The sequence below is a fragment of the Cavia porcellus genome, unplaced genomic scaffold (genome assembly GCF_034190915.1).
Source record: "Cavia porcellus strain 051 isolate PalLab524CR breed Dunkin Hartley unplaced genomic scaffold, mCavPor4.1 scaffold_7, whole genome shotgun sequence".
Classification (NCBI taxonomy): Eukaryota; Metazoa; Chordata; class Mammalia; order Rodentia; family Caviidae; genus Cavia; species Cavia porcellus.
Window position 1 is genome coordinate 80,710,782 of NW_026947490.1, and position 288,358 is coordinate 80,999,139.

Genomic DNA, 288,358 nt, shown 5'->3' on the forward strand with positions numbered 1-288,358 from the left:
TAAATATCCTCTTGACATCCTTTATGTTGTCCCCTTCTTTTTCATTTATCCCTATCAATCTTATGTTGTTTTTTTTTTTGCATCATCTTGCAGCTGTTGAATTGTTATTTCCTGATTCCTTGTTATTTTTAAAAGGTCTTTCTTTTCCTGTTCACTAGCTGCAATCTTGTCTTCAAGGTCTGAAATTCTATCTTCACTTTTATTGAGGCAGTTTGACCACTTTCAATGAATTTTTGATTTCCTGTATATCTATTTGCATCTGCTTTATGTATTCTGTTTGTTTCTTATACTGTTCATCCAGAGATTCTTCCTTTTTTTTTTAGTTCCTCCAATTTTTTAACTGTGTCTTCTTTAGATATGTTCAGTGTCTCTTTCATTTCTTTTATCATTTCTTCTTTTACCTGGGGGATTATTTCTCATTTGAATTCCTTTAAAGCTTCCCAGAGTTGCTTCTTTATTTCAGTTACTATTATGTCTGATATTTCAGATGTATAGCATATATTTTCTTCTATATATACAGCTCCTAAGGTTTCTTGGGATGGGCTGGAGGTTTGAGATTGTAATTTGATCTTTCATTTTGTCCTTTTCCTATATTTTTGTTTCAAGTGTTCTTCCAAGGCTTCCCCAGGGCCTGTTCGAAATCCTTTTCTATGCCCTCAGCTCCTAGGACTCTGGCCACCCAGTTCCCTGGATTGAGAGAGGGTTACTAGGGGTGGGGCAGGCCGGCTCAAGACCTGCTGAGCTGTTCCAGTGCAAGAGGAAGCCTTGAAGTTCCCTGTCAGAGGCCAAGAGAGGATCCCATACTAGCTGGGCTCGGGGGATGATGCAGAGACATCCCAGGCCACCCTGCCTCTGGAACCCATGTGGCTGGCAGGCCCAGAACTCCTGAGCCTGCCAAGCCCAGCAGGGAGTGGCGAGAACTGTGTCAACATGGGGACTGATTTGGGAGTGATAAAGGCACAATATCTGACACAATTGGGAAATGTTAGCACTTACTACACATCATTGGGGATTTGTTATTGTTTTATTTTGTTATATTTTGTTTTGTGGTACTAAAAATTGAACTTAGGGCCTTTGCACTATATTATATTCCCAACCCTTTTATTATTTTAGTTCGAGATGAAGTCTTGCTAATCGGCTAACTTGGCTAGCCTAGGCTTGAACTTGTTTTCTTCCTGACTCTTTACAAGTGTTTACAACCACACCTGGCTAATTAGAGTGATAGAACTTATTTTTTAGTTCTGAGATCGATCCTAGGGTCTTGTGTGTGCAAGTCCTCTACCGCTGAGCTCTCCACCTCCAGTCTCATGAAAGTCTTTTGAGCAGCCCTTATAGCTGCTGCTTTCCTGATGATTGTCATGTCTTGGGTACTGCCATAGCCTTCTAACCAGTGTTTCTGCCAATAAATTCTGCCTCCACTAATTCATCCTCTACCCTACACTAGCTCAAACCCTATTTTCTAGCTTTAGGTCCTGTTTCTCATTTCTGAAGCAGGTATACACACGTCTAAGCCTCCTTGAAAAGCCTGTTTCAAAAATAACCTCCTGCTACGGCTTCAGTGTGTCTCCATATACTGGAAACTTAATCCCCAGGGCAACAGTGCTGAGAGATGGGACCTCCCAAGATCATGAGGACTCTGCCTTTCATCAGTGAATTCACACCAGTTATGGGAGTGAGCTCCAAATAAAAGGGTGTGTTGTGCCACATTACACCCCTTCTACTACATGTGTAGTACGTATGCTCTCTTGCTCCTCTGTCTTCTGCCTCGGAATGACACAGTGAAGCAGCTGTCACTTGATGTTTAACCCTCAGTCTTTTTTGTCTTTTGGTGCTGAGGATTGAGCCCAGTATCTTTGCACAGAGAAGCACCCCCAGTCCTTTAAAAATTTTTTTTATTTTGAGGGCTAAGGATTCAGCTCAGTGGCTTATGCACCTGCCTGGCAGGCACAACATCATGAGTTCGATTCCTGGTACAAAAAGAAAGAAGTTTTTTTTTTTTTTTTTTTTTTAATTTTGAGGCAGGGTCTTGCTAAGTTGCTATGTTGCCCAGGTAGGCTGGAACCTGCATCCTTTTACTGTAGCCTTCAGACTGCTGAGATTATAAGGCTGCTTGGTCATGCCCATTAAAGACTTCTGTATTTTATTTATGGTGATTTTCACAGTCTAGGGAGTAGTTTTAAGTCTCCTAGAACTAGGGTAGGAATTTTTGGACAGCTCAGGTCCTATACGCAACAACTCTACTACGAACAGGACAACTATTCAACAAATATTTGTCGAACTAAACTGAAAGGGATTAAAGAATAAACTTACCCACAAAATATGAAATTGAGGACATCCTATAGTTTCAATATTTTAAAACAACATGTATTTGTTTTCTAGTTAAAAGAGTTTTTGGTTTTGGTTTTTGATACTGCAGACTGAACCCAGCAGCACTCTACATCCCCAACCCTTTTTATTTTTTGAGACAGTCTCATTAAATTGCTCTCATGGGACTCAGACTTACAATCCTCCTGCCTCGGCTTCCCTTAGTGCTTGAATTACCAGCATGCACCACCACCCAGGACTAACACATTCTTGTTACAGTAAATGCCATAAAAAGCAATAACAATGCAAATAAATTCACTTAACTTTTAGTATTTTTATTATTTATGTGAAATAAAATATGGTATGATAATATCATCAAGAAATTTTAACAACTTTTTTTTTTTTTGGTACTGGGAATCAAACTCAGGACCTTGCACTTGCCAGGCAGGTACTTATGGTGCTGAGCTATATCTCCAGTTTAACTAACTCTTTAGATATTTTTCCCCCAGTATTGAGGATTAAATTCATGACCTTCCCAGTGACCTACATCGCAGCTATTTTTATTTATTTTATTTTTATTTTTGGTACTGGGGATCGAACTCATGACCGCGCACTTGCAAAGCAGGCGCTTATGCCAATGAGCTAAATCCCCAGCCCCTATTTTTACTTTTTTTAAATGTTGAGTTAGGGTCTCCTTAAGTCACTAAGTTGCCCAGGCTGGTCTCAAACTCATTACCCTCTGCTTCAGCCTCCCAGGGTGTTAAAATTACAGGTGTGTGCCACTACTTCTGGCCTCTTTTGATTCCTAATTAAAAGTGCTATATCCAAAACTATGATAAACATACTTTAAAAAGCCTGATAAGATGAAGATGCTGAAGGCAAACTAGCGCCTTTAACTTAATTAAAACTCTGCCAGAAGACTGTCTTCAAAGGTCGTGGTTGCTGAGGTCTGTAATCCACAAACACACCTAGCAATTACTATACAGCAGAAACCTCCCGGAGGGGGCTGTACAAAGCCACGGGCCTACTATATTTCCTTCCAAACTTCTTTTTTCCCTGTGGATTTAAAAAAAAAAAAAAACAGAGTCAAATTTTCATTCTTTCATGCTCTTAATTGTGCCCCCCACCCTTGTATTAGTCTAATCTGCGTTAACTTAGAATGCCACGGTGTTTGGAGGAAGGACCTTAGAAGTGGTAACTCAGTTAAAATGAGGCTCTCGGGATAGGCCCTGATCTGGTGAGTATTGTGCACATAGAATGGGATTAGGACATACAAAGAGAGATCAGAGGATGCAGCCATCTGCAAGCTAAGTAAGGAGTCTTCGGGAGAAATCAAATTTGGTGCTGACACCTTGACTTGGACTTTCAGCCTCTGGAATTGTAAAAACATAAATTTCTGTTCTTTGGGTCACTCATTCTGGGATATTTTGATATAGCAGCCTTACCAGACTGATACACACATGTACTGCTAATAATGAAATGCAATTTTGTATGCTACATTTTTGTTTAACTTTTCATATTACAATTTCACAAAGTATTGAATACTCTTCAAAGGCATGCTAGTGAATAGAAACCATTCTACTATAAAGGTAGATCATAATTTAATTAGTTGTTTCACTATCATTGTGAGGTAAGAGATTGGGCTGTGGTAAAACAGCTGGTCAAGTCAGCCCAGCTGAGTGCCACCCGTCAGTAAAGGAGATCCAGGAAATGTGCATAAAACCAGTGCCTAGGGCTGGGCATTTAGCTCAGTGGTTCAGGTGCTTACCTGGTAAGCCTGAGGTTGTGAGTTCAATCCTTGATATAAAAAAAAAGGAATAAACCAGTGCCCATAGCCCTGCAGCTGGGACCAATCACAGGATGCTATCTCAGTTCTTCTCATAAGAATCCAAGCAGGTTTTTGGTGGAATGGCCTGGACTTGCCCTCTGCCTGAGGAGTGGAGTATGCACAGGACAGCACTTTGAGGCCACTTGTGGGCCACTGTGCTGTCTTTCACAGTGCTCCCTCTTACCTGCAGAGTGTACTTCTTTCCCTAGTTGTAATTGGCCCACAATCACTCTGCAAAGCGCATTTCTTTTGCTACCTTTAATAAATGTAAACACAGGCTACCTTTTATACTTGCCTTGACCAATGCTTTGCTTCACACAAAAAGAACATAAAAAACACCTCTAGCAGGAGACTCCAGGACCCCAGCCGGAGTCCTGTAACAGTGGCATATACAAGGTATCTTGCATTTTTCATTATTATGAATAATACTGCAGTAAACAATATAAATAACTACAATGAGAAAGAAAAAACGGAAACAAAGTTTTTTATAAATCAGGGGAAGAGGGGCTGAAGAGTTTGGGAATGAGAAAAAAGAAACAATCAAGATATATCATGTACAGGTACAAGTTCTCTATGATAAATGTGATCATTATGTACACCTAAAATGTACCAACAAATTTAATCAATAAAGAAAACACCTTTGTATCTCTGACAATCTTGTAGGATGGACTTTGGATGTAGAGTTACTAGCAAAAAGCATATGAACACTTTAAGGGCATAATATTTGCTAAATTTTAAAACAACTTTGTCATGTCACACTCTTGGCACTGTTGTGTGCAAATACCCATATTTGTGTGTCCCAAGAAATGGAAACTAATGTGAATATTTTTAAAAATCATTGCCAACTCAGTATTAAAATGAAATTTCATTATAAGTGCATTTTTTCAGCATTTGATTGTCAGTGAAGATCATATTTATTGACTGACCATCTTATATTTTCTTTTTTGCAAATTGTCTTGCCGATAGTCATTCTCTGTACTTTCCAACAGAAAATTTTATTTTTAAAAAAATTGTACTCATGCCAAGGATATATAGCTCAACGGCACAGTGCCTGGCAAGTGCAAGGTCCTGAGTTCGATTCCCAGTGCCCCCCAAAATTGTATTTATGGTATTTATTTATCTATTTATCTGATTACTCTCAGATATTCCATTTTACATTGTTTTTGCTGCCTTGTGCTGTCGTCTGTTTCGAATTTTTTCTGCATAAAACTTCTGTTTAGTGCTAGTAAAGAAAAAGCAAATTTTCATTATTTCTGTTTGTGTTTGGGGGGATATTTTCATTTGTTGAAACAGAGTCTCACCATGCAGACCAGGCTTAAACTACATTCTCTTGCCTCAGACTCCCTAGAGATTAAAAGATGTGTGTAATCACGACCAGTAACAATTAAACTTCTTTTAAAAATCTGATCCCACCACTATCATCTGCTATATTTTTGACACGTCTGGAGGAATTTAAATATAGTGCTTCAATTAAATGGCTTTCCTTTTTCCAGTTTGGCCTGACATTGTCACTAAAATTTGCTCTACTAGATTAAGATAATTAATAGGGATACGGGTGTATGCAGCTCAGTGGTAAATACCAGCTTGCCTAGTGTATGGAAGGTGCAATACTAAAAAAAAAATAGACAATTAGCACAAGTCTTTATTTTTTTTTCTTTTTTTGTCTTTTTCTTTTTTATCGGTACCAGGGATCAAACTCACGACTGCCTGCTTGCAAGGCAGGCACTTATGCCGCTGACCTAAATCCTCAGCCCCACCATTTTATATTTCTAATTAAATAACTTCAACACTTCCTTTTTTCTAATGCAACAACTTCAGTCCTCAAGTTTTGGGTGATGGGTGTAGTTTTTTTTTTGTTGTTGTTGTTGTTCTTTTGCATTGCTTTGGTGGAGTTGTTTTGTTTCTGCTTCTCCTGGGATTGTGTTTTGTTTCTTGAGACAGGACCTCACTATGTACTCCAGGCCAACTTTGAACTAAGTAGTCCAAACTCTAGCTGTACACGTGATCTTCCTGCCTTGCGTTCCCCAGTGCTGAGATTGCAGGTGTGCATCTCCATATCCAGTTTAGAGAATAAAGAGTAGAAGCCTGATTTTTCTCTAAAATACCTATAAAAGCCAATGCTATATACCAGGTTACTTCCTGGGCCTTCTGAAGAAACCTGTGCTGCTTCTGAAGAACAGGACAAAGACAACCCTGGGCTCCTGGAAATTCCACGGGCTACTGTTTTGGCATTTCCACTCTGTTGGGTATGACATGGATAGAGAGTCTCTGATCTTTGTGTTCTGAAACTCAATTATTTCCCATCACCACAGCCGCTGGGCCTCTAGGGAATAATTCAGTGAAAGCATATTCACAACGAAGCTAACTGAGAAACTTGCCATACAGTTTTTTAGTGTAATTTCACTTATTGTCAGGTCAACCTAAATACTCTAATGGGTTGTTGTGTGTGTGTAATGCCTTATTTATCTGGGGGGAAAAGTCTTTGTGACAAAACCTATTACTCTTAAAAGGGTCTTAAGGAAATCTAAACCAAATCACTTGCTTTTAAGACTTTCTCCACAGATTGTCATCCATCATTCCTGTAGGGATGGCATCACCTCAGGTACACCAAAGTGCGCCTTGGGTATGTTTTAGAGTCATTAGTGAAGTTTGGAGAAACCCATTCTGTAGTCAGCACCATTTTTACAAGTACTGTATTCTAGAACAACAACTGTGGTTGGAGACTTAGTCAGCTTCATTCATAAAGTAACACTGTCCAGATTTCAAGGATATTGTCCTGTTGGTGGCCTGTGGCTCCCCATGCTTTGTCCATCTATATCAAGTGTCCCTAAAGCAAAGCAACTTGGCAAAAATCTGTCAAGGGCAGGGCTCCATCTTTAGCACAGGCTTTCCTTGTTGATGTTTTTTGAATATTTGATTATTTACATTTGGTGACAATATTCTCTTTTCATGTTTTACTGACTTTGAAGGAAAGAGATTTGAATTCAAATCCTGGGTCAGCTCTCCCAAGCTGTTGGCCCCAGGCCCCAGGACTACAGAGGAGATACAGGACAATCGATGGGATGCTGGAAGCACTCTGGGACCCATGCCTTACTGTGAGGTGCTGAAATCATTGCTGTAACAGGAAGTGTCCTTAATTATAAATTGTCCTTAAAAATAATTTTGTATTCACTGAATCATACAATATTATCTCTAAAGAAAGTATCTTGTGAGCCTGGGCTTATTGAGAGCCATTCTATATAATTATTTGGGAACAATCATTTCATAATTAATTTGTAGTTAAGGCTAACCTGAGGTCTAGTTGCTTGCCATGTGAGTCAGCTATGGTATGCAGAAACACAGCTCTGTGTGCCTTCGGTCACAGTTGAGGCCTAAGTGGTCCCATGATGCTGTGATACACCAGAGCAAGATTACATCAGCTGAACACATCCTGGTTCCTTCAGAACTGAGTAGTTAAAAAAAAAAGATTTCTCCTGGGGGAAAGGACAAACTCCCTATTAACCTGCTGGCTCTTACTACCTGCTATTGTAAGAACACTTTGCACATCCCTCTGTCCTCACTAGCATAAGATTCTCATCAGTGTAAGGTCACCATTGCCCTCCAAGTCATCCAAAATGATCCTCATCAACATAAGACCCTCATCAGTTTAAAATCACTGCCATCCTCTGCATCCTCCAATACACCCTCCAATTTTTGTGGACACCCAATACACAGTGGCTAGCTCAGTGTTTTTGTCTCTGCCCATTCTGAGGCCATGACCTCCGAGCCCTACCACTGCCACACCACGTACTTTCTGTCTTTCTTTATCCCTCTCCATACCCCTCTCTAGGCAGATAAAGGGACTGATCAAGGACCATGCCTTTCTCCCAAACGGCATGCTGGTATCCACCTGTAATCCAACTAGTCATGAGGCTGAGATAAGAGGATTGCAAGTTATTGCCTAGCAAGAAAAGTACAAAGATTCTATCTTAAAACAAAACAATATATATATATAAACAAAAGAGCTGAGGATGTAACTTAGTGCTCTATGGATTCAATTCCCAATACTAAGAAAAAGAAAAGAAGAGATCTTAATATTTGTTCCAACTACCTGCTTATGTAATTATCTCTTCTAAAGCACTCTAATGAAACTAAATGGCCTATAATGTGCAGCAAACTGTATCCATGTTTGTAAAAGCCCGCAGTGTCCTGGAGCCAGTGTTGTTTAACAATGTAGGCACAGTTGCTCTTCTTCCGCTCACCTTCCCAGGGGCCCTGCATTTCACAGATTCAATGCAAACTAAGGTTGCTTGCTTGAGTGGAGAGTGTGGAATGGCATCACGGAAATCTGTTCTCCCAAATCACAATGGGGGTGAATCCCAGAGGAGAGGTTATACCTATGCAGGCATAGGATATACCTAAACCACCAGGTAGAAAGAACCTCTGGCATCATGGATGTCTATGTTTTTAAAAGATGTTTTATAATGAGTCATACTTAGAAATATAATTGATGTTAGAAGAAAGCTGCTCAACTCACAGTGGGCAGGAAGTAAAGAGGGTTGCAAAGAACCAGAGAGGAAAGAGCCAGAGACCAGACATTCTCCTAAAACTCTTTCCCCTGTAAGCCACCTACACAGACTCAGAAGTGTGTCTTACTAATCTTCTAGACATCTCTCCATCCAATCAAACTGACAATCGAGATTAGTGATCACAAGTCCTCCCATTGTCAACTCAACACTTGAACCGATCTCTTTAACCCATATTTAATCTCCAATAATATGATGCATATAACCTGCATTTAACCAAAAATGCACTATTTCCTTCCCTAAAGTTTCAGTAGTTCCAACAATGTACAAAAGTCTAAGTCCAAAATGCTCTCTGAGACTCAAGGCAAACTCTTAGCTGAGCCTCTGTACAATTCAAAAAACAATTTACATGTTCCCAAGATAGAATGGCATAGGGTAAACATCCACATTCCAAAAAGAAGGAATAGAGGAATAAAAAGGGATTGGACCAAGTCATACCAAAACCCAGGAGGACAAACATTAAGCCGTGTAGCTCCATATCCAGGACCCACAGGGTACACAGTGGTGAGGTGTGAGCTCCAGAAGGCCTGGGCACCCCCACTTCTGTGGTCGTGTCTGTTGCAGTCCACACAGCCTCTCTTGAGCTGGCTCTGTTCACTATTTGCAGATTTCTTTGGCAGATGTTCCGTGTTCCTGGCATCTCCATCTTCCTGAAATCTCCATTGCAGCTTTGGCTTCCGTCTGAGACCTTTGCACATTGACCCCTCAAGATTTCCTGGCAAGAACTTCCCTCCCATCACATATTGCTTGCTTCTCAAGCCTTCTTTTGTTATCTGGATAGAAGCCTCTCAGCTTCTGTATCCTATATTCCAGCAACAACAGCATCAGTGGCAGAAGTCTCGCCATTTGGACAGTGACTACAGTGGCCTCTGAATACCTGGAGACTGAGAATGAGAAACAGTTCTCAGGGAGCCAAACTCCTAAGTATCCCTGCTTGAGCGCAAGGCCCTGGGGTTCTTTTCTGAAAGCAAAATCCTTCTAAGGAGGTTACAATTATGCACCCTTGATCTTGTGGTGGATGAGATCTTGGTGATTTCTGAGACACCCTCAAGGCTTCTTTCTTCTTGACTTGGTTGCAAAGTACTTGGCTTCATTTCAGTATCACTATTGTCTTCAGCAAACACACCTTCTTTAGCTCCAGCTTTGTACATGCCAGGCAGTTAAGTTTTTCAAATCTTTATCTTCTGCTTTTTGCTTTTGATTCTCACTGTAAGTCTGGCTAAAAGCAACCCAGAAATACCCATAACACAACCTGAATATTGGGCTGCACTGAAATTTTTCTACCAGATCAATTAGTCCAACACCTGTAGACTCAGTTTAACACAAACTTTTTAAGGCATAGACAAAATATAAACAAATTCTCCACCCCAGTATAGCATGCATGGTTTCTAGTCCAGTTACCAATAGAATCCTCATTCCCATCTGAAATCTCATGAACACAGTCTTTATGGTCCACATTCCTTCCTATCAGCATTCTGGTCTTCTAAACTCATACCAGCATTGCCCATCAAGCTCTGCTTGCAGCAGTCTAAGATTTCTCCAGCCCAATTCTCCAACGTTTCCCAAAGTCCTCCACAAATAAATTTCAAAAGTTTCGGAACCCTATTGTTGGATCACTGCATGGCCCCACTTCTCTATACCAATTGTTTGCACTAATCAGCTTTTTGTTATTGTGACAAAATACTTAACATCCATAACTTCAAAGAGGAAAGGTTTGTTCTGGGTCACAGTTTCAAAGATTTCAATCCATGGTTGACTGCCTCCAAGGCAGAAGCAGCTTGACAAAGGAAAGCTGCTCACTTCATGGAAGCCACAGCACTTAGAAGGCTGAGGCAAGAAGATTGCTGCAAATTCAAGGCCAATCTGGGCCACACAGTAAGTTCAAGGCCAGCCTGAACTACACAGTGAGACCCTGTCTCAAACAAAACAAAACATCTCATGGCAACCAGAAAGCAGAAAAAATAAGGGAAGAACCAGAGAAAAAGAGGCTAAGGCCCACAAGTATTCCCCAAATTCACACCCTTGGTACCCACCCAGACACACTCAGAAGTCTGCTTTACTAGTCTCCTAGGTCTCTCTAAAACCAATGAAGTGGACAGTCAAGTAAACCATTAACTTAACAAAGTCCCTGGGAGCTCCTTTCCCAAAAAGCTAACATATTTGTGATCCCAGAAAGGATGCCTCCTACAGAAGCATATAGAAGCATATCTTCCTATTTGTGAAATTTTCTCTTCCAGTTCACTAAACAACCTTGAAAAAGGTCACAGAAGATCAGCCTCAGGAGAAGATAAAGGACCTTTCTTTCCAGAGACAGAGATGGGATGTGGGGAGACTCCTACAGAGAAGTGGTCCAGGACTAACTGTGGTAAAGCTGTGCCATCTCTCCCCTGTACTCCCTTTTTCCTGATCTAGACGAATGCTTTAGACTGTGAGTTTTTTGTTTTTTTGTTTTCAATCAGCAAAGTCTTAGAGAGATTGGTACTATTTTATATACAGAACAAGTTAGAAATTATCGCTGCCTGGCCCTTGTTATTTAAAGGAGTCAGGAAAACACACACAGAAACAAAGTTAATAATCTTTTTGTTGCTTGTGTTTGTTTCCACAGACCATATTCCAAACATGAGGTAGAGGGCCATGAGATAGGAAGGAGAGAAAGTGGCAAGAGAAGACAGACAAACTGACCACTAGCTTGTAAAAATACGAATCTCAGGATTGGGAAGCTTTTATTTCTTACCGAATAGAAAAAGAATGTACAATTGCTCTAAGGGAGTTAGATTTGTTTCTCTTTAGCATTCCACAATATTTTTCTCAATTCCTCTTTCTCTTCCTCACCCGTATTCCCCCTTTACTTCCATTCACCCACAAACAGTAAGACTTAATAGATATTGAATTTGGGAAATAAAGAAGGAAACCAAATCCCCATGACTAGCAGATTAGAGCTGCTTACCAGTCAGTTTTGGAGAAGACACTACAGGTTACTTCTCTGTCTCTACTCAGAACCCCGCGCAGTCCCTGCCTGGCACGTGGTGGGTGCTCCATACATCCTTACGGTGTGAGTAATGACACACATGGTTTAAGAACAAGCAGAAGACATGGAAAACTCTGGGCTCCAGATTCCATCTCCAGGACCAGGAGACCAGATATGACAGTGAAGAGGGAGGATTGGGGGGAGAATCATAATACATAAATAGATAGTCACAAGTCAGATTCCAGAAAGGAATAAAAACCGTAAGATTTTGATATTGTTTTCAGGAAGTTTTTGGGTGATAGAAAAAAATTTTAAAAGAAATCTGGAAATCCCTCCACCCCAGCCAACTCCAGTCAATCTCTTTGCTTAATCAACTTCATTAAAAAGAAGGAAGGAGAAAGAGAAAAGGAAAGAGGGGAAGAAGCAGGGCAGGGAGGGTGGGAGGAGGATGGGGAGAGGAGGACCTGAAGGAGGGAGGCGGGGCATGTGGCTCAGTGTTTACCTAGCAAGCCCAAGACACTGAGTTCTGATTCTAGCACCCTAGAGCAGGGACAGGGGAGGAAACAGAATGTTAAAAATGGCAGAAAACATTTTCTCTGGTTAATGTAAACTGTACTTCTTCCCTTCTATGTTGTGTATCTTTTTATTTTCTTTTTCTGGTACTGAGAATTCAGAACGTTTGTGCTGAGCTATATCCCCAGTCCTTTTTCTTTATTTTTTCATTTGAGACAGGGTCTTGCTAAATCACTAGATTTCCCAGGCTTGAACAGGCAATCCTCTTGCCTCAGCTTCTCCTGGGTATGCTTGTGCAACAAGTGACAATGGATTGGCTGAGTATCAGTAAAGAAGTATGAGTTGTTTGTCTTGTTTTGTTTTGTTTTTGTTTTCTAAGACAGGAGCTTCCTATGTAGTTCAGGCTGGCCTTGAACTCTGTAGCCCAGACTGGCCTCAAACTTATGGCAATCCTTTCCACTGTGGTCTTCTGAGTGCTGGGAGTACAGGTGTGTGCGACCACACCCAGCCCGCATGACTTTTAATAAAAGAAAGAATTACAGATTCCAGAGGGAAAAAACCTCAAAATGAACCTATGAATGAACTCCAAATACAAAATTAAACTGCATTAGTTTAGGTGCAACATCTAGAATTAAACTGCCCAGTGTGATAGCCACTAGTCACACGAAGATATTTAAGTTTAAAATAATTAAAATTAAATACCTCATTAATCACATTACAAGGGCTCAGTAACCACATGTGGCCAGTGGCCACCATATTAGACAGTAAGAACAGAACATTTATCACAGGAATTTCCACTGGACAGTTCTTGCTTCTGTTGATTGAGCTCTGGGGTGGTCAGTTGGTCCTGCACAAAGTTATCAGACATCATTTGAGGAAGAAGTCATAGGACTAGCCCTATCTAGCCCAGAGAGAAGAAAAAATCAGGATGAATGCAAAGACTGTCTTTATACACTGAAGAATTGTCACATAGACAAGGAATTAGTATTGTTACATGTGATATAAGGATAGAATTTACCTTTCACCTCTACTCTTCCTAGAGCTGCTTCTTCTAGTACAAGAATATGAGAATAGAAATTCTGATTTTCGAGTTTATTTTTGCTGTTATACAATACAATCCCTGTGTGTGTGTGTGTATGTATGTGTGTGTGTGTGTGTAGCTGGAGATTCCACCTACATGAGTACACACTCGCCACTGAGATGTACTCCAGCCCTATCTTTTTTTTTTTAATTTAAAAATGTATATAATCAGGTGTCGTGGTGCATACCTGTACTCCCAGCACTCAGGAGATGGAGGCAGCAGGATGGCTGTGAGTTCGAGGTCAGCCTGGACTACATAGTGAGTTTACCTCTTCCCTAGAATGCCAGTCTCAATCAGCAGAAGTTTATGTGTGTGACTGGGATGGCATTTTGAATTTTCCCCCCTTGTTTATCCATGTTTCCCAATTTTTCAATAATGAACCCATCATATAATGAAACATATAAATTGTACTTTTTGGTTTTTGTAGTACTGAGAATTGAACTCAGGACCTCAAGCATGCTGGGCAAGAACTCTGTTACTGAGCTACACGCTTGACTCTTGTTTTGAGACAGGCTTATTAAATTGCCCAGTCTTGGGCCTAGGGATATAGCTCAGCAGCACAACACCTGCCTGAGAAGCATGAGGTCCTGAGTTTGGATCCCTGGTACCAAAATAAGTAAATAAATAAATAAATAAATTGCCCAGTCTGGCCTTAAATTTGTGATCCTCCTACCTGAGAAATAACTGGAATCATAAGTGTGCCATCATGCCAGGCTATAAGAATATTTTAATGTACATAGACCTTTAGAGTTATAATTAATTTATCTTCAAAGTAATTCTCTGTAGGAAAACTTACATGTACTGTTTAATTGCTATGATAGTACCAGGCGTCTGTACTACCTGATTGCTTTGAGTGATCGTTATAAAGCAGCTTTGAGATCTTAAAGTTAAATTTTGACTTTCTGCTGGGAGGCCTGTTAAATTTCTCTGCACTGTGGTTTCTGGCCACATTTCAGTCTGGGATTTTTTTCCCTCACCTGGCACAAATTAATAGTGAGATGGGCTTTGATAGCCAAACAGCCTTTGGAAAGTTTCTATGTATCATGTATACGTTCACTAATGGTCACTTTTTTGCTATAAAAGTGTGAAGGGAGTTAATCTGGCATATTTATGAAAAGTCTCTCAAAACTTGACAAGCTAATTAATTTCCAAATTAAATATTAAAACGTCATTGTAGCTTCCTGAAGGTCAACAGGAGAAAGCTGCTCAGGTAAACACCAGCGTAAGGTTATAATTTAACTAGTGATTCCCATTTGAAATGACCACATTTCTACCCAGAAAAGGAAATGTTTGCTTAACATTTTTCTGGTTTCTTCTTTGGAGTTTGAAGGGTTTACAATTAAACAACAATGATTATAACTCCAGTTGCTTTTCTTAAAGTGCGGAATGGAGCCCAACTCACAGATACAGTATAAGCAGTATATGATGATCTGATGAGATGGTTGCAAATCTTTACTCAGCTACAGAAAGACTGAATCACTCAAGGTCATCTGTTTAGGAGAAGAGCCAGCTTTTGGAGCACGATGTTCTCGGTCTCTGAAATAATCAAGGAAACTGTTTGGTGTTTTACTGAGTGCATGATCTTCAGCCTTGACGGTCTGCACTTCTCTCTCACATGTTGTGGCTTCTTATTTCAGTGCTTATCACTTTCCACTCCTGTTCACTCAACAGTCATTTCTGAGCAGCTGTTCCATGCCAACCGGCATATCGGATGTGGGGAGAATAACCAACACATTGTAGCCTGCGGCTTGTCTCACTGTTACCAACACCATATCTTATGGCCAGGCAATATGAGCCATTCAAAGAGGCAAGACTCCTTTATCTTTGCATCGTCTAGGGCTTAGTTCAGTGTCTTTTCAAGGCTCATTTGTTGAATGAATGAGTGAATGTATAAAGCCTCATTCTTAGTTTGTGCTATTTTGTGTTTTAATATTGTCAAACATCTGTTTGTCTCTGACTGTGTTGTTGGTGTGGCTGTGGTGGTGATGGTGGTGGTGGTGGTGGTGGTGGTGTGTGTGTGTGTGTGTGTGTGTGTGTGTGTGTGTGTGTGTGTGTGTTTTGAGACAAGGTCTTGCTTTGTAGCTCAGGCTGACCTTGAACTAACTATATAGCCCAGGATGATTACAAATTTATAGCAATCCTTCTGTCTCAGCCTCTGTGGGATTGCAGCTTTTCTCTCTTTTTTATTTTTAAACTAGAAACAGTTTTGTGGTTCCTAATAATTGCTTTCTCCTTGTGGAACAGTGCCCACTAATAATGCTCCAAGGCAACTCTCCACCTTTCCAGAAGTCCTCAAACTACAGCCTCTGTGGCTCAGGGAGGCTGCTTTGTGCTGACACAAGATGTCTCAGTGGCAGGAGATGGAGGCCCAGCCCCCTTCTGTCCTTTTTTGGAAACCAGCCGACCTTAGGAAGTGTTCAGCAGCCAGACCATCACTCAGATTTTACCATTCCAATAACTACTATTGTGACAAAAAGCTGTGCAGGATCTCCTTGATAGACTAGAGAGTGAGAGGACAATAAACCAAGATACCCAGACAAGCACGGTGGGACCACAGAGCTAAACTGATGTGCATTTGGTGCTCAGGGAGACACTGACAGGCAGAGTCATGAGATGAAAAGCAGCCACAGGCTGCTAAAAATACTGCACACAATTGTCTGCAAGTGTCCCACACTGAAATATGCCTGTTGTTGTTGTTATTATTATTATTGGGATTGAACTCAAGGCCAAATTAAGCATGTGCTTTACCATTAGGCTATATCCACCGTCCCCAGAAATGCTTTTGCAGGAAGGTACCAGGAATCAAGCTCAGGACTTGCGCTTGCCGGGCAGTCTGCATTGCTGAGCTATGTCCCCAGCCCCCAGACATACTTTAAAAAAAAAAAAAAATACATAAACTCTTTCTTTTTAAAAATAAGGATCAATATCATCCAAATGACCTCTAAATTTTAAGACCTATTTGGAGAATCACCAGGACTGATATAATCCCTCCCACAAAAATACACGCAAAGCCCTCCTTTCTTGCCTCAACTCTTTGATGATTTTTTTCCCCTTTTAATAAAGGTTGTTCCAGGATTTATCTAAATTATCAATAAAAACTTCAAGGAAACTTTTAAACAGCGTTGAGAAGCAAGCCCAGGACCTCCCACGTGCTAGGCAAGTGTTTTACCACTGAGCTACACACCCAGCCATGCCAACTTCCTTTGTGAAGATTATCAAAACCATCTGCCAGTCTTTGGACAGAGTTCTTCCCAGGGCATGTGCAGGACTGGGCTTCGCTGACTTTTGAGTGATGCTGCACTGGGAAGAGAAGCAAGAAGAGGATCCACACTAACTATTTCTGCAGTGTCTTTCACCACAAAAACGTATAAATCTCCCTGTAGGTTTTAATCCAGAGTAAAACTTACTCTTTAGCACAGCACATATTTACGGACACTAGAGATACGAAGATAGACCATAGCCCCAAGCTTTGTTCCTAGTCACGCTGGGTGGAAATCCAGGGAAGGTACATCTTCCGGGAACTTTTAATCACTCCTCTTATTCTGTTCATATATTTGGTGATAGCTAGAGGGCAAGCTGCATGGGGAGAGGGTGAATTGTGTCATAGAGGAAGTTCATAACCAGTAAATGCACTCCAGAGCCACGATGCATGGTACTGGAGGGAAAACTTAAGATGCAGCTTGATCTTGCTAAATAGAAAAAGACAGGCTAGGGTGTGGCTACAAGCATGGGCCTTGGTGTCATCCAGCCCAGGGCGTGGGGCAGTGTTCTGCCACTTGCAAGCACTGCAACTCTGTGCAAGTTATTTACCCACTTGAGGTCTCTTTCTAATCTGTATCATGTGGTTCGTTCGAAACACAATAGGGAGAAGTAGGCAAAGCACCCAGCTTCTTTCAGGATCTTCAGAACTGGTGGGTGGTACCTGCTTAATAATTGATGAACCCCTACTCTTTTGACGGGAAGGGTTACTGGGGTTTTTGCACTGAACTATATCCCAAGATTTTTTTTTAAAAGACAGATTCTTTCTAAGCCACTAAGTTGCACAGGCTGGGCTCAAATTTGTGATTATCTTGCCTCGGCCTCCTGAAATGCTGGAATTACAGACATGTGCCACTATACCTGGTTTCTTTCTTTCTCTTTCTTTTTTTCTTTCTCTCTTTCTCAGGACTGAGGATTGAACTCAGGGTCTTTACACCGAACTATATTCCCAGCCCTTTTTATTGTTTGACACAATGGCTCATTAAGTTGCCCAGACTGAGCTAGAATTTACTCTCTGTCTGCCTCAGCCTCCCAAGAGCTAAGATTTCAGGTATGTACCACCACATCCGGCTTTGGTGGCTACTTTTACCCGAAGATTAACAAAGGAGACTTGGATGTGAAGGTGGAGTTGTCCCAACGCTGTGCCTCACAGATACAGGAGAGGAAATGGGCTGGCAAAGAAAGAACACATAAAACCATTCACAAAGTGAACCCCACAGATTCAATTGCCACTTGCGCCCGTACAAGCTTCCAGTCACAAGGAGGCAAGGAGGTGCCTGGTGCCGTGGTGAGATCTGCTCTCTTAGTTCCTGGTCCTCTTTGCCCTGCCCAAACTGGCACCAGTTGCTGCTTAAAGCAAAGTGGCGGCAGCAGCAGTGATAAAAACACCCTAGGAGACTGGATCCTCTTCCCTCAGCCTAGTAAAGTCCTGCCTCACTTGTTGCTGCAATGAGGGAAACAGACACCTTGGCTAGGCCTGACGGAACACAGTGTGGCCTAGAACTAGGCTGTATACAGTCTCCGCATGCCACAGATATTTATAGAGTGCTTGTGACGTGCAAGGTCAGAAGCCCTGCACTTAGCCTGCTCCAAATAGAGCGCAGAAGATATGGTGATGGCAAGCTGGCCAGGCACCTGGAGAGGACAAACAGAGCATGAGACCAAAGAGGAGAAGAGAGAGGAGGGTCAGCACCCCAGGTGGGCCTGAGGATGTGTATGGAGCTTTGGCTGCTGAGCGAAGAGGAAGAGAGGGTGGGTAAACCACAGAAACCACAGAAAGACAGAGGAGAGAGAGGGAGAGAGAGAGAGAGAGAGAGAGACCTAGATAGAGGGAATAGGATAGTAGGGGGCCTTGCTTTAAGACAGCAGAGCTGTGTGGACATTATAGGCTTGCTCTGGAGGGGCCTCGAGGGGCAGGGCTAGTGTAAGAGTGAAGCGGATCAGCTGTGACAGAGGACAGAGGGGGTGTGCTGTAAATATAAGCGAAAGGAAGGACAGAGCGGGGGTTGTCAGACTTGGAGCTCTGTGCGCCTTCTCAAGGAAGTAAGGAGTCTGTCCTTGCAAGGAGGGCCAGGAGAGCTGACAAGAGGGTCAACCTTCGCCAGCTTCACACAGAAGACCACTGGTTGCCAGGGGTCCGGCTGCAGTTGCAAACAGAGGTTTTGTTGTCTTAGTCCTCGTACAAGTGTGGTTTCCTTCAGTGAACTGCAGGAGGCTTGTGTACACGTGGAGGGAGGGAAGCTGTCTCTGCGGAACAGGAAGTCAGCGGAAGGGGAGGTAAGGACTTGGGCACCAGTTGTGCTGACCAAGGGTAGCCAGGGTGACCGAAAACCAATAAAGTTGGAAAAAATAGGGAGACAGGGTGACAGGAGGGGGAATGTAACCAGAGTGAGGAAAAGTTCATGTCTACCCAGAACCTCAGACTTGATGTGGAATCAGAGCCTTTCCAGATGTAATCAATTAATAATCAATTAAACTGAGGCCATGCTGGATTAAAGTAGGCCTAAACCATGATGGATGTCCTAACTTTTATTTATTTATTTATTTATTTGTAATTTTGAGACAGGCTTTCACTTAGTCACTAAGTTGTCCAGGCTGGGCTCAAATATTTAATCTGCTGCCTCAGCCAGGCAAGAGTGCCGGAATTACAGGCATGTGCCACCACCCCCAGCTGATGTCCTCAAAAGCATAGAAATAGACACACACAGGAAGGGAAAATGCCATGTAAAGATAGAGGCAGTTATCAGAGCATCACATGGTGTGCCCATAAATATGCACCATTTTAATATTTTTTATTGAAAGTGAATAAAAATAAATATTTTATTGAAAAAAAAGACAGACAGAGACTGGAGTATTACATCTATGAACCAAGGAAATTGGAGCATTGGGCAGCAGCCTCCTGAAGCAAAAGGGAAATGTGGAATAAAATTCTTGCACAGGAGCATGGTGATACACACAGGCAGTGAGATGGGAGGATGGTCAACTTGGGTTATATAATGAGTTCAAGACTGGCCTGGACTGTATGTCTCTGTCTCAAAAACAAAACAAAACAAAACTTCCTCGGGATCTCCAGAATCAGCCATGTCAACACCTTGCTTGAGACTTCTAGCCTGCAGACAGATCTGTTGTTCCAGGCTTCTTGGTTTGTGGTTTTTTTGTTACATGAGGTCTAGCAAAGAAACACAGACAGGAAGCAGTTGGAGAACTGGGGTTGGGGCCCACGGTGCCCTCTCTCCGTGCCGTGTGCCACAGTGAGCCTGAGAATGTAGACAGGTGCTACTGAGGCCCTACGGGGACTCAGCAGGTGCTGAGCTTGCGGCAGGGGCTTCCTGCTACCCAGTGAGGGGCTACCTGCCTCCTGACTTGGATTCAGCGGAAGGCACTGTCATTCATTCCGAGATGAGGACCCAGTTAGAGAACTCTACAATCTCCTGTCTCCTAGAGATGCGGACAGGAGAGAGCCAGGCTGCAAAGTGACGAAGGAGCCCGTGGGGAGGAAGTGGAGGTGTTTAAAGACTTCAGAAATTAGGAGTGAAAGAGAGGAGATTAATTTGTGCTGGGCTTTAAGGAGGTCTCTTCTTCATTCGGTGTGGTTTGGCTGTTGATGCCTATCAAAAATGCTTATTTTTTCTCTCCCATCCCAGTTGTGTTAAATCCAACCATATTGTAAACCTGGTAACTACCACCTTCTGCCTGTGTCTGCAACAAGCAATGAAATGATTGAAAGGCCCCTCAAAGGAAGGTGTATGTGTGTGTGCATGCAGTGTAGGGATGGGGAGTGCTTAGAAACCGCATGTATGGCTGGAAATGAACTCAGTGATACAGTATGTACTTAGCATGTGCAAAGCTGAGCTCAATTCCCTGTACTGCGCGCACACACACACACACACACACACACACACACACACACTCATACACACACTTGCACACACACAAAAGGAGTAAAGCAAAAAGGAAACTGGGCATCTCAGTCTCACAATACCCTGCAGTATGTGACTCCCACCCCTTCTGCCCTGGGCCTACTCTGCTCCTGGTGATCATCCTCCGGGGTCCACAGCAGGCACCTTTAGGAAATCCTGGGTGGGGTCTTCTCAGTCTGCAGAGGCTATGGCTGCAGGGAAGCTGGTTAACCATGTGGTGATGTGGGGGGTTGGGAGGGTCTCCTCTGCATCACAGCCATGGCTGCTCCTGTCTCCCTCCCATTCCTGCTGGAGAAAAACCCATCTCCTAGTGTTGTGTTGACTCTGACTACAATTTGTTGTTCTTAGTCTTTTTTGTCAGTGCAGCTTCTTGCCCTACATTCTTGGCACAGGATTGCAAACTGGTTAAAGCTAATACCTTGCTCTAAAGCAATCCTGAAGATCAAAGCCAGAGGATCAGGTAATTATCCTCCAAAAGCCTGAAAGGCATTTTCCATCCCACACAATCTTGACATTCCCCCTCCCCTGTTTGTTACCTGTAATCCAATCCTCTTGTAGACTGATGCCAAGAGAGAATTTGTGTTTATTTATTAAACCTTTATAAAGTCCGGGATGAAAATTAAGAACAGAAGGAAATCAAAGTCTTGGATGTTTTATCATGCATATCATCATCCATATCATCTAGTAGTGCTGACAGAGAAATAGAAAAGTCTGGATGGGAAGAAGAAGCAGTGAAACTGGAAAGGGAAGGTTTCTTTGTTAAAAATACCTCCAGTCTGCATCCTTGCTAATAGAATTTAAAGACTAGAAGAGCACAGGAATAATACAGAAGAAATGTACATCATTCATCCATTCAGAGTATTGAGCATTACTATTATGCAAAGACTCTCGGAATAAAGAATAAGATGCACACTTGCTCTTGGGCAGTGGCAAGGATTAAGAGTCAAGGCAAAAATACAAAACCTTGTACATACAGAGGAGGGAGCTGCCAAAATACCTGGAGAAGTCAGATGGGCTTCCAGGGACCAGTAATGATGCAGGCAGCCCTGGAAACACTAAGGTCACTCAGCATGAAACAAAACCTGACCAAAAGCAGGAGCTGAAAGGAACATATTTGTTAGGAAAAGGTAAGAAGTGACTCTGGCAGTGGTAGGGAAAGGAGCCAGAGAGACAGACTGGGACTAACTAGCTTAGGAGGAATGTTTTCTAACATAAGAAATTTGGATTTTCCCATATGAATGGAGTTCTGCTGGAAATGGTTAGGTGAGAAACTGCTTAACTACTCATAGCTGCTTAATGAATGGCTGGACAGTGGAGAAGGGACAGAAGAGTGAATCTAAGTATGGCACAAGAGCTAACTCCTAACTGTTTCAGGTTCAAACAATTACTAAGATCAAGAACTTTTCTTGGGTGAGTCTCCCATCCTTAGCAAAACATGCCTCCAGAGGCGAAAGCCATGACTGACTCCAACTGCATTGCCAAGCACAAAATAAACTAATAATCAAAGCCCCTGAATTGCTGCTTTTAAGTGTTTGAAAGAAAGTGAGAAAATGAAAGTGTTCAACTACACTGTTTAGGGCTTACATTCTAAGCAAGTGCTCTGCCACTGAGCTACACTCCCAGCTCTTAGGGCTTACTTTCTAATAAATGACTCTGAATCAAAAAGTTCTAAAATCCAAGCCTGCAAAGGAGATCTAGCACCTACAGAGACAGGTAACAGTCCAGGAGAAATCTCAACCCTGGGTAAAAGCATCTTCAAGATATTTTGAGTTCTGTATCCAGTTACCTAGGTAACTTTCCTCAATAGCACTACTGGCCAGGCTCTATTTAAATCCACTCTCAAAATATGTATGCCCAAGTATCTGTAATACACATAAGAAATCCACAGATTAAAGTCTGTACCCATTGTCTCTCATTAGAAATCAATGTTTGATTTAAGTATTACATCTTTCCAGTCTAGTTCATAGGTCTGAATGAGTCCTTTAAAGACCTCAATGTACTTACCAGGGTCATCTGAAAACTTTTCTAGATTTTGCCTGATCTATTTTACATCACTGAGAGAAAACAATACATGACTATAAGTAATTCTTATCCTGTAAGGGATATTGTCCTTGAGGAGCTTGCACAAAATCAGCTGAAAATGGGTACAACTCATGGATACTTCAATTATGTCTGGCTTAGGAGCTCCATCGTCAAGACTCAAAGGGCGAATAGGGGAGGCCTTGGACTCAGTAGTGGTGGGCAATTCTTTGATTAAAGTTGTCTTGGAAACTTCATCCTCAGGTTCCAAAGGTTGATGAAGAGTAGTCTCCACTCAGTGATAGTGATGCCTTAAGGGCTAGAGGTGTCTGGTTTTCCAATTGCTTACATTTACATTTTGAACATGAGTAAGGATTATTTTTAATATCAATAAAGTCTGCATTTTGATCAGTTTTCCTCTCTTACTGTACAATTCTAGTTGTGAAATAGCAGCATAATCAATACTTCCCTCTGTGCTGCGTCTTGGGATGTAAGATGTAGGTAGGCTATGAACGGATGCACAAAAATAGTAAACTGTTCTTTTTAATATGTGGAATCGAGACTCTACCAGTACTTAAGAATTCATTCTAAAGGAGTGAACAGTTTTGACATGGAGCACCCTAGTAAAATGCAAAGCAAAAATTCAATATCCTTTTAATTTCTAAGTGATTTCTATACCCTCAAGGCATTCCCTGAGTCAATTCCACTCCAGGGCAGGTGGCTGTTGTCTAGAGAGAGACTAAAAGATGAAATTGGCCCAGCCTATCCATCCTTGTGCCTTCATGTGATCCTATCTTCCCAGGGAACACGTGATCTTATGACTCCTATAGTTGTTCTCAAAAGCACAAGTTATAATTGATTCTAGCTGGAACAATCAGCTTTAAGGAAGGAAGCATTATCAGTAAAACCAATAATCAAGAGATCTAAAACACTGCTTTCCAATTTTTGAAAGACAGGAAATCAGATCAAGGGCAAAGTGGAGCATTTTTTTAGCTTGCAAAAGAGATCAAGTCTTAGAGTTAGACAGAGTCAAGTAAATGGCCTGGAGTCAAGGCATTTGTGTTATCTTTCTAGTCACCTAGGCAACCTTCTTTAGCAGCAGGGCAAGGCTACGTGTTGTTCAAGTCCATTTTAAAGCTTCTCTGGAGCGCACAGGTTAAATTTATATTCATCACCTAGCAACCACAATTCCCCTGTTAGTAAAGGCACATCTTTTAGTCTTTTTTGTGCACATGAAAGAAAAGAATGGCTAAAATCTGTCTCACTTTTAGTTAGCATATGAAAGGCACAAATGTAAATCATTCTCCTGAGAGCTGCTTTGCTCTATGAAACTGCAAGCTGCATCTGCCTGGTTTCTTGAGGAAGGAGCAATCTATTGACAAGGTGGTTCTAAAGTTAACCGAAAGTTGGAAAGAAACTGGGGTCTCTAACTTACTAACAGAGTAAGAAAAGTTCAGACTTATGGTTCAATTCTCAATGGAGGCTTTGAGGAGGGACTCTAACAGCATCATCACTGGTCACTCAGAGACAGAGGATACCAGAAGAGCACTAAAGATCTACCTCTCACCTCACTGAGGCATGCAGCAAGGGGCTATAGATAAGTGGAGATTTTTTCTGCTGGTTACCCAGTTGGGCTGTTGGGACTCAGCTTCCACTGAAGAACCTTTGGGTATCTGCCAGGAAGTCACACTGACCATGGCCTCTCAGTTGTCCCCTCAGTTTTCTTTGGTTCATGCAACCAGAGAGCCATCTCCAAAAAGGAATCCAGCTGTCTGGCTAACATTTGTTCGGCCATCTACTTCAATGAGCATTGACCAGAAGTGTTGGGAGAACCTGTCCTCTGCTTTTAGTGGCTGCCCTAGTAGCCTTTAATTAGCTGTAAGAGTGATCACTGTTTGCTAAAGTTCTAAAAGGTATAGAAAAAAGCCTGGGCTAACTATAGATTAGATTTCATAAAGACCATTTTACAGCATTTCATCTCAAAGTCTACTAGGGGGTGTTCTAACACTACTTTTCCTTAGCATTATTGTCTGAGACAACAAGGCATAACAGTGAGATCAAATAAGGAATGCTAGTAAATTCAACAACTAAACCCAAATGCAGTATATACAAAATGGGAATAAAATGCCCCATTAAAGAAGCATAACTGTTGTAACTAAAAAAAAAAAAAAGTGCTTTATTTAAGCTGGTACCCAGCGGCACAGGAAAGGTGGGGGTGCAAGGCTGTGCAACGTGGGCAGGTTTTCAGAATTTATAAAGGGAAAAAGCAAAAGGGGGTGGGCTTGTGTGAACAGGTAGTTAACCCTTGGAAATGTTTTACAATCAGTAATCAGTCGATCCAGGAACATGTGTTTTATAATCAGTGGTCGGCCAATTCTGGGAACATGTGGCTTTCTTGGAAAAGGGGAATTTTACAGGAAACAGAAGTTGAAACAAAGGTCAGGATAATGACGCACACAGAATAAGATGGTGGTGCTTTGGTTAGGTTACAACATTCCCCACTGATTTTAGTCAGTGAGTCAAATCACTGGCTTATGGGAGGGAACTTCAGACAAGGGTATTTGTTCATATCCTTATGCTCTTAGGATCATCAATTTAACAGTTTGTACTCACTCCTGAACATAATGCATCCGTTTGTTTATAATACATGGTCCAATTGTAACACAGGTGAGGAATATGGGTCCTGCAGCTGCTGTTATTAAAATAATCAACCAAGGAGAAAAAGAGAACCATAGTTCAAACCAATTTTGTTCTGCTTGTCTGACCTTTTCTCTTTCTAATAGTCTCTTCTTTAGGTCTGCCATATTGTGTCTGATAACACCAGAATGGTTGGCATAAAGGCAACAGTTTTCCCCTAGGGCTAGGCATAGGACTCCTTCTTTTAGGAAGAGGAGGTCAAAGCCTTGCCAGTTCTGCAGGACCATCTCTGGAAGTGAACTTAGGGAGTCCTCCAGTTTTGAGACCAAGTCACTGAGAGTGGCTAGGTCCCAGTCAATTAGTGCACTGAGATATTTGTAATTTGCATCTCCAATGACTAGACTAGATATGCCTATTCCCATGGAACCTGCCATACAATTCCGAATAAGACAGGGATTAGTACAGGGTTGCCTCTCTTGCTTCCAGGGTAGTCTTCAAGGTCTAAGTCGGGGAAGATATGGCTTCTTCCATTGTCTCCAGAATACCAATATACATGGGGAAGGATATGCACCAAGATACAGAGCTCTGGTTGCATTGTAAATCTGGATGCATAGCACAAGGAGTTACGCCTGAAGTACAGGCACAGCAGGTGCCCTCAGGGCAACAAGGTGCTGATTTTCAGGATAGGAGAAGTTAGAGACTGTAAGTGTGGAGGTGGTGTTTGTTGCCAAACCTCCTTATACTATAGTCAGTTATTTTCCAGATCCCATGGGAAGGGGTATGTGAATGACCCCTTGCGTTTTCCAAGGCGGGAGGCATATGAGCAGGAGAATCTAGTACATTTGGTCAATTTAAGCTTTAAAGGGTCCTTTGAAGGTATAAGAGTCTACTTATCTGTAGGCTTGCCATCTTCAGATGGTGGGATCGGCTTGAAGTGGGAATGATGGATCCAAGCAGGTTTCCCAGCGACCCTGATGGTGGTTTGAGTGCTGAAGACCATGGTGTAGGGGCCCTCCCAACGTGGTTCGAGAGACTCCTGGTGATGTCTCCTGATGAGGACCAACGTTCCAGGTTCTGCTGCAGGGCTTTCATCCTTAGAAAAGGGTGCAGGTGGAGGATGTTGTTGGCGAAACAGTCAGTGGACAGATGTCAAAACTGGCTGAAGGGTCTGAAGGGCCTTAATAAGATCTTGGTTAACTAGATCAGCCAGTTTTTCTTCAGAAATCTTAAGGATGAGGGGAGGGGGCCTCCCATATAGAGCCTCGGAAAGGGCAATACCAGCAACATAGGAGGTACATCACATATGCAAGAGGGCAAAAGGAAGGAAACTCACCCAGTTCTCACCAGTTTCCAAGGCCATCTTAGTTATTACTGTTTTTAAAGTCTGGTTCATTTTTTCTACTTGTCCTGAACTTTGAGGCCAGTAAGCACAATGGAGTTTCCAATCAATCTGCAAGGTGTGGGTCAGTTTTTGAGTTATCTGGACTATGAAAGCTAGGCCATTGTCAGACCCCACAGATAAAGGGAGGCCAAATTGGGGGATGATTTCATATAATAGCTTTTAAACTACTATTAGAGCTGATTCAGACTTAGTAGGAAAAGCTTTGACCCATCCAGTGAAAGTATCTACCATTACTAGTAAGTACTTGTACCCATGAAGTCCAGGTGTTCCCATTTCTGTGAAGCCTATTTCACAGTGTTCTCCAGCCATGGTCTCATGGTAGCAAGTGGTTTCTATTTGTTGCTGTCATTTTTGGTTCACTAATTGACACTGGGGCATCTGAGGCTCACAGACTGGGTAAACTTTGATAATTGGGGAATAAGAAATGGTCTTGAAAGAGGGCAGCATGCTTTGATCCTCCCAGGTGAATGGACTGATGAGCTTGTCGGAGGAGTTCATGTCCTAATGCCTCAGGGAGGAGGAGGACTCGCTTGTCAGGCAGTTGGTACCAGCCCTCCAGGGATACTAGGTTTAGCTTGGAGTTGAGCTTCCAGATGCAAATCCTTCTGAGTGTAAATGGGCTCTGACAAAGTTAGTGGGATCAGCAGCAACATTGGGGCTGTCTCAATCCTCACTGATTTTAATGCTACCTTTCCGGTGATGGCGTCTGCCAGATTGTTTTCTTCTATAACAGGATAATCTCCCACTTGATGGGCTTTACAGTGGATGATAGCCACTCTTCTTGGCATCCAAATGGCAGCAAACAAATCTAAAATTTGGGGGGCATTTTTGATCTTTTGACCTCCAGAAGTCAGTGGGCCCTGCTCTTGATAGATAGCCCCATGGCCGTGAGCCATGGCAAATGCATACCTGCTATCAGTATGTATGTTTATGCCTTTACCTTCAGATGACTTTAGGGCCTCAGTGAGGGCAACGAATTCAGCTTGTTGGGCAGATGTCCCTAGCTCTAAATCTTGTTCCCAGAGAACCTGAGATTCTGTGGTAACAGCTGCTCCTGTGACCCACTTACCTTGGTGGATGAAACTGCTTCCATTGGAGAAGTAAGATGGTGCTCCAGGTAATGGCTCATCCATCAGGTCTGGTCAGAGCCCGGTGAGGTGGTCTATGACCTCAGTGCAGTTATGGACCAGCAAGGAGGGGTCGTCATCAGGTAACAAATTTTCAGGGTTTAAAGCTGCTGTCTCTTTGAAACTGATGGTTGCCGGGTCAAGGATTAAGGCCTGATAGTGCATTACCCATGAGTTGGACAACCATCGATCTGGCAGTGAATGTGAGGAGATAACCAAGAGTCTCTGTCCAAATGTCAGCTTTTGTACCTCCTTTATTAGGAGGGACACTGAGGCAATCACCCACAGGTGAGATGGCCATCCTGCTGCCACATTGTCAAGCCTTTTAGAGAAGTAAGAAACAAGCCTTTGCCATGGTCTTAGGCTTTGAACTTGGACTCCCTTAGCTATCCCTCTTTTCTCATCAACATAGAGGGAAAAAGGCTTTTGCAAATCAGGCAGTGCTAAGGCTGATGCCTCAGTCAAGGCCTCTTTTAGCTGTCTGAATGCTCGGTCTTGGGCATCTGTCCATTCCAATGGATCTTGGGTGGCTCCCCTCAAAGAGTCATAGAGGGGTTGAGCTATTTCAGCAAAGCTGATGATCCAAAGCCTGCAATAGCCCATGGCTCCTAGAAACTCCCGTATTTGTTTTTTGTTAATGGGGACTGGGATCTGCAGGATGGCCTGTATACACTGAGGGGAGAGGGTATGCTTTCCCTCGTGAACTTGGTAGCCCAAGTAGGTCACATGCTTTTGGCACAGGTGGGCCTTTTTAGCAGAAACCTTATAACTCAACATGTCTAGGGCCCACAGGAGGGCTTGGGTGGCACTCATACAGTGTCATCAAAAAGGGTGGGTGCATTTTTAAATCCACTCAAAGGCAAAGATGGGTTGACTTACTGGAGCGACAGACAAGGTAAAGAAAGTATCCTTTAAGTCCAACACCTAGTACCAGGTCCACTCGGGGCTCAACAGGCTCAGTAGAGTGTGGGAGTTGGCAACAGTGGGGTGGAGAGTCACAACTCTTTTGTTTACTTCTCTGAGACCCTGTACTGGTTTATAATCCTGGGTGCTAGGTTTCTGGACAGGCAGCAAGGGGATATTCCAGGGGGAGGTACAAAGTTTCAATATATGCTCTGCCCAAACCCCAGGAATTTCCTGTGTCCAGCAACGTAATAGCCCATCATCATTAGAAACTTTAGAACTTCCCAATAACAGAGTATATACCTCAGGGTATAGCGCAAAGACTTTGGTGCCAGAGAGTTCAAGTGAACTACTGTCCATTTGCACCACTGGAGTGGCTGATTCAAAACTAAGATGAACTTTTAGTTTATGCAAAATGTCTCAGCCCAACAAGGGATTGGGGAACTCTGGAACCCAAAGGAATTCATGGAAAACAGTCTTTTGCCCCGGTCTGGCAAGCTGAGCTTGAAGTTTTTGATAAGTCTTTACAGTCCCTGTAGCTCCTAGTACTCTTAGCCTTTTCCCTGTGGAGTTCCTATGGGTTGGGTAAAGACTGTAAGTAACTCTAACCTGTTAGATGTCTGAAATGCTGGGCTTGTGTTCCGAAAATGGGTTGGGTAAAGACTGTAAGTCTTTACAGTCCCTGTAGCTCCTAGTACTCTTAGCCTTTTCCCTGTGGAGTTCCTATGGGTTGGGTAAGAACTCAGTGGGCTGCTCCAGAGTCCATCAAGAAATCAACCATTTGCCCCCCTCCACGTGTGGGTTAGCCTCGGCCGGGTTGGGGGCAGAAGAGCCCTGACTTCCTCAATTGTGAGTCAGTAGAGTCTTTGCATCTTTTTCCAGTTTAGCTTTGAGCTTGGGACAGTCCTTTGGCCAATGCTCTTTCTCTTTGCAATAGGCACATTGATTTTTATCTAGGGGCAGACGAGACTTTGCATCAGGCTTAGTGACTTTATTGGCGAGCACCTCCAACACCTTTGTCAGTTTCTGTTCTTTAGGATCCTCACAGTTGTCAAATGCCTTTTGAACAATCTCTAACAATTGGCTAAGGGGCATTTCCTCAAATCCCTCAAGCTTCTGTAGTTTTTGCTTAATATTTGGGGCCAACTAGGTTACAAAGGCAATATTTATGGCCCTGGCCTTCTCAGGTGCTACCGGATCTATGGGTGTATAAATGCAATAGGCTTTTTGTAATCTTTCCAGAAACCCTGAGGGAGACTCATTAGCCAATTGTCTTACCTCTGAAACCTTGGACAAATTGGTGGGTTTTCTGACGATGCCCTTACGGGCTTCCAAAACAACTGGCAATACCGATTGAGAGCCTCCTTACCTCTGGTCATATTAGGGTTCCAATCCAGGCAGGGTAAAGGGAAGATACAGTTCAGGCATCCATGATCAGAGGATGAGTTTCCATCTGGATTGCGCACTGCTTTTCATCCATACAGTACACAGTACCTGTAACAGCTGCTGACAGTCATCCCAAGTGGGACGATGAGTGAAAAAGATAGATTCTAGAAGAGAAATGAGGCCTTGGGGATCCTTAGAAAAAGGTGGGTTCTGCTGTTTCCAATTGTAGAGGTTAGAGGCAGAGAACTGGACAAAGGAAAACAACGGTGCAGAGGTGTCTTCGGAGTTAGGGATTTTATGCAAAGGGAGGAGAGCAGAGGTTGCCGATGAGCCATCTGGCAACTCCGAATGATGGTGGCTCTTGGTTCAGATGGGACTGGGACTGGGAGGACAAGAGGGGAGCTCGGGTTCCAGAGCCGAGGGCGTCGGAGCAGGGGGCTGATAGGGTGGGGGCAAAGGTTCTTTTTCCTTGGCAGGCGGGATCTGGCTCAGCGTAGGTTTCAGTTTTGGTTTTAAAAATCATAATATTTACAAAAGTCTAAGAAACTGACAGACATAAAATACAATTTGAAATATAAAAATTTTGATTGCCTAGACTCTATGAAACAAAAGCAAGCTCTTAACCTCCATCCAGTTCTGTGGAAGATCTCCAAATGATCTAGGGTATATGATATAAAGATGATACATGGACTTCCAAATAATATAAGGGAACTATTGTAACTCTAACCTGTTAGATGTCTCAAATGCTGGGCTTGTGTTCCGAAAATGGAAGAATGATTCTAGGAACAACACAGGTTAAGTAGGAAGACTTTATTAAAAGGTAATTTCTGTCTGAGAGACAGAGAAGGGGATATAGAAAGTGGGTTGACAACTGGCCCCACTCCTCGAGGGTGTATTACTGAGCAAAGCCATGAGGTGAGGGGTGTTCAAGGTAGGATAAAACTAGTCAACTAATTCAATTACAAGTATAGTCACTTAGGTAATATTGACCTAACAGGGATCAAATGGAGAAGCGAGCATGTAGGAGGTGCACAGGAGACAGACAAGGACTTTCCTGGGTGGGTTAAAGAGGTTTTGGTCCCCTCTCAAGGTGATTGATGCCTATTTAGAATATCAGTCACTGCTGCTCACCCCCAGGGGAAGTGTGTGGGTGTAGTCATTCCTCTGTTTCTTGAAGCCTGGCCTTCAGTTAATGTACCTCTGGCCACAGTTGTCTTCTGTGCTGAGTGCCCAACCCTATCTAATTGCCTGTAATATTTATGACTAACTTAGCTGTCCACAATACTGCCACCCTTTGTCTTTTTATTTATTTTTCTGTTTTGAGACAAGGTCTTACGAAGTGCTCAGACCAGGCTCTAGTCTGCAACCCTCCTCCCTCAGCCTTGACAGTATCTGGGATTACAGGCATTTGCCACCACCCCTGAATACTCCTGATTCCTGCCTCACAGATCTCAGCTCGTGTAGCAATTTTTCAGGGCTGAGGCACCACCCCAGATAACAGAAGTGGCTCCCTAATATTCTTTATGCCTGGCCGCAGTGTGTTTCTTTCATAGATTTTACCATGATTTATAATAATTTGTTCACTTACTTTTGTCAGCATGTCTTTTGTTTGTCTTTCATAATAGGAGACCTGCAATTACATAAGGGCAAAAATATCTGTCAAATATGGTTGTGCCAATGACCAAGTTTGGAAAGATTTGAAAATACCAGCTGGAGGAGCAGCCCTAGAGTATTGTTTGCTAAGCTTAATGGGAGATTTTGGTCAGAACTCAGAAAAAGAGAATGCTGAGTTTAAAAGGTGGACAATAAAAACAGGCTTGGGAGGTTTCAGTTGGGAACAAGGACTCCATTGACAGCTGGAGTCCAAGCCATGTGTGTTATGCTTGGTAGAAAAGAGAAACCATGTGATATTTAGGTTTTGTGTCTGACTTATTTCACTTATGATTATAGACTCAATGTGCATCCATTCTCCTACTAATGACTTGGGTTTATCCTTTGTGGCGGAGTCATACACTACTGTGTGTAAATATATTTTCGTTATCCATTCCTCTGTTGATGGACATATAGGTCGTGTTTAAGATTTACCTATTGTGAATTATAAAATAAATATGCATAGCCAGGTGTGGTGGCTCATGCCTGTAATCCCAGCACTCGGGAGGCTGAGACAGGAGGATCGTTGTGAGTTCCAGACCAGCCTGGGCTACAAAGTGAGCTCAAGGTCAGCCTGAACTGCATAGCAAGACCCTGTCTCAAAAAGACAAAATAAATAAGTAAATAAATATGCATGCTACAATATAAATATGCATGTGTCTGTGTAATACGATATCTTTAAAGTCTTTTAGCAAGATATCTAAAAGGAGACTAGCTAGGCTAATGGAATTTCTATTTTTAGTTTTTTTAAGGAACCTCTGTACTGATTTCCATAATGGCTTACTAGTTTACCTTACCACCAACAATCTTGAAGTGTTCCTTTCCCCACAAGGCCTCATCAGCATTTGCTACTATTTGATTTCTTGATGATGGTCATTCTTTCCAGGGTAAAATCTCTACTGGCCAGTGATGTTGAGAGTCTGTCATGTATTTATTGGTCATTTGTACCTTTTGGCAGGAGCATGGTTGAGACTGGGTCTTCTTATGTAGTTCAGACTGGTCTTGAACTCACTATGCAGCCCAGGATATGCTCAAACTTGTGGCAATCCTGCCTCAGTCTCCCAAGTACTGGAATTACAGGCATGTACCACCACGCCTAGCTGTTCTTCTCCTTGTAGGAAGTTTCTATTCATTTCACTTGCCCATTTCTTGTTTGTTTTTTGAGACAGGCTCACATTCTGTAGTCCAGGTTTGCTTGGGACTTGCTGTGTAGCCCAGGCTGGCCTCAAACTCTTGGTGAGCCTCCAACCTCAGCCTCCTAAATGCTGGGATTATAGGCACACACCACCATGCTCAGCTTACTTGCTATTTTTTGATTGTATTTTTTATTTGGGGGTGGTCAAATTATTTTGAATTCTTTACATATTCTAGATATTAATCCTCTAAGGAATAAATGGCTAATTTTTTCCCATTCTATAGGGTGTTTGTTCACTCTGTTGTTCCTTTTGTTATGCAGAAGCTTTTTAATTTAATATGATCTCATTTGTTGATTTATTTTATTATTCCTTATGCAGTTGACATTTTGCTCAAAAAGTTTTCATTTAAACCTATGTCTTTGAGAACTTTACCTATTTTATCTTCCAACAGATTGTGTTTCTGTTTTAAATTACAGGTCTTTGATCCATTTTTATTTTTATTTTACTTTATTTTATTTTATTTTTTTGGTACCAGGGATCGAACTTACGACTTTGTACTTGCCAGGCAGGCACTTTAGCCACTGAGCTAAATCCCTGGAGATTCATGATTATTTTATTTTACGGCATTGCTGCAGATAGAAAGCCAGTTCTCTAAGCATCATTTTTAAAAAGAATTTGTCTTTCCTCTAACATATCTTTTGGCACATTTTTCAAAGATTAAGTGGTGGAACATGCCTCAGGCTGTTTCTGCATTCTCTGTTCTGATCCATTGATCTACATGTCTGTTTTGTGTCATTTGTGTCTGGTTTTGATCACTGTATTTTTGTAGCATAACTTGAACTCAGAGATTGTGATGCTTCCTGCTTTGATCTTTTTTCCCAGGATTCTTTTTCTATTTGGGTCTCTTGTTTAATATGAATTTTGGAATTATTTTTTCTAATTCTGTAAAAAATGCTATTGTAGTTTGATTACATTAAATCTGGATCTCAGCTTTTGAAGTATGGTCATTTTTACAACATTGGTTCTGTTTATCCAGGAACAAGTGATGATTTTGCATTTTTTTTTTGAAACAGGAACTCACTCTGTAATTCAGGGTGGCCTTGAACTCACTACATAGCTCAGGCTAGCCTCAAACTCTCAGGGATCCCCCTGCCTTCTGAGTGATGGGATTACAAGCATGTGCCACAATGTCTGGCCAAGAGATAATTTTGATTATTTTCCATTTTCTATCCCCACATGGGATAGTATGTGGTCTACTTTGGAAAAAGTTCCATGTGTTGCTAAAGAGAATGTGTATTGCATGGTCATTGTTATTGTTTTTTGGGTAGAACACTCTGTAGATATCTATTAAGTTCATTTGTTTGAAGGTACAGTTCAACTCTGATACTTCTTTCTTGATTTTTTTTTTACATTTCATCTCTTTGTAGCAGCAGAGCATTGAGCCTCCCCATAATTGTGTTGATGTTTACTTGATCTTCTATATTCAATAGTGCTTGTTTTATAAAGTTAGGTATGCCACAGTCCAACACATATATGTTTATAATTGCTGTTTCTTCCTATTGAATTGCTCCATTAACCAATGGGTAGTGAATTTCTTTGCCTCTTCTGATAAGTTTTTATATAATCCTCTTTACCTGAAAATAGTATAGCTACTCCTGCTTGTTTTCAGGTTCTGGTTGCATGGAATATTGTCTTCCATTCATTGATTTTTAGTCTATGGACTTCTTTTTTTTTTTTTTTGTACCAGGAATCAAACTCACAACCTCATGCTTGCCAGGCAGCTGCTGTGCCACTGAGCTATAATCCCAGCCTGAATTTCTTTGATTAGCATTTTCTTTGATCAGCATTTTCTTTGATCAGCATGGATTTTGTTTCTTGATGCATCAGATCTGCCAATCTGTATCTGTTGACTGGGAAATCGACAGCATACATATTAACAGTTACTACAGAATGGTATTGACTTATTTCTGTCATTTTATTACTTTTCTTTAGCTGATCCCCCACCTTTCCCACTTTTGGTTACCTGCTCACTCTACCTGATGTATCCATTCTATTAGACCTCTTGGAAATTGGCTTTCTGATCTCTTTCTAGAATACCACTGAAGGGCTGGGCATTTAGTTCAGCAGCATAAGCACCTGCTGGGAACGTGCAAGTTCATGAGCTCTGATCCTTGGTACCAAAATAAAATAAAATAAAGAATATCAAACAGAATTTTTTGGAGTGTTGGTTGAGTGGTCATTTATTCCCATAGGAGCTCTTTATCAAGGAAATATCTTGTTTCTTCATTTATTTTGAAAGATAGTTTGCAGGATATGAGTTTGGTTAGAGGTTTTTTCTTTTATGTGTTGAAACACTTTGCTCCAAGCTCTCTTTGACCTTAAGTTTTCATTGAGAACACTGATATAATTCTTCAAAGGTTCTCTTCTGATACTGGCTACATCATTTCTTCATATTTAATAAAGTTTTCTGCTGTTAGTTCTATAAAAGGTCTTTACGTCATTTGTGCTGTCTTCTAATTTTTCATTAATTCCAACTAATCTTAAATTCATCTTCTTTGTCTCACCTAATAGTTGTTGATTATAGTGAAAGTCTTTGATGCTGGTATGGAAACCTCTTTAGCTAGTGTCTGCTTTTCAGTGATGCACTGCAGGCATAGTTAATTGCAGGCTTTTCTCTCTTTCCCAAATCCAATCACCTCCACTTATTTGGGAGAGGAGGCTGCAGCGTATTTAGCCCAGCGCCCTGTTCTCTAAGAATGGGCAGCAGTACTTTTGGTGACACAGTGTAATCCAGCTATTGCAAAAGCAATGAATAGCAATAACTCTGGATAGCAAATCCATATTAATAGCCAACATCCTGACAATACAATAATAGTGAGAAAGACAAACAGAAAATTGACCTATCCTAAGAACCAATAATGTACCACCCTTAACCTATAAGAGATTTGTAATACTGATATAAACACTAACACAAATAAAACATTGGTGTACAGTGAATATCTCCTAAATGCAACAGGTATACCTTCCACTAACAATAAAAAGTTATACAACATTAGTAGCATAGAATTAACTATCTGAAGAGTAATAAAAATTTAATGATTATTCCAGTGAATACAAAAGGGGTGGGAAATAGGATAATCAAAAAAGTAAAATTTGAAAAATTAATGGGAAATTAGAAGGAAGAGAGAAAAGTATGATAAACAATTCTGTTAAGTGTCAGGCATAGTGGCACACACCATCATCCCTGAATTTGAGAGGTTGAGGCAGAAAGATTACCACAAGCTTGAGGCCAGCCTTGTCTACATATGAGTTCAAGGTCAGCCTGAGCTAGATCCTATCTCAAAACAAACAAAAAAAAAAAAACCAGAAAAAAAAGAATCCTATCAAGGAATAAATGGATTTATTAGAATTAGATAAATTAACAAAAAAGAACAAACAAGAAAAAGAACAAAGAAAGAAAAAAGAAAACCAAAGAGGAAAAAAGAAAACCAGACAGCAAAAAGGAAAAAAGAAAAAGAAGGAAAAAATTAACACATACACACAAGCCCAGAAAAACTCAGTGAAGGAGAGAAAAATAAATTTTAAAATTCTACATATTTTTGAATAAGTGGTATCTTTCCAGGATCTAAAGTCTTAGAATTCAACATCACAGCTTTCTCAGCCTAACTGGTGAATTTGTGAGGTGTGCACCCCTCCTGAAGTCCTATTGTTTTTGTTTTTATAGATTTTGTTGTAATTTTTTAATGACCAGTGGTCAGCTACTGGTATAGCTGGAAACTGCAAGAAAGGGTCAGCAATTTGAGCCCCTTTTTACATATAGCTTATTATTATGGTATTATTTTCACATATCTTTTGGTTATACTTTTTTACTGGATGTCCAAGCTAAAGTGAGACTGATGTTAATTAAAATGAAACTCTTGCTATCAAGTTCAGTTAAATCTCCTCAGTCATTACCATGTAACCACATATAGTCTCATAGCTCCTCTGTCATTGTCAGCCATCAGGATGAGTCATAGCCTTGCTTGATCATGCTGATTTCTGTGGATGCACGAGATACTCTCCCTCTTGGTGAATATCCTTTGGCACACTGTACACTTGTTGATTCCTGTGCTCCAGGAACCATAAATCTCCTTGCTCAGGAGGTTGGCTGACTCATCAAAGTTGTAGGATTTCATAGAAAGGTTCCTTCATGACTTAGGTTCTTGATGACCTTACAGGCCAGGGCCAAAATATTGGTTCTTCTTTTAGCCTAGTTATCTCTTTAGTTTTAGCCTCTAAACTTTAGTTATTGAACATCCAGGAGAGAAGATCAGTGACACTAATTTTGCAGTCAGGGTAGTGAGTCAAGCTATTGTAATTTTATTTGGATATCAAACACTTTGAAATATAAAATATAGCTAGAGAACTGTTATTTCTTCTCAACCACAGTTGTTTTAGTAGTTTAATACCTACAGAATGTTAACAGACAACAGTTATTTAGTTTAACAGAAAAACTCAAGATCAAAAGCCACATTTAGTATTTAAGCATGGCAATCCTGATGACACTGTCTTTGTAACATACTTAAAATGTCCATTTTAGGATAGAATAGCCCTTTTAGTCAAACATCGTCATCTGATCACAAGACGTTAAAAGGCACAAAGAAACTCTCATCTAATTTGTTATCCTTTAGTAGAATATCATCTAAGGAGAACATACTGGCCTATAAATGTATCTTAGATATTTATAATACCTAGTCTCTAATTTTAGGGTGTGACATTGTGGGACTATTTGTTGCCTGAGTATTTCTAAGTATAGTGATACTCTGGCAATCTCATGCTGGCTTGATATGTACCTCTGATCATAAGTAATTGGAGCATAAGAGAAAGGCAAGTATTTGAGCATAAAAGAAACTATTATCATTATAAACAATTTTGATTTTATATCTTAGAAGACCTGCACATCTAGAAAGCATGAATACATTTAATATAACATGAAATTAGCAATAATGAGTATCACAGCTATGCAAACCCCTTTGTCCCTTAATGTAGTTCTGCACCAATAGCATCTTTTAATGAAACTTTATTATTTTTTCCCACAGAAAATTTAACCTTTTGGTGAAGGCCAATGTAAATATATTACAATAATATGTCTAGCAGCATTTATTGGAGTGTGTCTCCCGTAAGGCTAAGGAAATTATTGGGGTCCCATTAGCGAGAAAGATTGGAAGAAAATATTCCCAGGCATCTGCTTTTTTTATTCACCAAGGGAAATCTGTCCAGCAGTTTCCCAAATCATAAGGGAATTATTATACAAAAATTTTGATGACCTATGAGAAAATCTATTAACACATTATTTTTGAGCAATGAAAGACTTTGAGTTATTGTACACAAAATGTATTGCATTTGTAATGCCAGTCTTGACATCATTTTGATCAGTGGGCAATCCTGGTGAGTGCATATGTCTAACTCTAATGACTTCTATAAGCCAACTTAAATTATAACAAATAATTGGTTTCACGGGTATAAGAAGTTTTTTTCCTTTTGATTCATATTACAAGATATCTCTGTTAATTAACAAGAAATTCTGAGTAGTATATTTATAGTTACAAATTTAAAAATTATAAAAGAGTTATTATAATTCAATTTGGCCTAATACATCTGCATGTACTCTGGTCTATTAATAATCATCTTATGTATGTGTGTCTGTCAGTTCAGTTTGTGACTAGTTACAAAAGTAACAGCTGTTTTTGCATGAGCTTAACAATTTTCTCTTGCCTTTTTAGGCTTTAAAAATATTTGTGCTAAAGAATATTCTAGAGGGAGATAAAAATGACTGGTTCCAGGAACAGCAACAGAGGAGGATCACCAAACAAGACAGGCAATTGAATGGTGGGGGAAAGTGGAGGGCCAACAACAGGATAGCATGACAGAGACAAACCATGTATGCTGGTTGTAACCATTAATGTAGATGGTCTGAGTTCAGCAAAAAAGAAAAATAAAAAGAAACATAGAGCTGATCAAGAAACAGTATCTATCAATATAGTGTATACAAGAAATGCATTAACTAGAAAGGAAATCCATAGACTCAAAATCAAAGGAGAGAAAACAATTGTTCCTTGTGACCAGAGACCCAAAAAAACAAGAGTAATTTGCCCATCAACTGCAGAATAGATAAGAAAGATATGATATTTCCATGCAGTGGAAAACTACCCAGCTATAAAGTAGAATAATCTTGAGGCTTTTGTAGGTAAATGGATACAATTGGAGACCACATTCATGGGTGAAACAATTTGAACTCATATGCATGAACACTAGCATAAGACACAGAAGGATTCAAAAGCAAAATAGTTATTGTAAGAGTGATAGGAGAGGAAACACCTGGGAGGAAAATGTGGAAACTACTGCTAATTTCTTATTGTCTTGTCTTGAACTCTTGTATTGTTTTCACAGTTTTGTTAGGTTTGGCTTAGTTCTGTCTTGCTTTGTTAGATTTTACTCTGTCTGATGGTAGGGTCAGCTTTTAAAAACAGGGGGATACATTATGGTAAACATGGTTTCCTATTATATTGTTTTGAAGTCTTATAATGCTTTCATTCATTTGTTTAATTGGTTTTATTCTGTTTGATTTTATTATGTGTGATGGTATGAACAGCTATTTTTAAAAAAATGAGACATTATAGTAGGCATTGCTGATTTCTCATCATCTTGTTTTGCAGTCCTGTCATGCTTTTGTTCTTCTGTTTCAATTGGTTCTAGCCTATTGTGTTTTATTTGATTTTATTATGTGTGATGGTATGGACAACTTTTTGGAGGAAAATGAGATATTATAGTAGCCATTTTTCATTTCCTGTTATCTGGTTTTGAAGTCCTGTAATGTTTTCATTCTTTTGAATGGTTTTATACTATTTTTGTTATATTTGATACTATTGTATATGAAGGTATGGTCAACTATTTCGAAGAAAACAAGAAACATTGTGGTAGCCACTGTTGATGTCCTATTGTCTTATTGTGAAGTCCTGGGTTGCTTGCACTGTTCTGTTGTGATTTGCTTTATTCTGCTTTGTTTTGTTGTGTTTTCTTCTGTTTTATCCTCTTTAAAATAAAAAAAAATTTTAAAAGAGGTAAAAGATTTTGACATTGAGCTTCGTGCCAAAAGAAATGCATAGAATTGGGCATCCTCTTTAATTTCTATCTGATTTCTATATCCTCATGGCATCCTTTCAGAAGACTCCTCTCCAGGCAGGTAGAAGCTGTCAGGAGCTGAGCCAGAAGAGTAATTTCAACATCCTCTCTAAGTTTGTACTGTACACAATTTTATCTTCCCATGGAGCTTGTGTACTTACTCCCATAGGTGTTTTTATAAGCACGAGTTACAGTTGATTTCAGATGCAACAGTCATGTTTAAAGAAGGAAGCACTATTTAACACTAAACCATTGCTTTCTAATCTTTGAAAAAGGGTGAATACTGAAAAGTGAGTTGGAAGTGGTTCAAGCACTTCTCAACCTGCAAAAGAAATCATCTCTAGAGACAGGCAAACAGGTAAAGATGGCTCAGATAAAAATTCCACCATGACATGACTATTCCCTACCTAACCACCTAAGCAACATTTCTAGCAGCAAGACAAGGCTGCACATTTAAGTCCATTAAAAAACAATCTCTGAAGCTCTAAAGTTAAACTTATACCTACACCTAGCACTCACATTTTCCATGTTAGTAAAGGCACATTTCTTAATCTTCATGCTCATGAAAGGAAAGTATGATAGATAAGTGAAGAATTTTCTTCTGGTTAACCAGTTAGGCAGTAGAGAGCCGCTTGGTACCTGTCAAACAGTAGCTCTAGACATGACAACCTCAGTTCCTCTCTCAGTGTCTACTGATCTGCACGACTGGAGATCTGTCTCCAGAAAAAAAATCCAGCTGCTAGTCTGGTCAATATTCCATTGGCCATTAGTTTCAATGAGGAGTCTCCAGAAGGTGTCAGGGAAATCAGTCCTCTGCTTTAAGAGTAACAGCTGCTCAAAGAGCGTTATAAATAACTGGCAGAGTACGTACTGTTTGTCAAAGTTCTATAAGGGATAGGTAAAAGCCTGAGCAAAATTCATTGCATAGCACTTTGTAAGTTTTCAGTAAAAGTTTCAGAGTCCACAAGTTATCAAAGTATATTCTTCTCTTATACATGTAAATGAAAACTAGGCTTAGGAGGTGAGAGAGAAGGCTGACGATTCTCCTTTAGGCTAAATGTGTCTTGGTCCCTTAAGTGTAGTTCTTTGGAAATAGTTCCTTCTGGTTTCATCTTAAATAAGTACTTTACACTCTCTCAGGTTCAGTCTCCCCAAGAAAACTGTTGCCCAGAACATTCAGCCAGGTTTTTATGTGTGTTCTCCTGGATGGGCAAAATTGCAATGTCTCATCTACCCAGAGATGGGGTATGTTAAGATGACTTCCTTGTCTTCAACATTAGCAAACACTCATTTTCTACGGGTTAATCTTAGTTGTTGTGTAGGAGGAAAAGGTTGGGGCAATTCAGAATTCTCTCTCTAATCTTACATTACTCCCCAAAAAGGAAAGTACTAAGTGGCAAGAAAACATCAGAAAGGAACTCTTTTCTTCTCATGCTCACAATGAGTTATGGAAAGAACTTGCTCATGAGTCATCATTGTCAGCCTACAAAGTCAAGAATGGGAAATCTAAAGAGCTGAGGTTGCCTCCTTACCAGTAGAAGATTAGACCAGAAAGGAACCTAAGGTGAAACAGGCCTGACATTTCCCCTGGAGTGTGGAGGAGGATCTGGACCAGTGTGTCTCAGTGAACCTCTCCCCCAAGTCTTAAGAATGGCCACCTACCTAGCATACTTAATTGAAGGAAAGGATCCTATGGTTTATTAATAGGCAAGTATATTTTCTAAGTACAAACTACGTTTCATAAAAAGGCCAATTTACAGCACTTCAATCAAGTCCATTAAGGGATGCTCTAATATTATGTTTCCCTAGTGCTGCTGCCTAAGATAACAAACCACAGAAATCAAACAAGTTAAACAGGTCAAACAAGGAACACTAGTTTGTTCAGCAACTAAGTTCAAACTTAGTTGGACAAAGAAAAACAAAACAGGAATAAAATTCTCCATCAAAGAAATATCACCATCTTATAACCTTTCCATGTTCTCAACTTAAATTTATTATTATTTTAAGAAAATTATACAAGAGACAAAGTATGAGCAATTCTTAGCAATGGGCAAAGACATAAATAGAAATTTGAAGCATAAAAATTCCATTTACCTGAACAAGTCACAATTCAGAATCCATAAAACAAAAGCAAACATTTATCTGCTTCCAATTATCTCGCTGAGGTCTTCAAGAATGATACGATCTCCAAATGAAATAAGAGAAATAAATATAACTCCCAACCTGCTAGATGCATAATACACCGAGTTCGTGTTCCCCGGAGTGAAAGAATGAATTCTAAGGAGCAACAGAGGTTAAAAATAGGAAAATTTATTGGGGATTAGGAATGGCTCTGGGGAGGTGGGAGGGGTCCCAAATGGGTTGCCAACAAGTGCACTCCCCAAAGAAAGTGTTATAGAGCAAAATCAAGAGGTTGATACAATTTGAGTCAAAGTTATGATCACCCAATATGTTTATAAGTGTAATTGCTTAGGCAATATTGATCCAACAGTAGCAAGGGCAGATGGATGAGGTTGTTAATCTTGCCAAAACTGTGCAGTTTTAGTCTTAGTCTTAGTTTTACTCTGAGTCTTGGTCTTTTTATTTTTAGTAGTCTTAGTCTTGGTGGGAGAGGGTGGCCCATTCCTAATGAGATAATGATTTATTTACATGAGAAATGTTGAAAGAGTGGTACTAATAATCTAAGCTACCAGTTTGTTTATTTCTTAGGGAAGTATGTAAACCTGGTCCTTGTGACTAATGTCCTTCAGATGCACCTCCAGTCATGGTTTTGCTGTGTTCTTATCTTTTGCACTGACTCTCATGAGGGCCCAGCCCCGTCTGACTTCCTATGATGCTTCTACCTAACTTAGCTACCTATAATAATAGCGATATGGGCATTACATATGGGTTTTTGGTTTGCTTTGTCTTGTTTGTTTTTGCTTTTGCTTTTGTTTTTGTTTTGAGACAAGTTCTCACTATGTAGTACAGGCTGACCTTGAACTTGCTTCTGTGGCCCAGGCTGGTCTGAAACTCACAGCGATCCTCCTATCTCAGCAAACAGCATGATTTAAGGGGTGGGGCTGCCCAATTCCCCACTATATGTCCCAGATGCAAGACATGACATTACTGGACTTGACATTTGCCCTGCTGGGTTTGGTCTGGCTTTGGTGTTTTTCTATCCCCTATTTCTCTTTTTTGGAATGGGAATATTTACCCTGTGCCATTATGCCTTGGGATTATATGGCTTGTCTTTTTATTGCTTTTTTATTTTTACAGAAGTTCACAGCTAAAACTTGTCTTGAGTCTCAGAAGAGCCTTGGGTTAGGGATTACTGGCATGTACCATCAAGTCTTGTTAAAAAGTTAACTCTTTAAAATATCAATAAAGTTGACAAAACTTTAGCAAAACTGACCAATGGGGTAAAAAAAGAAAATATGAATTACTAAAAGTAGGGGGAAAAAAGAGTGGTAATTACACTCACCTCAAATAATAAAACATATAAGGGCATATTAGAAACAATCATATGCCAATATATTAGATAAATTAGATAAGATGCACACATTCTCTGGCATTTAGAAAACTGAGTCAGGAGGATTGTAAGTCCAAGACCAGCTTGGCTGGTGCACACCTGTGGCCCCAGCATTCAAGAAGTTGAAGCAGGAGGGTCACTGTGAGTTTGAGGCCAGCCTGAACCACATAGTGAGATACTAACTAAAAAAAAAAAAAAAAAGACCAACCTTGGAAATCTGACAAAAACAAAATATGATAAGACCAGTCTGAACTACATAATGAATTCAAAATCAGCCTGTCTGATACATAATGAGATCTGTCATATTGGGGACCTGGCCTAGATCCCCAATCTCCCAAATGAGTGTACATAAAGGATTAAATAAGTGAGATAAGTAATATGATTTTGGGGCTCCAGAAGGATCAAAACTCTCTCTGCAGAGTTCTTGACTCTGGTGGCTAAGACAAGGAATGTCTCTGGGTGGCCCATATTTATTTAGTATTCAAGGAAGGGGTTAAAGTGGAAAATGCAGGAAGTTGGCCAGACCTTGAGAGTGGTTCAAGGGCTTTGAAAAGTAACAAATGATAATTTAGGAGAACTATCTTATGAGAAGATCTCCATGTTGCATTTCACTACAGGAGTAAAACACCTGCAGCTACAGTCTTTATTTAGTTAATTGGAGTTGGAGCCAGGTGTCCTCAGCTGTGACCTTATCTTGCCCTTTGAGGCATCTCTTTTGTTCTTGAGGCATCTCTTTGTTCATCTCAGCCATGTCCCCACCATATCACATTTCCAATTTCAATGGCTCCCAACATATTCCTGCCCTTAGTTTAATTGTTGCGTGGACTGGGTGGTCAGTTGAAGCTGGAAAAGCTGTGTTAGGACAGCTTCTCCAACAATTTAAACTTTGTAAAATCCTTCATTCTATAACAATAATCAGTTACCAGTGTAGCCAGCAATTGTCAGAAGGTGTTAGTGGTTTGAGCTTCTCTTACAGCTAAGATTTTAATATGGCATTGTATTATACTTATTGAAGTCATACTTTTCTGTAGGAGGTTTAAGACCAAGTTAAGATGAAACCTGTAATAAATACAATCAGTTTCTTGCTCTCTATCAAGGTCAGTTAGGTCTCCCTAGGAATTGCTTTGGAACCCTACATAGCACCTCTTGGCTCTACAGTCAGTGTCAACAGGATGAGTCACTGCCATTGCTTGACCAAGTTGCTTTCCCTGAAATGTTGGGAGATTTTTCTCCTGGCAACTCTCCTTCTGTACACTGTACATCAAAGATCACTTTCCTCTGTGGTCTCATAATCTTCTTGATCAGAAGACCAGGGACTCACTGAGTATCTATAGATGATTCAAACAGGTGTTCTTTTATGTCCTGGGTCTTCACTGACCTTGAAGGGCTGGGGCCAAAATACTGGCTATCCTCTTAGCCCATGTGTCTCTCTAATTTTTGGTCTCTAAACCTCAGTTGTTGAACACCCAGAAGAAAAGACTGATAACAATACAGTATATTAGAGGGAATAAGTTTAATGTTACTATTTTAGCTAAATATGAAACACCTTAGAACATTAAGTGAAATGTATTTTCTACTACCCATAGATATTTTAACATTTGAATACCTATAGAGTGTTAACAGTCACATATTTTACCCAGGAAATCAGAAATCAAAATCATATATATTTTTGTATCATGGCAATTATGACATTTTTGTAACAATCCAAATTTCCATTTTGACTTAAAATACCCTTTTTAATCAATCATCCCTCTTTAATACATAAGAAGCTTTTATCTAACTTATTGACCATTAGTGGAATGTGAATCTCAGAAGTTTTTGGTACCACTAGAGGTCTGACTATGAAACAAAAACTTGTTACCGTGAACAATCCCAGTTTTACATTTTGGAAAACTGGTATATCTAGAAGCATGAATACATTAATATACCATGAGGTTAACAACAATCATTTGTCATGGCCATATGAAACCCTTGTATCAGAGTATCTTTAAATAAAAAATTATTGTATTATTTTATATATTTTATAGTTGGGGTGCCTCCCAAAAGCTATAAAGATTATTGGGGCCTCTGGTCAATAAACAAGAACTTGTTAAAAATGTTACCAGGCAGTTGCTTTCTTATTCATCAGTTGGAGTCCTGTCCAACAATCCCAACCCTAATGGATTTTGTTTATTCATCATAAAAATTGTTTTATGATTTATCACAAAACCAGTCATAACACTTAACTCATTAATTTTTAACAATGAGAGACTCTCGAGTCAATAATAAATAAAAATATATATTATATTTACATAACCAATCTTTACATCATTGGGCCAGCTGGCAACCCAGGTGGCATTTGGACCAGGTAGAAGCATGCTTTGTAATTTTGTAACCCAAATAAACCTTGATCAAATGGTCCATAAATGCAAAAGAAGGAAAAGAAAAAAAAAGAATAGCTATTTATAGAGTATAAATGGACAAACATGGACAGATGATCTATACAGATTCAAACAGACATAGAAACAAACACACAGCTTGTTGGTGTCCAAGAGAACTATAGTAAATAGTCTCAGGGGGCTATTTACCATACCCTTTTGCTGAACTGGCTCATTTCTTACACCCCGTGTTCTTGGGGCTGGAACACTTGTTCACTTTCAGCACCCCATGCCCTCAGGGTATTACCCAGATGCTCCATACCATTGAGCTAAATCACCACCTCTCTTTACCCCAAATTAGAACTGGGCTGGGTGCTTTTATTGTCTGGTTACAAAGAACTCTTTGTAACCTTTACCTGATTGTATAGTCTTTTTGTCATGATATTATATTTATTGGAATTTAAAAGTTAATAGTATGTACTACCTATTATAGGATGAGCTTCCCTTTTTGTTTTTGAAATTTAAATTGTGGTTCTTTTTAAATAGAAGATACTGTCAGTAGAAGGTCATTAAGTCAACCAAAAATTTGTAGGGGCTGATGGAATTTCCCTTTTGATGACTATGTTTCTAGTCTCACAAGTCATTGTCTGGATATCATTTTACTGGATTATTTGTCTTTTCTCTTTTCTCTCAGGGAAGCTACAGGTGGATTTTTTTTGCTGACTGGATTGTCTCCCAGTGCAAGTCTGGTCAGATAGGTTCAACTTCAGAGGGCTCATATCAGTGGAGCCATCATAGGGGACTGCCTCAGGCATTATCCATGTCTCCTGCCAGGGTCGTATATTCCTGGATGGCAGCCACCTCGTGGATCCATCACCTGTTAAGACACAAGCATAACATTGACCCCACATTATTAGTTGTACTGGTCCTTCCCACTTTTCTGTGTTGGTGTCTTTCTAGGGCACTTTGTAGAGCACTTGAGTCTGTTTGAATCTGTTCAGATCATCTGTCCATGATTGGACATCATCATTGGTTGTTGACCAATTGAGCTCTGCAGGGGTAAATTTGATGTTTGGATTTTAAAAATTAAATGTAAAAATAGCAAAAGCTAACTGTGTTTGTAGGAGTAACTGTATTCTCCCCTTTTGTTTACTCTATTGAGTTTTAAGGGGTAGATGTGATCTTTTTACAACTGCCTGTCCTTGAGGGTCATAAGGAATTCCAGTAATGTGTTTTTTTTTCTTTTTTTAATTTTTATTTTAAAGGGAGTAAAAGTAAACACAACAAAACAGGACATAAGAAAACAATGTAAGAGGTGCAAATTTCAAAGCTAGATGGCCTGAGATCTTCACTATCTATCACATTGTCTCTTGTTTTCTTCCAAATACTGGTCCATGTCTTCACATACAGAGAATTTATACAAAACAACATAGTATAAAAACTGATCCAGGGGCTGGGGATTTAGCTCAGCGGCATAAGCACCTGCCTTGCAAGCAGGCGGTCGTGAGTTCGATTCCCGGTACCGATAAAAATGAAAAAGACAAAAAAAAAAAAAAAAAAACTGATCCAAACAGAATGAGGAAGGTGTTTTAGGTCTTCAAAACCAGACAATAGGGAAGCCACTAATGACTGCATAGAGTCTCTTGTTCTCGTCAAAATAGCTGTCCAGGGGCTGGGGATTTAGCTCAGTGGCATAAGCACCTGCCTTGCAAGCAGGCGGTCGTGAGTTCGATCCCCGGGACTGATAAAAATGAAAAAGACAAAAAAAAAACCAAAAAACAAAAATAGCTGTCCATACTTTTACATATATTGAAGTTCAACAAAACAAAACAGGCAGGGGGAGGGGTTGCTTGGTTTCCTGGTGCTCCAGGTCCCAGCATGGCACATGTCCCAGTAAACACCGGTGGCCCCCATCATGGGCTGCAGCAGCCTGCCACGTTCACATGTGCTCACCAGCGGGCAGGGGTTGCTTGGTTTCTCAGTGCTCCAGGTCCTGGCAAGGTACAGGTCCTAGTAAATGCTGGAGGCTCCTGTCCTGGGCCACTAGAGCCTGCAATGGTAACAGCCACTCACTGGGGCTGGGGAAGGGTTTGCTTAGTTTCCCAGCACTCCAGGTCCCAGCATGGTGTGGGTCCCAATAAATGCAAGTGGCTTTCATCCTGGATCACCAGAGTCTGCCATGCTCACAGCTGTTCACCAGGGTGGGAGGGTTTGCTTGATTTCTCAGGGCTTTTGGTCCCGGCATGGAGCAGGTCCCAGTAAATACTGGTGGCTCCTGTCCTAGGCTGCTGCATCCTGCCACACTCACAGCCACTAGCCAGGTGGGGGTGAGGGGTTGTGTCAAGCTGTTTCTTTCTAATGAATTGACCATTTCACTGCCCAAGTTCTGAAATGGTCAACAGACCATAGAAAGACATCTATTTAGGCTCCTTCTTGAAACCAACAGTGTCAGAAAGCTTGGCCTTGATTCAGGGTCAATGTAATGTGTTTAATATGCCATAAAAAAAGGATTGTAATCATTTTCTTATGTCTGAAGGACCACTGTCAGTTTTTATGGTATGTAGAAAACCCATAGAAGCAAATGCTATGAACAATGTTGAACATGACCAATTTTTTCTCCTGTGTGACAAGCTGCATTAATTAAATGAGAATACATGTCAATAGACACATGACTATATTGTAGTTTCCCAAATAAGTAAAAATGTGTAACATGCATTTGCCAAATATCATTATGTTTGAAGCCTCTGGAGTTATTTTACTCTGGTGGCACAGGCCTACGGACTTTTTGACAAGTAGGAAAGGACATAATAGTTTGTCTTGCTTGAGATCTGGTTACTTGAAATTCTTTGATTAGAGCCTTACTATTCTGATGATGGTAAGAATGAGATTGTCTAGCTGCATTAAACAGTGCAATAAAAGCAACTAGTGAATCAGCTTGTTGATTACCATATGTTAAAAATCCAGGCAAATTAGAATGAGACCTTAAGTGACCAATATAAAAGGGTGCTATCTAATTATGAATCACCTTTTGTAGCCTAAGAAATTACAGAGGTTGACCGTAGAGTGGTGCTCTTGAGCCACTAGTAAGGTCAACTGCGTATGCTGAGTCACTGATTATATTAATAGGTTTGTAAATAGGTTGTATGACAAATAAAATAGTAGTGATTCTCATATCTTTCTGCAGAAAGTCCTGGAGTCTGTATTACCTGTTAATAATCTTTACTCCAAATTGCATGCTTGCCTTTTGATGAGCCATCATTAAAATAAGTTGTTGCATCAGGAATCGGCTCAAATTTAGTAATTTTTGGAATAATACATGAATTCTTGAGAAAAAACTGCTAGGTCTTTCTTTGGCACATAAGCCCCTGAGCATATAAGCAGGCCTTGAGGCAGCTGTAAGTACCTTTAGCTCCTTAGCTGAGAACATTTGCCCCATTTTTACTCCCAGATAAAATGGCTTGTTCACAGCAGAAGACTCACCCTTGCTTCCCGTTCTCTTCTCCAGGCATCCCCAGTGAAGTTTCCATTCGTGAAGGCTTTCTCCATTTCTACCCTTTCCATTCTAGGCAGACTTACTTGTTCAGCTAAAATTCATACTCCAAGGAATTTGTGTCCCTGTTCAGGTGCCAGTTATTGGGGACCTGGCCTAGATCCCCAATCTCCCAAATGAGTGTACATAAGGATTAAATAAATGAGATATGAAGTTAGGGCTTCAGAAGGATCAAAACCCTCTGCAAAGTTCTTGACTCTGGTGGCTAAAACAAGGAATGTCTCTGGGTGGCCCATATTTATTTAGTATTCAAGGAAGGGATTAGGATGGAAAATGTAGGAAATTGAACAGAACTTGGGAGTGATTCAAGGACTTTGCCAAGTAACAAATTATGTCTAATGTAGGAGAACTATCTTATGAGAAGATCTCCGTGTTGTATTTCGCTACAGGAGTAAAATGCCTGCAGCTAAGGTCTTTATTTAGTTAACTGGAGTTGGAACCAGGTGTCGTCAGCTGTGACTTTATCGTGCCCTTTGAGGCATCTCTTTGTTCTTGAGTCTGCTAGGCCGTACCCTGGCCCAGTCCTGCACATGTGTTCAATTTCCAGTTTCCATAGCTCCTAACACTGTCACACACACACACACACACACACACACACACGCATACACTTACACACACACCCACAAACAGCCAGAGCCATAACATCAGCCAAGTGTCTGTTGATGGATAAATGAATAAGCAAAATGTGATAAATACATATAGCAGAGCATTTTCAGGCTTTAAAATGAAGGCAGCTGGGCATGACAGTGTATGCCTGTGATTCTGGCACTTAGGAGGTTGAGTTAGAAAGATCACCATAAGTTCAAGGTCACCTTGGGATACATAGTGAGTTCAAGGGCAGCCTGAGTTATGTAATATGATGAGACCTTATCTCAAAAAAACCAAAAACCAAACAAACAAAGTAGTTCTGATATATTCTGTAACACGTGAGACTGTTGAGGAAAGTTAGCATTTGAGCTCATGTGAAATAAGCTAGTTACATAAAGAAAAAGACTGCATGATTTCACTTATATGATGCATATAGAGATATTGGAATCATAAAAAAATAGAGCTGGGTGAGGTGTTGCATGTTTTTAATGGAAGGATAAGCCATGAGTTTAGCTCAGCAGCATAAGTGCCTGCCTGGTAAGCATGAGGTCATGATTTTGATCCCTGGTACCAATAATTAAATAAATAGATAAATCTGTTAAAGGGAGGATAGAGCAGGAGATTGTAAGCTCACAGTCAGCTTATGCTACATAGCGATTTTAGGCCAGTGAGCGATGTAAGACTCTGTTTCAAAAAGCAAGAAAAACAAAACAACAGAGGTTGTGAAGAGCTGAGGAGAAGGTACTGGGCAGTTATTTAATAGGTATTTATTTTGCAAAATTAAAAATTCTGAAGCAAGAGGATCACAAGTTCAAGGCCATAAGTTCAAGCATAAAATATATTGTGAGACTCTGTCTCAAAAAACCAAGTAGAGGGGGCTGGGGATTTAGCTCAGCGGCATAAGCACCTGTCTTGCAAGCAGGCAGTCGTGAGTTCAATCCCTGGTACTGGTGAAAAAAAAAAAAAAACAAGTAGAGGGTCTAGGGTGTAGCTCAGTGGAATAGCACACACCCAGCGCCCATGAGGTCCTGGGTTCAATCTTCCCCTCTCAAAGGAGAAGTTCTTGAGATTTATCACACAACTATGTATATTATAAAATGGTTAAAATGGATATTTTATGTTATATATATTTTACTATACTTATTTAATATAATTTAAAACAGATAGTACCAATTCTTCACAATTTTTAAAAATATAAAACAGAACATTTACCAACTTATCCTGAGGCCTGTATTACCCTGATTCCAAAACCAGACAAATCATCACAAAGAAACTACAGATGAATAAGATGTATATATCTCTTTCCTCTTTCTCTTTTTCTCTCTCCCTCCCCCTCTCCCTCTCCCTCTTTCCCTGTCTTTGATAGAATCCCATTGTGTTGCCCAGGTTGGCCTCAAATGCTAAAGTAATCCACCTGCCTCAGCCTCCTGAGGAGAAGAAACAATGGGCATGAGCCTTTATACCTTAGATCTCTTATAGACTTAGATCTCTTACAAATAAGATGTAAAACTCCATCAAAAAACTGGCTAGAAGAATTAATAAATATATAAAAAGAATGATACATCATGATCAAGTAGAATTTATCCCAGAAATGAAAAGATTGGCTTAATCATGAAATATGTAAAAAGAATTATACATCATGATCAAGTAGAATTTATCCCAGGAATGAATGATTGGCTTAATATCCTCAATTCAATTGATATAGACAGCACATTACTAAAATAAAGGTCAGAACCCATGGAACCATTTCAGTAGATGAAGGAAAAGCATTTGACAAAATCTGATACCCTTTCATAAAAGATTGTTTCCACAAACTAGGAATAGAAGGGAATTTTCTTACCAACTATGGCGACACACACCTGTAATCCCAATTCTCTGGGAGGCAGAGGCAGAAAGACGGCAAATTCAAGTCCAGCCTGGACAAATTTGTGATTTAGCAAGAACCTGTCTCTAAATAAATAGGCTGATGATGTAACTCCATGAAAAAGTCCTAGGTTTAATCTCCAACATCCTGCACACGCTGCCAAAAAATAAAGGTATTCCTCAGCCTTTTATAAATAGCACCTATAGGAATCCTACAGCTAGCATATTTAATGGGGCAACACTGAATGCTTTTCCCCTAAGAAGAATAAGACAAAGATATCTTCGTGGGCTGGAACTGCTAATGGAAAACATACAAACATGTCCTTGTGACCCTAAAAAAGACAATAGTTCCCTAAAGGTAACAACAAAAGAAAAAATACAGCTCTTTTAGTTCTGGACACCTGAGAAACTGTAGTTTTACAGTGCAAATGTGGCCAAGTCTAAGAACCATACCACACACATCCAGGCATGGAAAGAAGAGAAAGAGGGAGAGAGAGAAAGAGAGAGAGAGAGAGAGAGAGAGAGACTAAACTTCAACAAAATTAAAAACTTCATCCTGAGGGTATACTTTAGAGGTGGAACATGTGCTTAGCATCTGTAAGGCCCTGAATTTGATCCCCCAGCACCAAAATAATAGTAAATTAATAATAACAAATTTAGTTCTTTAAAAGACATCATCAGCCAGCACACAACTTTAATCCTAGCATTCTGGAGGTTGACATGTAGAAGACTGTAAAATTTGTGCCCAGCCTAAGCAATTTAGCAACCTAGTGAGACCCTCTCTCTCAAAGGGGGGGGGGGGAGGCTGGGGATACAGCTCATTGTAAAAGTCCTGGATTCACTGAGTGCATCCAGAAATAGCACCAAGAATTAATGAATGAGATCCTATCAAATTTTAAAACTTCTGCACAGCAAATAAACAACAGAGTGAAGAGATAGACTATAGAATGAGAAAAAATAGAATGGGAAAAAATTTTGCCAACTATTTCATGAGTGAAGCACTACTATCTAGAATTACAAAGAACTCAAAACAATTAGAAATAAAGGATGCAATAAAAAATGGGCAAGTGAAATAAATAGACCCTTCACACAAGAAGAAGCACAAACGGTCATTAAATACATGAAGAAATGCTGAACACTGGTGACCATTAGAGAATGCAAATTAAAACAACACTGAGATTCCACCTTACCTCAAAAAGAATGGCTATAATTAAGAAATCAAATAATAACAAAGCCTGGAGAGGATGTTGGGAAAAGGAACTCTTCCACATTGTTGATGAGAATGTAAACTAGTACAGCCACTATGGAAATCAGTATAGATATTTCTCAAGAAGCTAAAAATAGAAATTACATTCAATTTAGCTATTTCCTTTCTTGGTTTCTTCCCAAAAGTGTTGAAGACATCATACTAGAGTACTGTATGCATACCCATGTTTACAGCAGCACAATTCATAGTAGGTAAATCTTGGAAGTGACCTGTATGTCTCTCAGCAGACTCATGGATAAAGACAATGTGTGATACTACTCTGCCATAATGAAAGATAAGTCATCTGTAGGAAAATAGGTGCATTTTGAGATCATAACGTTAAGTGAAATAAATCAGACACACAAGTTTAAATATCACATAGTTTCCCTTATATAGGAAACCCTACATGTAAATAGATTAAAAGTCTAAAATAAAACATAATATAAAGTAGGGAGATAGGTCTTTCCCAGATGAGAAGAGGATCAAAGCAGAAGAAAGAGAACTGAAGAGGATGAAAAATTAAATGTGTTATACACATGTACCAACTTCCTACAAGGAATGCAATCTTTATATACTGCAAACAAGTACTAAGAAAAAGAAAAAGAAAAGTAGATACTAAAACTTAAAAGAAACATTTGAGTTTGGGGTAGGGGGTGCAAACCCTAGTACTGAAAACAAAAAGTGAAAAATCAATCTACAGAAAGAGAATAGTTGCAACGCATGTGTTTGATAAGGGATTTGCATCTAAAGTATACATTTTAAAACTGTTACAGCTCAGTAATAAAAAGACAAAGAACCCAGTTTAAATATAAGGACAGGATCTGAATAGGTATTTCTTTAAGGAAGATGTCTAAATGATCAATAAGCACATGAAAGGATAATATTTTTTAACATCAGAAAAACATAAATCAAAACTATAATGAGATACCATTTAAAATGGCTACAAGAGTAAAGTCATGGGTGTAATCTCTGGTACAAAAATAAAATAAAATAAAATGACTATAAGAAAATGGCAAATGTTGGTAAGGGTGTGGACAAATTAGAATCCTCACACAATAATGATACGAACCTAAAATGATGTGGTCACTGTGGAATATATGTAGTTTGGTGTTCTCTCAAAAAGTTAAATACAGAATTACCACATGACCCAGCCATTTCATTCATGACTATATACCAAAAAGAATTAAAAACAGATATTCAGATTTACAGAGTGCAGAGGAGGACAGTAAGAAGCCAACAAAAAGCTATGACCTCCTGTGAGTCGGTGCCATATGCAAGCTGACTGGGGGAGAGCAGAGGCAAGGAGACAAGAAGAGCCCACATTCCCTGCTCCAGTAAGTGACTGGCTGCTCAGGAGAAACACAGGCTGCGGTGATAGCTACTGAGGTAAAATGCAACTTAATGCTTGTAGTGTTTAGTGTTTTGCTGACTTTGCAGGTCTAAAGCCAGTAGTCTTGTCATCTATTCAGAAGATACCAATACACAGTGCAGCATCTGGGCAGGGGGGTGGTGGGAATCTCCTTCTGAAGGTGGTGACCATTGTTAACTCCCTATTAGCTTGTTTTGAAACTCTGTATCATTCTCATTGTTTTGTTTGGTTGGGTTTTCTTCTGTTTTATCTTGCTTGACTTTGTTGTATCTGATGACATGGACAGCTATTTCAAAGATAACAAGACATATTACAGTAGCAATTTTGTATTTATGAGTATCTTCCCTTGAAGTCTTGTATTACATTCATTGTTTTGTTTTTATTATTCTATTTCTGTTTCACCTGATTTTACTATGTCTGAAGGTATGGACAGCTATTTTGAAAACAAGACGCATTATGGTAACCATTATTGATTTCCTATTATCTTGTTTTGAAATCCTATGTTACTTATACTATTTTGTTTTGATTGGTTTTATTCTGTTTTATTTTGCTTAGTTTTATTTTCTCTAAAATACATTTTTAAAAAAAATTTTTTTTTGTCTTTTTGAGACAGGGTCTCACTAAACAGTTCAGGCTGGCTTTGAGCTCACTTTGTAGCCTAGGCTGGTCTTGAACTCACAATGATCCTCCTGCTTCAGCCTCCTGAGTGTTGGGATTACAGGCATGAGCTACCATGCCTGGCTCAAAAAATTTTAAAAATAGATATTCAAACAAATATATGAACATCAGTGCTCACAGATGCTCACAGCAGCGTTGTTCACAGCAGCAAATGGTGGAAACCATCCAAAAATCCATCAATAGACTAGTAATTACATATGGTTTACTGATACAATGAAATTGTATTTGACAATAAAAATAACTAGAAATGGGTGCTTCTTGAAAACATGCTAGGTCAACGAGCCAAGTAACAAATGAGTATATGTTTCTCACAAACTCTATTTCTATGAAATATTTGGATTCAGCAGATACATAGAAAGGGAAGGTAACTTAGTTGTCTAGGAATGAGATGGGAAAAGACATGAGCATCAGAGGATGCTGGACAAGGAAATTTGTTTGTCAGCATTCTGCTACTATGACAAAATACTTGAGGTAACTTAAAAGAAGGAAAGGTTTATGTTGAGTTTCAGAGGCTCCAGTCCATGGTACTTGGCCCTGTGGCTTGGGTCACAGTATATCATGGTAGGAGCACATGGTAGAGGGGGCTGCGTCCTTCATGGTCCCTGAGAAGCTAATAGAGAAGAAGAGGGGAGGGGGAGCAGTATTCTCGTATCCCCTTTAAGGCTCATCCCCGGGGACCACCTTCCTTTCCCCAGACTTCACTTCTTACTGGTTCCACCACTTTCCAGTAACATCACAGGCACTGGGGACTGAGTCTTCAGTATGTGTGAGTTTCAGGGAGCAGTGAAATGTTATAAATTTAACAGAGCATGGTGGTTCATGCTGTGAATTGGAGCACTCTGAGAGACTGAGGTAGGAAGACCATAAATTCAAAGCCCAGTATGAGTGAGTTGTGACATAGGGAGACGCTGTCTTAAAATAAAGAAGGCCCGGGGTGCAGTTCAGCGGCCTGGGTTTAATCTGTAGCACAAATATATGGATTAGGCTTGATTGTGTTGAAAGTTTGCACAACTGTGACTATACTAAAAGCTATTGACTTGCACCCCTTATACTTTAAATGGGTGAAGAGTATGGTACATGAGTAAGATTCCAATAAAACTCAAACATTTTTGTCTTAAAAAAGTATTACTTCTTGGAAGCAGCACAGTGTTTACAGTTCTAATGCTGTAAGATATAGTAAATAACAATTCCAATAGTGTCCTTCAGGAAACACAGCAACAACTTAACCCGAGATGTTCTAAGAATAGTCCTTAGTATGGATTAGAGTGCCAAAGTACATGTAACCCAATGCCCCGGCCTAATTCAAGAGTGCTCTCTGCGCAAACAGACTCACACATTTCAGAATTCCCATAAGTGCTCTTCCGAACCTTGGCGGGGTTCTTCTCCCCCCGCCCCCCCAGGGGGGGGAGATGGAGGCCCACCAGGCCTCTTTCCAGGTATTGGGTGTCCTGAACAATGAATTGGGCACAAACAGAAAGGTCTGTGAAAGTGTACATCCACTTACAGCAAAAAAGACGCCTGCTTGACAGTGAGAGCGAGCTGGGGAAAAGGATAGAAGTCACTCTGATAATAAGGGAGAGGGGTTATTTGTATCCAAAATTCATGAGTTATCATTTATGCAAATGAGGCATTGCAAAAGTCATCCTGCCAAACACTCGCTTGGCATCATGCCATGTATGAACTGTCTTATGAAAAACCTCTTTTTGGCTTCCCATACATGTAAAGGAAGGATTAGGGACAGGATCTTTTTCATTTTAATTTTTTAATTAAGTTTTTTATCTTCATTTTTGTTCCTTTTCAGAATGTCATGATCAAGTCTTTTAAAACTGTTTACTAGTATATGTTTGCATTACATAAATAGCTGCATTCATCTTGGGGACTTGGTACATGTGCATATGGCCCCATGATCATGTTTATTCCCCTTACATCCCTAGCCCTCCCCTTAAATTTTAAACTAGAAATTTTTGTAGGACAGTTGGAAACTATGGAAAGATATTAAATATTTGGATTTCAAAACTATATTACACTCATTAATATTTGAAAATAAGGAAACTGAAAAGGTAAGTAGCTTTCAATAGTGATTTTAAAAAACTAAATGAGATCATAGCCAAACACACAGTGTCTTCCGTGTATATGCACTATCTTATTTTAAGTCACATCAGTCTTTTATTGTATTAGTAAATTTGTGCAGTACATGGGGTTCACATTTACCCTAGGAAGTATTGCAGGTACAGCTACATAACGCAGTGTGATTATTTCCTTTCCCCTCCCCACCACCCACTTTGCTCCGTCCATCTCTAGATGCCCCTGCCTCACTGACTATTTTTTTTAGTTCACGTTTCTGACATACAGTATTTACATTCAGTGTGGGTATTTGGTACAAGTACATGGCACATCTTACATCTTTTTCCTTCCCCTTCGTCCCCCCACCCTCCCCTTGTCCTTGGTCTCTTGGTACCCTTCCTGTTTGAAAAAGATTCATCTCCCTGTTCCCTTCTAACAATCCTTCATTTTGATCTTCGTTTGCCCCTTACCTTAGCCAAATGAGGGACGCTCTATAGTATCTAAGCTTATGTATCTTATTTGTTTCCTATAACATATTTTGCAGGTACATTCATTTTCTTATAAATGTCTAAAGTTTATCCTTATTTATAGCAAGGCATTACTCAATGGTGTATAAATACTACACTTTCATTATTCATTCATTTGTTGACACACCTCCAACATTTAGCTATTCTGATTTGTGCTCCCATAAACTTAGTTATGGGTGTACACCTGTAATATGATGTTTTAACTCTTTGGGGAAGATACTCAGAGGGGAATAGCTGGGGAAATGGAATTTAATTTTTAGATTTTGGAGAATCTCCGTACTAGTGATCATACTAGTTTACATTCCCACCAATGATGTAGAAGGTTTCCTTTTTCCCTATATCCTCACCAGCAATTGTCATAATTTGATTTCAAATTATTTGATTTCATTTGATTTTCTTTCTTTCTTTCTTCCTTCCTTCCTTTTTTCTTTCCTTCAAGACAGTGTCTCACCAGCAGTTCAGGCTGGGCTTGAACTCACCGTGTAGCCCAGGCTGGGCTCAATCAAAGCAGTCCCCTTTCTCAGTCTCCCAAGTGCTCAGATTACAGATGTGAGCCACAACGCCCAGCATGATTTCTTGATGATAGTCATTTTTTTCTAGAGTACAAAGGAATCTCAGTGTTGTTTTAATTTGCATTTCTCTAACACTCAGAAATGCTGAACATTTTTTCATGTATTTATTGACCATTTTTGTGCTTCAGCTTTGTGCATATAGAAAGCCAGTTTTCCCAGTACTATTTGTTATAGAGGCTATCTTTATTTCAAAATATTTTCAGCCAATTTTCAAAGATCAGGTAACTGAAAGTGTCTGGGTATGTTTCTGAATCCCCTCATTTGCATATCTGTTTTTGTGCCAATACCATACTTTTTTCATCACTGTTACCTTGTAGTGTAAATTGAAGTCAGGTATTGTGATGCTTCCTGCTTTTTGCTCCTGTTTCCCAAAATTGCTTTTGCTCTTCTGAGTCTCTTTCCATTCCATCTGACTTTGCTTTTCTCAAGTTCTGTAAGCAGTGCTGTTGATATTTGGATTGGGATTGCACTGAATCCATATGTCAGGTTTGGACATATAGCATTTTGATGATATTGATTCTACTTATCCAGGAACAAAGGATGTATTTCTATTTTGTTTCTTTCTTTTAAATAAAAAAGAATAAAAACAGTAATACAGAATTTCGAAACAAAATAATAAGATTAACACTGGTTAATATATTGCATATTGTAATCTTCAAAGTAGTTATTCAGATTAGAAGATAAACATGAAAAAATGATCACACAATCAAACAATGAAAGCACAAACTGTTCTTTTTCACAAACTAAGAGTGATTAGTAGGATGGTTATTTATCATATATATAATATATTATATATATATATTATATATATATGTATATAATCTTTTCCCTTCTTTGTTTTATCCCTTCCTCTGCCCAGTTGTTTTTCCCTTTTCAGTAGCTTCCTTCCCCTTTCACTTTCACAATATCTTGTGTACATTTTGGATCTAATTTACTCTTTCAATTTTTTACACTGCTGAGATGGTATGATATTTACACATGTGAGTCTGATTTATTTCACTTATGAGTATGATCCCAAGTTGTATCCATTTACCTATAAAGGTCTCAATTTTACCCTTAGTTATAACTGAGTAATACTCCACACATAAAAATATCACATCTTATTTATTTATTCTGTGGTTGAGGGGCATTTGGGTTGCTCCCAAGATTTAGCTATTACAAATTGAACTTCTCTAAACAAGAGTACACATATAACACTGTGGCAAGATGGTAATCATCCTTAATTTCCTATTAACTTAATCTGTATCACCCTGTATAATTTACACTGTATTATTATGACTGATCTTATTTGAACTTGGTTTGTTAGATTGCTATTTTGTATTGATTGATTTTATTCAAATCTGTTATGATTGATAGTATCAAATCTGAGAGTATAGGTAACTACGCAGAAGATGACAAGATTCACTAGGATATCCACTCTGGTTTGATTATTACTTGCCTTTGAAGTCTTATAATGTCTCCAATGTTTTGTTTTTTATTAATATTGTTATGTACTCCTATATTCAATTATACTGTGCTTGATGATATGGACAATTCTATTGAAGATAATAAGAGACATCCTAGTAACCATTGTAGATCACCTCGTATTGTGGTTTTATATGATTATGTCATTTCATGTTTTTCTAGGAACTTTGTTTTGTCTTGCTTTGTTTTGTTTTTCCCTCTAATAGAAGAAGGATAGGGGCTGGGGATTTAGCTCAGCGGCATAAGCGCCTGCCTTGCAAGCAGGCAGTCGTGGGTTCGATCCCTGGTACCAATAAAAGGAAAAAGACAAAAAAAAAAAAAGGATAGATATACATATAGAGATTCATGCATGTATAGAACTTATAAACAGTTTATGAGAACTGATTATATAATGCACGATGAAATGAACAACCACTTTGAAGAAAAAGAGACACTAAGGTACCCAGTGCTGATTCCATAGTGCCATGATGTGAAATCCAGCCATACTATTATTCTTTGTTCAGAGTGATTTTAGTCTGTTTTGCTTTTTTTAATTTCAACATATGTGAAAGTATGGACAGCTATTTTGAAGAGAATGAGAGACACTATGACAGCCATTGTTGACTTCCCTATTGTCTGGTCTTGAAGACCTAAAATGCCTTCATCATCCTGTTTAAATCAGTTTTATTCTATGTTGTTTTGTATGAATTCACTGTATGTGAAGATATGGACAACTATTTGGAAGAAAACAAGAGACAATATGATAGATAATGAAGATCTCTGGTTGTCTCGCTTTGAAATTTATGTCTCCTACATTGCTTTCTTATGGTCTGTTTTGTTGTGCTTAATTTTACCCTCTTTAAAATAAAACTTTAAAAAACAATGCCATTGATTAGTGATTGTTGATTCTATATCCACTTATGCTGCTTAATTTTCCTTATTAACTCTAAGTAGCCTTTTGGTAGGATTTTTGGGGTCTAATATATAAAGTATCATGTCATCTGCAAATAATAATATTTTAACTTCTTCCTTTCCTATGCTTATTCCTTTTATTTCTCTCTCTTGTTTACTTGTTCTGACTAATTTTTCCAGATGGTGGACATCCTTGTCTTGTTCCTGATTTTAAATTGAAATTTTTCAGTTTTTTCTCATTTAGTATGATACGGGCTGTTGGTTTGTCATGGATGACTTTTATTGCATTGAGGTAGGGAAACAAGTTATTCCAATTTTCTGTAGGATTTTTTTTTATCATGAATGGGCAATGGACTTTGTCAAAAGTTTTTTCTGTATCAATTTAGATGATCATATGAGAAATGACTTTTTTGTCACTTGCTCTGTTGATATAGTGCATTACATTTATTGATTTGCATATGTTGAACCATCCTTGCAGTTCCTGGGATAAATTCCACTTGATCATCTTCTTGATGATTTGGTCAATCTTCTTGATGATTTTCTGCATTCTATTTGCTAGAATCTTATTGAGAATTTTTACATCTATGCTCGTTAGGGAGATTGGCCTGTATTTTTCCTTTTCGGTTGGGTCTTTCTTTGGTTTTGGTGTCAGAGTAATACTTGCCTCCAAGAATGAGTTAGGGAGAATTGCTTTCCTTTCAATTTCATTAAGGAGTTTGATGAACACTGGCATTAAATCTTTTCTAAATTTCTTGTAGAATTCAGCAGTGAATTTGTTAGGACCTGGGCTTTTCTTCATTGGTAAGTTTTTAATTATGCTTTCAATTTCAGTAACTGATATTGGATTACTCAACATTTTTATATCTTCTTGATTCAGCCTTGGTAATTCATATCTATCTAGGAATCTGTCCATTCCTTCTGTATTTTCCAGCCTATGCGAGTAAAGATTTCCAAACTAAGTACTGATGATTTCCTGAATTTCCACAGAACTGGAAATGATTTCACCCTTTTCATTTCTCATTGGATTAATTTGCATTTTTTTCTTTTTTTCTTGATAAGGTTGGATAAGAGTTTGTCAATTTTATTTATTCTTTCAAAGAACTGAGTCTTCATCAATTCTTTGTATTGTTTTCCTAATCTCAATCCCATTAATTTCTCCTCTGATCATTTTTAAAATTTTATTTTAAAGAGAAAAAAGAAAAAAAAACAGAAAAATTGAAAAGCAAACAAATGAAAAAAAACAACAAAGGCAAAATGACAACAACAACAAAACAATAGCTATATAGGTTTTCAAAACAAGAAGATAGATTTTTAACAATGGTTGTTATATTGCATATTGTTATCTTCAAAATAGTTGCTCAGGTTACCAGATACAGGAATAAAACAAAGTAGTAAAATAAAACAAAACATTGGATTTCAAAAGCAAGACAGAAGAAATCCCTCCACAGTTGCCAAATGCACCCTGCCATCCTCCAAATAGGTGCCCAGACCACCCGCCCCAAGCCTGCAACGTCAATCAAACAACACAAGCATCCAGCTGTTCCTTTCACCTCAGTTGCTGTCATCTCACCCCGGGTTCCTCTGAATCAGCCAATTGCTGACAGGAGGTGAGGGATGCTCTTCTACTCTCCCAGCCTGCCCACGGGCTGGCTCACAGGAAGGCATGGCTTGGCTTCTTTCTGGGTCTCTTTCCACTCCCCACGGCAGACTCTGCTCTGATAGTTATAATTTTCTCTTTTGTATGGACTTTGGGAGGAAGAGTGCTGAATCCTAACCACGGTCCTTGTATGGGCTTTGGTTTTGACTTGCTCTTCTTTTTCTAGAAGCTTGAGGTGCAACCTTAGATTGCTTATTTGTGCTGTTCTGTTTTCTTGATGTGAGAATTCACTGTTATCAATTTCCCTTTCAGACGACTTTCATTGTGTCCCACAGGTTCTGGTATGTTGTATCTGTATTTTAATGTAATTGTAGATACTGTTTAACTTCTGTCATCTGTGACCCACTGATTTTTCAGAAGGGTGTTATTTAATTTCTATGTGTTTATGGAGTTTTTGCAGTTTCTTTTGCCACTAGTTTCCAATTTCATCATGCTATGGTCAGATAATATGAGTGGGTCAATTTAATTCCTTTGCATTTACTTAAGCATATTTACTGGGCTAATATATGGCCTATTTTAGAGAACATCCCATGTGCAGCCAAGAATAATGCCTATTCTGATATTGTTGGGTAGAACACTCTGTAAATATCTACTAAATTTGTTCACAGGTTGCTCCCATTCTGATATTTCTTTGCTGATTTTTGTCTGGTTGATCTATTCCTTTGTGACAGTGGAGTACTAAAGGTCCCCCATTAAAACTGCATCATTTCTCATTTGGTTTTTTGTGTCTTAATCTTGTCTTATATAATTTGTGCATACATACTTATTTATGATTGTTATCTCTTCCTCTTGGATCGTTCCCTTTATGAGGACATAATAACATTCTTTGCTCCTTTAATCAGTCTTGGTTTGAAATCCACTTTGTCTGGAAATAGAATAGCCTCCTCTACGTTTTTCTGGGTTCCTGTCACATGGAGTATTGTCTTCCATCCTTTGACTTTCAGTTTGTGAATTTCTTTTTGAGTTAACTGTGTTTCTTATATGCAGCATATGGTTGGGTGTTGTTTCTTGATCCATTCTGCCAATCTGTTTCTTTTGATTGGTGAATTGAGGCTATTTACATAGATGGTTATAACTGATATATATTTGCTTATCTTTTTCATGTTATTTCCCTATTTTTTGTTCTATGTCCCCCCCCCCCATTTAATTTCTTTCCCTGCCTAGTGGTTTCTCTCTATAGTTGTTTGAAAATTCTGGTCATTTTTTTTTTAATCTCTATCTATATTATCTTTGTAGGGTTGGTTTGGTAATCATAAATTCTTCAGTTGTTCTGTGTAATTGAAGTATCTTATTTCTGCACTCATTTTGAAAGGCAGTTGTACAGGACACATCAATCTGGGTTGAAAGTTGTCTTTCAGGACTTGAAATACTTCAAGCTCTTTCTGAATGGAGGATTTGTGTTGTGAAGTCTCCCATGATTCTGATGGCTTCTTTCATAGGGAATTTATTTCTTTTCTCTAACAGTTTTTAATATCCTGTTCTTGTGCTGAATTTCTGGGATCTTGATTATTATATGTCTGGATGTAGATTTATTTTTATTATGGCTAATTGGAATTCTGTATACCTCGCATGTCAGGTTGCCAGATTCTTTTCCCATGCTTGGGACATTTTCTACTATTACTTTTGCAAATTGTCCTTTTATGTCATTTGTGTTGAGGCTTGCTTTTCCATAGACACCAATCCCATCTTATATTATTTTTCTTTGCTTTGTATCCTCTTACAGCTGTTGAATTTCTATTTGCTGATCCTTTGTTGTTTTTAAGAGTTCTTTCCTTTCATGATTGCTACCTATGATCCTGTCTTCAAGGCTCAAAAGTCTGTCTTCAGTTTCATTCAAGCAGTGTTGCCAGCTTTCAGTGAAATTTTTAACTTCCTAGATATCTGTTTGAATCTATTTTGTGCAATCTATTTCTTTCCTGTATTGGTCATTCATGATTTTCATCCTTTTCCTATGGTTCTCTATTTTTGTATCTATCTAACTCTAGATTTGCTGAGCAATTCCTTTATGATTGTTGTCATTTCTTTTTTTACCTGAGCAGTTAATTCTGGCCTGATTTCCTCTATAGCCTCACAGGTGTGTTTCTTTATTTTGGTTGCTATCATTTCAGAAATTCCAGGTATGTGACTTCCATTTTCCTCATTTTGCTGACTCATTGACTTGTTCTAGGACGGAGGGTGCTTTTGCTTCTGCACCTTGTCATTTTCTATTTAAAAAGTTTTTATTTTGTTTTCTGTGTTGGTCTTTGTAAGTTTTGTAGTTTGTAGCATCCTCACAAGCATTAAGGCCTCTCTAGGTCTGTTTTTCAGGGATGTTCTCCTCAGGCTTTCTCTCAGCATCTTTATAGTCAGAGGTTGTGCGAAGAACAATTAGAATCAGGGCACATAATTTATAGCATTATTTTATGATGGCCACCCAGAGTTAACACAAAGTGCGGGAAATCTGTCCGCAACATTAAAGACCCAGAATATTCAGCCAATGGCCTGAATTTCACAGCAATGTCCTCCATGAGTCCAGATAAAAACCTAGAGCCCATGACAATGCCTCCCATGAGTCCAGCTGGAGGTCTAGAACCCACAAGAAGGACTCATACCAGTCTGTTGTATGGATCTGTGCTGGGAAGGCCCAAAGGTCAGCAGTATATGGTAGAAAGTCTATGCCAATGGGGTGAAGGAGCTGTGCTGATAGGTAGGTTAAGGGTTCTACACTGGAGCCAAGAAGTTACCCTCAAAACAAGGACTAGGGCGGCCCTGACAAGTACCACAGCCATCCTCAGCAACACGGAGGTCCTGAGCTCCTCTGATGATAAGAACATTCAATTACATGCCAGAAAGCCAGCATGATGAGTTTCCCCTGGAGATTAAATGGCACAAGGCTTCCCCTCCAGAACCAGGAAGCAATGCTTGATGTGAGGACCAGAGCTCCCTCAAAGTGAACCACAGCCACTCTCACCAACAAGATCCTGAGCTCCTCTGATAACAATGGTCAAATTCACACTGGGGAAACTAGTCATGAGGAGCTCCTCCAGGAGAACCAATGGCTCAAAACAGCAACACTTAGAGAAACCCACAATGCCTGGCTCTTCTTCTCCAGCTCTCTATTTATGCCGGCAACTTTCCTCAGGTGGAGCATCTACGCTCAGCACCATGCTGATTTAATTCAGCTGGCGTTAAGTTGACCCAGTTTTTAATCCAGAACAGCGTCTCTCTCCCCATTGCTGTGCTGCCCTCAGGAGGCTGTTCCCAGTCCCGTGGTTCCTCCTGGTCCTTGCTCAGCCTTCTGGGTTCCTCTTCCACTGGCAAGTCTCTGTCCTCTCAGGTCATTTGTTGCAGCGTGGGTGGGATGCTGTGTGGTTCTCTGCTTCTGATGTTTCCATTCACAGCTGTTCAGTCCTAGTTCTTACTCCTCTGCTGAGGGAACAGTGCTAACTTCCAATCCATTGCTTTACAAGGTCCACTGCTACCACCAGCATGACCCACCTCTGCTGTAGTCTATAACTTTATTGGCAAGGTGAGTGTGCTGTAGGGTGCCTTTCTACTTCTGCCCCCAGGCTCAGGACAGCCCCAGGCTGCACAATCTCATGGTACAAGGCTGTCTAATTCCCCCTGCCTCTCTAAAAACAGGTCATGGGGAAGGTTTTAGCTGTTCTATTTACTATGCATGCCTGTAGTGTCTAATATTACACCTAGAGGTTTCAGTTAGTGCTCTGGGACACAAATGAAAAAGAAGGAAAGGAGAGGAGAGGAGAGGAGAGGAGAGGAGAGGAGAGGAGAGGAGAGGAGAGGAAAATAAACAAAAAAAAAGAGAGGGGAGGGGAGGGGAGAGGAGAGGAGAGGAGAGGAGAGGAGAGGAGAGGAGAGGAGAGGAGAGGAGAGGAGAGGAGAGGAGAGGAGAGGAGAGGAGAGGAGAGGAGAGGAGAGGAGAGGAGAGGAAAATAAACAAAAAAAAAAACAAAAAAAAAAAAAGGGAAAAGTTAAAAGGAAAGCTGGCCAATCAGAAATTTACTGCTTGGCTGTAGCATCCTCTGTATGGAGGAAGCAGAAAAGGCAGAGGACCCTATATCCCAAGTCTGTATGGTTTTAGTTGCACCATTTCAGTGCACCCATTTTTTTCTTAAGACTCCAAGTATAGTGGGCAGTGGCCCCAATCTGACAACCCACTGGCAGAAGGGTGGGCTGGCTGGCTGTTTTATTAAGTCCTTTATCTATTTTTCCTTCATCTATGAATCTCTGATTTCTGACTGATTTTGGTCTCAGGGTGTAGGTCCTTACCCTTTCTTCCAATTACCTGTTTTTAGTTGAGTTTCTCCAAGCAGCTCTGAACAAGGTTCCTCCTCTATTCAGCCATGTTGTCTCCCATCCTTCCCCATTTTAGAAATCCTTTTTATTGATCACTGCTGCAACTTACGTATTCTGTACAATTTTTATACTATTTTTCACTGTACCCTTTCATAGATTCTATATCATTGATAAATTTGTCATTCCTGTTTTGATTTGCTTTAGTCAGCTCTTCCAAATTTTTTGTTTTCTTCAAATGCACAATAGAGGCACCAGGAGTTTAGCTCAGGGGCACAAGTGCCTGCCTGGCAAGCGCAAGATCGTGAGTTTCAGCTCAGTACAAAAACAATGCACCCTGGTCATTTGGTATGCTAATTTTGGGTCACGTCCTCTTAGAACTCACCAAGTTTCTTTATTTCTTCTTTACTCAGCTCACAAAGCTCTGGTACATGATGGTTGCTTTCCTTTCCGTTGATGTCCCAGGACCTGTCTTGAGACAGTTGGGAGGCCCTGAGGGTCCTTTGTTGCCTTGTTTTTCCATATATATCATATAAATATATATAGTTGTCATATATATGTGTCATTGTTTTATTTTGTTCTCATTTTTTGGGGTTGAAAGTAGTCATGAGGAGAGGTTGTTATTGATATGAGTATATTTTTGGTCCAGCTTTTCAGTTATGTTTTCAGCTTTATTTGTCTATAGATAGTATTTGAGGGCTGGGGGTTTAGCTCAGTGGAATAAGCGCCTGCCTTGCAAGTGTGCGGTCGTGAGTTCGATCCCTGGTACTAATAAAAAAGGAAAAAGGCAAAAAAAAATAGTATTTGCCCTTCAGCTATTTAATTTGAGTGGCTTGGACTTTGTTCCTGTGTTTTGAGGCAAGAATTAATTCTGGTTACAACAGCATCCACAGATCCACAGCTCCATCATACTCAGTTATATGTGATACACCTCGCTTTTACACTTTCAACCTTTCCAATACTCTTTGAAGTCTGATTTCAATTGTTATTAGCAGTTATTCTATGTTGTCAAAAGAGAAGTGGAGGGAAGAGATGAAGGAATGGGTGAAAAAGGAGTATAAGTTAGCAGGGCGAGAGGCAGACTGGAAAAACAGTGATAGGTGGAAAAAATTAGAGGTGGGTCAGACTTTGCAGGCAGTCACTGGGCTGGGCAGAAGGGTTGTGCTGGGATTTTAAAGAAGGTGACAGAGGGGTGACAAGGCAGTATAGAAGAAGGGAAATAGATTTTGTGACTGAAAAAAGCTACAAGGTGGCCAGAACCTGTGGATATGTTGGTGCACCTGTGGAAAGTGGGAAGAGACCAGCAAGGTGTGGTCTATGTAGGAGAAGAGAAAAACAAACAGAACTGACAGGACAACATGCTGATACGAGAGAAAATAGTGACTAAGAAAAGCAGACTACAGCAAACTAAAAACTTGAAAGACAGATTTTAAAAAGTCGTAGAAACAATCAAAGATATGAAAACAGCATTACTGTGGAAGTTTGAGTTAAAATAAAGTAGGGAGTGAGAAGAGGAAAAGGCTATAAATATCAACTAAGTAAAAGCAACAACAAAAACACCCTGCCATCCAAATCCAGGGTGAAGTCAGATCAAATACTCCAACATGTGGTTCACATGTGACCACTACCCAAAAAGCCTGAGTGTCCACGCAATTTCCTTCCTGCATTGGTCACCACACAAATTTCCCCCCTTTTCCATACCCAAACAAACCCACTCTCAAAAGTTCCCCCTGTTCCCCCAGCCTGCAGGACTGGGCTTGCATTAAGGATTCTTCCCCGCCCCCAGACATGACGGCAGAGCCAGTGGTGTGCCCACTCACAGGCAGGAGTCCATGGGAATCTGTTGGCATTGTGGGCACATTTACATGATACCAAGTGGCCTGTGGGAGTCTGTGGGTGGGTTCACTGGCAGGCAGCAGTCTGTAGAGTTGCTGGCATCTGCAGGTATGTTTGGGTACCAGCCAAGGGATCTATAGGTATCGGGAGACAAGTTTGCTGACAGACAGAAAGCACCAGGTGTCGATGTGTGGTTTGCTCTCAGGCCAGGGGGCAGAGTGGAATCCTCAGGGCCTGATCAAGTGATCCCTCAAGGGTCACTTGTGTGTCCTCTCTCTGCCCAAGGTGAGGAGGGGGCTTCCATTGCCCTCAGGGAAGGATGCCCTTCCCTTGGTGAGGATGCCACCGGACTGTAGCATTCCCTACTATTGGAAGGAGAAGTGATGTGGAGAAAGAGCTGGCTATGCAGAGTCTGTTCCGAGAGTCTAGGGTCCTTCTTTCCTTCAGGCTATTTGAAATCCTCTCATAACGGCTGCTCCCCAGAAGGGCAGGGCTGGAGCTATGTGGACAGTCATGGTGGTCCACATCTCCCCTTTTCAGTGAGTCAGATGTCTGACCAACATCTATCATCTTTCTGATGTTTCAAGATGTTTCCCTCCTCCATGATAGAGTACCAGTGGCTTCAGTGAATCCTCTCTGAGCACCTCTGATGCAACCTTGCCTCTAGCCAGCCATGTTGGAGCCTCATGAATAGGGTCTTTTGATCGGTTGTGCCCACGTGCAGATGAAGGTCGTGTGAACAGCACCGGGTTCAGTGCACAGTGATTGATTGGAGTCACTGTATTGGAAGCATCATTCCCCTGGAAGTGCTCCTCACCTAGTTGCCTGTCTTACTTTATTTATGAATGTAATGTATGTTTGCTGAAGAAATAGAGACAGAGGAAAAGAGGAAGTTAAAATCACCCATACTGCCACAGCAAGATCCTTTCTCAAAATAAAATAAAATTACTCAGACTTTCATCACCTAGAAATGATTTGGCCTTGAATTTGTGTTCTTGAAATAGGAGTTCACTGGTATGGGAAAAAAGTCATTTAAAAGAAAACTACTTAAAACAGGAGCAAGCATATCATAGTAAATAAAATTTAAAGAGGAGAGGAGAGGTTTGGATTGTATTTTGTTTTAAAAAATGAAACCAGGCCAAGGATTTAGCTCAGCGGCATGAGCTCCTGCCTGCAAGCACAAGGTCATGAGTTTGATTCTCAGTTCCAAAAAAACAAAACCCAAACCAAAACAAAACAAAAACTAAAATTTACTTATAAGACTATTTGTACAAATATAAGGGCCTCTAACTTTTATTTTGGGGGTGTTATATACAAATTATTTAATAGCTTGATTAGAAAACAGTCATTCCATCCAGGTATGGCAGTGCATACCTGTAATTTTAGCACTCAGAAGGCTGAAGGAGGAGGATCACCATGAGTTTCAGGCCAGCCTGGGCTACCTAGTGAGTTCAAGGCCAAGCTAAACTACATAGAAGAAAGAATTAAAACAACAATTTCATGTTTGACTTTTCCAAAACAACCCCATGAAAAGTATCCTTTTTGCATTCGTATCTGAATATTTCACAAATTTTTCCAAGGCCTTACCTTACCTTTGTTAGCTACTGCATGATGGTGGGGTCAAGATTATATTTCCTGGTATATTCCTATGTCTTAGTTACTTTTCCACTGCTGAGACAAAATATCTGACACACACAAGTTAAAAGAGGAGAGGTTTATTTTATCTCATATTTTGTAGAGGTTTCAGTCCATAGTCAGCTGCCCTCAAGGCAGGGTAGCTGGCAGAGAGTTACAAGAGAGAAGAAATAGTTCATGATATGGAAGGAGGAAGCAGAGAGGGATCAGTGGAGGGATATACAGGCCTCAGTCACAGTGACTCACTTCTTTCCACCAGGCACCACCTTCCAACATCACGCCCAGCTATAAACCCATCAATAGATTAATCCAGAGTCATATATCCATAATCCTGTACCTCCCGAAAGTCTCACCTATGAGTATATGAGGCCTTTGGGGGACATCTAGATATTATGCAGCGAAACATTATTCAGTCACAAAAAGAAATGAAGTACTGATACAATCTACAACATAGATGGATCTTGAACACATCATGCTTGTCAGGAGTGAAGCTGTCTGTACCTCTGGTATCTAGGACAAGGCCCCATGAGAGGTATGCACAGCTCAGGGAGCTGATGCACATAGTGACTTGACTTTTGCTTGAGATAGTACAGACAGTTTTCTTGTTTCCAGTGAATCCACCAACACATGCTGTTACGGTTTGTGTCTGGATGACCCCCCAAAGCCTTATGCAGTCGTGGGGGCAGGCTTCTAGAGTTTGTGACTGATTCATGGTTCAATGCTGGGATTATGAATGTGAGTGCTACATCCTCCCTAGGGTGTGTAACCTACATAAAATACAAGGGACAGAAATAGTCCAGAAACAGTCTTTTCTGACTTCTCCCTTCATGCTCTTGTTGTTTTTGCTGTTTTCCACCACCATGAACTCTTGCCTTCTGCCATACCACCCTGCTTTGGACCCAGCAGATTATGGACTGAAACCTCCACAAACTATGAGCTAAAAAATATCTTTCCTTCTTGAATTTTGGATGGGTATTTTGCCTCAACAATGAAAGAAAAGTAAGACACATGCTATTCTGATTAGACATTGCTCCTGTCCCAGATCCTACCCTCCCGTAAACTCCATGAATTTAGTCATGTGCTGCAGGTGATGGGCAGTTTGCTTTCTCCCATCAAGATAGAGGACTCCACCTGACCTCAGCTTTTGTATATTGATTTCTGTCTTCTCCACCCCCGCCATCCTCCTTCCACAGTGCAAGAGCTGTGCAGGTTGCGGCATATGTTATCCTAAAAGATAACAATGTAGGATTTCATTTACATGTAATGTCAAGACCAGCATAATGCAGCCAGGGATAGTGGCACATTCCCATAATCCCACAGCTCAGAAGGCAGGGGGATTTTAAGTTTGAGGCCAACCTGGAACACCCAGGCTATAGCAAGACCCTGTCTTGAAACACCATAAATAAATAAAAATGGCAAATCCATAGAGACAGAAGTGGATTAGTGGGGAAGAGAAAATGGAGAATGACTGTTTATGAATACATGATTTCCATTGGGGGTGAAAGTGTGCAATTAGATAATGATCACACATATAGTTGTGCAACTCGACAGATAAGGATGAACCACTAACTTGAGTATTTTAAGGGGACAGATTTTATGGTATGTGAATTGAATCTCAATAAAAATACTTACTAGCAAATTCATAGAAAATATTTGCTGTCCTAGTACTCAGGAGGCTGAAGCTGGAGAGGTCAATGGACTCAATACAGAGACTCTATCTCAAAAAACAAATGGCAAATAAGTAAATAAACGGACGTGATCTCTGCTGCTGGTAAGTACAGTAATACCCAACTTATGGATTGATGAGTTTCATTCTGGGACAGTACTCATAAGTCAAATTTGTTTGTAAATCTGACAGTCAGTCTTATACACCTTTGACACAAATATACAATGTGTACTGCTTAGCACTTCCTAGAAGTCCACATCGTCACTGCTTTTCCTCTTGTGCCCAGACAATCTGGGCCCTGATTGAGCACTGCACTCCTGTGCCTATCACACAGCACAGTGAGCACCCAGCAGCACAACCGGGACAATGTCTGGCAGACAGATGAGTGCTTCCGTGACCAGCTCCCATCTCCAAATGTTCACAAGGCCAGGTCTGCTCATAGCTGCAAACATTTGCAACTCCAAAGTTCTTAAGTCAGGGACTTCCTGTGTACAGAGCTGCCTACATTAATAAATGGTCTCTTGTGCAGGTTAAGGATCCTGAGGGGGATCGAGACTAGAAGAGAAATCACATAATTTTCTGGGGATGACAGGAATCACTGCAGAGCAGAGCCCGGAAGTTTCACTCACATGCTTTATGCCCAGTGCAAAGAAACTACCAGTAACTTCCTCCCAGTGATGATGTTAAGTAGTCTGCTTGTTTTGCATGAAAAGAAATTGTCCCAATTTTAGTATATGTGCTGCCAAAGGGAGCACTATAAAAAGAAAGTACCTTATTAAGTTAACTTGCCATGAAGTTATATGTACTAAAAAAAAATCAACCTGCATTCTTTTTTGTTTTGCAACATGGTCATGTGGTATTGTGGAGTCGGCTTTGAACCCATGCTCCTCCTGCCTCAGCCTCAGGAGTGCTGGCATTACAGGAATGTGGCACCACGCTGGTTTCTGGCCTAAACTGTTACCCAGCTGGCACAGAGGCAGACAGGCAGGTAACCAAGGAGCTACGGAAGAATGAAAGCAACAGATGTCTCCTGACAGCTACACTTTCTCCTCCTTTTACTTCTCCGTCCCTCTTCTCTTCCCCTCCTTTCTTTTGTTCCATTAATGTTCTTAAGGTTGCCCAAAAATTATATTTATACAATTAAGAATAATTTAGTCTTCTAATAAGTATTCTGATTAGTTTGTGGTATGATCCAAAACTACAGGGAAAGCTTAACATTTAAAAATATTCTTAGAATAAAAGACACATTGCAGTTAACCTTCCTCAAAATATAATACCTCACATGCAACACATCTACCCCATAATTTTTGCCACTTTCTGAAGTAGTCCTGGAAATCAGAGGTGCATGTTTATATTCCTACCCACCAAAGAGGAGCAGACAGGAAGAATACAAGGCCAGGTTCAGCCTAGACAACTTCGTAAGACCCTGTACGAAGGACCAGGGATGTAGGCTATCACTGGATTCAGCCTCCCGTTGCTTGGTGGGAATGAACGCAAGAAAGGAGAGTGGAAAGGTTTCCTCAGGCCGGATTGTGCCATCTGCTTCCCAGTCACATTCACACACTGGGTCGCAGGGCTCCTGCAGCCCTGTCACTCAGTGAGCAGACGCGTTCTGGGAAACACGTTGGCGGGGGATTTCATCACTGTGCCTCCATCACAGAGTACTTAAACAGATGGCTGAGATGCCACTAGCAGATCTAATCTTACGGGACCGCCATTGTGTGTGCAGACTGTTGTTGACAGAACTTTATGAGGCTGTGCAAGGCTGCATGCCTACAAAACAAAGCCTGTTTCCTTTGTTGCATGGGGGTGTGGGGGAGGGCACTGGGGATTTTAATTTTTTTATTTTGAGACAGGGTCTCACCAAGGCTGGGTTAAGACTTGCAGTCCTCAGCCTTCCACGGTGCTGGGAATCCAGGGTGTGTCACCACACTTGGCTCGTCCTTGGTGTTTCTTGGGGACAGACTGTTAATTTTAGCACCGCTATCAGGGAACCACGCCACCCATCAGCACTGCCCATGGTCCTGTGCCCTCTTTGGTTGGGTCCTTGTCTGTTAAACCTCAGCCAGGCTCCCAGGAAGCAGCAGGGAAGGGCGTGCAGGTTTCATCTGAAGCAACTTCTTCCCTGGCCCCGCTGCCTGCTGCCTGCTGTCCCCAGCCCAGCCACACTGTGACTCTGCACCACAATTCCACTCATCAGGGCCCTGTGGCACCAGTCAGTGCTGTGTCAAGGCTCTGTGTGACCCTCCCTCGGGGTGTCCCTAAATGGAAGAAAATGCTGGGTAAAGTTCAGTCACACTGGGGCACAGACTGGATGGAGATGGGGCCTCCTGGGACATCAGAGGCTTCTGTTCCCCCACATTGCTAAGCCCCAGGGCTGCCTCTGGAAGGCAGAGCCACAGGCACTGCTGCAAGCCCTGTCACATCAGAAGAGTGACCTGGGAGAGGGGTTATCTGTGAGGGGGTTAGGGAAACACACTGTTGGTGCAAGGTTTTGTTTTGTTTTCCAGTGCTGGGGGTGGAACCCAGGGCCTCCGCCATGCTAGGCAAACACTGTGTGCCTGGAGCCACCTCCCAGGCCTGGGTGCCCAGGCCAATGAGCGGGACCCTGTCCAGTTTCAATCACACCAGTTACACAGGCGGCACTTTGCCTTCCAGGAACCTTGCTCCGAGCTCACCTTCAGGGCTGGAACCAGAGACCCCCAAAGCTCAGCTGAGCCTCACCTGTGACTGGCTTCAACTCTGTTCCCAGGTCCCTCCTGCCACAGATGATGTGTGCAGCTGGGCAGGGGAACACAGGCCTCAAGGACCAGCGTGGGACACTCTGCTTCTGTCTGTGCCTTCTGATCCTGTCCTGAGTCTGAGGGACCAAAACGTAGCCGTTTCGATGGTTGCTGGGCAAAAGCCCACGTTCCAGATGCTTTGTCATTTGTCCTCATCTGTGACCTTCCAGGGGCCCCATCCTGCTCCAATTTTGGCAGCTACTTTCTGATTCCTCGTGCACAGTAAGGGTGAGATGAGTTAGAAGGACAAAAGTAGGCTGAAAAAGTAGTGAAGGATCAGCATTAACATGCATTTTAATAATATTTTTGACTTACCCTCAAGGGTTTTGAAATGACAAAGTCTAACAAAATGGTCCCAGTTCAACAAGGCACAGTTCAGATTCCTCAGATGGCCTAACTGTAGCTCTCTAGCTGACTCAGGAAACAGTGGTGTCCTCGTTCTCTTCAATGTGAATGACATGTTGGATTGAGAGGAAAACCCATTGAAAAGTAAGGTGATTTTCTTCTAACAACAACACAAACCTCAACAAGCAATTCCATTTCTTTCTTTGCAGCAACTTATTTCAGCACATGTGGAATAATATTCATAATGAACATTTGTGAGTATATTTGCCCTAAATATGGTTATGGGATATCTTGCCCATTTCTGTGATCTATTAAAAGTGCTTTAAGAACATAATGAAAGTGGGGCAAAGTGGCACACACCTATAATCCTAGCTACTCAGGTAGCTGAGGCAGGATAATCTCAAGCTTAAGGCCATCCTGGAAAACCTAATAAGACCCTGTCTTGCAGTAAAAAAAGAAAAAAGAAAAAAGTGGGACTGAGCGTGAGGATGTCGCTCAGGGGTAGAACACCCCTGAGCTCTCAGTGGTAGAACCTCAGCCAGGCTCCCAGGAAGCAGCAGGGAGGGCGTGTAGGTTTCCTCTGAAGCAGCTTCTTCCCTGGTCCCGCTGCCTGCTGTCTCCAGCCCAGCCACACTGTGACTGCACCAGAATTCTGCTCATCAGGGGCCCTGTGGCACCAGTAAGTATATTCCTAACACAGAAAACAATGAACAAAAACAAAAATATCTCACAAAACAAAACAAGCTTCACTGGTCAAATTTGCATAATGCTTTTAAACTTTTTCTATTTTAAGCTTTTTAAAAATCCCTTCCTCATGGTGTGTGGGTGGGGGGCCTGAAACAGCTCAAAATATAAAGGCAAGGAAAGGAGGTGGATATGGTAGCACATAGGTGTAATCCCAGCTACTCAGGAGGCAGACGCACAGGATTTCGAGTTTGAGCCTAGAGGAGGCTAGGTATCCTGCCTCAAAAAATAAAAAATAAGAATAAAAAATAAAGGAGAAAGAGAACAGAAGCTGCTAGATCCTCAGATGGTTAAACATGAACTGAGGGGAAGTTCTCCCTGCTTTGATTAAAGTGAGTAAGAACATCTCTACTTTGAATTATGTTTTGTACCAAATTGAAAAACCACATCTTCATTTAAATTAAAAAAAAAACCAAAACACCAAATTTTATGAAATCGTAGGAAGTTTCATGTTAGCATTCTGGAAAAAAAATCACAAGAAATTTGGTACAAAAAAATTAAATTGCTTTCGTTATCTACAAGAATTCAAAGTTAAAAACTAGAAAAACTCACCACTACCACTGAAATGTACATTATCTTCAATTTATATGTTGTGTTCTAAAGTTCCAGGACAACAGGAAATTAGAATAATTTCTAAGAAAGTATCAAAGAAATAAAAATCAGATATAAAGGAGACAAGGAGGTTGAGATTTTAAAAATCCTACTTAACTACCGCTTCAAAACACAAAAGTTACTTAAGCCTTTTTCCCTTCCAGGAAACTCACTCCAAAAAATAAATAAATAAAATTAAAAAAATAAAATTCCTAAAGGTCCTAAAGACAATACGCTTGTAAATCCAGGCTCCGGATCTGTCGTTTTACAATAAACCTGTAAATCCGGACTTTGTATCTGTCCTTTTCACCTATAAATTATGCTTCCTCCACCCCCTGCGGAAGCCGCAATGGCTCTGGGCTGCATCTCAACTTCAAACACAGGCAGATGGTTTGCACTTCAATCAGAGAGACATCCTAGGCCACTCAGCTTGAAGACACCCCGTGCCAGCTCACAGTGCGCCTCACTTCTCTGAGCGCCTCCACTGCACCCCTCAGTGTGTCCCGGATCTCTAAGAAGCCCTTTCATGTCTCTTAGTGATGCAACTGGAAAGCTGTTCTTCCACAGCAGGGATCAGTGAGCCCCAGAACGTACACTGTGAGGGTGGGATAGATTCCCTATTCTCAGCCCCGGGGACCCCCAGACCCAGCCTACTGACATCTCTCTGGGTGAGCCAGTGGCAGCAGGTGAAGAGCAGTGTGGAAGGGACCACTTTGGTTAAGTCCTGACAAATGCTTTTTATTATTTTCTGTCTTCACTCCCGCTTTCTCCCAACCCTTTGCCTCTGAAGCACAGTTTATCTTTCTCTCTCTCTCCCTCTGCAGCTTGAGGGTTTGTTTTGTTTTCTTGTTTTGTGTTTTGTCTTTTCCAGCAGCCAGACACTCCTAAACCCTCTAGAAAATGGGACTGAAAACAAGACGGGCTGGCTCTCTCCAAGCAGTAACAGCAGGGGGTGTCCCAAGGCACCGGGTCATGGAGCAGCCTCCCTTGGTTGTCCTTTGATCTATACACCTCGTCCCTGGCTCAGATGGAGCTCTGGAAAATCTTAGTCCTCCAGGAAGACACAAATAAGCATGAGGCCCCTTCAGGATCATTAGCCACACAATTGTCATGAGAACCCCAATCCTGAGACCCAGGGGAGACAGACAATCTCCAGGTCACACTAGCAAAAGCGGTCTCCAAAAGTGTGCACACGCGTGGGTCCTACCCTGTTTAGCCTGCGGGAAGGTAAAGATATCTGCTTTGATCTCTCTCTCAATCTCTCTCCAAACCAAAGGGCACAAACTCTGTCTGTTGGACGCCGCAGCTCCCCTTTTAGGGTGGCTGGGAATGTGTCCCAAGCCATGCAGGCTTGAGTGCTCATTCTGTTGATTACTGACAGCATCCACGGAATGTGGCAGATGCTATGGACTTGTGGCACTGATCCCCTTCTTGTCCCTTCTCTCCCACCCGGCTTTCATCTTTCAGAAAATTCAACCCCTTTCAATACAGGAGAAATACAACTTTCAACGTGCTATGTGTTAGATATGTCATTTGTGTCTCCAGAAATTAATGAATTTTGAGGAACAACAGAGGTTATGGGTAGGGAAGATTTATGGAGAGATACAGTACCTCTCCAGAGACAGGGGGTAGTTTGAAAGTGAGTTGTCACCAAGGTCATTTTTTTTTTTTTTTTTCCCTTTTCCAACACGGTCTTGCTATGTAGTTCAGCCTGGCTTTGAACTCACTATATAGTCCAGGCTGGCCTCAAATTCGTGGTGAGCCTCCTGCTTCAGCCTCCCAGTGTGTTACAATTACAGGCATACACTGTCGCATCAAACTCTGAGGTTTCTTCTTAAAGACTATTTTATAGACCAAAATCACCAAATAATTTAGAATTATGAGGTAAATACAGTGTGGGTCAAACTATAATCAACCAGTAAGATTGTAAGTACAACCACTGAGCTAGCATTGATCAAATAGAGAAGGAGGTCACAGCAGCAAGGGTACATGGAGAGAACAGGGGCATTTTTGGAAAGGGATGGGTCTGCATACCCTGGTCCACTAGGGTGACTGAGGTTTCTCTGGCCTTTATTAGACCAGGAGATACCAACTATAGTATAATTTTAAGCTTGCATTTATCTTTTAGGGAGGCATGTAGTTCTAAGCCATTGTATTTTTATTTTGAGGCCTGGCGCTTAGCAGACGAGCGGCTAGCCATAGTTTTATTGTTTTTGTTTTTGTTTCTTTTATGTCATTGACTTTTTTGAGAATCTAGTCTCTCTTTTTTTTTATTTAGAGAAAAAAGCAAAACAGAAAAAGGGTAGAAATAATACAGAATTTTTTTAAAAAAACCCTGTATATTAATTCTTATTTAACTTAGCAGCTATGATATTTTTCCCTCTGAAGGAGAGAAGGGACGTAACTTTAATCCAGCTAGTTTGAGCTGAGGAGGGTCAGTGTGGAGAAGCCCAGTCGGAAGCCTTCTCCAGAGATCTAATCTGACTGCCCTGGGATTAGCAGTTATGAGCTCCCTTTATAAGGTATGTCCAGGATTTTTTTTTTTTTTTTTTTTTTTTTTTGGTACGGGGATTGAACTCAGGATTTGGGCTTGCAGGCAAGCGCCCTGTCACTGAGCTACATCCCTGGCCCTTGCTTTATAATGCTAATCTAATGGATTCCGGTAAAAGGAGGTAAAAGGAATTAAAAGGAATGTGACACACCTGTGGTTTTATCTGCATGATCACTTGAAGTCTGGCAGCCTCTAGGTGAAAATAAACAAAATTTTTCAAGAGATTAAAGCGTGAGCATTAGAATAGAAAGGCAGACTGGGGAAGGAGCCACACTCAGAAAGGGGACCCGAATAGCACTGTAACCAGGTGGCTCTCACGCCCTTTATTATCTGTAAACCTGATATTTTTTGTCACCAGTTTATCTAGTTTTAGCTGTCAGATGATGGAGAGTTTGGTGGTCTTGAGGGACAATTTTAGCAAAGGAATTTAAAGACCCTCATCGAGCTTTTACAGCTCCACTGTAGCTTTTTAGCCTTGTTGGACCACAGCCATGGTCAGCTGCAGGTGTAGCTGGAAGCTGTGGGCAGGGGTCAGTATTGGAGCTCTCTGTTCATATCTAGCCTTTATTATTATGGCATTATCTTGTATATTGTTTGGTTATATTTTCATTGGGTGTTTAAGGACAAGTTAAAGTCAGACCAGTGTTAATCAAAGTTAACCTCTCACTATGTATTAAGGTCAGTAAAGTCTCTCCAGGCATTACTCAGCTGTCTTGTTGGTATCAGCCACCAAGATGGGCTGTGGTCTTCTTTCCTGACCCTGGGGCTTTCTGGGAAAGCAAAGGCGATTTTTTTTGGTCACCCTCTTTTTTGGCACATTTGTGTTTTGGGGGGAGGGTCCAACACTCTCTCTGTGTAGGAAGTTGGGTGACTCACTAAAGTAGCATCTTTGGGTGTGTGTGTGTGTGGTTCTAGGGATCAAACTCACGAGCTCACATTTGCCAGGCAGGCGCTTACTGAGCTAAATCCCCGGCCCTAAAGTAGCATCTTGTAGAAAAGGTCCCCTCATGTCCTGGGTCCTTGACCTTGAGAGCCAGCACCACTAGCTTTTCTTAGTCAACTTTCTCAAAACCTCTGTGGTTTAACTAACACCCAGAGGAGAACATTAGTGTTACATTTTATGATTTTAAAATAACAGTTTTCCTGTTTGAGCACCTTGAAATATACAGTATGACTGATGAACGTATTTTTTTTTTTACCAGTCATGGTTGTTTTAGAAGTTGAAACCCTGAGGAATGTTAATAGATAACAATTATAACGTCTTATAAAGAAAACTTAAGAGCAAGGGCCACCTAGCATTTTAATTAACATGGCAATTATTATCTCTGAAACAAATTTAAATGTCTATCTTAGTATAAAATAACATTTTAGTCAGTTATCTTTATCTAACTGTAAGATATTAAATGAAACAAAAATTTTTGTTCTCTTTTAATCCTTTTGTTATCAGTGACATTTAAATAGAATGTATTTGTGTATATAATGAACAATATAATATTTATCTCCAAATGTAATAGCAGCCTATAAAGATGCTTGGTTTTTACAGGAAGTCAATGTTTGATCTAAGAGCAATAGTATATCTTTTTTGCTAAATTTATAGTCTGAGTAAATGTCCTAAAGACCTCAGTGTACTTATTAAGATTGTTTGAACACTTTTTTAGATCTTGTTTGACCTGTGTGAGGTCACTGAGCAAAAGACACATAGACATAGGTAGGGGTGAATTTCCCATCCACTCCTGTGAAGGGTGTTGTCTGTGGGCAGCTTGAACAGTATCAGGCAGAGTGGACACAGCCCAGCAGAAGTTTAGTTAGTGGGAAGCCTTGTCCAAGGGTATGGAGGACACAGGAGGGGAGCCTTAGACTCAGTCAGAGGAGATGTGTTAGACTGCACCTTAAGGGCACTAAGTGGGCTGCCCAAGCTGTTTGAACTGGGTTTGAGGCTCTCCAGAGGAGCACAGTACTGTTTGGGCTGCCTGCTACTAACTGGCAGGAGCCTGGTTTGGGGCAGGCAGCTCATGTGTCTTCAACTTGGAGAACTATCTAGGCTCCCATTTTTTCTTTTCATTCTTGATATCTTTACAAAAGTACACAAGGGAAATTTTAAAAGACATAGTCTATCTTAAATGATTACGGGTAACCCAGTGTCTATCCCCCAAAATATTGGCTTTAGACTATATTTTATGAACTTGGAACCAATTTAAGATAAATGTTTGTTTGTTTGAGACAGGGTTTTGCTATGTAATCCAGTCTGGCCTTGAACTCACTATGTAGCCTAGGCTGGCCCCGAACTCACAACAATTCTCCTGCTTCAGCTTCCCAAAATATACCTTATATAGACATATAAAATGATTGAATTCTTTGGCACCTTTAAATTGGTCCTGCCATTTGAAATGTGATCCACATCTATTTATGACTGATAATACTGTTTCCTAAACTTGTAAGAGGTCTAAAAAGTTTTTTAAATTTTACCAGTGCAGTTACACTTTATAAATTGTTAAAGAAATCTAAATTGTGCCCCATAAAAACTCAGCAAATATGTGTAAAAATTTCTATGTAACTGTGACCCTAGTTATGGCTACCCCCATGGTCCACTGTGTTTCCCAAGTGTACAGGCCTCCTAAACTGTGGAACTTGGGACAACATCTTAGATTGATGACCTCCGGACCATAGTCGTTTACGATGGACGTTTATGATGGACTATTTCACGTTTATGGTATGTGGCTATTATTTAATTGTATTATGATAGATGTACCTAAACATTGTACATTTTGAGGCAGTGTCATTACAATAAAGACTAATGAGATACATTTGTAAATACATTCTATTAGTTAGAAAAACACTTTGTTAAAAAATTAACATTTAGGTAAAAGGTTTTTATGTCATTTAATATTTTGTAATTAGAAAAAGGTAACTGACAAAATAAAAATTTAAATGTTTTAGAGATAATAAAAAGAACCTAATGGTTCTAATATAATATCAGAAGTGTTATGCTAAAATGCTGTTTGTGCTTGATTTTAAATTTTCCTTATAAAACTTTAAAATTGTTATTTGTTAATACTCTACATGAATTTGAGTTCCAAGACAACCATGACTGGGAAAAAATAACAGTTTTCTGGCCATGCTTTATATTTTAATGTGCTTGATATCCAGATAAGGTTATGATGATAGTTAAACCTATTGATCCCACTTTAAAACTGGTATAATTAGATAATAAGATATCAACAATGAGGGCTGGGGATTTAGCTCAGTGGCATAAGTGCCTGCCTTGCAAGTGCAAGTCATGAGTTCAATCCCCCAGAACCAAATAAAATAAAATAAAATAGGGGCTGGGGATTTAGCTCAGCGGCATAAGCGCCTGCCTTACAAGCAGGCAGTCATGAGTTTGATCCCCGGTACTGAAAAAAAAAAAGTTTAAATAAAATAAAATAAAAAGATATCAACAATAGCTACCATAATCTTCTTGTTACCTTCAAAATAGCTGCCCACACCATCACACATAATAAAATCAACCAAAACAAAACAGGATAAAAATCAATCAAAACAAAACAATGAAAATGATATGAAACTTCAAAACAAGATAATAGGAAAAAATTGACAATGGCTAACATAATACATCTTGTTTTGAAGTCCTGTATCACTTTCATTGTTTGATTTTGATTGGCTTTATTCTGTTTTATTTTGTTTGGCTTTTTTCTCTTTAAAATGAAAAATAAATAAAATCCCAAACTAGTATAATTAATCTCTTCTGTGTTCAATGTCTGAGACTTAGAGACCAAAGATAAAAGGTCTAAGACACCAAGAGGACAGCCAGCATTTTGACACTGGGCCTCCAAGATCAAGAAGTACCCAGGCCATGAGGTGATCTCTCGAAAGAAACTCACAACTCCAATAACAAACCTAATTCCTATGAAGGGAGATTGTTGGACCCTAGAGGACAGAACCATGTGGACACTTTTGGACCCTAGAGGACACTGTTGGATCCTGATCTACCTCAGACCCCTAAAACTCCCATGACAAAAGATAACCATTGGTTCATAGACATGTTCAGATCTGGGATGAACATATTGGGCTGACATCTGCTATGGAACAAGTCAGCAACCTCTCCATTAGAAACAAAAAACCATACCTAGAATAAAGGAGGAATGTCACCCAAAACATGGGATGGATTCCCACCCAAGGATGTAATCATGCTATTGTGTTAAGAGATATGGACTTGTATGCTGCTGGCTGGAGGGCAAGAGCTGGAATAGGATGGCCAGCTTCAAACACTCGTGCCTCTGTGGCATAAGCCTATGGCTGTGGTTACCTCCAGAATGTATGGGAAGACATAATTAGGGCACCCCTGGGTTGAAGGCACTGAGTTTAAACTGCTACAGATAGCTAAGTTAGATAGAAATACTATAGTCTGTCAGATAGAACGAGGACCTTGGGAAAGTCATATAAAATGTGATAACACATTACAACTGTGGACATCTGTTGGAGGCCAGTCCTCAATATAAAGACAGAATGACCAGGCCGACATACTTCCCAAAGGGACTGGATAAGCGGTAACACAGAGTCCAATAATTCTAGACAGACACCATTTACCTTGAAGGGTGACCCAGCCGTTCCCTTCTTTCCACGTATACTTGCTATGTGAGTTGCTTCCTCATTGGATCAGCATCACCTAAGCATCTATAGTTAGAATCTTTGTGGTTGCTCAGAGTTTTGTCCTATATTATGCCTGCCTTGTGATTTTGTACTCACCTCATGCTTTTGCTGTATAAAAGTCTGTTAAAAAAAAAAATCCTCCATCCATAATGGCCGGAGATTTAGCTCAGAGGCATAAGCACCTGCTTGGCAAATGTGAGGTCATGAGTTCAATCTCTGGTACAAAAAAAAAAAAATAATAATAATAAATATTCCACCCAGAAACTGATCCGATTGGCAACCCACTTCGGGCTCCTCCTGCCTCTCAAGAGCTATGTCTGTCCCCTCTTAATAAATATTTCCAAGACAAGAAGATGGTAGCTAGATAGGTAGCTGGGTGGAGAGCCTTTCTGGGAAAAACAACTCAGACACTGGAATTTGACAACATGGAGAGGGCCGGATGAGGGGAGAGGGATTTTCACGACCCAGAAGGAAACTGAAGGAAAAAGAAAAATAAGAAAAGGAAGGAAAAACACGGGCAGAAGGCTGGAGCCAGATGCATTCACTAGAAACAGTCCTATGCTGTGCTGGGAGCACCATGGAGTCCAATGATTCACAGTAGCACTGAAGCCTCGGCCACCAATAATGGGAGTTGGTGAGTCGGGCCCTTGGCAGGAGGACACGGTACTGTGTGGAGGGGAGCCAAGGTGAAGAGCTGCATTAATTCTCCATGAGTGCTGGAAATTGGCCGCGGCAGGTGAAGCCAGCTAGAGGACATATTGGAGGTGGGCAGAATAGGCCTTAGTCTGGTGCTACAGTGGCTTCAGTCAGCCACCCCTGGCCCAGAGAGGACTGGTGGGATCCGCTTGGGCTGAGCCACGCACCTGGTTGGGACCCAATATCCAGGGACGAAACTGTCCCAACCCTGTGATGTCCGCAAAGCACAGGCTATGTTGCTGAAGGCACTTGCCAGTTGACTGGCTCAGAGAAGAGGGGCCAGCCCACAGTTCCTGCAGGCACCTCAGATAACAGCAAACTGGAGAGGGCAGCAAGCCCCAGTCAGCACGCTTCAGAAAAACCATAAGCATTACAAAGAAGGCCTGAGACCTCCACCACACACCTGTCTGAAAGAAACCAGAAACATGACAAGAGAAAAAAAATAACAAAAAGACTCCAGCCACTAGCCCGGGGAAAATAAGCCCAGGAGAGGTAAATACAGAAGAGAACCAGTACAGCAATCATGCAATATTAGCCAGAACATCAGCAGACACAAAGAAATACCTTTGTGACCTCATACACAGACTTAAAACTGAAATTCTAACCCAAGTGAGGTAAGATATAAAAAGATTAATAAAAGAAATGCTAAGCCCCTCTCAAGAAGACACAGATGGAAGAATGGAGGAACCCAGAAAAGGAAGAGAAACCTTTGGTGAAGAATATAAACAAAATCTAGAATACATGAAACAGATCCAAAGACATTAGCAGGAAATTAAAAACTCCTTTGAAAGCTGGCAAAATGCCTTGACAGAAACTAAAGTTAGCCTTTCAAAACTTGAAGATAGATTTGCAATGTGTGATTGTGAAAGAAAAGACCTCTTAAAAATAACAAGGAACCAGGAAGTAACAATTCAAAGGCTAGAAGATGACAAGAGGATCTAAAACTTAAAAAAGAATAAAAAACGTGAGTGAAGAAGCAGGAGTAACCACAAATGAATTACAAAGGGTATATACAGAAATAATTAAGGAAAAGTTCCCAAGCATAGGAAAAAGAAATGACATCCAGATAAATGAGGCACACAGAACTCCAGCCAACTACAACCAAAACACATCTACACCCAGACATATAATAATCAAGATCCCAGAAATCTACCACAAGAACAGAATATTAAAAGTGGTCAGAGAAAAGAAGCAGATCACCTATCAAGGAAAATTCATCAAAATAACAACAGACTTCTCAACACAAACTATCAAATCAAGAAGGGCCTGGGGAGATGTAGTCCAAGCCCTGAAAGAAAATAACCTCCAACTCAGATTGATGTACCCTGAAAAACTCTCTCTCAAAATTAATGGAGAAACAAGATACTTCCAAGACAAGGAGGATCTGTGGGAGTTCATGGCCACCAATCCAACCCTGTAAAAATATACTGAAGGACATTCTAGAGAGAGAGAGAAAAACTACCAGGATTCCAGCAACAGTGGCAGAGTAGCCTCAATGAATGGGGCAGACAGTGGAATGAAGGAGAAAAGTGGACAAATAATAGCAGAAAAATAGAATAGCAGAGATGAGGCAGAGAAAAAGTGGGCTATAATCTCTAATATAGATAGCCTTGATACACTAACAAAAACACAGGCAGAGTAGATTAGGAGGCAGGATCCATCAAGATGCTCTAAATAGAAAATATACTCAACCTAAAAGAGGGTTAATAAACTGAAAGTCAAAGATGAGAAAACAATGCTCTATGTGACAGGGAACCAGAGAGAAATAGGGACAACTTGTCCAGCAGCTGCAGAGAGGTTGCAAAGCCATGACACTTCTGTGCAGTGGACAGTTACTCAGCTATAAAGAAGGAAAACCTTGTGGCTTTAGTTAGTACAGGAATACAGCTCAAGATCAAGCTCAGGGGTAAAAAGGTTCGGCACCACTCAGGTAGATAACCGGTTGCACCCCTAATCTAAAAACTAAACGAGCTAGAGAGACCCAAAATATACAAAGCATCCTGAGAAAGGAAAAGGTAAGGAATTGCCTAAAAAAGGAAGGCAGAGGACATTGTTGATAGTGTATCAGGATTTAAAAGCCACATTAGTCTTATTGCTCTGTTTAGTTTGATTTTATTTTGTTCCAGTCTGTCTACTCATCCTAGATTTGAGGGCACAGACAGCTATCCCAAAAATAGCAAGCTATACTACAGTAACTATCCTTAATTTCCTATTAACTTAAACCAAAGCCCTGTATTACTTACATTGTCTTACTATGACTGATTTTGTTTGAAGCTGGTTTGTCAGAGCACTGTTTTGTCTTGACTGATTTTATTTGAATTTGATATGCTTGATAGTAACAAGTCTAAGAGTATAGGCAACTACTCTGAAGATGACAAGCTGTAATAAGGTACGCATTCCGGTTTGATTATTAACTGCTTTTGAAGTGCTACAATGTCTCCAATGTTGTGTTTTTATTAAAATTGCTATGCAATGGTATGTTCAATTATATTATGTCTGATGATGTAGACAATTCTATTGAAAATAACAAGAGAAAGCATAGTAACTACTGTAGATCACCTAATATTGTGATTTTATATGTCTTTTTCATTTCATGTTTTTCTAGGAATTTGTTTTGTTGTCTTATTTTGATCTGTTTTTCCCTGTAATACAGAAAGGATAGATATACATGTAGAGATTCACACATGTGGAGAATTTCTAAACAGCTTACAGGAACAGATTATATAATACATAATGTAATGAACAGATACTCTGAAGAAGAAACACTAAGATACTCAATGCTAATTCTGTAGCATTATGATATAAAAATCTAGCAATACTATTATTCACTGCTCAGAGTGATATTAGTCTAGTCTCTTATGTTTAATTTCAGCATATGTAAAGATATGGATGGACAGCTACTTCAAAGAGAATGAGAAACATTATGGCAGTCATTGTGGATCTCCCCAAATGTTAGGTCTTGAAGACTTAAAAAGCCTTCATCATCCTGTTATGATTAGATTAGTTCTATAATGTTCAGTATGTATTCAATATGTGTGAAGATGGGGACAACTATTTGGAAGAAAACTAGAGACAATATGATAGACAGTAAAGATCTCCAGTGGACTTGCTTTGAAATCCGTGTTTCTTAAAATTGTTTCCTTATGATCTGTTTTGTTCCATTTTGTTATGTTTAATCTTACCCTCTTTAAAATAAAAAAAAGATTAAATAATAAATATTTCCTACTTTAACCTCTACTGTTTCTTTGAGTTCATCCTTCAACTTTGGGGAACATGAACTTGATGTGTCTGACATCTGACAGGTTGGGAGTTATAATATTACCCCAATATCATTTGTAGTTCTGATATCATTTGTATATCACTTGAAGACCCCAGTAAGACAATTGGAAGGAGGTAAGAGCTCATTTTGGTTTCATGGATTCTGGATGCTGACTCTTTGAGGTAAACAGAAACTGCAATCCTTATTTGTAAATTGCTTATCTTTAAATATTTATGCTTTGCTTTATGCACTGTCTTGTTAAATGACGGTAAATTTAAGTTGAGAACACAGAAAGATAATATTTCTTTGATGATACATTTTTCTTTTATAGACAAGATCTTGTAATCCTGTTCTATATATGTTGCATTTGGACTTACTAGTTGCTGAATTTACAGGTTTTCTTGCTTGACCTATTTGACTGTTTTGGTGTGTTATCTTCTCTTAGCAGTACTAGGAAAAAAGTAGTGTTAGAGCATCCCTTAGTGGACTTTGATATAAAATGCTGTAAAATGGGTCTCATGAAATCTAGTTTATATTTAGGAAAATATATGCCTATTTACTTTTTCTTGGAGGCATGAAGATTAGAGTAAGAGAAACCCTGAAGGGCTCTAACCTTACCCACCTATCCAACAGCTTAATCTTTATCTATCCCTTATGGAACTCTAACAAACTGTGGTTATTTATCCCAGAGCAGCTGCTACTGGCTAAACTCCAACACCATGTGGTTAATCCTTCTGAAGCCAGAGGGAATATTGGTAAAAGAGGCAGCCAGATTTCCTAGAGAGCTTGTTTGGAGGTTCCAGCAGGGGAGCACAGCTGCTCGTATACCCTTGACCGAGCGATGGTCCTACTCTATCATAGGTGATCGTTCTCTTTGACTAAAAGCTTTGGGAGGGACATTGGTGAAGAGGTGAGGGAGGAAGGGAATGTCTGCCTAGCCAGCCAGATCAGCTGTGTCAGCACTGGCAATCAATGGGGTGACAGATTGCACCCTCACACCCTAGATTCCTTCCCTGAGATGAATCTCTGATTGAACGGAACCAGTGAAAGCTGAGAGGACAAGTGAGGGGTCACAGCCAGGGTGACTCTGGTGGATCCCCCAAAGGTAGAAGCTGGGTCCTCACACCTGAGTGGGTAATCGGCAGAAAATCTCCACTATCATCCCTACCTGCACTCCTCAGTGAGGAGAGAGGTAGCTCTCTCCATGATCTTCGGGAATCTTCAGTCCCACAGTGACCAGAGACACCGTTAGAGCTCTCTTAAGCCTCCACCGAGAGCTGAGCTATAGGTCTGGACTTTTCTCTCAAATTAGAAACTCTGGTTTTTCTCCAACTCCTTGGAAGTTAACTTTAGAATTCCTTGGGTAGCTAAACCATCTTATTGCTGGACCACCCCTCCTTCCAGGAGGTTAGGTGGTGGCAGCTTGCAACAATAATTTGCCTTTCATGGAGAATAAGTATTAGAGGGGTGACTTGCACTTGTGTCTTATGCAGGCTAACTAGAAGTAAAAAGGGGATTTTAAGCAGCCTTTCTCTTCTCTCATATGCATGTAGAAAATTGATCTAGAAAAATGCATGTAGAAAATATGCATTTTTACTAATATAAAAGTTGTGGTTGCTGGATTAGAGGTATTAGTTTAACCCGTGAGCCTCATAAGTGTGCTTATGACACAGATATAATGACAAAGAATTTTAGAAGGAATTTTGAGTAAAATTTAGCTTTTTAGCTTAGGTAAGGAAGATTACCCAGGTGGTTATGTAGATAACACAAATGGTTTAGGGAGTTCTATGTCCTAGGGCACAGGCAGGATTTCTCTCAGGCATTACTGGACTCTATCTCTAAGGTAATCTCTTTTGCAAACTGGGAAGTGCTTAAACCACTTCCAATTTGCCTTTGATATGTTCCCCTTTGAAAGCTGTTGATCGGATTTCTTGATTAGTGGTTTAATTTTGCTAGCAGTGCTTCTTTTTTTCAACATAGCTGTTACAGCTGGAACCATCTGTGCCTTGTGCCTTGTGCCTTTGGAAACGTGCTAGAGTTAGGAGTGTGAGTTTCCAGGGAAGGTAAAAGGCATCAATCAGTAAGGGTAGCTAGTCCGACCTGACATCTTCTGCTTACTCTCCAGAAGTCAGTCGCCTTTCTTTGGACTCCTGGGTATAAAAATCAAGTAGAAATTATAAGGGAGACTAATTGTTTTATATTTCAGATGGGAAACTCAATTTTGAAATCTTAGTCTTGTGGAATGCTTTCTCAAGCACTGGAAAATGTTTAGTAGTCAAATATTAAAAAAAAGAGCTGTTTAATAATTTTTGCACCCACATATGGGCTGCTTGTCCCCTACAGCCAAAGTGGAATGCAATGGAAGTATTAATTATGATACTATTACACAACTAGAATTGTATAAGAGAGAAAGAAAATGCTCAGAATTGCCTTATGTTCTAACTTTCTTTGCACTAGGAGATAATCCTTACTGGTGTTCCAAATATAAATCCAAGCTACAGGAAACTCCTCTGGCCCTTAGGCTCGGTCACACATATGCACTATCACTGAGCATAAGACCTCACCGCCTTGCCTTTTGGAATTTGAGGATGGAGTTTCTAAGACATCCGTGATCAAAGCCTCACCCACTATTACCAGAATGAAATGAAACATTAACTTTTAATGCCACAAGAAGAATTACAAGGCACTATTACATGTGGAGATGAATATCGTATTGTTAATTTAGGGAGACCACAAGACAGGCAACCAGGGGAACAACCAGTTCCTAGTGGAGCCCAAGAAGTCCCAGCTAAGATCCCTACTGGCCACCAGCCAGGCAGGAGATTGGAATACAAGACACCTTCAGACATGTATTCTCAAAGGCCTAAGAAGGATGACAAATGAACCTTCAATTACTTTAAATTGTCAACCACTTATCAGGAGAAAGAAAACACCTCTGCCTCTTCAGATCTTTTTTAAGAAGCAGTACTGAAATGTACATCCCTAGCGCCTGATTCAGTAGAAGGAAGATCAGTCATAAAGACAAGTTTATTACCCAGTCGGCCTCAGATATTAGGAAAAAGCTACAAAGGATGGCATTTCCTCAGTAAGAACTGCCACCAAGGAGGAGGCCAACGGGAGACAACAAAAAGAAAATGGCTGCCTTGTGGTTGACGCTTAGAAGGAATAGACTCTAAGTCTGATTCTTAGGGTTCCCAGGAAGTGCTCGAAGACTACACCCACCCGCAGAGGCTGTGGAAAGCCAGACCAACTTAGGAGGGACTGTGATAAGAAATGTCAGGAGGGTCACAATGTAAATCCCACCACTTGGAAGACTGAGGCACGACTGAGGCACAGCAAGATCAAGGCCAATGGGAACTGCATAGTGAGAAATGTCACTATGAAAGAAAGAAATGTAAGGAGAAGAGCCCACCGAGTCATGCCCTGAATGCAAAGGTGACCTCCACAAGCTGAACTGCCCAAGGTGGTGGCACCAGAAATCAGATACACCTTACCCTTGGGAGCAGCAAGACTGAAGGGTCCTGATCACTCTCTGCCATCTTCCTCTGGCCAGACTGTCAGAGGAGCCCCAGCTAATCCTGACTATTGAGGGAAAGGGAAGCAGCCTGTGCTGGACACTGGCACACGCCCCTTGGTCCTTCCTTTCAACCTTGTCCTTCCTTCCAGGCATCGTATTTCGGTGAAAAGCACTGGAGAACAGGCAACTCACTTCTTCTCACAACGCTTGGGCTGTACCTGGGAAGGCTTCCTCTTCATTCACTCCTTTTTAATTATGCCTGAAAGTCCAGTTCTCCTGGGAAGAGATACCTTATCTTGTCTGAACACTGTAATACACACGCACCTGTGTCAGGTACGCTGCCTTTCCCTTGTGGAGACAGAAATAATCCTAAAGCATGTGCAGCTGAACGTAGAATAAGAAGGGCAATAAGAGCTTCCCTGTTTTTCCTCACGGGAGACCTCTAAGGTCATAACATAAGAAAGGGTTATTGCCTACATTTGAGCATTCAGGGGCACAAGGTCTGCTCTTTTCCTGGCTGTTTTCAGTGTCAGATTTAAAAGGTGCCTTCTTCTGTGTTCCTTTGCATACAGATTCCCAGTTTTATTTTGTTTTTGTTCTTGTTTTGCCTCTGGAAATTGTCATGATCAGGCCTCCAACTGACTCGGACTGTGCTTCCTCAAGGATGCAGAGACAGTCCTCATATTTTTGGCCAAGTGCTTTCCCACAACTTGGCACGCTTTGGCTTTTCCCATTTCATATACATCTTTTCAGTATATACATGATGTACTGTTACATGCCCATTCAGAAGATTTCTAGCCAATGCACCTGGGCTCTGCTCAATTTTTTAGCAGACTGAAGTTATAAAATCTCTAGATTGAAGGAAAGCCTTTGCAGCCTGAAAGTAAAATACCTAGGGCTTATCATATCTATGGGAATCCTCAGGCTGGGGGAAGATGGAATTAAACCATTATTCTCCTTTCCATGGATCAAGACTCTAAAACAGCTAAGGGGATGCCTAGGTATTACAAGCTTTTGGTGCCTTTTGCTAGCAGGATATACAGGGATTTCACAACCTCTTTACCAGCTTATAAAGGAAGCCCAAAAGGTATATACCCATATGTCTTAGTTACTCTTTACTCATTGCTGAGACAAAATACCTGATTCCCAAAGTTAGGGAAGGAAAGGTTTATTTCTTAAAGTTCTTGAAGGTTTCAGTCCACACTCAGTTGACTCCAAGGCAACATGGCATGGTGGGGCAGCCCTTCACAATGGCTGCAAAGAAAGGTGGTAACTGGCAAGACAGGGAGAGACACACCTTCTTCTTGCCATTACATCATATGCTGGCTCCACCCCTAGGTGGCTGTAGCATTCATACCACATATCCGAGCAGTAGACAATGAACCAATCACAAATGCTAAATTTGGTCAAGTCCATAATTCATGAGGCTTGGGGGCCACAGACATAAACCATGACACCATATTTTAACTTGGGAACCTCATTCCCAACCTCTATTTCAGAAGCTTAACAAGCACTTCTAAATGCCCCAGCACTGAGCCCACCAACAGGACACTGTTTCAATCTGTACATGACGTAAGATGGGGCATGGCTTTAGGAGTACCTATGTAGCATCAAAGACCTGCTCATCAGCCTATAGGGATTTGAGTCATGAATTAGGCATTGTAGCAAAAGGATGAGCTGTGTACCTTCCAGCTGTGGCTGCTGTTGCATTCCTGGTACTGGAAGCATCCAAGCTGATTTAGGCAAAGGTCTCATTGCATATACACCTCACAAAGGGGCAGAACTTTTTCCACAGGGAGCCTATGGCTATCAGACAGCTGACTTCTTAAGTGCTAGGCTGTAATTCTATAAGGAGCAGTCATTCAAATGACACATGTTCCTCCCTAAACCCTGCCACCATTTACAAGAAAAGGAGGGAATAGAGGCTGAAAGACATGACCACAAATAGGTGACTCTCCATGCACATGCAGCCAGAAAAAGACTTGTCAGTCATGCTCCTTACCCTGCTTTGATCCTCTTCTGTGATGGTAGTTACTTCATGGTAAATGGTAAGATAGCCAGAGTGTGTGGTGATGACTCTACACAAGGTACTTGAAAATTCTTTGCTTGGGACTGGGAATATAGTTCAGCAGCTTAAGTGCCTGCCTAGCAAGTGCAAGGTCCTGAGTTCAATTCCCCTTAACAAAATAATAATAATAATGGAAGTTTTTTTATTAAAAATCTTCACTTGCCCATAGGACTCATGCTCAGCTAGCAGAACTCATAGTTCCAACAAGCACTCTAAGTTTTTTTTGTATATTCCAGATCCTTCTACTAATATCTCAGTGGCTATCCAAGATATTAAATGACAGGATAGTGCCATGTCAGATCCCAAAATTCCCAGGACTTTTTTCTTGTCCTCTTATGGGAGGCTATTACTGGCGCTGGTGGAAACATTTAATAAGTCTATTTGATCTTATTATTTGGTCCATGCATACTTTTCTTAGACCTGTTTCCTCCAGACTTAAAGCTATATGCCTAACCAAGAAAAGAATGCCTGACATCTATTGAGGGCTTTAGATAGACCCTCCAGATTGCCAACCACAACTATGCCAGAGTTAGGGGTACCTCTTCAGGGGTGGGTAGTATCACAGACAGCTAAGTTAGGTAGAAATACTGTAGGCAGGCAGACAGGGCTAAGTCTTGAAGAGTCAATAAAAAAGATGAGAACCATTACAACTGTGGCTGAAGCTGCATCTGCTGGAGGCCAAGTCTCAGTAACAAAATGACCAGGCCTGCATACCTCCCCAAGGGGTAAGTGGTAACACATGGTTCAATAAATCTAGATATACTTCTGTCACTTAAGTGGGTGACCAAGCCCCCAGGCTCACCCCTTCCTGTAAAGTCCTTTATTCCTTCCCTGGGTACTTCATACATACTTGCTTCCACTTGCTCATTACCTAAGTGGCTACAGTGGTAACCTTATGGATCATAGTTTTACCCTACATTATACCCACCTTGTGATTTTGCCCCATAGAATACCCTTCAGACAGTAGGCCCATTGGCAACCCACTCGGGGCCTCTCCTGCCTCAAGAGCTATTTATCTCTCTCCCCCTCTCTATTTCCTACTCTCAAACTTCAGTTGTTCCTTAGGATTCATTCTTTGATTTTGGGAAACACAAAGTCGGTGTATGTACCTAATAGGTTGGGAGTTATGTTTCCCCACAATCACATACACAAAAAACTTTACTTACGATCAATGGAGGAATGTCACCCCCAAAATGAGATAGATTCCTATTCAAGGATGTAATCATGTTATTGTGTTGAGAATCGACTTGTTTGCTACTGGCTGGAGGGCAAGAGCTGGAATAAGACGGCCAGCCTCAAACGGTACCCATGCTTCTGTGGCACAAGCCTATGATCTTGGTTGCTGCAGAATGCACAGGAAGATGTAGGTAGGGCACTCATGGGTCTACAAACACTGAGTTAAAACCATAGCTCACCCGGCTAACATCTCAGTCCCGGCAGTTATGTATCACGTGAGTTTTTCACTGGTATGATCATCTGGCCACTGTCTTTATTCCCTGATAGGGCTTGACGGTATAACAAAGCACATTGAATCTCTTACTAAATATATGGAAAAAGTTCTAAATGACACTGTAGAGGGTGTTTCATTACTTAATTCTGAAATAAAAATGAGAAATCATTCTACAAAACTGGATGGCCCTAGGTGCTCTGACAGCAGCACAGGGTGAAATGTATCAAAACAGAATGATATTATGTCTATTCCTGACAACTCTTCCAATATTATCTTCTAAATTCTAGGATCTACAATCTCAAATCTACCATAAGCTTTAACATGTTCATGACATGGCTGTAATTCATGTGTCGTACTGCCACGTGGCACAGATTTAACTCCACTGTTTGATGTTTAAAGCTAGTCACCAGTGATTAAAGCTGGAGGGAACATGTTAATGCCTGCCTAGCATCCTGGTTTTCTGGAACCTGGTGAACACTCTCATCTTTCTGGCTATGATGCTGTGCATTGCTTGTTTCGTGATTCATTGTTGTGCATTTACATCTCTTATGCCCTTCTGTTCTTTTTCAGACTATTGAAAGATAATAGTTCTTTGAAACACAGAACCCAATATTCCCATGTTTCCTTCAGTTCAACCAGAACAGGACTTAAAGACTCCTTGGCTAGGCAGAATCAACACCCTTCTTCAGCCTGAAGCAATTACATTAAGGTGGAGGGTCAGGCCTCCTGCACCCCCTTAATAAGGGAAAAAAATCTAGGGGGTGGGATGATGTGGAGTATAAGAAATACTATTATCTTCTTTTAAAGTCCTGTAATGTTTCCAATGCTTTGGTTTTATTCTTTACTGTTTTGTTCAATTTTATTGTAACTGCCAATATGGTAACCATTGTTGATCACCTTGTATTTTGTTTTTACATTATTATGTCCATCCTTTTGATTTGACTGTTCTGATGTCGCATTTGGTTTTACTCTCTTCAAAAAAGTAGTAAGAACTGTGAGAGTAATAAAACCCAAAATGTGTAATTGTTATTGTACAAAAGAAAGTGCTTAAAGGTTATAACTGCATATATGTTTAAGTGTGTAAGATAGATAACCGTATTACTGAGGTTTTTTGGATCACTGAACAAAACTGTTTGCACTCTGTTTGAAAGTCCACTTTATATGCTTCAATTTTGTAACTTGAACAACTATTTCTAAGATGAGAATATGTAATCATTAACTAGTGATTTCTTAGTTTATTTTTTAAATTTTGTATTACTTGTACCCTTTTTCTGTTTCTTTTTTTTCTCCTTAAATAAAAAACAAAAATTAGGTAGTAAGGAAACTGAGATTTTAAAATCATACTTAACTGTAGGTTCGAGACAAGACTTACTCGACTTTTTCCTTCTAGGAAACATAAAACAAACAAATCCTAAATGTAGACAATAAGCCTGTAAAGTCAGGCCTGGGTCTGTCCTTTTAAAATAAACCCATAAATCTGGGTGTTGCATATCTTTTGGTCTATAAACCATGTTTTTCCATCCCCAAGGAAGCAGCTGGTGGGCAGGATCTCAAAAATACAGATGGCTCGCATTGTAATCTGACAAATACATACCCCAGGTCACCCATCTTGAAGAGACCCCCCTTAAATGTGCCCCGTTCCATCTCAACAAATCTCATTTCTCAGAGCCCCTGCACTCTAAATTCTTAAGTGTATCCTGTGCAACTTACTGACTTGTCCTGAAAACTCTTTCCAAGACGAGAGTCAGTTAACCTGCAAACTTACTCTGCAAGGGTGCGCAGAGATCCTTATTTTCAGCCTGAGGGAGCCTCAGCCCCAACCAGGTGACAATTCCCATTTAAAAAAAAAAAGTAAGCATGATGGGGCACACCTGTAAATCCCGAGATCACAAGTTCAAGTCAAGCCTGGGCAACCTAGTGACTACTTAGGCACGACCCTGTCTCAAAATGTAAAACCCTGAGTTCAATAACCAGTACCTCCCAAAAGGTGGATGCAGGGTTTCAGATGGTTCGACTGTAACAGACTAGTAAGTCTTTGTTATCAGACTTTGGTTAACACCACCTACTTGGGAGGCTGATGCAGGGTAAGCACAAATTAGGGTTCAGCCTGAGTAACCTGGAGAGATCATCTCAATAGTTTTTTAAAGTGCCAGGGATATAGCTTACTACTCCCTAGGTTCAATTCCCAGTACCACAAATCTTTTCAGATATCAGTAAAACCTTAAAAAAAAAAAAAAAAAAAAAAGGATCTTGCTACATAGCCCAGGCCAGTCTCAAACTTCCAATCCTCCTACCTCATTCTCCGGAAAAGTGGCGGGATTACAGGTGCATGGCACCATGCCCAGCCCACGGCTCTTCTATTAGCAAACAGGATGCATCCCAATGTAATCTCAGCACTCTAGAAGTCTAAGGCAAAAGGATCAACTTTAAGCCTAGCCTATGAAAGACCCTGTCTCAAAAAAAAAAAGGCTTAAAATACTTCAGTGTGAAGGTCCTGGGTTCAACCCCCAGAACTTGGGGTGGAGGTTGAGGATGCGGAGATATAAAAGACAGCTGTGGTAACACTCACCTGGAAAGCCTGCACTTGAGGGGCTGTGTTCAAGACCAGCCTGCACTACAAGCTCCAAGTCAGTCTGAATTACAGTGAGGGTTACCAAAAAAACAAAGATTCTTACCTGAAACACCACTGAGAAGACATTTTACCTACAGAAGATGCAGCTGTATGTGCATTAGGACTAGTTGAAGGAACCGCCAGGTGCCAGGGCAGGCTTTCCTGATGATGTGTCAAAGCAAGGCAGGGTCTCTAATGGGCAGGGTGGGAAGGACTCACTGCTCCTTCCTTGTGGGCTTCACTGGCACCAGCTGGGTCAGTCAAGGGAAGCCCTGCAGGACTCTCACCGCAGACGCTATCCCTTCTCATGGCTCCACTCCTCCCCAGCATTATCCACCTACTTGCAGAAAATATTTTCCCTTCATATAGACATAAAATGAAAACTGTTCAGTTGACAAAATGCACAATCATTTATAAAAGTATACATGAGGGATATCAGTGCCCTGGTTTTCATGGGGAGGACAGCCCCCACCCTGAAAAGAACAGGGAGAGGTATGGCAAGGCAACGTGTCCATGAGGAGGGAGAGGACACAGAAGGTAAACTGAGGCTCCAGCTTTGCTCTGCCCCTCAACAGAGTCTATCACCAGAGATTATATATGGTTTGATGTAAGCGAGCTCGAAGTGCCTGCATGCACAGGCACAAAGGCAGGAGATGGAAATGTACTCTGGAACTTCTTCCTAGCATCACAGATTTCTCTGCAGCAAGGAGCTTCTTTCCCATAACTCAGTCAAGGAACCTGTTTACCAGCAGGAGAAACAAGTGGGCGACACCAGCAGGAGAAAGCAGGATGTGGCTGCCCAGTTCCCAGGCAGAGGGATGGACCTGAAGAATCCTCCCACAGAGAGGCAGGCCCTGCATGCAATCTTTGGCTGTTGAGGGCTCGTTCCTTAGGGTGCCCTGTACCTTAAACTCACCTATTCTTTTTCATCTCTACTATACCAGATTCCTTTTTCTCAGAGAAGGGCCATGAGGAGGCTCTTACAGCAGATTCTCATTTTGGGGGTGGTGTGGGGACAACCTAAGGCCTGGCACACACTGGATAAGTGCTCTACAATGAGCTCTACCCCGAGCCCAGAATCTCTTTAAACAATCAGTAATATGATAATTCGTCAATGACCAGGAATGCACATCCCTGAGATCTGCAATTAAAACACAAAGCTTAAAATTTCAATTCCCTTAACTGTTATAACTTCAGGCAAAATAATCAAGAAGTTGGAAATAAATGCTGGATGTGGATGCACCTGTCAGTGAAAGTCAGTGAGGGCTGACCTTCTGGGTGGCTCACACAGAGGCTTGTGCGACTCCGAGTCACTTCTGCTCTGTATGGCTTTCTCCCTCCAGCTAACCAACCACCCAAACTGTATGAAAACACCAGTGGTAGTAGAGACCCTCCTCCCCTCCCAGCAAGGGAGGATCCTGGGGGGGGATACTGTATCAGAAGGAGGGCGACACGTTCTGACAGAGGGAGTGACACGCTTACATTAAATGCCAGTACAATACTGTTCCCAATAACTGACAGTGACAGTAAGTTACTGTGTTATAAAAACATACAATAAAGTCCTTTAAGAAACTGAATTGCACTGCAGCTTGATTACAATAAAACTCTAGTTGTTGGTTAAGTTCCATTAATTGTTTTTAATTCTCTTTGACTTCTTCTCCTGGTCTTCCGTTATCCTTTCTGCAGGTCGCTTCTTTAATCCCTTCATCTTCCTTGTCTGCAGTTTGCTTAGGTCTTGTTTCTGCATGTGAATCCTTCCGTACGTTGTACCAAAAGTATCTTGGGACATATTTTTCTTCTTCTTTGGCTGTAAAACAAGGGTAGGGTGTTAATATTTTATATACATGTATTTTTAATCATGTGTCTAGTGTTTTGACTAGTAAGTCTAACGTACAACTGTTTCCATCAGTGAGGACCCTCCTCAAAGACAGTATGTAACCCTAACATTTACCTCCTCACACTTCAGCAAGCGTACACATCTCCTAGGGATTGTGTTAAGTGCAGATACCAACTCAGTGCCGGCCCAAAGTTCTCTGGTTCTAACAATTCCTACATAAACTGTGAGAAGCAAGAATATAGACTATACTAACCAATGTCCGTATCAAAAGAATTTCCTCCTGTTTAAGCTGAAAAAATTGTGACTATCCTTTCAATTCCCAGTGACATTCCAGAGTTAACATTTTATTCAGCTTTTTGTTGTTGTTGTTGTTTTTGACACATTGTCTTGATCTGTAGCTTGGGTTGGTCTTAAACTCACTGTGACCATGCCCAGCCTAATTTGCTCCTTTTAAAATTCACTCAAAAGTCAAAATATGCCAGAAGCAATAGCCGGCGCCTCTAACTCTAGCACTAAGGGAGGATGAGGCAGTAGAACCAACAAGTCCAAGTCCAGCCTGGGCAATTTAGCCAGACCTTATCTCAAAATAAAAATGGGTTAGAGCTTATTGTAGCAGGCCTAAGTTCAATTCTCAGTATCACACACACACAAAAGTCAAAACACGGCCTGATGTGGTTGTGCACACCTGTAACCCTAATACAGACAGCTAAATTAGGAAGAAATTTGGCTACAGGCAGTCAGGAAGTACAGGAAGATGAAAGTACACCACAATTGTGGCTAGAGACACATCTGGAGAAGATTAAAGTCACAATGGCCAGATTTCTTTTTTTGTTTGGTGTTCTGAGACATGGTCTTGTTATGTAGTTCATTCTGGCCTTGAACTCACCATGCAGCCCAGGCTGGCCTCAAACTCAAAGCAGTTCTGCCTCGGCGTCCAGAGTGCTGAGTTTACAGGCATGCACCACCGAATGGAAGCCCAGAGCAATGGCTAGATTTACATATTTTTTAAAGGATAAAGTCTGAGATGGCTGGTACTACCTTTTTGAGATTTCTCATATAAATAAACCATTATCTCATTAGGGATTGGTCATGCTCTCCCACCCACTAAGACTAAAACTACTAAGACTATGGGTATAAGACTAAGCCTAAAAACAAGACTAAGACTGTAGATTACTGGCCAAAGTTAATAATGTCACCCACATGCCCTTGCTACTATTGAATCAATATTAGCCAAGTGGCTGTATCTGTAATCTTTTTGGGTGACTATAGTTTTGAACCATACGATTTTGCTCTCTAAAACTGTCTCAGAGAAGGGGGCTCTTTGGCAACCCCTGTGTCTTAGGAGATCTTTCTATTTTCCCATGAATTTTCCTACTCTTAACCTCTGCTGTTCCTTAGAATTCATTCTGACTTTGGGAACACGAATTTTTGGAGACTACTATGAAGCAGCTCTGAGCAGGATTTAAATTTTACTAATTGGCTTGCTTTGTTTATCTGTGAGTCTGTCCTAGGCCTAGGCCCTTGCCTGGCGACTAGAGCTGATTCATAGTAAGTGAAACTCTATGAATCACTGGTTCTGACTGAGGCCTGTAGTGGCCTGTGAGGTCAGAGATTCCTCAAAGGGCAAGATAAGGCCACAGCTGTGGATACTGTGGCTCCATCCTCAATTAACAAGGTAGAGACTGCAACTGCAAAGATTACTCCTACAGTCTCACTCCTACCATGTCTTCATGATAAGACAGTGCTACTGAATTGACTAGATTCATTACTTGGAGACGTCCTTGAGGCAACTTCCAAGGTCCTGCTCATTGCCAGCGCTTTCCTCAGTCTCTCCGCCCTTTGTCCTTGGTCCTAATATAAGTGGACTGATCCAAAGAATCCTTTGTCTTTACCCTTGAAGCCTCAAGCTTAATTAAAGAGTTTTGACCCTCCTGGTCCTAAAAATCATACAATTTGTCTCTTTATTTCACCTCCATACACTCGTTTGGGAGATCAGGGATCTAGGGTAGAACCCGATAATGAACCTGCCATTTCTGACATCTAGCTGGTTAGGAGTTAACACTCTTTTTTGTCTTGTTCTGTTTTTGTGATATTGGAGACTGAACTCAGGGCCTTGTATACTCTGGGCAAGCAGTCTACCCCTGAGCTACATCCCTAGCCCAGGGAGTTACATTTTCCCCCTGTATCAATTCCAGCACCCAGGAGACTGAGGCAGAAACACCGGAGAGTTTAAGGCTACCTTGGGTTACACAGTGAGGGATCTCAAAAAATCAAAATGCAATTCACACACATATGCTTTACATACTCAGTTCTCTAAACCTCCGGTCTTCACAATGACCAGACTAATTCTTTTTCCTGAAAATAGCAGTCCTGGCTACCAGACAGTTCCCAACAAACCTGGTGCCTTTTTATTAGCATTTACGGTGGGTTTACTTGGTTCTCTTTCCTTTTCTAGCTCTGAAAACCTAGTTTCATCTACTTTATTGATCTCTATGTATATCCTTTAAATATGAAACTGAGCCACAGGATGTACCTTGAGAGCTTTTGGCATTTTCATAGATAACTTATAAAGGTCATCTGAAGCCAGGTGTGTCCTCCTCAGAACCAGATCCAAAGAAGGTCCCATTTCTTCCAGCTCAATCCGTGGTGTTCTGCAACCAGATTTCTTTAAGAGCAACCTTTATGAAACAAGAAAGAAAGAAAAAAAGATATAGTATTCTGACCTTTATAAAAATCCTCCCCTAGAAAACAAAAACAGAAAAGTCTTTCCTCAAAACATTATTGTTCAAAGCATTTATAGTGACATAAAACTATTCAGGAAAGCGTGGATCTTGGGGTTCCTGGAAGGATCTAAAGATAAATTTAGAGGCCACGGAGAAAAGGAAGAGAACACAGAAAAAGGAGGGAGCAAACTGCACTTTTTTGTGGCTCCCAGATGATAATGTGAGAGGATCGCGTCTCCAGAGACAAGGTGAGGGAGGGTGACTCCACAGGCCTCTCGGGAGAAACACACACGTGGAACAGAGCAGTGGATGCCGCATGCTACAACAGCCTGGGAGTGACTGCAGCCCAAGCCATGGCTCTGTTTCCTGGGGAGGGAGGTTGGCCACACAGACGCCATGTTAGGGAACTGGGAACCATAGGTTGGCTTCATTTTATCCCACTGCGACTGGGTGGAGAGGCAACTACAAGAAACACCCAGGGCCAGAGACACCCAGTGTGGTAGGATAAACAACTCGGGCCCCAAGCCCACAGCCTGGGGCCAGGTCAGCCTGAACTTCTGTGGAGTGGAAAGCACCAGAGGGCCAGGCCATGGCTCAGTGGTGTAAGCACAGCCCGGCAAGCATGAGGTCCTTAGTTTGATCCCAGCACCAAAACCAAGAACCAGAATCAGTCCCCCACCCTAATCCTGCCACAGGCTTGCTGGGATCTTCCAGTTTGAGCCTGTTGCCCCTGTCTACCAGTGACTATCCAGACACACCCAAGCTGGACACCACCACAAACCTGCAGACCCCGAGGATAACTACAGGCTGCAAGTCACAGAGAAATCGCTTTTTCTTTCTTGTTTGTTTTTTCATGAGTGTTTTGTCAGTTTCGTTTCATTCTTGTTTTTGCTTTTGCCTTCTTTCCTTCCTGTCTTCACCAATTCCCCAAAGCTATTCCCAAAGCCCTACTGAGTGGATATTTACTTTATATGCTCTTCGGGCTTGTTTTATTTATTTATTTATTTAGGCCATGCCTCAGTACGTAGTGCAGGCTGGCCTAGATGTTATGTAGCTCAGGCTGGCCTCAAAGTCACAGCAATCCTCCTGTCTCAGTCTCCAGAGTGCTGGAATTACAATGTGCCACCATGCCACAGCCTGATTTTAGATTTTTTCATATAACCATGAATCTTGTACCTATAGTTAAAGGGGACAAATGAACAGTTATCACAGTTCATCATTCATTTGCTAGTCTGTGCTTAAAGGTACTATCAGTGCTAACTGTTCTACTTTAGCCAAAGTGAATTAGCTAATATTGTTGTTCTTTATATGCCAATACCAAGACTGTCTGGGGTTCATAAACAATACCACTGTCCAGCACCAAAGAACTGAGTGCTATCAAATCAGGCATCCCTTTATAATAAAGAGAAAAGGCAAGATCATGTGACAGACTCAAAAGCCAGTCAGTTCAACCTAGAAGACATCACTGAAAAGCACTGAAAAGTAGTATCAAGTAGACTTCTTGATACTAGTAACAAGCTACCTACCATAAGTAATTTGTAAGTATCTATGCAGAAAACAAACTAAAAAAACTGAAAGTGGAAAACATGGAAGCAAGATGCAACCCTAGAACTCCAGCTTGCCCAAGGCAAGTCAGGGGAAACTGAAGTGGAAGAAATCAAAAAGCCACTAAAGTGACCCTTTTAAAACAGTAGCTGTAGACTTTACAAACATGAATGAAGTCTACAGCCTTATCATCTTGAACATGTCTGATTGTATAATCCAGAAAGATGAATGAGAGAAAAGACAATTCAGAAACAATTACAGACAGCAAAAGAGATGATGATCAGAACAAAGGACATGGTCAGTAATCTAGAGTAGATACTGATGTGAAAAACAAAAAGAAAAAAAGAAATAGAGGAGTTCAGGAAAATGATGGAAACCATGAATGCCCACAATAAAAAAAAATCAATCCAACATCTACTAGATGGTGCAAAGAAGAATAGCATTAGATTAACTAAAACCAATGAGAAAATCAAAGTTAGCACAAGGACATAAAAAACTTGTTCACAGAAGTAAACACAGAAAACCTCCCCAACATGGAAAAAGAATTTGACATACAGGTAAGTGAGGCATATAGAACCTTAATTAGTCATGGTCAGAAAAAGACTATACCTCAGCATATACCAGTCCAGATTTCATAAATTCAACACAAGAACAGACTATTAAAAGCTGTCAGAGAAAAGAAACAAATCACCTATAAAGGAAAATCCATCACAGCAGATTTCTCAACACAAACCCTTGTAAAAGAGAATGCAGTGAAGTATTTCAAGCTCTAAAAGAAAATTTCCAACCCAGATTGATGCACTTGTGAAATTATCTTTGAAAATTAATGGATAAATAAGATACTTCTATAATTGGGGCTGGGGATTTAGCTCAGTGGGTAAGTGCCTGCATGGTAAGCGCGAGGTCACGAGTTCAATCCCCAGTACCCCCCCAAAGATACTTCCTTAATAAAGAATACCTGAACAAATTCAAGTCCTACAAACCAGCACTCCACAAGTTCTGAAGGATACATCCCAATAGAATGAATGCACCATGCCAGGCAAGCAATTAAACAGAAGGGAAATGAAGGGAACCAACAACAGAAATAATATGGCAAGGATCAGTCAATACGTATCAGTTATAACCATCAATGGTAAATGGTCTCAACTCACCAATCAAAAGAAACAGACTGGTAGAATGGATCGAGAAAATAGATTCTACAATATACTGCATACAAGAAACCCATTAAACTGAAAAAGAAATCCACAGACTCAAACTTAAAGGATGAAAAACAATACTCCATGTGACAGGAACTCCAAAAAAAGCAGAGGAGTTATACTACTTGCAGACAAAGTGAATTTCAAGCCAAGACTGATCAGGAGAGACAAAGAAGGTCACTACATATTTATTAGGGGAAAAATCCAAGAGGAAGAGATAACAATCATATATGCACCAAATACCAGCACATCTAACTATATAAAAAAATTTAGAAAAAGCTAGGCAAGGTGGCACATGTCTAAAAGCTGAGCTACTCAGGTGTCTGAGGCAGGAAGATCACTTAAGGTATTTAAGACAAGCCTGGGCAACATAGCGAAATCTCACCTTAAAAACAAAAAACTGAACAATGAAATAAAAATATTTATGAAAGGTAAGCTTCTTAAACACTTCGTACATTCAATCCAATTGTATCCTTTGTGTTATTTCTTAAAATTCAAAGATAAAATTGTACTGTATTGTTCAGAAACGGAAAGTCACAAAATGCTTTTCAGAAAGTAACTGTTTATAAATTCACTGTTTCATTTCACTTATATATTTACATAACTATAAAAATAATTTGGGGCTGGGCATGGTGGCGAACGCCTAGAATTCCAGCACTCAAGAGGCTGAGGCAAGAGAATTGCTGTGAATTCAGCCTGAGGCCAGCCTAACTACACAGTAAGACTCTATCTCAAACAAAACAAAAAGTAACTTGGGGGTATAGCTTAGCAACAAAGCATGTGCTCAGCAAGCATAAGGCTGTGAATCTCACCCCCAATGCCAAAATAATTTTAACTGAATTCTTGAAACAGCATGTTTATAAGATTAACGAATTCACTAAGACCATAAAAATTAAATCAGCCCATTCAGGCTTAGCCGCTCACTATAGCACAGAACTTAATGACCTTATTTGATTAAAATGAAAAAATCTTAAACAGAAATCTCAACTTTCTGAATACTCTAAATCCAAACAGCTCCAGATGGGGAAACATCTGAGGGCGCGGCAGAGCCAACAGCTGAAGAGCAGGTGCGAGGAAGACTGGGACATTGTTTTTGTGAGCACTATCACAGAACAACTCTCAGTTCGGACAACTGAGTGAGACTGACTGTGTGCTCTGGGTGAAAGATTTGGGGAAGACAATGTACAAGGTATGTACTATGGTTGCCCTGATTGATGTGTTTTAGGTTTTTTTTTCTTTTTCTGCTTGAAATAAAATGGATTTGGGAAAAAAAAAAAAAAAAAAAAAAAACCCAAGAACTGCGAGACCTAGAGTTCATGTTCAGTTTGTCACCGAACATGGTCTCAAGGAGAAGAAAGGTCCACTGACTGAATGACAATGTTTAAGTGTAAAAAGATCAATCTTTTCAGGCAAAAGACACAATGTGAGAGTGGTGAAAGAAGAGGACAGAAGAGGAAGCCCCGAGGAAAAGACCCAGAAGACAGCAAACACCAGAGAGCTGAGGCCACGGCACCAATGACCACAGAAAGCCCTCTGGGCCCTGCAGACAGACAGCCACGGCCCACCACCGCCCACGCAGGTGTGACTGCAGGTCGCAGGGAGTCCCACGACCTCCAGCTGCTCCAGACACGACCACTAACACCCAACTGAAAGGCAAAACAAACCCGCTAGGATACATAAACAGCCACATGTTACTGTACTAACATTAAAAGCTGAAAGGAGCTTATGGCGCACGCCTGTAATCATAGCACTCGGGAGGCCGAGGCAGCAGGGTTGCTGAGAGTCTGAGGCCAGCCTGAGCTACACAGAGTTCTAGGCCAGCCTCAATTACATAGTGAGACCTTGTCTCAAAATAAATAATAAAGGTTAAAATGAGTACCACTATGGACTTGACAGGGGCATACATGGAAATGACAGCCCCTGGGCTATTCTTCACACTGGTTTCAAAAGAGACCTAAGAAAATACCCCAGTCAGACCCACTACAGGGGAAAATAGAAGCTAAAGTTACCAGGGCCACACTACTTAAAACCTAATTCAAAGCACTGGGGGAGAGGGATGCAATGTGACTGCTGTGTCACATATACTTCAGGGGTTTTTTGGAGACTAGGTCTCATCATGTAATTCAGGCTGACCTTATAAAAATCTTCCTGTCTCAGCTCCCAAGTGATGGTATTACGGGCACAAGCCACCACATCCGGTAGTCCCACTTCTATATTTACATCCAAATAAATGGCATGTATAATGTTAAACTAGTACAAATTAACAAGGAAGATATGGTCAGCATGCAATTTAAGAAATCAAGCTAGCCGGGCATGGTGCCACACGGCTGTAATCCCAGCACTTGGGAGGCTGAGGCAAGAGGATCGCTGCAAGTTCAGGGCCAGCCGTGCTACATGGCGAGACTTTGTCTTAAAAAAAAAAAAACCTAAACAGCCTGGGCTACAAAATGAGCTCAAGGCCAGCCGAACTGCAGAGACCCTGCCTTTGCTCCAGGTCAGTCTGGCTACATAGACAGTTCCAGTCCAATATGGACTAATAACAAGACTATTTTACAAACAAAACAAGGAAATAATATGCAAAATTTTAACTACAAACTTTTCTGCCACTTCAAAAGTACTTAGAGCTAAGGATGTCACTCAGTGGTAAAGCACCTGCTCCAAGACTCAGTTCCCAGCACAAGAACAAAATCTGAAGAACTAATTTTCAGCTAAGTAGAAGATACAGCGTATTGATCCAAAGATGCATTTGATGGATTCAGAGCACCCAGATTCCCACAGCCCTTCAATTATATTTTTGAATGGTACGTGCCACTAAAACTACTTCTGAGTCACTGGCGGAACTACATTGTGTCACAACCTCACAGCATAAGTAAAGGATGGGGCCACCTGTGCTCAGATGACCTGACCTGAACCATTCACCGAGCCTGCTGCCCAGCAGACCACATGGACAGGAGATGGACTTGCCCCCCCCCCCCCCCCGTATTCAGCTCTGTGCGTGTGTTCCTGGTGACAGACTCGTGGTACTATCCCATGATTAAGGTCCGTTTTTGAGACAGAGACTAAGCTGCCCAAACTGGCCTCAAATCAGCCAGGATTAGAGATGTGTGTCACTGTGCCTGCTGCCTCTCTGACTGGCTTTTCCCTTTACTTAACTGTTTTTGTTTTTTTTTTTTTTGTACCAGGGATTGAACTCACAACCAGGCACTTACACCGCTGAGCTAAATCCCCAGCTTCTTAACTTTTACAAGTGAAATCTAGACTTTCTGGTACATTTTGCTGTTATGGCTTTAAGAGTTTCAGGAGACAATGCATCTGACATTCACTTGTCAGTGCATGAGTCTACGGAAAAGCTGCCAGTTGTCTTCCTTTGGGTTTTCCTGTGTTTTTTTTTTTTTTTTGAGACAGAGTCTTGCCGTGCAGTTCATGCTGGCCTTGAACTCCCATCCTGATCCTCCTACCTCAGCCCCCTAAGTGCTGGGACTACAGGCCTGTGCTGTCACACTCAGCTGATTGGGGGGGGGGATTTTGTTATCACTGAGTCATAGTAAGAAAATAACCAAACTAAAATCTATTTTCTTCATTCCTGTCCCATCACTGACACTGTACCATTTTCTAGATAGACATTCCAATTCCAGTCTTCATGTCGAGCCAAGCACCTACTGGGCCCCAGCTTTTACACCATCTGCCTAGGGTTCATTTCAGACCCTAACCTGGTTTCTTTTCCACCCTCTGTGAGCTCTGAATCCAAAGTGACCTTTACTTCTACAAGACAGTGTGGCACAAAATGCAGAGACAAAGACAAACAAACCCAGTTAAATGGGCTCAGGCTGTAGTTGTAATTTCCACATAAATTCTTTACGTATTTAAATATTTGCCTATTTTTCAAGATTAACATTGTAAGTCTTGTGTAAATTTTAATTTCCTGATTTTTCTTCCTCTCATATACCTAATCTTTGCCTTGCCATTCTATGTTTTCATTAAACAAAGTCCCTTTCTGAAGATTATGTTTATTTCTTAAGGTAAGCTAAAGCTTCCTATTTGGCGTAATTCTCCCCATAAAACCTAACCAACAATCTTAGCAAAGGCTTATGTGGCATTTACTAATGACTGCTTCATACTGATGCTTCTGACTCTGTAGTCAATAAAATTTTCCAAGGAATACAGCTTCAAACACGAAGAATTAATAACTACAAGGTACACAGAAAGAAGTCAGTAGAACTATAAGCACTAAAAGATTGTCAAAATTTACACTAACATATCCTCATGTTCAGAATTCCTTTTAGTCCAAGAAGCACAAAATCACTTATAAGCCTTGTTAGTCTTCACAAACAATGCACACGAACATTAATTTCCACCTTTTGCAAGATGTATAAGACCTAATTAGTTGTAATAGAGAAAAGACACTACACCACAGCCCAGGGAACGCCTGAGGTGTCAAATTAAGTGACACACACTTCTCTGGCATAGTCTCAATGGTATGCTGACACTGTGTGTAAGAAACAGGCCCTGGGAAGCGGCAGGCAGGAGTCAGGGACCAGGCTCCCAGGTGGTGCCGACTCCTGGGGCCACCCTTCCTTCACACTTGCACGATTGGGGTTCAGTGGGGACCCTGAAGCTACCGGAGCAGCCCACTCTTCCGCACACTGCCCAGTTCCTATTTCAGATCAGTGGCTCATAGATGTCACAGGGCACACGCAGCACATGTGTGATTAAAATTCCCTACTAGGTTCTTGTTTCCATTATGAAAGCCATCGTGCTAAGCTAAAGGTTGTTTCAGCCATCATACTCTACAGCTGTTGTACACAATTACACTACTAGTCTAGCCTTGTTCTGAAATCTGGTTTTAAAATTTTCCATCCAGTTTGTTCTAGTGTCTCTGAATTTTTTTATTAATACATGTTTGCAATGCATGATAAATACATTTATCTTGGGCAACTGGTACACATACACACCCCATCTTAATCAGTTTTACTTCCCCCTTCCCTCTGTGAACTCCCCACTCCACTTTAAAAAGCTAAATTTTTTCACTAAATACAGTATCAGATATAAACGACTAGTTTCTGCAAAACTGTTCACTATGGAAGTTTTAGGTGATTGTTAGTCGTTCTTACTCTCAAAGATTTTAAAAATATATTTCTAGTCCTTTGTGTCCAGTCTCCACATTTAATGTATCTTTTTGTCATTCTTAAATTATAACATAAAATTTCACCCATGTTGTAATTTTAATTATTTTATGTTAGTAATCTTACATCTTTTCTAATTTTCTAAATAGCACTCATCTACTTTTTAGGATAGTACATTTTGAGGGGTGAACTCAGGCCCTCCTAAATACTAAGTGGGAGCACTAACATTTGTCTTACCCTCCAGCCCTCACTTCATTTCTAAACCCCAAAATCAAGTGAGGACATGCAAACAACAGGCTTCAGGGGTTTCCAAAAAAAATTTTTTTTAACGACCTTGTGCTTGCCAGGCAAGTGCTTATGCCACTGAGCTAAATCCTCAGCCGTGTTTCCAATCTTAATTAGCTGAAACTGATCAACAAACTCCTAATTACATTTTATAACCACTGGGTATTGTATTGCTTTTTGTCTTACTATTTTACTTTTAATGAAAGGAAAACAGAAATGGTACTAATCATAGGACGAAATGAACTAGGCATCTTTTGACAATATAGTTGAGACTAAAATAAAAATTACTAATTAAAGCTGGGTGTGATGGCACATGCCTGTAATCCCAACACTCAGGAGGCTGACGCAGGAGGACTGCTGCAGGTTTGAAGCCAACCTGGGCTATAAAGTGAGCTCAAGGCTAGCTTGAACTGCAGAGTGAACGCCTGTCTCAAAAAGAACGAACAAATGAATAAATGAATGAAAGAAAAAAGTTATTAACTGAAAAAGTAATTGTGTTTCATTTGGATGGTCACTGGACACAGGCTGGTCAGCCACTTACTCTACTGTGGAGATAATCAGCCTTTAAATTATGTATGTGGAGCTGGGCACAGGGGCGCCTACAGTTCTAGCTCTTGGAAGGCTGAAGTGAGAAATCACTTGAACCCCAGGAGTCCAGGGCCAGTCTGGGCAACACTGCAAAATTTCACTGTCAAATTAAAAATTCCACCATTGGTAGGTATGAGAGTACACGCCTAGAGTCCCAGCAGGGAGCCTGAGGCAGAAGTATCGCAATTTAACAAGATCCTGCCTCAACATAGAAGTAAAAAAGTCGGGCTGGGGATTTAGCTCAGCGGCATAAGCACCTGCCTTGCAAGCAGGTGGTAGTGAGTTCGATCCCCGGTACCGATAAAAATGAAAAAAAAAAAAAAAAGTAAAAAAGTCCCAGATGTTGTTCAGTGGAAGGCCCTGGTTCAACCCCAGCACCACAAGAACAAACCAAGCCACAGATAAAATGCTAGACACAAAGGGTCGCACAGCAGCGCCACCACAGAGGACATCGCTGGCACTGAGCTGCTGCTCACAGGCTGCAAGGCCACAGCTCAAGATGCCCGCCAGCCCTGAACTCACCGCAGGACAGGCAGACGGCAAGGCCTGTCCACGCAGCGTCTAGGACAATATGAGTCTAACAACCCCAACAAATGCTTTTTGTTTTCAAACAGACAAAAGGCACCACTATTACATTTCACAATGTCTAATGAAAACAATCTGCTTGTTAGATTTTTATTTATACTGTAGTGGGGCTGGGTAAAACAACAGGCTGCAGAGATGGAACCATGAATTTAGCTATTGCTCTTCTTTATTCCCTTTGATTTTAGCACTGGGAGGGCTGAGGCAGGAGGACTGCTGTGAGTTCAAAGCCGACCTTGACTTGCCCAGTGAGCTCAAGACCACTAACCTACACGGTAAAACCCTGTCTCAAAAAACAAAGAACAAAGCAAAACCAGATAGTTTAAGATATATGGTTCTGAGATTTGTTTTGTTGGCCTGACTTGGTACTCAAAGTCCAGTCAAGAACATCAGAGTTAACTGATAAAGTGAGGGACAGTCACTGCTGAGTCTGTGCTCTGGGGCCCTAGAAAAGCAGCGGTTCAGTGGCAAAGTCAGCAGGGGACAACAGATCAATAGCCACACCGGCTGCTGCTGCTACTACTGTTCTGTGAACTCTCCCCATGTACTCTCAGAGAGACACCAGCTCTAAGGCTGAGTGCTGCAGCTCCGCCACCCAGAAACCCTAACCCCGAGGATGAGCAAAGCGGGGGCGAGGCACTTACTTATAGCTGCGAAAGTAAACCTTCCCCTGCAGAGCTGTGAAGTGCAGGACGTACTCCAGCCCGGCCAGGCGGACATTTGCTACCGTGGGGCCTCTGAAGAAATCTAAAAGCACACAGTCAGTTGTTAAAACAAAACAAAGCAGAAGCTCAACATACTTTAAAATTCGGTTATGAATGGTGCCCTCTCAGTGTCCCATTTTACACCAATACTTATGTAAAAGGTTACATAGCTAGAAGAGACGATCCCTGGAAAAAGGGCAAACACCTCTCAGATATTTCATGACTTTATTTTTGTACTGTACTCGGTTCACTGACACACAGTGTCTCACAACTGGATTTCAGCCTTTTAAGTCATTGCTCAGCACAGAACCATATTTACCATGTTTGCTAACTTTACGAAGGAATGTAAACCACAGTAATGAACTCTAACCTATGGACAGGCACACCAAGAGTCCAGAGCTGGCGCAAGGTGCACAGTGAGTCCAAGGAGTAAGGAATCAAAACCCACCTAGAAGCTGAACACTGACTAAAGCACCTGCCCTAAAAGAGCAAGATGTAAATGGCCCCAAATGCCCATCAAGTGACGAATGGATATTGATTTTTTATTTTACAATGGAGTACTACTCTGCCATAAAGAAAAATAAACTCAAAACATTTCTAGCTAAATGGATGCACCTTTGACACCACAGTCTTAAATCAAATAACCTGGACACGTGTAAATACTGTACATTTTCTCAGTGTGAGAAACCAAATGTGTAAATAAGAAACAAAATGTATACAGATATTGTAAAACAGAAAATGTTCAAATGAGAAGGGGGACGGGTGGGGGAGGAAATATAAAAAAAAGAAAAAAGTGGAAACAAAGCTTTTGTAAAATAAGGAGGGGAAGAAGGACTGTCTGGGCTACATAGTGAGTTCAAGGAGAGTGTGTGAACTATAATGCAAGACAGCCTCAGGAAAGACAAGTAAAGAAACGGAGAGAAGAAAGAGGAGAAGAAGGGAAGGGAGGGAGGGGCAGGGAGGCCTCCAAGTGTGGCGGGGACTCCCTGAAATCCCAGCGTTAAAAGGTTGAGGCGGGAGGCTCACTTAAGCTCAAGGCCAGTTTGTGCTTCATACTGAGTTTAAGACAAGCCTAAACTAGTCAGCAAGACCCTGTTTCAAAAAACAAAAAAAGGGAGGAGTGTGTAGTGGTACACGCCTACACCCCCAGCACTTGGGGGCGCGGGCAGGAGGGCTGGCACAAGTTCAAGGGCAGCCTGGACTACCCCTACCCAATAAGCCCAAGGCCAGTCTGAACTAAACAGCAACAGCCTGTTCTGGAAAAACCAGAAGAGAAAAAAGAAAGTAAACTAATGGTTAAAAGCACTTCCCATTAAATTTATTATGTGGGGGGACCCCAAAACTTTATTTTACCATGTTTGCTAACTATATAATATTTAAGAAAGCAGAAACTTCCTAAAAAGCCCTTGATTAATTTCTCCTCCACTCACCTAGTATTCGGTGTACGACCCAGCCATGTACCGGACAAGGCCACGTCTGTGAGCAGGGCCACGCGCAGTACCGATCACCTAGTGATGTCGCTGCTGGTCACGTAAACATACTTTGCTCACAGGGACAAAATCACCCACTGATACAGTTTTCACAACGCTTGCCCTTCATCAGATTTCCACTTATATTCGCACACACACTAACATGGAGTTGCCTCACTTCATGTTTGTAAGGAAAGCCCGACTTTCCCCTGGGCTCTCAGAGCCTCATCCCCTCTGGTTTTCACACCCCTCCCGCACTCTGCGTTATGCAGTCACTGCCGCCACCTAGGGGTCCCACAGAACTAGACACCAGGGCTTAACCCGTTCAAACAAAAAGCATTTGTTTTAGCACATTCAAAGTACCTCCCCCACTGACAATTACACAGGGAGGGAGGGCCCCAAGGCAGAAAACGTGAACCAACGGAGGACAAAAATATCTTCCTGAAAATCTGAATGAAAAACTCTTGATGCTTTGCGGTGTATAATAGTGAATGAATGTTGGTCACTGTTCTTCATGTGCAGATTTAATTTACAGAAAACACGGGTGGGGCTGGTAGCACGGTTGAGGGGCAAAAGGCTTGCTTAGCATGTGCACAGGATGGGTTCTAGTTCCCTTGCCTCCCTCCACACCTGCCAAAAAAGAGTGAGTCATCTATGAAGAGACCTGATAGGCTCTTAAGGCTTGAAGCACTCGATATAAAGCACCCAGCAAATGCTTGGCACTGAGGGTGACGACAATGAAAAAAGGCACCAGGGAGGAGCAGAGGGCTTCCTGGAAAAGAAGCTTCATCTGAAAGTCAAAGAAAGGCAGAAACCGGGCAAGTAACACACCAGACAGCTAGGAATGTAGGTCAGGAGACCACCTGCCTAGCACACGTAAGTCAGCCTTGGGCTCGGCTACAAACCTCTAGCACCATGCACATGCACGCGTGTATGCATGCACACACACACAACGGTGCACACACACACAATGGTGCACACACACAGAGGAACCTTAAGCAAACAGAAGACTAACAGACAAGAGAAAGGGAGTAAGAAAGAGAGAGTAGAAGAGACTGAACACTATCAGTGTTACATGCATGCATGAAAATGCCACTATGAAACACAGCATTCTGTAAACTATGCACTGAGAGAGAGAGTAAGACAAGAGGAATGTGCATATGTCACTCTGATGGAGAAGGAAATCAGAAGGCAGTTATATTATAAAAAGCTTATCAAACCAAGGTCTTTTGAGTTCAAAATGGATAATGCACAAAAACACTTCAACTTTTCAATTTGCTAAATTTAATGATGCCATTAATGATCAGATATGAAGATAAGAACAAATTCAAAAAGTATAACATATTGTATTAACAGGATAATACTTCACTTATTACGGTGCCAAAATAATCATCTGTAGAGTACAGTAACTCTAACAGCTAAGCACTTTCACTGTTGTTAGTAAAAGTGATGAAAATGAAAAACAGAAAAAATATTTTTTAAAAATAAGGAAAGGGGCTGGGGATATAACTCAGTGGCACAGCATCTAACTGGGCAAGCACAAGGTTGTAAGCACAATTCCCGGTACAAAAGAAAAAAAGGAAAGGAAAGGAAAGGAGAAACAGAGAGAAACCTATACCCCAGAGTGCAGTGATAAAGTGGCACCGACGACAGGCTCAGGCTGCGTACCTGAGCTGCCCTGCGGATAACGGACACTGAAATACTTACCAATAAGGAGGCTTTTTAGTCTTCTGTAGTCTTCTGTTACATCGAAATCATCACCAGCAAATATTAACATGGGTTTTGTTCCCTCAGGACACTTACTGTTCTGTGAAATGAGGAAAAAAAAATTGTAATTATCAAAATCCAAACTGTTAGGATCAGGGATTTAGTTCAGCGGTGCAAGCACCTGCCTGGCAAGTATAAGGTCATTTGATCCCTGGTACTAAAACAAAACAAAGCAAAACAACCCACCCCAAAACCAAACAACAACAACAACAACAAATCTAAACTGTTTATAGGCTTTTCTTCCCCATGAACTTGGAGACTGAACCAGGGTTTCCTCATGGTAGGCAAACACCACCCACTGAACTACACAGCCTTGGCCCCACATACCTGAAGGCAAAGAACACTCACATATAGCAGGTATGTTTTCTTATTTTTATTAACTGCTTTAAAACAGTGTTTGCAAATGGTGATTTTTAGACTTAAATATAGAGATGCGATTTGATACACTTGCTACATTCTATTTCATAATCCCACTCAGAGGAGATGTAAAGATGCAAGTCCACCAAGGGATAAACAGGCAATTAGGAGTCTGGCAGCCACAATACTACAAATCGGCCAAAGCTTTCAAGCCTCAAATAGAAAATCTTACGGACAGGGGGCTGGAGATTTAACTCAGTGGCCTAAGAGCCTGCCTGGCAAGCACAAGGTCGTGAGTTTGATTCCCGGCACCAAAAAAAAGGGGTTGTGGCGTACTGTGGATAGAACCTGGGCCTCTGCCTAGAGCTTTGTAGCCTTTTAGCTTTCATTTTGAGACAAGATCTAAATCTCTGTTACCCAGGCTGGGCTCCAACTTGTGAATCTCCCACCTCAGCCCTCCAGAGTGCTGGAATTACAGGTAGGGAAGTTCTATCAAGCAGCTGTGAGCATCCAGAGGTGGCGGAAAGCATTTAAACCATGAATCTAGATAAATACTTAGTAATAACAATCTGTAGGCTTAATTGCCATAAGAGCTACATAACATGCTATGTATTCCTCTTTTTAAAAAGTAAAAGTGAAGTAAAGCATATTTCTATGTTGGAAAATGTCAAAATTTCAAAAAAAAAAAAAAGTTCTTTATCTATGAATTTATTGGTAGCTCCAAGTGGTGGCCCATGCCAGTAATGGAGGGTTCCAAGTACAGTAAGTTGCCAGATCTTGACTCAAACATCAGACTCACCTGTAAGATCTATAAAGCGAGTCTTAGATACCTTTGACACAAATTACAACATAAAGCATAAAAACCAAATGTGAGGTCCATTTGTACCTGTGCAAATTCATAAGCAGAATGTCTGTAAGTCAGGGACTCACTGTACAGGCCAGCCTAGGCAACTTAAGAGACCTGCTCTCACAATAAAATGTAAAAGAATAAGACAAAAAGGCTGAGGGTGTAGCTCAAGTGATAGAGCACTTAGCTAGTATGCTGGAGGTCCTGGGTTCAATCCCCAGTACTACACACACACACACACACACCCCTTCCTCAAAAGGTACTATTATTGGCCAAAAACAATTTCAAAAATAATCCTATTTTTATAATCAGTATCTTACCTTAATATCTTTTAGAGACACAAATTTCTCAATACCTAACTCAATCATATCCAGCACATGGTAGTCATACATACGACCTAAAAGGAAAATCCATTTTTAAGCATGTATCTTTATTTTCATTGGTACATGTCTGTCACAGATGATGATTACATTTATAGAGAAGTTGGCACACGTACATAACATTCCCTTATTGTTTTTTAAGCCCTCTTCTTTCCACCCCCTGGATCTCTTAGACCCCTTCTCCTCTAGGGATTGATTATCTGGTGCATGCACATAGCACTTCACAACCCTCCTGCTGTTTTAAATCTCAATTCCCTCTGTCTCTCAGTTCCCTTCCCATATGCCAAAGATCCACTTCATCATTTTCTGTTTTTTATTTTGCATTTATTTGTATTTTGGGTTTCCCATATAAGAGAAACCATGCTGAGATCTGATTTACTTAACATTATGATTTCAAGGTAGATCCACTTTCCAACAAATGATTCACATTTATCCTTCTTTATGGCACAGTAAGATTCCACTGTGTATATACACATTTTCTTTATCCATTTATTGGTTGATAGACATACACACCACTTACAAAATTTAGCTATTATGAATTGTGTTGCTGTATATGTATTTAAGTCTTTTGTTAAGATATCTAAAAGGGGAAAGTTGGAACAAATAGAATTTCTATTTTATTATGAGAAATCTCCATATTGATTTCCATAATGATTGTATAGTTTATACTCTTGCCAACAATAAAGGGTCCTTTTTTCCCTACAGACTCTCCAGCAATTATTACTTGATTTTTTGAAGATACTCATTCTTCTTGGAGTAAGATGGAATCTCAGTGTGGTCTTAATTTGCATTTTTCAAATGCACATTGATATCGAACACTTTTTCATGTGTTTACTGGCCATTTGTCCTTCCTCTGAAAAGTGTCTATTTATTTCAAATGCCCATTTTGATTGGGTTTTTATTTTGCAATTTTGTCTTGAGACAAGGTTTTGCTACGCAGTCTGGGCTGGACTTAGGTTGGCTTTGAACTCACAGCAATCCTCCTGCCTCAGCCTCCTGTATACTGGCATTACAGGCGTATACTACCATACCTGGCTTTGACTGGGCTTTTAAATTGGGGGGGGGGGTCTATTTTTTTTTTGTTTTTAGTTCTTTATATATTCTAGATATTAGTCCTCTGTCTAATGCATAACTGGATAAAGTATTTTCTATTCTATAGGTTGTTTCTTCACTCTGTTGGTGGTTTTCTTTGTTATACAGAAGCTTTTATTTGATATAGTCCTACTTGTTGATTCTTAATGAGACCACACTTAAAGAAGATGCAACCCCAGACATCTAGTTCACCAAAGATAAACCCAGTGGGCAATGAGATGGGACAATCTGAAACCCCCCCACCTGGCCTCTTTGAAGAAATTAACAACAAAGAAAAGAAATGACGTTCTAGAAAAAAATCAAATCAGAACTAATTTCTCAGAAATCTAGAGAGATAATGATCACAATGAAAACCATGCTTAGTGACTCTACAGCAGATAGAGATTTAAAGAAAAAAAAAAAAAGAGCTTAAGAAAATAACGGAAATCATGCATGCCTGACACAGGAAAAAAATGGATTCCATAAAGCAGATTCAAGCAGATATCCAGGAGAATAAAAATTCCATTGAAAGTATGAGCCAATGTGAGGACAGAATCTCAGATACAAAAGACAGGCTTGTGGTTAGTGATCACGAAGACAAAGATTTCTTTTCTTTTTTTTTTGGTACTGGGGATGGAACTCACAACTTCGAGCTTGCCAGGCAGGTGCATATGCCACTGGGCTAAAACTCCAGCAAGACAAAAGATTTCTTAACAGAAAGGGATCATGAGAAATCAACCCAGCAGCTGCTAGATGATATAAAAAAAGTAACATAACATTGAATGAAGGAAATGAAAAACCAAGACCACACATGATATGGAAAAAACCTGTTTCCAAAGTCATGGCAGAAAACTTTCCTAGCAGGGAAAAAGAATTTGACATACAGGTAAGTGAGGTACACAGAACTCCAATTAGCAATGATCAAAAAAATCTATAGCCAGGCACATTAATCAAGATTCCAGAAACTGGACTGGGTGTGGTGGGGCACACCTGTAATCGCAGCACTCTGCAGGCTAAAGACAGGAGGATCACTGTGAGTTCAAAACCAGTCTAGGCTACAAAATGAGTTCAAGGCCAGCCGGGGCTGCAGAGTAAGACCTGCCTCAAAATGCCCAAAAAACAAAACAAAAACAAAAACAAATCCATAAATTCAACCCAAGCACATAACCTTCAAAGCTGTTAAGAGAAAAAAAAAAAACAAATTGCCTATAAAAGAAAGCCCTTCAGAATCACAGCTGATTTCTCAAATACAAATCCTCAAGGAGAGCTTGAAGTATTTCAAACCCTAAAAGATAACAACCTCCAATGCAGACTGACATACCCCCCAAAACTGATTTAAGAAGGGCCAGGGATTTAGCTCAGCAGCATAAGCACCTGCCTGGCAAGCATGAGTCGTGAGTTTAATCTCTGGTACAAAAAATGAGCATTAAGAAATAAGATACTGGCTGGTCCGATGGCAGTGGGTTATCAGAACTTATTAACCTTAGTGTCACTAAAGTTGGTATACCACCCCCCCACTGCTAAATTTGACTGGCTTTAAAAAAAAAAAAAAGAAATAAGATACTTCCAAGGAACACCTGAGGAAATTTATGAACACCAAACTAGCACTCCAAAATGTTCTGAAGGACATTCTACAAAGAAATAACTAGGACTACAGCTCCATGAACCCCAACGAAAGAAATCCACCAGGCAATGCAAATAATTAAACGGGGTGGGGTGGGAGATTATTCGTTGATTCTTGATACTATTTCTTGTTGAACTGGGGTTCTGTTTTTTTGGTACTGGGGATCGAACTCATGACCTCACATTTCTCAGGCAGGCTTTTACTCCACTGTGCTAAATCCCAGACCATGAACTGGGGTTCTGAAAGTCTTTGCCAACATCTATGTCTTCAAGAGTTTCAGCTATTTTGTCTTCCAGCAGATTGTTTCTATTTTTAATATTGACATCTTTAATCCATTCTGATGTTAGTTTGGTGGGTCTTGGTTTAACTTTCGGCATGTATATAGATGGAGGCTGTCTTTCTTCCAGTGAAAATATTTGGTGTCAAAAATAAGCGTGCCTGGAGTTGACTCTGCATCCTTATTCTAATTCACTGGCCCACAAAGTCTGTTTTTGTTTGTTTTGCTAATAGCACGCTGTCTTTTGATCACTGTAGCTCTGCAGTGTAACTTGAAGTCCAGGACTGTGATGCCTCCTGCCTTGCTCTTGCTGCCCCAAACTGCTTTTGCTATTCCAGGTCTCCTCTGGTTCTGTACAAATCTTAGGAATGTTTTCTCTAGTTCTGTGAGCAATGTTATTGGTATTCTGATCAGGGCTGTGTGACATCTGTGTACCAGTTCTGGAAGAACAGCTGACCATTTTCATTACATCGGTATGTCTATCTAGGAACAAGGATTTCTTTCCATTTTCTGAGGACCTCTTGGATTTTAAGCATGTACCTTTCCCCAATGAAGGCCTAATGTACCTACCTACATGCTCAGAACACCCTATACCCCTCAAACACTCCTCCCCAATTGAGGATTGGTGCAGGACCTCAGCACTGAATTACACGCTACCCTTTTTTGTGTTTTTGAGACAGGATCTCGCTTGCATCTCTTATTCAGGCTGTGACCCCCCTGCCTCAGCATGCATCCCCACGCCTGGCTCATGTGCCCTCTTTCTTTAATTTTTAGCCCCACCTAACTTGGATTGTTAGAATGTTAGCTATGGCACCTCCATTTCACAAAACAAATGGAAGTTAAAAGGTAGCTCAGTGGTATCAAGTGTGCTTAGCATGTGTGAGGCCCTGAGTTCAAACCTCAGCATGTGTGCACACATACAAAGGAAAACCAGGCTTCATGGCACATGCCCACAATCCCAGCATTCAGGAGGCAGAAGGATCACCATGAGCTCGAGGCCAGCTTGGACTACACAGTGAGTTCAAGGCTGCCCTGAACTGCATAGCAAGAGCCTATCTAAAAGAAGTTCCAGACCAGTCTGGGATACACAGTGTGAGTCAGAGAAGGGAGAAGGGAATGGAGGGAAAGGCAGGAAAGGAGAGGCCAGGCCCAAAGGAGGTAAAGGGTCCCCTTCAGCCAGTGAGCATGGCAGCGTAAACCTCAAAACAGGTAAGCAAGGGCTCTTTTTAAAATGTATTTACGCAAGTGATATTATGAAGGCTAATAAATGTTTTTTTCCCTAATCACATTTCATATCAGAACAGTATCTACAACGAGGCAATGTTCCCTCTAATTCCAGGGTCAGTGAGCTATGGGAGCTTGGTAATACTCGATTCAAGTAGCAGGTAACCATGAAGATCTGCAACCAGACAGACAGGGGTGCTGAATCCCAGAGCCACACTTGGTTTGAAACAGAGCTCACTTCCACAGTCAGAAGCAGTGGTATACCCTAAGACACACGAATACCCAGGAACTCTACAACATTCTGTTTTTTTTTTTTTTAACCATATTCTTTCTTACTCATGTTAAGTTCTCTGTCTTAGTAGGAAGACAAGCAGACAATTTTTTTGTCCACATGTTGGGGACTGGACTCAGGGGCTCTCACAAGCTCAGCAAGCACCCTGCCACTGAGCTACATTCTTGCCCAGAAAATAATTTCATTCAGTGTCATAAAATAAAAAACAACAATAACAAAACCCTACTTAAAGCTTAACAGTTACTTCTGAATCCTGAACACCATTAGTTTATTGGAGTCAGAAATAACTCTATATAAAAGAACTAGAAATAACTTTAGATAAAAACATAAATGGAAATGATACTTACCTATCACTAGGTTATTGGGTCGCTTCTTATTATGGGATCCAAACATGAATAAAGAACAATCTGACTTCTTTGAAAAGAATTCCTATAAAATCAAGTGACAACACCAAAAACCTTAAGAATGCTACCTCTTAATGTTAAAAAGTATCAGCTTTTCCCCCCAATGAAAGTTAATAAAGACAACAAAGCAGATAAGAATAAAGAAGAAAATATTTTTAGCTTTTTACTTCAAATTTTGTGATTTGGGTTATCTAGGGGGAAATGCTACATTTTAAGACTAATTATGTTAATTAGTAAACTAAAATATATTTATTTTCTGCTACATAAATTTTAGAACAGCATATCAAGCATTTTAGTTGCTGAATAAATCTCATTACTCACAGATCGTAACTAATACTATCAATGGCACTACCTAGCACATCTAGCAGACCTATGTGAATTTCATCAATACAGTGTTTTGGGTATTTGTAAGTGGATTCATTAATTTATAATGCATATTGCTACTTGTCACTGCAAACCTGTACCCACAGGATTTTGGCCCTCCATTTCCATGCCACCCAGTGATGACTGCTGTATGTCATGCAGGATGCCTGGTAGGGCTAACGGATACCAATGTAAGATCAACCTTCTTTGGCTCTCAGCCTATTGGCTTTTACCCAGGTATAGTGGAAATGCCTATAATCCCAGCACTCTAAGCAACTTACCAATTAGAGACCCTGTCTCAAAAAGTAAGAAAAGGACCTGCAAAAGCCCTGTGTTTGCTGGGCATGGTGGCACACAATTGTAATCCCAGTACTTGTGAGGCTAAAGCAAGAGGATCGTTGGGAGCTTAAGACCAGCTTGGGCTACAAAGTGAGCTCAAGGCCAGACTGAACTGCACAATGAGACTGTCTCAGAAAAAAAAAAAAAAGCTCTGGATTCAATCCCAATCACACACATGTGTGCAAGCAAGGGCACACAGGAACACACACATACCACACACTGGCTTCCATTACAGGTATGAGTGGGAATACAGGCATGATATTTAATCCTGAAGAGCTCCTTCTCCACTATGCAGACATTTACTATACCCCACCATATCCCACATGCATATATTCACTATTGCCCATGACTCAATTTATTGAAATCACCAATCTCAGCACAAAATTACATTCAGTGTTTTACTCCAAAGATCAGTTGACCTGAACAAAGTGGTGCAACCTGTAATCCCGGTACCTTCTGAATTCAAGACAAAGGCAAGGCTAGCCTGGGCTACACAGTGAGACCTATCTTAAAAAAAAAAAAAAACAAAAAAAAAAAACAGTCGAAAACCTCCCAAATTAATGACCAAAAGGTAAACAGATAAACAGCCAAAACCCTCAACTTTTACTTCACTGGTAAAAAAGACTGAGGTGCAGGCGCCTGTGTGGTTATCATTCAACCCAGTACATAAGCAGAAGCAAAAGGTGGGACAAAAAGTCCTCCACCTGAAGATGAACTCCCAATGTGAAGACCATAAAGCCAGGAAGTCCAAGAATTGAGGCCCTGCCATTCTACGGCATCTGGACAAATTAACACTTCTGAGAATTTTATCATCAGAGAAAACCTGCAAAGGTCCTATGACTTGTCACGAGCATAACCTGCATAGTGCCTGGTAGCAGGTGATGTGGAAATGATGTTTTCTATTTTTATTTTTTTGAGACAGGGTTTTACTACGTAGTCCAGGCTGGCCACAAACTCGAGATGATCGTGGCCCTTTTTTAAAACAAATTTTTCTATTTTGAGACAGGGTCTAGCTAGTTCAGTCTGGGCTCAAAGGTACAATCCTGCCTCAGCCTCTCAGAATGCTGAGATTACAGGTATGTGCCCCATATCAGGCTAAATTTAGTATTTTAAAACACTGATTCTCTTAATATTTTAAGAAAGTTGGGTATGGCACTGTAGTAATCCTGGCACTCTGGAGACTGAGACAGGAGGATCTTAAATTGGAGGCTGGCCTAAACTAGGAACCCTCTGAAAAACAAAACAAAACAATAATAATAAACAAGAAACTTTCTAAGAAACTGATGAAATCACATTCTCAAAGTTCATTGTCATTCACCATTTACTACAAAGTTTCATCTTCTGATTTCATTCATTAGCCTTTTTCATTTGGCTCTGGTTGACAATAACACTCTAACAGGAACCTGACTAACTCCAACAAAGCAAATGACAACTATTAGCAACAATTCAGACAGTGTTCCTTGTTCCGAAAGTATCTGAAGGGAGAAGTCAGATTTTTAAAACATTTTGTTTTGGAGACTGGGTCTCACTGTGTGCCTCAGCCTTCTGGAGTGCAAGGATTAGAGGCGTGACCACCATGCCAGGTCAATTTCTAATATTCTGTCAATTTACTTGAAAGCATGAATAACATTTACTAGTGAGGGCTACAGATCTTGGGAGGCTGAGGCACGAGAATAAACTCCAGCATTCAAAGCTAGTTTAGACAACTTGGCAAGACCCTGTACTTGACCTCCTTAAAAAAAAAAAAATACTCACATAGGATGTCAAATTAAAAAACAAAAATCACAAATTCACAAAACATGTATATGTGCTCTTCAGAAGACTCTTACACTTACCAGTGATGTCTGATCCTCAAATGGTCTAGTAATGTTTTTCCTAAGAATATGAAAGAGATGATACCAAGGTTAATAATCTTGCTAAGTAAATCCAATTCATACTTGTGTAAATCAAAGATAATTTTATACTTGGATGACTGGGGATAAAAAAAAAAAACTGGAAAGCAGGCATGGTGGCACACACCTATAATCCCAGCACTTGGGAGGCTGAGGCTGGAGGATCGCTGTGAGTTTGAGACCAGCCTGGGATACAAAGTGAGTTCTAGGCTAGCCTGAACTGCATAGTGAGACGCTCTGAAAAAAAAAAAAGGAAAAAGAAAAAAAAAAACACAAAAAACTGGAAAAGCTGGGCATGGTAGCTGGAAAGATAATTATTCAATTGAGGAACTATTTTCAAGATGATAATATGTAATCTACTAACAGGTGATTTCTTACTGTTATGGTTTTTTTGTTGTTTGTTTTTTTTTGTTTTGTTTTTTTGTAGTCCTGTATTACGTGTACCCTTACACCGCTTTGGTTTGTTTTGTGTTTTTCTCTTTTTCCTCTTAAATTAAAAAAAAAAAAAAAAAAAAAAGATAATTATTCAAATACCTTAAATCTGCTATATGCCAGACATGGTTGTAGAAGCAAAGAATACTGTAATGCTATGTCAAAAAACATTACATGCTTGCTTGCATGAAGATTATTTTTTCTTTTCTTCTTTTTCAGCGAATATGGTCTCTATGTAGTCTAGGCCAGGCCTAAACTCACTGTGCAGCACCCGACTCCTGATCCGTCCGCATCAGCCTCCCAAGCACTGAGATTTCTATGTCCACCACCGCAGTGGTTCATGGAGCTTATATCCTGCTGGAAAACTAGTAAGTCTAAACAGCAATAGTAATCAGCTAGCAGCGGTGGTGCACACCTTAATCCAAAACTCGGAAGGCTGAGGCAGTAGGATCATCATCTGTTTTAATGCCACCCTGGACAGCATTGTGAGTCTGAGATCACCTTAACTACATAGCAAGACCCCGTCTCAAAAATAAATAAATGAATAAATAAAGCAACTGTAGTGACAAAAACAAAATCATACGGTATTGTTATGAAGAGCCCTGATTAATGGGTTAACCACTGCAAAGTTCTGAGGTTAAGATGATTCTCAGAAGGAACAGAATGAGGAAAGATTGAGATAGACATGAAAAATTCTTCAAGAAACAGAAATAAATGTCACTGGAGATGAGTGAGCAAAAAGGTAATGGTGTGATACACACTGCAGATGCAGGCAAGTCCCAGATTACACAGGGCTTTCTCAGATTACTATTAGACAGTAATACGATCAGATCTAAATTTTCTTTCTTTATTTGAATTTATTTCTTTACTATGGTACTGGGGATTGCACTCAGGGATCAGTGCATGCTAGGCAAGCACTGTGCTACTGCGCTACAGCCCCAGCCTTAAGTTTTGTTTTAAAGGACTGTTCTGTCTATATGAGAATGGAGTGTATTGCAACAAGGTAGAAAAATTCAGCAACACAACAATGACAGCATTGGATACATCCCAGGAGAATATACTGAGTCCACACTGAATTAAGACACTAAAAAGTACACGAGTGATGGACCTTCCTTCAGAAATCTAATTAGTCTATGTGTAAGAAATGATGGAAACAAAACCACTATTAGAGCACCACAGTAATCACTATGACACACACACCCACATACACACAATGCAATGGATGCTAAAATTAATGAGCAAAAGTTTTAGAAAGATACACTTGGCTCTTTTACCTGTGCATTCTGCATCAATAGAAATACGAAGTATTTGACAGAGAAACTGCATCTGTACTGAACACGTACAATTTGTTGCCTATCAGGATTTCCTGAACAACACAGTGTAACAGCCATGCACACAGCACTTAGATTGCAATAGGTTGTGTAAATAACCTAGATGTAAAGCACATCGGAGCCAGGCGTGGTGGTGCATGCCTGTAATCCCAGCACTCAGGAGACTAAGGCAAGAGGATAGTTGCAAGTTCAATACCAGCCTGGGCTACCAAGTGAGCTGAAGGCCAGCCTCAACTGCATTAATGGGACCCTGTGTCAAAAAGACAAGAAAGAATGATCGAAGAAAGAAAGAGAGAAAGAAAGTAAATAAATAAATAAGTAGATGGAGGTTGTAGGCCATCTTGGTACACACCAGTAAGTGAGAGCTAGAGGCAGGAGGACTGTTAAGCTTGAGGCCAGCCCGGAGAACACAGTGAAATCCTGTGTCAAAAAATATACCAAGTAAAAAATAAAGTGTGTAGAAAGATGTACATCGGTTGGCAGCAAATACCACACCATTCCGTATGCAAGGGTTTGAGCATCCAGACTTTGGTATTCGAGGAGCCACAGACCCATTAGCAATAGACAATGAGGGACAACTGTCTTTGCAGTCTCAGAGTACTTCCTTCCAACCAATAGTAACTACACAGAGAAAAATACTAATTTATAGGGTAGAAACCCAGCAGAAACCACTCTTGGTGGGGATTGCTTATTTTTTGTTTTTTGAGATAGGGCCTTGCTAAGCAGTTCAAACTGGCCCTGAACTCAAAGCACAGAGGGGCTGGGATTACAGGAATGCGCTACTACACTGCCAAGAAGACTCCACCTTGACCAACGTAACCCCACCAGTAGAAACATAGTAATCCTCATACCTTAGTATTTCTGTGATGTTCTTAACAAAAATACTAACTTCAACCTACTCGTGACAAAACTTAAACTCAGGTAGAGGGATAATGTACAAAATAACTGAGTAGTTTTCATCAAATGTGTCACGGCTACAGAAGACAAAAGAAAGACTGAGGAGCTGTAACAAATTAGAGCTAGGGAGACAGGATAACTAAACATGTGGCACTAGGGATGGTGGCATGAGCCTATAAACCCAGCCCTCTGGGAGCCAGAGGTAGGATTCCAAATTCCAGCCCAATGGGCAAATCAGTGGCTTTGCAGATTCCATCTCAAAATAATAAAGGACTGGGGCTGTATATGAAGACCCTGGGTTTAATTCCAAGTACTTCAAAGAAGAAAACAAGGAGAGCAGGAAGAGAAGAAGGGTAGAGGGAGGAAAGGGGGAAGGGAAAGGAAGGGGAGAGATGGAAAAGGGGAAGGAGAAGGAAGGGGGAGAGGGAGGGAAAAACATGCAGGGTGGGATCGTGGAGGAAGAAAAAAATTAGTGGAGAAACGGCTGCCAACCAAGTAGGTCTGAGGCCAGCCTGGACTACATGGTTCAGTTCAAAGCCAGCCTGGACTACACAGCAAGACCGGGTCTTGAAAAACCAAACCAAACCAAACAGAACATTAGGGCAAGCTAGGCGAAGGATATACAGGAACTCTAGTATTACTCTTGTAACTTTCTGTAAATCTGTAACTGTTTCAAAATATGCATATTATAGTTACTAATTTTTTCTCTAAATCTTCCATAGAATGGTTGTAACTTTTACAGTGGAATAAAATAACTTATTTTAATAAAGTTTAAAAAATCACAACTTACTTTTTATACAGAACTCCATATGGCTTTTTCAGTGCATACTGTAAAACATAATTTATAGCTTTCAAAAAAGACATTCTGTAAAGTAGAGATAAAAATAAAGCACTGTAACATTTATTCTACAAAACCACTAGAGCCGGAATCCTGTTCTGGTGTCTTCTGCTTGGCTCCCTCTGATCACACAGAGAAACTTGTAACTTATGGCTAATATTCTACTTAGACAAGACTTTACTAGTTCAAGGTTTTCATGTCCTTCCAATGGTCTCTCCAATTTACATAATTCCTTCTTTTCTTAAACTCTACCCAGTTCATTCTCTTCGTGCAAAATGCGAGTAGAAAGGCCAAAGTCGAAACAAAACCTGTCAGAGGTGACAGCACTGAAGTAACTGAAGGTAACAGAACCCAGAACAGTCACAGTGATGACGACGAGAACACTGCCCAGCGTTCAAACACAGTCCTTTAAAAATTCTTTTTGTTCCCTTCTAGTTGTTTTTTTTTTTTTTTTCCTTCCACTGTCCTACAAATAAGCTATTATTACCTACATGGCCAGGCAACAGCACAAAGGGAAGAGCAAAGATGTAAGGCACCGCCTTGTGCTGGAGAAACATGTCAACAAGAGGAAAAACTATCAAGGCTAGTAAATAAAGGAAACCGACCAATGACGTCACCCTTTCAGCTAAAACTTTTTATGATGGTTCCTAGCCAAACACGCCCTGTCTCAAGGGAATGAACACAGCTTCATTTTGCTGACAATCCAGGGTCACCATTTTGAGTATGAACCACTGTGAAAATCAGAAACACCATGCTAATCTTAGAACTTACTTAAAAACAAAGGGTCGCTGTGTGGAAAGGATCTGGGAAAAAAAGGGGCACTGTCCTGTCAATGCAATGACATCTACACAACCATTTCAAAAAGGATGAACAAAAAAGAAGAAAAAGATGTGCATATATTAGCATTAAGACACCTGAATTGACTATGTCTGGTAAGCATAAGGAAGGAAGCGAGGCGTCGTGGCACACCGCTGGAATCCCAATACTTGGCAGGCTGAGGCAGGAGGATTGCAATGAAATGAGACCCTCCCTCAAAAAAAAAAGGAATTTTGTCCAGTTTTAAAACACATTCAAGGCTGGGCAAGCTGGTGCACATCTGTAATCTTGGCCTTTGGAAGGTAGAGACAGAAGGACAATCATGAGTTTAAGGCCACCCTAGACTATCTAGTGAGACAGTTTAAAAAAAAAAGAAAAGAAAGAAAGGAAAAAAAAAAAAAAAAACCAAACCAAAAAAATTAAATTAGTTGGTTGACCTAACGCAATAAAGTCTATCAGCTATATTTAAGGCCTACAACTCAAAACTCCCTATGAGATACCTACACATGCTGATTATACACTTCCTGAGCACTTACCTGTATCCAGACACTGCCCACTGGCACATAAGCCAGAGTCCTGGGACACCGTCACTCTCATCAATACCCAAAGCCTCTGCCCTCACTAGCTGTGCACTAATCAGTTCTCACTTCTTTACCACCACCCGACTCCACCGCTCTTTGCCAGGCTAACAGCAATGACTTTACTATTTTCCAGAATCTCCAATTTGTAATCGGTGTGCCCTGGCACGGCAAACAACTTCTGGTTTCAGTTCTTCTCTAAAGCTAGCCAATGGCAAGACAAGGCTGACTTACCTGCATGTTTCTCCAGCAGCCTAACTTGGCATGCTGAAAACTTCTTATATGACTTCAATACCCTGACACAGTAAGTGGATGTACGTACCACGTCTTTCAGGACTTGTGTCACCGTTGCATTTGCATTTCCCCCTTTAATCAGCATGGCATTTTTAATGTTTTCACTAAGTTTTGGTTCCCTCTTCTCAAGGAATCTCTTGGCCCTTTTTGTTTTGGGCTTTCTGTTGAGAAAAGCACAATTTATAACAATTTAAACATATTCCTCATATTGCAAAATCAAGACTTGAACAAGAACAAATTCTTTAAAAAAAAAAATCAATCAATCTATATACCACTTACCTATTTATCAACTGGGACTCCACCACTAAACAAAAATCTCACATTTAGTGAGTTATCAGTAAAAGATTTCCTATTACTGGTGTTTATTAGCTTTTTATTTAAAAATTCATTTTGATCTTCCCAATATTCTTTTATTACTCTCTTCTAACTTTTTTTCAATTAAAAAATAAAGGATTCCAATGATTTTTTTTTTCACTTCATTATTTTTTCTTCAAACTTAAAGTAAATAAACTGATGCCTACACCCTAACACAAAGAACTGCATATCGACATGTGGGCATTTCCTAAAGCTAGGGAGGCTGATTATAATAATCTTTCTTCCAGGGTCAACACTATAGTGACTGCCTGGAAACACACTGTCCCGCTCGAACATCCTTGCTAAGAAAATCCACATCACTGCTCTCCAAGAACAGGAATTGTTGGCACTATTATAGTGTAACTCTACACAGTGAGCCATCAACACAACCCTATAGTTACAGTTACTCTGTTTATAAATGAACTAAAATGAATAAAGAATCTACCCGAGGTCACACAGTACAGAGACCAATCTTCCGAATGAGCTAGATTTAAAAACTTATCTTAAGACCACTTACTGTACCCTGTAAAATATGAAGAAAAAATACATTCATTATTCTGACTTAAGAAGTGACAGGAGTGCCATGTTTTTACATATTTTTCAGAAAGTGTTTCCTTCGCCTCCTCTATACAAGTGTTTTACCTTTCAAAATTTCTCTGCCATCTATCAAAAGCCTCTTCCCGCAAAAAACTACGACCCTTCCTCTTGCAGTAGTATGGAGACATTAAGTTAGAAAAAATAAAACAAAAACAGGACAGGCGAGGCATGAGGGTACATGGCTCTAATCCTAGCACTCTAGGAGGCTGGATTAAGAGGAATCCAGATGTGAGAGCGGCCTTGGGAAGTAAACAAAACCTTGTCTCCAAAACTAAAAAGGACTGGAGATACCGTCCAGTACCAAGGCTCTGGGTTTAACTCTGGGCATGGTGTTGCACATCTGGAATCCCAGCACTCAGGAGGCTGATGGGGGGACTGTTGAGTTCAAGACCAGCCTGGGCTACAAAGTGATTTCAAGGCCAGCCTGAACTGTATTAGTGAGACCCTGTTTCAAAAAAAGACCCCAAAAAACCCCACCAAAAAACAAAAAAGCTCTCAATTTAATCTCCAGGGTGGAGGTGGGGGTGCCACAAGATGAACCAGGTATACTACACATACACTTTAGCTTCTCATGGAGAAGTTTTGAAAACCTTTTGTGCATTTTGGTTTTGTTCGTTTTTTCTTCTTTTGCAGGAGGGTAAACTGGTGATTGAACCCAGGGTCTCTGCAGTGAGCTCTATTCCCAAAGCTTTTTAGCTTTTATTTTGAGACAGGGTCTCCCTAGGATATTAGGGCTCCAACTCAGAATCCTCTAGCTCAGCCTTGCAAAGTGCTAGGATGCCAGGTGTATACCACCTCACCCAGCTCCCAGGTAGAATTAAAAATTCTCCCCTGGAATAAAAATGCTACGTATTTATTATGTCACTTACTGGCTAATAAAGACACCATTTTATCAAATCTTGATTTCAGAAATATGAGAAATACGTAGCCAGGCTTGGCAGCATATACCTGTGATCCCAGCTCCTCTGGAGGCTCATGCAGGAGGATGCCCTAATTTTAGGCCATCTGAACCATGTAATTTAACCTTATCTAGAAATTTAAAAATGCAAAAGACTGGTGCTCCCTAGATTCAACCCCCAGCAACAGGGGAAAAAAAAAAAAAGTGGGGGAAGAAACATGTAATGTTTCTTTAGGGTAGCTAAGGGCAACGTAGTCTCTATTACCTGTTTTGTTATTTCTCACTAACCAGCAACAAATGTAAATAGTGCTTTACCTATTCTCCTAGCTGTCTGTTCCTCTATCAGAATGTAAACTAGTCTTGCTCATCATTATAGTCTCAGCACCTAAGTACAGGAGGTGTGCAAAACCGCTAAAACCAAACTGTCATTTAGATGACATATTAGTCTAGGTAAAATCCCAAGAGAAAGCACAGCAAACAGGAATATTTACAAGCTCCAACACCTATTTTCTGAACGAATTTAAAACAAACATCACACTAGTTATGGTGGCACGCACCTGGAAACCCAGCACTTGGGAGGCTGAGGCAGGAGGATTGCTGTGAGTTTAAGGCCAGCCTGGCCCACAAAGTGAGTTCAAGGCCAGCCTGAACTACAAAGTGAAACCCTGTCTCAAACAAACAAAAATAAAAAATATAGTAACAAACATCAATCAGGATAACTGGAGGAAATGTACCAAGTTGGATGGAAAACAAAAACCTAACATTTTCTACCTGCTGTGGCAAAAACATCCATCATGAAGCACACCTCTATGCCACAGGACTATTATGATCGCTAGTTTACAGAGTGCACTGAGATTTAGAAAGGTTTAGTGAGGGCAGGCGTGGTGACACACATCTGTAATCCCAACCCTTGAGAGGCTGAGGCAGGAAGATCGCTGCAGGAAGATGGAGGCCAGTCTGGGTCACAGTGTGAGTTCAAGGCCAGCCTGGATCACACAGCATGACCCTTCTCAAAACAAAAAAGCTGGAAATGCAGCTCAGTGCACACGCTCTGAGTTCAATCCCCCAATGCTGGGAAAAAACAAAAAAGGTTTAATGGCCATCCCAGATGTCACCAAGATCTCTTAGATTCCGAAGCCTTCCTCCTACCACCTCCCTGTGTCTTCAGAAGCCAGACGTTTCTGAGTACGTTTGTACAAGCAACACAGGCTGAACCTGGTGCCCCCTACAAGCTATGTAAGTGCTCTACCACAGAGCAGTCCCTGGACTTCTCTTTATTTAACAGTACTTATTTGCAGTACATAATGATTACATTCATCGTGGAGAGTTGCTAAACGACACAAAATACATCTTAATTTTTTTATGTCCCCTTCCCCTCTTTCCTCCATCTCTTGATCACTTTTCCATTTGCGAAAGATCTATGCCTTCGTTTCCTAGGATCGATCACTACCTTTCCTCCAGACATGTTTGGGGTTTTTGTCATTTGTTCTGTCTGAGAGTGGGTGTCGCTATACAGACCAGGTTGGCTTTGGACTCACTATGTAGCCCACGCTGGTCTCGAATCGCAGCGACCCTCCTGCCTCCACCTCCAGAGCGCTGGGCGCGCGCCACCTCACCTGACTCCAGACGTCTTCCAAAGGTTAGGATATAGGCGGCCCAGGCTTCTGCCCTCTACCAGGCTGCTACCCTGCGCGCTTCCCGGCTCGGCTACTCTGCAAGCTGCACGTGTTAAAACTTGTATTAAAAGGCCCTCACCCTGCCACGTCAAAGAGGGTCAAGAAGGAAAGTGGAAACCAGGAAGATGGGGACAGAGACAATATCACTCTTGTTACAGGAGACCCTCTCCTCAAGGGGACCCAGCGCACTCACAGAACTCGGTCCAAGGGATCCATCTCTTCCTCCACCTCGCTCCAGGAAACACGCGCACTGCGCTCATGCGCGAAGTATGCGCTTGCGCCGGAGCAGCCGGAACCGGAAAGTGCGCGAGACGCAACTTCCTGGGACGGCCCGGTCGCTAGGCGCTGGCGGCCATTTTGGGTGGGGCCGCGCTCTGTTTCCCTAGTTACGGGTTTACGTCTCGACCCTTTGCCGGAAATTAAATGCGACGTAACAGTTTTGTTTCGCCTTTCGCGACCGAAGCACAGGTTTGTCAGTAAATCTGGAGTCGGGTATGAAGGGACCAGGTGTTCTCAGGGAATGCCCCAACAAGCTAGAAGAGTTCGAAGTATAGCACGTATTCGTGTAGTGACTAAAAATACTCGTGAGCAATGGGCGTCATTGAACGGTGAGGTCAAATGAGGCAGTTTATTACTACCACAGTTCTCAGGCGTATAAAAAATAATGAAAATACTGATCGTCGTGATTATTTTCTACTTTTAAATTGGCATGCAATTCCGAAATCACAATTCCGTTGGTTTTGGCTCACTGTATTAGAAAAGAGGTGGAACCATCACCACTGTCTAATTTCAGAATATTTTATCTCAAAAGAGAGAATCCCAACCACCCAGTAGTGTCATTAGCGTTTTTCCCTTCCGCCAACCCCAGGCAACTATAAATCTACTTATATTCCATAGATTTGTCTATACTGAACATTTATATTGTAAATGGACTCACACAAGTTGTGGCCTTAAACTGACTTTCAGCTAATTTACTTTGTATTTATACATATAGCACGGGTCAGTACCTCATTGTGGGGTTTTTGTTTTATTCTTTCTGGTTGTGGTTTTGTTTTTGTTTCTTTTTTGGAGACAGGGTTGCTTTTTCAGGTTGGCCTTAAACACATTGTGTAGCCCAGTATGGGCTTGAACATGCAGCCCTCCTGCCTCAGCCTCCTCACTGCTGATGATATAGGGGAATGAAAACTCTCGACCTGCTATGTCGGGTAGGAGTTCGTGTTCTCTAAAATTGAGGAATGAATTTTAGGAACAACAGAGGTTAAGAGTAGAATATATTTATTGAGAAAGAAAGTTTCTGTCTGAGAGAGAGAGACAGAAAGGGTCCCCAGTAAGTTGCCGAGGACTTTGTCTTTTTCAGGGACTTTTATAGAGTAAAATCATAAGGTTAGATGGGTCAAAGATGGGGGAAATGGGAATTTGCAAGGTGGACGTAAGGCGGGACAGAACTGTGGTTAATAAGATTAACTGCTCAGGTAAAATTGATTAAATTAGGAGCAAATCGGGGAGTGAGTCATGTACTAAGCGGGCTTGCTTAACAGCACTGACTCTCCCTGTAGAGGGGTGGAATGCTGACTCCTGGCTTCCTCAGGGTAATAGGGAACTATTTGGACTGTGAATCCTCGGGATGTGGTTGTATTTGCTTTGCCTTGTCTTGAGATCTGGCCCACACCAGGAGGTAATTGTCTCTTCCAAGGCAGCAAGGTATCTGACTTCTGCTCTGGCTCCTTTGAGGCCCAGCCCTGTCTGACTGCCTATAATATTTCTAACTAATTCAACTGCCTGTAACACTGGGATGACAGGTGAGTGCCACCATGCGCAGCAATATTACATTAAATTTTGAAACCGAGAAGTGTGAACTTTGTTCTTTTTCAAAATAAAATTCCTATATCAATTATAAGATGACTTCTGCAACACAGGCAGCTAGGGCTTGGATATTGATTGAATCCACAGATCAACATGAGAAAGAAATACTGGCATCTTCCAGTCTTCCAGTCTTGAATGTGGAAGATCTATTTATTTAGGGTTTCTATTTCTTTCAATAATGTTACTATTTGTTTTGTTTTTATTTTGGTTTTTTGTTTGGATTTCTTTTCGGGGTCAGGGGGATATATTGAGGATCAAATCTAGGCATTTGCCCATACCAGGCTAACTTTGTAACACTGAGCAGCAGCTACATCCTTTTTAATTTTTTTGATTTTGTTTGTTTGTGGAGATAAGGACTCAATATATAGTTAAAACTGGCCTTAAACTGTGTGGCTCAGGATGGCCTAAAACTCCTGGTGATCCTCCTTTCTCAACTTCCCATGTCCTGGGATTACAGGTGTGTGTCACCACACCTAGCTTCATTTTATTTTTTTCCCCAGCCTTTAAAAATTATTATTATTATTCATTGAATTACCAGACTGACCTCAAATTTGTAGTCCTATTGCCTCAGCCTCCCAAGTAGCTGAATTTGTAGGTGCACCTCTGCACATGCCCTAATTTGATGCTATTGTAAATTTTTTTTTTTTTTTGGTCTTTTTCCTTTTTTACCCATACTGGGGATTGAACTCACGACTGCCTGCTTGCAAGGCAGGCGCTTATGCCGCTGAGCTAAATCCCCAGCCCCATGGTATTGTAAATTAAAGTGTTTTCTTAATTTCATTTTTTTTTTGCTCATTGCTAATACATAGAAATATAGTTAAGGTTTATATAGTGATCTTACACTGCAACCTAGCTGAGTTCACTTACTGAGTCTTTTAGCGTTTTTTGGATTCCCCCCCAATTTTTTTTTTGTTGTTGTTTTGAGACAGGTTCTTCCTGTGTAGTGCAGGCTGGCCTCACAGCAGGCCTGCCTCAGGTTCCCAAGCATTGGGATTATGGGAGTGTTCCACCACAGCTGGCTCCTAATTTTTTCATGTACTGTACTATTTATTTATTTATTTATTTTGGTACCAGGGATTGAACTCACAGCCTGGTGTTTGCCAGGCAGGTGCTCCTGCCACTGACCTAAATCCCCAGCCCTGGCTCCTAATTTTTGAAACAAGTTCTCACTATGTAGCGCAGGCTGGTATACTCATGATCCTCCTGCCTCAGCCTCCTGAGTACTGAAATTACAGGTGTGCACAACCATACCTGGAAAGATCACCTGTAATATTTTAATAGAGAAATGATATCATCTGCAAATGGAGATAATTTTTACATTTTTATGATTTTGGTGCCTTTCTCCATCCTCTTGTCTGATTTCCTTGTACAACGTTAAATGCAAGTGGTAAGTGCAAATCTGGGCATGATGGCACAAGCCTATAATCCCAACCACCTGAGAGGCTGAAGGAGGAGGATTGCAGTTTGAAACCAGCCTGGGAAGCTTAATGAGACCTTGTTTTAAAATAAAGTAACAGCTGAGCATGATGGCACACGCCTATAATCCCGCTACATGGGAGACCAAGGCAGGAGGATCATTATAAGTTTGAAACCAGCCTGGGCTACATAGTAAGATCTTGTTTCAAAAACACAAAATAAATAAACACGTAACAGAAAGGAGTGGTGATGTTGCTCCTGGTAGCAGTTTAAGTGTTTTTATTACATATGTTGGTTTTTGTCATTTTTTATCTGCATCTATTGAAATGATCATGTAGTCTTTTACTCCTCTGAATATGTGGTGTTATATGGATTGATTTTCACATGTCATCCAACCTTGCATTCCTAGGACAAATCCTACGTGGTTGTGGTGTATGCTTATTTTATATATATGTTTATTTTGGGTGTTTCGTTTTGTTTGCAATGCTAGTGATTCAATCCTGGACCTTGGCTCCAATTTGCAACTGCAGCCCTTTTTTGAGAGTCTCGTTAACTTGCTGAGTTGCTCAAGTGGGGCTCTACTTTGCAGCCCTCCTACCTCTCTCCCAGAGTGCTGAGATTGTAGCCATGCACCAACATGCTCTGTTTGCTGAGGACTTTTGCATCTGTATTCATTAGGGAGGATGGTGTGTAGTTTTCTATTCTTGTCTTTGCCTAATGTTCTTGGGACGAGTCCTAGGCCAGAGCCCAAGTCTTGGTGGTTCCAACAAATCAGATCTGGTTACTTGGCCCAAAGAAATCAAACAAAAAGTAATGGTGAAGGCCAGGATTAGTGTAGCTATACTGGAAAGGCAGAGGCCAGTAAAAGCAAGGAGACTGAAGTATGCGTAATCAAGCAGTCTTGGTCAGATGGTGTGGCTGATCATTTTAGGACTGGTCAGAGAAGGCCTTGTCAGTGGTAATAAGGAAATTACTCTTGAGCTGGAGTGGTGGTGCCTGCTTGTACTCCATCTACTGAGGAGACTGAGGAAAAAGGATCATTCATTTAAGGCCAACGTGGGCAACCTGTCTCCAAAACAAAGTTGTAGTTAAAAGCCAGGCACAGCGGGACAAGTCCATGGTCCCAGGGCCACCAGCTACCATGATTTCTTATTTCATGTAAGATGGAAATCACACATGGGCCAGTGTCAAGGCTGAAGTAAATTTATTATGAGAAAGAAACATGGACACAGAGATTAAGCATTTGCTTTCTTTCTCCCTCTTAAAACCCCAAAATGTAGGAGCCTGCTCATTTTCTATCCGTGCCTACTTCACTTCCTGCCAGCTCTTGCCTTAGTTACACACCCAGACTCCCAAGGTCAGACTGCCAGGGTTCAATCCTTTTTCTGCAGTTTTTGCTTTTTGGCCTTGAACATGTGACTGAAGCAGTTTTAAAGTCCTGTTAGCTCCCTGCCTCACTGGTGACTTAGGGGGCTGAAGCAACTCTAGCCTGGGCAACCTAGTAAACCCCTTCTCAAAAAAGACAGACAGAAAAATATACGTATCATATTTAAATCTTCCAAACCCATGAACACTACTGGAAAAAGTCTTTGTAGGTGTAATTCAGGATCTTGAGGCTAGAATGTAGCTGACAGAGCACTTACATACCAGGCTAGCTTGCTGGCTTACAGTAACAGACTGCTGCTTCTGTGCATCAAAAATTCAAGCCTAGCCTGGAGCATTTAGAAACTCAGTCAAACCGTCTCTCAGAGTTAAAAGGGCTAAAGATATAGCTTAGTGTAAATTCCCTAAGTTCAACTCCCAATATCAAAAGTAAAATAGTAAAATGAGCCTACCCATTCTCCTTATGCCTTAGAGTTGATGCTTCTAATTCTATGTTCATGGCCAAAACACACTAAGAAAACCATGTTTACTGACAATGGAAGCTGGGACATCGACAACTTGAATAAATTCTAGAATTCTATAAAAAGAAAATATATAATGGCTCAGGCATTTAGCAGTCTATTCAGATGGAGTTATAACTCCATCAATGTGAGATGTACTTTATTAGTGTGAGGACAAATGCACGACACTGCTGTTTTTTAACCTGTGGAGGCTGAGGCAGGATTGCAAGTTGAAGCCAAGGATAGGCATTTAGTGCCTTAGCAAGACTCTGTCTCAAAATAATGAGCCAGCATGGTGATGCACACCTGTAATCCCAGTACTCCGGAGGCTGAGAGGAGGAACACCAAGTTTGAAGCCAGCCTGTGTCCAAAGTGAGCTCAAGGCCAGCCTCAACTACATAGTGTGACCATGTCTCAAACAAACAATAAATGAAAAAAAGGACTTAGGATAAGTGAGAAGGCCCTAGGTTTAATTCTCAGTATACACACACACACACCAAAAAAAACTAAGTCCAGGGTTTTTGCCATAATGATTATTATAGTTGAATCCCAATAATCTTTCTCAATTGGGAAAAGAGTGAAATATTAGGAGCTGAAATATTAGGAACTATACTTTTTATCTTTAAGCACCTCAAAATTTGTCTGTTCCTAAAAACTTCCTATAACAGAATGGAGAACGGCCCCTAAAGATTATCATGCCCGTACATGAAATTTCATGGCAAAAGATACTTACAGTAACATCTCAAATAAGGAAATTCCAAATAGGCAAGCCTTAAAAGTAGAGACAGATGGGCCTGGTGGCACATGCTTGTAATCTCAGCACTTGGGAGACTGAGGCAAGAGGATCACTTCCAAGTTTGACACCAGCCTGGGCTACAAAGTGAGTTCGAGGCCAGTGTGAACTGCATAGTGAAACAGGGTCTCAAAAAGACCAAAAAAAGTAGAAACAGAAGCCAAAGCCTGTGGTACATGCTTGTAATAACAGCTATTCAGGAGGCTGAGGGAGGAGGGTCAAAAGTTTGAGATCACCCTAGGCAACTTAGGCCCCTATCTTCAGGAAAAAGCGGCTGCAGATGTGCAGCTGTAGTTCAGTAGAAAGTTCTGGGTTCAAATCCCAGAACCACCAAAAAAAGAAAAAATTAGCAGGAGAGATTGAAAATGGAAAAGGGACTTAACCACCATTAGTAGCTTTGAAGAGAAGGGGCCACAGGTCAAGGAATGTGGGCAGCTTCTAGATGCTGGAAATGGCCCTCATCTGACAAACAGCAAGGAAATGCGACCTTCATTCTTCAACAGCAAAGAATTTGATTTCTGCCAATCACTGAATAAGCAAGCAGATGGATTCATCCATCGCTACCCCCACCCCCAGCCTCCAGAAAAGTGCTGCCAGGGCTTAGAGTTTCACGTCTTCGAGACTGTGTCCAACCTAGGACCTACGAAACTGTATGACAATACATTTGACCTTTACACTAGGGGGTTAACAGGAAATAACAGCAATAGAAAAAACTCACACCTTACTAAAAGACTCAATTTACAATACTCATCAGACAAGGGAATGTAGTCATGTAAACTTTATTGCTCTGTGATCCTGGGGAGCAAACCCAGGAGTGCTCTACTACGGAGCTACATCCCCAACACACCCCCTTGTTGGGAGACAGGGTCTCCCTAAGTTGCCCAGGTAATCTTGAACTCCTGCTTCAGCCTGACGAGCAGCTGGAGTTACAGGTGTGGGCCACCATTCCTGTTTTAAAATTTTAACCGTACTCAGGAAGTTGAGGCAGGAACATTATGAAGTCAAGGCCAACCTAGACAACACGGCATGTTCAAGTCCAGCTCGGACTACAGCGTGAGACCTGGAATGGAAAAAAACAAACAAAAATTTAACTCCTATCAGGTCCCGAATGATTCTGGTATGTTAATTACACTGTGCTATAACTGAAATGTCTGTGTGGCCAACAAAAACAGTGAATAGCTGGAAGCTGTGCAGCCAATTATTTTACATGACATTGCTTTTGTACGAGTTCATGACTAGTTATCATGAGGAGCATTGTATCTCGGGGTGATTTTTAGGCGGCAAACTGAGTTTCCATAAGAACAGAACCTTCCATCTCAGAAGAGAGGCCAACAGGAGGACCAGAATCCTCTGCTTCCGGTGCTTTCTGCTGGTCACAGATGAGGTGTGAACTCTCTTTCACATTAGTCTCTTGCTCTTCCACCCTCAAACGTTTTTTTGAGGCTGGAGCTTCAGCTTCATCTTCATTTTCATGGATAAAGCTACAGATCATGTTGGGACGGTAGGCGAAATCATTTTCCTTCAGCTGCAGCCACTCAACTCCTCCTAATTTGGGCAGGACAAGGGACAAACCGAGAAAGAAACATGAAAAGGAATTTAAGTGGACCATAAGGGTTCATTCTGGACGTGTAGGTGAAGTAAAACTCCAGTATAAACCAACTATAAGTACTGATAAAAAGTCACATGTGTCCTTTTCATCTTCCATGGAGACCTAGAGGGGATGCATCTTCACAATTACAAGTGGTTACTTCGATCACACTTTTCCCAGCATTAAATTCTCAACTCTGAAAAGAAATTTGAGTTCTCACTGCCATTTTGTTTCTTAAGGGAAACTGGGTCACCTTCCTACGATTTTCTCTCTACCTATTTAATTTTCTTTATACCATACTGTTACCATCCAAGTTAGGGCTCTCATCGTTCTTTTTTGTGGGGAGAAGGGTTCTGGGGATTGAACCCAGGGCCTTCACCTGCTAAGTACATGCTCCACCACTGGCTACCTCCCCAGCCCACTCAAATCATTTTCTGCTGGAAAATCCAGTTGTGAAGTAAGCAGCTCTCGGCCCGGCATGGTGATGCACACCTGTAATTTTAGCACTCAGGAGGCTGAGGCAGGAGGATTGCACTGAGTTCCAGGTCAGCCTGGGCTACATAGTTTAAGATCAGCCTCAAGAATGAGACTCTGTCTCAAAAAACAAAACCAAAACTGATTTCTTGTTCCTTTCCATACTCATAAGTAAGTCCCTAACCTCTTAATACCCCACAGTCAAGGATTTCTCCAGTAATGCCATTTTCCCTCTTATCCTTAATACCTTTTAGCCAAGTATTTCAATGGATAAGAAGCTTAGGTTCACTATATAAATTAATAGGCACCTGCTGAATTCCATTGGATGTCTCTGAAGTACCTCAGCTGACCTTCCCACCTACCCACTCCTGTCTGCTCCCATTTGCTATAATAACCTGACTCCTCTCCAGGGCTGAAGCTTCCTTGCTGAGTGTATCTTTTCATTATTCCTATAAAGTCTCAAAAATTCATTAGTGCTGTCCCTCCAATTTAGTTTTTCCCCTCCTGTTTTTTTCCACAATAACATCATTCCTACAGTTATCCAAGTTCAAAACCTGGGCACTATTCTGTTACTCAGCATAGCACCCAGCATATAGCAGAATCTTAAACAAATTGGCTGCTGAGTCACATTTGTGTATGTCTGTCTCAATATTATGTAATATTTGCTTTTTGGTGCTGAGGATTGAACCTAGGACTTAGTGCACAATAAACATGTATTCTACCACTGACTAGAACACATGCTTATTACCTGAGTTACCTCCCCAGGCAGAATGTGATTTAGAGCACAAGCACCGAAAAGGTACAGGCTACACCTGTCTCTTTCATCCTGCCCGCAGCACACTGCCCAGGGAGCAGCCAGACATCTTCAGCTTCCGGTGCGGTGCCCCTGTGCAGCTCCCTCCTACACAGAACCGGTAACTGCAGAAATGTCAGAGTGCAAATTCTCAGGGTAGATGCTGAAAGCCATGGAGACTTTACCTGTTCTCAGGGGTTACTGGATCTGAGAGAAGTGAGCTGCTACTATTCTCAGTCCTGTGGAGAGGTCCGGTAGTAGGGACCCGAAGCCTCCTACCAACAGCAGTAACAGCCTATCAGCCATGTGACTGTGCCACCTACAATCAGAGTGGCTTTACTCGAGCTCTAAAATGACAGCAGTTTAAACAGCAGACTGACAGTAGCCTCATGGGAAGACCCTGAGCCTAACTCCCTGATTCACAGGGATGAGATTCTGATTTCTTTGTTATTATAATGAGAACAATAAACACTGTGAGGAAATCCCAAAATTCCTTTAATCAGTTATCTAATGATAGCTAAGCTTTCATGTTCATTCCAGGGCCTAGAACCTCCTCCTTTGTTATTTTTAATGAGATGCATTTAAGAAAGGAATAGTTTCTAGGCAGGCACAGTGGTGCATATCTGTAACTCCAGCTTACTCTGGAGGCTGAGGCAGAAGGATGACATGTTCAAGACCAGCATGAGTCACTTAGCAAGACCCTGTCTCAAAAGTCAGAAAACAAAGGGCTGCGTTTTGCACCTCAGCAGTGAAGTACTTGCCTAGAATGTGCGAGGCCCTGGGTTCTATCTCAGCATCACACACACAAGAGATACATTTTTGGGATATTCAAAGAACAAAAGTGTTTTGTGCACATTTGATATAATAATTTCTATAGATAAATGTACCTTTAAAGTGTTTATCCCTTGCCTAAAACATAGTTCTATTAAGCTATGAGCAGAGTCTTATTTGCTAAAGTTTCAAATATTCCTCTTTTTGTTGTTTTGAGACAGGGTCTTGCTAATGTAGTTCACACTCGCCTTGAACTCACTGTGTAGCCAGGACTGGCCTCAAACTTGCATCAATCCTCCTGTCTCAGCCTCCCAAGCACTGGGATTATAGGCATGTGCCACCATGCCCAGTCTCAGGTTTTTTTTTTTTTTTTTGTCTGAGACAGGGACTCACTATGCAGTTCAGGCTGGCCTTGAGCTCACTTTGTAGCCTAAACTGGTCTCGAACTCGCAACGATCCTCCTGTCTCAGCCTCACCAGTGCTGGGATTACAGGCGTGAGCCACCACGCCCAGCTAGTTTCAGTTATTTTTATGAGCAATGAAAGTTTAAACCATCACAGCCAGGTTCCTGCAGTGAGGCAAGATATCCTAGTCTCTAGACTGTGATGGGCACAGCTGGGAACACTAAATGGATGTTAAGGACTAGACTCAGGACCAACAACTGTGGTCAAGAGTTTCATCCACAGGGCTGGGGATTTAGCTCAGTGGCATAAGCGCCTGCCTTGCAAGCAGGCAGTTGTGAGTTCGATCCCTGGTACCGATAAAAACAAAAAAGACCAAAAAAAAAAAAAAAAAAAAAACAGATTTAAAAAAAAAAAAAGAGTTTCATCCACACATACAATCAGCTTCTTCCAGCTGTTAAGTTTCTTGGGAAGGCTGCTGCAGTCTCCAAAACTTTCTGGGTGGTTCCCTGCAGTTACACCTTGGGAATTCAAAAATGCTAGCAACATCCACTCAATTTCCAGATGAAGTTTTTAATGAAAGATAAGGAGAGAGACAGATGCTGCTGAATTCCCTAGGGCTTGGAAATCTTGTCTCTTAGCAAACTCTCCATGGTTGTTTCAGGGCAGAGCAGAGAGATGTTTATTGTATGCCTCAGCCACATTAGAACAAGCCGAATTTTTAATCTATGCTTGGTTCCTTTCATGTAGCATGCTCAAGTTTCATTTCTTTAGTTTGTTATGCTGGGGGTGGGGGGAATCAGACGCAGGGCCTCTTGGATACTGGGCAAGTGCTCTACCACTGAACTGTACCTCCTATCCAAATGGATGTCTTAAAACCTTCTAGGTTTTGTTCTTAGCTCAAAAAGAGGCCAATTCCATTGCTGGAGAGTTTCATTTATTTAGTTTGTGGAGTCAGGGATGAACCCAGAGCCAGCATATGCCAGTAAGTGCTCAGTTTTAAAACAATAAGCATATTACACACAGTTCTTACCACAACCGCAAGGAGTGTCCTGAAGGCTACGAGTCATTGTCAAAACCAAAATGAGAGGTGGGCGTGGTGGCGTATGCCTGTAACCCCAGCACTGTGGAGGCTGAGGCAGGAAGATCTTTCTGAGTTCAAACCCAGCCTGGGGTTACAAAGTGAGCTCAGAAGGCCAGCCTGAACTGTATAGTGAGACCTTGTCTCAAAACAAACAAAACGCCTGCCTGGCAAGCACAATGTGGTAAGTTCAATTCCTAGTAGAAAACAAAACAAAACAACAACAACAACAAAAAGAGCAAAACAACATCACTAGTATTGTGAGTTAAGTGAACTAACCCGTGCTTTCCTCTCCTTCTTTCTTCTCTGTCAGGAGAGTTCTGGTCATGCTGAGTTTCTTCATTGTGTGACACTTATATTTCAGCACTGTTTTACTGTTGCCTTCTGTATCCACTAGAACATAAAACAACTCAACTATTATACTGCTTGATGCCGTCAAATAAAATAATGACATAAGCTCCAAGAATTCCCTGTACTTAACAAGTTAGTATAGTACTCCAGAGTGTAAGTCCCCTTCCTGCTCCAATCACAGAGAAATAACAGATAAAATGCATCACTTGAAGGCACAACTGGACACAAAAACAGCAAACATCTCCAAGAGACAGAAAAAAACTATGCATCAGTCAATGGACAGGCCTGAGAAGCCCAACCCTTAAAGCGTGAAAGTGGAATCAGAAATGTGTCCTTCCTTGAGGAAGCCAGGAGTCCCCATCCTAACCCCCACAGAAAGTCACTGCTCTTTAAGTATGCCCCCCTGCTATGTGACTCCCTTCCCCATTTGTCCTTGATTTAACCAGTTTTACCTGAACAATTCATCTTTTTGGTTGACCAGTTCTGTCTCACCTCATACCCACCTTGCGAGTTCCCATTTTCCCCCACCTTAGACCCACCTCACCTCATAGTTTTGCTCTATAAAAGTCCCTAGAAAAAAAGTCTTTGGTAACCTACTTAGGACACCTTCTGTCTTTCTCTCAAATATATTCTGCTTTTGTCTTTTTTTTTTGTACCAGGAATCGAACTCATGACCTTGCGCTTCTAGGCAGGCACTTACACAGCTGAGCTAAATCCCTAGCCCCATATAGTCTGCTTTTAACAAAAAAAAAAAAAAAAGAGCCAGGTGCAGTGGCACAGGCCTGTAATCCCAGCCCTCAGGAGGCTGAAGCAACAGGACTATTGCCAGTTTGAGACCAGGCTGGGCTACAAAGTGAGTCCAAGGCCAGCCTGAATTGCATAGCAAGGCCTTGTCTCAAAAAAAGAAAAAAAGAAACACAAAAAAAGCCAGATGTGTCCTTCAGGATGTTATGCATGATACTACCACTCAGAATGACAGCTGGGCACAGTGCCACACACCTGTAATCCTAGCACTCTAGGAGGCTGAGGCAGGAAGATCTTAAATTCAAGCCCAGCATGGACAACTCAGCAATTTAATGAGACCTTGTCTCGGAATAAAAAGAGCTACAGATACAAGTGTGTGAAGGCCACAGGCTCTCTCTCCAGTACTGTGTAGGGGGAGACAAAAGTCAGTCTTTGAACATTAAGTCTGAGGGAGGCTAAGGTAGGATCATCCTGACATAAAAAGCAGCTGGGCAAAACTCCTGCCAACCTGCTGCCTGGAACTGTAGCATCAGGGAACTGGGCTTAGACAGAAGGGAGGAGGCACTGAGCACTTCCACACACTGCTCTGTGAGTGTAAATTCACAACTTGTTCGTGTCTGTTCATATATTTCTTTTGGGACTGGGGCTTGAACCCAAGGTGTTACACAAGCTTAGTATTATCTTTACCACTAAACCACACCCAAAGCCCCATCGATGTCTTTCTCAATGTAAACACGACAGTCATTTTTATACATGTACACAAGAAGACATAAAGAATATGTATACAGCATCTTGGTAGTGAAATGTAAGCATAACTAAAGCTGTGGGCCGTAGCTCTGGCGTAGACAGTGAGCTCAGCAGGTGTGAGTCCTTGGTTCAGTCCCCAGTACACACACAAGAATGTGGGCTCTGATGCCAGACAGCCTGAACTAAGTCCCGGTTCTGCCACTTACTTCCTGTGTGAGCTCATGTGTGTTTGTTAGCGATCTGAGATCCAGTGTCTTCAACCATAAAATGAAAATCATACCAGTATCTAGCTTCTCAGTTTGTGGCGAGGATTAAAGGTCAATGCATATGGCACTCAGAATAATACATCATATCGGTAATAGCTAGTAATAATTACTGGTGAATGTCACGTGAGACAACACCGTGCTGCTCTCAAAAGTGTAGTTATCAAAAATCTATTATCAGGAGTAGTGGAGAATGCCCGTAATCCCAGCACTTGGGAAGTCGAGGCAGGAGGATTGTTGCAAATTCGAGATCAGCCTGGGTGATAAAGTGAGCTAAAACCAGTCTGAGGGCTGGAAATTTAGCTCAGCAGCATAAGCGCCTACCTTGCAAGCGCAGGGTTGTGAGCTCGATCCCTGGTACTGATAAAAAAATAAATAAATAAATGAAATAAAATAAAACCAGTCTGAACTGCATAGTGAGACCCTGTCTCAAAAAGGAAAAAAAAAAAAAGCCAGGTTTGGAGCCATTGAAGCTGAATATGTGCAAGGCTGTGGCGTGGCTGAACCGAGAACAAGGAAAGGCCTCAGGGAGCAAGACAGGCCCCAGCTTAGGACATCTGGCTCCAATCCTAATAGGCTAGAGATTGTGGCCACAGACATTTTACTCTGTAGAGGGACTCAGCTGGAGACTGTCCTAGGCTAGCTCTTCTTAATTAGCATAGTCTGTTGCTTGGAGGGGTCCTTGAACCCCTCACGGTCCTGCTTAGGTTCCCTGCATGTTCCACTCTAATCTCTTCCTTGTTTGAATACTAAATAAATACGGGCCTCCCAGAGACATTCCCTATCTTAGCCCACAATCTCTAACTCTGCAGAGGGTTTTGATCCTCCTGGAGGCCTAAAAATCATACCACTCGTCTCATTTATTTAAGCCTTCACTGTACACTCATTTGGGAGATTGGGGGTCTAGGCCAGGTCCTCAATAGCCGGGGATTTAGCTCAACAGCACAAGTGTGCCTGCCTGGCATGCTCAACGTTGTGAGTTCAATTCCTGGTACCAAAGGAAAATGTAGTTATCAGTTTACACACACAGTAGCAGTGATCTGGAGGATAAATTGTGGCACAGCCAAAAAATGGATAGGACACAGTAGGGATAATATACAAAAATATGTTTATCTCAACATGTATAATTTGAAAATGCACCTTAGTGAAAAAAGATACAGAATGATGTATAACGCATGTTATCAAATTTTGTTGGGTTTTTTTTTTTTGGTTTTTGGAGACAGGGTCTCCTATTAGTTCAGGCAGGCCATGAATTCTCTTTGTGGCTCAGGCTGGCCTCAAACTCATGATGATCCTCCACGCTCAGTCTCCTTAGTGCAGGGATTATGGGCATGCACCACCACTCCCAGCTCCTATGCCTAATTTTGTATTACGTATGTCTGTATCTACAAACAATAAATAGTACCATTGTGTATGTTTTCAAGCTTGAGGCTGTGGGATAAGTCAGAGTAGAGCAGCTTGTCTATCGTGAACAAGACCCTGGGTTCAACCTCAGGGCAAAAAACAAAAAACTGAAGCCAGGTATAGGAAAGATCAACAGAATAGGAAAATGAGGTATAGGAAAGATAAACACTAAATTCAAGAGAGTGATCACTTCTGAAGACAAGAATAAAGTTTTTTTTTTATTAGTATACATTTGCAGCACATAATGATTACATTATGTGAGACCCTTCCTCAAAAAAAAAAAAAGAAAAGAAAAGAAAAGAAAAGCTGGGCTGGCATAACAATTACTTACCATGTTCAACATTTTCTTCAAATATAACACAGGTCCCAAGAGTATCTGCAGAAATATTTGAAGGCAAATTGCTGAGAAACAGCAAGCTACCTCTCTGAAAAGAGTACCAAAGGCAACATCTAGCTGACACCCTCCTACCTTCATACTCTCCGGCAAAGACATAGTTGTCCAACTGCAGGATGGGCCGCTCCGTGTCGATCCCCTAGGCGGAATAAAGGAGCATCAAGTCATGAGAAAAAGCCTCCAACATGTCCTCTGCCTACCAAGAAAACTCATCTCCCACATTGGGGAACCTAGTCTACAGCCTGTTTTGGAGAGGAGAGGAGGTTTGAGGCAGTGTTTCACTGCATAGGCCAGGATGGCCTCCAACTCACCATCTTCCTGCCTCAGCCTCCTAAACGCTGGCATTACAGACATGTGTCACCAGGTGTGGATAGGATAGAGTATCTTGTTCTACCAAGTACAAAATTACCACTGCTCTGATCCCAGGGGCTATAGTCCAAAGGCTACTTACTTTATGGATCAGTTTCTTTCTTTTATTTTTTTTTAGAAGGTCTCACTTTGTAATGGAGGCTGGCTTCAAATTCAGGCTGGCTTCAAACTTCCTATTTTTTTTTTTTTTTGGTACTGGGGATTGAACTCATGACCTCATGTTTGCCAAGCAGGCGCTTATGCCGCTGAGCTAAATCCCCAGCCCCAGGCTAGCCTCAAACTTGTGCATGTACCTTTGGCCTCAGCCTCCCAAATGCCAGGATTATAGCTTGTACCACACCACACCTGGCCCATTCTCTTCAAGTTTAAAGTTAGGAAAAGAGGAAGTTTTTTTGTGTACAGTAATTCAAGGGCTTTTAGGCTAAAATGATAGGTTTGGCTCAGTGATAGAGCTGTGCTGAGCATGTGAAGGCCCCGGGTTCACTCTCCATTACTATGCTCCAAAGAGAGGCAATAAACAAGCCTGGCATGTTGGAGGCAGACAGAGGTTTACACACATTTAAGGCCAGCCTGGGCTACACAGCAGGACCTTGTCTTAAAAAAAAAAATAAATAAAATAAAGTCGGGGAGGTGGTTAGGATATAGCTCAGCAACATAAGTGCCTTCCTAGGTCCTGAGTTCAATTCCCAGTACCTAAATAAATAAATAAATAAATGCTGGGCATAGTGGTGCACACCTAAAATCAGTCCTAGCACTCTGGGAAGCTGAGATAGGACAACTGCAAGTTTGAGCCCATGGTGGGCAACTTAAGCCAGAACTTGGCTTAAAAATATATAAAATAAGGTGGGGCTGGGCATGTAGCTAAATGGTAGAGTTCCACCACCAAAGGGAAAAATGTCTTTTAAATTGTTTCTTAAGAGCTATCTTCTTGGACCTTTTCTCCCTCACAGCTTAACCTCTTTAGGAAAATCTGTCCTCCCTTTGCTTGCTTTTTCCATCTCACTTTCTAAAATGAAGTATGACGTATGAATACATGGACTGCTATTTTGAAGAAAACAAGACACATTAATGGTAGCCATTACTGACTTCCAAGTGACTGGTCTTGAAAGTCCTTAAGGCTCTTATTCTTGTGTTTTGTTTGCTTTTATATTATTTTGATGTATTAACTTATTGTGTATGAAGGTATGGACAACTATTTTGAAGAAAACAAGAGACATTATGGTAGCCACAGTTGATTTCCTGCTTTTTCTGAGATCCTGTGTTATTTGTATTGTTTTACTCTGTTCTACTTTCTTCTGTTTTGTTTTGGTTTGCTTTGTTTTATTCTAATAAAATAAAATACAGCATTTTTTCAATATGTCTCATTATTCCATGACAAAATGTTCCCCCCAAAAGCTTCCCGTCCGCCACTGGAGCACAGTGACACACCTCTCGATTTCCGCAGGGACCCTGTTCTTTGCTGCTCTGAAGGTGGGCTGAGTGTATGACTTGAGAACGGGTATTGCACCATTTCTTCTCAACGGTCAAGCAAGCCTACAACCCCCCAAAGACTCACCAAAATCTTGCATTTATTTTCACATTTGGAGAGAAAGTCTGAATCAATAATTCCTGACAACTCCACCAGAACGAACTGCTCCTGATGGAAGAAAAAGCTTAACCAGTTAGCGCGCAAGTGAGCAAAGAGATGCGTTAACAAGCAAAACCCCAGCTCCTGCCACAGTCATCCCGCCTTTGTGATAAGTGGGGCCTGCGTTTTTCAACGAGAAACAAGCGACCTCAGCTAAGGTGCTCCCAGTCCTGCTCCACTGCAGCCCCGGCGGGGCCGCCAGGACTGAGCGCCGCGGAGGTGCCAGGGGCCGCGCGCCCGGACCGCCCGCCGCCCGCAAAGCCATCCCGCCACGCCGCGAGCGCTGCCCGCTTAAATCTTACTGCCTCTTCCTCTTCTCCTTCCACCTGCTTCGCTAGGCCCTCCCGCCTGAATTCCTCGGTCGCCGACATGGGCCCGCGCGGTCTAGGTCGCTAGTCACGCCCACCCGTGACCGCCATCTTTAGTGCGGGCAGCGGCTCCCGCCAGGACGCAAGATGGCGACCGCCAGCCGGAAGCGGTGCTGGCGCGGGGAACGCTGGAAGCGCGTGGAGACCGTTTCCTGCCCCGCTCATGCCTGCTGCAGCCAGGGCTCCAGCGTTGTGTCTGGCTGCAGGCATGCTGGGATCAGAGCACAGGGGAGGCCGAGGGGAGAAAGAAGGCACAAGGAAAACAGTGTGGGGAAAACGGACAGTCTTGGTCACTGCTGCGTGCATGCATTTTTCTTTTCTTTTTTTTTTTTTTTTTTTTTTGTCTTTTTCTTTTTTATCGGTACCAGGGATCGAACTCACAACTCACAACTGCCTGCTTACAAGGCAGGCACTTATGCCGCTGAGCTAAATCCCCAGCCCCGTGCATGCATTTTTCTCTGTTTTTGCGTTGTGGAAATCGAACCCAGGGCCAAGTGCTGCTGGGCTAGTGCTGTACGATTGAGTCACATTCCCGCCCTTTTTATTCAGAGGCAGGGTCTCCCCCAAAGCGCCCAGGCTCAGATGAATTCGTGATACTTCTGCCTGACCTCCCTGTCTCAAGCTGAGATTGCAGGCCTGAGCCATGACAGCCACACCTATACACAGGTTGAAAAGAAATTCTTAATTCTGCGTGAATGCTGATCCTCAAGTTAAAGGCCCATCTCTTTAACACAATAAGATAAGAGCTTGTTGCCCAAAAGACTCACAGGAACTGTGAAAAATAAAGTGGGCTTGGTCTCCAGCCTACAGGAACTTAGGATGCACAAGAGTACACAAATAGATCCATCAAGTGCTGTGCGGTACTAAGACGGTTCTGGGAAAGCCTGGTGTTGCAGTGATACAGGGGAACAAAACTCCCAACCTACTATGTGTCCCAGTATGAGTTCGTATTCTCTAAAAGCAGAGAATGAATTTTAGAAACAATGGAAGTTAAGAGCAGAATGTATTTATTGAGAGAAAGAAAGCTTCTGTCTGAGAGAGAGAAGGGGGTCCCCAGGAGGTTGTGAAAGACTGTCCCTTTAGGGACTTTTATAGAGTAAAACTGAGTGAGTGATTTGTACTCAATCTAGAGCAACACACTATTAAAGAGAGGAGGCAAGTAGATAAGAAAAGAGTTTAATGGGGCGTGAGGAATGGAAGGAGTCACCACAGAGAAGCCTGTGGCAGCTCTCCCTGCAGACAAAGGGCAGGTTCTGCCTGATATAGCCTCAGATGGGGGTAGGATCTGGAGACTGATGTGAGCTGATTTATTTTGTGAGTGTGCAGAGGATTGGGAAAACCTTTACATGCCTGAGTTTTGGGAGACTTTTGAAGGAAGAAGCTATAGGGGCCTCTGGGAAGAAGGAGTTAGGCATTATCAGGTCACAGCTTTGAACTGTTGCCATGATGATTGTGCTGTCTCTGAGATGGGAGACATAACAAAAACACAAGGTGAGACGGGTTCAACGTGGGGAAAACATGGGAACTCACAAGGTGGACTACAGGTCATATTCTATGAAAATAAAGTTTGAAACATCTCAGACCTTAAGCATGGGTGCACTAATGTGCTAGGAGATTAGCATGTGCCAAAAGCTGGCTAGGGAAGTAGGTGTCACCTGTTAGCCACCAGACACATCCACGGAACTATTCCCAAAGTCCTGCAGGTGGACATCTCCTGAGAGTTTACCTGAGTTTTCAGTAGGATGGTCTAGACCTGACTTTGGCCTGCTTAGCAGGATCCCAGTAGGGCATCTCAGGAACTGTATGCAGAAGTTCTCATGCATTTCCTCAAAATTTGGACCACATAAAAGGATTCATCAATGCCATTGGAGAGCTTGCTATCATAACTTTCCCTGATAGCCCATGCTATGTTTCCCAGATGCAACATGAACTTTTATCTTTGTTCTCACCATCTTTTTATGTTTACTCTGTCCACACTTGCTCTGCAGAGCCAGTTTCTCTCCCCCTCTTCACTTCTATGTACTTGAATAAACTTTGCCACTGCTTTTTGATTCATTTGTTTAATTCTACCTTCAAGATGAGAAGAACCTGGAATCCACCTCCAGAAGAAGAGGCCAACAACCTGAACCCTGTAACATTTAGTTGGCAAGCCACTTTTTAGACGCAATCTACGCATTAACACAAGGGATAAGCATTAGCTTTGAAACATGGAGGCAGAGACAATTTTTGGTAATTGGAAGGTATTTTCATATTCTATTAGTTCTCTTATGATACTAGGGATTGAATAAACAGGTTTTGTGCTGAGCTACAATCTACCTTTCTTTACTTCTTTTATTTATTTACCTGGTTTTTTGAGACAGGGTTTTGCTATATAATTCAGGCTGTCTTTGAATTCATCATGGGGCCCAGGCTGGCTTCGAATTCACAGCAATCCTGCCAGAGGCTCCTGAGTGCTGGGATCATAGTTGTGGGCCTTCGTGCCAAGCTACTTATGTATGTATGATTTTATTTATTTACTTATTTTTGTTGTTGTTTTTTGGTGGTGGTGCTGGGAATCAAACTTGGGGCCTTGTGCTTTCCAGGCAGACACTGGATCATTGAGCCCTGTATTTCAGTACTGGTGATCAAACCCAGAGCCTTCACACTGAGCTACAACCTCAGCTGTTATTTAACTTTTTATTTGTATTGGTATGTGTTTGCAGTACTTAATAGTTACACTCATCACAGTATTTTTTTTTTTTAATTTTGAGATACATTCTCATTAGGTTACTGAGTTTCCAGCCTGGCTTGAAGTTACCATCCTACCTCAGGCTGCTTGGAGTGTTGAGATTACAGATACGGCCACTATACCTGGTTTGGACTCCATTCTTCAAATTATCTACTATCAATGACTTAAGAGTTGCTTTAAAAAAAAACAAGTAAGATCCAGGTGCCAGCGTGGAAAAACTAAACTGTTTTGGCTTTAAAGTAGAAACATAGCCAAAGAGGACATGATGGCACACCTGTATTCCCAGCACTCTGGAGGCTGAGGCAGAAGGATCCTTGCAAGTTCTAGACCAGCCTAGGCTACAAAGAAAGCTCAAGGCCAGCCTGAACAGCGTAGCGAGATCCTATCTCAGAAAAAAGAAAAAGAAAGAAAGAAAGAAAGAAAGAAAGAAAGAAAGAAAGAAAGAAAGAAAGAAGAAACTGCAGCCGGGTTTGGGGGTACACACCTACTTCCAGCACTCAGGAGGCTGAAGCAGAAGGATCACCATGAGTTCTCAAGGCCAATCTGGGCTGCAGAGTGAGTTCAAGGACTGCCTGAACTACACAGTAAGGGCCTGTCTCCAAAAAATTCTGAAAATAAATGATACAATATAAACGTAAGACAGGCGATAGACAGAAATATAGTATAGCAAAATCTTCAGCAAGAAGGATGACTGAAATCCAGATTCGTCCTACAACGTGGACAAACTTAAACACATACCCAGTGAAGAACCCGGACATAAAGACCCGAGCACTGAATGATTCCTTCACATGAAATGTCCAGAATCTGCAAACTTAAGAGTCTGGGGCCCCGAGGCAAGCTCTCTAACCTCTAGCTCTATCTCCAGTCTTGTTTGTCTGGTTTGTTCGGTTTTATGGTACTGAGAGTTGAACCCAGAACCTTTGCACTAGGCTACATCCTCAGCCCTTTTAAATTTTTAGACAACGTCTTTTATGTCACTGAGTTGGCCAGTCTGGCTTGAATTGGTGATCCCCTGGTGTAGGTCAACCAGAATCTTCAGTTTTAGTGTTTTTTTTTTTTAAAGTTGGAAGGGGATAAAATTAAACACAACAAGAGAGAACATAAGAAAGTAATGTAAGAGGCATAAATTTCAAAACAAGACAACCAGAGATCTTCACTATCTATCACATTGTCTCTAGTTTTCTTCCAAATACTTGTCCACATCTTCACATACAATGAATTCATACAAAACAAACTAGTATAAAACTGATCCAAACAGGATGGTGAAGGCATTTTAGGTCTTCAAGATCAGACAATAGGGAAGTCAACAATGGCTGTCATAATGTCTCTCATTCTCTTCAAAATAGCTGTCCATACCTTCATGTATGTTAAAATTAAACAAAACAAAACAGGCTAAAATCACTCTGAACAAAGAATAATAGTATTGCTGGACATTACATCATGATGCTACAGATTCACCAATGGGTACCTTCGTGTCTCTTTTTTTTTTATCATGTGTTAGATAATATTTTCATAAACTGTTTATAAGTTCTAGGCATGCATGAGTCTCTACATGTATATCTATCTTTTCTGTAGTACAGGATAAAAACAACAAAGCAAGACAAAACAAATTCCTAGAAAAATATCAAACAAAAAAGTCGTATAAAACCTCAATGTAAGGTAATCTACAATGGTAACTATGATATCTCTTGTTATCTTCAATGGAATTGTCTATATCATCAGGCATAGTATAATTGAATATAGCAGTATATAACAATATTAATAAAAATGAAATATTGGAGACATTGTAATACTTTAAGAGCAGGTAATAGTCAAACCAGAGTGAGTATTTAGGGAATCTTGTCATATAACAATATTAATAAAAATGAAATATTGGAGACATTGTAATACTTTAAGAGCAGGTAATAGTCAAACCAGAGTGAGTATTTAGGGAATCTTGTCATCTCCAGTGTAGCTGCCTCTACTCTCAGACTTGATACTATGATTTACAACAGATTCAAATAAAATAAGTCAATACAAAATAGCAGTCTAACAAGACAGATTCAAATAAGATCAGTCATAATAAGACAGTGTAAGTTATACAGGGCTTCAGGTTAAGTTAATAGGAAACTAAGAATCATTACCGTACTGTATCCTGCTATTTTCAGGATAGTTGTCTGTGCCTTCAAATCTAGTACAAGTAGACAAACTGGAATAGAGTCTTATCCATCTAAACAGAGTGGTGAGAGTAATGTGGGTGTTAAATCCTGATACACTATTATATACAATGTCCTCTGCCTTCCTTTTGTAGACTATTCCTCCCCTCTCACTCCCACCTAGTGCACTGCACATTTTGGGTCCCACCAACTCCCTCAATTTTTAGATTAGAGGGGCAACCTGCTATTTACCTAAGTGGTTCTGAACCTTCTCACTCCTGGACTGGATCTCAAGTTGTATTTCTTTACCTACAAAAGTCTCAAGGTTTTGCTTCATTATAGCTGAGTAGTTCTCTACTGCATCAAAGTATCATGTCTTTCCGACCTCTCTGCAGGTGCTGGTCGAGTTGCCCCTATTTCTTGCTGCGTCCCTGTCCAATAGAGCATTGTTTTCTCATATTTGATTTTTGGTCCATAAACCCTGTTTCAGGTTAATTATAATTCCTCTACAGAGCATTGGATGGAACCTACCTCCTGATCTACTCTGCCTGTGTTTCTTTGTTAGTGTGTCAAGGACACCTAAAGCAGAGGTGCTAGGCTGTCAGGTGGGCATAGAGGAGACCATCAGGACTCCCCTAAGGCCTCACAGAAATGAGTGTATTGCAGGGACACACTGGCCTCTGGAAGCACAAGCAGTGCCCTGAGCTGCAGTGTGGGCTCTGCAACAGGACTGGGAAAGATCACAGTCCTGCTCATTGACTCGCCCATAGCACCCTTGGTCAGGGACACCCAGTCACACAGGCAGCCAGTCACCAAAGGGTCTTCATGGCCGCTCTGATGAGCCATGTGTGTCCCCAAAGCCACAGCCTGCTGGGATGGATGGACTGGGACAAGGACTCACCTTCTCTCTGTGCTTCCTAGTTGCCCCTGTCTTCCCAGATCCTGTGACAGTAGGACAAGACACACCTGCTAAGGACCAAGCAGGGCGCAGGTCCCCAAAAGTTTTCAGGACAGCACCTAGCACTCACAGGTCTGATGCAGAAGCCAGGCTGGCCCTTCCTGGGATCTGATCTTGTGAACCCCACCCTCCCCAAGTGGAACTGATCCTCACCTGTGGTTCCCAGAACCCAAGGCCAGCTCAGACTCACTCACCAGATCCCCACATGGGCTTTCTTCAGAGCCCTAGGATGGCTGTCCCCTCTGTGAGTACATCACCCTGCTGTCCATTAGAGGCATGCAACACCTTCACCTCTATTTCTCTTACTGAAGGGAAACTGCAGTCAGGGTCCTCTGAGTAGTTCTTTACTGTCAGTGCATTTGCAACTCACATTTCCTCAGAAATCCCTGCTGAATTTGCACAATTCAGTTGAACAGTGAACTCTTCACTGAGTAGCTCCGACATTCCAGCACCCATGGAGACCACCTATCAGGGCCCTAAGGACCAGAGTGGGCAAGGTGCAGATGGAGGCTTGGGCTTGTGTTTCAAGGCCTTTGTTCCCTCCAGGCCTTTGTTCCCTGGGACCACCACCTTGACCTGTGAGACCACTAGGACCCGAGATTGCCACATCCTTCACATGATTCTCAGAGTCTGGGATGCTCAGGACTCCAGAGAATGCTGCTGCCAGAGTTTGACCCAGGAGATGCTTGGGGGTGACCATCAGTAATAAGAGTCCATTCAGGCAGTGGGCTTTGTGCTTCCCACAAGGAAAGGATAGCAGCAGGCAGCATGATAGTGGGAGCAGGGCACTGGCTTCTTCCTCCACTCATAGACTTGCTTTTCTAACAAGAAAACAACCTTATCTCATGGTCACAGGAAGGGGCCTTGAGGGGCAGTGGCCCAAGCACCACCTGTGTTCATCAAGGCCTTGACCTCTTGGAAACTCAGATTGGTGACCAACCACAGTGTGCCCATGATAATGGCCAAGGCCATGAAGGAATTATTGGTGCCCAGGAAAATATGCAGGACAAGGTCACAGAAGAGCCTGAGCATAGCAGCAGACAGGAGAAGTTCCACAGGCAAGGGGTGGGGTCACATCCAGTGGGCCAGGGCATCAGTGCAAACTGTGCTGGGGAAGGAGCAGTACCCCTCAGGGCCAGGTTGCTTTCTGCTGTTTTACCCAGTTGGTTACAGACACTTGCATGTGGCACCTATAGTGGCATGTGAACCACCGAGAGAGGCAAGGACCAAAGCCAGGGAGGATGGGAATGAACCTGTGTCCTGCAGTCTCAGAAAAGGCTCTGCTGAGCAGAGGAGCCAAAGCCTGCACCACTGCCATTATGGCTCCCAGGTGCTAAGCACAGAGAACATTCTTGGAGTTTGTGTCTCCCCTCTCTGGGGTCCCATTTCATGGCAAATGAGAGAGGCTGGACACTACAGGGGGATACTTGTGTGTCAACTGAGGATTCCAGGCCTGCTTTTCCCTGCCTTCCCTGTGATGACCTCATAGGGACCAATGGGACCACTTTTGCTCCAAATGCTCATGACCTGTGGCCTAAGGGATCTGTTACCTGCACTGGACTTCCAGTGTCAGGTAGCAATGGGGGTTCCTGAGGTCAAGGGTATGCAAATGCAAGCTGGTGGCCAAGGCCTGAGCAGGAGGTGGAGCATCTCCCCAGGTGGCACTCTAGCTTCCTGCTCTGGTCCATGTGCACAGACACAGTGGCACAGCAGGTGTCCTGGGGAACCTGCCTTTCACGTTCAGCCAGCTAAGGACTCAGGGAAAGGAGCAGATGTATTTCCTGCACTGTGCTCTTCCAGCGGGCACCCATTACTTGAACTGGTGCCCAAGGCACCTCATGCCTGGCAAGGAAATAACTGTGAGCACAGCCACCTAAGGCTGGCATCTGCCTGGGTCTTCAGAAATCCAGGCCTCTGGCTGCTCCCCCTTCCTGCAGGCAGTGTCCTCCTGGGCCATTCTCCTCAGCTGAGGAGAGAGAAGGTAATGGCAGACTTGTTTCCATATTGGGCTTGATAACCTTGCCCACCCTTCACCAGCCCACCTCATTTCCAAATCCTTTGCTTTTTGATTTGGTTATGAACCTTTGTATAGAAACAACATTGAGTTTGGTCCTTCATGAATTCAGAGCCAGTGTTCACCACCAGGGGACAGATGAGTGAGAAAAGCTTTTTGAGTAGCGCAGGTAAAGAGCACTCCAGGGATGACTGTCAAAGCAGTGTTTCCCCAAGACAGGAGGCAGCTGCATTTCATGGGAAAGAATTGCTACCTTCATGGTGGAAAGATTGCTGAGTGTAATGGAGCATGCCTGTAACCCAGAACTTGAGAAACATGCAAGAGAATTGCCATTCGTTCGAGCCCAGCCTGAGCTATAAGCAAGACTGTCTCAAAACAAACAAAAAACCCAAGCAAACAAATGTACCAACATATAGGGAAGACCTTCCCTCAACTACAAAGGTGGGTGCATTCCTATCACATGATATTACAGTGCAGATAAGGCTCTTTTATCCACCACATAATCAAAAATGGAAGATGAAACACATCTCAGCAGAGAGCACAGCATTATCACGTTTTTGTGGCTTTTTGGTCAATGTAGGGAATTAAACCCAGGGCCTTTGCACTGTGCTAGATCAATAGCCCCTTGCCCTCAGCCCCCGCCCATTAGTATACATTTTGGGAAGGGGTCTCACCAAGTTGCTTAGTTGCCTGGTATGGCTTCCTTTCTCTTTTATTGTAACTTTTCAGCATCCTGTGGTGTTGGAATGAGGGATGTGCACAGCCATGCCTGGTTTGCAATGTGATTATAACAAGCAAAGTTTAGTCTCCGTCACCTAGAAGAGGGGCTGTGCATCAGGGGGTGCTGTGAGGCCATTACCTCTGGTCCCCTGAAGGAACTCATCTGAAAGCAACAGACAACATGAGGGGTGTCAGCAGTCAGCAGGGTTGCTTCACCCTCCCCAGGAAACATGGGTGCTTCACTCTATCACTTCCTGCCCAGCAGCTAACTGCACTACACAATGTCTCCTGTGGGACCCTGGAAGGTAGAGGGCAGAGCAGTTGTACTTGACTTCCGTCCTGTTTGGCATCTTGCTACACTTGGCCTACTCTAACAAACTCCCTGGCAATGACCATGTGGTAGATACAGAGGACTTCAGTGGCCCATAGCCCCAAAGGCCCTGTGCCCTCACCCCAGGCACTCATCCCATCCTAGTGACCAGGCAGGACTGACTGTGACCTGATGGGTATCATTCCCAGGTGTGTGGAAGATAATAAAAAGTGTCTCTTGGCCCTGTTTTTACACACTGTAGCCCTTTTAGTAGGTATGATCTCCTCCCAGATTTCCTGAGCTTGTGGGTGTGATTTTATCTTGGGACAATACGTGGTAAACTAAGGCACAGGATCCATCAGGGTCAGTGAGGGAGGCCCCAGGCCCAGCACAACCCCTGCAGAAGCTGGCTCCTGAGGAGTCTGTCTGCAGGTCATTCTCCCCATGCGGTGCCTTGTTTCAGCTGACACTGCAAGGGCCTGTGGGGCACAAGGCCAGGAGCTGGGCTGTGGCGCCCATACAGGGTGCAGGCTCCTTTGATGCTTTGGGGCTCTGGGGTGTGGGGCTGTCATTGTGGCCCTCTTGTGGTGATCAAGGAAGTTTCTGGCTCCTGGCATTCTGTTAGAGAGGCAGGAGCTCAAGGTTTCCCTGCCAGCACAGTGGGGCATATGGGGAGCCACAGGTTGTGTCTGGCTGCCATCTACCCAGGACACAGGCCCATACTATCCTTCCCTGTTCTTTCCTTACCTGTCTAACCCTTTTTCAGCTCCTTCCTAGACGAATAAACATCCCAAGCCTAGAGGTGCGATCACAAGAGGAGGAGACTCTGCATCTGCAGCTTCCCAGTGTCCAAGGATCCCTGGTCTCTGGTGACAGCAAGCACCTAGGCGGTTGTAAAATTCAGGGCTCGAAATGTGTTCAGGGCAGTGACTTTTTCTTTCTTCATCTTCCTTTCTTCATCTGTCATGCCCTCCCCATCCACACATCTCTCCTTCTGTCTCTGTCCTCCCATGTCCTTTCCACTGCGCATAGCTGGCCCTGTACTGCACAGGGCTGAGCACTGTACGCCCTCAGTCCCTTTCTGGCCCCAGGAAAAACCAGTACTTATAGGATGGCTGGCTTGTCATCCAGACCAAGCTTGAAGCAACATTCTTTGTCCTTGGTCCATGGCCTGAGTTTGAGGCCACCAGGAGCCCCAGCTCTTGGCTTATGATGGCCTCAGGCAGCTCCTAGGACCAAGTGTTCTCCAGAAGCCATGCTGATCAGAACTGGATGTTGATGTCAACCTGGTGACCCAAGACTCTATAGCAACCCAATGACTGGCACTGGGTCCCAGTGTGATGCCAGATCATGTGGACAGTTGGGCTGAAGAGTGTGGATCCTCCTGTCTGGCAGGAATCAGGTGGGTTCTAGTCATGTGGAACTGGCTTCCATGGAACAGGCAGAACAACACCTGGCCAGGGAGCACTGGATTGTGTGTGACTGAGTGTGCAAGGGGCCTTCGCTTCTGGACCACACATCAGCAGAAAGGGATGTGAGCATTACCCAGCACCAATCTGTGTGGGAGGGCAAGCTCAGCCCTCTGAGCCTTGTCTCAGTTACTTTTCTTGCACTTCAGACAAAATCCTGAAAGTTAAAGGGGGGTTTATTTCAGCTCATGGTTGGTAGAGGTTTCATCACACCACAGCTCTTTGTGTCCCTTGTGCCTTGCCCAGCTTACCTGCCCTCACACCCCTAATCCCAGCATTGCATGGTGAAGCAACCCCAGCATTACACCAAATTTAGATCTAGTCACCTCTGAAAAGTCTCCATATGTGACCACCAGAGACTTCAGACACAAACATAATAGTTACGCATCATTCTCCCCGTCTGGAGACCAGATACTTTCATGCCTGGGACTATGTGGCTCTGTCATAAGTTCTGGACATGATGATCAGTCCTGCTACTGCCCTGTCCCTGGGTCCTTCAGGATCTGGATAGAGGGTGTCCCAGAGGAACCTGTTTTCAGTGGCCCCATGGAATTGGCTCAGGCTCAAATCCTGGCCCTCATGTGAGGGGGTTGAGTCCTGGGGCTGTCTTCCTACAGGCCACGAAGTGGACAGGCTACCCCTGCTTCCTCACCTGAACACTGCTTCCGGGACCTCTGTGGCTGAGAAGACAAGTGTAGTGGGAAGGGAAAAGTATCTGCACTCAGTAAGAAGGGGCGGCTGTGTCCTGAGAGGCTGTAGAGTGGGGTCTCCCTGTGTTTTCCCTCAAGGCCGCACTGGAGCTGGTGGTTAACATGTACAACAAGCTTCCTCTCAGATGCCTCTCATTCTTCTCTGTCCCACACGTGTCCTCCCCACACACACTTCCTGGGATGCTGTGTGTATTTTCCAGGTTGGGTATGAGTCTTTGGAAGCCCTGGCTAACCATTTCCACTCTGACCTCTGCACACCAGCCAGATCTCTGCTGCCTCTTGAGGAAGGGTTGCAGTTGGAGAAAGATCAGGCCTTTCCTGAAGATAGCAGTTATGGAGTGAAAGGGTGTTGGGAATGTCTAGTGCACTCTGGACCCCGGGAAGAGGCACACACACACCAGATCGGGACATGGGGGGTGCAGCGCGAGGAAAAGAAACAGAGAAACACGGCAATTGCAACTACACCGCACTGCACTGCACGCTGTGCTTTATTTTTAGTGTTCTTATATAGTAAACCGGATCAACTCACAGAGCACAGACGATTAACTAGTGAAAAAGCATTCTTTGTGACAAGCTACAATGTGACAGACTACAATGTTTATCTAAACTTATTTAAGTTAAGCAAACAAGCAAAATCAGTTCTCTAGCCCCTCTAACCCAGGAGAAACTTCATTAGCCCAAGAATGTTGTTAATTATGTTTGTTGCTAGTGTCACAATGGTGGTCGGTCACTTCCTCATGACTCTGTAAACAAAGCCAAGTCACACAGCATGGGTTCAGAGATGGGGGAACATCCCCACTGAGAACAGGCATTCCTGTCCCGCCTCTGTCTCGCATACCGGGGGCTATTGTTTACTGCAGGTCCTGAGGGGGCTAGGGCCTTCAAAGTGACTCCTCATCCCCCACAAAAGGGCATCTCCAACTGTCACTTTAGGCCCAGACATGAGGGGCCTGAGCCCAGGTGAAAGGCGGGTGGGGGAGCCTGAGGCCTCCATGAGAAGGTTTCCCTGAGTGCTGTGTTCACTTTCTCCTTCATGACTCAGTCAACTGCAGGCACTGGGAGAGGGGTTTGCTTATCTCCCCAAGGGGGAGCAGAACTTTAGGAGCCCTTCTAGAACTGTCAGCACACAACCTCTGTGTATGTCTGCACTGGGGTTGTACACAGAAAAAAGTACTTTGAAAATGCAGACTCCTGTGACCCCATGATGGGCCTCAGAAATCCTCTCAGTGTGGTCTGGGCTCAGGCAGCTGCAGCTTTTTGCCTCAAGCTGTGTATGCCTCAGGGACCCTGGCTGCTGGGGAGAGGGTCTCAGGTCTGCGCAGGTTGGCCTCACTTTGCTGTTTTAATTCTTTTTTTCATTTTTTTGCTGGATATTGACCTCAGGACCTCGCATTTGCCAGCAGGTACTCAGGACACTGAGCTAAACTCCCGCACTTTTAATTTTTTTTAACGTATGAAATTCATTACCTCTTAGTTTTTAATGTGTTATGCTTTGTATTCGTATTTGTGGTACATTATGAATACATTGATATGGAGTTGGCATATTGATTGTGTAGAATAAAACTTAGGTCCTTTCTGGTGCATAGGGTGGGAATTATAAACCACAGCCTGTCTTCAGCATCACTTGTACCGAGCAACCCAGTCTGTGTGCCCAGGCACTGCCATCTTTAGGTCCAGAAGGGTCTGGGAGAGCCTTTCTTGGTAGCCAGTATGGTAGGTTGTGGTGCCCAGTGTGCCTAGCAGCATAGGCAAGGACAGGAGAGTGTGGCTGGTCCCAGAGGGAGCCTGTGACAGCCACCCAGTGGTGCAGATGATGAGCTGCAGGTGCTCCTCTGTGACTCCAGGTGACTCCTGGGCGCTTTCCTGGGCACAGTCTCAGTCATGGGGCTGCCTGCAGCTTCTGCACTTTGGGCAGTATTCTTGGGGTACAGGGAACAGGCCTCACTGAAGAGAGAAGATCCCCAAAAGGTACATGGGCAGTACATGTACCCCTCCACATGCTGGATGTCCAATTCAATGAGTTCATGTTACAATACAGGTTAAAAGTAGGAAAACTGATTACAGAAAGGAATGTGAAACAGGAATGGCTTCTGATAGACAGGAGCTCCACACAACGAGCTCCTGATGAGCTGAAGAGGATTTAGAGAGTAAAATCTCAAGGTGGCTGCAGTGTGGGACAAAAATATGATCAGCCACTAAGATAAAAAGTATAGTCACTTAGGTAAAACTGACCCAGTGGAAAGCAGGTCACACAGCAAGTGTACTGGGATCACATCTTTTTTTTGGCGGGGGGAGTCCTTTTGAGATGGGGTTTGGCTTTGCAGTTCAGGCTGATTTTGAACTCACTTAGTAGCCCAGGCTTATGTTGAACTGGTGTTGGGGCTACTGTATCAGACACCCCCACCCTCAGTAATGGCAAGCACGTGCTTGGCTGACTTTGATTTTAATCTTTCGAGAGAGGGGGGAATCTAACTCATAACCTTGCCCTCGGCTACAGCCCAGCGTGGCTCAGTGAGCTATATCCCGGGCCCTCATCTTCTTGACATGTGCCCGCAGCCACAGATTGGTTGCGTCCTCATATTCTGCAAGACAACTCTGCCCTGATTGACTGCCTAGAGTGTTTCTGCCTACCTTAGCTTTCTGTCCTACTGCGATTGGCTTTTCCTCTTCTCCCTGCAGTTCACATTGCTGAAAGGGGGGAAAGCATATGGGGTCTCTGCACATCAGGGCCAGTAAGAGGGAGAGGTGAGGGCAGAGCCTGTGTTTACAACTCAGCCAGAAACCCAGGAATAAAAGTCACATTCACAGGGTGCAGTATGTTGTGGTCAATCCTCAGTGCATACATAAGGTGACAGAAGAGCTGTGGCTTAGCCCACAACAGTTTATAAGCAGTATAAGCAGCTGCCTGGCAAGTGGGAAGTTGTGAGTTTGGTCATTGGTACCAAAAAATAAAAATTCTTTATTGGTTTGAGCAAGTGGCAGGCAACACAGGGAGAGAACCAGACACCGTCTCCCGAGTTCCCAACATGTTGGAATTTAGTGCGGTTTGAGTCCTGTTCATGAATTCTCTACCTACTCCTATGTCTTCAAGGATTTTACCCAATTTGTCTTCCAGTAGATTTAGTGTTTTTGTTTTAATATTTAGATCTGTGATCCTTTTAGATTTTATTTTAGTACATGGTGATAGGCATGGGTCTAGTTTTAGTTTTCGGCACATAGAGAGCCACTTTTTCCAACACCATTCATTAAAGAGACTGTCCTTCTTCTAGTGAACATGTTTGGCCCCTTTATCAAATATAAGGTGTTGAGCCTGTTTGTAGTTGTGGTTGTATCTTCTAATCTATTCCACTGATCTTCAGCTGTGTTTTGCTTCCAGTACCATGTTGATTTTACTACAGTTGCTTTGTAGTATAACTTCAACTCAGGAATTGTGATGCCTCCTGCCTTGCCTTTGCGGCTTAGAACTGTCCTTACTATTCTTGATCTCTTCTCACTCCAGATGAATTTTATGAGTGATTTCTCGAGTTCTATGAGGTATGTTGATGGTGTTTTTATCAGGATTGCATTGAATCTGTATAAAAGTTTTGGAAGAATGGCCATTTTCACAATATTTATTCTTCATATCCATGAGCAAGTGATGTCTTTCGATGTTCTGAGATGATCTTAGATTTCATTTTTCAGTGCATTACAGTTTTCCCTGTATAGGTCTTTCACTTCTTTCATGAGAGTAATTCCTAATTATTTCATTGTTTTGGTTGCTAGTGTGTAGGGTGTAGCTTCCCTTATTTCTGTCTCTGTGCTTTTGTTGTTAGTGTATAGGAATGCTATTGGTTTTTGAGTATTGATTTTGTATCCAGCTACATTACTGAATTTATTTATTATATCTAGGAGTGTTTCAATGGAATTTTGGGGATCTTCTATATAGAGTATTATGTCATCTGCAAATAATGATAATTTGGCTTCTTCTTTTCCTATCTTTACACCTTTTATTTCTCTCCCTTGTGTAATTGTTCTGGCTAGTATTTCCAGTACTATATTAAATAGGAGTGGTGATAAGGGACATCCTAGTCTTGTGCCTGATTTTAAAGTAAAGGCATTCGATTTTTAGCCATTTAGTATGACATTGGCTATTGGTTTGTCAGAGACGGGCTTTATTATATTGAAGTAAAGACCATCTATTTCAATTTTCTGCAAGGATCTTATCCTAAATGAATGTTGGACCTCATCTAAAGCTTTTTCTGTTTCTACAGAAATGATCATGTGATTCTTACTTTTGTCTCTATTGATATGGTGTATCACATTTATTGATTTACGTATATTGAACCATCCCTGAATGCCTTACTGAATCCCACTTGGTCATGATGTATGATCTTCTTGATGATTTGCTGCATCCTACTTGCCAATATTTTATTGAGAATTTTGCATCTGTGTTCATTAGGGCGATTGGTCTGTAGCTCTCTTTTTCAGTTGGGTCCTTCTCAGGTTTTGGTACTAGAGTAATATTTGCTTTTAGGAATGATTTAGGAAGGATTGATTCCATTTCAATTTCATTGATGCGTTTGAGGAGTGTTGGCATTAGGTCTTCTTTGTATTTCTTGTAGAATTCTGCAATGAATCCGTTTGGGCCTGGGCTCTTCTTTGTAGGTAAAGATTCAATTACATTTTGAACTTCATTAATTGAAATTGGGTTATTCAGCAGTTTTACATCTTCATGACTAGGTTTGGTAATTCATATGCTTCTCGGAATCTATCGATTTCCTCTGTGTTATCAAACCTTTGAGAGTAGAGTTTTTCGAAATAGGTGTTGATGAATTTCTGTATTTCTATAAGGTCTGTAGTGATTTTGCCTCTTTCATTCCTTACTGCAGGAATTTGAGCTTTTTCTTCCCTTTTTAAAATAAGGTTACTTAGGGGCTTATCGATTTTATTTATTCTTTCAAAGAACCAACTCTTTGGCTCATTGATTTTTTGGATTTTTTTTTTTTTTTTTAGTCTCTATTGCATTGATTTCTGCTCTGATTTTTATAATTTCCTCTCTTCTTTTGGCTTTGGGCTTGAGTTGCTTGCTGTTCTTTTTCTAGATGTTTGAGGTGTAACATCAGGTTATTTATTTGTTTTCATTTTGTTTTCCTGATGTGGGAACTCAGTGCAATAAATTTTCCTCTGAGGACAGCTTTCATTATATCCTGCATATTCCGGTAACTTTTATTTACGTTTTCATTTGTTTGTAGGTATTGTTTAATTCCTTCTTTAATTTCCTCTGTTACCCACTGATTACTCAAGAGTGTGTTATTCAGTTTCCATGTGTTTGTGAGATTTTTGCAGTATCTTTTATCCTTAATTTCTAATTTCATAGTGCTATTATCTGATAGCATGCAAGGGATTATTTCCACCCTTTTGCATTTATTTAAATATGTTCTGTGAGTTAATATATGGTCTGTTTTAGAGAATGACCCATATACTGCTGAGAAGAATGTGTATTCTGTTGTTGTTGGGTGGAATGCTCTGTATATGTCTATCAAGTCCATTGGTTCACAGGTACGATTCAGTTCTTTTATTTCTTTGCTGATTTTCTGTCTGGTTGATCTGTCCATTGGTGTCAATGGTGTGTTAAGATCTCCTGTTAGAATTGTGTTACAGCTAATTTAGTTTTTCATTTCTGTTAATGCTAGTTTTATATAACTGGGTGCTCTGGAATTTAGTTCATATATATTTAAGATAGTTATGTCTTCTTCTTGGAGTTTCCCCAATCCAGTATGTAGGGACCTTCCTTATTCCTTCTGATCATTATTGGCTTGAAGTTCACATTGTCTGCAAACAGAATAGCTACCCCTGATTTTTTTGGATTCCTGTTGAATGGAGTATTGTTTTCCATCCTTTGACTTTCAGTCTGTGAGTATCCTTTTGGGTTAGATGGGTTTCTTGTAGACAGCACATGGTTGGATTTTGTTTCTTGATCCATTCTGCCAGTCTATTTCTTTTAATTGGTGCATTGAGATCATTTATGTTAATGGTTATAACTGTTATTAATTGGTTTATTGCTGACATGTTATCTTTCTGCTGAGGCATCTTTATCTTTGTGTTCTGCTTAATTGTTTGCTTTGTTTAGTGTTTTTTACCTAAGTGTATCTAAGCTGTGTTTCAGTATTCTTTGCTGCATTGGCTTGGTGATCATGAAGTTCTTCGTCTATTCTTTGTCATGAAAGTATCTTATTTCTCCATCGATTTTGAAGGACAGTTTTGCAGGGCACATAAGTCTAGGTTGGAAAACATTTTCCTTTGGGATCTGAAATACTTCACTCCATGCCCCTCTTTATTTTATTGTTCGTGCTGAGAAGTCTGTGGTGATTCTGATAGGTTTTCCTTCATAGGTGATCTGTCTTTTCTCTCTGACAGCTTTTAGGGTTCTATTCTTTTGTTCGATTTCTGGGATGGTGATCATTATATGTCTTGGTGTAGTTTTATTTTGGTTAAGGCTATTTGGAGTTCTATATGCTTCATTGATCTTGATATCAGATTCCAATCTCGTGTTTGGGAAATTTTCAGCTATTACTTCTCTAAATATCCTCTTGACATCCTTTATGTTGTTCCCTTCTTTTTCATTTATGCCTATCAACCTTATGTTGTTTTCCTTTGCGTCATCTTGCAGGTGTTGAATTGGTATTTCCTGATTTCTTGTTATTTTCAAAAAATCTTTCCTTTCCTGTTCGCTGGTTGCAGTCTTGTCCTCGAGGTCTGAAATTCTAGTTTCACATTAATTGAGGTGGTTTGTACAATTTTCAATGGAATTTTGCTTTCCTGTATATCTCTTTGCATCTGCTTTATATATTCTGTTTGTTTCTTATATTATTAATGCAGGGCTTCTATCTTTTTGTTTTGCTCCTCCAATTTTTAACTGTGTCTTCTTTAGATATGTTCAGCATCTCCTTCTTTCTTTTTATTATTTCTTCTTTTACTTGAAGGATTATTTCTAGTTTGAATACCTTTAAGTCTTCCTGGAGTTGCTTCTTTATTTCAGTTACCATTATTTCAGGAATTTCAGGCATATGGCATGTATTTTCTTCTATGTACATGGCTGCTAGGCTTTCTTGGGATGGGCTGGATGTTTGAGATGGCATTTTGGTCTTTCGTTTTGCCATTTTCCTATATTTCCGTGCTGCAAATGTTGTTCCAAAGCCTCCCCTGGGCGTGTTGGCAATTGTCTCTTATGTCCTGGACTCCTGGGACTCCTCTGGTAGCGTAGCTCCTTCCTTGGGCAGTGAAGCCCCCAGATTAAAAGAAAGTCGCCAGGCTCCTCTCAGGTAGACCTAAAACCTACTCAAGCTACACAGCTCTCCCCTCTGGCAGCAAAGCTTTCCTGATGGAAAGTAGGCCACCTGGCATGGTCCAGGCAATCACAAATCCTGCTAAGCCCAATCTAGTGTGGCTGCAAGGCCAGCAGGCACCCAACTCCCTAATGCAAGGATCTCATACATTCCTGGGGATTGGATGTTGTGTAACCACACAGCTCCTTGGTTGGTAAAGCTCCCCAGGCTGATAGAGGGTCCCCCATGACCTAGGTCGGCTTCAAACCTCCTCAGCAGGGCTGCTCCCTCCTCCAGGCGGTGGCTGTAGTGCTGGTGCTCTCCAGGCCTAAAGAAGGTCACAGGCAAGGTCGGAGCATTTTCCTGCAGCTTGGCCCAGTTCCCTCCTTCAGGTGGGGCAGCTGCAGTGTGCCCTCCGGGTGAGAGAGGGCATTGCACAAGGGTGGAACGGGGTCTCGCATCTTGGCCTCGTTTCATCTTACTGGCGGGCAGCTGCGCTGTCTCTCTTTTTTTTGTATTGCTGCTTTCTGCTTTCATCAGCCTGCCATGAACTATTTCTTCTCTGCGATGCCCTCAGACATGCCACTCTGCTTTGGAGCCAGCCTATTATGGACTGAATCATCTACAAACTCCCAAGTAGCAATTTGTGTCCAGGTCCAGGAGAGGCTGCTCTGTCAAACAAGCTCATCCTCTTCTCACCTCCATGGAGTCTGTCACTCGTTAGGGCAGTGTAGCACAGCCAGCTTCCCTGTCCACATGTCTATCTGTGCTTCGCTGCTGGAGCTCTTGCTGCCCAGATATCGGCAAACACCACTTAACCATCTTGGACTCAGGGGTGAGGTTATCTCAGCTCTGAAGAGCACACTTTTCTCAGGCCATGACTTCAAAGCCTCTCTGGTATCAGCGGCTTTCATTGCTTCTCCTTTGCTCACAAATGAGCCTCAGTAAGTCCTGCCATGACACCCTCCATGTTATTGTCACTTTCTTTCCAAATAAATAATGTTAATGTGGTCATGCACAGTGGTGCTAACCCAGTAGTCGTGGCTATCTCTCTCAGGAGGAAAATCGTGGAAATCAGCCATGTCTTTATCACTAACTCAGGTGTTCCAGTGATTGTGTCTTTTCAACCCTTACTCGAATACTGGTCTTAAATGGTTTGAACTCTGAACATATAAATTGTGATGGGCAGTCAAGCCTGGGCTCCTACTTGCATCCACAAAAGTAACTATATAAAATTTAGTTTTTGTAGTATTTTCAAAGGATAAGTCACCTGGGTGGTTTTTCTCACTCCCTAAACTCTGCAGAAGTGATTGCTTAAGAAAATCATTGTTTGTCCCCATGCTATGGCCTCCAGAGAGTCTCCACCCTGCAGAGGAAGGAATGACCTGACTTCTGTCACAAATGTGCTGTCATTTTCTAAAAATGTGTGCAGGGACAGTATACTGGGTGACTTCTCTGATTTCTCTCACCAGGCATAGTTATTTTGAGATGAATCCATAATCTGTTCATGGATGCTGTGTAGAATCCCATCACCTGGTTGGCCGTTTGTTTATTCCTTCAGTTTTTCACTAATGTTTTTTGTAGTTTTGAGTTATTGAAAACAAGCTGATGCGTATGAGCTTGTAAAAGTGTCTGTATGAGCACATCGTGGATTGGATGGGGAGAGGCGCAGGAGAGTTCAGAGTTGAACTCTAAAATAAACTGCGAAATGCTCCCGGAAGTGATTCTCCTAATAGTAAGGTTGAAGGGTGCTGATTCCTACACTTCCTTGCCAACACCTGTGTGACCACAGTTTAATTTTCCCTCTTCAAAGGGCAGAGTGGTATGTTCAGCTAAAGAGTAGACTGCAGTGTCACGTAGCTGAGAACTGATTATGTTAAGGAAACTTTTTGTGATAAGTCTGCATGTGTTCCATGCTGAAATATCTTTTCCAAACCAGGCGGCTGTGCTCTCAATTTGTAAAGCTGTTCTCATTGTTGTTTTCTTATTTTTCTTTTATAAAACAGAAAGAAGTGTTATCAGAAGTGGGACTCCCACATATTTTATCCCATTCTGTGCCCTGTGTTTTCATTCTTGCAACAAAGTCTTTGAAGCAGATGTTCTAAATTTTGATGGAAACTAAGGCCCCTATGTTGCTCCTCCATGGTACCTTTCATAATATTTTCTGTAGGAAATGTCCCACTAACACTTCAGTCCAAAAATTTATACCATGGAAACATGTATTACTTAGTTTCCCATGGCTGGGCCACAGTATTGGACACCACAGTTTAAAGGTAGACAGGTTTATAAGGGTTCACAGATTCAGAGAGCAGGTCCATGTTCACCCTAAGGCAGAAGTGACATGGCAGAAGTGGTGTCTTGCAAGGCTGCTGACCTCATGGCAGCCAGAAGCACAGAAAGGGGGGATGACTCGGGGACAAGCATAGTAGCTCATAGATCTCAAGCACAATGACCAAATGACCCACCTCCATCAAAGTCCCACCTCCTGATAATACATTTACACAAGGGCCTCATCAAGGTTGAACTTAGTGACAAATACAGGGTTTACATGATCCAATTAGCCTCCAAACACATGCGCCTTTCGGTGCCATTTCATATCTGTACATAACAAACAAGTACTGCATTATGCTTTACATTGTGGGTTTTGATCCATATGGAGTTAATCAGTTAACTTCGATATAATAAGGGATAATGCTCAAAGACCACCTTTTTTGTGTGGCTCTTGAGGGACAATGTCCATGCATAGTGTGTACCAGACACACATGTGACGATTATGCCTTGCAACTCTCTTGAAATTCATGCCTCTATACCCTTGACTCCATAGGTTCTCTATTTTGCTCTGTGACTACCCTTACCTGTTCCTTGAATGTGAAATTCCAACCCTGGCCACTCTACCACTGCTCATATACGTTGGTTGCCTGTATCAGGGCCTCACCATTTCACCACATATATGTGGGTATGTCTGACAAGCTTGTTATGAATCAGTGCATCTAGCATAAAACTGGGGTAACCTCTTAGAACACCATTAAAAATACTGAGTTCTGAAACTTTGGTACTATGCAGCCTACTGATCCCAGATTCATGGTGTTCTATGCAAGAAGACTTTTGGCACAAAGTCCATGGAGAGTGTGGTATGTCTGTGAGGGCAATAATCTTCAAACAACCTCTAAGAATAACTGGGGTAGAAACATGGAAAGTGATCCACCACACTCTCCATTTACTCTCCATGAAGAAATCAGCATGGCAAACCAAATTTGTTCTGCCCTTCTGAGGAACAGTTTCAAGAGGGGCTCAGACATATTCAGCATATTCAGCGTGTTAAACAATTACTTACAGATAGATCAGGGCACAAAGTGCTGCTGTGACTCTGAGGCGGCGCCTCGGGTGGGACCCTGTGTGGAGTGTCTGGGGTGTCATGGGAAAGGCTGGATAGTGTATTCTGGGTGAGGGGAACTTGGGTCTGTCTAGATGGCTGTTGCTTGGCCAAAGCAGGCCACTAGAGTATCCTAACCAGAGGTGCTGGGGTTTCAGGCTGGCATGGAGGGGACCACTGGGACTTCCCTAAGGCTTCAGAGAGATGAGTGCAGGCCAGAGACACATTGGCCACTAAAGCACAGACAGGGGGCTGGCAGGATTCAAGCTGCTGATCACAGCCTGGCCCATTGCACCATTGGTCAAGGATTCGCAGGCCCACAGGTAACCAGTCACTGAGGGATCTTCATGGCCTCTCTGAAGAGCCATGTGTCACCAAAGGCACAGCCCGCTGGGATGGGTGGACTGGGACAAGGCCTCACCTTCTCTCCTCTGTGTTTCCGAAGCCCCTGTCTTCCTGGATCCCCTGAGAGTAGGACAAGGTCCACCTGCCTAGTGCTGAGCAGTGTACCTGCACACTAGCAGAGTCCAGCCTCCTAGGGTCCTCAGGACAGCAGCCAGGGCTCACAGGTCTGAGGGGAAAGCCAGGCTGGCTCCTCCTGCACACTGATTTCATCAATTTCAGGTCTTCCAGGTGAATTTGAGCCTCACCTGTGGTTTCTGGAACCCTGGGCCAGCTCTCAGCCTCACTCACCAGCTCTCCTTATGAGCCTTCCTTAGAAGCCTAGTCTGGCTGTTTCCTCTCAGGGTGCCCCGCCCCTGCTGCACCCCATTCTGAGGCCTGCAACACCCTCACCTCTATTTCTCTTTTAGCCTGGGAAACTAGAGTCATGGCTCCCAGTGTGACTCAGAGACAGCGGGGATCCCTGTTTGGCTCAGGCAGCTTCTTAATAAATTGAGCAGCATGTCCGTAGCTTGGGCTGAATCCCCGAGGTAGAGACCCAGGTCAAAAGTCTGGATCTTCCTCTGCTGCTGCTAGATTTTTTTATTCGATATTGTTTTTGTCATTTTGAAACAAAGTCTTGCTATGCAGCTCAGGCTCACCTTGAGCTCACTTGTAGCCTAGTCTGGCTCCACATTGGCAACAATCTCCTGCTTCAGCCTCAGAAGTGCTGAGATTACAGGCACGTACTATCTGACCCCCTGTCCAGTGCATTTGGAACTCACTTTTCCTCAGGGATTCCTCCTGACACTGCAGGATTCAGCACCGCCCTGAACTCTTCACTGAGTGGTCCTGACATCCAGTCCCCATGTGCTCAGTGCCTCCCTGAAGGGACAGAAGAGCTGAGGCCTAACACACTCCTCACCAGGCAGCAGGCATGCACAGGCCTGATTGAGCCCTGAGGTGAAGACAGGAAACATGGAAGACCTTGGGGGGCAGTCACTGTGCTTCTTGGAATGACTGTGGCTGTGGCTTTCCCTTCATCTTTCACTCACATTGCACACGTTATTTTATGACAGTAAAGGTTTTTTTGTCAGGCAAAAAGAACTGGATGACTTACTGAATGGATGAATGGAAACGGGAAATGATCTATCTAGAATTTTCCCTTCTACAGAAGACAAGCTTTATCAGTCTGTTCCAGCATTCTGTGGCCAAAGAGTACTCTGATTGCACCACAGTAAAAAGTTGAGGACTTGGTAAATCATGGGGACCTAACACAAGTAGGGCCCAGGGACTAGAAGCAGGCCCAGCACTGAGGGGCAGGCTCTAGCCCTGGATAGTGGTGTCCAGGGTACAAACACCAAGAATGCATTTCACGCCACCATGCTGATTGTTTAAGCTTAACGACAAGCTTACATTTTATTTGAAAATCACCCAGTTGTTTACGTATATCCAGAATACCAGGGCAAAGACATAGGCTAAGAGGGACTCCTTTGTAATTGGGGGGAAGGGCAGGGGTGGGGCAGGAGCTGGCCCTAGAGGGAGCACAGGAGCTGAGCCCTGCTGTGGAGCCACCAGGCTCCCCTGCCCTGCAGCTGGTGCCCAGGGGTTTTCTGGTCCTGCTTCCTCCTCTGCTATCACAGCTGGGCGTGGATCTGCAGCTGGAGCCTCTGTGGGCTCTACAGGTAGTCCTTCAGCTTTGTCTGGATCTGACCCTCCAGCTGCCAGAAGAGAAAAGCTCAGCAAATGCCCACGTTCCTTCCTGGGGCAAAACCTTCCCACCACATGTCAGCGACAGCTCTGTGCACAAAGCTTCCCCTGGGGAGTCCTCCAGACTGCAGCTGCCACTGTGTCCTGAGGGTCTCAGTTTTCAAAGGCCCATCCCCTCCCCACATGCCCACAGCCCCATACCCCAGTCCTCCTCATGCTTGGCCTCTGTCTCGGTGGGCTCAATATCCTCGGCTTGGTCCAGGGCTTCAGCTGGGGGATCCACCTGCAAGTCCACCTCCAGAGAGGTATCAACGACATCAGACATGGACCTGGGAAAGTTGGGTAGCAGCACAGTGAGAAGCCTGGTCTTGCCTCCCAGGCTCCCTGCTCAGGCACCTGTGGCAATGGACACAGAGGTCTCTAGTCCAGTGTGTGCATGGTCCAACCCGCCCTCTCCACACCCTCATGGGGCAAACCTGTCTCAAATAGTCCTGAGCACCTGACAGAGATCCTACATGAGGGAGCTCTTGTCCCGTGGTGTTACCATTTCTGCCTTCTTCAGGGCAGCTGATGCACTGTTCCTCAGCCCATCCCAACTGTCAACTCCATGGGGACAGAGACTGGAATCTGCTGTGTGATTGCACTCAAGGGCACTGGGCTGCTGCTCCATAAACATGTGAAGACCAGGGGAGAGCAGGCGTGTTTCCTTCCCTGCCTCTCCTTGGGCTTCAGCTCTTGTAGGGATGTGTTGTCCAATTCTCCGTGCCACTACCTGCTCTGCTATCCGGGGTGACTGTGCCAGCCCCACATAGCATGTAATTCCCAGATGGCAGGGCTTGTATGTGATCTAGTTATTAAGTCACAGTCAGTGCCTGGAAAAGTGCTTGCACGTAGTGTGTGCTCAGCTCTATTTGTGGATTGACGTACCCACTGACTGTTCCATGATGTGTGAGTGGGGCTGGGCCCTTTGAATCCTCCAGAGTTTCCTGCCTGGACCACGCTGAACGCCACAGAGTGACTCTGCAGTCCCCTGTACAATGAGTAGGATCACTTTCCCTAAGTGTAGGACCATGCGCGGGAGGCAAAGCTTCCCAGCACGGCTAACGCATCATCTGGAAGTGTCAGCCAGTCTTCCCCAGGGCCAAGTCCAGACAGGATACTGGTGATAGAGACCCCATTTCACTTGATTTTTCCAACACCCCACTGTTGAGAGTTGCTAACAGGATGAGAGGGGTGCTTGCCCCTTCCCCCGATTTGGAGTCATAGTGACCAAGGCAGAACTCACCGTCCCAGTATCCCCTCTTGTGGGCACAGGTTGTTGATCCTTGAGGGGTCCGGGAAGTAGGCCACAAAGTAGCTGGAGCAACTCTCCAGCCAGGCCTGTTCTGGTGGCTCAGATAGGGTGTATGGTGGGTCTGCCTCCTCTGCCTGTTCTCTGCAGACCTCAGCCTCGCTCCTGTCCGCCTGACGTCCACTCTGTGATGGGACATGAGTGGACATGAAGTTGGTGAACCACCCTGCATTTCTAGGGAGGCTTGAGGATTAAGCCCTGATCACACTCTAAATTGACCATAGTGGCTCTTTCCAGCAGGGGTAGAGGAGGTCCCCAGGAGAAATGTGATCCTCATATTCAAAGTTAAATTGCAAAAGGGACCCTGACAAACACTGGCATTTTCAGACAGCTTGTGAGCTGAGGAGAGGGTGAGCGTAACTCCACCCAGGAAGAGCAGCTGTCCAGGAGGAGCCCCAGACCTCCACAGTAGAGAGGAGGAAACAGGGGCTCATCCTGGCACCCCAGGTCCATTCATGGATCACTCAGATTGCTCCTGTTTCTGTTGAAATGGCCAGGAAGGAGCCAGGCACAACTTCCTTCCCCATGTAAGGCTGAAAGGCTGTGCTCACTGCCACCCTTATAGAAGGACATTTAGCCCAGGTGTCCTGGATATCTGACAGGTGCCACATGGACACCAGAGCCAGAGAGACTGAGGTGAATGGCACAATGAAATCATGATAGGATTGATGTGACAGCGCCTGTGTCCTTTTTCTGATGTTCTCACCACCATGACAATGACCCTTCCCCTCCCATGGTGGAGGCTGCACAGAGCACAAGTGGATGTTGGGGACATGCTTCCCCAATTCCTTTGAAAGTAGCACCCTGGCCCACTGTTCACAAAGTCCTTCAGGAAGGTGTTGTCTGTCACCAAGGGTCCTCTCTCTCCTACTGTGGCCACAGTACAGAGTTCCCTCGGATCTCACACACACACACATACACACACACACACACACACACACACACACATACACACACACCACACCACACCACACCCCAGGTGGCACCCGATGCTGTTGTGCGGTCCCAGTGGCTGTCACAGACATACAGCACACAGACCCCGTGGCCAGCTCTAGGCCGATGTCCTAGGTGCAGCTCTGTGGGTCAGTGCCCAGCAGATGTCTCGAAGTGTGAAGCTCTGCTTGACCACAGCTGGTACTGGTTTTCCCCCAGATGACCTTGGGCTGCTGATGCACAAACAGCTCTGTCACACATTCTCCCCCAGGAGTAGGAGATGGCTATGGGTTTATGGATGACCACTGGGCACTGGTCTTCTCCTGCCAGCCCTGTCATGGGTGGGGATGTGACAGGAGCCTGGGCCACAGCCTCCCTGCTCGAGCTCCTGCCCTGAAGAATCTTGGCTTAGCACCCAGAGCTCAACACCCACAGCACAGACACGCACACACACACACACACACACATACACACACAAACACACACACACAGTGAGGACCAAGGGCATTAATTGTGCAGGGGACTCACAGAGGTCCTTGGACCTGAATTGTGCTGGCCTGTAGCCGGTGTCTCCGTGTATATGGGAATCAGGTCAAAGGAGACCTGCCCTGGGCTCCCTCTTTCCTCAGGCTCCATAGGCACTGGGTCAGGGCACACCAGCCCTGTGCTGCCCATGCCAGTTGGGCAGTTCCTTCTGAGCTTCTTGAGTCCTCTGGATGGAGGGATCCATCGCCGTAGTCTCATCCACGTACTTTCCTTGCGCGGGCTCCTGCGCTTGCTGCCTCCACACCTGGGCCAGCAGGACAGCATGCTTGCCATGACTGTCAGGCAAGTGACCTCGAGGTAGCTGTCGCTAGGCTGTGGTGCCTGGTGACTAGAGGGTTCCAAGTTCTCTTTGCAACTGTCACCAGGAAGTGAGATCATGAGCTGGGGTCCACAGGCTGAGCTCCCCTCTGATATGAAGACCCTAGACCTCTTTGTTTTCACAGTGAAGTATATCCTTGTGCTCCTTAGAGACCGCAGGTGAACTAGAAAGCTGTGTGTCATGTTACAGTTTGATACACTTGAAATTTCAATGTACACATATGTAATTACTCAAATGTGGCAGGCACAGGGGAAGTGTGCTTTTCCATCCAAAGGTCCATTCCCTCTCAGGACGCAGTGCTCAGGGCCATCATTTAATCTGTCGAATTTTAGGATGACTTTTTCCTCCGTTAACTTCAGTTTGATTTCAGTTGCAGCAGGGACTATGGAGATGTTCCACAGATGTCCTGACTCATTTTCCTTCACTGTGGGGGTCCTTGCAACACTGTCCCTGTGCTCTCAGGTTGATGCAGGACACGGAAGACTCTTACGATGAGGATCCCAAATGCCTGGAAGATGAGATATTTTGCAGATCACAGAGAGATGGTAAAATACAGAGAAAACAGGCAAAGTTCCTAGGGCACAGTCAGAGTAAAGTTAAACATGCAGTGAAAGTGTCACCATGCCTTGCCCGCCTGCCTCGCTACTAAAGCCAACACCTGTGCTCAGCACACCCCTCTTACCCCTGTTGTTCCTCAGTAAGTCTGGGGGTTTGAGTCACCCACTCTGTGCCTGAAAAGGGACCTGGACCTGTCTCGGGGATGAGTGTCAAAGCTAAAGGAACCTGAAGCTCTAGGGGAGTGCAGGCCCAGAGCCCCGACTCTCCCCTCTGAGGGAAGGGTAAGAAATGAGAGCAGCCAGAGTAACAAGGATGGCTGGGGCCACACCAGACACCAGAAGAGTAGCCTTCTTGTAGCAGGCCCCGCCTGTATTGAGCAACACACCCTATTTGTCTGGCTCCTTGAGCATCAGGATGGCCAGAAAGGCCCAGCTCCGTCTCACATGACGGGCATTTATTCATTTATTTAGGGTGAGTTCATGTGCACATTTTAAATACACACGAGTGTCATTTGGACCGTAGAGTCTCTGTAACTCCAGTTTGTCTCCGTCCCTCTTATTTCCCATTCTCTTGTCTTTACTTAAATTCCTTGTCCCCTCCTTATTTATAAAAGCTCTTGCTGTTTTTCCTTTTCCCTTCCTTCACTCCTCCCTCTCTCTTCCTCATTCTCTCTCCCAACTGAGCATTGTTTCTTATTTGATAAAATCTAGTTTACATTCTGATCCTTCTTTACACTTTCAGTTACACCACAGAAACAGTGTGATATTTCCATGTCCATTCACTTTATATTCACATTCATGTTATTTCACTTAAGAGTGTGGCCCCAAGGTCCATCCATTTACCTATTACTGTCTCAAATTTATTCTTCTTTATGGCTGAATAGTATTGCATTACATGACAGGCTTTTACACAATGCACTGTGGCTCTTTCCCCAGCCAGGGACCATGTTTCTGCCTCTAGGCAAGCTTCAGGCTCATACGTAGAGGTTGGCTGAGATGCGAAAGAGCCCTTTGTGCAGTTTTTTGATGGATTGCAGCAGGCTTTCTGGATGCAGAGCGGCCATCTACAGGTTGTGGGTGTTCTTTTGTTTCATCTTGCCTAGGAAAATGCTAATAAGGACTGCCAGGAGGCTCTGAAACCTCTTCCCGCCCAAGCTCAGGCTGCAGGGACCTCATAAATTCATGTGCAGTGGTGGGCACAGAGACACATGTAGCTGGGGTTGTGGCTCTCACCTTCTGGCCTCCTCTCAATAAATGGAAGAATGCTGCTTGCTTTCAATGTGGAAAACCTGGGCACCTTAAAAATGATTGCAGAAAGAAGAGGTGAAATCTTTGCCTGGTGGGCCTATGAATACTTCTCAGCCCCCAGGCCTTTGCCTTCACTGTACAGAGGAGCTAATCAATGCCATTCTGAATATTCCAAGGACAACTGCCCTCCACCTTTGGAAAATTCCCTATGGGCCCTTTCCTGCTCCCCACAGAGGATGGTGGTAGTGGCCTCTGATTAGCTGGAAATCAACTGTTCTTTCTCTGTGTACCAGGTTGATCTTGCTCACTAGGATAGAAATTTAGGTGTTAGAGGGAGAGTCCCTCAACAGATCTCCACGGGAGTCTTCAGACCCTTTCCAACTGGACTGCGGGACTCACTTTGGGAAAATGTGCAGAAAGTGCTCCAAGGGAAATTCAATTCTGTGTGTTGCCGCTGCAGATTATCAGTGGGGAAATTATGATATTAATACGGGAAAAGAGAATCCAAATTTTTATTCTGGGAATGAAAATTGCTCAGCTTTTCTCTTGCCATATTGGGCTCTTGGGTCTTAAAAAAGGTGAGAGAAAATGAGGGATTTGCTAGAATAGAGACTGGATTTATATTGGGTCCAGCCCATCACAGCCTCTGGACCTTCTCTGACTTTCAGATAAAAAATGAACATTCGTAGATATCTTGGACATTGGTGCAGATGTTACGATTATTGTAAAAAAATGATAATAATAGTGACCTCAAACTTCTCCTTGCCAAAAACATTCTCTGGGACAGTAGGCATTATAATCCAGTCTTTGTAAAAAAGTTTTAAAATAATTTTATTTAAAGAGAAACAAATGAAAACAGAAAAAAGGGTAGAAATAATACAGAATTTCAAAAAATAAACAATAAGAAATCACTAGGTGATAGATTCATATTGTCATCTTAGAAACAGTTGTTCAAATTACAAAATTAAACCATACAAAGTGGACATTCAAATAATGAAACTGTAAACAGTTCTGTTCAATAATCCAACAAAAACTTAGTAACATGGTTATCTATCTTATACACTTAAACATACATGCAGTTACATCCTTTAGAGCCCTTTCTTTCCCTCTCTTTTTTTATTAAGGAGAAAAAAAAACAGAAATAGGGCACCAGTCATACAGAATTTCAGAAAAAAATAAACAATAGGGATCACAAGTTAACAGATTACATATGGTTATCTTAGAAATAGTTGTTCAAGTTACAAAATTAAAGCATATAAAGTGGACTTTCAAACAGTGAGACTGGAAACAGCATTGTTCAATGATGCAACAAAACTCAGTAATATGGTTATCTATCTTATACACTTAAATATATATGTGGTTATATTCTTTAGAGCACTTTCTTTTTCCTTTCTTTTGTATAATGACAATTACACATTTTGGGTTTTATTACTCCCACAGTTTTTATTACTTTTTTTTGAAGAGAGTAAAATCAAATGTGACATAACAGAACAGAGTCACTCAAATCAAAAGGATGAACATAATAGATAATGTAAAAACAAAATACTAGGTGATCAACAATGGCTACCATACTGCCTCTTGCTATCTTAAAAAGAATTGCCTATATCATCAGTTATAATAAAATTGAACAAAACAGTAAAGAGTAAAACCAAAACATTGGATACATTACAGGGCTTTAAAAGAAGATAATAGTCAATCAGAATGGGCGTCATAATGAATCTTATTGTCTTCACAGTTGTTGCCTATACTTTCGAGCTTGGTACTATCAAGCAAAGCAGTATAGAGGAAAATCAGTCAAAGCAAGATGGTGAGGGCTATACAGGGTTTCAAATCAAGTTAATAGGAAATCAAAGTGTGTTACTATAATAATACATCCTGCTTTTTTATTTTTCCCTTACTTAAAGAGAAAAAATTAAAAAGTAAATAATTTAAAAAAGGAGACAGATATAAGAGGGCATAACAACAAAACAGTGCAGGTCAAAGCATAACCATTTAAGCAAAATAGTGTTTCACTACAAGACATCCCAACATAAAAGTAGTTACCATAATGTCTCTTTCCTTGAAATCTTTGAGTATAACTTCGAATACTGTAGCACCAAACGTATCAGGACAATGTAAAACCATTCAAGAGAATGACAGTATTACAGTGTATTTAGGACCAACTACCAGATAATGAACAACGGTTTCTGTATAATCTCCTTGTCTATAAAAGTTTTTGCTTATATTATCTCATATAATAAAATTCAATAAGATACAACCTGTTAAGACCGATGGAGACAGAAGAATAAAAAATTGATGGGACTTCAAAGCACGACGATACTAAATCAGCACAAGCTATTATGATGTCTTGCTTTCTCCAAAATAGCTGTTCTTACCATCCAATCTTCTCTGCCTCATTTCTGTTGAGCTCTTTCTCTGTCGTTTGTTGTCAGTTTGTCTTCTTCATTTCACTTTCTGCTCCATTCATTGTGACCTCTTTGCCACTGTTTCTGAAGTCTTGGTATTTTCGTTTTTTAGACTATCCTGCAGTATTCTCTGTAGAGTTGAATTGGTGGTTGCAAATTCCCCTAGCTCCTCTTTATCCTGGAAGCACCTTGTTTTTCCATCAATTTCTAGGAACAGTTGTGCAGGATTTATCAATCTTGGCTGGTGGTTGTTATCTTTCAAAGCTTGAATTATTTCCCCCCATGCTCTGTGTGATTTGATGGTTTGTGCCGAGAAGTCTGCTGTAATTCTGATGGGTGTTCCCTTGTAAGTGATCTGTTTCTTGTCTCTGATGGCTTTTAGTATTCTGTTCTTATATTGGATTTCTGGAATTTTTATTATTATATGCCTGGGTGTAGCTCTGTTTGGGTTGTAGGTGGCTGGGGTCCTGTATGCCTCATACATATGTGTATCTTTAACTTTTGCTAAATTAGGGAAATTCTTTTGGATTATTTCTGTGAATAGCTTTTGTAGTCCATTTGTTTGTGTTCCTACTTCTTCTTTTATGTTCTTAATTCTTAGGTTGTAGTTCCTCTTATCATCTTCTAGTCTTTGTATTATTGCTGTTTGTTGTTATTTTTAAGAAGTTTTTCATTTCATGCTCCCATATTACAAGTCTGCCCTCCAATTCAGATAATCTATCCTTAGTTTCTTTCAAGCTGTTATGCCAGCTTTCAATAGAGTTTTTAGTGTCCTGGTAATCTCTTGGGGCCTGCTTCATGTATTCTATGCTTTCTATATTTTCTCCATCAAACAATTCTCCCCTTTTTTTTCTGTTCTATATTTTCTCCATCAAACAATTCTCCCCTTTTTTTTCTGTTCTTCCATTCCACCATCTGTTTTTTCTTGGGCGGTGCTTAGCATTTCTCTAACTATTCTACTTATCTCTTGCTTTATTTCGTTAAATATCTCACTTTTAAACTCGTCTATGATGCTCTGGAGATATTGCTTTATGTCTATTGGTGCCATGTCTGATATTGCATGTTTTCTGTCTTCCTTTGCATTTCCCTTTCCTGGATCAGTCTACTCAGGATTGAGGACTGAGGACCCTTTCTTGTTGCTTCCTCTTCCCATACTTTTTGTTCCTTCCATACAAGCAAATGTAGGAGACCCGTTTTTTTTTTTCTCTTTTTCGGTTACCATTTGTTTGAATTGCGCCGGCTAGGTGTTCCCGCCCACTGAAGTGTACTAGGAAGACACAGACCTGGGCACCCTCTGCTGGGCCCGCCCCTCCAGGTCAACCTACCGAAGGTTTCACTGCTAGGGTGCACCTCCAGGTCCTGGGACCTGTGTTGAGCTCACCTACTAGGTCTAAGTCAGTGGCATCATGCAGGCCAAGCCCTCCCCACCAATCCTACTTGAGAGAGGAATATATGACTCAAGTAGCTGCAGCGCCCCATTCTGTCAAGTCTGCCAAAAGTCCTTCAGGGAGGTGTTATCTGTCACTGAGGTTCATTACTCTCCTACTGTGGCCACAGTTCAGAGTTCCCTCGCGTCACACACACACACACACACACACACACACACACACACCCTCACCCCAGCTGGCCCCTGTTGCTGTTGTGCAGTCCCAGTGGCTGTCACAGACACACAGCACACAGACCCCATGGCCAGCTCCAGGCCGATGTTCTTGGTGCAGCTCTGTGCATCAATGCCCAGCAGATGTCTCAAAGTGTGAAGATCTGTAGGACCACAGCTCGTTCTGCTTTTCCCACAGGTGACCTTGCGCTGCTGATGCACAAACAGCTCTGTCACACGTTCTCCCCGAGGAGTAGGAGATGGCTCTGGGTTTTGGATGACCATTGGGCACTGCTCTTCTCGTCCTGCCAGCCCTGTCATGGGTAGGGATGTGACAGGAGCCCAGGCCACAGCCTCCCAGCTCGAGCTCCTGCCCAGAACTATCTTGGCTCAGCACCCTGAGCTCAACACTCACAGCCACAGCCACAGACACACACACGCACACACACACAGACACACACAGTGAGGACCAAAGGCAGGTGTTGTGCTGGGGACTCACAAAGGTGGCTGGACCAGAATTCCCCTGGCCTGTAGCTGGTGTCTCCATGTATATGGGAGTCAGGTCAAGGGAAACCTGCCCTGGGCTCCCTCTTTCCTCAGGCTCCATAGTCACTGGGTCTGGATACATCAGTCCTGTGCTGCTGCCCATGCGGGTTGGGCAGTTCCTTCTGAGAGTCTTGAATCCTCTGGATGGAGGGATCCATCGCCATAGTCTCATCCAAGTACTTTCCTTGCGCGGGGTCCTGTGCTTGCTGCCTCCACACCTGGGCCAGCAGCACAGCATGTTTGCCATGACTGTCCAGCCAAGTGACTGTTGCGCTGCCCACTGACTGCAGAATTTCAATTTCTCTTTGCAACTGTCATCCAGGAAGTGAGGTTATGTGTTGGGGACTATAGGCTGAGTTCCCCTCTGATAAGAAGATCCCATGTCCCTTTCTCTCCACAGGGGAACACAACCTTGTGCTCCTTAGAGACAGCAGGGAAACTAGAAAGCTGTGTGTCATGTTAGCGGCTGAGGAATTTGAAGTTTGAAGGCAACCAATGTGTAGATGTGTGAGATGCAGCAGATGCGGGCTGCAGTGTGCTTTTCCATCCGAGGGTCTATTCTGTCCCAAGACGTCTTGTGCAGGGCCATCATTTTGAGAGCTGCGGGATTTTAGGATGATCTCTTTTCTTTGCTTGACTTCATTTACATTTCAGTTGCAATAGTAATTATGCGATGTTCAAAAAATTGCCACAATGATTTTCATTAAATTATATAAACGTTTGAAAATATACCCCTGTATGGCACTGAGTGGATGGTTCAGAGCAGGCTATAATTTCGAGCTGCCTGAGGATATCCACACTTAGATACTGAGATCAGTGCCTTACTGCAGTCCTCAGTGCTGTGACACTGTGTGAGGGGACAGCAGGTAGTGACTCCTTGTGAAGCCGAGGAGGTCATCCCCCCAGCCTACATGAAGGACACATTCACACATCGCCTGGGGACTTTTCTTGTGGCCATGGCCATCTCTTCTGCCCTCCCGCCTCAAGCAGATCATGTGCTTGTCGTCCCTGTGGGAGACTTTGTCTTTTCTAGAGGGAACCATTCAGTATAGATGTCCCCTGGGAGTTGAGGCTTTTATACTTAAAACATGATTTACATATGTTTTGGTGATTTGCCGTGACATGACAAATTATATGGATAGAATATGTTTGCATTAACAAGTTAGAGAACCTTGCTAATCTGTCTGCTTTAAGCGTATTTCCCTAAAATTATTATAAGCATCCCAAAAATTATATTTTCATTTCCTTTTCTTAATATTAATTTTATTGTACAATTTTGATATACATAATGATCATATACATCATGGGGAATTGATACCTGTACAAAATATATCTTGTTTTTCAAATGCTTTATTTAAAGAAAAAAACAAAAGAAATTGAAAGAAAAAGCAAAATAGAAAGAAAGGGGAAAAAGCAGAATAATACAGACATCGGGAAAATTAACATCAGAAAATCGCTAGTTCAAACATTACGCATCGGCATCTTAAAAATACTTGCCAAAGTCACAAAATGAAAGCACAAAAGGTGGCTAGACACTCAAACATTGACAGTGCAGGCCCTTCTGTTCAAGGATCTAACAGAAATTCAGACACATGCTCATTGTTCTTACACACTATACGTACCGTTATACCCTTTAGAGCACTTTCCTTTGCTTTCCCTTGACGACATCTATTATACTTTGGTTCCCATTATTCTCTCAGTCCTTATTACTTTATACACTAGACACACAATGTGATATTTACAAATGTGAGTTTTGTTTGTTTCACTAATGAGGATAGTCTCAAGTTGCATTCATTTACCTGTAAACTCCTCAAGATCATGCTTTATGATAGCTGAATAGTGTTTCATTGTATAAAACACCACATTTTTTTCATCCACTCTGCAGTTGACTGCCATTTTGGTTCTTTCCCGGATTTAGCTATCACAAACTATGCTGCTACAAAATATATCTTGATTCTCACACCCATGATATTTCCCTCCTTATTTGCCAAACCTTTCTTTCCATTTTTACCCTCTATTCCCTTTTTTATGTTTATCCCTCTTTCCCCTCGTACCTCCCTAGGTTCCTTTTCCATTTGACCATTTTCTTCCCAATATATTTGAACCCTGTTGGTCTTCATTTATGCTTTCATTTTATCACACAGGAGAAACAACGCAATATTTAAATATGTATATTTCTGATGTGCTTGACTTGTAATTTAAGACTCCAGGTACATCTGCTTAAGTAAAATATCTCTCAGGTTTATCCTTTATGGAAGCATGTACTCAACTATGTATACAAGCCACATTTTTCTGAACACAGTTACCATCTGATGGGCATGTAGGCTGTTTCCAATATTTAACTATTACACACTGTTATAAAGACAAGTGAACATGTATCCCTGTGGTGTTATATTTTTACTCCTTCTGGAAGATACCAACCAAGAGAGTATGTAGGGCAACCAGAATCTCCAGTTTTAGTGTTTTTTTTTTTTAATTTTAAAGAGGGCAAAAGTCAATAGAACAAAAGACAACATAAAAAAAGAAACATAAGGGACATAATTTCAAAGCAAGACAACTAGAGATCTTCACTCTCTATCATATTGTCTCTTGTTTTCTTCCAAATAATTGTCCATATCTTCACGTACAAGGAATTCATTCCAAAAAAAACTTGTCTAAAACTGATCCGAACAGAGTGATGAAAGAAATTTAGGTCTTCAAGACCAGACAATAGGGAAGTCAACAATGGCTGCCATAGTATCTCTCATTCTCTTCAAAATATCTGTCCATACCTTCACCTATGTTGAAATTAAACAAAACAAAACAGGCTAATCTTAGTCTGAACAAATAATAATAGTTTTGCGGGATTGCACTTCATGACACTAAGGAATCAGCACTGGGTATTTTAGTGTGTCTTTTACTTCAAAGTGGTTGTTAATTTCCTCATGCATTTTATAATCAGTTCTCATAAACTGATTAGAAGTTCTATGCATTCATGAGTCTCTACATGTATATCTATCCCTCCTGTACTAGAGGAAAAAAACAAAATAAAGCAAGACTTAAGCTAAATTTCTGGAAAAACATGAAATGAAATAGTCATATACAACTGCAATACAAGTGACCTACAGTAGCTACTGTGATGTCTCTTATTGCCTTCAATAGAATTGTCTATATTATCAGGCATAGTATAATTGAATATAACATACATAATAATAGTAACAAAAATGAAACATTGGAGACATTATAAGACTTCAAAGCAAGTAACAGTCAAACCAGAGTGAGTGTCCTGGTGCATTTTGTCACCTTCAGTGTAGTTGCCTCTACTCTCAGACTCAATACCACCAGTCACATCAGATTGGAATAACATCAGTCAATACAAAACAGCAATCTAACAATCCAGATTCAAATGAGATCAGTCATAATGAGCAGGGTGTGCTCTGCCCAGCGGACAGGGAAGGATCACGCTCCTGCTCACAGCCTCGCCCATACCACCCTTGGTCAGGGACTCCCAGGCCCAGACGCAGCCATTCATTGAGGGAACTTCATGACCTCAATAAGGCAGCACGTTGGTCCTCAAAGCCACAGCCAGCTGGGATGGATGGACTGGGACAAGGCCTCACCTTCCCTCTGCTGTGTTTCCTAAGCCCCTGTCTTCCCAAATCACCTGAGAGTAGGACCAGACCCACCCTGCACAGAGTCCAGGTCTCCTAGGGTCTTCAGGACAGCACCTAGGGTGCACAGGTTGATGGGAAAGCCAGGCTGGCTCCTCCTGGGAACTGAACTTGCAAACCCCACCTTCCATTGTGGTTCCTGAATATCAGGCCTCTCAGCCTCACCCACCACTTTTCCACATGGGCTTCCTTCAGAGCCCTAGGATGGCTGTCTTCTCTTGGTGTACACAAGCGTGCTGTCCATTATGAGGCCTGCAATACCCTCATCTCTATGGGTCTTTCCTACAGGGGAACTGGAGTCGCTGCCGTCTAAGTGGTTCTTCACAGCCAGTACATTTGGAAATCACATTTCCTCAAAAATCCCTACTGAATTTGCACAATTCCGTTGAACAGCAAACTCTTCGCTGAGCGCACTGACATCCCATTCCCACTGGAGACCACTTATGAAGGCACTAAGGACCAGAGCGGGCCAGGTGCTGATGGAAGCTTGGCCTTGGGTCTGAAGGCTGCCCTCCAGGCCTTTGCTCACTGGGACTAGCACCTTGACCTGTGAGACCACTGGGACCCCAGCTCTGCCATATCCCTTCTCTTGACCTCAATGTGATGCTCAGAGTCTGGGAAGCTCAGGACTCCAGAGAAAGCTGCTGGCAGAGTTTGGCCTATGACATGCTCAGGGCTGAGCATCAGTAATAAGAGTTCATACAGTCTTGGGGCTTTGTGCTTCTCGAAGGAAAGAGAGCAGCAGCTATGCTCATGGTGGGGGCAGGGCACTGGCTTCTTCCTCCACTCACAGACCTGCTGTTCTAATAAGAAAACAACCCTCCTCTCATGGGCAAAGGACAGGCTCTTCAGGGACAGTGGCCCAAGTACCACCTGTGTTCATCACAGCCTTGCCGTCTTGGCCGTTCAGGTTGGTGACCCATCGTCATGTGTGCCCATGATAATGGCCAAGGTCATATGAAGGCTTTGTTGGAGCCCCGTCCAAGAACGCAGAACAAGGACACAGCAGACCCTGAACACAGCAGCAGACAGGAGAAGTTCCACAGGCAAGGGGTGGGTTCACATCCCAGGGGGCAGGGCATGAGTGCAAACTGTGCTGGGAAACGAGCAGTACCCCTCAGAGTCCAGTTGCTTTCTGTTGTTTTTCCCAGTTAGTTCCAGAACTTCTAGTTTTTATGTGGCACCTGCAGGTTCTGGTGAAACACCAAGAGCGAGGCAAGGACCAAAGCCAGGGAGTACGGGAATGAACCTATGCCTGCAGTCTCAGACCAGGCTCTGCGGAACTGAGGAGTCAAAGCCTGAACCATTGCCATGATGGTTCTGAGGTCCTAGGCAGAGAGAACATTCTTGTAGTTTGTTTCTCCAGTTTCTGGGGCCCCAGTTCATGCCAAATGAGAGAGCCTGGACACTACAGGGAGATACCTGTGTGTCAGCTGAGGTCCCCACACCTCCACTTCCCTGCCTCCTCTGTGATGACCTCTTACAGACCAGTTCCTCCACTTCTGCTCCCAATACTCATTACCAAAGGGATCTGTTACCTGCACTGGACTTCCAATATCATGCAGAAATGCGGGATCCTGAGGTCAAGGGGCTGGTGCCCAAGGCCTTAGCAGCAGTTGGCACATCTCCCCAGGGAGAGCTCTGGCTTCCAGCTCTGCATCCTGTGCACAGGGACAGGGACACAGCGGATGTCCCAGGGAACCTGCCTTCATGTTCAGCCGCCTCAGGGCTCAGGCAAAGGAGCCGATGCATCTCTTGCACTGTGCTCCTCCAGAGGGCACTGCTGGCTAAGGAACCTTGAGCCTGGCAAGGAGACGACTGAGAGCACAGCCACCTAAGGCTGGCATCTACCTGGGTCTTCAGAAATCTAGGCTGCTAGCTGCTCGCCCTTCCTGCAGTCAGTGTCCTGCTGAGCCATTCTCCCCAGCTACCCAGAGAGAAGATAGTGTCAGACTTGGTTCCAGATGAGGCTTTACAAACTTTCCCACCTTTCACCAACCCAACTCATCCCCAAACTCTTTGAATTTTTGATTTCCTATGATCGTTTGCATATAAAAAAACATGGAGTTTGGCCCATAATATGTTCAAAGCCAGTGTACAACAACAATGGACAGGTGAACCAGAAAACTTTTGAAAGCAGCAGCAGGTAAGATGACTGCAAAGTAGGTTCTCCTCCAGACAGGAGGCAACTGGATTTCATGAGAAAGAATAGCCAGGTTCATGGTGGAAAGATTGCTGAGCGGGATGGAGCATGCCTGCAACCTAATACTTGAGAAACAGGCAAGAGAATTGCCATTAGTTCAAGGCCAGGCTGAGCTATATGCAAGAACCTGTCTCAAAACAGAAAAACAAGCAAACAAACAAAAAATCCAAGCAAACAAATGAACAAAAATACAGGGAAGACGGTCCCTCTCTATAGACATGGGTGCCTTCCTATCACATGAGATCACAGTGCAGATGGGGCTTTTTTATCCACCACATGATGAAAAATAGCATTTGGGACACATCTGAGCAGAGAGCTTAGCACTATCACCTGTGTGCCTTTTTTTGCAATACAGCGAATTAAACACAGGGCCTTTGCACTGAGCTACATTCTCAGCCCCTGCCACTCAGTCCTCTCCCATTATTCTACTTTTTGGGAAGGGGTCTCACTGAGTTGCTTAGTTGCCCAGGCAAGGCTTCCTTTCTCTTTTCTTTTAAATTTTTAGCCTCCTGTGGTATTGGCATTAGGGATGTGCATAGCCATGCCTGCTGTACAATGTGATTCTAACAATCAAAGTGTTGTCTCTGTCACCTAGAAGAGGGGCTGTGCAGCGGGGGCTGGTGTGAGGCCATTCCCTGTGGTCCCCTGAAGGAACTCATCTGAAAGCAACAGACAACATGACAGATGTCAGCAGTCAGCAGGGTTGCTTTGCCCTCCCCAGGAAACATGGGTGCTTCAGCCTATCACTTCCTGCCCAGCAGCTAACTGCACTACAGAATGTCTCCTGTGGACCCTGGGAGGTAGAGGGCAGGACACTTGTCCTTGACTTTCGGTCCCTTAGGCATCTTCCTGCTCTTAGGCTTTTCTAACCAATTCCCTGGAAATAACCCTGCCCCACATACAGAAGACTTCAGCGGCCCATAGCCCAAAGGCCCTGTGCCCTCACCCCAGGCACTCATCCCATCCTAGTGCCCAGGCAGGACTGACTGTCGTCCGATGGGTAGCATTCCCAGGTGAGGGAAGATAATAAAGTGTCTCTTGGTCAAATTTGGACACATTGCAGCCACTTAACTAGGTATGGTCTCCTCCCAGATTTTCTGAGCCTGTGGGTATGATTTTATCTTAGGAGAATATGTGGTAAACTAAGGCACAGGACCCATCAGGGTCAGTGAGGGAGGCCCCAGGCCCAGCACAACCCCTGCAGAAGCTGGCTCCTGAGGAGTCTGTCTGCAGGTCATTCTCCCCATGCAGTGCCTTGTCTCAGCTGACACTGCAAGGGCCTGTGGGGCACAAGGCCAGGAGCTGGGCTGTGGAGCCCATACAGGGTGCAGGCTCCTCTGACGCTTTGTGGCTCTGGTGTCTGTCTGGCTGTCAGTGTGGCCCCCTTGTGATCACCAAGGAAGATTCTGACTACTGGCATTGGGTTAGAGAGGCAGGGGTCTCGCTGTCCCTGCAGACACAGTGCGACATATGGGGAGTAACAGGTTGTATCTCACTACCACCTGCCCATGACACACGCCCATACTATCCTTCTCTGTACTTTCCCTGCCTGACTCCTCCCTTTCCAGCCCCTTCCTTCACCCCCAAACCTCCCAATCCTTGAGGTGGGATCACAAGAAGAGGAGACTCTGCACCTACAGCTTCCCGGGGTCCAGGGATCCCTGGTCTGGTTCCATCCCGCACGGAAGTGGATGGAAAACTCAGGGCTCAGAATTTGTTCAGTGCAGTGACTTTTTCTTTTTTAATCTTCCTTTCTTCTCTTCTAATTCCCTCCTATCCACCCATTTCTCCTGCTGTCTCTGTTTTCCTTTCTCCTTGCCACGGCTCACAGCTGGCCCTGGGCTGCATATTGCTGACCACTGCACTTCCTCATTCCCTTTCTTGCCCAGGAAGACAGTACTCACAAGACGGATTGCATATCATCATCCTGACCAAGCTGGAAGCAACAGGCTGCTGTCCTTGTTCCAGGACCTGTGACTGAGGCCAACAAGGGCAACAGCCTTTGGCTTATGACAGCCTCAGGCAGCTCCCAGGACCAGGTGTTCTCCAGAGGACTTGGTGATCAGAACTGGGTCTTGAAGCCAATCTGGTGACCCCTGACTCTACAGCAACCCGGGGCCTGGCACTGGGTCCCTGTGTGATACCGGATCATGTGGATAATTGGGGTGAAGAATGTGGATCCTCCTGTCTGGCAGGAATCAGGTGGCCTGCGGACATGTGGAACTGGCTTCCATGGAACAGGCAGAACTGCCCCTGGCCAGGGAGCACTGGATTGTGTGACTGTGCAACGGGGCCTTCGGTTCCGGACCACTGGTCCGCAGAAAGGAAGTGAGCATTTTCTAGCCCTGTTCTGTGTGGGAGGGAAACTTGCCCATTTGGGCCATGATTCGGTTACTATTCTTGTTGTTAAGACAAAGTAGCCAAAGTTAAAGGGAGAGTTTATTTCAGCTCACGGTTTGTAGCGGTTTTATGACACCACAGCTCTTTCTGTCCCTTGTGTCTTTCCCAGGCTACCTGCACTCACACCCCTAATCCTAGCTTGTAGGGTGAAGCAACCCCAGCATCACACCCTTGATCCCGGCAGCAACAACTTTAGATCCAGTCACCTCTGTAAAGCCTCCATATATGACCGCCAGAGACTTCGGACACAAATATAGTAGACACGCATCATGCTCCCCGTCACAAGTCCAGTTATTCTTTCATGCCTGGGTTTGTGTGGCTCTGTGATGGGGTCTGGACATGATGATCAGTCCTTCTGCTGCCATGTGCACGGGTCCTTCAGGAGCTGGCCCTAAGTAATTTGCTCAGACCCAGCTCCTGGCCCTCAGGTGAGGGTTCGCGGCCTGGGGTTCTCTTCCTTTGCTTGCACTGTGGGCCAGGCAGTGGCTAGGCTGCCCCTGCTTCCTCACCTGCACACTGCTGCAGGGGGCTCTGGGGCTGAGAAGGCCAGTGTGGTGGGAACGAACAAGAGTCTGCAATCAGGAAGGGGCGGCTGTGTCCTGAGAGGCTGTGGAGTGGGGTCTCCCTGTGTTTTCCCTCTAGGCCGCACTAATGCTGAGGGTAGTGTGTCCAGTAGGCTTCCTCTAAGGTGCTTGTCATTCTTCTGTGTCCCGCCTCTATCCTCCCTATTAAGACTTCCTGGGAAGCTGTGTGTATTCGCCAGGTGGTATACGTATCTTTGGAAGCCCTGGCTAACAATCTCCACACCGCAATCTGCATACTAGCACCATCTTCAAAGCCTCTTGGGGAAGTCGTGGAGGTAGAGAAAGACCAGCCCTTTCTTAGAGACATCTGTTATGGAGGTGAGGTGCCTCTGTAACTGTCACTCGAGGCCAGACATGAGGGGCCTGAGCACAGGTGCAAGGCGGGTCCAAGAGCCTGAGGCCTCCTTGAAAAGATTTGCCTGAGTGCTGTGTTCACTTTCTCCTCCGTGACTCAGTCAGTGGCAGGCTCTGGGAGAGGAGGTTCACTTGTCTCCCCAAAAGGGAGCAGCTTCTGGACAGCTTGGGCTGTCAGAGCATAACAACCTCTGCGTGGATCTGCACTGAGTGTGAGCATGTAGCAAAGTACTTTGAAAATGCTCAGTCCTGTGACACCAAGATGGGCCTCAGAAATCCCCTCAGTGTGGTCTCGGCCTCAGACAGCTGCAGCTTTGGGCGTCAGGCTGCCTCTGCCTGAAGGACCCTGGTGCTGGGGTGAGGGTCTCAGGTCTGCGCAAGTCTGCCTCACACTGCTGTTTTAATTGTTTTTTTTTTTTTTTTTTTTTTTTTTGGTTCTGACGATTGAACTTAAGGCCTCGCATTTGCTTGCTAAGTAGTTACCCACACTGCTGAGGTAACGCCCCCCCGCCCGCTTTTAATTTTTTTACCACATGCACTTCACTACCTCTTATTATTTTTTAATGCACTATGCTTTTATTTATGTTATATTATGCTTGTGTTCCTGTGAAGATGTCATATTTACTGTGAAGAATAGAAATGAGATCGTTGGTGGTATATAGGGTGTGAATTATAAATCACAGACTGTCTTCAGCATCACTTGTAGCAGGTAACCCAGTCCCTGTCCCCAGGCAGTGCCATCTTTAGGCCCAGCTGGGTCTGGGAGAACATTTTTTGGCCAGTACAGTAGGTCCTGGGGCCCAGTGTGCTTAGCAGCGTGTGGCAAGGACAGGGAATGTGCCTGGTCCCAAAGGGAGCCTATGAGAGCTTCCCTGCGGTGCAGGTGATGAGCTGCAGGCTCTTCAGTGACTGCAGGTCATTCCTGGGTGCTTTTCTGGGCACAGGCTCAGACATGGGCTGCCTGCAGCTCCTACACCTTGGCAAGTACTCTTCGGGTGGAGTGAACAGGATTCACTGATGACAAAGGACCCCAAAAGGTACATGGGAAGTACAGGCACCCCTCCACCTGACAGATGTCCAATTAAATGAGTTCGTGTTCCTCGAAGTCGCACAGTGATTTCTAAGGCATAATGCAGGTTGAAAGTAAAAAAACTGATTGTCGAATGGAAGGTGAAATAGGAATGTCTTCTGACAGACAGGAGCTCCACCCAATATGCTGCTGATGAGCTAATGAAGATTTAGAGCAACGTGGCTGCAATGTGGGAAAAAAATATCATCAGCCAATGAGATTACAAGTATAGTCACGGAGGTAATATTGACCCAATGGGAAGCAGGTCACACAGCAAGTGTACAGGGATCACAACTTTTTTTTTTTTGGTCTTTTTGTGATAGGGTCTCGCTCTGCAGTAAAGGCTGGTTTTGAATTCACTTTGTAGCCCAGGCCTGATCTTGAACTGGTGTTGGGGCTACTGCATCAGACACCCCCACTCTCCATACTGTCAAGCACGTGCTTGGCTGACTGTGATTTTAATCTTCCTGGGGTGGGGGCATCAAACTCACAACCTTGCACTCAGGCAGCAGTTGCCCACTTAGCTATATCCCTGGCACTCATCTTCTCGACATGCGCCTCCACCCACAGATTGAATGGGTTCTCATATTCTGCACGACTCCTCTGCCTTGAATGACTGCTTAAGGTATTTCTACCTAACTTAGCTGTCCATCCTACTGGGACAGGCTGTCCTCTTCTGCGAGCAACTCACACTGCTGAAAGGTGGGAAAGCATATCGGGTCTGTGCATATCAGGGCCAGTGAGGGGTAGAGGTGAGTGCAGAGCCTGTGTCTACAACCCAGCTGGAAAGACATAGAATAAAAGTCACATTCACAGGGTGCAGTATCTTGTGGTCAAGTCCTCACCGCATACATAAGGTGACAGAAGAGCTGTGGCTTAGCCAACAGTGGTTTAGCTCAGCAGTATAGGCAGCTGCCTGGCCACTGGGAGGTTGGGAGTTTGATCCCTGGTACCATAAAAACAAAACAATTCTTTGGTGGTTTGAGCAAGCGGCAGGCAACCCAGGGAGAGAACCAGCCAGCATCTCCCGAGATCCCAACATGCTGGAACTTAGTGCACTAAGAAACAAAGCAGCCCAGGTGCCTCCCTGGTAAGCAGCCATGAGCCTAGAGGTGCCCAGGCTGAGAATCAAACATGCAATCCTCCCACACCCCGTTATTGAATGCAAGCCAGAGGTCTGAACATCTCTTGGGAGGATGCCCATATACAAGAGAGCAATAAGGGGGATTGCCTTCTACCATCTCTTTGAAGGCAAATATTGCTATCACTGTTTTACTTGCTCAGATTCATTAAACTGCTCTACTGAATATTCTCCTTTGAGAAGTTCTATAATGTTCTATATTTGGTTTCATTTTTGTGTACATGATTGAAGGATCAACTATTGTGAAGATTATGAGATATACTACGGTACCTATTACGGTTATCCCAGTAACCTGCTGTGAAGTTCTGTACCAATTTCACTGCACTGTCTCAAATGGCATTATTCTGACTTGTTCTGTTGTATTTTACTACCTGTAAATAATTTTTAAAATGCAAAAAAAAAAAAAAAAAAAAGAGAGAGAGAGAAGAGCTGCGTCTTGACACTGTCCACCCAACAGCAACTAAATGTGTCCTCAAATGAAGACAGGAAAGAGGACAGCTTGAGGAGAGGCATCAGACCCTGTGTGGAGAGCTGTGACTACCTCCTTTCTTTGATTCTTCATTCATATTGCATTCCTTAATTTCCAGCAACAAATATCTCTTGTTTGACCAAAATAATCATATAATTGAGTCAATAGATGACAGAAACACGGACAGGGTCGCTTTAGGATTTTTCTCTCTTAGAGAATGCAAGTCCTTTCTTAGAGTGTGAGCATATTGTGAAAAATGAGGACTAGGTAAATCATGAGGTCCTCACATGAGTGGGGCAGGGACTAGCACCAGGGGAAGGTGAGGAACTGCTCCCTGGCACAGCACTGAGGGGAAGGCTCTGGCCCTGCACAGTGGTGTCCAGTGCACAAACACTGAGAATGTACTTCAGGCCACCACGCTGATTGTTGAAACCGAACTACAAGCTTAGCTTTTATTTGAAAATCACCCTGTTGTTTTGTTTATGTATATCCAGAATAGGAGGGCAAAGACATAGGCTAAGAGGAACTCCTTTGTAATTGGGGGGAAGGGCAGGGGTGTGGCAGGAGCTGGCCCGAGAGGGAGCTCAGGAGCTGAGCCCTGCTGTGGAGCCACCAGGAGCCCCTGCCCTGCAGCTGGTGCCCAGGGGATTTCTGGTCCTGCTGTCTCCTCTGCTATCACAGCTGGGCATGGATCTGCAGCTGGAGCCTCTGTGGGCTCTAGAAGTAGTCCTTCAGCTTTGTCTGGATCTGACCCTCCAGCTGCCAGAAGAGAAAAGCTCAGCAAATGCCCACGTTCCTTCCTGGGGCAAAACCTTCCCACCACATGTCAGAGACAGCTCTGTGCACAAAGCTTCCCCTGGGGAGTCCTCCAGACTGCAGCTGCTACTGAGTCCTGAGGGTCCCAGTGTGCAAAGGCCCATCCCCTCCCCACATGCCCACAGCCCCATACCCCAGGCCTCCTCATGCTTGGCCTCTGCCTCGGTGGGCACACTGTGCTTTCCTTGGTCCAGGGCTTCTGCTGGGGGTTCCTCCTTCGAGTTCACCTCCAGTGAGGTGTCAAGGACATCAGACATGGACCTGGGAAAGGTAGGTAGTAGCACAGTGAGGGGCCTGGCCTTGCCTCTCATGCACCCTGCTAGGGCTCCTGTGGGGATGGACACATGGGACTCGTGTGTGCATGGTCCAGCCCCGCCCTCTACATATCTCTATAGTGTAGGCCTTGCCCAGACAGCCCTGAGCGCCTGACAGAGATCCTATGAGAAGGAGCCCTTGTCCAGTGGTGTAACCACCTCTGCCTTCTTCAGGACAGCTGACACATGGTCCCTCTGCTGCCCCCACTGTCAGCTCCATGGGGACAGAGACTGGTATCTGCTGTGTGATTGCACTCAAGGGCACTGGGCTGCTGGTCCATAAATATGTGAGGACCAGGGGACAGCAGGCATCTGTCTTGAACTGCCTCTCCTTGGCCTTCAGCTCATGTAGGGATGTGCTGTCCAGTTCTCTCTGCCACTACCTGCTGTGCTGTCCAGGGTGACTGTGCCTACCCCACATAGCATGGAATCGCCAGAGGACAGGGCTTGCATCTGCTCTGGCTATTGAGACACAGTCAATGCCTGGAAAAGTGCTCACAGGAAGTGTGTCCTTAGCTCTATTTGTGGATTTATGTACCCACCGCCTGTTCCATGAGGTGGCCTGTTGACATGGCCAGGTGTGGGACCACACTGTGGTCCCACAGAGTGACTCTGCAGTCCGCTTTACAATGAACAGAACCACTGTCCACAAGAATAGGACTGTGTGGAGGAGGCAAAGCTTCCCAGTGGGGAAGCACAATCATCTGTAAGAATCAGCCAGTCTTCCCAGGGCCAAGTCCAGGCTGGACACTGACCATGGAGACCCCATTTCTCATGATTTTTCCAGCACCCCAACCTTCAGAGTTGCTAAAATGCTGAGAGTGGTGCTTGCCCCTTCCCCAGATGTGGAGTCATAGTGACCAAGGCAAAACTCACCTTCCCACCATGCCCTCCTGCTGGGAGGAAGTGTTGGTCCTTGAGGTGCCCAGGAAGCATGCAACTAAGATCCTGGGGCTGCTGTCCAGGGGATCAGACATGGTCTGTGATGGGCCGCCCTCCTCTGCCCTTTCTCTGCAGACCTCAGCAGGGCTGCTGTCCATCTGATGTCCACTCTGTGATGGGACATGAGTGGACATGGAGTTGGTGTCCCACCTCTCACTTCTAGGGAGGCTTAAGCCCTGGTCACACTCTCAATTGTCCATAGTGGCTCTTTCCTGCATGGCCACAGGAGGGCCCCAGAAGGAATGGGAGCCTTCTATTCAAAGTTAAATTGCAAAAGGGACACTGAGAAACACTGGCATTTTCAGACAGCTTGTGAGCTGAGTAGAGGGTGTGTGCATGTCCACCCAGGAAGAGCAGCGGTCCAGGAGGAGCCCAAGACTTATGCGCTAGAGTGGAAGAAACTGGGGGTCGTCCTGAGACCTTAGACCCATTCATTGGTCACTCAGATCGCTCCCTAGGTTTCTGTTGACATGGCCAGGAAGGAGCCATGGAAGGCTCAAGGGCTGCTCTCACTGCCACCTGTGTAGCAAAACATTTAGCACCAGCTCAGGTGAGCAGAGCAGATACGGATATTGGGGACATGGTGCTCCAATTCCTTTGGGAGCAGCACCCTGGCCCACTCTTCACCAAGTCCTGTAGGAAGGTGGTAAAGCTCTTATCTGTTCCCCAGTCTCCTCTTTTTCCTCCTGTGGCCGCAGTACAGACTTCCCTTGGCTCACACATACACCCCCCACGCCCCAGGTGGCACCCGTTAAAGTTGTGAGTCCTAGTGTGTGTCACAGACACACAGTACACAGGCCTAATGGCCAGCTCCAGTCCAATGTTCTGGGTGCAGCTCTGAGGGTCAGTGCCCAGCAGATGTCTCGAAGTGTGAGGATCTGCCTGACCACAGCTGGTGCTGCTTTTCACCCAAATGACCTTGTGAAGCTGATGCACAAAGTGCTCTGTCAAAGGTTCTTCCCCAGAAGGACATGAGGCCAGTGTATAATCTCTGGGCACTGCCCCTCTCCTCTTTCCAGCCCATCATGGGTAGAGATGTGACAGGAGCCCAAGCCACAGCCTCCCAGCTTCTACGCCTGCTCAGAAGGAACTTCACTCAGCACTCTGACCTACACACACACACACACACACACACACACACACACACACACACACAGTGAGGACCAAGGGCAGGTGTTGTGCAGGGGACTCACAGAGGTCCTTGGACCTGAAATCTCCTGGCCTGTAGCTGGTGTCTCCATGTACATGGGAGTCAGGTCAAGGGAGACCTGCCCTGGGCTCCCTCTTTCCTCAGGCTCCATAGGCACTGGGTCTGGGCACACCAGCCCTGTGCTGCCCATGCCAGTTGGGCAGTTCCTTCTGAGCTTCTTGAAGCCTCTGGATGGAGCCATCCATCGCCGTAGTCTCATCCACATATTTTCCTTGCGCGGGGTCCTGCGCTTGCTGCCTCCACACCTGGGCCAGGAGCACAGCATGCTTGCCATGACTGTCAGGCAAGTCAGTTCGAAGTAGCTGTCGCTAGGCTGTGGTGCCTGGTGACTAGAGGGTTCCAAGTTCTCTTTGCAACTGTCACCCAGGAAGTGAGGTCATGAGCTGGGGTCCACAGGCTGAGCTCCCCTCTGATAAGAGCCCATGCCCCTTTCTCCCCACACTGAAGCACATCCATGTGCTCCTTAGAGACAGCAGGGAAACTAGAAAGCTGTGTGTCATGTTAGAGGCTGAGGAATTTGAAGTTTTAAGCCAACCAATGTGTGGATGCGTGAGATGCAGCAGATGCGGGCTGCAGTGTGCTTTTCCATCCCAGGGTCCATTCTCCCCCAAGTCATCTTGCACAGGGCCGTCACTTAGAGAGCTGCTGGATTTTAGGATGAGCTTCTTTCCTTGGTTCACTTCACTTACATTTCATTTCCAATAGTGATTTTGGCAATGTTCAAAAAGTGGTCACAATAATTTTCATTAAAGCATGTAAAAGTTTCAAATTTTAACCCTTGATGTCCGTGATTGGAGGGTTCAGAGCAGGCTCTAATTTCCGGGTGCCCGGGGATATCCAGGCTTAGATGCTGAGCTCAGTCCCTAACTGGGTCCTCAGTGCTGTGACTCTGTGTGAGGGGACAGCAGGTGGTGACTCCTTGTGAAGCCGTGGAGGTCTTCTCCCCAGCTGGGAAGAAGGACACATTCACACATCTCCTGGAGACTATCCTTGTGGTCATGGCCATCCCCTTCTTCCTGCCCATCTCAAGCAGACCTTGTGCTTTCTATCCCTCGTGGAGCATTTGCCTTTTCTAGAGGGCATGGGGCTGTCACCATTCAATGTAGATGTCACCTAGGAGGTGTGATTTTTATACTTAAAAGTTTTATTACGTATGTTTTTGTGATTTGCCATAACATGACAAATTATATGAATAGAATCTGTTTGCAGTAACAAGTTAGAGAAACTTGCTAATCTGTCTGCTTTAATATATTGCCTTAAAATTATTATAAGCATCCCAAAAATTATCTTTTCATTTCCTTTTCTTAATATTAATTTTATTGTACACTTTTGATACACATATTGGCAAATTCATTATTGGGAATTCATACCTGTACAAAATATATCTGTTTTTTTAAATTGTTTTATTTAAAGAAAGAAAGAAAAGAAAATTAAAGAAAAATCAAATACAAAGAAAGGGGAAAAAACAGAATAATACAGACCTCAAGAAAATTAACATCATAAAATCGCTAGCTGATGCATTACGCATTGGCATCTTAAAAATAGTTGCCAAAGTCACAAAATCAAAGCATAAAAAGTGGTTAGACACTCAAACATTGACAGTGCAAGCCCTTCTGTTCAGTGTCTAACAGAAATTCAGTAACATGGTCATCTATCTTACACACGATGCCTGCCATTCTATCCTTTAGAGCACTTTCCTTCCCTTTCCCTTTCACAACATCTATCATAGCTGTTGGATCCCATTATTCTGTCAGTTCTTATTAGTTTTCACGCTGGAGAGACCATGTGATATTTACTAAGGTGAGTCCTGTTTGTTTCACTAATGAGGATAGTCTCAAGTTGCATCCATTTACCTAGAAAGGCCTTTTTTAGAACTAAATAGTATTCCGTTGACCAAAAATACCACATTGTTTTCATCCACTCTGCAGTTGATTGGCATTTTGGTTGTTTCCAAGATTTAGCTATCACAAAATATGCTGCTACAAAATATATCTTGATTCTTTCCCCCACCTTCTTTTGGTCCTTATTTACAAAAGCTTTCTTTCAATTTTTTACCCTCTATTCCCTTTTTTATCTTTATCCCTTTTTCCCCTCCCAACTTTCCAGTTCTACTTTTTAAAATTTATTTAAAGAGAAAAAACAAAAAAATACACTTAAAAAAGGATATAAATAATACAGAATTACAGAAAAATAAACGGTAATAAATCACCAGTTGATAAGTTACATATTGTCGTGTTAAAAATAGTTGTTCAGGGGGCTGGGGATTTAGCTCAGCGGCATAAGCACCTGCCTTGCAAGCAGGCGGTCATGAGTTCGATCCCCGGTACCGATAAAAATGAAAAAAAGACCAAAAAAAAATAGTTTTTCAGGTTACAAAATTAAAGTATGTAAAGTGACATTCAAATAGTGACACTGCCCACAGTTCTGTTCAATGATCTAACAAAAACTTAGTAATATGGTTATCAGCCCTGCACACTTGTTTTTATCTTAAAGAGGGAAGATTAAACATTTCAAAACAGAACAAAACAGTTCAAAGAGAAACAATTTAAAGAAATACCGATTTCAAAGTAAGTCCACTAGAAATCTTCACTATTTATCTAATTGTCTCTAGTTTTCTTCCAAATAGTTGTCCCCATCTTCACACATGTTAAATACATACTGCATATTATAGAACTAATCAAATCATTACAGGATGATGAAGAGAATGTAGCTGTCCTTATCCTTACCTATGCTGAAATTGAACTTAAGAGACTAGACTAATATCACTCTGAACAGTGAATAACAGTATTGCTAGATTTTATATCATAAGGCTACAGAATTAGCATTGGGTTTCTTAGTGTCTCTTCTTCTTTAGAGTATCTGTCCATTATATCTGTTCATTACATTGTATAATCTGTTCCCATAAATAGTTCAAAAAATTCTTCCCATGTGTGAATTTCTACATGTATATCTATGCTCTCTGTATTATAGGGGAAAACAGATCTAACAAGATAGCAAAACAAATTCCTAGAAAAACATGCAATGCAAAAGACACATACAACCACAATATTAGGTGATCTACCATAGTTACTATGCTTTCTCTTGTTATTTTCAATAGACTTGTCCACATCATCCGGCTTACTATAGTTAAGCATAGTATTACATAGCTATTTTTATAAAAACACAACTTTGAAAACATCGTAGGACTTGAGAGCTGTTAATAATCAAAACTGGTATGGACATCTTTTACATCTTGTCATCTTCAGAGTAGTTGCCTCTACTTTTAGACTTGATACTATCAAGCATACCAAATTCAAATAAAATCAGCCAAGGCAAAACCACGGTCTAACAAACCAGATTCAAATAAGATCAGTCATAGTAAGATAATGTAAGTAATACAGGGTTTCAGTTTAAATTAATAGGAAATTAAGGATAGTTACCATGGTATAACCTGCTATTTTTGGGTCAGATGTCTGTGCCCTCAAATCTGATATGAGTGGACAGACCAGAACAAAATAAATTCAAACTAAACAGAGCAATAAGACTACTGTGACTTTTAAATCCTGATACACTATTAACAATGACCTCTGCAATTTTTATAGCATATCAAAGCTATCTATACTAAAGATTATAGCTTACCGTCTCTGCCTCATGTCTGCTACTCCACTTAACTGCTATAATTTGTCCACCTTACTCCCTCATTCCACTGTCTGCCCCGTTCATTGAGGCCTCTGTGCCACTGTTGGATGTCATTTATTTTTCCTATGCTTGGGAAGTTTTCCTTAATTACATCTGAGTGGTCTTTGTAGTTCATTTGTGGTTATTTCTGCTTCTTTGCTCACATTTTTTATTCTTAAGCTATAAATCCTCTTGTCATCTTCTAGCCTTTGTATTGTTTCTTCCTGGCTCCTTGTTACTTTTAAGGGATCTTTTCTTTCACGATCACACATCAAAAATCTTTCTTCAAGTTTTGAAAGGCTAACTTTAGTTTCTGTCAAGGCATTTTGCCAGCTTTCAATGGAGTTTTTATTTCCTGGTAATTTCTTTGGATCTGTTTCATGTATTCTAGATTTTGTTTATGTTCTTCATCAAAGGTTTCTCTTCCTTTTCTGAGTTTCTCTGTTCTTCCATCTGTGTTCTCTTGGGAGGGGCTTATCATTTCTTTAATTAATCTTTATATCTTGTCTCACTTGGATCAGAAGTACAGTTTGAAATTCGTCTATGAGGTCACGAAGGTATTTCTTTATGTCCGCTGATGCTGTGTCTAATATTGCATGATTACTGCACTGGTTCTCTTCTGTATTTACCTCTCCTAGGCTTATTTTCCCGGGGTCAGCTCCTGGAGGGTTTGTTTTATTTCTATCTCTTGTCATGTTTCTGGTTTCTTTCAGACAGGTGTGTCCTGGGCGTCTCTGGCCCTCTCTGTATTGCTTAGAGTCTTTCCAAAGCGTACTAACTGGGGTTTTGCTGCCCTCCCCAATTTGCTATTATCTGAGGCACACGCAGGGATGCAGAGATGGTGCGGGCTAGCCTCAAGCCTCTGAACCAGTCAATCTGCAATTTCCTTCAGCGACTTAGGCTGTACCTTGTGGACGTCACAGAGTTGTTTCTTTTTGTGCCTGTCTCATGGGTCCCAGCTAGCAGAGCCCACCAGTCCTCTCTGCGCCAGGGGCGCCTGACTGACGCAAAGTATTCAGAAATGACTGCAAAGTATTCAGAAGGGCTACCTTAACTGATACAGTAGAAGCAGAATTTAAGAGGATTGATTCCAGATTTGAAGGACATTCTACCCAGGCTAAAATGCTGTCAAAAAGCACTGCATGTTCCAGGGAAACATTCCATTAAAGAAAGACTCAGTTGTTGAAGTAAATGTCATTTTAGTCATTTTTCTTCTGTTTTGTTTTATTATTTGTGTGTGTGTAGTGCTGGAGGGTAAAACCCAGGCTTCGTGCAGGCTGGGCATGCTTTCTCCCACTGAGCTACATTCCCAGTCAAGGTCCCATTTCAGGAAATCACAGATAAGTGTGACAGTGCACCCTTCTAATCCCAGCACTCTGGGAAGCTGAGCCAGGAGGATTGCAAGTCCGAGCCCAAATCTGGACAATTTAAATAATTAGCAAGAGCCTGCCTCAAAAATTTTAAAACATTTAAATTTGAGAAAAAGGGTGTGGGCCTTCCCAATAACATTCAAACAATAAAATGTGGGGAATCAATTTAACAAGGGAAGATAACGATCCATATATTGAAAATTACAGTACTCTGAAAAAGGAAATTGAAGAGTATATCAGAAAATGGAATATCACTTGCTCATCGATAGCAAGAACCAACATAGTGTAAATAGCCAAAAACTCTTTTTAAAAATTCAGACTTTGTCAGGCTGATGTAAGAGTCAGGGAGCTGCTCATCTCCTTCTGCTGTGACTCAGAAGTCTGGGGATACACGGGGGTCCCTCAAGCAGATTTGGTGGTGGGATGTGCCCTGTACCATGTGGCTCCCAGGGCATTTCGGGAGAGAAGCAGTCATGAGTGAAAGGCAGACCCCTGGGTGTTGTTGCAATCCTGGAAGGAAAGAAAAATCACTTGAAAATATGATGAATAGTGAATTTGTATTACTCAGAAGTTACCAATAACAAAATGAGAATATTTACAAGTCAGTTATCAAAAACTGTTTAAGAGACAAATCACATGAGTTTATGCAGTACTCTTGGTGCCAGCAGAGAAAAATCTCTAACCTGGTGGGGAGGAAAATTAATTTTAATTGTCTTTCATAAGAGGAATCTTGAGAACATTCAGACATTTCTGAGAAACACAAGGGGCTCACTATTTAAAACTCTGCCACAAGGGGGAGACAAATGACTTCAAAAGTAATGAATCCACTTTTGTTCTTTACAACCTGCTGTGCAAATTAAGTATACAGAAAATATACTTAGTAGCAGAATTTTAGTGAAAGATCCTTTAGTATTGACCTTTGCTTTTAAAAAAGGAACAGCTAGCTGGGCTTGGTGGCTCGCGCTTGTAATCCCAGCACTCGGGAGGCTGAGGCAGGAGGATCCTTGGGAGTTCGAGACCAACCTGGGCTACAAAGTGAGCTCAAGGCCAAACTGCCTGAACTGCATAGAGACCCTGTCTCAAAAAAGACAAAAAAAAAACACTTATATAATATTGCTTTTTCTATTCAAAGACAGGCTTTTTTTTTTTTTTTAAATCTGTGCCTTACTCTGTTTTAGATCTGAAAACTAGAGGAAAGACCTGTTTCCACAGTTTCAGCTGTGTCAGAGTCCCTTGGAGGGCTTGTTGTGGCTCAGAGCTGGTGATGCGGTGGGCCTGGCGGAGGAAAGGTCAGAAAATGTGCAGGTCTGACAGTTTCCCAGGGACGCTGATGCTTGGTCTCTCACACTTCGAAAACCATGGTGCTGGGTGACAGTGAACACCACTTGCCAGTAGCTAGATTCAGTTATGCACTGAGAACACGCTGCACAGTCCAGTTTTCTGGAAAGTGACGGCATTAGGAGTATAACTGACTGCTAGGCTAAGGCAGGAGACTGGCCAGCTTGAGACCTACCTGGGCAATGTAGCAAGACCTTGTCCTCAAAATAAGGAATAATAAAAGGGCCAGGGATGTGGCCCAGTGCCAAGGCCCTGGGTTCAAGCTCCAGTACAATAACAAAAAAGCCAAGTGACATGAGTGATCATTTTGTCAGTGCCTTGACTTCTAAAGAAAGCAGTTCCTACTTTGCCAGCAGTGTGGCTCCCCGGAAACGCTGGAGCATACTTCATGCTGAGGTGAGTAAAATGCAGAGACAGGGCAGGGAGGACTGGGGTGGAGTCCGAGGGCACCCTCAAACCAGGGCACCAGTACCTTAGGTCTGAAAGGGTTTTGGCCCAGACAGGACACTGTAGCTGGTGAAGCCTTAGAGGTGGAACCAAGGAGTTCCAATATCCCCCGCCCCTAGGAATTTACCTGTGACTCCATCTTCCCCGCCCCTGGGAATCTACCTCTGGCGCCAAACTAGGACCAATGGGCTACCCGTGCATCCCTGATGCCCCTTTAGGTTCCACCCCAAACCGAGGCTACTTACATACCCCCCACGACAGGTGTCCGCCAGAGAGAAAGCCGGACTCCAGCGCGGGGGGGTTGGGGGTTGGTTTTCTCTCTCCGTGTTCTCAGAATAAAGGCCTCTTTTGTTTTATACTTCTCATCTTTTGGATCTAATCTTATCGAGGTCAACTGCGATAAACCCAGTAAGCTTCCCCCAAAGCACTAGTTTGGCTCACAGGCAGGTGATCAAAGCATTGCATTTGTGTTAAAACAAAAATAGAGGAGGCTGAAAAATCCATTGAAGAATCTGGAGACTACCGAGAAATTCTTCCAAGATGAGAAGAGAACGATTTGAAAGCTGCTGAGATCTACATTTGCTAAGGCTGTGCACACCCCATCCTATGTTCTCTGCGTTGGAGGTATCTCTGTGGTCCCCCAGAGTTTGAGGAAAACTGCTCAGAATAATCTTTTTTGTCCATTCCTCTGTGTGTGTGTGTGTGTGTGTGTGTGTGTGTGTGTGTGTACCACGTACAAGGATGGCGGTGACCCCGGGCGGTGGCACATGTACGTGACATATCTCAATTATATTTACTTCCCCTTTTCTTCCTCTCTCTAGCTTTACTTCCCGGAGGCAGAAGGTCTGTCTCCTGTTTGACAACATCTTTTGTTTACTGTTTAACAGTATAGGGGCTGGGGTAACGTGCACGCCTATAATCCCAGCATTTGAGAGGCTGAGGCAGAAGGATCGCCACAAATTTGAGGCCAACCTGAGCTACACAGTGAACTGAAGACCAGCCTGAACTACACCCTGTTTCAAAAAACAGAAACAAACAAACGACAATATATGGCAAAAAAAAACAAACAAACAGCCGGGATTTAGCTGAGCGCATATGGTTTTGAGTTCGATCCCCGGTACCAAAACAAACAAAAAACCAGGAAAACTATGGACTGCTTCAGCAGAGCTGCTTATCACCCTGTGCAAGGGCTAATCGCTTCCTGTGGTTCCAGTCGGGGGATATTTTGGTTAACATATGTGAGCACAGCAGTTCAATGACATTCAGCGGTGGACAAGTGATGGGTGCCAGTGGCCCTGTGATGGCCCCGAAACTTTGGAATCGGCTTCTTGTTCAATAGAGAAGAATGAAGTTAAGAAAGAGGAGGAGACACTCCAGGGAGAGAAAAGATCCCAATTACGATGATCAAGAGCCCAAATGATTAAAAAATAAGTAAAAGAAAAAGGAGAAGCAATGAAAGAGCCTGTATGACTGGCTTATGGTTTTGTTTATGTTGTTTTAAGAAATGAAAAACTAGCACAAAGAGACCAATGTCAAAGCTGGCTTTGGGCCCGGATTTAAGCTTCTGGGTGTCCCTTAGGTGGAGCTGTGTGCTCGGAGTTCAAATGCAGTCATGGAACTCCAGAGAACGTAGAAATTCCAGGTGCAGCATTGTTTGTTTGTTTTGTTTTTTTGTTTTTGCAGTGCTGGAGGTTAAGCCCAGCGCCTTTCCTCTGAGCTACATTGCTTCTCCTTTTTATTCTGTGTTTTGAGACAGGTAAATCACTAAATTGTCCAGGCTGGGCTCAATTTTGTAATCCTCCTGCCTCAGCCTTCAGGAGTGCTTGGTTTACAGGCCCACACTACCACACCTAGCTGCAGAATCCTATTTATTTGAACATTGTAAAAAGTCAAAGCTCTTTCCCAAAATCTTGTCCTAAGACGTTTCAGAGAAGTGGGACTCTCAAAAGAAAGGGTTGGAGATCATGGTTAAAAAAAAAGAGAGAGAGAAAAGAAGTATCAATGAGGAAAAAACAACATTTAACCATCACTGATTTAAAACCAAAGTGTTTACAGCTGTTTCAAAGTCCTAGGTGAGTGTGATGACCCAAAGGACAGAGCAGGAGAGCCGTGCTGTCCCAGGACAGGTAACCTGGTGGATCTGCGCGTGGGCCTGCAACAAGCAGCTTCCTCGAGAGGTTCGCGCGTGGGAAGGGGACACCCTGGGGAAGGCATTGCTGGGCGGCTGGAGTGAGCACGGTAGCAGCCCTGACCCAGGCTGGAGCACGAGCAGGAGGCGCCCGCGGAAGCACCGGGCAGGGCCGGGCGCAGAGGGGCGCTCCCGGGCCTGGATGGGCGGCTGACGCGGGAGCTGCAGCTCCGCGCGGTTCCGCGGTGGCAGCAGAGCACAGGGCGCGCTTGTGCTGCTGGGAAAGTCCGTGTTTGGGCGTGGCGAGTGCTGGTTGTCAGGCACCTACCTGCGGCCCCAGGGGAGAGAAATGTTCCCATTGTCCTGCTGTCCGCAGTGAAAAGTGCTTTCATTGTACTATTCATCCGCAGCAGTGACTAAGGAGAGGAGGAGGGGTGTGACACATTCCATCTGCAAAAGTAATAAGACTTGGGTGCTTGCCCAAAAGAGGAGGCCAAGAAGAGAAGGAAGTTGCAAAAAAGAGAAAGGAGAAAGAAAGAAAGGGAGGAAGGAGGAAAGTGCGTGCCATTATGAGCCTGAGAGTCCGTGCAGAAGTAGGGTTTTGCCAACAAGTTGGAGCTTGCCCCAGTTACGCTGTCCAGACAGATAAAGGGTGACTAAGCCGGCCAGTGCTGCTTAGTGTGGCTCCTGGATCGTGTAGTCAGCCTTACCTGGGAAGAAAAATGTAAATCCTCAGGGCGGGGCGAGGTTGCACACCCGGAATGCCTGCTCAGGAGGTCGGAGCGGAACTGACAGTCTGAGGCTTGCTGGGCCTACATAGTGAGACACTGTCTCAAAACAAACAGGCAAACATAACAAAAAGAGCAAATTCTCAGACCCTCTGCAAGACTGCTCATTAGGAACCACGGCAAGGACCCAACAATGTGTAGTTCAAGAGCTCAGGTAATTCTGATCACACATTGCAGTTTGAGCACATGCCCATAATCCCAGCACTCGAGAGGCTGAAGCAAGAGGATCACTTGAGTTTGAGGCCAGTTTGGGATAGAGTTCAAGGTTAGCCGAACTACATAGTGAAACTGTCTCAAAAAGACACAAAAAAATAAAGAATTTGGAATTTACAGAGCGAACATGTTGATTGTGGAAGAAGTTGCGTGTTAGCCATAAAAAGATTATGAGTAAGCAGAAGCCAGAGGAGTTGGAGGGAGTCACAGAGACAGAGGGGGACAATGACACACAACCTCATGGCCCAAGAGCCAGAGATTGTCCACAGCCCCGTGACAGCTTAGCCAACCCCGCCTCCATCGTGCGCGGGATCTTTCTACTTCCTGTTCCTCCTCTTACGGCCCGAGTCCGGCTGTAATGCCGGTCCTGGGTTCTCCTGATGTTCTTACCTCCTGTCCTCACATATCTCCTAAAATAGACTTCCTGGAACTTGGCGGCCTGAATAGATCTGGTGCGTGAAAACCTGATGCACTTCCAGAATACAGTGGGAAAACACTGGCCTAGCACAGTGCCTACTTCTTTTTATTAACTTAAACTTTGGCTCAATCTTTTTTTCATCTTCTCTCAATACTGGCCTTCCCACCGAGGTACATCCCCAGTATTTTCTATCACTTAGGTCTCCTAAGTGATTAGGTTGCCCATGCTGGACTCCAAATTGCAATCATCCTGCCTCAGCCCCTCACATCGCTGGGATACATGCATCACCTTGCCTAGATTTTAAATATGCTCTAAAATACAACAGCCAGGAGCCAGGCCCTGTAGTGCATGCTTGTAATCCCAGTACTTGGGAGGCTGAGGCTTCCAGATTAAAGCCAGCCTGGGCTGTAAAGTGAGTTCCAGGCCTGCCTGAACTGCCTGCCTGCCTGCATAGTAAAACCCTGTCTAACACAAAACAAAACAACACTTACATACACACACACAGTATATATTGCAGCCAGGCATGGTGGTGGCCACCTGTAATCCCAGGATACAGGGATAGGAGATAGGAGGATCCAGATGGGTTCAAGGTCAACGTGAGCTACACAGCAAGACCCTGTCTCAAAAAAAAAAAAAAAAAGCAAACCACAATCAAACAAACAAAAAAGACCCCAAAGTCTATTATCTTATAATTTTATTAAGTATATTCATGTTAAACAACCAATTTCCAGAACTGTTTTATCTTGTAAAGAATGATGCCTGTGTGTGTGTGTGTGTGTGTGTGCACGCATGTGCATATGTATGTATACCTGTGTACACTGGGCATTGAACCCAGGCCTGGCACATGTTAAGTGTCTGGTCTACCACTGAGCTACACTCCTGGTTCCTAGGAATGACATTTGAAGGAATCGCTTTTTGATGAAACGTGCTATGTCACCTTTCCTCTAGGTAACCTCCAAACTACCACTTGCACTGTCAAAATAACTGACCAGGTCTGACGCCAGAGTTTACAATTGTTTCAGTTACTTTTCTTGTTGCTGAGACAAAATACTCAACACTTGATGTTAGAGGAGGAAAGGCTTATTGTAGCCCACAGTTTGTAGAGGTTTCAGCCCATCATGGGCTGGCTCTAAGGCCAGGTGAGATGGCAGAGGGCATCACAAAGGAGAAACAATTCATGACAGGCAGGAGGAAGCAAAATAGCAAGAGAGAAGACAAGCCTCTTTCTGTCCCTTGTATTTATCCAGGCTATGGGGATTAGGGCAGCCCTAAATCAGCCAATGGCCCGAGTTAGTGATCACCCATCCTTTAGTCCTAGCAGGGCAATCCAGCTTTGCACTATGAATCCATCACACACTCTGCAAAGCCCCTTAGGACAGCAAGAGGCTTTGGGGGACATCCAGACACAGCCATAACACAGCTGGAGATATTTTTCCTTTCTCTGGCATACTGGGAAGTGAACCCAGCACCTTAAGACTGAGATAAATAATGACCCTTTTTAGTTTATATTGGGACAGGGTTTTTCTAAGATGCCTTGACTGGCCTCAAATTAACTTTCTTTCGGGACTGGGGATTGAATGTTGTGTTACATACCCAAACCTACTCTCCTTTCCTCCTCCTCCTCCCCACCTCTTCCTCCTCTTCTTCCTCCAGAGAAGAAGGAAGCATTCTCTCTCTCTCTCTCTCTCTCTCTCTCTGTGTGTGTGTGTGTGTGTGTGTGATTGTTGTGCTTTATTGTTTTTTGGAGGGCTTTTTTTATGTTTTTGAGACAAGGTCTTACTATGTAGCCCAACTCTTGGACTTTGGCAATCCTCCTGCCTCAGCCTCTGAGTCTGGGATTACAGGTGTGTACCAGTATGTCCTGCTTTTTTTTTTTTTTTTTTTTTTGAGAAATGGTTTTATTAAATCACTGTTTCCCAGAGGGGGATGACACTTGTGATCTTCCTGCTTCAGCCTCCCCAAAGGGCTGGGATTATAGGCTTGTGCCACCACACTCAGTTTAAAGTGTTTCTTGATCTCTCTTCCAGTTTCCCTCAGCCACTGCCCTAATCCAGGTTTTAATTTCCCAACATTCATTTCAATGTCTTCCAGTTAGAGGCCAGCCTGGGCTACAGAGTGAGTTCAAGGCCAGCCTGAACTGCACAGTGAGACCCTGTCCCCCTATCCCCTAAAATTCAATGTCTTTGGTGTTTAGTGCCTTTATACTTTTTCTATCTTCTTAGATTTCATGCTGCTCAAAAATAACAACAATCAACTGGGTGTAATGATGTACCCCTATAATCCTAGCATTTGGGAGGCTGAGGCAGGAGAATTGCAGTGAGCTCCAGGCAAGTCTGGACTACAAAGTGAGTTCAGCCTCAACTGCATAGTGAGACCCTGTCTCAAAAAACAGAACCAAACAAAACAGTCATGCAATTCAGAGAGGGTGGTGCACACAAGGACTTGACTGACTGTTCCTCTAGGAGACATCAGTCTTGCCTGGTATAGTTTCTGTAACCTTACCAGGAGCACAAACCACTCTCCTTGTAAGGACTGAGCTGGTAGAGGGGTCCCTGCACTCTGCTCCATTCCTGGCATTGCCTGTACCATTTTGCTTTATTATCTTGATGATTATAGCTCAGTATTAGGGAATAAACATTTCAAGAACAGAAGCAAAAGTATTAGGAACAAAATTGGCCAGGCTAAGAGCTCAGTGAGAGAACCTGGGTCTCCAGGCCCTTGGTTCGATCTCCAGCACCATGGGGAAATAAACTAGATGGCTTAGAGTGTTACAAACTGTCTTAGTTTCTTTTCACTCATTGTTGAGACAAAATACCTGATGCCTAAAATTAGGAAAAGGAAGGTTTATTTCTTAAAATTTTGGAGGTTTCAGTCCATACTCAGCTGCCTCCACGGCAGGGTGGCATGGTAGAGCTGCCATTCATAGCCCCCACAAAACATCAAGAGAGAACTGCACAAAAGAAAGACACACCTTCTTCCTGCCCTTATACTGTATGCTGGCTCCATGTCTGGGCAGGTTTAGCACTCACACAACCAATCCCAGTGCAAGCCAATCACAAATGCTGGATTCAGCCATGTCCATGATTGCATGAGGCTTATGGGGGGGGGGCCTCCAAACACAAACCATAACACAAACATTTTAATTTTTGATGACAGTTTGACTTGTACCACAGCCAACCATATCTCATAAAGCCTCTTTTTCATCCTCCAGCCTAGCCTTTCACATTCCAACCAAGCTCATGGGTTGAAACTCTACCTGGCCCCCCACAGGGCTGACCTTTGCTCTTCAGGCCTTGCCCATCTCCTGTCCTGCTCACCTGGCTTTGCTGCTGGAGCTGTGGCCTGTGACCTGTCCTCGGTTCTTGGAATTCAGCAGGACACACAGAAATAGACATGAAAGTCCACATTTTTTAGCATCTGTCTTTTCCTCAGGGTGGGAACAGGACAGCAGCATGAGCTCACCGACTGGGAGAAGCCAGAGGTCAGAGCCTGTGTGTGTTTATGAGGAGGGAGCAGCTCTTTTTGGTTTTGGTTGTACACAAAACGAACTTGATTAGAGCAAAAGAATGGACACAGTGTTGAAGCATCCCACCTAGCACGTCTTCATGGAGAAGCCTTGTGAGGTCAAGTCTAGTTTTCGCCTCTCACTGTCCATCTTGGTGATCTCATCTCTATTTCTCTTCTGGAACTGCATGAACCTCCGAAGGGAGGCTTGGTGTCTAATGTTCCCTGTCTGTCCTCCCAACCTTACCACTTTCCCCATCCTTTTAGTTTTGTGCTGAGTAGATTTTAATTCTTTGTTTTCAAACCCCTGAGAGGAATTTTATATATATATATATATATATATATATATATATATATAATAGATATATTTCTTTATTCTTTTCATCTTCACTGTGAATAACAGAAATAGTTGCACTGGCATCCTGCACTGCCACAGGTTAATCACCAAATTCTTTGTTTCCTTTCCTCACTGAATCTTGACTTTTACCAGAGCTTGAAGACGTGTCCTGTCTGTCTGTCACTCATTCCAGAATCTCATGTAACAGAACCAGAAGCTCTTCTCCATGAGTGCCCCTCAGTTCTAAAGAATTTAAAGCTTTTGTGCAGATCCAAATTTCAGGAGAATGTGGTTATTGTAATTTTTCATAGACAAGTTGTCCTGTAATATAAAAGCATGATAAGCTTGGGGACTCTGGGCCTGGGGCTGTGGTCCACTTGGTCTTGCTGGGTCTACAAGCACTCAGCAATGCCAGTGATGCCCACTTCGGCTACACGAGGACCAGTGTTCTTGGAGTTGGAAGAAAGCTTTCTTTTTCAGCTAGGAAAGAGGCCGATGATGCAGAGACATCAAATCTGTGTGTGTTTTCCCTTGCTGTCTTTTATCCACTGTTTCATGAGCAGACATAGGAAGAGCACATCTTGGTGACACAGAGGTCTCACATCTTCAGTCAGGGGAGTGGGCCACAGCAAAGTGAGATGAGAAAGAGCCCGGCGCTGACTGAAAACCTGGAGGACATGGGTGAGGTCTGCCCTTCGGCAGCTCCTGCCCCGAGTCCAGACACCTCGAAGTCCGGGGGCCAGGACAGAGTTTCGGGAAGCTCTCGGCTGCGGCAGTCTCTTTGGGTTTTTTGCTGCTTGCTCTGCATTCCTGTTTCTGTCCCCTCACGTTGGAGGGCCTCCTCGTCTTAATTTTAAATGGTTCAATTCCCAATGCCATCCGTCGGTCAGTTGCCTTCGACACACTTATTTTTACTGTGACATTATCAATTTACAGAATCTATGATGTTAACACAAAGCATTTGCAAAAACTTTGATGGTGCACATCTGCTATCTCGGGACTCAGGAAGCCAAGTTAGGAGGACTGCTGTGAATTCGGAGCCAAGTTGGGATATACACTGAGTTCAAGATCAGCCTGAACTACTTAGTGAGACCCTGTCTCAAAAAACAAAACAAGCATCTTGATTTTGTAGTCCACAGCAACCCAAGCACAAAACAGTTGGATTTCTTGTTGCAGGATGAACACTTATTATTCCCAGAGGGAATAGCTCTTTAAATTGGTGCAACGATTTGCTCAAATCTCCTCCTTTCTGATGGGGCAGCATTTGCTCCTACATGGACTTTTGAGGAACCTTGGGGGAGGGGGTCCAAACCGCAGTGTAACTGAGATTATCATGCCGATGCGGTGGGTCACTTCCGGTTGTTTGGCGCCTCTATGGCGCATGCGTCCCCAGGCAGGCTCTAATCGTTAGATGTGTGCCCTCTCTGCGGTTTCTAGAGAGCTTTATCTTGGCCCCACAGAAGGCAGCAGCTCCTGCGGCCTCTTTGCCTTTCCGGGCAGGGTTCCGCTGTCAGAACCCAGCACTCTGGTTTTCAGAGAACCAGCTTCCTGTTACCCTTTGCCTTCAGGTAATTTTTGTTTTCCTAGTCTCCCTTTTCAAACATTCACTCAATACACTCACTACTTTAAACCATATTGTTTGCATTCTGCTTTACACTTTCTATTTTAAAATTTTATTTTATTCTATTAAGACAAGATCTCACTACGTACTTGAGATTGGCCTTGAACCCACTATGTGGCCCAGGCTAGCTCTGAACTCAAATGGCAACTCTGTTTCAGCCCCCCAAGTGCTAAGCACTACCAGTATGCCTAGTTTATGGGTTTTGTTTTGGTTTTTGGTTTGTACTGGGAATCGAACTCAGGACCTCACACTTGCCAGACAGCCACTGTGCCACTGAGCTGTGTCCCCAGCCTAGTGTATATTTGCTATTTGTGTATATACATTGTTTTCTTGACTTGATTTTAGGTACCTTGTGGTAAATCAGGTGTGGTGGCCATGCCTATAATCCTGGCATTTGGGAAGCTGAGGCAGGAAGACTGAGTTCCAGACGATCCTGACCTGTGTAGCTATTTCTTTCTTTTCTTTATTTCTTTTTTTTTATTTTATTGGTACTGGGGATCGAACTCATGACCCTGCACTTGCAAGGCAGGTGCTTATGCTGCTGAGCTAAATCCCCAGCCCCTTTTCTTTTCTTATTTTTTTTAACTTTTCAAATCCATTTCATTCAAACATAAGCATAGTTGTTTAAAGCCAACTTTTAAAGTCTGTCTTGAATTGTATTTTTTTAAGATTCTTTTTATAATGTACAATTATCAAATGAATGGATGAATGAGTGTGATTTAATGAGTATAACTAGAGGAATTTGAAAAAAGTGCTCAACTAGAATTCAAAAATTATTCTAGCCAGGTGTAGTGGTGCACACTTGAGATTCCAGAACTCAGGAGGCCGAGGTCTGTCATTCCAGGCCTCCCAAGTGCTGGAATTACAGGTGTGCGCCACCATGACCGGCTCGGTCCAGATATCTTTGAGGGGAGGTTGTGGAGGGTCTGGTCTAGTGGGCTGTCTCTGCTGTGTGCATGCCACCTGATTATTGGTTACAGTTACTCATTCCCATGCTAGCTTATAAACTGATTGCTTATTTGTTGTCTATCAAGCAAGATGACCCAGTGTCTTACACTCATTAATAAATGCTGCTGAATTAAGAAGGATCATGTATATTCGGTTTAGCTGCTGCACTGAGTAGAAATGAGGCCCGGGACGGTGGCATACACCTGCAATCTCAGCACCTGGGAGGCTGAGGCAGGAGGATGGTGAGTTCAAGTCCAGCCTGGCATAAATAATGAGTTTGAGGCCAGCCTGAACTACATAGCAAGACCCTGTCTCGATAGATAGATAGATAGATAGATAGATAGATAGATAGATAAACAGACAGATTGGCGGGGTTGGGGTGGGCTACAGCTTAGTTGTGTTCTATGGTTGTATGTATTTAACATGCATAAGGTCCTGAGTTTGGTTCTCAGCAAGGCCCAAAATAATAACAACAACACTGATAATATGGATTACTTAGTCAGACCTACTGAGATCAGAATGTGGAGGTGTGTACAGACCAGAAATATACACATTTAACATGTGCCTCAGGTGATTTAGGGTTTCTCATATAAAAGAAAACATGCAATATTTAAGCTTGTGTGTCTGATTTATTTCACTTAATATAATGCTCTAGAGATGTATCCATTTTCCTACAACTGGACTTCTCCTTCTTTATGGCAGAGTATTACAAGTTTTGGGGTGCTAGAGTCTCCCTCTGGGGATGGTATCCAGGTTCTTTCCATCTGAAACAAGGCATTAAATGAAAGAAGCAAAATGATGGCAAAGTTTCACATTTATTTGAGGTTGGAAAAATTAAAAGTGAAGCCTAAGGGAGTAGCTGGCTCTGCAGAGTGAGGTTGGGCGGAGTAAAAGAGAGGAAAAATTGTCGATGTCGCTCCCGGCCGGCAGGAAAGACACACGACAAGGTCTGGCGGTGGTCAGGCTTTTCTTTATTCTCTCCTTATACAGTCTGCCCCGAAGCCTCTACCGGTCCGCTCTCCGCGGCTCCTTCCGTGCTTCAGTCTCTCCCGAAGCCTCTACCGGTCCGCTCCCCGAGGCTCCTTTCGTGCTTCAGTCTCTCTCTCGGGGGTGGAGGCACTGGCTATATATAGGATTAATAGCTAGGCAGACTACCCTGTGAGGCGGGAACTTAGTGGGGTGATAAGAAACAGGTGCCACACAGGCGGGCTCGATGAGAGGGGTAATCTAGCTCAGGCTTTTGTACTTTCCCACAGGCCTCGCAATCACCGCGTCTGATGACTTGACAGTGCCACGGCTCCCAACAAAAAATATTTATTTATTTATTGGTACCAGGAATCCAACTCAGTACCTTGTACTTACCAGGCAGGTACTGTGTCACTGAACTATATCCTTGGCCCAAAGAGAAGAAAAATAGAAGCCAAAAGAAAAGTACATTCTGGGGGACACAGGGTGGGCTAGTTTAAGGAAATACACCATAGTGTGCGTTCTTTTTTTTTTTTTTTTTTTTGAAACAAGAGTCTATGTAGCCCAGGCTGGCCTGGAACCAACAGGGATCCTCCTGCCTCAGCCTCCTGAGTGCTGGGATTACAGGCTTGCACCACCATGCGTAGCAACAGTGCACTTTACCTCGTTTTTATGCCTCACATACATCATGGGAAACCTCAAGAAGTCCTCACACATATGGGGTCCTGAGAATTATTTGGCGTGTGTATCCTGGGATCCGGTCACTCTTACTGCCCCAACCAGCTTGGCCACACCCGGCCTTCCTGCCTCAAGACTAGTGCTCCATTGTGTGTATTTCCCACATTTTCTTTATCCATTCATCTGTTGATGGATTTATAGGCTTCTTCCAAGATTTAGCTATTGTGAATTGTGCGGGTATAAACATGGAGATGCATGTGTCACTAGTAGGTTAGAAACAATGGAACCGAGGGAGCTCCCTTCCCTCCATTGAATTCTAAACAGTATCCTACTGTTATTCTGGCTTCCGTTGTCCCGAGAGAGGTAGGAAATAAATAACAAAACCTAGGAGACTGCTGATGATCTAGGCAAGAATGCGTGAGTGTTGGCTCTCCTAGGCTGATGATGTGTTCACCTACATATTACCCACTCCTACCTCAGAACGGGTTTATAAATGTGAACCACCTATTAAAGACATAACAAGATCAGAGAGAACTGTGGGCAAGCGTGCGTGTTGAGAGCACCTAAGATGATTCATTCCTGTCAGTCCCTCCTGTCAATCACACCTCGAGGATCAGGGAGAGGCAGCTGCCTTTAAATTCCCAAAGCCATGCTTTTTGGTGCCTTGGCTACTTTCAGGCACTCTGTCCTGTGTCCATGCTTTTCTGTCACGCCAGCACCTGCTTCTGTCTGTGTTTTATCTTATGGTGGCACAGACTGGTCCTGCGCGCAACTTCCTGTGAGCTCCGGTAAATGCAGCTTACTGGTAAATGCTACTTACTCCTGGGTGCACACTGGCAGGTCCTCCCCTTCCTATGCAAAAGCCTGGATTCTATCAACTCACTCCGCTGCGATCATTGCAATGCCATGAGTTTAACTCTTTCAGGAAAATATGCAGAAGGGGAACAGCTGGATCCAATGAATTTCCAGTTTTAGTTTCTTGAGGACTCTCATTTCCATAGTGGCTGTTCTAGTTTACATTCTCACCTGCAGTGCAGAAGCCTACCTTTTTCTCACCAGCGTTTGTTATTGTTTGATTCTCGCTGACGGTCATTCTTCTTGGGGTAAGATAAAATCTCAGTGTAGTTTTAATTTGCATTTCTCTAATGGCCAGCAATGTTGAACACTTATACGTGTATTTATTGGCCATCTGTACTTCTGAGAAATGTCTGTGCATTTTGGATGCATATTTTTTTGAGTGGGTCTTTATTTTGCGGGTTTTAATTTTTTTGAGTTCTTTATATATTATAGATATTATTCCTTTGCCTGGGGACTAGCTGGCAGACACTTTTTTCCATTCTGTAGGTTGAGTCTTCACACTATTGGTTGTTTCCATTGCTGTGCAGAAGTTTTTAAATCTGACATGAGCCCACTTGTTGCTCTGTTCTATCATTTTTTCTTCTTCCCTCTTTTGGAGAAGCAGATGCGTCAGGTCAGGATATTACCTTATTACAGGGTAAAACTGCAGAAAGAAAGCTCGTTACCACATGCTGCTGAGCCCCAGGGTCAGCTTCCCCATGATTACAAAGCCCAGAAAGGACACAGGTTCAAGCCAGCGTCAGAGGGGCGTTCACTCTGCAGAAAGGGTTTGGGTGGCTACAGAGGCTAACAAAACATAGAGCCTGTTGTAGCAATAATCTTGGCCAAGTCATCTCCTGTGCTGGCTCACTGGAGAGTGTGGTAATTCTAGGGCCTCTGCTTCCTTCCTACTCTTGTCTCTGGGAGGAGTGCTGGCTTCTGATAGACGAAAAATATCCCCAGGACCAAACCTGAGAGCTCACAACTCTCTATTTCTTGCCCCTTGTGGACAGTGACCAGATAGGTTACCTGGCTCTTGTGGGGACTGCTGGTGTACGCCTATGATCCCAGCACTTTGGGAGAGGCTGAGGCAGGAGGATCATAAGTTTGAGCCTATCCTAGGCAATTTAAAGAATCTGCAACACCCTACTCTCTAAATAAAAAAATAAACAGAGAGTTGGAGATGCAGTTCAGTGTGAAGGCCCTGTATTTAGTCCCCAGTATTGCAAAAACAAAAGGTTTTCCTGGAGCCGGATGCAATGGCACATGCCTGTAACTCCAGCTACTTGGAAGGCTGAGGCAAGAGAGTTTCAAGTTCAAGCCCAGCTGGCCATTTCGCAAGATCTTGTTTCAAAATAAAAAATTAGGAAGGAAGCCGAGCATGATGGCACATGCCTGTAACCCCTGCTGCCAGGGGCTGAGGCAGGAGGGCTGCTGTGAGTTCCAGGTCTGGGCTGCAAAGTGAGTTCAAGACAGCCGGAACTGCACAGAAGGAAAGAAAAAACAAAGAAAAAGGAATGTTAGCGTCAGAAGAAACTTCTAAGACAATTTACCTTAACTCTTCAAATTTTATAAAGAAGGACTTATTCAAGGTCAAAGAGCTTATAATTGGCTGACCCAGGAATAAAATTTGGTGAGTTTAGTCAGTTGTGTTATTAATTGGAGCTAAAATTGAAGAATTCCCAAAATTTGTTTTGAAAAGCCCTGAATTTTAAAATTTTCTTCCTGTTTCATTGTTTTTAATTTTTAAAAACAAAAATTATTTACGTATAAATGAATTTGTAGTATCGTGTAGAGTTTAATACGTATTTTACCTATTGTTCAGTTTTAATTAATTTGGTGAATATTTTGGTATATTACCTACTTACAGTGAAAGCTTTTTGACATCAGTAACTTCTTAAACTATGAAAGGATCCTGAGACCAAAAACTTTGAGAGCCATTGAGCTAGAAAAATATTTACACAAAAGGTAAGCAGAGACTTTGCCCAAATGAAGGCCCTGAATTTATTTATTTAGGTCTTTTTGAAACAGGGTCTCGCTATGCAGTTCAGGCTGGCCTTAGACTCACTTTGTAGCCTACCCTGGTCTTGAACTCACAAATGATCCTCCTGCCTCAGCCTCCCAAGGGCTGGGATTACAGGCATGAACCACCACACCTGGCTTTTTTTTTTTTTTTTTTTGGAAGGCCCTGAACTTAAAAGACACTATATTTTTGGTATGATTTTCTGACAATCTAGTGAACTAAAGACACAGGGTATCCGGGCATGGTGGTGCACACCTGTCATCCCAGAACTCGAGAGGCTAAGACAGGAGGATTGCTGTGAGTTCAAGGACAGCCTGAACTACAACCCTGTCTCAGAAAGACCCCTTCCAAAAAAAGATGCAGAACACTGACCCACGAGAGACAAAAAATATTTTTAAAAACTTCATTGTAATATACAAATTGTATCTCAATTATAAATCATAGTAATTTTCTGTCACTCTGCAAGTGTGTGTTTGCAGGACTTACCTAGTACAGAAAAGTTGCAAGAATAGTACAGAGTAGGGGAGACAGAAGAGGAGGCTGGGAAAGTGAAAGTTAAGATGTGCTTTATGGATTTACCGGCTCCTCACACACTGCAAACATGTACTCATAAACATTGTTAAGTTAATAAAAGAATAGTACAGAGAACTCCCAGATGATCTAACCCTCACATCACATCTATACATATAGACCTATAGACAGACAGATACACATACATATCTCTAAACACTTCTTTTTCTGAGCCATGGATGCCCTTCTAATCTTAATTCTTAACTGGAGAGACACAGCTAGCCAGTAACTGTAGAGCAGCTGAGTATCGGTCTTTTCAGCAACACCCACTCAGATAATAGTCATTGTTGATAACATCACTTTCTGGCTTGGACAATGGTAGATACAAATCTAGCTGCAAGAACAATAGCCCCAGTCTTTCCCTTAAAGATACTGCGGGCACCCTGAGGTGCCAGGGAGGGAAGAACACGGCTGGGCCGTATGTTGGCTCGCTTGAACACTGCTGAGCTCAGCCAAGATACCTTTCCCGTTTATTCTGCCCTCCTGCATTAAAGTGTTTTCTCAGTGAAAAGGGGAATTAAATTAAACTGTGTTTTCTTACAGGCAAAGAGCAGAGGGCCCATTCAGAGATCTAAAATTTTGAACTCCCAAGAACTCAGTTTTGTTTTGTGTTACCTGCGCATTTTGTTGACGTTGGGATGAAATGGAAGGGTCTTGAATTAAGTAGTTTCCTCTGCTATGGCTGGCTAGTGCACTGTTGTCCAGGGATGCTCACGTCCACTAGTATCCCTTCCATCCATGGATGCCATGGCACCTGTCACCTATACAGGTTGCGTGAATCCTGATTCCCTCACATCGGTAACCAGAAGCTTTGTGAGGCTATGTTAGGGTGTGGAGGAAAAATGACACGGGCGCCCTTATATTGAACCTCCAGGAGCTCTGAGTAGCAGGTGATGAAAGACGGCTAGTCGTGCCACGGGGCACATTATATACAGTGGCTTCCCAGTGTTGCCCTTCGTGAGCGCAGCTCCCTGTGCAGAAAGGTTAGGTCTCGTCACCGCCTAGAGCAGCATGACACAGAGGGCAAGCAGACTTTTATAGCCACAATTCTTATTCCTGGGCTGGGAATCTAGCTCAGCAGCACAGCACCTCTCTGATAAGCGGGAGGTCCTGTGTTCGAGTCCCAGTTCCAAAATAAATGAAGACATTCTTATTCCCATTTCTAAACAGAAAGCTCTGGAACATGCATCTATGTTTTGTATTAAAGAGGACAAATTTGTGAACACGCCCAGCCCCTCCATATAACCTTAGCACTCTGTACTTCCCACCCTGAAAATGGTTTCCTACCCGATGAACAGAATGTGAGGATTTGACACTATAACATCTGACACTGAGGTCACTGCTGTCAAGGTAGCTTTGCTTCACGTCTGAAGAAGACTTTATTATACAAACATAAGTTGCATATGCTTTATTTTTGTCGCACTGATAGCCAGTAAAACATTCACCTCACCTTGTCAGTTGCAGGGCTGATATTTAGAAAAAGCACCACTGATGCATGATACTCTTTGTGTGTTTATTTGTTTGAGACAAGGTCTTGCTGTCTTGCTATGTAGTTCAGGCTGGTTTCAGCTGGTTATGTAGCCCATGCTGGCCTCCAACTTGAAGCAATCTTCCTGCCTCAGCCTCCAAAGTGCTGGGATTCATAAATGTGGAAATAAAAGGCTGATGAAGCAACTTGCTTAGATTGTGCCATAGCTTTTGTTTTTTAATTTTAAGTTTTAATTTTAAGTTTTTGTGAGACAGTGTCATGTAGTTCAGGCTGAGAGGTTGAGTTAGGAGGATTACAGGTGTGAGCCTAGCCTAGGTAATTTAGAGACTTAGCAAACGCTGTTTTCAAATTAAAACTAGAGGCCAGGTATGGTGGGGCATGCCTGTAATCCCAGCACTCAGGAGGCTGAGATAGGAGGATTGCCTCGTGTTCAGGGCCAGTGTGAGCTACGTAGTGAGACACTGTCTTGAAAACTAAAACCAACAAAAGTGACATCTTTCTTCTGTCACAGCAACCATTGAAAAGCAGGAGCCATAGCTCTGTGCTACCCCATGACCGTGAGCCTCAACGAGGACCATAAGGTGACGAATAAAGTGGGCAAACTGAGGCACAGTGGTTGCTGCCACCGCCAACGCCTCACCAAGCACACTGAGTTAACGGGGCGTGATCCGGGAGGTGAGCGGCTCCGCCTCCTACCGGCAGTGCACATGGAGCTGTTCAAGGTCTCCAAGAACAAAGTGGCCCTCAGGTTCATCAAGAACAGGGTGGGGGTGCACATCTGTGCCAAGAGGAGGCCCAGGGAGCTGAGCAACTTGCAAGGAAAGCAGCTGCCAAGGAGGAAGGAGCCCCACAGGTGAAACAAACCTTTGCAGAAAGAAGAAAGTGACAGCCTTACCGTATGCCATGAGCACGGATCATTCTCACCATGTTCTCTCGTGCTGTGTGTTAGTTACATTTATCTTCTCAGGTGTTACACAGCTGGGGTTTCGTTTGCTTGTTTGTTTGTTTGTTTTTGAGGGAAGTGCTTGTTTCAGAACCACAGAACTCCTGTTACAACTCATCACAAAACTTTCTATCTGAAAGTCACTCTGTTAACTTGAGAGCACAAATGGGCACCGTCAGTGGCTTCTCTAAGGCCCTGGTCACATTACATGCACTTCTAGAAGAAAACAAATTTCCTTGCATTAGGCTGCGTGAACAGGACCTGTTTGTCTGAAGTTTGTTTTTCAGGAGACATCGTCCGCTGTTCAACAAGCAGCAGGAGAGCAACAAAACCACATCTCATGCTTAACATTGTGACTATTGGTGTCAAGCAGAGAACAGTACAAACTGGGGGAGCCTAATGTGAATCAGCAAAATCCAGCTTGATTCAGCCCAGACGGGTAAAAGGGTGACCCTTGGGGAAGAGTGGCTCTGTTCCCCTGATGTGCCAGTGCTTCAAATCCCACCTGTCTCTGTCCAGAAGTGCGTGACCACATCCAGCTGGGCAGCATTTGAAATTGAAGTTTAGAAAAAAGGATTGAAGGATGGCACATCTAAGAGACAGTGTTGTTTCTGACACCCACATTCATGTTTGCAACATAGTTATGAATGAAAAGGAAACAGTGAGGAGACAGTCTGCTTCTAGTACAAATCATTTGTTGCTGTTGTTTTCTTCTTGTTACTGTTTGGGGTTTTTTGAGGCAGGGTCTCCCTATGTAGTATAAGCTGGCCTTGAACTGGCTAAGTAGCCCAGGCTGGCTTCGAACTCAGGATCTTCCTGCCTCAGTCTCCCAAATGTGAGGATACAGGCCTGTGCACCAAGCCCAGCCTGAAAGTTGTTTTTCTAAAAAACCTGAGAGCTACTTCTATATTCCGTAAGAATAAAAAGTATAATCATTGAGACTACAACAGCTACTCAGAATATATTTCAGGTGGCACTTACATTGTTTATAATACATCATTGTATATTGTATGGGTATAATCTATACAATTTGACCTTCCTTGTGGGATGAAGGTTCACAAGAACAGTGCTACAGAAATCACATAATGAACATTTGCAAAGCTGCTACTGCTATTGTATCAATATTAAAAATTCTTATGCACTATTGTTCGATGGTGTTAACATTCTCCTGTGGGAGGTAACAAAGTATCTTTGTTTTTCTGTTTGCTCTCTCTCTCTCTCTCTCTCTCTCTCTCTCTCTCTCTCTCTGTCTGTCTGTCTCTATCTCTCAGACAGGGTCTCTATGCAGTTCAGGCTGGCCTTGACCTTACTTTGTAGCCCAGGCTGGTCTCAAACTTGCAACAGGAGGATTTCCTGCCTCAGCCTCCCAAGTGCTGAGATTACAGGTGTGCGCTACCATTCCCAACTACAAAGGTTCTTTTTAACTGTATGGAAGGAAAATGTTCCACTACTAAAGGGGATGCAGTGTGGCAGCCAGGCAGAAATTACACTGAGTGCTTAATTCCACCAACACTGTCTTTCTGTCCCACATGCCATGTCTTGGGTGAGTGTGGAAGATGAAGTCTAAGACATATGAAAAAGATAAACCACATTATCAAATTTACATATTACAGCCTCTCTCATTAAAGGAGTGAGAGAAGGAAAAAAGCCCTGCTTTTTTTAGGGATGAAGATATTGTGGAGCCAGACACGGTGACTCCCACCTGTAACCCGAGCCCTTTGGAAGCCGAGGCAGATAGTTTTTCAGGGGGAAAATGTTTTTGGAATGATACCTTTGTGTGCATTGTGGTATGAAATCCTGCAGCTGGTCTCAGATCAGGTCCAGGCAAAGACTTAAATGTTTAGTTTCCCGGAAGCTAGAGAATTTGGAGAACAATCAGATGGAAAGAAGGAGAAAAAAGTATGTGGGGAGGAGGGAGTAAGGAATTAAAAATAATACTGGGGGGCAGCTACTAGGGGGAAGAAAGAGGGGAAAGGAGAAGAAGGAATGCTGGGAATTGAGCCCTAAGAGCACTGAGATTTTCTTGAAAGATAGGAGGCTGAGGCAGGAGGATGGCTGTGAATTCGAGGCCAGTATGGGTTATAAAATAAATTCAAGGCCTGCCTGAACTGCACAGTGAGACCCTGTCTCAAAAAGACAAGAAAGAAAGCGCAAGAAAGAAAGACTGGCCTATTTGAGATAGATGAGCTATAATAACCGTAGCTCCTCTTTCTCTTTGACAGGCTAGTCTCCAACTTGCAGTCCTCCAGCCTCCGGCCAGTGTCACAGGCACACAGTGCCATCCTTGCCCCTTAGAACATTCTCTAAGTTCACTATAAACACAAACCCAAAAGATTACCAACATATGTGCAACCAGATGTTGAGGGCTTTATAATTTATTGGGATAACTTAGACACACACAATTGAAAATATAAAAAGGTTTAATACGCAGGAACTATATTACACAAATATACATAAAAGTCATCCTTCCATACTCAGAACTCATCAAAGAAGCCCTGAGGGAAGGAGAGCAGTAGAGGAGGAAAAGGAAGAAAAGAATGAAGGGGAGGCAAAGAAAGCAGTTACTGTCAAGGGAAAGTGAGCCCCAGGGAAAGCAGGGTGCTGGGATGGGCCTGGCGTGGGGGACTCAGAGACAGGGAGCTCACTGCACAGCAGATTCAGACACCAGATGAAAAGGAGGGGGAAGTCGTGTTTCATGCATGTAGCAGCTCCCCACGATCAATGCGGTCATGTACTACAAACATGGGCTAATAAAAAGAGACTGGTTAAATAAGGAGAAGAGAAATAAATGCAGAAGGGGCAAGCTACATGTGAACAATTTAAGCGTTCCTGCCAGGCATGGTGGGGCATGCTTGTAACCCCAGCATTCCAGAGGCTGAGGCAGGAGGACTGCAGTGACTTCGAGGCCAGCTTGGGTTACAAAGTAAGTTCAAGTCTGGCTTGAAAAGCATAGTGAGATCCTGTCTCAAAAAGACAGAATAAAATTCCTATGAAGAGTTGCTGAAAGCACTTAGGAGTGAGGATGTGGTCAAGCAGGGTGAGATGGCTTGTATCTAGATGTCCCCCAAAAGCCCTGTGTGCCCGTCAGTGGGGAGTTTTGAAGGTGGCTGGATGAGGGTGTGTAAATGTGGATTAAAAGTATGATATTGAGATTAAAGGTGTGGATAGGAGAAGGCCCATCCTGGCTATTGTGGCTCTATTGCAGAAACATGGCGCCAAACCAAAAGGAAGACACCTTGTACCAAGGAGGTGGAAGGCAAACTAATTTACACCAGCAAGCTAGTGGGAAAACCAGTTCCAAATCACCAGCCCCACGTCAGTTTTGGGTTTAGTTTATATATGATTTGCAAGCAGGAAGTACATAAGTACCTATCCTTTCTCACTATAGCAACAGGCTACTGGTTGATTTTGAAATTTCTGCCAAACATCATGCAGGGTCCAGAAAGAGAAAAGTCAGCACCTCCTGAGAATTGGCCATGCTGGGACTGGGAGGAGCCCACCAAGAAGCCAACCAGCCAGCCTTCCTGGTGAGACATGCAAGCCACGCAGGGGCCCAGGAAGAGAGAAGTCAGAGAGGCCTCCTGTGAGCCTACCAGCAGGCAGACTGAGAATCAACACCCACCCTCCACCACAACTCCCACCCCCGCCCTCACCTCTGTAAGCAGTCAGCTGCTGTGGAGGACAGACTGAGTTGATAGCAACTGAGGTACAAAAAGCAACAGAATGCTTGTATTGTTTGGTTGATTTTGCAGGCCTGGCCCCAGTGGGCTGAGCATCTCTTGGGAGGATGACAGTATGCAATATAGCAAATATGGGGATTTTCTTCTACCTTGTCTTTGAAATTCAATATTGTTCTCACTGTTTTGTTTTGTTTCAATTAATTGTATTATTTTATTCAATGTTCTGTTTTGCTTTGGTTTGATTTTGCTTTATCTGATGGAGTGGACAACTATTGTGAAGATAACAAGATATACTATGGCAGCCACTGTTACTTTCCTAGTATCCTGCTTCGAAGTTTTTTTTTTTTTTTTTTTTTTACCAGTTTTGCTACTTTGTTTTGATTGGCTTTGTTCTATTTTGTTTTGTTGGATTTTATTATCTTTAAAATTAAAAAATAAAATCTGTGCCAAATTTCTATTACATGCAATTTTTTTTTTTTTTTTTTGGTACCAGGGATCGAACTTACATTCAAATTTCTATTATATTCCCCTCTGTTTTTCTATGGGGAAGATTCTTCCTCCTCAGTGCTAAGGAGCTGGTAAGGGCAGATAACTTTTAAAAGGAGTTGGGCAACCCACTCGGGATCCTTCTGTCTCTCTACTGGACAGGAACTTTCTTTCACCAATAAATATGTTCTGAGAGAGGAGAGAGAGAGAGACAGAGACAGACAGACAGACAGAGAGTTTGGCAGTGTATGAGTGTGTGGTCTCAAAGCATTCAGTCAGAAAGTGAGTCAGGATGTGGGCCACACAAAGGACCTAAAAGGAGGGCCATTTAAGGTCTAAGCAGGGCTCCCAACACGAGGGAAGGAAGTCTAGAGATCCTCACCAGGAAGAGTCTCTCATGGTACTTTGAGCCCTTTGTTTGAGACACTCTCACAGCTGACGGAGTTTTCTCTTACTATCCCTGACGTGTTGGCATAATACCAGCATTCTTTTTCCAGGAAGAGGCAAGTGCCTCCGTGTTGGGCTGTCAGGAGATCTAAAGCTCTGTGATTTTGGAGGATGACTGCAGCCAAAGACTCTATTTGGTCTTGCAAGCCACACGTCTATTGAGCGTTGTATGTTAGCAAAATCTCTGCTATTGGGCACTTAACTGTGAGGACTGCTGTTGGCCTATACCCATGGTGGTAGCCCTGAGGGTTAAACTTCCTGTAGTGCTTTCCCAGCTAGAATGGGCAATATTATGGGGTCACACTTTTGACATAACTGATATGCAGGGTGTGTGCAGGACCTCATTAGTCTAAGTAAGCAAAGAGGTCAGGTACCAGACAAGCAAGTTCACAAAGACTCATTGTGGTGCGATTAAACACTTGCTCAACCCCCTTAGAGCAAACAAAGAAGGTTCCATGAAGGGCTGCTAGGGAACTTGAAGTAACAGTCAAGACATCTATGCAGTCAGCAGAGATATTCTGGCCCTTGGAGATGCCCAGGAAGCAAGAAGTGTTCCCCACATTATTGTGGGGTCAGACTGGAGCAAGCCATCAGCGGCACTGAGGAACTAAACAGAATCGTTCTCGATTAGACATAGAGCCTGGTAGAAAAAGAGGGGCACAGAGCCAAAAGTCATCACCAACTCTGGGCTTGCAGCTTGGAGAACAGGATGGATGCTGTTGATCAGGCACAGAGGTCAGGAGTTGGAGGTCCTGTGTAGCAGGCACAGGGGCCAGTGGGAACAGTGGTGGTTTTGGGGAACAAATTTTAATGTGGGATGGGGGCAGTGGGTGTACCCAGACTTTTATGATTTTTAGAACAAGCCAAAGGGTTTGTCCCCATCCATTCCCCTGGACTCTTATCTGGCAACCTGATGACCAGTCTCGATGGATGGATTTGGAATAGAATATTGTAAGGGGTAACAAGTTCCTCGTGGACAAATTGGGCTGGAGGGGAGCTGAGGTAGAAGGCTGTTCTTAGATCCATTCCAGTCTATGACACAGTCCCACCTCCATTCTGGAATATTAATGTGATACTCTCATTCTCAATTTAATTGTCTACATCCTGACGTACAGTAATGGTTTTTCCAATTTTGGGTATTATCCTAAGCTAAGCAGGCATCAAAATAAAGGTGTGCTTTGGACTTAGAGGAGTCCAAAGTTTTTGTTTGATTAAGAATTATATGATGTTTAAACTGTAAATTTGAATTTGGAACTCCCAGTATCCTGAGATGCCTTATGCTCCTAGGATATTTAGGCATATTATCCATAGGAGAGTCATTTTGATTTAGGCAGCTAAAGATAAGTAATTCAAAGGTTATATTTATATAGATGAGCACAAAAGTAACTTTTTGATGGGATTCCCAGTTTGTCAGAGTTAGGAGCCAGAGAGTGAAAATGAACACTAAAACTAACAGGCAATAAAGAACTAAAAGCCAGAAAGAGCGGCCTTTGAAACTAAAACTTAGCAAAGCAGATCAAGGTACCCAGTCCAATGGTTACACCAATATAAAAGAGAGTGAAGGTGATTTTGTGGGGGGAATTCTCCAGTCCTCTGGGGATACATCCCAGAGTCCTGTGGAAAGCACCAAGATACACAAGAAAATAAGAATCAATATCCAAACTGGATCACAGAACATGAGTCAAGTTAGGAAGGTACTCCAGTGTACAATATCCATTCAATCTTCAGCCATGCATGGACCTGTCAGCTTCTGGCGCGGCCAGAACAAGGCTATGAGTGCATGGTCTCTTTAAGAACTCTTCAGGGGGCTTACTCTTCAGGGTAAGCTTTCCAACAACCACTGGGAGGAGCCTGTTTGATCCTGGAGTGATGAATCCAGGGCTGGATCTCTGCCACTTTTACCATGGTGGGAGTAGTCCAAATAATGAAATAGGGGCCTTTGCAAATAAGGGATCACGATTCTTCTAATCTTGAACCCAGACCATATCACCTGGCTATTATGTGTACAGGTATATTTATGGGATGGGTGACTTTCTGCTAGGTTTTTATGTTTCTGAAAGTTTTTCTTAATTAAATAAGTCATTCCTATAAGGCAGTGTTTCTTAATTAGCGTAGATTCTCCCTAGAGGTCTTTAATTAGAGATCTTCCAAATAGGACTTTGAAGAGAGTGTATCCAGTGGGCCCTGGTGATGTCCTGACTTTCAGGAGGCCATGCAGGAAAACTATCCATGGTGCCTGAGTCTCAATAATATTTAGTCAATGTTGACTTTAGGGTTCTCTTCACTCATTTAACTTTGCCAGAACTCTGGAGCCTATAGGGAGTGTGGAAACTCCATTTGATTTTCAGTTCTTCGACTCATTTCTGAGTCATTCCTGCTACAGATGGCCATCCATTGTCACTGCCTGTGGTCAAGGGCAGCCCATGTCTAGGAATAATCTCTCTCAATAACACCGTGCACACTTCAGAGGCCTTTTCAGTCTAGTGGGGAATGCCTCTGGCCACCCAGAATAAGTACAAACAAGGAGCAGTAAATATTTGTAGCCCCAGCACAGCTTAATTTCTGTAGAGTCTATTTGGAGACCCTTGAGAGAGAGAGTCCTATGTGTTGGATTCCAGGTGGTGGCCGTGGGCCTGCTGAAGCCTCAGTCCTTGCACAGAGTTGACATGTTTGGCTAACAGCTGTGCAAGTCAGCATCAATTTTGGGAGAAAACAATAACCACTCAGAAGCCGGACATAGCAGTCTGACCTCCGTGAGTGGTGTCATGCTGATGTTTTTACCCAGGCGTAGGCTGAGTCCTTTGGAAAGATGACTTGATTGTCTGGTAGGGTCCAGACACCTTTGGGTCTACATTTGCCCCTTTGTGTTATGCCTATTTTATTTCTTCTTCTTCAGTATAATTGAGGGAACCTTGGTACAAACTGAGAATAGTCTTTGAAGGTATTTCATGAAAGGTTTCTTAGTTTTGGACCAAGCTATTGTCTCCCCAAGTAGGATCTTCAGGGGCCGTCTTACTGGTTTCGTTGGCCTTTTCATTTCCAAGGATAATGGTGTCTTTTACTTTCTGATGTCCCTTGCGATGTATGGCAGCCACCCTTTGGGGCTTCCAGAGAGCCACCAAAGCTGTGCAATTTCATCCTTGTTTTTAATTTGTTTTCCTTCAACTGTCAAAGGCTATGTTCCTTGTATAATATCCCATGACGTGGACTATAGAAAAGTCATACTGGAAATCGGTGTAGATATTTATTTTCTATTTCTATTTCTATTTCTATTTCTATTTCTATTTCTATTTCTATTTCTAATTTATCCTCGACTCAGTTGAAGGCCTACATGAGTGCCCAGAGCTCGGTTCATTGAGCTGACCAGCTCAGGGGAAGTGATCCCGGTAGGAGCAGTTCTTCAATAGTGACAATAACATAGCCTGCCCTATGTCCATTTTTTTTCATCTTTTTGAGACAGGGCCTCATTATGCAGTTCGGGTTGGCCTTGAGCTGACTACGTAGCCCAGGCTGGTCTCAAACTCACAACAGTCCTCCCACCTCTGCCTCCCAAGTACTGAGATTACAAGTGTGCACCACCATGCCCAGCAATCCTGTGTCCATTTTTAATAGAACGACTTCCATCTGTGAGCAGGGTATACTCAGCATCTGTTAAAGGATCTGTCTGGAGGTCAGGCTGACTAGCAAAGAGTCCATATGAGGCAGTCGTGGTTTAGTTGTGATGGCAGTTGTGGTCTAGTTGTCTGAGCTCTGCAGGTAAGTGGCTGAGATCAGAGCTTTCTTTGACTGAAAAGTGAGCCGCAGACCTGACAAGCATCCTGGGTACTGGCTGACATGGCTGTTCAAGTGCCAGTAGTGTCCTTGATGGTGAGGAGCCCAAGAGCAGCACGTGGCACCTGGATAGCTAAGTTTTGTCCCAAAGTCAGTTGTCTGCCTCTTAATCAGGAGGGCTATAGCAGTGAGTGCCCAGAAACAGGGAGGCCATCCTTTTGACACTGAATCCAATGTTTTAGACAGGCAGGCCACTGGATTCCCCCATACCCCCGCCATTTGGCTTAAGACATCTGAGGCTCCATGTCATCTTTCATTGATGAACAGGTTAAAGGACTGAGTCACAGCAGGGATTCCCAGAGCTGGAGCTGAGGCTGAGTCCCCTTTGATTTGTTTGAATGCTTCACCTTCTTCCAAAGGCCAGTTGCCTACTTCTCTTCTGTGGTATGTTTCTTTAGCGTGTCATAGAGTAGCTTTGCCTTTTCAGCTAAGCCAGGTGTCCAGATCTGACAGAATCTGGCCATTCCAAGGAATCCACTAAGTTCTTTTTTGTAATCAAGCTTGGAATAGAACAGCTGACTTCTGTTCTTCTGGACCTTCTCTAAGTCAAACCCTAGGTATCTAACTTTTTGTTTATAGGTTTTACCCTTTTTCCATGAGACCATACAGCCAGTGTCACATAAGTGAGGGAGGAGGGCTTTGTTCTCTCCTGACAGTCTTGTCTAGTGGGACTGCCAAGCAGTAAGTCATCAATACTGCAGGAGTGTGCAGGTGAATTTTCTTTTTTTCTTTTTTTTATCGATGCCAGGGATCGAACTCATGACCATGCACTTGTAAAGCAGGTGGTTATCCTGCTGAGCTAAATCCCCAGCCCCAGCAGGTAAATTTTCCATGGCATAATTTGGCCAGATCTGGCCAAAGCTTCCCCAAACAACATGGGAGAGTTCACATGAGTTGTACCTTTTACCCTGTGTCAGAGTCTTCTCGTTCAAAGAGGAAAGGGGGCTCACTGACAGAAGCCACTCACAGGTAGAAGGAAACATCTTTTAAATGTAGGCAGGTAAACCAAGTGGTGAGGGGAGGAAGCAGGCCCAGGAGAGCATGTGAACCTGGGACCGGTGGGTGCAAAGCCATTGTGGCTGTAGTAACAGCACAAAGAACATGCACCACTCCATAGTCTCCACTGGGCTTTTTAATGGGAAACGATGGGTGTTCCAGGGAGACTGACAGTCTGTTAAAAATTCAAATTGTTTCTGGTGGACAGTGTAAGGCTGGATGCTGAGATGGGCTCCCCTAGACATAGAGTATTGTCTTATAACAACAGGGCTGACAGTGGGGGTGAAGCCAACAAAGATGGGGGCATGGTTTATAGCAAACCCCAGAGGCAAGTCCTCTGCCTATATCCCTGGGATTAGAGGGATTTGGGGGGGGGGGTTGAGACAAGATCTTGTTACACAATTCAGGTTGTCCTTGAACTCACTTTGTAACCAAGGCTGGTTTTGAACTCACAATGGTCCTCTTGCCTCAGCCTCCTGAGTGCTGGGATCACAGGCATGCACCACTACACCCAGCTGGGTTTAGAGTTTTTAAAGCCTCTGACTCCTTGTTTGCCATATGTTTGGTTTGATATAACTGCTATTGTTCTTCTTGGAGAATTGTTAAAGTCAATGTAAGGCCTGTATCTTCAGCTAGAAAGAAAGAGAGGCTGTGTTTTCTGGACAGAAGGTTATGGTAGCCCTCAATTTAGCAAGAAGATCATGTGCCAGGAGTATGAGACATGCAGGCATATTTAAGAACTGGTATTTGATGTAATGGCCTCTAATTTCCCAAACCTGGCTAAGGCAAAATTTCTTCTCAGAAGGTACTTCCTGTGGCCATGACGACCTGGATTTTCTTAGAGGTCAGCAATGCAATGGGTTGAGTGACAACAGAATGTTCAGGTCCATCACATACCATGAAGGTCACTGGTTTTTCCCTACTTTTGATTACAACTGTGGGCTCCTGGGGTCCAGTGGAATGGAGCCTGGACTGTCCCACTCATTGTCATCAAAAAGCAAGAGCAGAGGTTCAGGTGGAAGCAAATGTAATTCCCTGGAAGCCTGTTGATCTTTCAGGCACAAAGCATATTTGTCCTTCCAGTGTCCCAGTTGCATTAAGCACATTGGTTTGGGGCCAATACGTAGGGGTGGCAAAACAATCTTGAATTGAGGTCCCTTTCCGGTCTGATTGTTGCTCTGACCTTGGTGCCATGACTGAGCTTTGTGGTCCCCCTCAGGGAGTAGCTTTCCTAAGATTTCAGTCTAATATCACTTCTGTTTATTCTTTTCTTTCTTGTCCTGGTTTATACAAATCTTTTGGGCTATCTGGAGCAGCTGAGTGACATTCATGCTGCAAAGCCACTGATTTTTCTGGATTTTTTTCTGAATGCCTGAAGCAGATTGGTTATGAAAACTGAATTTACTGTCTGTCATTTTCTGGGGCTGATAGGTCAAATGGGGAATAGATCCAGTAGGCCTCACATAGTGTCTCAAAAAACTTTGCCGTTCTCAGTGCTTTCTTAGATTACTTCAGCAGTCTTCGACATGTTTACTGCCTTTTTCCTCTGTCTTGGAGACCAGCTTGGAGGGTCAAGTGATACCATCTGAGGGCCTCTTTGCCTTCCAGTGTATTGTAATCCCAATCTGGCCTGGTCACTGGAAACCGGCCTTCACCCAGACTGGTGGGCGCCCCACCCAAAGGAGAGAACACACAGGTGCCTTCCTGTCTGCTTGGCTCTTGTCAAAGTTGGAACAGTCAGACTAAGGAGAAGCATTGATAGGTTCTCCATTTTTATCCTCTCAAGTCTCTGAGCAAAGCTGTCTAGAAGTGCCTGTATAGACAAGTCCTCAAAACCACAGGTTAGAGCTCACTCCCACCCCTCTGTGGGAGCACATATGGAACAACCTATCGCTTGTGTCATCCATTCAGATTCAGCGCACACATTCACAAGCAGGCACACAGAGGTTAACACACTCCAGCCCCCAACCCCAAAGATGAGGTCTGACTGAAACTGGAACTGGCTGATCTAACTAACACAGGTGACGAGTGATCAGCTCCTCCTTTGTCCCATGCAGATACTGAGGGATGTCCTGGAGCAGTCCTACTTTGTCTGAGGGCCCAAACCAATTACGTTCTGTCTCCTTCCACTGGTCCAGTGAGTTCTCTGCTATTGTACAGAGGCTCCTGCTCCTGGACTGCCAAGGAGACTCCAAGGAACTGGGCTGGGAGCGGGGAGGTGCACCTTCTCATCTGTACGTCAGAGGGAGAGTCCCAACTGCAGCCAGCAGGCCTCCACTGGGTCAGCCTGTCCTAGGTAGACAGTCCTTGAAACATGCCAGAAAAACAGGATACATTTTTATGTGGGGAAACACAGACCTTGCCCCTGGACATGGGTCAGGTTGACCTGACGGTCTGTGTATAGCAGCTGGACACAGACAGTCAAGGCTGGTGGATTTCACAGTCTATGGGACAGGAAAAATACGCTTATCCTGTCTGAATATAGAAACAGGTTGCTGATTAATTTTTAAATTTCTGCTCAGTTTCTATTACATTCAAATTTCTACTACAGCACCAATTGATAAGTTTGTAGCCTGGCCAAAAGGACAGAAAAAAGGCTGCCTCCCTGCCTCCTGACAGCTTTGCAGTGGACTGTTTCTCCTCTGTGATGCCCCTCTGCCTTGGAGCAAGCTGACCATGGACTGAGGCCTCTACACTGCGAGCTAGATAAACCTTTCCTCCCTTAACTTTGGGCATTTTGGTGTTTTGCCCCAGCAATGGAAATGTAAGACAGTGCTTGAGGAAGACCTGAGACTCTTGTAACAGCTCACATTTACTGAACACTATGTGCACCTGCGTACAAGATTATTTCATATACAAAAGCCCTATGGAGAAGACTCTGTCATCTTCATGTACATGTGAGGAAACTGAGGTATTGGGTTCTGACCTAGATCCCGATCTCCCAAACGAGTGTACAGCAGAGGTTAAATAAAAAGAGACAAGTTGTATGAATTTTTAGGGGTTCAGGAGGGTCAAAACCCTTTAATTAAGCTCAAGATTTTCAGAGTAAAGACAAAGGATTCTCTGGATCAGTCCACTTATATTAGGACCAAGGACAAAGAGCAGAGAGACTAAGGACAGTGCAGGCAATGAGCAGGACCTTGGGAGTCATTTCAAGGACATCTCCAAGTCATGAATCAAGTCAGTTAGTAGCACTGTCTTATCATGATGACTCGGTAGGAGTGAGACTGTAGGAGTAATCTGTGCAGCTGCAGTCTCTACCTAGTTAACTGGGGTTGGAGCCAAGTGTCCGCAGCTGTGGCCTTATCTTGCCCTTTGAGGTATCTCTGGCCTCACAGGCCACTACAGGCCTCAGCCAGGACCAGTGATTCATAGAGATTCACGTACTATGAATCAGCTCCCGTCGCCAGGCAAGGGCCTAGGCCTAGGACAGACTCACAGATAAACAAAGCAAGCCAATTAGTAAAATTTAAATCCTGCTCAGAGCCGCTTCCTAGTGGTCTCCAACACTTGAGGTACAGCTATTAAGGTAACTTGTTTCTTCCAGGTGCTTCTAGATAGCAGAACTGAAATGCTAATGTGGGTAGTCTGTCTGTAAACCTGCTTTTCCTAACTATCCTGAGACACAGCTTTTCCTACAGAGCCATCACCTGCACAGGATATACGAGATTCATTAGGAGGGCGGCAGTCCGAGGCACAGTGATCAGACTCTGAGCCTACACTGCAGTCAGGAAACACAGGGAGGGGATGAAGCTGCAGAAAGTCCCCATGGGAAAATCTACCGGACTTGCCAAATGCATTGAAAATGGAAATAAAAAGGAGAGAAGGATGATGTGTTTATATCACTTCCTTCTTGCTGGGGTATGTTGGCTCATGCCTGTGATCCCAGCAGTGGAGAGGCTGAGGCAGGAGGATTGATGGGAGTTCAAGGCCAGACTGAGCTACATAGTATGTTCCAAACTGCATAGTGAGACCTCGTCTCAAACCAACAAACAAAATTACTTCATTCCAAAAATATTTATTGAACACCTTCTGTGTGCCAGGAAATGTGTTAGGTATTAACGTTAAAAAATGGTGAACCAAGCCACATATGCGGTACATACCTTCAATCCCAGCATTCCAGGAGGCTGAGACCAGAGGATCGGAAGTTCCAGTGTAGACTGGCAATTTAGCAAGCCCATATCTCAAAATAAAAAGGACATAGCAAGACCCTATCTCAACAAAACAAAACACCCACCCACCAACTAAGCAATAAACAAACACCCCAAAACCAATATCTACAGGGCTGGAGCCAGGTATGGCGGCACACACATGCCAACATTCCAGAAGCTGAGGCAGGAGGATCACCACAATTTCAAGGCCAGCCTGGGCTACATAGTGAGTTCAAGTCAGCCTGAACTACACAGTGAGAACCTGCCTAAACAAAAGAAAACAAACAGCAAACGGAAAAGAGAAAGGGCTGGGGTTGTAACTTAGTGCAAAGGATCTGGGTTCAATGCCCAGTACCAGAAAAATTAAAAAATAAAAACAATTACCCACCTACTGTGAGGTGTATAAAGTCTCAGCACTTTGAAGCAAGGCTGTGTCAGTAGAAAACAAGCCACGTATACAGATTCTGCGTCTAGAAGAGAACACAGCAAACTGGAAATGGGTTGTTTAGGAGGAGAACCAGATGTACGCAGGGACACGGGTAAAAGGTAAAACCTATTAAATTTTGACAGGAATGTGTTAAATTATAAATTTTAAGTGAGATAGTAAGACTTGCACAGTATGACACACGATTTGCTTATAAATACACAAGACTTTTAAGCACTTCATGTGAGAAACTGACAAAACTGGACACGTGTGGAAGGGAATTTAGCAGATGGGGAACAGCAGTTAAGAGTGACTTTTCAGCCAGGGGTGGTGGTGCACACCTGTAATCAAAGCACTCGGGAGGCTGAGGCAGGATGAGACCAGCGGGGGCTACAAAGTGAGCTCAAGTTCAGCCTGTACTACACAGCCAGACCCTGTCTAAAAGACAAACAAAACAACAAAAAAAAGAAGAGTGACTTTTCCCTGTAAATCCTTTCATGCCCTTTGCACTTTTGTGTGTGTGTGTGTGTGTGTGTGTGTGTGTGTGTGTGTGTGTTTGAGACAGGGTCTCTCTATGCAGTTCAGGCTGGCCTAGAGCTCAATTTGTAGCCCAGGCTGGTCTCGAACTCGCAACGATCCTCCTGCCTCAGCCTCCCGAGCTGGGATTACAGGCATGTTGCCATCATGCCAGCATCACAAAATCCCTTTAAACTATTTTTTTTCTTTTTGATCTGTGGAGCAACCTATGGCCTCACACTAAGAAAGCGATCTGTCAGTGAGCTACACCTCCAGCCCCCTTAGTCAATTTCCTGTTGCTTAGTTGCACTTTTATGCATTCAAGTTTTGAATACACAACGTGCAAGTATTACTTAATAAAAGATTGAGTTTTAAAAAGACTAAGCAGAAACCTAGGAATGAATAGGTTTTATAGAAGTGAATTTCTCAGGTTTTTAATGGTCTATATATGGCTGTGCTTTCTTTAAATTATAACTTTTACAAAAATTAATAAAGAAAAAGAAGTTGTGTGTGTGTGTGTGCGCACAAACGCACAGTGGCGGGAAACCAGTAAAACTTCAGGGTTCGTAAAAAAGGACCTGAAATATTTTAGCTTTTGGATGAGGCGGGGAAAACTCCTCAGCTATGGGAATTATCTAGATAAGACTTCCAAGCAACTCCATACAATAGGCATGAGTGGGACAAACAGGTTCAGGTGGCCTGTCGCTGCCCGGCGGCTTCAGGGGTTTGTGCTTTTTTGGGGACTACCCACGCCTGGCACTTACACGACAGCTTGCAGTGTTTTGGAAACTTGAACTGGTCCATCAATGTGAAATGCAATATGGAGGGTGAGGCCTATTGTTCTCTCAAAGAAGAAGGGCTGCCAATTTAACCAGGAAATTTAGTTCTGTTGCTGAAGACATTTTTTTTTCAAACCCATTTTATTCATAGATAAAAAGAAAAAGAAAAAAACTATAACAAAATTTTAATGTACATCAATCAAGGGTAACAATGGTACATACATTGTGTATTGTCATCCCCAAATCATTCACCCAGAGCACAAGACATCTGCCTTCCATTGTCTGACGCTACCAGCACAAATCTTTCTCTTGCTAAAGATATTTTAACTTTGAGGATTTCAAAAACAGCTTCCCAGGGATATATGATATACAACAAATGTATCGCACATTATGAAAAGGCAGACATTTGATAAATTTTGGTGTGTGAATACAGCCAGCACCACAATCAAGGTCACAAAGCACCCATCACCTCAGAAACTGTGCCCCTTCCCTTCACTAACCCTCCTGACCTCTGCACAGCAACCATGCTTCTGTGCGTCACTACAGACTAGTTTGCATTTTCTAGAATTTTACATGAATGATTCAGATGGTTTGTACCCTGCTTATGTTATATATGCCAAGTTCCCTTTCTGGTTAAAAGCCTTACTGAGATTAGAGGTTTACACGCGGTTGTAGTAACAGCTCTCCTCTACCATTTTCCAGTTTCCCCAATGGTGCCATCTTGCAAAACTGTAATACAGTCTATGGTCCTTGAACTCACTGTGGTGGAGCCCAGGCCGGCCTCAAACTGACAGGAATCCTCCTGCCTCTGTCTCCTGAGTGCTGGGATTACAGGCATGTTGCCATCACGCCAGCATCACAAAATCCATTTAAACTATTTTTTTTCTTTTTGATCTGTGGAGCAACCTATGGCCTCATACTAAGAAAGCGATCTGTCTCCAGCCCCCTTAGTCAATTTTCTGTTGCTTAGTATTCCAGGACAGAATATACTACAAACTGTCCATTTACCAATGGATGTAAATTGGGGGATTTTCCAAGATTTTAAATATGACAAATAAACTGCTATCAACATTTTATGTCTAAATTTTTTACGAGAATGTTTTTATTTTTTTTTTGAGTAACTAGAAGATGGAACCCAAGGCTTTTGCACTGTTGCATCCCAGCCCACTTTAAAATGTTTTTTGAACAGGGTCTTGCTAAGTTGCCCTGGCAGATTCGAATTTGTGATCTTTCTGCTTCAGCTTTGTAGAGTGCTAGGTTACAGCTGTGCACCATCTGGCCTGGCTACTTTTTTAGAAAATCTTTAAGATGGGGGAGTGGTTTAGCAGGCTTTGATTGAACAGAGTGCACTGAGCCACACTCCTTGCTGCCTCCTGGTCCCCATTAAAGTGTCTTCCTATATATATAGCCTAGGATTACCTTGAATTTGCAAAGATCCCGCCACAGCTTCGAGAGTTGCTGGGTCACAGGTGTGCAACCACCATGCTAATGGTTTGCATTAAGAATGTAATATCTGGTATAATTGTCAGTACAGGTATTCTTGTCTACCTGTCCACCAACCGAACTGGGATGAAACCTAGGCCCTTCCCAAGGTGCTACACGCACTCACCAATCCTTTACATACTTATAGGTGTTGGGGACTGAATCTAGAGCCTTTACACCAAGGTACAGCTTCAGCCCTGTTTATGTGCAGTACTGGGGATTTGTACCAAGCTGTCTCTCCAGCCTTTATTTTTTGAGACAGGGAGTCACTAGCTAACTTGCCCAGGATTGGGTTCAAACTTGTGATGCCTCTGCTTCTGCCTGCACCCCATCACCCCACCCCCTGCTGGAATTACTGGTCTGTGCCACCTGTACCTGGCCTTTGTTTATTTCTTGGGATTTTGAGAACGTTTTTGTTGCTGGAAATCAAACTTGGGGCCTTGAATGTGCTAAGCAGTTTTTTCCTTCACTGAGCAACCTCCTCAGCGCTGGGATACTCAGAAATAACTTGAGGCTGAGTGTAGCAGCAAACATCTGTACCTCCAGGACACATTACTGAGGCAAGGTCAGCCTGGACAACTTAGCTCAAACAACTGATCTCCACAGCGTGCTGCTGCCAGTGTTCTTTAGATACTGTTTTCCATTTTTATAGCCGTATCTACAAAATGACCCGACACTCAATACTCAGTATAAAAAGATGGTTAGATGGCTTGGCTTTTCTGTATGCTAAAAGTGTGGTACAGAAATACATTTGCCTAGGAAGGAAATCAGCAGTAAGCTACCAGCATCCTATACTCCTGCTCACTGGAAGATTAAATACCTTAGTCCTAGGAAAGCTCTTGGAATAGCCCACATTCGCTACTTCCTGCCCTACACCAGCTGTCACCCCTCCCCCACCCCTGTAAATAACAGATCTGGTTTAAAATACCCTTGCAGTGCAAGCCTCCCATCCCACATTTGTCATTTCCTTCGTGGGCCCAGGCTCCAATGGGTAGATGGTTTTTGTATTAGCACCATGACTAGTAATTCATACTCTTACAAGTGTTTCTAACACATCTTGTATTTTACAGCCAGACAATTGCAGACCTCAATGACCTGTTAAATAGCATCATTTTTCTGCCTCCCTATATGCAAGTTTTTCCCCCCTTTGGCACTGGGGATCAAACTCATGACTTTGTACTTGTCAGGCAGGCACTGGTGCTGCTAAATTCCCAGCCCCTGCAATTCTTAGTCTCTCATGTTTTGAACACATCTTCTCTAGGGATTGTTTACCAGGCCACCAGCATCAAACCTGTAAATTTACAGAACTGGATTGCATTTATCTGACTTATTTTGCAGACTTTGGAGTTCTCAATATCCCCACTAAAATAAATGCTAAAGGTGGCCAGGTATGGTGGCACAGGCCTGTAATACCAGCACTTTGGAAGCTGGGACAGGAAGGTCTCTTCAAGTTCAGGATGAGCCCAGGATACAAAGTGAGTTCAAGTTCAGCCTGAACTGCATTGTGAAACTTCGTCTCAAAAAACGCGGCTACAGGTATCTAGACATGAAGACTAATGGCTATAAGGAGGACAAGCACTGAGGTAGGAGGATCACTGTGAGTCTAAAGCCAGCCTGAACACAGCAAGACCCTGTCTCAAAACAAAGAAGCCTGAAAGCTAAAGGTGAGCTAAAGCTACCAGAACCAGACATGCTACAAAAGGTAAGGCTTTGGGAAACATGGAAGAACCTAAGGGCTTGGGTTACCTGATAGCCAAGTCACCCAGGCTGGGTTTGGACTTGGAACCCTCCAGCCCAGCTCCCAGGGTACTGGGATTATCCACTCAGTCTCCAAACATGGCCTCCTTAAAGAATTTTTCCAATTAGGACTTCAACCAGGGGGCTTCCCTCGTATGCACAAGACCCTGGGCTCAATCTTCAACACCACAAAATCCTCTCCCCAAACATGATGTATACCTAGCATAGCAGTATGACCAAGCTTATTAATGTTCTATTTTAAACCAGGCATAATGTCTCATGCCTATAATCTCAGCACTCAGGAGGCTGAGGCAGGAGGATTGCTCTGAGTTTAAGGCTAGCCTGAACTGCATGAGACCCTGTTTCAAAAAAAAGTTCTAGTTTAATAAAAATAAGCATATATGAAGTCTCCCACTCCATGTCTAGGAGCTCACTGATAAAGCCTAGAATTTTCCACCCTCCAACCTTTGACTTCTCTATAAAATTTGCTTAAGTAGACATTAAAGGGTTCAATAGAAAACTTCCTGAATTTCACTAGAAATTAAGCAAATGTTTATTGAAGCTTAAAGTGTGGTACAGAAATACATTTCAGGTGATTTAACCCAACACCAATGAAGAGAAATTATGGCACCAAAATTTACCCCCCTCTGCCATACTAAGATTACTATTTAATCTACAGCTTTCACTTTTCTAGGCTTTGTTTCACACAAATTTGTGCAAGTTTAACATTAGAATTCTTAAGTATTTTGGGAGAAAAAAAAAAGGAATCAGACCTCAAGCCAACAAATTTCACCAAAGCTACTGGGAAACTGTTCAAGAACAAAATTGACCTTGAGCATTGGTCCTCACAACAGAGCAAGTCAAAACATTAGGTGCTGTGCTCACTACAGAATCAAACTGATCAAGTTGATTGAAAGCTTCTTTAATGAAACACTCAATCAACAGTGTTAAAATTAAAGTGAAAGTGTTCCAACCACTTGATTTCAAACCAAGTGGATTTTATGTTTAGAAACACTAAAAAAAGGTGTTTCGTTTGTAAATACGGAAGGAACAAAACATCACTGCATCAATCCAGAAATTTAAGAAAATATTGTTGAAAACAAGATTTAGCCAACTCTGCTATTCTCAGTGGCTTAAATTACAGTATTTGCAAATATAGCTGAAAGATACCAACTCTTGAAAGCTTCCATTTCCACTCACTCCTCACTGGGTATTTTTGGAATTTTGTTAAGCTTTTTTTAATCCATCCATTCTGCGGCACAGTTCAATCTGAGTAACCTGGACAGTTATTCATTTGGCAGTGAATGCCATGGTGAAAGGAGACCACACAATAAAAGGTTAGGTCAGAACACACATGTATCACAAAACCACACAGCTTTGCCACAAATGGAGAAGCCACCAAAATTCTGCTGTGGACCCAAGTTTACACCATGCTATGCGGTGAGATTAGTGGCAATGGCTACTACAGTAAGAGTGATGCTCCAACCTGGCTGGAGCTGCTGCACACCCAGGACAATCTTCACGCTAATTTGCTTGGTGACAAAAATCCACTTATACCACTACTTAGCAAGTAAAAAGGAGGGTACTCTATGAGAATTTAATTTCATTGGCTGAAAAGCACAGGACAGTACATGGTTTCCACAGCTCAGCCAGCGCACTATAATCTCAATCTAGGACTCTATGGATCTGGTCTCTTCCTTGCTTGCTAACTAACAGTGGCTATGTTTCTTTTGGAGGAAACATTTAATTTTCTCCCTCATCTTTTAAGAATTCAAAAGGAGGCCAAATTCTCATCCTCTTAAAAAAAAATTAGACCCAGGGAGCATCACCCCACTCGCTGCATCCCCATCTGGGGTGTAAGATTAATATATAAACCCACAGAGCAACAGTGTATTGCTTTTATTTGGGGGCATGGAGACAGGAGAAAGACACCACAGTGAGGGAAGAAATCAAGGACTACAAATGCAGGAACGATTATTAAAACAGTAATACACAAAGTGAGTAACTGGAATCATTTTCTTAAGAGGACTTTACTCATGGAAGAAAAACTTTAATCGCTGTTGCAAAAACATTTTTGTAAAGTAGAAACTGGTTTCAATATTAGTAGTAGAGAATATGTTCTAGAAAGTGGAGGTAACTGGGTGTAAAATTCCGGCAGCAGTTAAATAGAACAGTCCCAGATAGTAGGCTGAGGCCGACACCTAATGAGGACGAAAGCCTTGTCTGTGGGGAATTTTGGACGATACCTGCAGAAATATTACACTGTGCATAAACCAAATTGAATTACTGTCACAAGTGTTGTAAAGTTTCATATAGTAAAAGTTTTTTTCTACATGCACTTCAATTTCACAGCAAGAGTGGCATAGAATACCTAAACACAGAAGAGAGCATTCATGCAAGATATCTAACTCCTTGATATAATAATGCATACACTTCAAAATGATTACACTATCATTACATCTAGGGCTTTCAGCAACTACACGGTGGCGGTTATGGAAAGCAAGGCCCCTGGTATCAACATCTAGAAAGCGGCCACCACCTTCTATGTGTGTTCTCTTTTTGCGTTTTTTCTTCATTTTTCTTAATCAACTCTGCTGTTGTTGCTGCTTCTTAGCAAAACTGGTAAACACAAAATTGTAATCATTGAACATAGCACTCTGGCAATCAAGACGTTTAAAACCTTCAATCTTCTGGGGTGAAGAAAGCACTGTGCGACATTTAGAACTCTAGGAAAAAAATTAAAATAACCATTAGTGCTCCAATCTACAAAGTATTTTTCCACACAAAATAGTTATGCAATAGGCCTTCAATCTTAATAAAACTGAGGTATTGTAGTTATTTAGACCCCTTTTAATGGGTTCGGTGCTATGGGGCTTATGGTCCCCCCTCCTTTAGGCCACCAGCAGGAAAATACCAGGATTAGGTATCAGATGGACGAGATCTAACACCAGGAATAACTGCATTTGGTAGCACACATCTATAATCCTAGCTAATTGGGAGACTGAGGCAAGAAGATCACAAGTTTTAAGACTAGCTTAGCAAGATCCTAACATATAAGGTTTCCCCATCTACCCTCTAGGTATCTCAGTGACAAGTATGTGTGTCATTATAAATATATTTTGTGACAGGCCTATTTGCATTTATTTCTCTTTAGACTTCATTGCTGCTAATAAATCACATTACCTGATTGACAAACAAGGTGGTCACAAATTTTCCTGGCTTGAAGACTTCCACAACTTTCCTGATCAGGTCATCATAGGAGGTCTGACTTAGGTTTGTTTCAAAGCTAACATAAGAAAACTCTGGTTCTGGAGTGATGTGAATAGTCCAATAAGTTCCCTTGGAGAAACAGCTTTGGGTTAGTCACGGAAAGGGCACATGTAAGTATTAACTTAAGTACCAAAGCGAGACATAACTACTTACATCCGATTTCATTCCATTCATTGAATACCCACAAGGATTGAACAGTGTGGCATCAATGACAGAACCTGGTATCAGGTCACGAATTCCACTCTCCTGCAGAAAGAGAAGAATGAAATAAATCTAAAAAATAAACAGAGTGAAATAAAAAAAAACATAGCACTGATGCAGAAGGGATCTAGAAACACTGATGTTTTACTGAAACCACCTACACGAGTGACATCCTTTGCAGTAACACCATCTTTCATGTAGAACTGGTCCATGACTCCTGGGTCAAGCTCACTCATCAGAATTTCCAGGGTCTGATCCGGCTGGCTGATTACTCGACTCTCTGGGAAATCCAAAGTATACAAGTACCTACATATAAGCAAAAAAATTTGTAAAAATGATAACCCAAGTCTAAAATGAATCTTTATGGACAATAAAGTATTCATGAAATTACAAACATACCAACAGTCAGAATTCAAACGTCCCATACAATACGCTGCTCCATCTGTTGAGGGAAGAGAAACGTAAAAAACAAGTAGTTTTAATTTTTTTTTGAGACAAGGTGTCACTTCATAGCCCAGGCTGGCCTAGCACTCACAGCAGTCCTCCTGCCTCAGCTCCCAGTGCTCGGAGGTGTGTCACCATGCCCAACTACAAGTCACTTTACGTGTTTCTCACTCATTCTTTCAAGGACTCGCGCCACAGCAGTAACACTTGGAAGCTGTTAGCACTAAATACCCAGCATTTTGGCACAGCCTAGTAAGGTTTTGTATTAGATGTAGGAAGTTCCTAGGGGCACTGCAGTTTTCCTGGATTCGTGAAGCCACAGGCATATTTCTGGAAGAGATTTTACTCTTCTGATTGTCACAGGCTACTTTGATCTGCATGGTAGTTAAGAAATACTGGCTAGATAAAGATGAACTGTCCCTGTGCTGTATGCAGACAGGAAGCCAGGTGCAGGGATTCGATCGCCAAACTTTCACTTTGGACCAGAGTGATTCTCGCATCTCAGTTTACTGAGTAGAGGGATAACAGGCGCACAGCACAGTGTGCTCAGCCTCCAGGGATTTCCTATGCTGTCCCTTCAGCAGCAACACTTGAGATTCACAATTACTTTCTAAAACCTGTAACAAGTTCTCTATTCACTCATTAAAGATCACTGTATGACACTGGTAAAACAACAGGCAAGTTAAAAGTACTGAAAAATGTATGTCCAATGTCACATCTATATATACACAAAATCTCCGAGAGGTTACGTTACATCCTCTCACTCTGAAAACAAGTGGGTTTACATGCTATGTAGACTTACTTGGGAAAATTGCATTAAGAAACTCTATTTCTTCCTGGAAATTCCGGTGTGGGTAACCTTGGTGAGACGGCTTCATGAAATTCTTACGAGAATAAAAGAAGCTCTTTAAAATAAAAAGACATATGGGATAACTTTAAGAATCTTTCTAAATTTATTATCCACTTTCCATCAAAAGTCGACAAGTATTTTCCACTTCATAAGCATATAAATTAACTGAGTGGTACTAGCATAGTATAATCTTACTGTCTCAAAAATAAAGACCAGAATTAAAAGAAAAAAAGTATAATCTTACGTTAATGCACTTACAATATTACTTAAAATTCTAAAACAGGAAATAAATGCCCAATCTGCTGATAATAGGTCATTAACAACCACAGAGACAAAGTTCATTTCTTTCTACAACAGTGGTTTGGTTTCTAACCTGTGCTTTTTAATAGTTAAACAAACATTTTGCAGAAAACATGTTTATCTAATTTTTAAGAGCCAGTGACCCATTTTAAGCAGATTGCTCTAGATTTTTTACAGGGATCCAGAGATAACAACAAAAACTCTGTTGGCTCAGTAGTAGAACACTTGTCTAGTAGGAGAAAGGCTCTGGGTTTTAATCCCTAGCACTAGGGGAAAACGAAACAAAAACCATGGTTCCTAATGATAACCTTAAGAGACAAAATACTAAATTCCAACAACCAGAGGTTAAAAGAAAAGAGGGCCGGAAGGGCTCAGTAGATTGTTTTAAAAAATTAGAGAACACACACTTATAATCCAGCACTCTTGGAGGCTGAAAAAGATTAAAATATTGAACCTAGCCTGGGCAATTTAGTGAGACCCTGTCTCAAAAAATAAACAAACAGCCAGGCATAGTAGCATATGCCTGTAATCCCAGCACTTAGGAGGCTGAGTCAGAAAGATTACCCATGAGTTTGGAGGCCAACCTGAATGAGTTCAAGGCCTGCCTAAGAAGACTGTCTCAAAAAACAAAAAAAAAATTTTTTTTTAAAGAAACAAAGTTAATTGTACCCTAACTAGAAATTCTGTAGTCTTGAAAATAGAATTTAACTTAATAGTGACTGGCCCTTAAATAACCCTTCACGGTAAAGACTGGGTAATGTTACCAGTGAAATCATTCTTTTAGGGGATGGGGGGTGGTACTAGGGGTCACACTTAGAGGTTCCAAAATCCAAAGTGCTCAAACACTGAGCTACATGCCCAGTCATTTCTCTATATGTACATTAATCATCAACAACTATGAAAGAAGGGTCTTCTTCCTTTTTTCCCATTTAAATTTCATCCTAACTTATTCTGTATCCTCCATGTTTTCTGTAGTTCTTGGACAAAGGCTAATTGTGGTTTTCTTTAGCTTGTCAAAGAGATCATTTTGCCACTTATTCTCATGTACTGTAATGAAGTCGTGAGCTATACACACTTATTTACTAGGCATATCACAGGATAAGCATCCTAATATTTATATCCCAAGTAATGGTTAAGTAACATCTCTGATTACTTACTTGAATCGAGTCAAACCCACTGTAATCCCTAGCAAGCTTCAACAGGGGAACCAGTGCTTTCAGTAAGAGGGTGGTACCACATGTCTTCAAAATGAAACGTCTCTTGGAGACAAACATGCTACTCTCACTGCAAGTGAAAAGAGTTCTAAGATTATTACATATGTCCTGAGGACACAGTTAATTTATTAGACCTTCATTTACAATTTTTTGCTGTTAGTTTTATATGTTATTACGCTAAGGAAGTAATCAATGTAGTATTCTTTTCCTTTATCATTCAAAAATCAATATAAAATTCCAGAGTATTGAGTTGGGTATAAAGCGTATCTTACTACACAGAACTTTAGTCCTGCACTTACCAGTATCCTAGACACTGGTATCCAAGAATGACCAGATCTGTATCTTTTTGGGATAGGATACCCTCATATACATGGACATAAAAGCCTCCAGATGGTACCTGAATACAATAATCTAACAAAGTGTTCCCAGTAGACATCTAACATTATTTACTTACTATATACTTTGCATCACTTTACACTACTACCTACTCTTCTTACCTACTGTCTCTGGAACCATCCCTTATTTCTTTCACTAGATAGTAATAAGCTCCATGAGGAAAGGCATGCTTGTTCTCACCACTATCAACCCAAGGGTACAGCAGATGTTAACTATTTTTAATAAACATTTGTTTATTCCAAATGCAAATAGTATATAGAGAGCTTATGCATCTTAATGCAAGGCCACGCACATATAAATTAAGCATTAAAGTGTTAAATAATTTAATTGCACCTATAAAAAGGCTGACTGGCCTTTGTATGCCAACAAAACAACTTAAGACTGAGAGGAACAATGTGATATTCACACAGTTTGAGATTAGGACTGAAATCAGCTACCCAACACTTGTTTTAGATGACTTACCTGAGTACATAAGCTTCCTGCTTGTCAGTTTTTGTCACACTTATGATTGAACATTGCACATCCTTCAAAAGTACATCCCACTCAGATCTAGTATTTAACAAAAACATAATTAATAACAATAGTTATTTATTGTCGTAAAAATCAGAAAGCTCTAGCACTTTAGAATTTTCCAATTAAAAACTCTATTTTCTCGTCATTGTTTTTCTCCTTATCAGTCTTCACATTGCTTCTACTTTTCTTATATTTTTGTTTATTTCAGTAACTTTTACTAACATACAGAGAAAAGATATTTTGCTATGTGAAGGACCTCGGCTTGCTACTCAGCACTAGAAAAAGCCAACAGTTTTTAAAGGCATTAATTTCACCAATCAGATTGGTGAAAACCTGTCTGACAGATTTGACTGAACATGGTAGCTCATGACTATAATCTCAACACTTGGGAGATTGAGGCAGGAGGACCACTGTGAGCTGGCCTGGGCTGCAAAGTGAATTCAAGGCCAGCAAGACTTGGGTGGTGAAACCCTGTCTCCAAAAAAGCACTAAAACAAAAACAAACAAATGAGCTATCAAATTGCAGCTCATCACCCAAGTCCAGTGCATTCACAAAAAAGCTGTCAGCACACCAGTAAGATCTGGGAATACACAGCAACCCAGCAACCCATTCATACAGGAACATACGCACACACACTTTTACTGGGCCATGTATTTTGCTTTTTCAAATAAAATGTTCTAAACTCTTTAAAACACGCCCCCCCCCCCCCAATGTGATTCCAGCTACTCAGGAGGATGAGGTAGGAGACCTCACTTGATTCCAGGAGTTCCAGACTGGCCCAAGTAACACACTGAGGCCTGGTTTCTGAAGTCCAACACATGTAATTTGTTGTCTTGGTGAGAAAAAGAGTTGCAACTGAGTCACTTAGCAGTAATACAAAGGAAATCTCTGAAGACAAACAGAACCTTTGAGTTTCACATTTCTAAGTAAAAGCTGTATTTTAAGACTCAAAATATCTTAACTCCATAAACAATACACTTGAAGCAAAAAGGAATAACCAGATCTAAAGAAGAGACCCTTGTTCCTGCTTTGTGAAAATCCTTGAGAAGTTCCTCCTGCCAGGCGTGGTGGCACACCCCTGTAAATTGCAGCACTCAGGATGCTGAGGCAGAGACTGCTGCACTTCAGGCCAGTGACAGCTGCACAGGGTTATTCCTGGCTTGGTTTCCTTACCTCGCCTTACCTGGTGAGGAAGAAGGTCTACTTTACTCAATGGCTAGGATCGGACTACCTAATGCACACAAGAATTACCTACTGGACCAGTCAGGACACCAGTGCTGCTAGGTACGGAGACACATTTGTGAGCCTGGCACGGTGGCTGACTGGGGCAGGAAGATCCACAGTTTGAGCTCAAGCAACGTGCAGACTTAGACCTCATCCCAAAAGAAAGAATAAAAACAAAAAACACAGAAAATAAGAGGTTGAGGCAGAAAGACGTATGAAACTTGAGCTGAGTTCTCTTTAGAGCTTATCCATTTCAGACCTGTCTCTAATGCCACCTCTAATGTCTCTAATGCTGCACACACATCCTCTTCTACTCACCAGACACACTAGCAAATCCTTTCCTGCCATTCTCTCTTGAGTAATAGTAGCTTCACAATCTATGTTTCCAGATACTCGCCAACAAATGTCCAGGCTCGATGATCCAGGACACTGAGGAATCTTTGGATCAGGTCAGCAGGCTCCTCAGTGTTACCCCACGATGACTGCCTACATCCTTCACCCACACTTCATCTCAGCACACAGGCATGGCAGCATCCCACACCACCCCAAGAAAGAGTACAGCACAGCAAGATATGTTAAAAGATCCTTTGCATTATGATTCACCTATCTTATTAGTTATTAACTTGTTACTGTGACTAACATAAATAAACTATCATAGATATGCGGGTAGAGGAAAAAAGTAGTATGGTCAATCCTCTGTGGGTCCTGCAAGCATTCGATCAGCCTTGGACTGAAAACATTTGGAAAAAAGCCACGGCATCTGTACCGAGCATGTACTTTTCCTGCCACTGTTACCTGAACAATGCAGGGCAATTATTCACATAGCATTTCCATTGCGTCAGGTAGGATGAACCACTAAAGCAGATTTAAAGTACAGGAGGAACCGGACGTTGTGGTGGTCCCCTGTCCCAGCTCGTGGAGGGCTGAGACATGATTAACCTAGGAATTTAAGCATTCCCAAGACCCAAGGAGACTTTTTCGGTTAAGACAGTCATATCATGCGGTCTGGACCAGCTTAGCCAGGAAGGAATGCTACTGAAGCATCATCCACCAACTATCTGTAAAGGGCATCCATCTATTTCTTTGGAGTTACTTATCATGACCTTTGATATTATGGATATTTCAGTACCTACCATTAAAGTTCAATTAGTGTCTCTCAATCTTAGTATCTTCAGCATTTGAGTCCAGGCACCGTTGGAATGACTGTCCTGTATGTTGTGTAGCAGTACCCTGACATGTCAGCAGCAGCACTACTCCTGCCCCAGGTATGACAACCAAAAGTGTCTCCAACTGTCTCTGGGGTTACAAAATCATCCCAACTGAGAAACGCTGACTTAACACGTTCCTGGCCAATGGCAGTAAATGCATGACTGCGCCCCTTCAGGTGGCCTCCGATGGTTCAGAGCCTCCCAGTTTCAAGGAAAAACTTATAGCCCAGCTGTGTAAGTCAATGAGGTCAATGAAGAAACAGCACTTAAAAACAGAAAGAGTGGTGGTGGTACATGCTTCCAGTTTCGCAGGTAGGAAACTGCAAGAGGAACATCACAAATTCAAGGCTGGCCCAGGATCCACAGTGAGGCTGAGTTTCAGTAAATAGTTCAGAAAATGTGAACAAAAGCAACTGAAACCAGGATTTTTTCCTTTGGAGACAGGGTCTAAGTAGTTCAGGCTAACCTTGAACTTGCAGTGATCTTCCTGCCTCAGTTTCCTGAATGCTAGGATTACAGGTATGTGCCACCATGCCTAGCAAACCAGGAAATATTTTACCTACATATTTATGTTTTACAAGTTTCCAAGAATTGCGTTCTTGAGTAGTAAAGTTTCCCATCATGCGCCAGACATGGTGGAGCACACCTATGGTCTCATCACTAGGGAGAAGCCTAGGCAGGAGGACTGGAATTATCCTGAATACATTCCCAATTTATGGGCTTTTAGCTGGTGCTTTCTTGCACTCTGTTTGCAATGTATAACGCAAGAACTACCGAACAGAACAGTTTTGTAAAAACAGCTCCTAATACTGACTAGTGATCATCTCAGTGAAACATGTTTGGCAACAGAGGAGATACTTCCCACTGTCATTATGGACACTGAGGCAAGAGGATCACAATGTTTGGACAGCCTGAACTGCATAGCAAGACCCTGTCTCAAAAAACCAAAACCAAACCTAAATAAAAAAACCATTACAAACACTGGAATGACATTCTAATCACAGACAATTTAGACAATGCCACCACTGCAGACTATATAAAGCACTTTTATCTTTCTTGTTACTGGGCGGGCTGAGGCAGATTATAGGCCAGCCCAATGCAAGCAGACCTAGTCTTAAACAAAAACTGGGCAGAACGCACAGAGCAGCTATGTGAACACTGACCAGCAATGGTAAATCTTCAGAGTGTTCAATGATACAGCTACCTGTGGCACACATATCACAGGCTTGCCACTGCGGAGTTAGGAGTTAGGTGAATTAGAGAAGCCAACCAAAATGGAGTTAGGCGAATTAGAAAAGCCAACCAAAATGCCGCTGAATAAAATTCCTGCAAAAACCAAAACAAAACCACAAAAGCCTGTGAAGCAGCAGCAGGGAGTTTTTCTTTCTTTTTTTCAAAATCTTCTTCCCTTTATTTCTCTCAAGTACTTCTGGACTGGTTTCAGACAGCCGACAAGCCTGAAATACGTATCAGGTGCAAACAAAAAGAGCTCCAAGACAAGCTATTTCTGGTCTGCAAATAAGAGGGCCCGACTGCCCAGAAGAGCAGGGATCCCCTTTTCTATTCTATCCTGCCTTTCACCACCCATGGAGACCTCTAGCAGCTGTGCTGGCCAAGTCCCTATAGCTATAAAGCAAAGAGCACTTTTTAGATTTTAAAAAATTTAGGCTACTTGTTATTTTTTAGTCACTCTGTGAATAAAATGTAATGAGTCATTACTGCTAGACAAAAGTATGCGGCTTGCTCTTGTCCACTGGAGTAGAAACAGTTCCTATCTGCATGAAAGGAGTCTAGCGAGATCTAGTACTGAAACAGTGCAGTCTGGACATTTATACAGGTGATTTCCAAGCTAAAGAGGGGGACTAGGGACATCCAGGTAGGATGATACCACTCCAGTACTCAAAAGACAGTCCCGGTTTACATATGCTGTATCTCACATATTTACAAAGTTCTCATTCATTCTCAAGTGTGTGTGCGGAGAGGCAGGTAAAGTGCATGACTAGCACCTTATTTCTTTTATTTTTATGTCTTTCTGAGACAGGGATCACTATGCAGTTCAGGCTGGCCTTGAGTTTGCAGTGATTCTCCTGTCTCAGCCTCCCAAGTGCTAGGATTACAGGTGTGTACCACAGAGCCTGGCTTTGTGCTCTATTGCTAGGCGAGAATTGCTAGGAGACTGGGGCACAGAGAATGGAAACAGACTTTACGTGCATGGTAAAACATGGGCTTCAAGATGATACAACCCCAACCCTGTCAATGTATGTTTTAATTCAGTTTGTTTCTGACCATTCTCTTTAATAAAAAAAAAAACCCTGTCAAACTGAAGGGGGTTGCAGGAGATCTGGCAAGTTAATTCTCTACAGAGACTAAAACAGGTCTTTAAAAAATGAGGGAACAACAGGAGCTGCTGAGACAGTTTAGTACCAATACACTAACAAAGGATGAAAGTTCCATGCAATCATTCTTCAGTATCTGTGGGGGACGCCTACCTCCCCCACAGATCCTAAAATCAGAGTATGCTCAAGTCTATTATATAAAATGGCATAGTATTTGTATGTAACCCAGGCAAAGCTTCCCAGGTACTTCTGCAGCTTTTCTTTGAAACAGTGTCTCACTATGTAATTCATCCTTGAACACCCAGCAAACTCCCTATGGGGTCACAGGATTCTAGCACTTTAAAGCATCTCTAGATCAATTATACAAACTGTAACAGAATGTTAGAAAGTTATTATTTAGGGAATCAAGGGATTGAATAGGGTTTTGCTAACCTGCCCAAACCAGGCTCAAACTTGTAATCCTGCCTCAGCCTCCCAGAGTGCTGATCACAGGCGTGTGCCACCAAGCCAGGCAGTTTTAGCACACCTGACTTGTCAACGATTTCTTGATAATGACCCCAAAAGGTACAGGCAACAAAGCATAAGACAAACTGACTACAAATTTAAACACTTTGCAAAGAAAACAGTGGGAAGAAACAAAAGCACATGGAAAAAAACCCAATACACAGAATGGGAGCAAGTATTTGCAAGTTATACCTGATAAGGGGCTAACATCTGCAGTAAAACACCAATAACTCAACAACAAAAATGATTAAAAAGTGAGCAAAGAACTTAAATTGAAGCCATATGTTGTTGCCTGTAATCCCAGCACTTAGGAGGCGGAGGCAGGAAGATTGTTCCAAGTTTGAGACCAGCCTGGGCTACAAAGTAAGCCCAAAGCCAGCTTGAATGCATACTGAGACCTGTCAAAAAAGACAAAAACAGTAACTTAAGATTGGCAATCTTAGTAAGATAATGCAGTCAGTAACCAATATAAAAAGATGGTCAACATCATCAGCCACAAAAATGCACATTAAAACCATAATGAAGGTGTGGAGGCTGATGCAGGAGGATTGCTGGGAATCTGAGGCCAGTCTGCACTACAGACTACAGAGTGAGACCCTGTCTCAGAAAAACCAATACATACATATGTATAGACATATGTATGTACTATAATGAAGCAGGCATAGTGGTCCACACACCAAAGTGTGAGGTAGGGGTAGGGGACAGGGGGTTTGAACCTAGGACCTTGAGCAAACACAGGGTGACACTAACTCTTTAAAACACATCACAATGAAGTATCACCTAAAACCCATCATTAAAAAGACCACTATCAAAACAGAAAACCAACCGTTGATAAGAATGTGGAGGAACAGGAATCCTTGTGTACTCTGTTGGTAGACATGTAAATGGTGCAGATCATTATGGCACACAGTATAGAGGGTCCTCAAAAAATGGAGTTTACTGTTTTATACAGTAATTTTACTTTTGGGTCCATAACCAAAATTACTGAAATCAGGATTTGCAGGATTTTTCTGAATTCCTATGTTCATAAAAAGTCACAACAGCCAAAAGCTGGAAGCCACCTAAACGTCCAAATGTGGCGTATGTATATAATAGATCTTAGTTTAAAAAAATGAAATCCTGTCACATGCTAACAAAATGGATGAGCCGTGACATTACTCTAATAATAATAATACATAAGCCAGTCATGAGATGATCCCATCCAATCAAGTGTTTTGCAGTCAAAATCATAGAGATAAGCTAAAGTGACTGACAATGCCAGTGAGGATTAGTGTAATTACGTCATATTGACTTTATCATTTAAAGTATCTGGGAAGATGTGAATAGGTTATATGCAAATACTACATTTCATTTCATTTCACTTTAATTATTTTGTTTGAGACAGGACTTTGCTTTGTGGTTCAGGCTGGCCTTAAACGCCTGGTGATTCTCTCATGTGGACATTACAGGTATACCTGTCTCACCATGCCCAGTTTACTACACCGTTTTATCCAGGGACTTTCACAAAACCGAGACTAGATTTTGGTCTAGGAACGTGTTCTGAATCCAGTTCTCCACAGGCACCAAGAGATGACTGAGTAGAGTTCTAGTTGTACAAAATACAGTTCTAGACACCTTTTGTACAACAGGGAATAAATATAATACTATGGAACTGCAACATCCTTAAAACAATGAAAAATTTTATGATTTTTCAAAAACATTTTTTAAAAAGCAGCACAAAATGCCATCTGAAAAGTCTGTAAAATGCAGATTCATGGATCCTATTAGTTGAGTCAGGCACTTTTTGAGCGTTGCCTAGGGATTTGTATATAAAAAGCCTCCAAGTGACTGGATTACATACTACTTTCTAAAGTAAAAAGTCTGGCATCGAAGCTCAACACACTGTTGGAAGCCACACAGAAACCTCCTAATTCCGACTTAGCTCCCAGTCCACTGAAGTCTGTTATCAGACACTTTTATTACATTACACACAGGATGCCACTAACCCTTACCCTAAGTGGTAGTTTTTGGGTCAAAAAGACTTTTCTTAAACAAAAAATCTGGAACTGCTAGGCATGGTGGGGCATATCTGTTACCCCAAGATTCAGTGAGGCAGGCAGCCTGGGCTACGGAGTAAATTTCAAACCAGCCCTGAGCATGTGAAACTGTAAGACCCTGTCTCGAAAACAAAAAGCCTAGGACTCACTAAGTTCGATTTTGAAGATGCCTTTCCAGGACAGTTAATTCAGATATCCAGAGAACTAGAACTCTCTCTTTTATTCAAGGAAACTAACCCAGAACACAACACTGCTAATTATAATCAGTATTGTCTCAACTTTTATCCCCAATTTAAGTCTTGCTAGTACAGTAACTACTACTTTGAATGTGATTTGGAAGAAAGAGCTGAAACCTCTTAGAAACTGCTGGACTAGTGCAACGAAGAGTTCAATTCTTCCACAGGAAGCTCTTCCACGCCAAAGCCTTTACACTAAAAGGGTTTTTGGCATTGTTGTGATTCCTTCAACATAAATGACTGAAAGGGTAATATTGTGCAATGATGTAGCCAAATTAAGAGTTCGGAGTATTTATCGCACCTTACTATCTTTGTAACTACCCCATCATCTACTGAAAATTCTTTCAACTTCTAAAACTTGTAAAACAGAGAAGAAACAATATTTCACCAATTCTAAAATGTTACTTTCAACAGCAGAGATTCTAGTTTCGATACTCTCATAAGTTGAAAAATAAAACTAACATTCCCAAAACGTTTATCCTTTTCTCTACTAAATTTATCTCATAACTAAGACTAGCAAGTTCTATTAGGAATTCTAAAGCAGAAAAAACCTTAACACCCTGAAAAATCACATTAAACTATCTTTTCTCACCAAATTTTTCTTTCTAGTTTACTTCTTTTTCAAAGTTGTCATTTCTTATTTTTATAAAAGCTTGTCTGATACTTTTGGATAAAGACTCAAAACTCTATCTATCTGCCTACCTCAACCTCTATAGTGCTGGCAGTACAGGTGTGCATGGGCTGTCCTGTATTTCAACTTAAAATACTGTGTGAAATGACTGTTAGAAATCCACTGAGATCTTCCGTTATTGCTATTTTTCTCCAGTGTAATGTTAAATAATATATTTTAATCCAAGATATATATATAGCTAAGATTTTCCTTTGCTAAAAGGGTCTCGGCATAAATTCCTGCTTGGCAAGCACAAGGTCCTGAGTTTGATTCCTGCTACCAAAAACAACTAAGTATGTCTAGATAATGTACCTCTCACTTGAGAAAGTAGTTAAAAAACCAAAAACTTACTATTACCTAATTCAGAATGCATCCAGGCTCAACTAAGCTAAACAGCCCACCAGAGGACAGTTTCTGAAAATTCAATTAAGAGATTCCCAACTTTACAAGCATTAATCTTGGAAAAGGCCAATTTTGGTTAAAGCGCTTCCTATTCCTTCTTACCAAACATGAAAGTAATTACAGATGGATTGCAGATTAAATATGCAAGATCTTTGAGGACGGGATGGAGGACATCTTTGACACCTCCAGGTGAGTAAAAATGTCTTAAATAGGGTAGAAAAGAGCTTGGTTTTTTTTTGTTTGTTTGTTTTGAGATGATCTCACTACATGCTTCAGGTTGGCCTTGAACTCTCAGTGATCCTTCTGCTGGGATTACAGACCTGTCCCATCACGCCTGACTGTTAGTCATCAAGAGAAAAACAAATTGGACTTCCTAGAAATGCTCATGATACCATAAATACGAGAAAGGAATTTGTATGAAGTATTTCCAATACACATCTGACCAACTAAAAGTGGTAGACAGGTGACAGAGGGCTTGCCTAGCACTGAGTAAGGCCCTGGGTTAAAAAGGTGATTCGAGGGCCTGGGATACCATTCAGTGGCCCAGCGCCTTGTCTGGCAAGTGCAAGGGCCTGCGTTCCATTCCGGGAGCGTGTGCAGACACACACAAGTGAGATAGGAAAAAAAGTGCAGTCAATCCCATGCACCAGAAATGAACCCCCAAAGATCCCCCAACTGCATTGTAACCCATCTCTCCTTTTACCCCAGTTAGGTAAACAACCAGGTTGGTATCAGATTAGTTTGCTGAAATAAAAGTTTGACACCTGTACTTTTTGTCTGCCTTCTTTCATCCAGCATAATTTCTGCTTAATTACTCATATTCTTGTATATGTCAATGATTCCTTTTTTATTGCTGGAGAGTATTCTATTGTGTGGATATATAACAATCTTCATCCACAGGTCAGTTAATAGAGATTTGTTTCCAGCTGGGAGGTAACTACAAAGTTGCTATAAATATTCAAGTGGGATTCTTTGGAGAATTTTTTACATATTTTCTTTGGTAAATACAAATGAATGGCCTGGATCGGAATAGATGTGTTAACTTTTTCAGAAATTTCCAGGGCTGGGGCTTGAGCTCAGTAGTGTTTACTGTAAGCACAAGGTCTGGGATCAATATGGCTTTATCCTACAACGTTCTGTCAGCAGAGCCTGATAGCCCCATCCAATTTTTTTTGTTCTTTCCATGCAGAATTTAGGCTGGCCACAACTTGCTGCTCCTCCCCTGCCTCAGCTTCTTTTAGCGCTGGTATTACAAGGGCATGCACCACACCAGCTGCCTACTCAAATTTTGATGTTATGCTAACCACAGTTTGTTCCCCCTATTTCTCAGAATATTGCAATACTAATGATTTCCTCCTTGAATTCGAGCACATTCCTGGTGAAATAATCTGGGTCTTGAGTTTTTGTGAGTTGATTGATGACTGTAATTGTTACAGGACTATCATAGGTTTTCTACTTTTTCCTGCATCAGTTTTGGAAAGGTTATTTTTCTAGTTTCTTTTTTATGTCTTTGGCAAGCTGAGGTCTTTAGTCTTAATTTTTTCTCTACCGTTATGCTTAACATGCTTCATAAACAGATTTACTCGTTACCCAGCCTGTTAATCTCTTACCAATGACCTTTACACCTACTTACATTTTTAAAAGACAATGGGGCAGGTTGTGAAGCAAAGACCAAAAAAGGATTTTATGGTTTTCAAATTTTGGCAACTTAAAAACAGAGGCTAGTCGGTTAAGGTTAAAAAGATTTAAGGTTCTCCGTGGTTATTATGAAAGAAGCAATGCTTCCTATAATGTATGTAAAAGGTTTAGAATTGAGCCTGGCTCTATATTAAACGTCGTTAAGTGCCGCAAGAAATTCAAAACATGAGGCCTGTTACATTTTTGCTACCACGATGGTTTTTCCTTACAATGCCGGCATTCAAGAAATTAATAGGGACTGCGTTTCCCAATGTGCTTTAAAGTCGCGGCAGCACGTGGCCGCCTGGATTCTCTCCTCCAGTTGCTTTTGTCAAGGGTCGGCCGCAGGCACAGCTAACATTCCTAAAACGGCCATTGGCTCACACCCTGGGGCAAGGATTCTCGGTGGAGCCTTGGAGCTCATTGGTCACTGTCTCTCAATGAACAGGGCCACGCCGCGCCCTCGGCCACCCTAGCCGCGCTCACCGCGGGGGAGCCCAGAGAAAACCGTTGGAGGGGCCAAGGGAGGAGAAGGGGTCATTATTGGTGGGGCTGCCGCCGGAAACAAGGCCCAGGCACCCTCAGTATCGCCAGTGCTTTTCTAGGCCTTTAGATTCCCACCGCAAGACCACTAAAACGGTTCCTTCGCGTGATCCAGGAAGCTCACTGGCGCGTGACTGCCAGTCGGGGACAAGGGGCCGAGGCCCGCGGTCTTTGGTCCAGCTCAAGGTATTAAGGCTATCGTGTCCGGGGCCCCCGTCCTGCGAACGCAGGCAGATCTCCCTGCACCCCGCACCTCTCGAGTCGCTGATTCCTCCTCGGATCCTCGGACTCCGTAACAGGTTACACAACCCAAGGTCAAAAGATTCGAGAGAGCACAGCTCGGCGGGTCCGCCCACCGCCCCGAAAACGCCCAGGGTCGAGCGCGGCCGCCTGAATGCGGGGCCCAGGCACCTCGAGGCGGCCGCTCCCGCCCAATTCGCGCCGCCCCGGCACCACGCGCTGCCCGCCTCTTCGGCGGCGGGAGGCCTGCTCGCCAGCCCCCCCCCGGGCCCGCAAGACCCCGCTCCGCGCCCGCGGTCCCGCTCGCTCCCCCTTCCCGCCCAGAGCACGCCCGAATTAGCGCCTGACTAAGCCCGCCGAGCCACACCTGCCGGCGGGAAGCGCGCGGCCCCCACCCGGGGCCTGGCTGCCGAGTAGGAGGCGCCGCCCGCCGGGGACGCTACCTGAGGAGCACGCGGCCGGCCTCCTCCCCTCCCCCAGGGCACAACCGCCCGGCCACGGCGGCGGGAGACGCGGGCTCCCGCCTGGGCGGACACGGCCGTTCCCCAAGACCACATCCTCCACGGCCGCCCACCTCCGAAGGCCGGGCCGGCCCCTGCCGAGTCAAGTGCCCTCAGGCCCAGCTCTGCCGCCCGGAGCCCCGGGCACCCACCCACCTCGGGATACTGCGAAGATCCCCAGATCCCTGGTTGGCGTCGGGTTGCTGATGGGAGAACCAAACCTCCAGCAGCTTCTCGGTCCCTTCGAAAAAATGTGCAGCTTCCATCACCGTGAGACGAGCGAACAACCAACAACCACAGAAAATCAACTAAATTAAATCTCTTCTCCCGCCGCTGCCGCCGCCGCTGCGGATTGTTCCAGCTGTGTTGCTATAAAGTTCAGGTTCCTTTTTTTTTTTGCTATAATTTTATATTAACTTTTTTAAAAAAAGGATTAATAAAATTCTCCCGGCTTTTTTGTGTGAGCAAAAGTTGAACGTGAGTCTGTTGGAAATAGAGGCAGATACAGTTCAGTCTCTTGTAGTCCGCTGCTTCCCCGTTAAAGAGAGTAGAGCGAGCGCTAGCTAATGTCGCCGGCCATACTGTGTAAGCGAGGGAGCTGCGTGAGTGCTGGGCCTTATATACCGTGTCTTTCCGAAAGGCCAGGAAGTGACACAGTCTTCCCGCCCCCCCGGATCATAGGGCCATTCCCCTGTCAATCAAGCCTCGCCGGATGGCTACTGGCTGGCGGTGAGCCTACGGGGAGTGCCGGGAACTGCCGCTGCGGTGCGGAGGGAGCTATCGCTGTCCCCTGAGAGGGAGACGGCGCTGTGGTGTCCGGCTGGGGACTCGGAGCCTTGGGTTGAATCGGAGTGGGTGGGGAGAGCGGGAACGGAGTCAGGGGAGGCTGTATAGCGCCGCGGAGAGCGGCTGGCAGCGAACAGGGATGCGTCCTGAGGGGCGTCGGCCGGCTCTGGGCGCGGGCAGTGGCCCGTGCAGGGTTGGCGAGGCAGCCGTGAGCCTCGTGCCGTTCTCCGCGCCTGCTGAGGCACTTGGCCTTTCTTGGAAGAGTTTCCCCGCGGCGAACGCAGCCGGGCATTAAAGCTCACCATTTGTCCGTGACGTGCACGTTGCCGGGGGTCAAATTAGATAGCGCTTGAATTCCGCTCACGCGTTTTTTGATGTGCCAACGAACGCACTTCTCGGCCCGCTTACACAATAGCCAGAAGCGTTGACTCCTTGTTTCAAAAGGGAAAGCAACGTGGCGCCGGGCCTGGGAGGGCTCGGCTCTACCTACCTCCCACCATGCGGCTCACCGAGCCTCGGAATTGGCTGAGCTCAGCAGCCGTCCCAAAGCCCTGGCAACCCCGCGCTCCATTAGGTCAACGAGTGGGAATCTGCTGGGAAACCAAGTCTGGAAACTAGACTTGTTCATACTGTAATCTGAGGTTAATTGAAATTTCCTTAAACCAACGAGCTCATTGAAAGAGGTTCCTCCCAAATTTACAGATGCCAGCCCCTCTCTTAGGAAGGATTTACATGGGAATTCATGAAACGGATCCCTGAGCTATCATTAGTAGTGATTTCAAGAACCATCAGTCTTAACATTTCGGTAATTAACGAATAAAACTGTTGCAGTCAAAATTTAATCTGCGGTGACAAAATTGCGGTAACAAAGTTACGATTTACTCCGAAATACTGAAAGAAAAAACCCCGATATAAAAAAAAAAGACCATTGTCACAAGACAAAATGCTTTTCCCTGTTATCCTTAGAAAAACAAACAAAAAAGCACCTTTCCTTTATGAGAAATAGGCAATGTTAGTCTGACAAATGCACTGAAAAAGACATTGTTGGAGTCTGCATTGTCAATAAAACCTGTGGGATAGTATTTGTCTTTCAAAAAACATGGACTCCACATGCCTTCATGAAACCTGTTGAAAGAAGCTATGTTGTGAGTTGGTACATATAATTCATTTGTGGTGTTTTTAAAAATGTCCAACTCAAATGGGATTGGGACAAAAGATAATAAATGTTGCTCGTTTTAATAGGAAGTGGTTGTTATACTTGGAATAAAGATAAAAGGAGTATTTCTGTGCTTTACAAGCTATTCGTTTATTTGATGGTTGCTTATTGAAATGAAGAATCTGTCTACTAAACCACCTCAAACACTAATTGTGGTATAAGCATAATTTGACTTATAATTGCTTATAATTAGTTGCATTTCAATTACTATTATGCTTTTTCCCAATGTAATTTAAGTTACTATAAAAGTGCCAAGAATCTTGGCAAGGTAACTCTTTGGTAATTTGATATAGGATAATTTAAATAATGCCTGTAACTGGATTGGTCTTTTATAAAATACATCATTTTTCTTAAGCATTATCTTGAAGCTCAAAATCCCTTGTGCTTATTACTAAATTGGTCAATTAATTTTTGCTTAAACATTTCACTGAGCAGGGTGCAGGCCTGTAATCCCAGCATTCTGGGAGGCCAAGGCAGGATGATTGCAAATTCAAGACTAACCAGGGCAACTAAGTGATTTAGTGAGATTCTGTCTCCAAATAAATAAATAAAGGAGCGGGTATTGCTGAAAACAAGTGGTGGTGATCTGGAGACGGGGCTCGGTGCCAAGGCCCTGGATTTAATGCCCAGTACTGATGAATTAAATAGGGTTTTTTTGTTTTTTGTTTTTTGTTTTTTTTGTCTTTTTCGTTTTTTACCGGTACCGGAGATCGAACTCATGACTGCCTGCTTGCAAGGCAGGCACTTATGCCACTGAGCTAAATCCCCAGCCCCTTTTGTTTTGTTTTTTGGGTGGGATTTTTTTGGTTTTTGTGGGGGTTTTGTTTGTTTATTTGTTTGTTTGTGTCTTTTTGAGACAGGGTTTCACTCTGCTGTTCAGGCTGGCCTTGTATTCACTTTGGGCCCAGGCTGACCTTAGACTCTTGCCTCAGCCTCCAGCACCAAGAAAACAAAGCAGTATTCAGGACATGCAGGATTGAGGGTAAGGGTCCCTCTTGCTAAGTTTGAAGGTGGTACTAGTTATAGAACTTAAAGAACCATTATTATTATTATTATTTTGTGATGTTATAGATTGAACCCAGGACTTCCTGCATGCTAAGCAAATGCTCTACTACTGAGCTACATTTCTCACCCTCACAATTGTTATTTCCTGACTGTAGGTAGCTTCAGTCTTTTGAAAATGTAGCTTGAAACCTGAAACTCTCACCTCTTTCATAGTCTTCCTAAACCACAGCTACACACCAAGTTTTCTTGGAGGTTTTTAATCTTTGGGGGCTGTTGTAGTCAGGATTTACAAGGGAAATAGTTTAATACAGGATACATGATTTATAGTATTATTTATAATATTCACTCAGAGTCAAATACAAAAGAGTATGAGAGATCCTTCCACACACTAGAGACCAAAGAATCTAGCTGAGGGCCTGGATCCCAAGGCAATGTGCTCCCCGAGTCCAGCTGGAAGTCTAGAATCCACAACAATATCTTATACAAGCCTCTTTCAAGCACCTGCACTGGGAAGGCTCAAAGGTGAACACCAGAAAGTCTGTGCTAGTGGGATGAAGGCTCTGTGCCAGCAGGCTGAGGGATCTTCTCTGGAGCCAGGAGCGACAAAGTAAGGACCACAGCTCCCCCAAAAAGAACAGCAGCCATTCTCAGGGACAATGAGTCCTGAGCTCCTCTGATGATGAGAACAGCCAAGTTCATATCAGGAAAGTCAGCATGACAAGCTCCTCCAGGAGAACCAACGGCATTTCTTCCTCTGAAGTTCTCTGTTTATGTTGTCAGCAATAATCCTTGGATGGCCCTTCCACATCCAGCACTATGCTGATTCAGTTCAGCTGAGAGTTACAAAATGACCAAAACCAAAGTTGTCAGTCCATCACAGGAGCCCACTGGTCAGTATTTAAAATTTTTTTCAGGTTGAAATTTTAAAAGTCCCTGCCTCTCAGCACAAATATTTATAAACATTTGGTTATTATGCTTATTTCTGATAAGATTTTAATCAAATATACTGAAGCAAATTTACTGGACTAGATAGCTTGCAAATTACTAGGGGAAACCCCATGTCCCCAGAGTCATTATATCTAATTTCTTAAAGCTGATTTAGATTCTTATCTCCCAGTATTGACAGGCTGCTACTCTGTAAAAACTGAGCAGCCACAAGAAAGACTTCTACCTGTATTTGGAACACACAAAAGACAGAAAGTAAAGACCACCTTGATTTTCCTATAGTAAGAATCGCAAGTCCAGAAGTTGTGTCTGTTTTGTATGCTTCTACTATTAATAGTCAAGTATTAGGTATTTTAAGAAATCTTTCAACATTAATGAGATAACTCAAAGTAAATAAGGGGAAAAAAACAGGACACAATGCAGGTAATAGGGGTAAACATTCTAGTATAAAACAACATAATTATACTCCACAGGGATAAAAGAAACTACCATAAAAATAAAACTAGAATACTATGAAAAAAAGGAACATTCAAAAGATCCAAAGAGAAAGTGTTTGGAAATTAAAGATGAGAGAGCTGTGTTCTTTTTTTAAAAAGTGAGAGAAAAAGAAAAAAAGAGAGCTCAATTTGAAGAGATCTCTGAGAAAATAGGATAAACCAGAGATGAAAATATTGGAAAAATGATACGAAAATGAGTCAATCAGTCAAAAGTGTCGCTATGTCTAACTAATATGAGTTCTACCAAAAAAGACAAAAGGTAATTATCAAGAAGATATAATAAAAAATTCAGAACAGAAAGACATGGATTTCTAGATTGTTTCTTTAAAGAGTGCATTCACATTGATTCTGAAGGGGCACAGGAAGCTGTTTCACAGACTTCATTTCTGGACACACTGGCATTCCGAATCATGAGGTCTCTCCCATAACCTGGACCCCCAGCTGGCTCAGGCAATGTGTTTTCCCAGACCTCTTGTCTTTACTAAAATCCTTGCCATGTCCTCTGGGTCCTCCTAGGGATCACTTTATTCCTTATCATTTTTCTGAAATGCCACATAGAACAGGACCAGGGAGCACAGGACAAACAAACAAACAAACAAGCAAACCAACCTATAAGTCAAAGGAAAAAACTACCCACAGTTAACATTTTGAAACATCCCCTTGGCACAGTGGCGATTGCTAGTTCTGTAATACATGTCCAAGATCATCCTGATCAAATTGTTTATAAGTTTTGTGCCAACACATGTGAAGAATGAGCCTTCAGGCAGAGGGATTTCTAGATTTAAAGGGCTCAGCTAAGAATGAGAAAGAATCCCCCCAAAACCCACACTAAGGCATATACAGTCCCTCTCAGTTCATGAATTTAATTCCTTCCACGATTCTGGAGAAGCTGGCTGCAGTCCTGTTAGTGTTCATCATCCAGTACAGAGTTCCCAAACAGAAAGCAAAATTTTGCACAACACTTTTGTTTGCAAACCCACGTGTTTGTGAACAGAAGCATTACACAAGGTTTCACTTATTGTGAAGTTTCAGAACAATTTGGATAAAGATTTGTAAAGGCTTCCGTAGAGACAGAACAAAAAGATAGTAAAGGCAAAAGAACCAGAAAACATTTTTCTCAAGAGCAGCATTGGAAGCTTAAAGACAATGGCGTAAGTGTTGTAGTTTTGTTTTGTTTTTTTGTTTCGGCAGTGCTTGTGATAAAACTCAGAGCCTGGTGTAAGGTGCTACGTACTGCTGAGTTGCATCCTAGTCTGATTATTTAGAATAGAGAACTCCATCTCCAGTCTCAGGCAGTCTCTAAATACTTCCTAGCCACTGTGATAATCTGAATACGTGTTTTATGTGAAGGTCTGTAAAACCAAGTTGTCACTGATGCTGCTTATAACAATAAAAACAAGTGAAGGATACATACCTTAAAAATCATAGACAAAATATGACTGGTTTTTTTAAAAAAATAATATAGAATAGTATAATATTTAGGGCACTAAAACTACAGTATTAGAGAGTTGTTTAAGTTCTGTTTGTGGCTCATTTGGTCCTCTTCTTGTTTGAATAAGATAACAACTGGACGAGCTGGAAGCAACAAACTGTCATTATCAGTATGTTATCTGTCTTAAGAAACCAAAGAACAAAAGCTATTCTGTCATCTTAGTGACACTGGAGTTGTTAGGTTCTTGGTAAACGGGGGCTCAAAACCCAATTTTTAAAAGACTAATATATGTACACACCCCAAATCCTTTTTATTTATTTATATTTTTATTTTTTGAGAAAATAGTTTTATTACTGAGACTACTTTTCAAGTTCAACAGTCAGGGAGAAATCCTGTTCTTATTCTCCAAGACTGGGGACACTGTTTGTATAAACTGTGTCTTCCTGAGACCTGTCTTAAAGCAGAGAAGAAACATGATTCGCAGCTGAGAATGGTGGCGCATGCCTGTTATCCCACTCGGGAGGCTGAGGCAGGAGGGTTTTCATGAAGTCAAGGCTAGTCTGAATGGCATAGGGACACCTTGTCTTAAAAAACATGGTTTACTTTCTCTAAAAGCATTCCCAGCCTCCAAATACGATGCTGGATCTTTGAACCAAGTAGGTTGTTGGGGACAGTGCCTAAAGAAAAGACCAAACTGGTTGGTGACAAGGTTCCTCACAGCCCAAATTGTTCTCCATTGTCATATGCCCCATTTCTCAGGTGTTCATGTGTGAAAAGTCAGTCATAGTGAGCTAGTTAAATTCATCATGGAAAATTCTGTCTTTTTAAAATTACTACCGTAAGTCCAGTTGTTTTACCCCTCCCTAAGCTCTTCTCAGGGAATCTGTCCTGCTCAGAGTCCATGGAACACACAGACTTCCTGCTTTTAGACCTTGTCTCCCTGGCCATAACCAGTTGGCTCAGGTCCGAACACCTAATCCGATCCGAATTTTTTGCTTGATAATAAGAACTTAGAGCGCTAGACTTTGAATAAATGATTTCATGGAGGACCCTTCAAAGGACCATGCATAAAATATTTGGAAATAGGATTTTGTACATTTTATACATTTACACATAAACTCAGTAATGAATTTTATTCTACAGAATGTAGGAACTATAAAAATTTAAATAAAAGAAGATCAATATTGTTATCAGTGAGAAAGTAGATAACATTTTTATGGGCACATATAAAATAATTATGAGTATTTGCTATCTCGTCATTTCACAATATATATATACACCTCTGCCTTTCATGGTGATGCTTGGAATCCAATCCAGGCCTCATGCATGCTAGGCTAACACCCTACCACTGAGCTACACCCCCGGCACCATATCGCAACATATTTCAAAAGGACTTCCAATTCATTTCAGACATAGAACTCTTATCTATCTTGGGCACATTGTTTACAGTTACTAAATACTTTGAAATAAAGGATAGACCAAAAATGAAAGTCATCATCATCATTTTGGGTGAAAGGAAATAAATTATTTCTGTCTTGGATGATTAAAATGTAGAATACTTTGAGTTTAATTATCTGTGACTAATTATTATCCACTCCAAATAGTAATGTCACAACATTGTTTACTCAGTTTCACACCCAGAGCACACCCAGAAAACTTATTCCATTCACGACGACATTTCTATGACCTATTTTATATTTAACATACTTTGACTTAGACTCCAAGATTTTCCTAAGGAAAATAATTAAGGAGGCAATCACTTTTATTTATCTAGTTATTACTTCAACAAATCAGCCAGTAGATTTGTTTGTTCGTTTTCTTTCTCTTTTGGCAATGCCGTGCATCAAATCCAGGACCTCAAGTAGACTAGGGAAGCTGTACCACTGAGCTATTCCCCAACCCTCCAACAGATACTTTAAAGCTCCACTTTTAAAAAGAAATCAATTAGGTGAACAAGATGTTGCAATAATTTATCTTAGCTATATTCCACATGGTCTTGGTATTAATGGAAACATCCACTCAGAATGATAATTATGCATAGAAATTTATATATAAAGTTATGATCCCTTTTTCCATGTACCCATGTATTGTCCTTTTCATGCACCTCGGTGATCTACTTAAAAGTTAGTTGAAACTCATTTTAATTCAGGTATCTGGTGTAAGGTAAAGTATTGTTTAACTTGACAGGGCTGCAAGCTGAGGTGTGAGATGGGGAGTTGTCAGAGTTTCCCAGCAGCAGAGCCTTTAGCAATCAAGGTGTGGTCTCATCAATGCCAAAGGACACTATTCCAGTCAAACACGTTTCTATTCTGCATCTTTTATAGTGTAGTAAACTCTAATATTTAAGGTCTAACTTTTAAATAACGAAGAGAAACATGAAAAAATCTCAACCTATCTATAGCTTCTGAAAATTCCTGGACATAAAGTATCTGTCTCTGGATTTTCTTTCACCTCTGCCAATTTCCACAGCCTCTAGGTAAGCTTTCCAAGAGCCAAGAGACTGGGACAGGTAAGTGTAGCTAAGTGACGCATGATATAGTCACACAGTGGGCCTATCAAATGACACTTGATGTTAAGCCTTGTGCTTGTTCACAATCATTCTGCAATAAAATGGAACAGCTACAACCTTATGTAGATTATGAGGATTTGTATATGGTAAATAGAGAGGCAGAATGGAAAATTCCTGTCTTCAATTGTTAGCTATAAAAGGTTAGCTATAAAAGGTAGTTTAAAAATGATGTTTTCTAAATTTTCTTGCTCCCTCTACCCAAAATATGCTTAGGTTTAGGTATCATCATTATTTTTTATGACTTTTTAATTGACTCATGCCTAATTAGTTAACCAATTTAACCATTCATTCATTAAATATGTTTGTTTTTGTGGTTTTGGAGATCAAACTCAGGGCTTCATATATGGTAGGCAAACATATTTTCACTGAACCACATCCCCAACCGCTGAGCACTTTTATGGCACAGTTATGCTTGATACATTGTGTCAATTTGAGCAGTTTAGAAGTTTATCTAAGTTTAACTCAGCAGGGGGCCAGGGTTATACTTCCTAAATATCCTCATCTTGTGTAAGACAGGGGCAAGGAGATTTTGTGAGTGCTACAGCCACCCTGGAGGGTGGATGGCCTGTGTACAATACAAGGGAGGAAATGAGGCTTGCTCTTGTCTCCTTTTGCTCTGACTGCTTTTGCTGGCTGCTGCCTTGGAGTGTTGCCCTGGTTCCATGCCAGCCTGCCTTAGAGCCAGCTGATTATGGACTGAAACCTCCACAAACAGTGAGGTTTTTTTTTTTTTTTTTTGGTACTAGGGATCCAATTCAAGATCTTGTGCTTGCCAGAAAGGTGCTTATACTGCTGAGCTAAATCCCTGGCCCACAAACAGTGAACTAAATGAAACTTTTCTTGTTTCATTTTGGGTGTCAGGTATTTTGTCCCATCAAAGAAAGAAAAATAACAAGACAGGCATTGTGGCACGTCTTGTGGTGATTTGAGAAGGCTTGTTCATTACAAATTCCCCAGTCAGGGTGTTCTGTTATCACAACACAAGACGGACTAAAATAGGAAATTGGTACCAGGAATGGGGTTTTGCTAAAACAAAACAAACATAACCCTAGAAAAATGTGGAGGCATTTTTTCCTGGTATTCTTAAACAGAAAAATTAATAAGTAGAGGTAGAAATAATTAGGATGAGCAGTCTAAAAAACTTCTAGATTGTGTTAGGGGCAATGTTAGTGAGGGTTCCACAAATAGAGTGGGGATGGGGAGTGAGAACTTTTTAAAGGAGATATATGGATTCTCTTAACTAGATACAGTGAAACAAGAGGAAAATGATGTAAAACAGAGTTTATAACAAATGAACCCGAATTTAAGAATTTCACAAATTTTCAGCTGGTCGAAAATGAAAATATTTTTAGGGGAGGAAAATGAGACTGTCTGTGTACAAGTAATAAGAAAATGACCAAGAAATCAGTATGGCCAGAAGGAAACCAGCTGCCACTTGTCAAGACAATGGGAGAGTAACTGATCCTAAAGATATTTCAAAAACCTTTCTTTTTCTTTGTTACCAGAGAAGTAGTCCTTTCTGTGTTGCCTAGGGCTTGTCTTGAACTCCTTGGCTCAAGAGATCCTCCTTCCCCAGTCTCTCAAAAACTTGGAGCTACAGACATGTACTACCATGTCCGGATCATTCCTGAGATCTGTGTGGCTGTTCCTCCAATCAAAAGTCCAGGGCTGTATGGAAGCAGAATGGATTAGGGGAACAGGATGGGATATTCTCCATGTGCTTTCCAAACAGGACTTCTGGTCTCTTTTCCCTGAACTCCACCAACTCTACAATTGAGGCTCAAGTAAGCTAAGTGTGGCTTGGGGATGCTCCCATTACAGCAGAACTATAGAGTTACCAGTGTGTAGCACCAGGCTGGGAGCCCAACAGTCATGAGACTAGAGCCTGTGTGACATTCCACTTGTGAGAGCTGTGGCTGAGTCCCATACAAAATGCCTTGGGGACCCAACCCTTACTCTTATGTGCCTAGGTGGGGGTTAGGGAGTCAAAACTTATCCTCCAGCCTCAGACTGGTGTATTGTTTTGCCTGTTGATTTGGGGTTTGTGTTGGCCCTGTTTTCTTTTATTCCCGCAGGTTTTTTGTTTTTGTTTTTAAAGGAAATATTTAATAATTTACATATAAAATCTCAGTAAAAAGCCATGTAAAATGACAGAAATATTCATCTTGCATTGAGGGAGAAAAAAAAAAAGAAAGAAAAGAAAGCAAAAGAACAAAAATGCCTTCTGTGGGGGACCAGGCTGTGTAAGGGTTAAGTCCTGGCCTCTGGAGCAAGGTAATAACGCAGCTGTAAGAACTGCATCTCACCCAAAGCATTCCTGGGCAATAAATGTCAACCTCAGAGAAAAGACAGTTCTCTTAATTCACAGAATTTACTACTTGGAAAAGTCTTTAACTTCTCAAGACCTGCTAATTTTCATGAGTTTTTACCTCAAATATGCCCTACACTTCTGTACATGCCCCCTGTTTTGAAACTCAATACTAGATGACTTCAAGAGAATTTTGACCTTCCTAGACTTCCTCAAAACATATTACTTGTTTCTTTAATTTAGCCTTTGCTTTTTGAGACCTTAGGGACTAGGTGAAGTTCCTGATATCCCACTGAAAATAAATTTTAATTATAAAATAATAATATGAATAGAACATTTAAAAATAATCTCAATTATTTATCAACTCATCACATCATTGCAAAAGACAAATTTGACCTTAGGAAAAGTTTAATTTTGTGAAAAACTTAACTTGGACAGTTTGTTTATATAAAAATTAAAATGTCTTTTAAGGGGCTAGGAATATAGCTTAACAGGCAGTTTCCACATGGCAAGTGTGAGGTCATGAATTTGATTCCTGATACCAAAAAAAAAAAAAAAAAAAAAAAGATATTTAAAAAGAACCTGAAAATAAAACAATTTATATCCTGAAATAATTGTGCATTATCAGGGAACTGGCCAAATCCCCAACTGCTTGCATGAGGGGAATAAGAAACAGAGACAAGTTAAGTAATGCACGAAGGCGGGCTGGGAGGCCAGTGCCTCAGGATAGGCAGAGATAAAGACACTCCAACCTGGGAACTATTTGTTTACTATGATAGGAAGGGCTAGTGGAGGATTCAAGGTTGGTGGAAGGCTCAGAGGTCCATGACTCAGGGGGCAATGGTTAATCTTGGGCTGACTCAAGAAGGCAGGGATGATCTTATGCTAAGGAGGATCTTGTCCTGAGTGGTTTTTAATCTTAGTGGTTTTAGTTTAGTTCTGGTGGGAGTGGATGACTCATCCCTAAAAATGCCTAAATAGTTGATGGGAAATCTTGAAAGGGTGACACTGATAATCCCAAACCACCATTTATCCCTTAGAGAAATATGAAAAATTAGCCATTGTGAATTTGTTATCCCCAGCAGTATATAAAAACAGCATTAAAAAAACATAAACATAAAATCTTGAAGCTGAGTAGATAAGAGTGACCAGATCTTCAGTATACTTCATTAAAAACAACAAGATGGGAGAAATCTTTTTTTTTTTTTTTTCGTTTTTATCGGTACCAGGGATTGACCCTAACCCTAACCCTAACTCACAACTGCCTGCTTGCAAGGCAGGCGCTTATGCCGCTGAGCCAAATCCCCAGCCCAAGATAGGAGAAATCTTGAAAGTTCAGAACAGCCCATAGGAGAGGGGTCTGGGTCAGGAAATGGGAATGACTTTATCTGAACCAGAATCTCTAATGCCCTGGGGGGCTGGCAGGAAAGCCACAGAGGCAAGGCAACCTAAAAACCAGCCCTGATTGTGAACAGAAAAGCAACAGAGATCCTTTCTTTAGCTAAGCCGCTTCACTTGGGTATGTGTGAGAGTTTCTCTATTTCCTTTCAAGTTGTATTCTTATATAGGGCAGGCAGGGTACTATGAAATTTTCTACTAATGACTACTTAGCACTTAAGATCTTTTTTAAATTAAAAATAAGGCCAGGTGTAGTAAATGTGTGCCTGGAAACCTACCACTCGGGAGGCTGAGGCAGGAGAGTCACTGTGAGTTCAAGGCCAGCCTGGGCTGCTCGGTGAGTACAAGGTCAGACTGAACTGTGTAGGGAAACCTTGTCGCAAAAAGACAAAGTAAATAAATGAAACAAAAATAATAAACTAAGTGTACAGTAAAGTTCACAGATGTAAAATGTTCAATGATTAGCATCATAGAGTAAAACACAACTCTCTTTTTTGTACTGGGAATTGCACTCAGGATTTTACAGTTGCCAGGACAGGCACTGTGCCACTGGGCTATATCCCCAGCCTCTAAACCTAAACCTATATTTAGCTGTTTATATGCAGAGGCCACCAGTCAGCAGTCTGGTGTCTGATGGGCTGAGTTGGGCTTAGTGATGTGTCACATTAGGAAATCCTAATTTCAAATGTTAAAATATTATTTTGTCCCTCTTGGAATTGGAAATGCTTATCTTATGCCTGTCCTGCCACTGAATTTTGGAAGTTTAATTTCACAGGCTCATAGATGGAGAGAAATTTGCCTTTGGAATTCTATTTTGATTTTTACACGTATCTGAGTTATTTATTTATTGTTTTTTGAGACAGGGTCTCACTATGTAGTTTAGGCTGGAATTGAACTCACTATGTTTGCCTGCCCAGTGCAAGGTCCTGAGTTCAATTACCAGTACCAAAAAACCAGAATTCACTATGTGACACAGACTGGTCTTAAAGACAGCCATTCTCCTGCCTCAGCCTCCCAAGAACCACCAATGCACAACTCTATTAATTTATTTCTTATATCTGATTTAGATAAAACTCTGGACTTTGGGCTTTTCTAGTTGGTGTTGGGAAGTTAAGGTTTGAGGCTAGTGGGATGGAATAGACATACTTATACTGTGCATGTAGGGAAGACGAGAGGGGCCAAATGTTCTGATTCAAATGTATCAATTTAATTTCATCCTAGAAACAAAAACATGCCAAGGATTTTAATAAATCAACAAACTTTTCCCATCCCTTTTAACATAATCAATTTAACGTAAGATAAACAGGGGCTGGGGATTTAGCTCAGCGGCATAAGCGCCTGCCTTGCAAGTGTGTGGTCGTGAGTTCGATCACTGGTACCAATAAAAACGAAAAAGACAAAAATAAAATAAAATAAAAAATAAAGTAAGTTAAACAGCATGTGTCTCTTGCGAAATGGCCAATGTTTCCTTTTCTGTGAAGGAAACTTCACTCCCTGGTAATTCCAGCTCCCCTCTCCCTAACCCTCCCAGCAGAGGAAGTAATATAATTACAAACACTCCTCCTTGAACCACCAGTTCTGTTCCTGTAAATAGGCTCTTAGCTGAGTTGGTCCTAAATGAGGAGCTGTATTTAGTACGTACATTATAATATTTAGAACAAAGAAACCATCAAAGGAAATCCAAACTTGATGACTTGGCTGTTACTTGCATAACTCGTGCATGCAGTACTGTAATGTATAACAAAACATAAAAGTACAGTACTGTAATTTACAGTGCAATCAGCAAAAGTTACAGGACCATGTAAACAAGGTGTATGGTACCAAAGAGACACTGAGAGTCTATATACAAGATATACAGAGCTGTACAAGAGAAAGACCGGTCATAAGTCTGAGCAGCACTTAGTAAGTTAGAAACAGTTAGTAATCCTTGGAGAATAAGATTAATTTTGTCATCAGGGCACACAAATGTGAGCCCATCAGATCTATGTTGATTTTTTAGAATATTTCTATCAATGGGTTATTAATTATAATTTTATGAGTTTTATTATATTAAACAATAAGTACTTAACAGGAAAAAATCACAGAAATAAACTATCGAGTTTTTAAGAGTATTTTTTAAAAAGCATCAAAATTTTCCCCAATTTTTGGTGTACAAAGTCTAAAAAAGAACATCAGAGCACCCATCCATGGGCCAGCAGTGGTCATGCCTGACAAGGAGGGAACCAGGAAGCACCACCCTCTCTGGGAGTCAGCTGCACAAGGGCAGGGAGACAAGATTGTTTCTGTTCCTGTAAGCAACGGCTGATTCAGAAGACCGCAGACTGAGGTGACAGCAACCAAAGTAAGGAAAATGTAATGCTTGTGTCATTTCATTGACTTTGCAGGCCTAAAGCTGGTAGTCGGAGCATCTATTTAGAGGGTAATAATATGTAACATAGTAACTTTGTGGATTTCCTATTGTCTTGTTTTTGTTGTTTTGTTTTGTTTTGTTTCATTTTATTGTTTTGTTTTATTTCCTTTAGAATAAAAAAGAAATAAATTCCCATGTGAACTACACTGAAAATACAATAGTAGTCTATACAAAAAGAACTTTTTTCAAGCATCACACCTAAGGCAGCCTGCACACAGGACACCAGCACATTCTGTGCACATGCATTGCTTACACTAACAGCACACGGCTTTTGCTTTCCTGGCCTTTTTGTTGGATGTATTTGACCTCTCAGTGAGCTTGCTCCTTTGTCAGGAGGTTCTTATTATATTATTATTTTTAATGGAATTTCTAGTTTGAGTTTTTTTTTCTATTTTTACTTTAAAGAGAAAACAATAAAGATAGTGACACAGAATTTCAACACAAGATAACAAAATTAACAATGGTTAACATACTGTATATTGTTATCTTCAGCATAGTTGATCAAATTATAAGATATAGGCATGGAAAATTGATCAAACAATACAAGCACAAACTGTTCTTTTCAATGAACTAAAAGAAATTAGTAGTATAATTATCTTAGCTATCCTTGGTGTGTGTGTATATATATGTATTTATACATTTATTGTTTCTTTCCTTTCCTTTTCCCTTTCTCCCATATATAGCAAGAATCAAAGATCAAAACAAAAAAGTTTTAAAGTTTGACACGAGGTCTCACTAAGTCACTAAATTGTCCAGCTCTGCTGGAATCTGTGATTCCTCTGCCTCAGCCTCCCAAAATACTCCAATCACAGCACAACAGTACTAAGACTATCTCCAGGCCCAGGTTTTAAATTATACTTTAAAACATTTTGCCTTAAATCAGTTCTTCATTACAAAGCATATTAAAATAGCAAAGTGACTTTCTAAAATTTCTAAGGAGCAATAAGGCAACCTGTTTCTGTGAAAGGAATGATCAAAATAGTTGAAAATCATCAATCTTTTTTTTTTGTGCGTAGTGTTAGGAATCAAACCCATATCCTTGTACGTACCATAGATGCCACACCCCTGAGCTACACTCCCAGTCCTAAAAATAAAAATCTCAGGCAAAGCCAGGGGTGAGAGGAATCTAGAAGCTTCTTTTCCTATGTTAGTATTCCTCAAAGTTCCTTATCTTCAAGGCCACTCATAAAGTTTTTAATATAAATACAAGATAGGAAAGATAGTTACACAATTACTCTTAGTTCATTGAAAAGAAAGTTTTGTGCGAATACTTTTTCTGACAGTATTTCATGTTTATATCTCATACTCTGCACAGCTACTGTGAATACAACAATATGCAAAGCATTAATTATTGTTACTTGCCTACTAGCCTGTTTTGAAACACTGTTTTATCGTTATTTTTACTTTTTTCTGTTTAAAATAAAAAGTAAAATAAAATAAAGTTTGTAGATTATCCAGTTTTTTCCCTCTGGACATCCTGATTCATTAATCAACGTAAATCTTCTGTAAAATTAATGTTTAACTTTGAGGATAAAGACTAGCAAGATACACAAGAAGTTATTAATTTTGTGTCTTTCTTTAAATATATGCTAACATGCATAATTTATTGTTTGGAAATACACATGCTCCTTTATAGATGTATTTGTGATACGTGCTCTGATTTTTCCCAACTGAGGTATGCAATAAAAAAATTTAAATTCGATTTCATTATTATGTTTATCATCTTTTTTTTTAAATAAAAAAAAAATTACCCAGTTCTTCTGGGTACGATGTGAGGAGGCAGCTAGAATGGCCTAGCATTTGACATACTGTTGTAGGCTTCCCCAAAATACAAGTAAAACGAGACTGTGTTTAACCACTGAAAATAGAATCATTTAGCTTTATCCCAAGAAGGTTGGCAAACAAACGTACGTGGCGCAAGCGCAGACTGATAGAGATCGTGCACTGAGACCTAAATTCTTGTCACGCGCCAGGTAAAACGCGACCTCAGGGCCTGTGACGGGAAGACAGCCTGTCGCATGCCATGTGTATGTGTGATAGGCTCAAAGCTGCTTTCCCAGCCAGGCCTGGTGGCACACCCTGGGAGGCTGAGGCAGGGAGATCTAACGTCCCTGCCCAGCCTGGGGAATTTAGTAACTTAATGAGACTCTTCTTAAAGTGAAAAGTAAAAAAGAGCTGGGGTGCAGCTCAGTGGGAAGGCCCCAGGTTCAATCCACAGTACCAAAAACAGAAACACCACCGCAGAGGCCGAGAGGAGAGCTCAGTGATAGGGTGTGGTGTTCCTTTCCTTCCCCAGCAGCACACACATAAACACAATGGAAATGAACCGGCTCGTGGGCTCCTATAATTCCAGGCACCAGGGAAGCTGAGGCAGGAGAATCACACATTCTAGGCCAGCTTGAGCAATTTAAAGAAGCCCTGTGCCAAAATAAAAATAAAAACAACTGGGATATAGCTGAGGACAGAGCACTTGCCTAATATGCCTGGGACTCCTGGTTCAAGTCCTAGTCCTGCAAGTAAAGGATAAAAAATATTAAATCTGTTTTACAAGGCTGACAGATAAATAAAAAAGCAAGCTCTTCATTAATTTTTTTTAAAATCCAAAATTAGGTGTTGCTGGACCTGGTGATGCACACCTGTTATCCCAGCCCTCCAGAGGCTGAGGCAGGAGGATTGCTTCAAGTTCAAGGAAAGCCTGGACCTACAGTGAGTTCAAGACCAGGCCGAATTGCAGCGTGAAACCCTATATCAAAAGACGGAACACACACACACACAACCCCAAAAACCTCCCTCCAAAAACCAAAACCAAAAACGAAACAAAAACTCCCCAAGCAAAGTTGTGTTTATGTTTAGATTTCCATTTTTTAAATTTTTAGATGGGATATACTAAATAATTAACAGTGTCTCTTCTGAAGAATAAGCTTGAGGATTTACTCTAGACTGAAATTTTTTATCTTGTGTATGCTTTTAGTTTTTTCTAGTACACATTTCCCATACACAATGACTGGATTTATGTGGATATACATACATATATATACATGATATACATACATACAGTTTTTTTGAGTCAGGGCCTTGCTCTGTAATGTAAGCTTTTTTTTTTTTTTCTGGTATCAGGTATTGAACTCAGGACCTTGCCCTTATCAGGCAGGCACTGTGCCACTGAGCTATATCCCTGGCCCTGTAATTTAAGGTTGAACTCAGTACATCACCCAGGCACACCTCAAATTTGTGTTGATCCTCCTGCTTCATTCTTCCAAGTGTAGCAGGCATGTATCACCATGCTTAATTATCTCTGTCCCTTTCCCTCCCTCTCCTTTTCTCCCCCCGCCCTTTGTGTGTGTGTGTGTGTGTGTGTGTGTGTGTGTGTGTGTGTGTGTTTGAGATGGGATCTCGCTATGCAGTTCAGGCTGGCTTTGGGCTCATTTTGCAGCCAGGCTGGTCTCGAATTTGCAACAATCCTCCTGCCTTAGCCATCACACCCTGCTAATTCCCTTTAGCTTTTTTTTTTTTTTTTTTTTTTTTGGTACTGGGAATCAAACTCAGGACCTTGAAATTCCCAGATAGGCGCTGTGCCACTGAGTTCTATCCTTGGCTCTCCCTCCTTCTCTTTAATCTCCTTCCCATTTGTAGTAGATCTACTTATCCTTGTTTCCTTTTATCTTTTGTGTTGCTCTTTATGTATAAAATTTGGATTTCTCATATTAGAGAAAATGTGTAGCATTTAAGTAGTATCTGACTTATTTCACTGAACATTGTTTTCAATGTGCATTGTTCTCTTCCTAATGACTCAAGTACATCTTTTATAGCAGTGCAGTATTCCATTATGTATAAATATTACATTTCCTTTATTCATTTATCTATTGATGGATATGTAGGCTGATTTCAAGATTATGAATTGTGCTGCTGTAAACATGGGTATGCGTGTATCACTATAAAATGATAAACATTTTCTGGAAGAATATTGGAAATATAGCTGGGCTCAATGGGATTTTTTTTTAATTGTAGAAAAGTTATATTAAAAATAGAGAAAAAAATCAGAATGGAAACTGCAAAGCCAGTGCTTAGCATGCATGAGGTCCTGGGTTGGATCCCCCGCATCACCACCAAAACAAACAAACAAACCAGAAGCACCTTGAAAACCACACTGTCTTCTTTCCACTCATCCTAAGTTTCACTGAACTAATCAAGTAAACTCTAGGGGCCAACCCCAACTGCTCCAGTTTGAATATTAATTTGAGGCTCTGAAGTGAAAGCCTCCACATGACACAATTTACCCAAGTGGGTGTTACTGTATATTCTTTGGTCTAACATTGATAGAGTTCATTTCCATGTCTCCCTGGTTCCTATTAATACAAACTTATGAAACAAATATTTTGTAATTATCTTGGTCTATTACACAACACCGTTGCTCCTTGAAACATATATTGTAGTTTTCCTCCTTGGGCAAACTGAGAGTTAACCGGTTTATAGGAGCAGGAAGGCATGGCAGGGGATCCTCAGGAGAACAGCCCTCCCTGGCAAGATGGCTGCCTTACTAAAAGTTTTATAGTGTTAAACAGTAGAAATTAGTTTCTTTAGACAGTGAAGGAAATTGTATTCACTGGCAATGGAACATCAGTGAATAATGGGGTACAGGATTCCCAGCTCTGTTTGAGTCAACTCAAACACACTCCTCCCCACACCCAAGAGTTTCTCTCCTCCCCAGTACATACCCTAAATTAATAAAAAAGATGCCATGAGATTAAATACTCTGTTGTCAGTTTGTAATCTGCAAAATTAAAGGCTTTTGTACCAGAAAAAGCCCCCTCCCAGTATACTTCAGTTTCTCAGTTGCCCAGGTAACAGTTCCTATTCCAGTTCCTGTTGCTTCTGTCTCTTAGAAATGGCCAGTCACCGTGATGCATAGCTGGTCACTATGATGCACATTGTATAAACCAATCCCCAATGGACAAGTCATTCGGTTTCTGTACTTCCTGCTTGATTATCCCATATAAGTCCTAGACCACAGGGCCTGATCTTCTGGGAATGATCCTGATTGGTGCTCATCAACATAAATAAATCCACCTCTAAATCCTGAGTGTCATTTCCATGTTTCTGCCTGCTGTTGCAATCTAACCCAGGGGCTTCACTACCAGTGGGCTGCACTCCACTTCCTTTTAAATTTATTTCATTCAATTTTGTTATAAGTTGACTATTTTGTTATAAATAGAAAGAGATCGGATCTTTTAAGATTTTCATAGGATTTCTCTGGGTCTTTACCTATTTCTTGAGTTGAAAATTCAACTTTTTGAAATTTTGTTCTTTTCACTGAAATGTCATTTTCTTCTCCAATACTGTTAGAAATCGTCTCACCTTTGGCTATCTTTATTATCATTTTAGGCAAGTACTTGAAATTCTCAAAGCCTGCTTTTTCAGGCCTTCCACCCCATAAAAACGCAGATGGTATTTTCTTTCAGGACTCATGATGCTGTCCCATGTGGCAATGATTAGTTTTATCTGTTGCCCTAACTAGGTCGTAGACCCCAGTTATTCCATCAAAGCTAATTAACATATACAATATGACACAGGCATGGTGGCTCAGGCCTGTAGTCCCAGCTGCCGCAGAGGCTGAGGTAGAGGAATCACTGAGCTCATGAGACCAAACTGAGAATATAGTGTGGCACCATCTCAATAAAACAACTTGAAAACATGTTAAATGGAATAAAGGAGATTATCAGTCATTAACTGGGTGGACTTTATATAAATGTTTTGTGGCCTAAAAACAAGATGGAGATGTCATTGAGGAAGAAGAAAATCTACCTATGGCTGGAGTTTCCAGCCTGAAAGGCTGATCTAGGATTTCAGACCTACCTAACCAGCCTCTACAACTGTGTAAGGTAAGTCACTCCTGACAATAAATTGTGTGTGTGTGTGTGTGTGTGTGTGTGTGTGTGTGTGGGCATATACAGCTATTTCATGTCATGATCTATAGAGACACTCCTTGGATTTACCTCCCAGCAAACCCATTGGATGTTTAAAATACCGTAAGTGTGAAAAATGCATGCTTCACCTCATGTCTAACAACAGTGCTACAAATCTCTGGCTCAGGAAAAGATCAAAGTTCAAAGTTTCACATGTAGTTTCTACTATATGGGTGTAGCTTTCACACCATTGTAAAGTTGGAAAATCAGAAGTATATATGTGTGTGTACACAGTATACATATATATATATATATACACATATATCAGAACAAGTAACATTTTATGACAGAATATATACTCTATATAGAATATGTATTACATGTTTCTGTTACTCTGGTAAGAACCTTGACTGATATTCAAGCCATGGATTCAAACTAGCTACAGAATTTGCTTGTCTAATACAAAAGAATACATGGAAACACTTTTCAAAAAGCAAGATCAAGTATTTGAGGTACTAGAATATTAAGTTTTTCCTTTAAAGATATTTTATTGCAGGGCACTTGTAATCCCAGCTACTTGAGAAGCTGATGTAGGAAGATTTCAAATTGAAGTTAGCCTGAGAAACTTACGGAGGCCTGTTTTAAAATTTAAAAAGCACTGGGAATATACCATAGTGGTAGAGATGCCTATGATGGATTAACTAACGGGCACCTTGGAACACCCAGCTGAACTGAATCAGTGTGGGTCTGTGTGTGGAGGCCCCGCTGAGGATCGTTCCCAACAACATTAAAGGAGAACTGGACGGGAAGATGGTGAGCTGTTGATTCTCCTGGAGAAGCTTGTCATGCTGGCTTTCCTGATGCAAGCTCAGCTATGCTCACTGTTGGAGCAGCTCAGATCCTCACTAGCACTGAGGATGGCTGCTCTTCTTTTTGGGGGAGATCTGGTCCTTATCATGAGCATTGCTTTCTGGCTGTAGAGCAGAGCCCCCAGCTTGTTGGCACAGATCCTTCATCTCGATGGTGCAGGCTTTCTAGCTTCCACCACTCACCTTTGAGCCTTCCCAGTGCAGCTCCTTGCATGACTTCCCAGTGCAGCTCCAGACTTGCATGAGACATTGTCATGGCCTCTGGGCCTCCAGGTGAACATGTGAAGGACATTGCCCCAGGCTCTAGGCCTTCATATGAATTTGTGCAGGACACTGCCGTGGATCTGGGCCCTCAGTTAAACTCTGTAGTGTGGGGAAAGAGCTCTTACTCTCTTCTGCATTTGACTCTTTGGGTAAATATTATAAAATAATTCTATAAGTTAGGTGTCCTGTATTAAATCCATCCCTTTGTAAACCCTGACTACAACTGTGCCCTTCAGTTTGATACCCAGTACCACAAAGAGCTATTTTTTCTTTTTGGTACTAGGGCTAGAACTTAGGACCTCACACTTACAAGACAGGCACTGTGCCACTGAGCTATATCTCCAACCCAGCGATTTATTTTTTATAAAATATATTAGAAGTAATAATGATCCATAGATAATAATATAAAATTGTAGTTGTAAACTATTTTTGGTATTGTAATTTTATATAATGAATGGATCATATTTATTACTGTGATACCTTGATCTTCAGAATCTTATGGCTTGCTTTTCTGCAAATCAAACTCATTAGGGTCATCAAACTTATAGTTTTGGGGACTTTATTTTCACTCAATGTAGTTAAAAGGAACCTTGGTTCCTGGCAAGTGCTAGAATGAAAATAATTTTGGGAGGGCTGAGGATTTAGCTCAGTGGCATAAGTGCCTACCTTGCAAGAGTGTGGTCGTGAGTTCGATCCCCGGTACCGATAAAAAAAAAGAAAATAATTTTTGATAATTTTAAGAAGACTTCCTGGGCCAGGGATTTAGCTCAGTGGTATATTGATTTTTTTTTTTTTTTTTTGGTGTCACTAAGGATTGAACACAGGGTCTTCACACTGAGCTACATGCTCAGTTCTTTTTATTTATTTATTTATTCTAGAACAGGGTCAAATTTGTTAGCAGAGTGTGGTGGTTCATGCCTGTAATCTCAGTACTTGGGAGGCTGAGGCAGGAAGATCACTATGAGTTCAAGGCCAGCGTGTACTACATAGCAAAACACTCTAAAAATTTTTTTAAAAAAAGGTTGCTGGTTGCCATGGCTGGCCTTAAACTTGTAATCCTTCTGTCTCAGCTTCCCAGAGTGTTGGCGTTACAGATGTGAGCCACCATGCCTGCATCTGACATTATTTTGAACTACAGTGTATATTTTTGTTCATCTAAAGCTAATGATTCACATAAGATACTTTTTCTAAAATGATTAACTTTACGTTTATATCAGAATCATTTAAGTTTGAATTTCACTATAAGTGTAAATCATACAATGATGTTTAATGTTGCCTGTAACATTTCCTGTCACTTATAGAAGTCATAAGTTGAAAGCAGCCTTGTAATTTATACACAACTCTTGTTTATATGTTCTAGTACCATATAGCTACTTGAAAAGAAACTAATTTCCGAGTCGTGCTCCTCATTATTTGTTGACCAAAGTTTCATATGAACATAGCGTTCCATCTGGCCAGGGATACAGCTCAGCGGCACAAGCTCTTACCTGGCAAGAGCAAGGTCCTGAGTTCGATTCCTGGTTCCAAAATAAAATAGGAAACAGGGTTCCTAGGCCAGGGGTGTAACCCAGTGGTGGAGCACACGCTCCTCATCGGGAAGGCCGGGGCTTCAACCCCTGGCAACAAAGTGGAAAATACAAAGAAACAAAACAACAACAACAACAAACATCTTCCTTCTCTTCTCCCTGCCTCTGCCCCTCTGCCTCCCCCAGTGCTGGAAATGGAGAGACTGTTCTTTTCTGGCAAAGGCAGCAAACTTTATTTTATTTATTGTCACTTTTTTTGGTGCATGTGTGGTACTGGGACTCAAACCCAAGGTGTTCTTAACACTGAGCTACATTCCCGGTCCCCTTCATTTTTTATTTCTAAGTTTCCCAGGTTGGGCTGAACTTTGCACTACCACGTCTGGCTTTCGCCACAATCTTTAAATTGTTAGAAGCCAAACCCTACACTCTAAACTCGGTGCAGAGATGAAGAACTTTCTGACATGCTGTATTGGAGTCCATGGGCACATTTTGTTCATAAATAACTGAGTGCCCGCGTGTGTTGCCAGAGTGCTGGCAGTCCCTGACCAGGTGTTCGAGCCAGAGTTTTAGGACAGGGGTGGCTGCCGTGTGCTGGGTTGTGCACAAGCACGGCTGGCCTGTCTGCCACCTTCCAGCCAGTGCCACCTGCACCAGCCGAGCCTCTGCTGCTTCTGCTCCTGCTCCTTCCCTCTGTCTGGAGCAGGGTCTGTGCCTGAACTCTGCCCTGCACATGTGCGCGTGTGCAGGGCTGCTTGGCACCTGGGTAACGCATGTGGTCGGCTGTGCGTAAAGGCAGGATATGGGGGCTCATGCTGCCTCACTGGGGTGCCTCTGCCGCCTGCGCTCCTACTGCGGCATCCTGTCAGAACCACTCACTTTCAGGATAAAACTATGAGTTTCAAAGCGCAGCAGAACATGAGTAGACTCTTGCGTCCCTCCTGACGAGGAGGCCTGAAACCCCAGGAGGCAGCCCTGCTTAGATCACCACTATACTCATTTCCCCAGATTTATGCTGTGTCAGGGTGAGCAGCCCAATTCCTGCATTCCCCTGTGACAGCCTGTTTACAGGACAAGGGACATCTGGTCCGTGTCTGAAGACGGGGCCATCTGCAGAGTAGCTGTCAGAATAGGAATGCAGTAGGTTTGTTGCAGTAGGGCAATGCTTGTGGAAAATAAACAGGCCAGAGGAGGAAAAGTAGACAGGAAAAGCCTGCAGATTCGGTGGTTCCAGGGGGAACAAAGCAGCTTTAATCTGGATATCAGAAACTGACTTTGTTTTTAAAAATTAAAAAATTATTAGCATATGTTAGTATATGTCTGCAATGTATTGTGATTACATTCAGCATGCAGAACATTATATATGTAGACATTTGATTATTTTTACCTCCCCCTGTTCACCCATTCCCCAAAGTCCCTTCCCATCTCTGCAGTCGACCTCTCTGTTTGTTAGCATGGCTCTTTCGTTTTGCCCTTTAAATTATTTATATTTTGAGCCCTTCATGTGAGAAGAAACCAAAAACTAATCTTAAAAGTCAACTAAGTTAAACTGGCTATGGTGGCACACATCTGTAATCCCCAAACTATGGAAGACTGCAAGTTTGAGCCCAACCTGGGCACTTCGGGGGGAATAGGGTCAAACGGGCTCACCGTGAAAAGGAGAGAAACAGTCCTAAAACGAGCCCCTTCAGTGAATCTAAATTAAAGACAACCTAAACAAGATTTCAAACTTTTTTCATTTCAAAAGAAACATGGCTTGAAGAGCTTTTGCTTCCTTCTTTCCTTCCTGTTTTCTTGTAATTCTGGGAGTTGAACCCAGGGCCATTGTTCTGAGCTGCTTGGCTGGTCCGGTTTGTGTGTGTGTGTGTGTGTGTGTGACAGGGTTTTACCAATTTCCTAGCTAGGCGTGGTAGCACACTCCTGTAATTCCAGCACTTAGGAGACTGGAGCAGGAGAACCCTTTCCAAATTCAAGACCAGCCTGGGCTACAAAGTGAGCCCAAGCCTAGCCTGAACTGCATAGTAAGATCCTGTCTCAGAAAAACAACAAACAAAAACAAAGACAAAAAAAAGAAGAAGCCTGTTGGCTATCTACTGGCTGGGGATGTAGCTCAGTAGGTAGAAGTGCCTGCCTGGCAAGCACTAGGTCATGAGCTCAATCCCTGGTACCTAAAAAAAAACAAAAGGGATAAGTGCTTACCAATTTGCTTAGTTTGGGGTCAAACTTGGAATTCAACTGTTTTTAAAAATTGTTTATTTAAGGGGCTGGGGATTTAAAGCTCAGTGGCATAAGCACCTGCCTTGCAAGTGTGTGGTCATGAGTTTGATCCCCAGTACCAATAAAAAAGAAAAAGAACCCCCAAAATTTATTTATTTATTTAAGGGGTTTTCTCACTTTGCTTCAAATTACATTTTGAGTAGTTTCTTCAGCTTAGTTTTTTAGTGTACTCATTGTTTTTCCTGCCGTATTCCTACTACTATTTAACTATTCACTAAATTTTTAACTTCAATACATCTCTAAAGATCTCATTTGGTTTCTTTGTGAAACTTACCTTTAAAAAAATCAGATTTATGTTTCTTACTCAAATATTTCAATGTTATCCTTTATTTCTTCAAATATATTAAACCATCTATTTTTGGTTTTGTATATTCTAGGGTCTAGTTGTGGGCTTGGAGAACCAAGAAGCCGACCTCCTCCTGTGAGCCAGCAGCAGCCATCTGGGCCAGAAGGAGAACCAAGAAGTCAACCACCTCCCAGGAGACAACCAGTGTGCAGGCTCGGGGGCAGGAAGAGCTGAGTCCTCTCCCCCAGCAACCCACTGATCTGGAGGAGCACAGGCTGAGATGATAGCTACTGAAATTAAAAAAAAAAAAAAACAATTTAATGCTTGCATTGTTTGATTAGTTTTTCAGGTCTAAAGCTAGTAGTCTGAGTATCTATTTAGAGGATAACAATATGCAGTAAAGCAGCTATGGGAGATTTCCTTCTGTATTATTTTTGAAATAAAACATTCTCACTGTTTGGTTCTGTTGTATTGTTTTATTCCTTTTAAAATTAAAAAAGAAGACAAAAAATAATTCTAGTATCTGACACTCTAGTTCATGGTTCTTTCTTTTCCTGTGCGTTTCATGACCTTTGTTCTTTGTGCTACTGGGGATTTCAGGAGCCTTTACACTGAGATACATCCCCAGCCCATATTTTATTTTATATTTTGAGACAGTTCTCACTCAGCCACTAAGTTACCCAAGCTAGGCTTGAACTTGTGATCCTCCTGATTTGACTTCCCAAAGAACTGGGACTACAGATGTGTGTCTGCATATCTTGCTATACTTTATGACTTTTAACTGAAAGATCATGGCTCTTTGACACATTACTTGTGGGAATTGTTTGAAGTTAGGATGAATTATGTCTTTTAGAGAGGTTTTTCTTTAAACCAGCTATCTAGGGGTTATCAAGGTGACTAGGACCAATAAGGCATTACAAACGAAGGACCTAGCTGGGTATAGTGATACACACCTCTAATCTCCACATCTGGGAGGCTGAGGCAGTAGGACCAAAGGTTTCAGGCTTCATTGGCCAATTTAGTGATTTAGTGAGTCTGTCTCAAAAGAAGTGGGAGGAGCCTGGAAAACTAGCCCAGCGTGAAGGTCTGGATTCAATCCCCAGTACCTACCCTCCCCCCCCCCCCCAGCTTGTGGTGGAACATACTTGTCATCCCAGTTACTTGGAAGACTGAGGCAAGAGAAGCTCAAGTTTAAAACCAGCCTGAGCAATTTAGTGAGACCCTGTCTCAAAATTAAAAATGCACAAAAGAGTTGGAGATATATCTTGCTGGTAGAATGACCCTGATTTCAATCCCCTATACCACAAAAAATAAAGAATGAGCCATGGTGAAGGTCCTGTAGTGGTCCATTTTCCATCACTATAACAGAATTCCTGAAGCTGGAAAGATGGAGAGATGCAGAAGGTATTACATAGTGAGACCTTGTTTCAAAAACCAAACAAAAACAGGAAGCCAGAGAGTTAAGAGGGATCAGTTTTCCTCTCTGCTGTGGCAGCTCTCAAACTTCCTGTGCAAGGACTGTGAAGGGTGGTGAGAAGAAGAAAGAAAGATGAGACACAGAAAGCTGGGGTCAGGTGGAACCCTCTCTCCGGATGGGAGGGAAGGAGCTGCTCAGCCACCACAGTGTGTTTGTTTATACATTTGACAGGTTGATGTCATGTGACACCCCTTTGCCTAGCAGTGTGCCTGCTGGTGCCCTAAGAGCTTGATGTTGTCTGGACCCGGCAGCTTGTTCACGGGGCTCACCTTGGGCACTCTGTATCTTGAGACCACCTTGCTGCAGCCCCACACACGTGACCCATCTCTAGCCTCAGCCCCTCCGAACACATCTTTTATAACTATTCTGTCCTGAGGCCTAACCAGGATCCCAGGAGAACTACATTAGTATCTCCTGAGGGCAATGACCTAATTATTTTCTTCTAGACTCTACTCTTTAAAGCAGTGGGAGCAAACTTATGATATGTGTGCCAACACAGATTGTTTGTATCATTGAAAGCTCTAAAAGGCTCACCATTATTGCCTTAAAGGGTCTACCACCTCGAACATATTTGTTTGTCTTTATGTTTTCTTGAATCAGGTTCTTACTATACCATTCTGGCTGGCCCTGAACTCACCATGTAGGCTAAACTGACCTCAGACTCATGGTAATCCTTCTGCCTCGGCCTCTGGAGTTCTGGGAATACAGGCGTGGGCCACCACACCCGGTCTAGGTCCCAACACTGCCAAACTGAGGACCAAGCTTCCAACTCAAATGATATTCAAATCATAGCAGAGCCTGAGATCGTTACACTGTCACAGTTAGCCTGCCACATCTGCATGGTTGTTGTCAAAAGACATGCCATTCTTGGGTCAGAGACAAAAGAGAATTTTTTCCTTAGGGGAATAGTAATAGTCAAAATGTCAAGATTTGTGTTGGGACCCTAAGCCCCATTCCCACGGGGGCCACACAAACTAGGTTGCATTACAGGAAAGGAATCTAGATTTAGGGAATACGTACTTTAAGTCACCCAGATCAGCCTCAAACTTGTGATCCTCCTGTGTAGCTGGGATTGTAGACATGCCGCACCATGGCCAGTGTGTATTTTATAATGGATAATAAACATGCTTGCCTTTTTACCCTTGTAGGTAGTCACTATCGCTGTCTTCCACGGTTCTAAGCAAATCTACCCTCTGCAATGGAAGAAGACCCCCTTTTCATTTCAAGACTGTTCCCTCTACAGGTGAACCTGGAGATCCTTTGCATTTGGTTCCAGACCATCACAATAAAGCAACTATTGAAGAGAAAAGCAAGTCACATGATTTTTTATTTTATGGTTTC

The 288,358-nt window shown here is 42.4% G+C and overlaps 4 protein-coding genes, 2 long non-coding RNA genes, 2 other non-coding genes and 1 pseudogene across 13 annotated transcripts; 2 read left to right on the top strand and 7 right to left on the bottom strand.

Annotated features, from left to right (window-relative positions):
* Nucleotides 1-18,126: 18,126 nt before the first annotated feature.
* LOC134477041 (uncharacterized) lies at nucleotides 18,127-76,331 on the top strand. 3 transcript variants are annotated; one of them, XR_010048945.1, is made up of 3 exons: nucleotides 18,127-18,215; nucleotides 71,625-71,730; nucleotides 74,284-76,331. It is a non-coding gene; the product is annotated as an uncharacterized LOC134477041 (long non-coding RNA). The 3 variants fall into 3 exon arrangements; XR_010048946.1 differs by lacking the exon at nucleotides 74,284-76,331 and adding an exon at nucleotides 72,155-72,741 and having other exon boundaries at nucleotides 18,127-18,269; XR_010048947.1 differs by lacking the exon at nucleotides 74,284-76,331 and adding an exon at nucleotides 72,155-72,741.
* LOC111755831 (small nucleolar RNA SNORA2/SNORA34 family) lies at nucleotides 48,070-48,204 on the bottom strand. The gene has a single exon (XR_002790385.1). It is a non-coding gene; the product is annotated as a small nucleolar RNA SNORA2/SNORA34 family (small nucleolar RNA).
* Nucleotides 76,332-97,273: 20,942 nt separating the features above from the next.
* Nucleotides 97,274-132,805, bottom strand: Rpf2 (ribosome production factor 2 homolog). 4 transcript variants are annotated; one of them, XM_003466480.5, is made up of 10 exons: nucleotides 132,681-132,805; nucleotides 128,991-129,123; nucleotides 127,227-127,264; nucleotides 123,720-123,759; nucleotides 121,126-121,207; nucleotides 116,231-116,307; nucleotides 114,647-114,746; nucleotides 111,411-111,513; nucleotides 101,258-101,402; nucleotides 97,274-98,694 (listed from the first exon to the last, which is right to left on the bottom strand). In XM_003466480.5, exons 1-10 carry the CDS (start codon nucleotides 132,701-132,703, stop codon nucleotides 98,515-98,517), a joined length of 921 nt encoding a protein of 306 aa, XP_003466528.1. In that variant the 5' UTR covers nucleotides 132,704-132,805; the 3' UTR covers nucleotides 97,274-98,514. The 4 variants fall into 4 exon arrangements, with proteins under 4 accessions (XP_003466528.1, XP_063109968.1, XP_063109967.1 ...); XM_063253898.1 differs by lacking the exon at nucleotides 132,681-132,805 and adding an exon at nucleotides 132,567-132,585; XM_063253897.1 differs by lacking the exon at nucleotides 132,681-132,805 and adding an exon at nucleotides 131,369-131,476.
* A 6,400-nt stretch (nucleotides 132,806-139,205) lies between these two features.
* On the bottom strand, nucleotides 139,206-149,935 carry Gtf3c6 (general transcription factor IIIC subunit 6). The gene is made up of 7 exons (XM_005002222.4): nucleotides 149,752-149,935; nucleotides 149,378-149,458; nucleotides 147,529-147,592; nucleotides 147,391-147,435; nucleotides 143,830-143,943; nucleotides 139,751-139,987; nucleotides 139,206-139,502 (listed from the first exon to the last, which is right to left on the bottom strand). The coding sequence occupies exons 1-7, from the start codon at nucleotides 149,818-149,820 to the stop codon at nucleotides 139,489-139,491; spliced, it is 624 nt and encodes a 207-aa protein (XP_005002279.1). The 5' UTR covers nucleotides 149,821-149,935; the 3' UTR covers nucleotides 139,206-139,488.
* On the bottom strand, nucleotides 149,842-182,906 carry LOC134477101 (uncharacterized). Its single transcript, XM_063254071.1, has 9 exons — nucleotides 182,607-182,906; nucleotides 177,461-177,606; nucleotides 176,442-176,814; nucleotides 174,915-175,105; nucleotides 173,831-173,958; nucleotides 173,366-173,640; nucleotides 163,493-163,549; nucleotides 159,430-159,455; nucleotides 149,842-150,028 (listed from the first exon to the last, which is right to left on the bottom strand). Exons 1-9 carry the CDS (start codon nucleotides 182,904-182,906, stop codon nucleotides 149,842-149,844), a joined length of 1,683 nt encoding a protein of 560 aa, XP_063110141.1.
* A 20,231-nt stretch (nucleotides 182,907-203,137) lies between these two features.
* On the bottom strand, nucleotides 203,138-208,510 carry LOC106026919 (uncharacterized). The gene is made up of 3 exons (XR_001200518.2): nucleotides 207,934-208,510; nucleotides 207,552-207,673; nucleotides 203,138-203,820 (listed from the first exon to the last, which is right to left on the bottom strand). It is a non-coding gene; the product is annotated as an uncharacterized LOC106026919 (long non-coding RNA).
* A 72-nt stretch (nucleotides 208,511-208,582) lies between these two features.
* Nucleotides 208,583-222,501, top strand: LOC111755828 (large ribosomal subunit protein eL36-like; annotated as a pseudogene).
* A 19,115-nt stretch (nucleotides 222,502-241,616) lies between these two features.
* Nucleotides 241,617-260,198, bottom strand: Amd1 (adenosylmethionine decarboxylase 1). The gene is made up of 9 exons (XM_003466443.5): nucleotides 260,009-260,198; nucleotides 248,225-248,311; nucleotides 247,310-247,436; nucleotides 245,805-245,907; nucleotides 244,958-245,000; nucleotides 244,720-244,864; nucleotides 244,511-244,603; nucleotides 244,271-244,426; nucleotides 241,617-243,813 (listed from the first exon to the last, which is right to left on the bottom strand). Exons 1-9 carry the CDS (start codon nucleotides 260,116-260,118, stop codon nucleotides 243,673-243,675), a joined length of 1,005 nt encoding a protein of 334 aa, XP_003466491.1. The 5' UTR covers nucleotides 260,119-260,198; the 3' UTR covers nucleotides 241,617-243,672.
* Nucleotides 260,199-266,483: 6,285 nt separating this feature from the next.
* On the bottom strand, nucleotides 266,484-266,546 carry LOC111755837 (small nucleolar RNA SNORD29). The gene has a single exon (XR_002790390.1). It is a non-coding gene; the product is annotated as a small nucleolar RNA SNORD29 (small nucleolar RNA).
* Between the last annotated feature and the right edge of the window lie 21,812 nt (nucleotides 266,547-288,358).

Excerpts from the sequence above, each read along its gene's own strand:
- Rpf2 (XM_003466480.5), bottom strand. The coding sequence starts at position 132,703 with ATGGATCCCTTGGACCGAGTTCT. Across the intron at positions 127,265-128,990 it reads CACAAGTCCTGAAAGACGTG|TATGCACTGAAAAAGCCATA; the intron begins GTACGTACATCC and ends TATGTTTTACAG. Across the intron at positions 123,760-127,226 it reads TATGGAGTTCTGTATAAAAA|GAAAAACATTACTAGACCAT; the intron begins GTAAGTTGTGAT and ends TCATATTCTTAG.
- LOC134477101 (XM_063254071.1), bottom strand. The coding sequence starts at position 182,906 with ATGACAGGGCTGGCAGGACGAGAAGAGCAGTGCCCAATGGTCATCCAA. Across the intron at positions 173,959-174,914 it reads CAAGAGGGGATACTGGGACG|GTCCATGTCTGATGTCGTTG; the intron begins GTGAGTTCTGCC and ends CAACTTTCCCAG. Across the intron at positions 173,641-173,830 it reads CAAGCATGAGGAGGACTGGG|CTGGAGGGTCAGATCCAGAC; the intron begins GTATGGGGCTGT and ends CTCTTCTGGCAG.
- Gtf3c6 (XM_005002222.4), bottom strand. The coding sequence starts at position 149,820 with ATGTCGGCGACCGAGGAATTCAGGCGGGAGGGCCTAGCGAAGCAGGTG. Across the intron at positions 147,436-147,528 it reads CTTTGCCGGAGAGTATGAAG|ATACTCTTGGGACCTGTGTT; the intron begins GTAGGAGGGTGT and ends ATATTTCTGCAG. Across the intron at positions 143,944-147,390 it reads TGAAGAAAATGTTGAACATG|TGGATACAGAAGGCAACAGT; the intron begins GTAAGTAATTGT and ends TTTATGTTCTAG.
- Amd1 (XM_003466443.5), bottom strand. The coding sequence starts at position 260,118 with ATGGAAGCTGCACATTTTTTCGAAGGGACCGAGAAGCTGCTGGAGGTT. Across the intron at positions 248,312-260,008 it reads GATCTTCGCAGTATCCCGAG|ATCTGAGTGGGATGTACTTT; the intron begins GTGGGTGGGTGC and ends GTTAAATACTAG. Across the intron at positions 244,427-244,510 it reads TGAATGGAATGAAATCGGAT|GGAACTTATTGGACTATTCA; the intron begins GTAAGTAGTTAT and ends TGTTTCTCCAAG.